This window comes from Bubalus kerabau, chromosome 2, assembly GCF_029407905.1.
Source record: "Bubalus kerabau isolate K-KA32 ecotype Philippines breed swamp buffalo chromosome 2, PCC_UOA_SB_1v2, whole genome shotgun sequence".
In the NCBI taxonomy this organism is placed as follows: domain Eukaryota; kingdom Metazoa; phylum Chordata; class Mammalia; order Artiodactyla; family Bovidae; genus Bubalus; species Bubalus kerabau.
In genome coordinates, this window is record NC_073625.1 from 183,886,712 (window position 1) to 184,175,069 (window position 288,358).

The 288,358-nt window shown below is 40.7% G+C and overlaps 1 long non-coding RNA gene, 1 other non-coding gene and 1 pseudogene across 2 annotated transcripts; 2 read left to right on the forward strand and 1 right to left on the reverse strand.

The window, feature by feature from the left end:
• Positions 1-64,665: 64,665 nt before the first annotated feature.
• LOC129644195 (uncharacterized) lies at positions 64,666-234,086 on the forward strand. Its single transcript, XR_008710771.1, has 3 exons — positions 64,666-65,051; positions 226,143-226,323; positions 233,889-234,086. It is a non-coding gene; the product is annotated as an uncharacterized LOC129644195 (long non-coding RNA).
• TRNAS-GCU (transfer RNA serine (anticodon GCU)) lies at positions 85,726-85,797 on the reverse strand. Its single transcript has one exon. It is a non-coding gene; the product is annotated as a tRNA-Ser (tRNA).
• Positions 234,087-269,950: 35,864 nt separating the features above from the next.
• On the forward strand, positions 269,951-273,870 carry LOC129644193 (activity-dependent neuroprotector homeobox protein-like; annotated as a pseudogene).
• Positions 273,871-288,358: the final 14,488 nt, after the last annotated feature.

A 288,358-nucleotide genomic window follows, 5' to 3' on the forward strand; every position in this document is an offset into this window, starting at 1 on the left:
CTGTGCTGTGACTAAGAATTTACTGGGACAGTTATGTTTGCTCTCTTTTCCCAACAGCCAGCTGCATGGTGCAATCTGAGCTCTAGTGAAGGAAGCAAAAAGGGCTTTGCTATAGAGCCTGTTTGGAAGGATTGCATTGCTTGAATGGGACAGTTAGAGCAGGGACTCTAATCTGGGCTTAGTTAGTGAGTGAGCCATTCTCTGCATGTAGAAAACACACAAAAGTCTAGAGAAGAATTTTATATTTTCTATGACCTTAACCTTCTGACACAATTTTGTGTACAAATAAGATTACATGTATAATAGCAAGATATATGCAATTTGTATCATGTGTTTCTCATTAACATTATGCCTTGAAAACTTTCCCACTTCATTCGATATTTTTAGGATATATATTTTTAAAAATTTATTTCATTGAAGTATTGCATTGGGAGGCAGATTCTTTACCACTAGTGCTACCTGGGGCTTCCCAGGTGTTAGAAAATTTGTCTGTTAATGCAGGAGACACAAGCGAAGTGGATTCAATCCCTGGATTGGGAGAAACCCTGGAGTAGGATATAGCAACCTCTTCCAGTATTCTTGCCTGGAAAATTCCATGGACAGAGGAACCTGACAGGCTACAGTCATGGGACTGAAGAGAGTCCAACATGACTGAGCAACTGAGCACGTACTTATTGTTGATTTACAGCATTGTGTTAACGTCTACTCTACAGAAAAGTGATTCGGCTATATATATTTATATATACATACTTTTTCATATTATTTTTCATTATGGTTTATTGGTATTGAATATAGTTCCCTGTCCTGTAAAGTAGTGCCTCATTGTTTATCCATTCTCTATATGATAGTTTGTATCTGCTAATCTCAGATTCTCAGTCCATCCCTCCTAGGACCCTCCCCCTTAGAAACCACAAGTCTGTTTCTGTTTTGTAGGTAGGTTGATTTGTGTCCTATTTTATTTTTTGGTCTGTTTTCTTTTACTTATGTGAATTTCTGTCTTATACATTTTGGTTTTTAAAAATTATTTATTAATTCACATAAGTAAAAGAAAACAGACCAAAAAATAAAATAGTTTTTGGCTCCACTTTATTTTGGCTAAAGGTCTTCATTGCTGTGCAAGGAGTCTCTCTAGTTGCAGTGAGCAAAAGTTACTCTCCAGTTGTGCTGCACAGGCTTCTCTCCTTGCAGAGCACAGGCTCTATGGCACACTGGCATCAGCAGTTACAGCATGCCAGGCTTGGTAGTTGTAGCCCCTGGGCTTTAGTTGTCCTATGGCATGTGGAATCCTCTCATACCAAGGATTTCACCTATGTTTCCTGCACCGGCAGGCAGATTCTTCATCACTGGCCCACTGGGAAGTCCTGTGTCCTATTTTAGATCCTACCTACAAGTGATATCATATGGTATTGGTCTTTCTCTGCCTGACTTACTTCACTTGATATGATCATTTCTAAGTCCTTTCATGTTGCTGCAAATGGCATTATTTCATTCTTTTTGTGTCTGAGTCATAGTCCATTGTATATATGTACCACATCTTTATCCATTCCTCTGTCAATGGGCACTTAGGTTGCTTTCATGTCTTGGCTATTAAACACTTCTGCTATAACATTAGGATGCACATATCTTTTCAAATTATGGTTTTCTCCAGATTTATAACCAGGAGTTGGTTTACAGGACCATATGATAATTTTAGTTTTAGTTTTTTAAGGAACTTCCATACCATTTTCTATAAACGCTGCCACTGTGTAGCTGTGATGGTAAAGAATTTGCCTGCAATGCAGGAGACCCAGGTTCAATCCCTGTATTGAAGGGTCTTCAGGAAGATCCCCTGGAGAAGAAAATGGCAATCCACTCTTGCCTGGAGAATTTCATGGCAGAGGAGCCTGGTGGGCTACAGTCAGACACAACTAAATGACTAACACACACATACACACATAATTTTAATGGCTACATACATTTCATTATTTGAATGTGTCTTAACTTATTTAACAATATTATTTATTTTTTTTTTATCATAAATGGTGTTTTTATGAATGTTCTTTGCCTGCATCTCTAACTACTTTTTTAGGTAGATTCTTAGAAGTGCTGAGTTTAGGAATTTAACTTCTAATGTTTTTTAGGCATACTACAAAAAGTAAGTTTTTTCAGACTGAAAGTCCCCATATGCATCCCAACAGCAAAGTATAAAAAAGTGATTGAAAAACCACACTGTCTCCAATATTGTGTATCATTTTAAAAATTCTTCTATGATTGAATTAGTTGTTGAATTATTAATTGGAAGCTAAAAAGAGTAACTTGTTGCATTTGAGGGTTTATTACCCTTTTCTGACTCTTTCCCTGGGAAAGATGAAGCGATTGAGCAGGTATCCACAGTGTCATCATAACTTTTTGTGTTCTGTGATGTGTCTTCATCTTGCTGCCAAGAAATGTTGTAAATGATTCCTGTCCCTCTTCACCTCTCCCCACTCAGAACACTTGTCTCAGTGATATGATGATTTCTCTCTTCTCATTCTGGCTGATAAAGAAGTCAGAATGTTCTTGGAGTATGATATAATTTGAAGCTGCTGATTGGGACCTGGGAAAGAAAAGGTTATTAAGACCTTAGCATTTTGACCCTGCCTTAAAATTTTACTTCAATAACACAGTACTATTTTGGTTTTGTAATACCTAGGGATATTTTAATTTTTACCCACAATTGCCACAAAATCTTTCTTTCCCAAAAGTAATTTAATATATTTAACTTGAAAATTAACTTAAAAAAACCTTTTTAGGAAGAAAAGAAAGTATGATAAAACCAAACAAATAAAGTAGGGTTTCTCAGCTCCCTGAAGATTGGCAAACAGTTCCCTGTTTGTTCCATGTTCCCTGACTGTTAGTCAGGAATTTTCCTCTGTGTGGGATATTTTTACACAGCTAAGGATGTGGCGTCTTGTTTGTTTGCATGTTTGCTTTTTCTGAGAACAGTGAGGTAAAGTTGACTAGGATGAGACCAGAGCTAGGATTATCTGCTTATTGGGGTTAGATGGCAGTTTAGGGGACAGAGCTAACTATGGAAGTTGGGAAAAAATGTAGCCTATGTGTATAAAATAGTACCTAAATAATATGGTAACAAATATTAGATAATATGGCAATTAGTGATACACAAAGTGGGTTTCAACAGGAAATAATGGGAACATCCCAAGTGGTGGGTGCAATACAGTGTGAAAGTAGATGGCTATTGTGATCCAGCCAATGTGGTCAGCATTTCCAGCAAGGCTTTCAGAAGTTTGTATGTGTCCAGACATTATGAATATAGGACTGAACCCTAGTTCCTATCTTCCTGGGAGAGTAACATGGCTGAAAAACCTGCAAAGATTGGGATCCTAGGCAGAAGGCCAGGTAACCAGACTACTGCATAAGATTGTCAAATTATTTAGGAAAGAGGACTTCAAGTTTAAGTACAGAACTGCTTCACAACCCAGATACAAAGCTGGATGGTGGTGTTGGGCAAGAGCTTATGATAATATGCCTGCCTAGAATTGACTTGGTCCTAGTATAGGCTGGCAATGGATGGCTCTGGGGACCCTGTTTCCAGGGTGAAGCAATTGTGCTGGGATTAAGAGCCAAGCAGGCTTGACTCTAGACTAGGAAGATGGCATGGACAACGCATTTCATGCTAAATGTCCCTGTTTGGCCTCAGCACAATATCTTCTCTTTTGAATGTATAGATGGATTATGAAGGCAGTTTTACATCTGTCCCACTTATCTTCCCTTTTCTCATTTATCTGCTAGAAGTCAATCATCAGCACCCTGTTGAAGAGGAAAAAAGAGAGGCCTGAGAAGAAAGTGCCTTAAATACACCTCACCAATGTCACACTTGTCAGAAAGTAGATGAGGGCTGCAGGGATAGCACATCCATCTTCTCCCACTCGAGTGTTCTTAAAAAAGTGATTCATGGGGCCAGAGCAGTCATCCAGCATAGGACACTTAGCCCTTACCACAACTGTGCAAAGTTAGAAAAGTTTTGTGCAAGCAGAATTTGGGGGAAAATGCTCTGAATTTAAGAGGAACATAGATACTGTTATTTTTCTCCTCACCTTGGTCAAATCTTCTGTCTATGCTTTAAAGCACCTGCAGTGTCATGCAGGGGATAGAGCATGAACTTGGGGGTCAAATAGACCTTAAATCACCTCTTTTTACTTGAAACTGATCCTCAGTTTCATCAATTATAAACCTTTCTCTTTTTTGCTGTCTTCTAGGATTGTTTTGCATGTCAGTTGGAATAATGCAGGTAGAAATGCTCTGCATAGTCAAAAGTGCTACATAAAAATGACAGCTACTAAGTGAAAAGAACAAATAAAATAATGAGTCATCTGTCCTTCAAGTTGACTTTCCACCTTCCACTTTAACCCTGGTCAAAACTTGGAGATAAGTAGGGCAGTGCTCTCAGATCCCAAATCAGCAGAGCTCATGTCAGCCTGGAGGACCACACAGGGCCATCTCACACACAGTCCTGTGCCAGGAAGGGAAGAACCAGCAGGAGACCTTCTATCTACTCTCTTTTTATTGGGGGTGATACTCCTGGAAAAGAAAGAAAGCAAGAGAAACAATCAAATTTCCTAGTAAAGAAGCTAATGACAGTTTTCCTAGAAAATATGTTCAGTCCTTGTCTATATGATGCTTTTGGAGGGTTTCAAGGATTTTATCCTAAATCTAAATCTTAAGAAAAGATATAGGATCTTATTCTAAACCTATACCTAGGGATTAATAAATTAATAGGTCACAGATCCTTAGGAAATGGGAGGTAAGCTGAGTTCTTCACTGTTCTGTGTAAGTGATATGAACAGTGCACATTACTCAGAGACTCATAGGTTAGTCTGGGCCTAAAGTGAGATGGATCAGAAGTTAGTGTTTGAAGTCCCCAGGCCTCTCTCTGCTTTGTCTGAGTCTTGTAGTTACCTATATCTTTGAAATTATTAGAAAAGTTTGATAACTGGGTAAGATTTTGATTACATGTTGGTATGTTTTGACAATCTGACTTTCATGTAATCTCAAATACCTTCCTTAAAAATGAGCTGAAGCCCTGTAACAGGAATTACCTGTTATTCTCTTCAGAGTGTTTGTATTCATGGGCATTAAGATACACCATTCAGGTATGACCTAAATCAAAACACATACAATTTTATAGTAGAAGTGACAAATAGATTCAAGGGATTAGATCTGATAGACAGAGTCCCTGAAGAACTATGGATGGAGGTTCCTAGCACTGGACATGAGGCAGTGATCAAAACAATCGCTGAGATAAAGAAATTTAAAAAGATAAAATGGCTGTCTGAAGAGGCCTTACAAATAGCTGAGAAACGAAGAGAAGTGAAAGGCAAAGGAGAAAAGAAAAATAAACCCAACTAAATGGAGAGTTCCAAAGAATAGAAAGTAGAGAAAAGAAAGCCTTCCGAAGTGAACAATGCAAAGAAACAGAAGAACACAACAGAATGGGAGAGACTAGATATCTCTTCAAGAAAATTAGAATACCAAGGGAACATTTCATGCAAAGGTGGGCACAATAAAGGGCTGAAACAGTATGGACCTAATAGAAGCAGAAGATATTAAGAAGAGGTGGCAAGAATACACAGAGGAATTATACAAAAAAGATCTTCATGACCCAGATAACCATGATGGTTTTATCACTTACCTAGAGCCAGACTCTGTGGAGTGCAAACTCAAGTGGACCTTAGGAAGCATCACTACGAACAAAGCTAGTGGAGGGGATGGAATTCCAGTTGAGCTATTGCAAATTCTAAAAGATAATGCTGTGAATGTGCTGCACTCAACATGACAGCAAATTTGGAAAACTCAGCAGTGGCCAGAGGGCTGGAATAGGTCAGTTTTCATCAAGGTAATGCTCAAAATTCTCCAAGATACACTTCAGCAGTACATGAACCAAGAAATTCCAGATGTTTAAGCTGCATTTAGAAAAGGCAGAGGAACCAGAGATCAAATTGCAATCATCTGTTGGATCATCAAAAACACAAGCGAATTCCAGAAAAACCTCTGCCTCAGCTTCAGTGACTATGCTAAAGCCTTTGGCTATGCAGAACATAACAAACTGTGGAAAATTCTAAAAGAGATGGGAATACCAGACCACCTGACCTGCCTCCTGAGAAACCTGTAAGCAGATCAAGAAGCAACCGTTAGAACCAGACATGGAACAATGGACTGGTTCCAAACTGGGAAAGGAGTATGTCAAGGCTGTATATTGTCACTCTGCTTATTTAACTTATATGCAGAATACATCATGTGAAATGCCAGGCTGGATGAAGCACAAGCTGGAATCAAAATTGCAAGGAGAAATATCAATAACCTCAGATATGCACATGACACCACCCTTATGGCAGAAAGCAAAGAGGAACTAAAGAACCTCTTGACAAAAATGAAAAAGGAGAGGGAAAAAGCTGGCTTAAAACTAAACAATAAAAAAACTGAGATGATGGCATCTTGTCCCATCACTTCATGGCAAATACATGGGGAAACAATGGAAACAATGACAGGCTTTATTTTTTGGGGCCCCAAAATCACCACAGATGGTGACTGCAGCCACAAAATTAAAAAACGCTTGCTCCTTGGAAGAAAAGCTATGACCAACCTAGACAGCATATTAAAAAGCAGAGATGCACTGGGATGACCCAGATGGATGGTACAGGGAGGGAGGAGGGTTCAGAATGGGGAACACGTGTATACCTTTGGTGGATGTATGTTGATATATGGCAAAACCAATACAATATTGTAAAGTTAAAAAATAAAATTAAATTAAATTAAAAAAAAAGTAGAGATATTATCTTGCCAACAAAGGTTCATATAGTCAAAGCTATGGTTTTTCCAGTAGTCAAGTATGGCTATGAGAATTGGACCATAAAGAAGTCTGAACATGGAAGAATTGATGCTTTTGAACTATGGTGTTGGAGAAGACTCTTGAGAATCCCGTGGATTGGCAAGGGGTCAATCATTTGGGGATTAACTCTTTACCAGTCAATCCTAAAGGAAATAAACCCTGAATATTCATTGGAAGGAATGATGAAGCTAAAGCTCCAATATTTTGGCCACCTAATACAAACAGCAGACTCACTGGAAAAGACCCTGATGTTGGGAAAGATTGAAGGCAGGAGGAAAAGGGGATGGCAGGGGACGAGATGGTTGGATGTCATCACCAACTCAATGGACATGAGTTTGAGCAATCTCTGGGAGATGGTGAAGGACAGGGAAGCCTGGCATGCTGCAGTCCACAGGGTCACAAAGAGTCAGACATGATTGAACAACTGAACAACAAAGAGAGGTGCAGCGTGTTCATGACTCAGTGACCCAGTAGAAAACTTTGTGTTGAACAAAATCAATATTGATCAGTTTGGTCATCAGCTCATTCAGTTCAGTTCCAATCATCTCATCCTCTATTGTCCCCTTCTCCTCCCACCTTCAATCTTTCCCACCATCAGGATCTTTTCAAATGAGTCAGTTCTTCGCATGAGGTGGCCAAAGTATTGGAGATTCAGCTTCAGCATCAGTCCTTCCAATGAATATTTAGGACTGGTTTCCTTCAGGATGCACTGGATGGATCTCTTTGCTGTCCAAGGGACTCGCAAGAGTCTTCTCCAACACCACAATTCAAAAGGATCAATTCTTCAGCACCCAGCTTTCTTTATAGTCCAGCTCTAACATTCATACATGATTCATGTCAGTTCAGTTCAGTCGCTCAGTCATGTCCGACTCTTTGCGACCCCATGAATCGCAGCATGCCAGGCCTCCCTGTCCATCACCATCTCCCGGACTTCATTCAAACTCACATCCATCGAGTCAGTGATGCCATCCAGCCACCTCATCCTCTGTCATCCCCTTTTCCTCCTGCCCCCAATCCCTCCCAGCATCAGAGCCTTTTCCAATGAGTCAACTCTTTGCATGAGGTGGCCAAAGTACTGGAGTTTCAGCTTTAGCACCATTTCTTCCAAAGACACCCAGGGTTGATCTCCTTCAGAATGGACTGGTTGGATCTCCTTGCAGTCCAAGGGACTCTCAAGAATCTTCTCCAACACCACAGTTCAAAAACATCAATTCTTTGGCACTCAGCTTTCTTCACAGTCCAACTCTCACATCCATACATGACCACAGGAAAAACCATAGCCTTGATTAGACGAACCTTTGTTGGCAAAGTAATGTCTCTGCTTTTCACTATACTATCTAGGTTGGTCATAACTTTCCTTCCAAGGAATAAGTGTCTTTTACTTTCATGGCTACAATCACCATCTGCAGTGATTTTGGAGCCCCCAAAAATAAAGTCTGACACTGTGTCCACTGTTTCCCCATCTATTTCCCATGAAGTGATGGGACCAGGTGCCATGATCTTCGTTTTCTGAATGTTGAGCTTTAAGCCAACTTTTTCACTCTCCTCTTTCACTTTCATCAAGAGGCTTTTGAGTTCCTCTTCACTTTCTGCCATAAGAGTGGTGTCATCTGCATATCTGAGGTTATTGATATTTCTTCCGGCAATCTTGATTCTAGCTTGTGCTTTTTCCAGCCCAGCGTTTCTGCATATAAGCTAAATAAGCAGGGTGACAGTATACTGCCTTGACGTACTCCTTTTCCTATTTGGAATCAGTCTGTTGTTCCATGTCCAGTTCTAACTGTTGCTTCCTGACCTGCATATAGGTTTCTCAAGAGGTAGGTCAGGTTGTCTGGTATTCCCATCTTTTTCAGAATTTTCCACAGTTTATCATGATTCACACAGTCAAAAGCTTTGGCACAGTCAATAAAGCAGAAATAGATGTTTTTATGGAACTCTCTTGCTTTTTTGATGATCCAGTGGGTGTTGGCAATTTGATCTCTGGTTCCTCTGCCTTTTCTAAAACAAGCTTGAACATCTGGAAGTTCACGGTTCACGTATTGTTGAAGGCTGCCTTGTAGAATTTTGAGCATTACTTTCCTAGCGTGTGAAATGAGTGCAATTGTGCGGTAGTTTGAGCATTCTTTGGCATTGCCTTTCTTTGGGATTGGAATGAAAACTGACCTTTTCCAGGCCTGTAGCCACTGCTGAGTTTTCCAAATGTGCTGGCATATTGAGTGCAGCACTTTCACAACATCATCTTTCAGGATTTGAAATAGCTCAACTATAATTCCATCACCTCCATCATACATGACTACTGGTAAACCAGAGCTTTGACTAGACGGACCTTTGTTGCCAAGTAATGTCTCAGCTTTTTAATAAGCTGTCTAGGTTGGTTATAGTTTTTCTTCCAAGGAGCAAGCATCTTTTTATTTCATGGCCACAGTCAACATCTGCAGTGATTTTGGAGACCCCCCAAAATAAAGTCTGTCACTGTTTCCATTGTTTCCCCATCTATTTCCCATGAAGTGATGGGGATGGATGCCATCATCTTAGTTTTCTGAATGTTGAGTTTTAAGCCAACTTTTTCACTCTCCACTTTCACTTTCATCAAGAGACTCTTTAGTTCTTCTTCACTTTTTGCCATAAGGGTGGTGTCATCTGCATATCTGAGGTTATTGATATTTCTCCTGGCAATCTCAATACCAGCTTGTGCTTCATCTAGCCCAGCATTTCTCATGATGTACTCTTCATAGAAGTTAAATAAGCAGGGTGACAATATACAGCCTTGATATATTCCTTTCCTGATTTGGAACCAGTCTGTTGTTCTATGTCCAGTTCTAACATGTTGCTTCTTAACCTTCATACAGATTTCTCAGGAGGCAAGTCAGATGGTCTGGTATTCCCATCTCTAAGAATTTCCCACAGTTTGTTTTGATCCACACAGTCAAAGTGATCCACATAGTCAATAAAACAGAATTCAATGTTTTTCTTGGAACTCTTGTTTTTTTGATGATCCAACGAATGTTGGCAATTCGATCTCTGGTTCCTTTGCCTTTTCTAAATCCATCTTGAACACCTGGAAGTTCATGGTTCATGTACTGTTGAAGCCTTGCTTGGAGAATTTTGTGCATTACTTTGCTAGAGTGTGAGATGAGTGCAACTGCCTGGTAGTTTGAGCATTCTTTGGCATTGCCTTTCTTTGGGGTTGGAATAAAATTTGGTCATACTGATTTTTTTCCCCCTCAGTCTTTCTCTACCTTTGCCTCCTCCCTGACATCTCCCTCCCAGAACCATATTCATCAGGTCCTGATCTGCCTCAGTTTACTGTTTTTTCATTGGGCCTCCCCTTCCCAGGTGGTGCTAGTTGTAAAGAACCCACCTACCAGTGTAGGAGACATAAGAGATGCAGTTCAATCCCTGGGTTGGGAAGATCCTCTGGAGGAGGACATGGCAGTCCTCCTATGACAACCCACTCTAGTATTCTTGCCTGGAGAATCCCATGGAGAGAGGAACCTCACAGGCCATAGTGTCTCGGAGTCGGACATGACTGAAGCTATTTAGCACTCATTGGGCCTCGTTAGCATTAAAATTAGTAGAGTTCTGCAGCTGTCTTGAGAGAGACTTGAGATGTTTTTTAATCAGTCATCTTCAAATTTCCATCTGTGTCTTTGGAAAGATGTCTTTGAAAAAATGTCTTCCATCTGTGCATTGAATATGCCAGGGGTCCCCAGTCCCCAGGCCATAACCATCATTGCCTGTTAGGAACCAAGCCACACAGCAGGAACTAAGCAATGGACAAGTGAGAGAAGCTTCATCTGTATCTACAACTCCTCCCCATTACTTGCATTGTGCTGTGTGCGGTGTTGCTTCGGTTGTGTCCAACTCTTTGAGACACTATGGACTGTAGCCCGCAAGGTTCCTTTGTCCATGAGATTCTCCAGGCAAGCATACTGAATGGGTAGCCATGCCCTCCTCTAGGGGACCTTCCCAACCCAGGGATCAAATCCACGGGTCCTATGTCTCCTGCACTGGCAAGCAGGTTCTTTACCTCTATGGCCACCTATTGTCTAAAACTGCAAATGACAGTGGTCCTAAAAGTATGTTTGAGACAACTTCAAATCTCCCTAAATTCTGGGTTAAAGTCAAGGCAGAATATCCTGGGATTGTCACAAATGCACTGAAAAGTCTGCTTCCACTTCCAACATCCTATCTTTGTGAAGCAGGGTTTTCTGCAGTGACAACAAGAAAAATGAGATTGAGTGTTACTGTCTCCCATTACCCTCAGATGGTAACATCTAATTGCAGGAAAACAAGCTCAGGGCTCCCACTTATTCTGTGTTATGGTGAGCTGTATACTTATTTCATTATCTCTCACAATGTAATTATAATAGAAATAAAGTATATCAATAAACGTAATGTGCTTGAATCATCTTGAAACCATCCCCCATCCCTGGCCCATGGGAAAATTCTTCCATGAAACCATTCCCTAATGCTAAAAAGGTTGGGGATGGCCGGAATGCACGACCCTTGTGTAGATTCTTCATTCTCTTCTTGGAATGGCCACTCAGTGGTCACAGGAACTCAGAGGTTCCTATCTCCCCCAACTTTCATTACATGGGTTGAGAACTATACAGCTGAATGAAGCTCACACAGAGACAGTTATACACCCAGTAATACACTCTGCACATCCACAATGTTTCCTAATCTTCACAGCTCACATGCAAGCATCAGAATAAAGTTTCACATATTGGTAAAGAATTGCTTTACAGCTTCTCACAGACAAATAGTTAATTTCCTGCTGTACAGGGAGACATGGCCTTCCTAAAATCTTTGACAAATGAACCTGTTCTTCTGTACTGTTCTGCCCCTATGGGTTTGTTCTATTAGAGGTGCCCTTGGTACTTAAAAACCAGTTTGAGAGGTGTTTGAAAGATGTTGCTACATGGGAAGAACAACATCTGATTCTAATTTTTTAAAGTGTGTATTGAAAGCTTTGGAGTCCTATCTGGGATGACTCTGTGTCCTTTTCATCATTCTTCTTGTGCCTCTTGGAGGGAGGAGCTAGGTAGTGTTGTGAGATAGTAAGAGGATAGAAGGACAGGAAACTTTAAGCCATCAGGTTGTGAAGTGAAAAGAACCTCTCTTCCATTTAGTCACTCTGTGGCCTTGGATCCATCCTTTTTCCTCTCTGAGTCACACTTGCCTTATGTATAAAATTGAAATAAACATGTATACTGATGGATGTTGGGAAGGTCAAATGTGATAGTGAATATGAAAGCATTTTGTAAATTACAAAGTGCTACAAAGAACTATCCTGATTTGGTATTTTGAATAAAAGTTCTTGATTGTTTCTGGGGCTTTCTAAGTTATCTTTATTACCCCTGCTTCCACCCTGATCAGAAGTTCCATAAACATCTAACATGGGAGTGTAGTATGCCCTATCAGGCCCTTGGCAGACCATCTGCTAAATGAATCCTGAGATCTGTCCAAAAGAGGGCAGAAATTCAGTGAACCAAAGTACACATAGATGACTGAGTGTATACATGCACAGACACACACACACATACACATCCTTCCCCTCAAATCTCATGGGTGTGTACTAATTGCTCAGTTATGTTGGATTCTTTGCAAACCCATGGACTATAGCCTGCCAGGATCCTCTGTCCATGGGATTCTCAGGCAAAAATACTGGAGAGGGTTGCCATGCCCTCCTCTAGGGCATTTTCCCAACCCATGGATGGAACTACCTCTCTCGAGTCTCCTACATTGGTAGGTGGGCTCTTTACCACTAGTGCCACCTAGAAAGCACCCCTCCACCCCCTCTCCCCACACATACAAAAAATCAGAGCTACCATTTCTTCAAGTTATGTAATGAAAATAAAATCAGATTGTTTCTCCCACAGCTATTTATAATGTCAGCTGGAAAGCAGCATTCATGCCGTTTAAGGTGGTGCCTCCATGCCAGATTGGTAATCCACCATGACTGTGAGGTCTGAAGTGGGGGAGAAACAGGACCCTCCCACAGAAAGGGTCACCTTGGGATCAGAAACCAGGGTTAGAACTCAGATTGCAAAGCTCGATTTTCATCCTAGCATTGACTTTCTGGGGACTTATTCCTTACCTCTATCCCCATCTCTGGGGCCTCCTGCTGTTATCTCATGTGGATGATCTGGAAGAGAGTGAGGAGCTCCATTGAGCTTCTGGGGTGGAGCCAGAGAGCAGGATAGGCTTGGCATGTCCTCTAGGGATAGAGGACATTGGAATCAGGTTACTCATGAGTACAAAGTCATGTCCAGGATATTTTTCATTATCCTAGATCTTTGTGGTTCAAACCAGGTTTGTGCATCTCAGAGTAGCTATATAATCCTTTTACTTTTCATTGGGCAAATCTTCATTCTTTGTCAAAAATAGGACTTAGAAAAACTAGCTGTTGAATTATGGTTTCCCTTCAATGCTGTTACTAGATATTTGGTACAATGGACCTAAACAGATTTGAGTTCAAATCCCACTAACTAGTTCTAAGGCTATGGGCAAGATGGCTATGCTCTCTGCAGGCAGTTTCTTTACTTGTAAAATGTGGATAATAATATTGATAAAATCACATAACTGTTGCCAGTTTTGGAGTAGATACTCACTAAATATTGGTTATTTTCCAGCCCCCCCCTCCTTCCTTCTTCAGACCTCTTTGTTGGGTCTCTCCAGGAAAACTCCCTCCATCCATAACCGCTCTTTAGATTCAGATTATTTCACACTCATTTGGTTATTTGTCCAATTGTTTTCAAGCTAATGGAGATAAAAAAGAACCTAAGAGGACCTATCACATGGGTCCATTGTAAAGGATAAATAATGTATATTTATGTTACATATAGAGCAGTACTGAGCTTGGCAAGTAGTAGGTGGATACAGGCTAGCAAAATGTATTATCTTTCTGATAAGGGAAGAAAAGACAGTCCTTGAGTCCCCTGTCAACCCCATCTTTAATTGTTCCCTTGGTGCCATCTCCATAAGCCAGTAATCCTATTTAAATCAGGAAGTCCTCAAAATATTGTACCTGTTCTGAGTGACCTAATACTACAGAAAAATTTCAAGTCAACTAGAGCCTTGTTTCTGTTCTGTGTATCCTGCATACCTTCAATGTTTGGCTTATTGCAATTTGAATTGTTGAGAAGACAAGACACTTCTACCAGTCCCAAAGAGTAGACAATGAAATGTTCCAGAAAATTCTGTGCTGGGCTTTTTGTGTTTTACTGGGCTCATATTGTGAGGGTGAGATGGCAGGGTCTGGAAATCCTCCATTTTACAAAGGCAGAAACACTTTAATTTTATCATTTTCTGGTTCTAGCTTCAGATCACAAAGCAAAGTCAAATCCACCACCCTCAACACACCTTCAGCAATCTAGGGATGGCATCTGATTCCAAATGATAACTTCTGGATTCCAATTCCTCAGAAGCTCTGCTTTCTTTTGATACTGATATTATTGGGACTCATTTTTTCTAATTTCAAGAGAATAGAATATGTAATAACACTGATCAAGAAAGGTAAAAGATTTCTACCTGGAAATGAATATTTGTGGCATCAGAAACAAGCAGCTATTTTTAGGTATGCATAGAACTGGTCCATTGGACAACAGAATAAAAAAATGCTTCCCTAAATCTCGTGTGCAGAGAATGGAAGATGTTATATTAATCAGGAAACAAAAAGAAAAATTACCATTTTAAACAGCAGAAAAATGAAAGTAACCAGCTTTTCAGGCTGGGGAGAGTTTTATTTTACATCAAAAGAGGTGGAGAATTAAGATGGAGAATTAAGAATCAATCTTGATTGTTTCTTTGTAGGTGGAATCTGAAGGCTCTTCATCATAGGACATCAACTTAAGGGAGAGGCAGTAAGATGGATGGATAGCAGGATTGCTCTGCACAATAAACCTAATAAATCTGGAGCGGGGGATTTTGGATTTCTAAGGGTCACCCAGGAAGGGATACGATATGCAAAGATGCAAGGAAACTAGGAGAGGTGTGTGTATGTGTGCATGCTCAGTTGTATCTGACTCCTTGCAATCCCATGAACTATCCCATGAGAAATCCCAGGCTCCTCTGTCCATGAAAATTTCCAGACAGGAGAGGGGAGATAGCCAAATGAGGGTTCAGGCAGTCAGTCATCCCTAAGTTGGCAGGAAGCCTAAAGGAAGAAACACAGCCAGCAAGAGATTGTGAGAGGGAAGGGTGTATTTTGGAGCAAAATGCATGATTTTGCTGATGTACAAGAAGACAGAGCAGTTGCAGGAGGAGGGATGCAGAAGCAGGACACTGGCTGTAGGATAAGATGACCAAAGGACAGATTAAGCCCTTTGTGAATCCTCAGAAATATCGCAGAGGTGGGGGCAGTGAGAAGGGAAGAGTGTAAGTGTTGGATTTTCTAAAGAAAGTAGGAGAAGCACTTTAGTTTCTGCTGGAAAATTAAAGGACAAAGGAGTCCCTGAAAGCTTGAAGATGCAGGTCCCCCAGAGGCAGCTGATTTGTGTGTATGTAGTGGTGGTGGGGAAATCCTTAGGTAAGGCAGTCAACAAATGCTGATACCTTTTATAGACATCATTTGTACTTGACAGAGATATTTTGTATAAATCATAAGGCTAAAAACAGAGCCTAAAAGCCTTGTTATGTGGTTCTGGTTCTTGACAGTAAACTATTCCACACTGGCATATTGGAGGTAATCCAGCTGACAGACACAAATAGGTCAGATCAGAGGTAAACTCATTTTGTGGACAAACTTAAGATCCTTTTATAAAAAAGGATCAATTAGATTATGCTTCAATTAAATTATGATAGTCAATTAAGATTGTGTTGTTTTATCCTACAACTGTGCTATAGCTTCTTTGGCAGGCGGTGCTACAGGGTTCAGTTCAGCTCAGTTCAGTTCAGTCACTCAGTCGTGTCTAACTCTTTGCAACCCCATGAATCGCAGCATGCCAGGCCTCCCTGTCCATCACCAACTCCCAGAGTTCACTCAAACTCACTTCCATTGAGTTGGTGATGCCATCCAGCCATCTCATCTTCTGTCGTCCCCTTTTCCTCCTGCCCCCAATCCCTCCCAGCATCAGAGACTTTTCCGATGAGTCAACTCTTTGCATGAGGTGGCCAAAGTACTGGAGTTTCAGCTTTAGCATCATTCCTTCCAAAGAAATCCCAAGGCTGATCTCCTTCAGAATGGACTGGTTGGATCTCCTTGCAGTCCAAGGGACTCTCAAGAGTCTTCTCCAACACCACAGTTCAAAAGCATCAATTCTTCGGTGCTCAGCTTTCTTCACAGTCCAATTCTCATATCCATACATGACCAATGGAAAAACCATAGCCTTGACTACATGGACCTTTGTTGGCAAAGTAATGTCTCTGCTTTTGAATATGCTATCTAGGTTGGTCATAACTTTCCTTCCAAGGAGTAAGCGTCTTTTAATTTCATGGCTGTAGTCACCATCTTCAGTGATTTTGGAGCCCAAAAAAATAAATTCTGACACTGTTTCCACTGTTTCCCCATCTATTTCCCATGAAGTGGTGGGACCGGATGCCATGATCTTTGTTTTCTGAATGTTGAGCTTTAAGCCAACTTTTTCACTCTCCTCTTTCACTTTCATCAAGAGGCTTTTGAGTTCCTCTTCACTTTCTGCCATAAGAGTGGTGTCATCTGCATATCTGAGGTTATTGACAGGTGCTTTTTGTGTGCCTGGCCTAGGTCGAAGTGGAGAGTTAACACCAGCCTTCCCTCATCTTGAGAAGCTGTGCGTCTGTTAGCTAGTGGGCCCCAGAGCCTCGAAGGTAAAAGGCATGATCTCTTGTCATCACTCTTTTTATTTTACTTCTTTTGTGTCTTTTTGTAATTCTTACAACAATGGTTCTTTGTGCAGTGTACCTTCAGAATATTCTTATTGATGGGCCAAACTTTTAAACTCAACCATTTTGTGCTCTCTGAGGTGACATGCTTCAGTTTCCTCAACTTTAAAAAAAAGAAAAAAGAGAGACCATGGAATACTATACAAAGTATCTACTTGGCAAGTTCTTGTGCTTTTCTTAAGGAAAATAAAGCAGTCATTTCATAGGAGACTTGGAAAATGAAAGTTTTCAATAAGACCTCATCATATCTATGGTTTGCATGGCCTATCATATTCAGACTTTAGAATTTCATATATTGCAACTTGACCATACCATCTGGAGTACACATCTAAATGGAAAGGGGCCATGCTTGTACTCTAAGGCTAGGAGAACAAGATTACATTTTGGTATAATTGTTAGTAAGTGCCCTGAGCAGTGTGTTGTAAAGATGATAGGGCCATATTCAAGCTGACTCAGGACTGGATGGCCACAATGGCACATAGTGGTGCCTGCTGTAGATATGAAAGGGTGGGGTATATGCTGTGTGGTATTATGTGGTCCTGCTCTAGGTTCTTTTTATAGTATTGAACACAGTAGGTATTCAATAAAACTTTGCTTTGTTCTGTAAATTAAGACAAAATATGTTACTACCAAAGGAATGCTGGAATTCTCACATTACTCAGCTTCTGTCTGTATAGAACAATAAAGTGTACACCTATAACCACATGGTTTATTGTTCAAATGGGTACGTTTTTAAAACAATTTTTTAAAAATTCTTTTCCATCATGGCTTATCACAGATATTGCATATAGTTCCCTGTGCTATACAGTAGGACCTTGCTGTTTATCCATCCGATACATAATAGTTTGTATCTACTAATCCCAAACTCCCACTCCACCCCTTCCCACACCCTTGCCCCTTGGCAACCACAAGTCTGTTCTCTATGTCTGTGAATCTGTCAAACTGGTACACTCTTGATAGTGAAATAGTGAGTATTAACTATTTGTTGGGACAGAGGATATTTGGGCTTCCTCTGGGTGGCTCAAATGGTAAAGAATCTGCCTGCAATGTGGGAGACTGGGGTTCGATCCCCGGGTTGGGAAGATCCCCTGAAGGAGGGCATGGCAACCTACTCCAATATTCTTGCCTGGAGAATCCCCATGGACAGAGGTGCTTGCCAGGCTACACTCCATGGGGTCACAAAGAGTCAGACATGACTGAGTGACTAAGCACATTTATTGGGACTGCTGCTGATAAACAAGACATATGGATCACCCTACCTATCTCCTTGAAGTGACTCTGTAGGGTAAATTAATATATTTCTTCTAATCCAAGGGTTAGCAAACTATGACCCATAGGCCAAAAACAACCAACCATCTGGTTTTGTGAATAAAGTTTTATTGGAACTTTGCAATGCCTATGTATTTATGTTTTGTGTCTCTAGCTTCTTTTGCTACAACAGTGTTGAATAGTAATGACGTAGACTGTATGGCCTGCAAAACCAAAACTATTTACTATGTATCTGGCTCTTTATAGGAAAAGTGCTGACCCCTCCTAGTCAATGGTGTGCTTGTTGTCAGAAGGGTCTATGAGCTGGCTTCTTGGAAAAGAAAATGAATGTACTAGGACTTACTATGTGCTGAACCTCATGTTACTCACTTCACTTCTCATTTAGTCTCAGATGACATCGAGACATATGCATAATCACCAATGAACTTGGAATTTTCCTGGCTGCCAAGGACAGAAGAAATGAGACTTCCTAGCCAGCAGTGCTCAGAATCTTTTCCTGTAAACCCTCTGACCACCTATGAGGCATTCATAACATTCCATTCAGCAATATGTGAACCATGAACTTCCTAATGTTCAAGCTGGTTTTAGAAAAGGCAGAGGAACCAGAGATCAAATTGCCAACATCCGCTGGATCATGGAAAAAACAAGAGAGTTCCAGAAAAACATCCATTTCTGCTTTATTCACTATGCCAAAGCCTTTGACTGTGTGGATCACAATAAACTGTGGAAAATTCTGAAAGAGATGGGAATACCAGACCACCTGACCTGCCTCTTGAGAAATCTGTATGCATGTCAGGAAGCAACAGTTAGAACTGGACATGGAACAACAGACTGCTTCCAAATAGGAAAAGGAGTATGTCAAGGCTGTATATTGTCACTCTGTTTATTTAACTTATATGCAGAGTACCTCATGAGAAACGCTGGACTGGAAGAAACACAAGCTGGAATCAAGATTGCCGGGAGAAATATCAATAACCTCAGATAGGCAGATAACACCACCCTTATGGCAGAAAGTGAAGAGGAATTAAAGAGCCTCTTGATGAAAGTGAAAGTGGAGAGTGAAAAAGTTGGCTTAAAGCTCAACATTCAGAAAACAAAGATCATGGCATCCCGTCCCATCACTTCATGGGAAATAGATGGGGAAACAGTGTCAGACTTTATTTTTTGGGGCTCCAAAATCACTGCAGATGGTGACTGCAGCCATAAAATTAAAAGATGCTTACTCCATGGAAGGAAAGTTATGACCAACCTAGATAGCATATTCAAAAGCAGAGACATTACTTTGCCAACAAAGGTCCATCTAGTCAAGGCTATGGTTTTTCCTGTGGTCATGTATGGATGTGAGAATTGGACTGTGAAGAAAGCTGAGCACCAAAGAATTGATGCTTTTGAACTGTGGTGTTGGAGAAGACTCTTGAGAGTCCCTTGGATTGCAAGGAGATCCAACCAGTCCATTCTGAAGGAGATCAGCCTTGGGATTTCTTTGGAAGGAATGATGCTAAAGTTGAAACTCCAGCACTTTGGCCACCTCATGCAAAGAATTGACTCACTGAAAAAGACTCCGATGCTGGGAAGGATTGGGGGAAGGAGGAGAAAGGGATGACAGAGGATGAGATAGCTGGATGGCATCACTGACTCAATGGACGTGAGTCTGAGTGAACTCCAGGAGTTGGTAATGGACAGGGAGGCCTGGCGTGCTGTGATTCATGGGGTCGCAAAGACTCGGACACGATTGAGCGACTGAACTGAATTGATAGCCAACCCAGCAGCAAATTCTACGGACTCCACTTTCAAATTTTATATCTAGAATTTGATCACTTCTCATCTTCACACCCCTGATGCCACAACCCCTATCTGAAGTTTCATGCAGAATCCACTGTCACCTCTCACCTGGATTAAGTCAGCTTTCTCCAATCCTATGCTTGAGCCTACACCTGTTGTCACTGTATTATCTACAGTGATAATTTAACCCAAGTCACTCATATGCTTTGATCCAGTTTCAGATCAGATCAGTCGCTCAGTCCTGTCCGACTCTTTGCGACCCCATGAATCACAGCACACCAGGCCTCTCTGTCCATCACCAACTCCTGGAGTTCACTCAGACTCACGTCCATCGAGTCAGTGATGCCATCCAGCCATCTCATCCTCTGTCGTCCCCTTCTCCTCCTGCCCCCAATCCCTCCCAGCATCAGAGACTTTTCCAATGAGTCAAGTCTTCGCATGAGGTGGCCAAAGTACTGGAGTTTCAGCTTTAGCATCATTCCTTCCAAAGAAATCCCAGGGCTGATCTCCTTCAGAATGGACTGGTTGGATCTCCTTGCAGTCCAAGGGACTCTCAAGAGTCTTCTCCAACACCACAGTTCAAAAGCATCAATTCTTCAGCACTCAGCTTTCTTCACAGTCCAACTCTCACATCCATACATGACCACAGGAAAAACCATAGCCTTGACTAGACGAACCTTTGTTGGCAAAGTAATGTCTCTGCTTTTGAATATGCTATCTAGGTTGGTCATAACTTTCCTTCCAAGGAGTAAGCATCTTTTATTTTCATGGCTGCAGTCACCATCTGTAGTGATTTTGGAGCCCAGAAAAATAAAGTCTGACACTGTTTCCACTGTTTCCCCATCTATTTCCCATGAAGTGGATGCCATGATCTTCATTTTCTGAATGTTGAGCTTTAAGCCAACTTTTTCACTCTTTTCTTTCACTTTCATCAAGAGGCTTTTGAGTTCCTCTTCACTGTCTGCCATAAGGGTGGTGTCATCTGCATATCTGAGGTTATTGATATTTCTCCTGGCAATCCTGATTCCAGCTTGTGTTTCTTCCAGTCCAGAGTTTCTCATGATGTACTCTGCATAGAAGTTAAATAAACAGGGTGACAATATACAGCCTTGATGAACTCCTTTTCCTATTTGGAACCAGTCTGTTGTTCCATGTCCAGTTCTAACTGTTGCTTCCTGACCTGCATACAAATTTCTCAAGAGGCAGGTCAGGTGGTCTGGTATTCCCATCTCTTTCAGAATTTTCCACAGTTTATTGTGATCCACACAGTCAAAGGCTTTGGCATAGTGAATAAAGCAGAAATAGATGTTTTTCTGGAACTCTCTTGCTTTTTCTATGATCCAGCGGATGTTGGCAATTTGATCTCTGCTTCCTCTGCCTTTTCTAAAACTAGCTTGAACATCAGGAAGTTCACGGTTCACGTATTGCTGAAGCCTGGCTTGGAGAATTTTGAGCATTACTTTACTAGCGTGTGAGATGAGTGCAATTGTGCAGTAGCTTGAGCATTCTTTGGCATTGCCTTTCTTTGGGATTGGAATGAAAACTGACCTTTTCCAGTCTTGTGGCCACTGATCCAGTTTACTCCCCTCTTATTCAGAGTAAGAACCAAAATCTTGATAAGGGCTCACCTTCACTGCCCAATATGGTGGCTCCATGGAGTTCTTTAAACATATGAAAATTAAATAAAATTAATAATTTAGTTTTTCAGTCATACTAGCCCCATCTCAAATGCTCAGCAGCCACACATGGCTGATGGCTGTATTGGACAACACAGGCATGGAACACTTTATCATCACAGAAAGTTCTTCAGAATGGCACTGGGTCCAGTTCCCTTCTTGTCTTTCATTGCTCTTCCTGCTCCATCTCAGTAACATGCTATTCTGGCTGTTTCTTAAACATCCGTGCCTCAGGGCCTTCAAACACATTTTATAAATCTGTTGTGAATGCTCTACCCCTAAACTATGATATGTCTGGATCACGTACAAACTTCAGGTCCTTGTTCAAATAGCACCTTCTCTGACACTCTGTTTAATCTCCAACTCCTTCCCCTCCACCTCTCTTGCATGTCATTCACCACCATCTAATATGTGTGTATGTGTATATACATCCCCTCCATTTCCAGTCACTTTAATGTGACTTCTAATGAGACAGCTTTAAGAATTTTTGGTTTTGATTGTCTTTTCCCCATGACTTTTCCCAGCTCACAGCAATGAACTCAAAGTGTCTGATGAAAGAAAGAAAGAAAGAATGAATATTCAGCTTAGAAGCCTACCTAACTTTCTCCACATTGTACCACACTGTTTTCTTCTTTTTTTTTTTTTCCACCCACTAGTCTTGCTTTGTTCTGTAATTGACTGTTGTCCTGCCTCCCCTCCCAGGTGCTTGTCTTCAGGAGTACACAGTCCCTGTCTAATTCTTCTTCCTCCCCCTCCAGTGCTCAGAGTGCCTTCAACCCTATGTTTGCTGACTCACTGGTGCCCATCAAACTGGGAACTCTTAAGTTATTCTCCAAACTCAAAGCAGTAAGAATATATTAGGGGTTGTCAATATTTCTTCTTCATTGCTGCTTCTAAGAGCTATTTTCCCATTGCCTTGAGAAAACTGATCTGCACTAGTGGCATTATTCAAATGGTGAAGTGTTTCTATTATTTTAATTAATCAAAGTTCCATATGTACACAAAAGAAAAGATCTAATGAAAGATGATTTTCATGGCAACATGTAATTGTAGTATGCCAGTGGAGGGATATTTGTCCATCAGAAGTTATGTCTTCCTGTCCTTTGACAGGAATTTGGGTCAGATGAAGCTGGATCTTGACTACTGTTACTGTGCAAAATGGTGACAAATTTTTTACCTGGTTTTATGACACACATGTTCTAGAGAATGAAGTGTGACTGTGTGCTTAGTTGCTCAGTCATGTCTGACTCTTTGTGACCCCATGGACTGTAGCGTGCCAGGCTCCTCTGTCCATGGGGATTCTCCAGGCAAGAATACTGGAGTGGGTTGCCATACCCTCCTTCAGGGGATCTTCCTGACCTAGGAATCGAACCAAGGTCTCCTATGTTGCAGGTGGATTCTTTACCATCTGAGCCACTTCAGTTCAGTTCAGTTCAGTTGCTCAGTCATGTCCTACTCTTTGCGACCCCATGAATCGCAGCACGCCAGGCCTCCCTGTCCATCACCAACTCCCGGAGTTCACTCAGACTCACATCCATCGAGTCAGTGATGCCATCCAGCCATCTCATCCTCTGTCGTCCCCTTCTCCTCCTGCCCCCAATCCCTCCCAGTATCAGAGTCTTTTTCAGTGAGTCAACTCTTTGCATGAGGTGGCCAAAGTACTGGAGTTTCAGCTTTACCATCATTCCTTCCAAAGAACCCTAAGTGTTAGTAAGTGTTAGTCACTCAGTCATGCCCGACTCTTTGAGACCCCATGGACTGCAGCCTACCAGGCTCTTCTGTCCATGAGATTTTCCAGGCAAGGATACTGGAGTGGTTTGCCATTTCCTTCTCCAGGGGATCTTCTCCACCCAGGGATTGAACCCGTGTCTCCTGCACTGCAGGCAGATTCCTTACCGACTGAGCTACCAACACTAGGCAAACCCAAAGTGTGACTGAGACTAGGATAAATAATGAGCTACTGAGCATGCATGCACAAGTAAATTCAGACTCTGGAAAAGTGCTGGCTGTGATTCAAATCCTCAGTTGGACACTTTGGGGTCCTGTGAACTTTTGCATCTTCTAACCTTCGGAGAGACATAAAAATGGCAAAAAGGAGCAAAATAAATGCAGATAGTTTGGGGAAGCCAGACCACCATTGAAATACTTGACTACTGGTTCTGTGAGCAAATTAATTTCTCTGAGCTTCAGATTCTCAGTTAAAATGAGATGCCTTGTGGGGATCAGAGCTGAGTGGTCTGGCACAGACCAGGCACTCAATAAAAATGTTAGTTTTATTTATTGGTAGTTCCAACTCTGTGTGCGTGCTTAGTTGCTCAGTCATGTCTGACTCTTTGTGACTCCATGGACTGTAGCCCGCCAGGCTCCTCTGTCCATGGGGATTCTCCAGGCAAGTATACTGCAGTGGGATGCCATCCCTCTCCAGGGGATCTTCCTATCCAGGAATTGAAATGGAGTCTCCTGCATTGCAGGCAGATTCTTTACCATCTGAGCTACCAGGGAAGTCTGGTTCCAACTCTACTAGTAACTAAGTGTGAGAGTCTGGAAAGGCCATGTATTTATTTTTTAAAATGTATTTTATTGAAGTATAGTTGATTGACAATGCTGTATTAGTTTCTGCTGTACACCAAAGGGATTCAGTTATATATAAATCTACATTTTTTACATTCCATCCCATTATGGTTTATCATAGGATATTGAATATAGTTCCTTGTGTTATACAGTAGGACCTTGTTTTTTATCCATTCTGTATATAATAGCTTACATTTACTAACCCCAACTTTCCATTCCATCCCAACTTGCCATGCCCCCAACTCCTCTTGGCATCCACAGTCTTTTCTCTATTGGGTAGGTTACTTCAAATGTTCAGTTCAGTTCAGTTCAATTGCTCAGTTGTGTCCAACTCTTTGAAACTCCATGGATTGCAGCATGCCAGGCATTCCTGTCCATCACCAACTCCTGGAGTTTACCCAAACTGATGTCCATTGAGACGATGATGCCATCTAACCATCTCATCCCCCATCATCCACTTTTCCTCCTGCCTTCAATCTTTCCCAGCATCAGGGTCTTTCAAAAGAGTCAATTCTTTGCATCAGGTGGCCAAAGTATTGGAGTTTCAGCTTCAACATCAGTCCTTCCAATGAACACTCAGGACTAATCTCCTTTACAATGGACTGGTTAGATCTCCTTGCAGTCCATGGGACTTTCAAGAGTCTTCTCCAACACCGCAGTTGAAAAGCATCAATTCTTCGGAACTCAGCTTTCTTTATAGTCCAACTCTCACATCCATACATGACTACTGGGAAAACCATAGCCTTGACTAGATGGACCTTTGTTGGCAAAGTAATGTCTCCGATTTTTAATATTCTATCTAGGTTGGTCATAACTTTCCTTCCAAGGGGTAAGCGTCTTTTAATTTCTTGGTTGCTGTCACCATCGGCAGTGATTTTGGAGCCCCCAAAACTAAAGTCTCTCACTGTTTCCACTGCTTCCCCATCTCTTTGCCATGAAGTGATGGGATCAGATTCCATGATCTTAGTTTTCTGAATGTTGAGTTTTAAGCCAACTTTTTCACTCTCCTCTTTCACTTTCATCAAGAGGTTTTTTAGTTCTTCACTTTCTTCCATAAGGGTGGTGTCATCTGAGATTATTGATATTTTCCCCAGCAACCTTGATTCCAGTTTTTGCTTCATCCAGTCCAGCATTTCTCATGATGTATTCTGCATAGAAGTTAAATAAGCAGGATGACAATATACAGCCTTGATGTACTCCTTTTCCTATTTGGAACCAGTCTGTTGTTCCATGTTCAGTTCTAACTGTTGCTTCCTGACTTGCACACAGATTTCTCAAGAGGCAGGTCAGGTCGTCTGGTCTCCCATCTCTTTCAGAATTTTCCACAGTTGGTTGTGATCCACACAGTCAAAGGCTTTGGCATAGTCAATAAAGCAGAAATAGATGCTTTTCTGGAACTCTTTTGCTTTTTTGATGATCCAGCAGATGTTGGTAATTTGATCTATGGTTCCTCTGCCTTTTCTAAATCCAGCTTGAACATCTGGAAGTTCACGGTTCACGTATTGCTAAAGCCTGGCTTGGCGAATTTTGAGCATTACTTTGCTAGCAGGTGAGATGAGTGTAGTTGTGCAGTAGTTTAAGCATTCTTTGGCATTGCCTTTCTTTGGGATTGGAATTAAAACTGACTTTTCCAATCCTGTGTTCACTGTTGAGTTTTCCAAATTTTCTGGTATATAGAGTGCACCACTTTCACAGCATCATCTTTTAGAACTTGAACTAGCTCAACTGGGATTCCATCCACTCCACTAGCTTTGTTTGTAGTGATGCTTCCTAAGGCCCACTTGACTTCACATTCGAGGATGTCTGGCTCTAGGTGATTGAGCACACCATCGTAATTATCTGGGTCATGAAGATCTTTTTTGTATGGTTCTTCTGTGTATTCTTGCCACCTCTTCTTAATATCTTCTGCTTCTGTTAGGTCCATACCATTTCTGTCCTTTATTGAAGCCATCTTTGCATGGAATGTTCCCTTGGTATCTCTAATTTTCTTGAAGAGATCTCTAGTCTTTCCCATTCTATTGTTTCCCTCTATTTCTTTGCACTGATCACTGAGGATGGCTTTCTTATCTGTATTTGCTATTCTTTGGAACTCTGCAGTCAAATGGGTATATCTTTCCTTTCTCCTTTGCTTTTCGCTTCTCTTCTTTTCACAGCTATTTCTAAGGCCTCCTCAGACAGCTGTTTTGCTTTTTTGTATTTCTTTTTCTTGGGTATGGTCTTGATTCCTGTTTCCTGTACAATGTCATGAACCTCCATCCATAATTCATCAGGCACTCTGTCTATCAGATCTAGTCCCTTAAATCTATTTCTCACTTCCACTGTATAATCATAAGGGATTTGATTTAGGTCATACCTGAATGGTCTAGTGGTTTTCCCTACTTTCTTCAATTTAAGCCTGAATTTACCCCACATTCAAGGTAAGAGAAACCCCAGTAAGATGGTAGGCACTGAGAGAGGGCATCAGAGGCCAGACAGACTGAAACCACAATCACAGAAAACTAACCAATCTAATCACATGGACCACAGCCTTGTCTACGTCAATGAAACTAAGCCATGCCATGTAGGGCCACCGGAGATGGACCAGTTATAGTGGAGAGTTCTGACAAAATGTGGTCCACTGGAGAAGGGAATGGCAAACCACTTCAGTATTCTTGCCTTGAGAACCCCATGAACAGTATGAAAAGACAAAAAATAAGACATTGAAAGACTCCTCAGGTCAGTAGGTGCCCAATATGCTACTGGAGATCAGTGGAGAAATAACTCCAGAAAGAATGAAAAGACAGAGCCAAAGCAAAAACAACACCCAGTTGTGGATATGACTGGTGATAGAAGCAAGGTCCGATGTTGTAAAGAGCAATATTGTATATGAACCTGGAATTCATGGACCTGTTAGGTCCATGAATCAAGGAAAATTGGAATTGGTCAAACAGGAGATGGCAAGAGTGAACATTGACATTTTAGGAATCAGCGAACTGAAATGGACTGGAATGGGTGAACTTAATTCAGATGACCATTATATCTACTACTGTGGGTAAGAATCCCTTAGAAGAAATGGAGTTTCCTTCATATCAACAAAAAAGAGTCCCAAATGCAGTTCTTGAATGCGATCTCAAAAGTGGCAGAATGATCTCTGTTCATTTCCAAGGCAAACCATTCAATATCTTGGTAATCCAAGTCTGTCTTGACCAGTAACACTGAAGAAGCTGAAGTTGAACGGTTCTGTGAAGACCTACAAGACGTTTTAGAACTAACTCCCCCAAAAGATGTCCTTTTCATTACAGGAGACTAGAATGCAAAAGTAGGAAGTCAAGAAACACATGAAGTAATAGGCAAATTTGGCCTTGGAGTACAGAATGAAGCAGGGCAAAGGCTAAAAATTTTGCCAAGAGAATGCACTGGTCATAGCAAACACTCTCTTTCAACAACACAAAAGAAGACTCAACACATGAACATCACCAGATGGCCAACACCAAAATCAGATTGATTATATTCTTTGCAGCCAAAGATGGAGAAGCTCTATACAGTCAGCAAACACAAGACCAGGAGCTGACTGTGGCTCAGATCATGAACTTCTTATTGCTAAATTCAGACTTAAATTCAAGAAAGTAGGGAAAACCACTTCAAATGTAGATTTTGCTTTTTCATCTATAAAATGCAGAGTCGGACAATATAGATGCATTTTTTACATCTCTTCTATCCTTAACATTTGAGAATTCAACTGTATTTGCACTCATAGCACTGTGTTTTTAACTTAGAGTCCTGTGGGTTTTGCTCATCTTCTTCTGAGCGTTCACGTTATCATCCATGCGATAACTCTTCGCTTTTAATTCCCCAGGATGTGATTCTTGACACCCCAAGCATAGCCCTGAGCTATATGGAGTCAGCCTAAGAGTGAAGTCTCATTCTTGCTTCTCCCCCTCCATGTCATTCCTTAGGTAAGCTAACACCCTTTAGAACTTTGTAGGCTTTCCATCTTATGCAATTGGAGTTTATGTAGGAGTTCCTGGGCTGCCTACATTTTAGATGACTCATCAGATGCTCATTTGGATGGCCACTGAGCATTGTTGTTAGCGTACCCATTTGGATGATGTCTTGCCAACCTAGATTTAAGATAGAAAGCCTAGTGCTCAGCTCAGGATATAGCCAGGCTGTACCTATATACCTAAGGTTATATAACTAGTTAGAGATGGAAAACAGTTCTGGTATCCAGGTCTTCCAATTCCAAACCCAGTGTGTACCTTGATGCGTTGACTGGGAACATCTGGGTATACCATATAGAAACACTATACATCCTTTGATTCATCAAGGTTGGCAGACTTGATAGAAAATGAACTTAGAAGGGAAAAGCTATGAAATGGTGACATTCTCAAGATTTCAAAGACGAGGATTGGGGATTACAGGTTGCATTTACCCAGGCTTCTATTTGTAATTTGTCTGAGGGTAGCAGACCAGAACTTGACCCAGGTGTTAGAAAAGCAGATTAGTAGGAAAAGTCATGGTGAAACTTCTACAATCAAACAAGAATAGGAGGAAGGGTCAACAGGTGAGGCTGGACACACTGCACTGGGTGCTTTGCTTTATACTCTCACTTCAATGGTGGTTATATCATCTGTGTTTCATTCACTGATGGGAAGTTATCCTGAAGTTGAGATATAATTTGGCAACTCATAGAGTTTGAGCAAGCTCCAGGAGTTGGTGATGGACAGGGAAGCCTGATGTGCTGAAGTTCATGGGGTCGGAAAGAGTCGGACACGACTGAGCGAGCGACTGATCTGAACTGAATTGGAAATATTATATTTTTGTTTCTTTCTCATTTTTAGCTCTGGAACTATGCATAAAAATGTACTCATCAGCCAAGTGGGAGAAGGATTTTCTTTATTTAACAGCTAAATGTATCCAACATTATGTTAGGCATTTGCAAAACATACCTAGAGAGTGGGAATTAAAGTGGGTCAGGGGGAATTTGGGGTCTCAGAACAAGAAGTGAGAAAAACAATGAAGTGTCTTTTGTGACATTGGATCAGGATGAAATTGGAGGTTGTAAAATCTCAAAGGTTATGAAAAGTCTTAATATGAGTTTGTTCAACAAAACCCTAAGAAATTGGGAGAACCAGTTCTGGAATCCCTAAAGAGAGACATGATTTCATGCAGCAGACAGCAAACTTTTAAGATTTGTAACAAAAGGTAGCAGAGTTGAAAATGCTGTTTCTCTGCAAGGGTATAGATATATCTATGGGTGAAAACTTCATTCCAAGTTATTAATAGAAATGAGGGTTGTTTGAACTAAATTGTTGACCTCATATGGCTGATGTCATTGGAGACAATAATGACCTTCAAAACACATTTCTTGGGTTTCCTCTGAGAAATGGAATTCTAAATCAAATAAATTGTGTTTCTGAACTTGAAGTTTATTGTTGTTAATGACCTCACTATTTTGTAAAATTGTTTCATAGATTCAACCTAAGAGATTCAAAGAATATAAAACGTACAAGTAACTATCATCAACATCAAGTGAACATTATTCTAAAACATTTCTCTCTCTCCTCTTCCCTCTTTCTCTCTCCATATATGTACAAAAAAGAAAAGTGGGTGGTTTAGGTGGAAATGACGATTACATTAAGAGATCATACTATATATATATGTCATTTTACATAAAATTATTAAATCCCCTTAAATGTAAACTAAAATAATGATTTCCCAAGAGAATCTAGTACCCAAAGGCTCCTACTAAGACAGTGGTCTCTGGACCAGCAGCATCAACAATTGCTGAGAACTTGCTAGAAAGGTAGGTTCTTAGGCATCAACTCAAACCTGCTGAAGTGGAAAATCATGTGGGCCCAGCAAGTTGTATTGTAACAAATCTTCCAGATAACTTTGTGCATAGTAAGGTTTCAGACTTGGGCTTCCCAGGTGGTGCAGTGGTAAAGAACCTGCCTGTCAGTGTAGGAGATGCAAGAGACATGGGTTGGATCCCTGGGTTGGGAAGATCCCGTGGAGTAGGAAATGGCAACGCACTCTAGTGTTCTTGCCTGGAAAATTCCGTGGGCCAAGGAACCTGGTGGATTACAATCCATGGGATTGCAAAGAGTCAGATACAACTGAGCGACTAAACACATACACAAGATTTGAGACCCACTGTTCTACTAATAAGAAAATAGTTGGTAGAAATGTTGACAGATACAAGTCCTACATGGGTTTTAACTGTGTTCCATGTTTGTGCAATGCTGATTGCTTCTCTATTACGAAAAATGAAAAAAACTTGCACATTTACATTTTCTCCTATTTTCCTTTCCCTTATGTCTTAATTTCCTTTAGCTATATGTTGTGTTTAAGTTGTCAAGATCTATAATATTTACTTCTATTTTGTACAGTTCCCATAATTGTTTAATCCTAAATTATGGAAAGAAATTAATCCCTTTTACTTCAGTTTCTATATTTTTGTATTTTGTATTTCACTTTAACTCTCTGTTGGTTTGTTCTGACCATCTGTGTTCCCCCCCTCCCCCCAAGGTTTCTCAGGCATAATAATCCCTTAACTCCTTCATGGTGAAAGCAATTTTTTGTTTCTTCTATATTTGAAAGACATCTTGACTTTGCAAGATAGTCAGGTTAACATTTCTTGAACTCAGAAATTTGTAGCCATTGATAATTGGCTTCTGTCATCAAATTTTGCTGTGGAAATTTTAATGCCATACTCTATTTTTTCTCCTAATGACTTGCTTTTTTGTCTACTAAATACCTGAAGAATTTTCTTTTAGCCTTAGAGTTCAATAACTTAATGATGATTTCATTAATTCTCTCACAATCATTAATTTTTCCTGGAACATTTTATGTCCTTTCAGTCTGTAGATTATTTTCCTAATTTCAAGGAAAATCTCTTCAATAACTTTTAAATGCGTTTTTGTCCCACTTACTTGAATTTTCTATTTCTGGAACAATAATATGCCTTTTGGGGGCAATTGATTTTTTTCTCCCCTCTTTCTGCTTTCTGCATTTATTACCTTTTTTTTTTTTTATTAATTTAGGTTATTGGGTTTTGTTTTGTTTTATTTTTGGTGCTGTTTTATTTTTGGAGTTTTGTTTTTTTCACCCCTCTCTGCATTCCTTGTGATTTCTTCTTTACATGTTAGTAAATGTTTTTAGCTGTGTCTATTATATTCCTTGTTCCATAATGGGTTGTTTTGGTCCTTGTCTTTTTTGCCTGTCTTTACAATCTCAATTTTCATCTCATCCTTTTGTTTTATTATCTTTTGTTTGTGGTCTTATTTTATAGATTTCATTTTCCATAGAAGCCCATAGAAAAATTATAGCATGAAACATTGCCAGAGAATTTCTTCCACATTAGCTTTAGGAAGAGTTTTGGCATATTCTGTCCTTCTTCTCCCCTCCTTGCTCCCCTCACTTTCACTCCTGCTGTGCCTTCTCTTAAGGTCACACTTTTCTTTGTATCTTCAAGCCTGATGTGGACAACCCTACCTAGAGTTTCTATTGGTTCTAACAGTGTGGGCATATTTTCCTTGACCCTTTTCTTGCTCTATCTGTGACTTGTTTGTCTTTCTTTCCTGAGCTACTTTGAAGTGTAGCAGCTTGTGAAATCTCCCCATTTTCAAAAATAGCCTGGAGTGGTGGGTGGGATCTTGGAGAGAAAAGCTTGGGTCACGTGCAACTTTCAGAGGATCTGAGACTTCTCTTCCATCCAAAGCTTTGTAATTGTCCTGTATCAAGCCTCATTGCACTTGGTTGGCTGATTTCTATTCAGGTGTAGGTGAGCAAGGACAAGGATAGTGTCTTTCTTTGGTCTTTTCTCCAAGTCAGTGTTGACCTTACTTAATCAGAGTGATTGTCATATTTCCATTCCCACTCACCATCTTTTCTCAATAGCTTTTTCTTTTCCGCAGTTAAAACAAGAAAAAGGACAATGATTAAAACTACCCAGATCTAACCACTTCCAACAATAACAGAGACAGCAGAACAAGACAAAAAGTGTGCTCCTAGGGTACAGAGAGGGTGCTCTGAGAGACCTGGATGAAGACTCTCTTTTCTGCTCAAAACTGAAGAAGGATCAAATCTCAAAAAGACCTTTTTAAATTTAAATTTATAATAAATTTAAATTTATATATTTTATTATTAGGTTCTTTATTAAACTTAGAGGTGCCCCAAACTGGCTGATTGGATCAACAGTGATTATTTATTGATATGTTGTATAAATTTGAGATTGGAGAACATTGGGGTGGGGGGAGGGTAGTGAGGTGGTTAACACTAGTATCCTTGAAATAGCCCCATGTGACATTGTCCAGATGCTAGGAAATGCTCTTACTGAAAGTTCCACCAGGAAAAGCTTTCTCCGCCTTTGGGGAATATTCACATGAAACAGTAAAAATGGCTTGAAATCAAATGGTGTAGTGAAGAAATATGAACTTTGAAGCCAAACAGGCCTAAGTTAAGTCCAAGCTTTATCATACACACTTATGTGACATTTAATCACCGTAACTTCAGATTCTTCACCTGTGAATGGGAATAGTGTCCCTTGTCATGTAGACTAATGCGGAGGATTCAAAGGGATGGCGCAGTCAAAGCACTGGGTCTACATCTGACATGACTCTGTTGCTGAGAAATGTGGTTCATTTTCCCCCTCCCCGACCAATGCCCTCCTCTATCCTTTCTGAGCTGCAGACCCAGCCATCAGGAGATGAGGAGGGATGACTAGTATCCTGACACACATCTTATGTGTCACTGATGCTTTTCTTGCCTTGTATTATCTCACCTAACATAAGGAGTATGAGGTGAAATCAAGTCGTGGGCAGGTGGGAAAGTGTTTTGCTTTTTGGCACAAGTGGTTTATTTGGGAGGTGACCCCAGGAAGCAGAAGTGGGGGATAAGCAGTGACTTAGAGGGTCAGAAAGCTGATGAAGATGCATTTATGAAGGGGTCACCAATGCGGCTCACTGGGGCTCGGTTTCAATAAGGGACCCTAAAAGACTATGCAGAAGACACCAAGAGTCATCACACACAAATACAAACAAACTATGGTGTTTATTTACAAACTTCCATTCCTCTTTGGTAGAGGGTCACTCTTGAAGTACTGATTTACAGCCAATGGTCAGAATACCCCTAGACACAAATGCCGAGAGCTCTGTGTATATGAACTATCTGGAGGTAATCTCAGATGTGGGCAGAGATATTGTGGATCCACATTAAATGCCCCAAGCCAGTTTTTGTCTTATGAACATCTCTGGAATTACTCAGCCATCCCATCTTCACTCTCATCAACATTATCTTTTCCCCCAATCACTGCCACCATCCTAAATAAGCAGTCTCTTGATCTTCAATCAGTTCTCCACCCACCTGGTAGAATGAGCTTTCTAAGATAGAAATAAAATCATGCTCAGTTCAGTTATGTTGCTCAGTCGTGTCCAGCTCTTTGTGACCCCATGGACTGCAGCACACCAGGCTTCCCTGTCCATCACCAACTCCCAGAGTTTACTCAAACTCACATCCATTGAGTCGGTGATGCCATCCAGCCATCTCATCCTCTGTCATCCCCTTTTCCTCCTGCATTCAATCTTTCCCAGCACCAGGGTCTTTTCAAATAAGTCAGTTCTTCACATCAGGTGGCCAAAGTATTGGAGCTTCAGCATCAGTTCTTCTAATGAACACTCAGGACTGATTTCCTTTAGGATGGACTGGGTGGATCTCCTTGCTGCCCAAGGGACTCTCAAGAGTCTTCTCCAGTTCTCCAAAGAAGACATACAGATGGCTAACAAACACATGAAAAGATGCTCAACATCACTCATTATCAGAGAAATGCAAATCAAAACCACTATGAGGTACCATTTCACACCAGTCAGAATGGCTGCGATCCAAAAGTCTACAAGCAATAAATGCTGGAGAGGGTGTGGAGAAAAGGGAACCCTCTTACACTGTTGGTGGGAATGCAAACTAGTACAGCCACTATGGATAACAGTGTGGAGATTCCTTAAAATACTGGAAATAGAACTGCCTTATGATCCAGCAATCCCACTGCTGGGCATACACACTGAGGAAACCAGAAGGGAAAGAGACACGTGTACCCCCAATGTTCATCACAGCACTGTTTATAATAGCCAGGACATGGAAGCAACCTAGATGTCCATCAGCAGATGAATGGATAAGAAAGCTGTGGTACATATACACAATGGAGTATTATTCAGCCATTAAAAAGAATACATTTGAATCAGTTCTAATGAGGTGGATGAAACTAGAGCCTATTATACGGAGTGAAGTAAGCCAGAAAGAAAAACACCAATACAATATACTAACGCATATATATGGAATTTAGAAAGATGGTAACAATAACCCTGTGTACGAGACAGCAAAAGAGACACTGGTGTATAGAACAGTCTTATGGACTCTGTGGGAGAGGGAGAGGGTGGGAAGATTTGGGAGAATGGCATTGAAACATGTAAAATATCATGTATGAAACGAGTTGCCAGTCCAGGTTCGATGCACAATACTGGATGCTTGGGGCTGGTGCACTGGGACGACCCAGAGGGATGGTATGGGGAGGGAGGAGGGAGGAGGGTTCAGGATGGGGAACACATGTATACCTGTGGCGGAGTCATTTTGATATTTGGCAAAACTAATACAATTATGTAAAATTTAAAAATAAAATTAAAAAAAAAAAAAAGAGTCTTCTCCAACACCACAGTTCAAAAGCATCAATTCTTTGGCGCTCAGCTTTCTTTATAGTCCAACTCTCACATCCATACATGACTAATGGAAAAACTATAGCTTTGACTAGATGGACCTTTGTTGGCAAAGAAATATCTGTTTTTTAATAAGCTGTCTAGTTGGTCATAACTTTTCTTCCAAGGAGCAAGCATTTTTAAATGTCATGGCTGCAGTCACCATCTGCAGTGATTTTGGAGCCCCCAGAAATAAAGTCTCTCACTGTTTCCACTGTTTCCTCATCTATTTGCCATGAAGTGATGGGATCAGATGCCATGATCCTAGTTATCTGAACGTTAAGTTTTAAGCCAACTTTTTCACTCTCCTCTCACTTTCATCAAGAGGCTCCTTAGTTCTTCTTTACTTTCTCCCATAAGGGTGGTGTCATCTGCATATCTGAGGTTATTGCTACTTTTCCTAGCAATCTTGATTCTAGATTGTGCTTCATCCAGTCCAGCATTTCTCATAATGTACTCTGCATCTAAGTTAAATAAGCGGGCGACAATATACAACCTTGATGTACTCATTTCCCTATTTGGAATCAGTCTGTTGTTCCATGTTCATTTCTAACTGTTGCTTTTTAACTTGCATACAGATTTCTCAAGAGGCAGGTCAGATGGTCTGGTATTCCCATCTCTTGAAGAATTTTCCACCGTTTGTTGTGATCCACAGAGTCAAAGGCTTTGGCATAGTCAATAAGGCAGAAGCAGATGTTTTTCTGGAACTCTCTTGCTTTTTTGATGATCCAACAGATGTTGGCAATTCGATCTCTGGTTCCTCTGCCTTTTCTAAATCCAGCTTGAACATCTGGAACTTCACAGTTCATGTACTATTGAAATCTGGTTGGAGAATTTTGAGCATTACTTTGCTAGCATGTGAGATAAGTGCAATAGTTCAGTAGTTTGAGCATTCTTTGACATTGCCTTTCTTTGGGATTGGAATGAAAACACTTTTTCCAGTCCTGTGGCCACTGCTGAATTTTCCAAATTTGCTTGCATATTGAATGCAGCACTTTCACAGCATTATCTTTTAGGACTTGAAATAGCTCAACTGGGATTCCATCACCTCCACTAGCTTTGTTCGTAGTGATGCTTCCTAAGGCCCACTTGACTTCACATTCAAGGATATCTGGCTCTAGGTGAGTGATCACACCATTGTGATTATCTAGGTCATGAAGATCTTTTCTGTATAGTTCTTCTGTGTATTCTTGCCACCTCTTCTTAATATCTTCTGCTTCTGTCAGGTCCATACCATTTCTGTCCTTTATTGTGCCCATCTTTGCATGAAAAGTTCCCTTGGTATCTCTAATTTTCTTGAAGAGATCTCTAGTCTTTCCCATTCTGTTGTTTTCCTCTATTTCTATGCATTAATTGCTGAGGAAGGCTTTCTTATCTCTTCTTGCTATTCTTTAGAACTCTGCATTCAGAAGCTTATATCTTTTCTTTCCTCCTTTGCCTTTCACTTCTCTTCTTTTCATAGCTGTTTGTAAGGCCTCCTCAGACAACCATTTTGCCTTTTTGCACTTCCTTTTCTTAGGGATGGTCTTGATCACTGCTTCCTGTACAATGTCACAAACTTCCATCCACAGTTCTTCAGGCACTCTGTCTATCAGATCTAATCCCTTGAATCTGTTTGTCACTTCCACTGTATAGTGTAAGGGATTTGATTTGGGTCATACCTGAATGGTCTAGTGGTTTTCCCTACTTTCTTCAATTTAAGTCTGAATTTGGCAACAAGGTGTTCATGATCTGAGCCACAGTCAGTTCCTGGTCTTGTTTTTGCTCATATAGAGCTTCTCCATCTTTGGCTGCAAAGAATATAATCAATCTGATTTCATTATTGACCATCTGGTGATGTCCATGTGTAGAGTCTTCTTTTGTTTTGTTGGAAGAGGGTGTTTGCCATGACCAGTGCATTCTATTGGCAAAACTCTGTAAGCCTTTGCCCTGATTCATTCTGTATTCCAAGGCCAAATTTGTCTGTTACTCCAGGTGTTTCTTGACTTCTTACTTTTGCATTCCAGCCCCCTATAATGAAAAGGACATCTTTTGGGGGTGTTAGTTCTAAAAGGCCTTGTAGGTCTGCATGCTGCTGCTGCTAAGTCGCTTCAGTCGTGTCCGACTCTGAGCGACCCCATAGACGGAAACCCACCAGGCTTCCCCGTCCCTGGGATTCTCCAGGCAAGAACACTGGGGTGGGTTGCCATTTCCTTCTCCAATGCATGAAAGTGAAAAGTGAAATTGAAGTTGCTCAGTCGTGTCTGACTGTTTAGCGACCCCATGGACTACAGCCCACCAGGCTCCTCCGTCCATGGGATTCTCCAGGCAAGAGTACTGGAGTGGGGTGCCATTGCCTTCTCCAGTAGGTCTGCATAGAACAATTCAATTTCTGTTTCTTCAGCATTATTGGTTGGGGCATAGACTTGGATTACTGTAATATTGAATGGTTTGCATTGGAAACAAACAGAGATCATTCTGCCGCTTTTGAGATTGCATCCAAGTACTACATTTGGGACTCTTTTGTTGATTATGATGGCTACTCCATTTCTTTTAAGGGATTCTTGCCCACAGTGGTAGATATAATGGTCATCTGAGTTAAATTCACCCATTCCAGTGCATTTTAGTTTGGTGATTCCTAAAATGTCGATGTTCACTCTTGTCATCTCCTGTTTGACCACTTCCAATTTTCCTTGATTCATGGACCTATCATTCCAGGTTTCTGTGCAATATTGCTCTTTACAGCATCAGACTTTACTTCCATCACCAGTCACATCCACAGCTGGGTGTTGTTTCTGCATTAGCTCCATCTCTTCATTCTTTCTGGAGTTATTTCTTCACTGATCTCCAGTAGCATATTGGGCACCTACCCATCTGGGGAGTTCATCTTTCAATGCCTTATTATTTTGCCTTTTCATACTGTTCATGGGGTTCTTGAGGCAAGAATACTGAAGTGATTTGTCATTCTCTTCTCCAGTGGACCACGTTTTGCCAGAGCTCTACATCATGGCCCATCCATCTTGGGTGGCCCTAACATGCAATGGCTCATAGTTTCATTGACTTAGACAAGGCTGTGGTCCATGTGATTAGATTGATTAGTTTTCTGTGATTCTGGTTTTCATCTGTCTGCCCTCTGATGGAAAAGGATAAGTGGCTTATGGAAGCTTCCTGATGGGAGAGTCATGCTAGTCCCCCTTTAAAATTTTTCAATGATCCCTTAAAGTCTGCTCTTGAGTGGCCTTGTAAGATCTTCCATTATCCGACCCTTCCCCCTCTTGATTCTCATTGAACACTTCGCCATCTCTTTTTCCAATCTGCAACCCCTCGCTTAAGTTGCCAACAAGCCTCTTTCTTCCAACTCTCTCCCCAGGCACTTTTATCTCCAGGTACAACCCTTTCTCTGCCTTTTCCTCCTCCCTCACTACCATTTTCCTGACCAACTTGTGCTAACCCTTCAAGTCTAAGTCTCAATCTTACCTCTTAAGAAAATCTTTCCATTTCTGTTTCTTTAGATCATGTTAACTCCTCCTAAACCTGATGCTTCCTTGTAGCCCTGAAGATTCTCTATCATAATCTCAACATGCTTTATTAGATCAATCTGACCATGACCATCACCCCATACAAGTCTATTTTATTTTCCCCATCTCTCCAGTGACAGGAAAAGGACCTGGTGCATAGAAAGTGTTTATCAAACTACCGCACAATTGCACTCATCTCACACGCTAGTAAAGTAATGCTCAAAATTCTCCAAGCCAGGCTTCAGCAATACGTGAACCGTGAACTTCCTGATGTTCAAGCTGGTTTTAGAAAAGGCAGAGGAACCAGAGATCAAATTGCCAACATCCGCTGGATCATAGAAAAAGCAAGAGAGTTCCAGAAAAACATCTATTTCTGCTTTATTGACTATGCCAAAGCCTTTGACTGTGTGGCTTACAATAAACTGTGGAAAATTCTGAAAGAGATGGGAATACCAGACCACCTGATCTGCCTCTTGAGAAATTTGTATGCAGATCAGGAAGCAACAGTTAGAATTGGACATGGAACAACAGACTGGTTCCAAATAGGAAAAGGAGTTCGTCAAGGCTGTATATTGTCACCCTGTTTATTTAACTTCTATGCAGAGTACATCATGAGAAACTCTGGACTGGAAGAAACACAAGCTGGAATCAAGATTGCCAGGAGAAATATCAATAACCTCAGATATGCAGATGACACCACCCTTATGGCAGAAAGTGAAGAGGAACTCAAAAGCCTCTTGAAGAAAGTGAAAGTGGAGAGTGAAAAAGTTGGCTTAAAGCTCAACATTCAGAAAACGAAGATCATGGCATCTGGTCCCATCACTTCATGGGAAATAGATGGGGAAACAGTGGAAAAAGTGTCAGACTTTATTTTTGGGGGCTCGAAAATCACTACAGATGGTGACTGCAGCCATGAAATTAAAAGACACTTACTCCTTGGAAGAAAAGTTATGACCAACCTAGATAGCATATTCAAAAGCAGAGACATTACTTTGCCAACAAAGGTTCGTCTAGTCAAGGCTATGGTTTTTCCTGTGGTCATATATGGATGTGAGAGTTGGACTGTGAAGAAGGCTGAGCACTGAAGAATTGATGCATTTGAACTATGGTGTTGGAGAAGACTCTTGAGAGTCCCTTGGACTGCAAGGAGATCCAACCAGTCCATTCTGAAGGAGATCAGCCCTGGGATTTCTTTGGAAGGAATGACGCTAAAGCTGAAACTCCAGTACTTTGGCCACCTCATGCGAAGACTTGACTCACTGGAAAAGACTCTGATGCTGGGAGGGATTGGGGGCAAGAGGGGAAGGGGACGACAGAGGATGAGATGGCTGGATGGCATCACTGACTCGATGGATGTGAGTCTCAGTGAATTCCGGGAGTTGGTGATGGACAGGGAGGCCTGGCGTGCTGCGATTCATGGGGTTGCAAAGAGTCGGACACGACTGAGCTACTGATCTGATCTGATCTGATCAATATTAAATGAATGATGATTAACACTTGCCTTTGATTCTGTGCTTTTTTACTCTCTGAATTCAAGAAGAAATGAATCATGAATAAATTGCTGTGGTCTTGTGGCAACTCTAAGTAGAGGCTGTGAAAAAGTAGTGTCTGTGCCATCCTTGTTCTCATTTCTGATAGATGGAAAAATACTTACAAAATAAAGGTCATTTTGAAGACTATAAAAAGTAGAGATATTTTGAGGTGTTGAATCACTTTCTACAAATCTGATGGCCTGAATCACACCATTAAATGACCTGACCAACATCTTTCTTTATCCTGAGTGTGTCCTAGTTGCTCAGTCATGTCCAACTCCTTGTGATTCTACGGACTGTAGCGAGGCTACTCTGTCCAAGGGATGGTCCAGGCAAGAATACTGGAGTAGATTACCATTTCTGCCTCCAGGGGATCTTCCTGACCTAGGAATCATACCTACATCTCCTGTGTCTCCTGCATTGGCAGGTGGATTCTTTACCACTGAGCCACCTGAGAAGCTCCTTTCTTTATCTTACTTGTGCTAATTTTCATTGTAAAACTTAATATTGGCAGGAAGGAGCTGAACAGTAAAAATCTCTGACATGCAAAATCCAGAAAGGATGTTTTATTTCACTATAGAAAGAATGATGTTTCTGCTTGAGGCAGGGACTTGATTTTAGTTCGAGCCTCATCTGAAAGCTACTCTTTCTGTTACCAAAGAGCAGAATGTCAAATACTTTTCCACTGTTGTAGATAAAGTGAAATACAGAGACTTCCTATAAGAATAATACAGAAATGAGGAGGCAGAAGAAAATGGCAGAGGAGTAAGATGGGGAGATCATCAACCTCCCCACAAATACATCAAAAATTCATCAAGATACAGAGTAACTACTACAGAAAAATCTTTAGGAGACAGCAGAAGACCCCAGGTCTCCAGGGGGACAGGCTAAGCTCCCTGGAATGAGGTAGGAGAGAAGATGGAGACATAAAAATGGAAAAGAGGAAGAAATTCTGGATGGAAGCTTGTGCCCTGAGGGAGGCAGGGAGTCACGAAGCAGGAAGAGTTCTGGTGCACTGGGAAGCTCCTTCACAGGGGGGCCCAAAGGGAAGCTGTGGGATCTCAGAAAGCTGGGCAAAGCGGGGACTAATAGGGCAGAAAACAGAGAAAATTGCACTTCTCAGCCCGTCAACAGCTCTCGGACTGTGGATCCGACCAGACGGCAGGCTCCGGGAACCAAGAGAAGACCACAGAAGCCCCATGCAGAGGTCGGGCCTGGGGAGGAGGGGGGATGACAGAGCCGTGGTATTCAAAGCTCTTAAGTGCACATGACCCTCGAGGAGCAGAGGGCAGGCCCAGATAGCTTAAAGAAGAACACTCAAGATCCAAGACACAGTGGGCAGGCCACTGAAGATGCAAGGAAAGATTAACACAAGCCCCATGACAATGGAGGGCAGGCCCAGGGAACTGAGACAAGTACACACAAGCCCTGTGACATAGAAGGTGGGCCCAGTGAGCTGAAACAAGAGCACACAAGCCCTGCAATATAGTGGGTGAGCTCAGGGGCCTGAGGGAAGCCCACACAAGTCTCCACAACACAGAGGGCGGGGCTGGGGGGGCTGCCACACAAGCCCCTGCCTAGCAAGTTTGGCTTGCAGTGCATGGCAAGAACAGTTAACAGAAGCACCAGCAAAGATTCCAGAGACTGTATGAGGCTGGTGGCAGTGAAGTTATGCTGAAAGGGCCACTTTGATGAGGCTGCAGATATAGATGTGTCTAACATGGCCAAAGCCAAAAGGACTCCCCAGAGACGTACTGAACCCATAGACAGCCCCAAACCTCCTACTGGCCACTGCACTGTTTTTCAGAGAGATGAGATCCAGCTCCATCAACTTACAGGCACAAGCTCCCCCAACAAGGAAAACATCACAGGACACTAATCCAACCCCATCCACAAGGGCAGACTCCACAATCAAAAAGAACTATGACCTTAAGAATTTTTTTTCTTTCTTGTAAATCACACTGTTTATTCCCCTTACATATTTCTAGGTTCAATTTAGCCTTTTGCAGTGCTGTGGAGTTTTCCTCTTTGCTTTTCTTGTTAAAAAATTCTTTTCAAGATTTTTTTTCATGCCACCCTGTTTGTTGTGTGTGTTTCTGATTTTGCTTTTGATACATTTGACTGCCTTTCTTATAGCTCTTTACTGGCTATGACTATCCCTGAATATACATAAATCTCTTTCACATACGTCTATCTTTGCTTTTCTAATTTTCCTTTTCTCTCTCTCTCTTTATTTTTTTTTTTACCCTCTTCCACCCCTTCCTTTTCTCTTTTCTCTCCCTTCTCCTCTTTTTTTCTTCACTCTTTCTTTTTTCACCATGTAAGTTATGTTATTGTGCTCTCTTTGCTCTATTCCCCAGTTGGCAATCTGCTCAGGCTCAGATTTCCAGATTGAGTGTTAGTTGGTGTCAGGAAGCATTTAACAGGAGGCTTCCTGTGTGCTGTTTTGGATCTGTCAGGAATTCTCTGTTCCTTATTAATTCCTGACTATTCAGGAATTAAGAGGAGAGGCAAGCCTCTCCTGGGGGGCTGAGGAATCCAGGCATTTCATTTGTTAGTTTTTCTATACAGTGATAAGTACCCTCTTCCTTTTTATGAACCATATGGTAAAAGTGATTATTTACAACCCTCTCTCTTTCATATGGATGACCCCATGTTTCCTTGTAAGTTTTGATTTTATCTCTGCTGAAAATAGCTGTCTTGTAAGACAGTATAAATACCTACACAATGTTGAATAAAACACCTTTGCTCCATCAGAGCTTTGGTCCCCGTGTCTTGCTTTCTTTTTCTCTCTTTCTCTCTCACTCTCTCAGGCTATTTCTTTGGAGCACAGAGGTCCTCTGTGTTCACTTTCCTGCCTGGGCTTTCTAGAGAAGGCGCTCTGTGCCTTCACCCCATCAAGAGGGCGCCTGAGGCCTTTGTGAACAGAGCAAGCCCCATGTAGGGGCTTTATTGGCTTTCTGCATAAACCAAGGAATATCAACCTCTTTCTCTCTCCTTTACTTTCTTATCAGTCAACTCCAGACCACCAGGTTCCGGTCCTCAACAAGGACCTCAACAAGTTGGCTCTGCTTTTAATTGGTCAATATCACTTTTGGTTTCCCTTGTTCACCAAGTCAATCTCCTGTACTCTTTTCTTTAGAATACTTTGGTTATAACTGTATGTGTGGAAGTGTGTGTATATGTCCCATTATTTCTGCAACTGCCTGCTTGATTTGCTTGATCTCCTTCCACTAGAATACAGGCACAAGTCACCCTTAACAAGTAGTTAATACAAACCACTCAACCAACCTTTCCATCCAGGGGGGGAAAAAAAAAGAAAGAAAGAAGGAATACAACCCTAAAGCTTGCGAAAAGGAGACCTCAAGTAGAACAAGTTAGAGAAAAGAAGATGAAAAAAAAAACCAGAAATACAGCACAAATGAAAAAACAAGTGACAAAATCACAACACCAAATAAACGAAGAGGAAATAAACAATCTACCTGAAAGAGAATTCAGAATAATGATAGTAAAGCTGCCCTGAAGACTTGAAAATAGAATGGAGAAGATGCAAGAAAAGATTAACACAGTTACTATAATCACCAAGGACATAGAAGAAACAAAGAATAAGCAAACAGAGATGAATAACACAATTACTTAAATTAAAAATACTCTAGAAGAAACCAAGCCAGGCTTCAACAGTATGTGAACAGTGATTTTCCAGATGTTCAAGCTAGATTTAGAAAAGGAAGAGGAACCAGAGATCAAATTGCCAACATCTGTTGGATCATCAAAAAAGCAAGAGAGTTCCAGAAAAACATCCACTTCTGTCTTATTGACTATACCAAAGCCTTTAACTATGTGGACCACAACAAACTGGAAAATTCTGAAAGAGATGGGAGACCAGACCACCTGACCTGCCTCCTGAGAAATGTGTATGCAAGTCAGGAAGCAACAGAACTGGACATGGAACAACAGACTGATTCCAAATAGGGAAAGGAGTATGTCAAGGCTGTATATTGTCACCCTGCTTATTTAATTTCTATGCAGAATACATCATGAGAAATGCTGGACTAGATGAAGCACAAACTGGAATCAAGATTGCCAGGGAAAATATCAGTAACCTCAGATATGCAGATGACACCACCCTTATGGCAGGAAGTGAAGAACTAAAGAGCCTCTTGATGAAAGTGAAAGAGGAGAGTGAAAAAGTTGGCTTAAAACTTAACATTCAGAAAGCTAAAATCATGGCATCTGATCCCATCACTTCATGGCAAATAGATGAGGAAACAGTGAGAGACTTTATTTTTAGGGGCTCCAAAATCACTGCAGATGGTGACTGCTGCCATGAAATTTAAAAAGACGCTTACTCCTTGGAAGAAACATTATGACCAACCTATAAGACAGCATATAAAAAGCAGAGACATTTCTTTCCCAACAAAGGTCTATCTAGCCAAGGCTATGGTTTTTCCAGTAGTCATGTATGGATGTGAGAGTTGGACTATAAAGAAAGCTGAGCGTTGAAGAACTGATGCTTTTGAACTGTGGTGTTGGGGAAGACTCTTGAGAGTCCCTTGGACTGCCAGGAGATCCAACAAGTCCATCCTAAAGGAAATCAGTCCTGAATATTCATTGGAAGGACTGATGTTGAAGCTGAAGCTCCAATACTTTGGCCACCAGATGTGAAGAACTGACTCATTTGAAAAAACCCTGATGCCTGGAAAGATTGAAGGCAGGTGGAGAAGGGGACGACAGAGGATGAGATGGCTGGATGGTATTACTGACTCAATGGACACGAGTTTGAATAAACTCCAGGAGTTGGCGATGGACAGGGAGGCCTGGAATGCTGCAGTCCATGGGGTCACAAAGAGAAGGACACAAATGAGCAGCTGAACTGAACTGAATTGATAGGGAACCAATAACAGAAATCACTGAGGCAGAAGAATGGATAAATGAGCTGGAAGGGAGAATGGTGTAAATAACTCCTGAAGAGTAGAATAAGGGAAAAAGAATGAAAAGAATTGAGGATAGCCTAGAGACCTTTGGGTCAATTTGGACAATATTAAATGCATGAAGATTCAAGTTATAGTGGTTCCAGAAGAAGAAAAAAAGAAAGGCGCTGAGAAAATTTTTGAAGAAATTGTAGTTGAAAATTTCCCCAACTTGGGAAAGGAAATAGTCAAGTCCAATAAGCACAGAGTCCCTTACAGGATAAACCCAAGGAGAAACACATCGAGACACATGGTAATCAAGCTGACAGAGATTAAACAGAAAGAAAAAATATTACAAGCAGCAAAGGAAAGGCAACAAATCACATTTAAGGGAAAACCCATACGATTAACAGAAGATCTTTCAGCAGAAACACCGCAGACCAGAATTCTGCAGGTCAGAAGGGAATGGCAGGATATGGTTAAAGTGCTGCTGCTAAGTCGCTTCAGTCATGTCCGACTCTGTGCGACCCCATAGACGGAAGCCCACCAGTCTCCCCCGTCCCCGGGATTCTCCAGGCAAGAACACTGGAGTGGGTTGCCATTTCCTTCTCCAATGCGTGAAAGTGAAAAGTGAAAGCGAAGTCGCTCGGTCGTGTCTGACTCTTAGTGACCCCATGGACTGCAGCCTACCTGGCTCCGCCGTTCATGGGATTTTCCAGGCAAGAGTACTGGAGCGGAGTGCCATCCCCTTCTCCAGTGTAAAGTGCAGAAGAAAAGAAAATCTACAGCCAAGATTACTTTACCTAGGAAAGATCTCATTCAAAATTGTTGGAGAAATCAAAAGTTTCACAGACAAGCAAAAATTAAGAGAATTTAGCACCCCTGAACCAGCCTTACAACAAACACAAGAGAAAGGAAAGACCTACAAAAACAAACCCAAAAGAATTAAGAAAATGCCAATAGGAACATATATGTCAATAATTACTTTAAATGTAAACAGATTAAATGCACCAACCAAAAGATACAGACTGATGGATATAAAAACAAGATCCATATATATGCTGCCTACAAGAGGCCCACTTCAGACCTAGAGACACATACAGACTGAAAGTAAAAGGATCTAAAAAGATATCCCATGTGAATGGAAACCAAAAGAAAGCTGGAATGGCAATCCTTATTTCAGACAAAATAGACTTTAAAATAAAGACTATTATAAAAGACAAAGAAGGACACTACATAAGGATCAAGGGATAAATCAAAGAAGAAGACAAAACAATTGTCAATATTTATGCACCCAACATAGGAGCACCTCAATACATGAGGCAAACACTAACAGGGATAAGGGGGGAAATCAACAGTAACACAATAATAGTCGAGGACTTTAACACTCCACTTACACCAATGGGCAGATCATCAAAACAGAGAATTAATAAGGAAACAGAAACCTTAAATGAAACATTAGACCAAATGGACCTAGTTGCTATCTTGAGGACTTTCCATCCAAATGCAGAAGAATACACTTTCTCCTCAAGTGCACATGGAACATTCTCCAGGATAGACTACATCTTGGGTCACAAATCAAGCCTCAGTAAATTTAAGAAAATTGAAATCGTATCAAGTATCTTTTCTGACCACAGCACTATAAGACTAGATATCAACTACAGGGAAAAAAAATACAAAAAACACAACACATGGAGATTAAACAAAACATTACTAAATAACGAAGAAGTTACTGAAGAAAGTAGAAAGGAAATCAAAAGATTCTTGGAAACAAATGACAACAAAAACAAAATGACCCAAAACCTATGGGATTTAGCAAAAGTAGTTGTAGGAGGGAAGTTTATAGCAATATAATCCTACCTCAAGAAACAAGAAAAGCATCAACTGACAACCTATATCTACATCCAAAGCAAGCTGGAGAAAGAACAGCAGCGACAACAAAACAACCCAAAATCGGCAGAAGGAAAAAAAATCATAAAGACCAGAGCAGAAAGAAATGAAAAAGAAAAGAAGGAAAAAATAGAAAGATTAATAAAACTAAAAGCTGGTTCTTTGAGAAGACAAACAAAATTGACAAATCACTAGCTAAACTCAACAAAAAAAAAAGGAGAAAAATAAAATCAAAATTAGAAATGAATAAGGAGAGGTTACAACAGACAGCACAGAAATACAAAGGATTGTAAGAGAATATTATGAGCAACTATATGCCAATTAAATGGACAACCTAGAGGAAATGGACAGATTCTTAGAAAAGTTCAACCTCACAACACTAAATCAGGAAGAAACAGAAATCACAAATAAGCCAATTACAAACACTGAAATTGAAACTATGAAAAAAAAAAAAAAAGCTCTCAAAAAGCAAAAGTCCAGGCCAGGGCCAAGACAGCTTCACAGGGGAATTCTAGCAAACATTTAGAGAAGAGCTAATGGCTATTTTTCTGAAACTCTTCCAAAAAAATTGTAGAGGAAGGAACATTTCCAAACTCATTCTACGAGGCCACAATCACCCTGATACCAAAGCCAGGCAAAGACAGCAGGAAAAAAAGAAAGAAAGAAAATTACAGGCCAATATCACTGGTGAACATAGATTCAAAAATACTCAACAAAATTCTAGCAATCAGAATTCACCACCACATTAAAAAGTTTATACAGCATGATCTGCTGCTGCTGCTGCTAAGTTGCTTCAGTCATGTCCGACTCTGTGCGACCCCACAGACGGCAGCCCACCAGGCCCCCTCGTCCCTGGGATTCTCCAGGCAAGAATATTGGAGTGGGTTGCCATTTCCTTCTCCAATGCATGAAAGTGAAAAGTGATAGTGAAGTCGCTCAGTCGTGTCCGACTCTTAGCGACCCCATGGACTTCAGCCTACCAGGCTCCTCCATCCATGGGATTTTCCAGGCAAGAGTACTGGAGTGGGGTGCCATTGCCTTCTCCCATACAGCATGATCAAGTCGTTTATTTCAGGGATGCAAGTGTTCTTCAGTATACACAAATCTATCAATATGATACACCATATTAAAAATTTTAAAGGTAAAAACCATATGATCCTTTCAATAGATGCAGAAAAAGCCTTTGATGAAATTCAGCATCCATTTATGATAAAAATGCTTCAAAAAGAATGGGCATAGAAGGAACCTACCTCAACATAGTAAAGGCAATTTATGATAAGCCCACAGCAAACATTATTCTCAGTGGTGAAAAACTGAAAGCATTCCTTCTAAGATCAGGAACAATAAAAGGGTGTCCTCTCTCACCACTATTATTCAACATAGTTTTGGAAGTCTTAGCTATGGCAATCAGAGAAGAAAAAGAAAGAAGAGGAATCCAGATCATAAAAGAAGAAGTAAAACTCTCACTATTTGCAGATGACATGGTACTATACATAGAAACCCCAAAAGAAACCATCAGAAAATTACTAGAGCTAATCAGTGAATTTAGAAAAGTTGCAGAGTACAAGGTCAATACACAGAAAACACTTACATTCCTAAAATATAGTAAATGAAAAATCAGAAAGAGCAATTAAGGAATCAATCCCACTCACCATTGCAACAAAAAGAATAAAACATCTAGGAATATGAGACAAAAAAAAAACTGTATATAGAAAATTATGACACTGATGAAGGAAATCAAAGATGACAAAACAAATGGAGAGACATTCCATGTTCCTGGTAGGAAGAATCAATATTGTGAAAATGACTATACTATCAAATGCAATCTATAGATTCAATGAAAGTAAAAGTCACTCAGTCATGTCCAACTCTTTGTGACTCCATGGATTATGGAATACTCCAGGCAAGAATACTGGAGTGGGTAGCCATTTCCTTCTCCAGAGGATCTTCCCAACCCAGGGATTGACCCAGGTCTCCTGTATTGCAGGCAGATTATTTTCCAGCTAAGCCATAAGAGAAGTCCAAGAGTACTGGAGTGGGTAGCCTATCCCTTCTCCAGCAGATCTTCCAACCCAGGAATCAAACCAGGGTCTCCTGCATTGCAGGCATATTCTTTACCAGCTGAGCTACCATGGAAGTCCCTAGATTCAATGTGATTCCTATCAAATTACCAATGGCATTTTTCACAGAACTAGAACCAAAAAATTCACAATTCATATGGAAACACAAAAGACCCTGAATAGCCAAAGCAGTCTTGAGAAAGAAGAGTGGAACTGGAGGAATCAACTTTCCTGACTTCAGACTATGTTACAAAGCTATAGTCATCAAGACAGTATGGTACTGGGACAAAACCAGAAATATAGACCAATGGAATAGGATAGAAAGCCCAGAGATAAACCCACACACCTGTGGGTACCTTATTTTTGACAAAGGAGGCAAGAATATACAATTGGGCAAAGATAGCCTCTTCAATCAGTGGTGCTGGGTAAACTGAACAGCTATGTGTAAAAGAATGAAATTAGAACACTTCCTAATGTCATACATAAAGATAAACTTGAAATGGATTAAAGACCTAAATGTAAGACCAGAAACTATAAAGCTCTTAGAGAAAAACATAGGCAGAACATTCGATGACATAAATCAAAGTAAGATCCTTTATGACCCACCTCCTAGAGTAATGGAAATAAAAACAGAAATAAAAAAGTGTGACCTAATTAAACTTGAAAGCTTTGGCACAGCCAAGGAAACTACAAACAAAGTGAAAAGACAACCCTCAGAATGGGAGAAAATAATAGCAAAGGAAACAACTGACAAAGGATTGATTTCCAAAATATACAAGCAGCCATACAACTCAATACAAGAAAAACAAACAACCCAATAAATATGTGGAAAAAAGACCTAAACAGACATTTGTCCAAAGAAGACATACAGATGGCTAACAAATAAATGAGAAGATGCTCAACATCACTAATTATTAGAGATCAGATCAGATCAGATCAGATCATTCGCTCAGTCGTGTCCAACTCTTTGCGACCCCAAGAATCGCAGCACGCCAGGCCTCCCTGTCCATCACCAACTCCCGGCGTTCACTCAGACTCACATCCATCGAGTCAGTGATGCCATCCAGCCATCTCATCCTCTGTCGTCCCCTTCTCCTCCTGCCCCCAATCCCTCCCAGCATCAGAGTCTTTTCCAATGAGTCAACTCTTCGCATGAGGTGGCCACAGTACTGGAGTTTCAGCTTTAGCCTCATTCTTTCCAAAGTAATCCCAGGGCTGATCTCCTTCAGAATGGACTGGTTGGATCTCCTTGCAGTCCAAGGGACTCTCAAGAGTCTTCTCCAACACCACTGTTCAAAAGCATCAATTCTTCGGCTCTCAGCCTTCTTCACAGTCCAACTCTCACATCCATACGTGACCACAGGTAAAACCATAGCCTTGACTAGACGAACCTTTGTTGGCAAAGTAATGTCTCTGCTTTTGAATATGCTATCTAGGTTGGTCATAACTTTCCTTCCAAGGAGTAAGCATTTTTTAATTTCATGGCTGCAGTCACCATCTGTAGTGATATTGGAGCCCAGAAAAATAAAGTCTGACACTGTTTCCCCTGTTTCCCCATCTATTTGCCATGAAGTGATGGGACCGGATGCCATGATCTTCATTTTCTGAATGTTGAGCTTTAAGCCAACTTTTTCACTCTCCACTTTCACTTTCTTCAAGAGGCTTTTGAGTTCCTCTTCACTTTCTGCCATAAGGGTGGTGTCATCTGCATATCTGAGGTTATTGATATTTCTCCTGGCTATCTTGATTCCAGCTTGTGTGTCTTCCAGTCCAGCGTTTCTCATGATGTACTCTGCATAGAAGTTAAATAAACAGGGGACAATATACAGCCTTGACGAACTCCTTTTCCTATTTGTAACCAGTCTGTTGTTCCATGTCCAGTTCTAACTGTTGCTTCCTGACCTGCATACAAATTTCTCAAGAGGCAGATCAGGTGGTCTGGTATTCCCATCTCTTTCAGAATTTTCCACAGTTTATTGTGAGCCACACAGTCAAAGGCTTTGGCATAGTCAATAAAGCAGAAATAGATGTTTTTCTGGAACTCTCTTGCTTTTTCTATGATCCAGCGGATGTTGGCAATTTGATCTCTGGTTCCTCTGCCTTTTCTAAAACCAGCTTGAACATCAGGAAGTTCACGGTTCACATATTGTTGAAGCCTGGCTTGGAGAATTTTGAGCATTACTTTACTAGCGTGTGAGATGAGTGCAATTGTGCGGTAGTTTGAGCATTCTTTGGCATTGCCTTTCTTAGGGGTCGGAATGAAAACTGACCTTTTCCAGTCCTGTGGCCACTGCTGAGTTTTCCAAATTTGCTGGCATATTGAGTGCAGCACTTTCACAGTATCATCTTTCAGGATTTGGAATAGCTCAACTGGAATTCCATCACCTCCACTTGCTTTGTTCGTAGTGATGCTTTCTAAGGCCCACTTGACTTCACATTCCAGGATGTCTGGCTCTAGGCCAGTGATCACACCATCGTGATTATCTGGGTCATGAAGATTTTTTTTGTACAGTTCTTCTGTGTATTTTTGCCATCTCTTCTTAATATCTTCTGCTTCTGTTAGGTCCATACCATTTCTGTCCTTTATCGAGCTCATCTTTGCATGAAATGTTCCTTTGGTATCTCTGATTTTCTTGAAGAGATCCGTTGTCTTTCCCATTCTGTTGTTTTCCTCTATTTCTTTGCATTGATCGCTGAAGAAGGCTTTCTTATCTCTTCTTGCTATTCTTTGGAACTCTGCATTCAGATGTTTATATCTTTCCTTTTGTCCTTTGCTTTTCGCTTCTCTTCTTTTCACAGCTATTTGTAAGGCCTCCCCAGACAACCATTTTGCTTTTTTGCATTTCTTTTCTGTGGGGATGGTCTTGATCCCTGTCTCCTGTACAATGTCATGAACCTCATTCCATAGTTCATCAGGCACTCTATCTATCAGATCTAGTCCCTTAAATCTATTTCTCACTTCCACTGTATAATCATAAGGGATTTGATTTAGGTCATACCTGAATGGTCTAGTGGTTTTCCCTACTTTCTTCAATTTAAGTCTGAATTTGAAATGCAAATCAAAACTACAATGAGATATCACCTCACACCAGTCAGAATGGCCACCATCAAAAAGTCTACAAACAATAAATGCTGCAAAGGGTATGGAGAAAAGGGAACCCTCTTGTATTACTGGTGTATGTAATGTAACTTGATATAGCCACTATGGAAGATGGTATGGAGTTTCCTTAAAAAAAAAAACACAAAACTAGGAATAAAACCACCATATGACCCAGCAAACCCACTCCTAGGTATATGCACCTAGGAAACCAAAATTGAAAAAGACACATGTACCCCAATATTCATTGTAGCACTATTTAAAATAGCTACAACATGGAAGCAACCTAGATGTACATCAACAGATGAATGGATAAAGAAGCTGTGGCACATATGTACATAAAAGAACACATTTGAGTCAATTCTAATGAAGTGGAAGAAAATAGAGCCTGTTATAAAGAGGGAGTGAAGTCACTTAGTCATGTCCAACTCTCCGACCCCATGGACTATACAGTCCATGGAATTCTCCAGGCCAGAATATTGAGCCTTTCCCTTCTCCAGGGATCTTCCCAACCCAGGGATCAAACTCAGATCTCATGCACTGCAGGCAGATTCTTTATCAGCTGAGCCACAAGGGAAGCCCAATAATGTACTAACCCCTATTAAATTTTAATAAAGTAGAATTAACCCCTTTAAATAATGTTCTAATGTCATAGTAAGTTGGGAATTGTTGAGGCAAGCCACAAACATCAGGAAGCAAACTAAAGACAGGTGGGCATGAAAGAATTCTGATGGTCATAAGCCAATCAAGTATGTTAAGTAAGTCTATGCAGATGCTGAATATAAAAGTTAATATTTGGGAACTCTGGGTTTTTCATGTTGTTTAGTCGCTAAGTCATGTCTGACTCTTATGACTCCTTGGACTGGAGTCCGCCAGGCTCCTCTGTCCATGGGATTTCCCAGGCAAGCCTACTATAGTGGGTTGCCATTTCCTACTCCAATACAGAGTGAAGTAAGTCAGAAAGAGAAAGATAAATATCATACACCAGTGCATATATATGGAATCTAGAAAAATGGTACTGATAAATTTATTTGCAGGGTAGCAATGGAGAAACAGACATAGAGAACAGATTTATGGACATGGTGGGGAGGGCAGGAGGAAGAGGGCGAGATGTATGGAAAGAGTACCATGGAAACTTACAATACCATATGTAAAATAGACAGCTGATGGGAATTGCCATATGACTCAGGGAACTCAAACAGAGGCTCTGTAACAACCTAGAAGGGTGGGATGGGGAGGTATGGGAGGGAGATTTGGGAGGGAGAGGACATGAGTGTACCTATGGATGATTATTGTTGATGCTTGACAGAAAATAGCAAAATTCTGTCAAGCAATTATCCTTGAATTAAAAAATTAATTAATTAAAAAAATAATACAGAAATGAAGAATAAGACCCAAAAGAGAGAAGTCATTCCCAAAGCCAGGAACAACCAGGAGCTGGAACTGGTAGAGCACATTTGAAGAACTGATTTTTAGAAATAGTTGATGAAGCCTCTGCATTTATTTTTTTTTAATTTTTTAATTTAAATTTATTTATTTTAATTAGAGGCTAATTACTTTACAATATTGTATTGGTTTTGCCACACATCAACATGAGCCTCTGCATATAAAATGTTAACTTTGAGTGATTATTCATCAAAAGGCTGTAGAGTTTTCTGCCAATCATGATAAAGGAGCCCTTTATTTGAGCACCGTTCCATCACAGAATGATGTTGCGATGGAGCTCACCAGAATTGGTATAATGTGAGACATATTGAGAGCAGATTACACAAAGAACATATATCCTGTGAATCATCATTAATTCATTCATGGAAAACAATGTGGTGACCAATGCAGAGTCATTGTTAGTTACAGCCTTTACATATGACTCTTCTTCTTCTTTTTTTTTTTTCCTTTTTAGACTTGTTATGTGGATAGATTTTCTTTTTTCAAATATGTTTTATTGAAGTATAGTTGATTTACAATGTGGTTTTATTTCTGCTATATAGAAAATTATTCAGTTGTAGGAGTTCAGTTCAGTTTAGTTCAGTTGCTCAGTCATGTCCGACTCTTTGCGACTCCATGAACCGCAGCACACCAGGCCTCCCTGTCCATCACCGACTCCTGGAGTTTACCCAAACTCGTGTCCATTGAGTCGGTGATGCCATCCAACCATCTCATCCTCTGTTATCCCCTTCTCCTGCCCTCAATATTTCACAGCATCAGGGTCTTTCCAAATTAGACAGCTCTTCTCATCAGGTGGCCAAAGGATTGGAGTTTCAGCTTCAGCATCAGTCTTTCCAATGAACACCCAGGACTGATCTCCCTTAGGATGGACTGGTTGTATCTCCTTGCAGTCCAAGGGACTCTCAAGAGTCTTCTCCAACGCTGCAGTTCAAAAGCATCAATTCTTTGGTGTTCAGCCTTCTTTATAGTCCATTTCTCACATCCATACATGACCACAGGAAAAACCATAGCCTTGACTAGACGAACGTTTGTTGACAAAGTAATGTCTCTGCTTTTTAATATGCGGTCTAGGTTGGTCATAACTTTTCTTCCAAGGAGTAAGTGTCTTTTAATTTCATGGCTGCAATCACCATCTGCAGTGATTTTGGACCCCCCAAAAATAAAGTCAGCCACTATTTCCACTATTTACCCATCTATTTGCCATGAAGTGATGGGATCAGATGCCATGATCTGAGTTTTCTGAATGTTGAACTTTATGCCAACTTTTTCACTCTCCTCTTTCACTTTCATCAAGAGGCTCTTTAGTTCTTCACTTTCTGCTATAAGGGTGGTGTCATTTGCATATCTGAGGTTATTGATATTTCTCCTGGCAATCTCGATTCCAGCTTGTGTTTCATCCAGCCCAGCGTTTCTCATGATGTACTCTGCATATAAGTTAAATAAGCAGTGTGACAATATACAGCCTTGACGTACTCCTTTTCCTATTTGGAACCAGTCTGTGGTTCCATGTCCAGTTCTAACTGTTGCTTCTTGACCTGCATGCAGGTTTCTCAAGAGGCAGGTCAGGTGGTCTGCTATTCCCCTGTCTTGAAGAATTGTCCACAGTTTCTTGTGATCCACACAGTCAAAGGCTTTGGCATAGTCAATAAAGCAGAAATAGATGTTTTTCTGGAACTCTCTTGCTTTTTCAATGATCCAGAGGATGTTGGCAATTTGATCTCTGGTTCCTCTGCCTTTTCTAAACCCAGTGTGTAGAACTGGAAGTTCTCAGTTCATGTACTGTTGAAGCCTGGCTTGGAGAATTTTGAGCATTACTTTACTAGAGTGTGAAGTGAGTGAAGTCACTCAGTCATGTCCAACTCTTTGAGACCCTATGGACTGTACCCCGCCAAGCTCCTCTGTCCATGGGATTCTCCAGGCAAGAATACTGGAGTGGGTTGCCATTTCCTTATCCATACTAGAGTGTGAGATGAGTGCAATTGTGTGGTAGTTTGAGCATTCTTTGGCATGTCCTTTCTTTGGGATTGGAATGAAAACTGACCTTTTCCAGTCCTGTGGCCACTGCTGTGTTTTCCAAATTTGCTGACATATTGAGTGCCACACTTTCACAGCATCATCTTTTAGGATTTGAAATAGTGCAAGTGGAATTCCATCCCCTCCACTAGCTTTGTTCATAGTGATGCTTCCTAAGGCCCACTTGACTTCACATTCCAGGATGTCTGGCTCTAGGTGAGTGATCACACCATAATGATTATCTGGGTCACGAAGATCTATTTTGTACATTGTATATACATTCTTTTGTATGTGTATACACATTCTTTTGCATATTCTTTTCCATTATGGTTTATCACAGGGTATTGAATATAGTTCTCTGTGCTCTAAAGTAGGACCTGTTGCTTATCCATTCTCTATATAATAATTTGCATCTGCAAATCCCAAATTCTCAATCCATCTATCCCTTATTGTAACCACCCCCTGCCCTTGGTAACCAGAAGTCTGTTCTCTATGTCTGTGAGCGCATGAACTCTTTTCTCAGTGTTGGCCACCACACAACCCACTTATTTTTGGAGTGGAAAGCTTAAGCCATCAGCATTTTGCATTATCCTGCTCCCAGCATTGACCCTTTGATGGTTATATGGCCTAAGTGACCCAGCAGAATAGACCTTGAAACTTTTGCTTAGTGTTTCTGGACAAAAGTGGTCCTTTACATCCTTTGAATCTGTAAATGTGTAACCTGAGCAGTTACATAATAGATTGGTTGGAAAAGAATATACCTGCAATGCAGGAGTCCCTGGTTCAATTCCTGGGTCAGAAAGATCCCCTGGAGAAGGGAATGGCTATCCGCTCCAGTATTCTTGGGCTTCTCTTGTGGTTCAGCTAGTAAAGAGTCTGCCTGCAATGTGGGAGACCTGGGTTTGATCTCTGGGTTGGGAAGATCCCCTGGAGAAGGGAATGGCTACACACTCCAGTATTCTTGGGCTTCCCTTGTGGTTCAGCTGGTAAAGAATCTGCCTGCAATGAGGGAGACCTGGGTTTGATCTCTGGGTTGGGAAGATCTCCTGGAGAAGGGAATGGCTACCCACTCCAGTATTCTAGCCTGGAGAATTCCATGGACTGTGTAGTCCATGGGGTAGCAAAGGGTCGGATATGATGAGTGACTTTCACTTTCACTTCATTTTCTGTCAGAGCAGTAAGACAGCCAGAGTTTCTGGCTAAGAATCATCTGATTATTACCCTGCCTATTCTGTCTTCCAACTACATGAGCCAATCAATTCCTGGCTTTTTATGCTAGCTTGTGTTCCTTTTTCTAATACTTTTTGCCAAAAAATATTTCAACTTTGCTTTCTTGTATATTGAGTCTGAAAAACCATGAAAACTCTTTTGAAGCTAAATCATACATAAGGAAGAATAACGACATAATTCATATATTCAATGAATATTTACTGAGAGTTTACTACATGCAAAACTCTGTGACAGCCCTAGGCATACAATGGCAAATAAAACAGACAGCATGTTAAGGGATATGAGTAGTTAAACCAGCAAATACAGTACTGAGTGGTAAATGCTGCTGCTGCTGCTGCTAAGTCGCTTCAGTCATGTTCGACTCTGTGTGACCCCATAGATGGCAGCCCACCAGGCTCCTCCGTCCATGGGATTTTCCAGGCAAGAATACTGGAGTGGGTTGCCATTGCCTTCTCTGGTGGTAAATGCTATCATAGGGTAATACAGGCTACTTGTGGGAACATAATGAGACTGTGTTATCTCATTTAAGACATTCAGGGCAAGATTCTCAGAAGAAGGGAAATGTCTTCTAAGACTTCAAAAAAAAAAGTGTGCGTGTGAGTCTCTGTGTGCATGTGTGCTCACATTCTTCAAAGGAATTCCCACTCGAGACAATAGCATATGGGAAGAGGGAAGGCTCAGAAATAGGAGCTAAAGGACCTGAAATAAATCCAGTCTAGCTAAAGTGTGTATATCAGGAGCTGGATGAGGTCACAGTATGAGACAAGTCAGAAAAGCAGGAAAAACTGGGTCATGTAGGAACTACTTTGCCGTGTTAAGGAGTTCAGACTCTCCTGAGAACAATAGAAAAGGGCTGAAGGGTTTTAAACAGAGGAACATCATGATCTGATTCATTCTCTTGTGGAGCCAAAGAAAGAAGTAATGAGCTAGAGGAATGACAAAATCAAGGCCAGACAATGAAGTTATCAAATTTTGTCACTGACCAGCAGCTGCTTGATATCCGGCTCAGGTATAGCTGCTTCCTCCTCTCAATCTCAGTCTTGCAGGGCCCCTGGACCTGCACCACCAGGTAAGGCACTTGCACCTCGGGCACGTAGGCCTGCAGCAGTAAGTAGGCTGGTGAGCAGCCTGGCAGTGGACCCAATGAGCTTATGCTCCAGGCTCTCTTTGCGGTCTACAGAAACGTCAAAAGTTCTTACTTTTGTGTTGAACTTGTAACGGTTGGCCTGCCACAGGAGGTTCCGACTCCTGAACAGTGTGGCAGGAGCCGCACTTCCCCAAGTTTATCCAAGTTTATTCAAACTTCCAGGGCTGAAGGTGTTAGAGTAGAACCCACACTGCTTCATCAGGGGATATTTAGTATCATTGCCTGTCAGGGGCAATTTCTTGGGCTGCTCCAAGTCTGAGGGCATGGGTGGGGCCATAGGCAGGGTAAAGATGGAGTCTTGGGGCTAAGGCTTGGAGGAAACTTCTCCAACCAAGAATCTGGTTCCTGAAGAATGCTTCCTAGGTTATGCTCCATGTTTCTCAGAATACACTCTTGGCCCAAAAGAGTTAGGGGAATGGGGCTATTAGGCATTAATTAAACTACTTTTATTTATGTTGTGACAGACAGAAAGTTAAAGGACATGCATAGGAGACAAAAGGAGAAAGGTTTGGAAAAAGACAAGGCACAAAGGAGGGATGAATGGCAGAGCCCCAGAGGGAGAGAGAAAAGGAGTGCTGAGTAGTTACTGGCCTTGCTTTTAAGGGAGAAATAAGCCAGTTTGTCAGAAGCAAATCATTTCTCATTGTGAGGTGATTACATTTTTACACCAAGGTTAATGCATTTGTTTCAGACTATGTTATTGAAGTTAAAAAATAGCTGTCTCTCGCCCTTCTCTCCAATGAATACATCATTCTTTACAAAGGTACATATATGTACCCATGCTGTTCACTAATGGGAGAAAGCTAGGGAAGGAACTCTAGTTTTATCACATTCAAGTAACTGTGACACTTGGTTGTGTTGGTTTTTATCCTTGATTTCATTCCATGGGCAGGGGTTCAGTAGAGGCCTTGGATTTATTTAGTCCTTGGGTTGACTCCTGACTTTCCCCACTTATTAACTGTGTGGCCTTGGAGACCTTATTCAATCTTTCTATGCCTCAGTTTTCTTTTAACTTAAAAAGAAATTTGACTTAAATTAATTTAACTTAATTTGACTTAAAAAAATCCTCTTGTACTTTTGATATATAATGAACTACTTTCAACACTCAGTGGCTTAAACTATGAAGCATTTATCAGCTCAATCTTTTGCCCAGGCTCAGTTGTTGATGGCATGACTGATTCCTGTGTCTACAGCCAATCAAGGACTGTCTGAGAGCCAGTTTGCTGATCTTGCCCAGGTCGTCTCACATGTCTGGGCTTCAATTGCAGTAGCTCATCTCCACTTATCTGTTAATCACCCTCCAACAGGATGGACCAGACTTTTCCTGGTGACTTAGAGGAAATATGCCAGTCTTTTTAGAAGTCTAAGCTCAGATCTGGCGCCAAACTTCTGCAGCTTTCTCTTGAACACAAGGTCAGCTTAGATTTAAAACATTTAAACCTCCCTAATCAATTGGAGGAGTTGTAAAGCCACCTGGCAAGGGATATATCCATATATAGCCATATATTTATTTGTGTGTGTGTGTGTGTATATATATATATATATGTATATATATATATATATATATATATATATATATATATGAAGGGGAAGAATAGTGATCATTTTTTGGAATCTCCCACTCTGTTACCCTGCGCTGTTGGGAAAAATCAATGAGAACACATCTGAAGAGGCCTAGTACAGTGCCTGGTTTTCAGATGCTCAGGACCTGCTAATGTTTCTCTTCCCATAAATACCAACAGCAAGATCAGACACAATGGAGATCACCCTGCTGCATGCTGTTGCCAGAGGAGGTGATAGAAACAAAACAGATGAACTTTTTAATATAGGCCTCAGCATTACTTATGCCTCTCCCAATAGGCAAGTGTTTTTAAAAAAGATTTTCAAAAGAGCAAAATTACAGGCCTCACTTTTAGAAGAAAGAGGCAGTGTGGTCTTTCTCTGGCTCATCTTTCCTTTTCCTCCAAGAACACCCTCAGAATGATAGGATTTCACCTTCTCTTCTCTGGAGGAACAATGTGTTATTTTGGTCTGCCTTTGATCACCAGAGATTCACTTTAAAGGCAGTGCTGCTGGGGAAATGCATAAAGCAGAGTTGCAATCAGAAAAATGACTATGTACAAATGACATCCTCTGACTTTCTGTCCTTGTTTCACAGGCATTTTTTTTGTTTTTTTTTGTTTTCTGGTCACTTCTTCTTAATTCCTTTGCCCTGTGAGAACCAACCAGGCTAGGAGAGTTGGGCTGGTTCCTGATTCTTTGGCCATTCTCATCAATATTCTCTCTGAGTTCTGTGGAGAAACCTGGGAAATGTCTTCCTGTGGAATTTGCCAAGGAGACATTTGACTTGAAGATGCCAAGTAGATAAAGTAAGGTTTTTGCTGACAAAGTAGGCAAAAATGATGCCTTAAGTTAAATAACCATTATTTTCACAAAATTTATCCAGAGCATAAAAATTTTGCAAAGGCTTAACTTCAACTAGTCTAACTTGATCTTAAGGAGACAAGTGGAAAAGTTTTGTGTTTTTTTTTTTTTCAAAATAGACTTTTAATTGGGGATAATTTTAGATTTATGGAAAAGTTATAAAGAACAGTACAGAGAATTTCCGAACAGTTATCACCCATTTTCCCCTAGTGCTAACAGATCATGTATATTACCATAGGACATTTGTCATAACTAAGAAATCAACACTGGTGCATTACTATTAGGTAGACGCTAGACTGTATTTCACCAGTTTTCTTGTTACATTCTAGGCAAGTAGCTGTCTCTACAACATAGTGATAGTTGCATACTGACACTCCTTAATCCCAAAGGAATGGAGTCTTCATGTACTTATCACTCTGGAGTGGTGTAGCAGAGCAGACACGATGTTGCTGAAAAGCAGAATCCCAGAACTGAAGATCAATTCATATATCTTCCTTTTACAACGAGGAAACTGAGAGCCTGACCAAGAGGCCTAATTAAATGCAAACTCAAACTATTTTATATATAGGATGGATAAATAACAAGGTCCTACTATAGCACACAGGAAACTGCAGTCAATATCCTATGATAAACCACATTGGAAAAAATATAGATGAATCACTTTGCTGTACAGCAGAAATTAACACAACACTGTAAATCAACTAAATTCCAATAAAATACATTTTAAAAAAGAGAGAAATGTGATAATCTGCTCTGAAACAATAGAAAGATAATTTAGTGCTTTTAAAGCATCACCCATGGTAAAATATAAAATCTCAGAAAGAAAATGCTCTCTGCCAATGATTTTTAAAAAGCAATGAAGAGCTAAAGGGATTCTGATGCCACCTATTGGTAAACAAAAGAAAAGGGCACTCCTTCATGCCTAGGAGATTGTGACTGGTGGATAGGTGCCTGAGGTCTTCACATACAAGAACGACAGTAGAAGATATCATCTTGACACAAGGTTGGAATGTGCGTATCAGTTCTCCCTTGACTCTCAGCATCTTAGAAGGACTTTCTTAGAGCATTCCTCTCTGCTTTCCAGTAACACAACCCATTTCAGGCATATATAGAAACACCAGAGGAAGACATATCAGTCAATTCTCAAAATCACCTAAATAGAAAAAAGAACACATTTTATATATATAAATAACCCTAGGGGGAGGAATGCAAGATTCTTTTCTGATCCAAAGTCTCCAAAATAAGTCCTGTTATTTATAGCAGTCTCTTTGACTGGTTGAGGATGTAAAAAAGAAAAGATAAGAAAGAAAGAAAAAACGAAAATAGGAATTCAATTTCAAAACAAAATGCTCACCCTGACTCATTCAGGGAAGAATCCAAGGTTTTCAATACAGGGTACTGATTATCTGTCTGTTTTTCCCCTTCATCATCTGTTACCCTTAAAAAAATGGGATCAATTGCATTGGTAAGAATCCACATTTTTTCCTTTTCATTTCCTGGCTTCATTCCAGTATTGCACTTGTCACACTGATGGGAGGGGTGCCTTTCATACGGGCATAGGACAGTAAGCAAATGCCTCCCCTTCAGTTATCAAACAGAGACCCAGTGAGAGGATCTGCACAGAACTGGAGGCTCCTTTTGCGGCTTGGGAATGCCAATGGCGCCGTGACCCTGTGGCTTTCTTTAGATCATTTTAACTATGTCTGTAGAGCCCAGCAGCTCAGAATCCACGAAGAGGAGAGTTGGAAGGCGGTGAGTGATACAGATCGGGGGTTTTGATGTAACAGTTGTTGAAGGGACTCCAGCGAATGAGCAACTTGTAGTGACTGTGACCTGAGTTCATGAGCTGGTTATAGATCTTCATTTATAGAGATGGGCTGGACTCTTAGTTCCATGGGTGAGGTGGGAGAGAATTTTGCTTTCTGTGCCTGGCAGAGAGCCTCTTTGAATTTACCTTCAGTGTAATTTTTTTCCTTGAGAAAAATAAAATCCAAATTTCTGGCATAGCGTTGCACGTGTGTTCTGCACACTGGTTTGCAGGCAACTGTTTCTAATTAGGAAGCTGAAGCCTGCTGGCAGAGGAAACCATATTTGTCACAAGTAGTGGTGCTGTGTTCAGTTTGTGTGTTTGTGCCTTTAGCACAGGGACTAACAATGGTTATACTGGACTCTCTCTGTGGTTCTGTCTGTAATTTGCCCTGTGGTTCCTGGGTATGTCATTTTTAGTTGTGCTTTCAGAGCCTGCTTCCATCAACACTATGTTCTCTGGTCTGTGCATTCTGACCACCCAAACCCTGGGTTTTTTGTAAAGATAATAAAATCTATGTGGGCAATTGGTGGTGGTCAACAGAGTAGCTTACAGATTGCCTGGAAACAGTACATGATCAACATACCTTAATGCCTTTTCTCTCATCTTAATTCCTTTTCCTATAAGATGCTTGTGCTTAATAAACGCCAAGGCATTTTTGTAAATTTAACAAATGTTTATTGACTATCTGCTAAGTGACAGATATTGTAATGGCATTAGGGTTGTGATCACAAGACAACAAAACAGACTATCACTTGCTTTCATGGGACTTAGATTTCAGAGGACACAACCAACATGCAAGGAAATACATAATCACTGTCCTTTTTCATTCCCTCATTTTTGCAAATTCAATCCAGCTCAACTTCATCTCCAAGGCTACTTCTTTATTAAACTGGAAAGGAATATTTTCTTACTTGGTATTTCCACATTCAGTAAACATATGCTGACTTTGCCTGCACAGCATCTATTCCTCATTTTCTTGTAGTATGACAATGAATTTCCTTTAGGGGACCATCCTGTGTCTCATGCTCAGTTGCTGTGGATCAGGCGGAGCTCCACTTCGGCTCTAGAAGTGCAGCAGAGCGCAGTGAATGCTCCCCAGCTCTGTGGAAGGCCGTAGCATCAAGGGAATCCTGTGAAGCCACAATGATTGACTTGTGCTTAACCACCTGATCCAAGTTTCTCCAATCAAAGTGAATCAAAGGCAATTACTATACAGACAAGCTCCCTAAGTTTCTTTTCAGGGTTGATATTTTGTGGCTGAATGCGGGGAGCTGCCCGTGAGAACGGGGTCCTTTGTCCGAAGGACACAGCTCTGGGAGCTGCCTCAGTCCTTGAGGGTTTGCTTGCAAACATAGCTCTCTGTCCCGCCACCCCAGAGATTAGGCGCTTATTTACTGCAGGCACCTGGAGTTCTGTGCAAACTTCTCATGCACAGAGAAATGTTATCTGGTGTAAGAAATAATAACAGGGTGCCATTCCTATGCTCTCAAGATTTCTTGTGACTGTTTGTAAGATGTGTAGGTCAAACAAAGAAAATGTTAACTGTCTTGTCTTTCTCACGCTCTTCTGTATAAATATGAGATGCTAACTAAGGTTGGTGTCAGACTGCGTCCCTTTGTGGAGACGTGTCTGAACCTCTCGACCCCATCTTTGTTGTAGACTTCTCTGGCTTTAGTTTCCTTTCTCAGCCCCGCCGTGCACATTCTTGGGACCTGATCGACTTTGCCGGCTGGCACCGGCAGCTGAAGGTCTCCAGACCTTCAAAATGGCATACTTGAGAGGTAACCTGGGGGAAGAGAAATATTATATTTTTCTTTCTGAAGTCTCTTCCTCTGCCTCTCAAAGATCTTTCTAATTGGCTCTACAGAACCATGAGTGAGGTACCTGTTCCTCATCCAATTATTTCTTTTCTGGCCTATGAAATTTAGAACACTGTGGTTGGTAAAGGCTTTGGCTGATAACCTCTTTAAATGAAGAGAGGTCTTGTTAGACATGCCTTCAGAAGATGGGGAGGAAGACCCAGCTATGTCCCTGTCTCCCTGTCCACATTGTGTGTAATATCCTCCATGTCATCCCAAATGGATTCTGAAGTCCAATGTGTAGTTCTGACAATACCTTCTATGCTGGGAGAATCTAACTGTCTAGTTTATCTACAATTGTGGAAACAATCAAGAGCAGCTCACAGTATACACCTGAAGCACTCACTCACTTGCCTGAATTTGACCTTAGTTTGGAGCAGAAAAGTCAAAAGTCACACTTTCTTTCTAAAGTGCTTCATAACATGTGGTCATGGTTAACCTCTTAACATAAGATGGCATGTTTATGCTTATTTTTAAGCAGTGGTATTCCCCAAGCATTTCATTATCTTATATTATTTGTAAAGTGGATGTATTCCGGAAGATATTATGAGATGAAAAAGAGCCTCAATGTCCATTCATTTATTCATGCATTTATTTACTAAAATATAACTACCAGGCTCCTACCATATGCCAAGCAGTCTTGTAGACATAGAGGATTCAGAGATGAGCGATCTCGTCACCGCTTTTGGTGGCAGTTGAGCATCCATCCAAGAAGTTTCCAGGAATGTGTGCAAAGAGTAGCATCACTGCTACCTCTTTCCAGATATTTCCGATTTCCTCTGAAATGAAGAGGAGGTCTCTAGGGTAACTTGACCCCAGGATTCCGAGGTGAGCGACTGGGCCTCGCGGGGAGCTAGGGCTGCAGCTGCCACCAGCGTGACCGCTATCCAGGACTCAACAGCTGCTCAGGATCCGCTCCCGGAGGGCGGGGCAGCGCCCTCGGCTCCCGGCCGCGCCCTCCTCCGAGGCCCCCAGGGGGCGCTCGCTCCCAGGCCTCAGAGCCGGCAGCGCGCGGGCGGTGGGGCCCGCGGGTTTCGTCAGAAGGTGGAAGCTCTCTGTCGAGCCTTAGTTCCCCGCCGCGGGGTCGCGCCCTGCTTCCTCCCTTCCGCTCCGCCCCCCTCCCCAGCGCCCCCACCTCTCTGCCGGGGTGAGCGAGGGCCGAGCGGCTCCGCCCCCGCCCCCGGCATGGAGCCCGGGTCCCCGCGCAGCCCGAACTCCCAGCTCGGCGCCTCTTCGTTCCGCGGTTGCTGAGCTGCCTAAGAGCCCGAGGGGAGGGCGGCACGACCCCCCGAGTCCGACCGCGTCCCCGCCCCCGGCCGCACCACAGCTGCGTTCAGGTCGCCCGCCGAAGCCCAGTCCGCCTTCGGGGCCCGCGCCAGGTAAGTTGGTCGGGACCCTGCACCGCGTACCGGGCTGCGGCCGGAGACCAACTTTTGAGGTGCGGGGCTACACTCCGAGCTGGCGCTGCTGTCTAGGAAGAGCTGCGCGCAGCGTCTTGGTCCAGGGGAACTTCGGTCCCTTCCCTCGCCCCTCTCCTCCGCCCGGCAGGCTCGGCTGGTGGAGGTTGGGGAGGGGGTGGATCTGCCAGTCCAGAGGGAATCGGGACCCGGCGGAGCAGAATCTATCCTCCTGACGGCGGGAAAGCGAGGAGGATGCGGGTGGGGGTTGTGCGGGGTCCCGGGGCTGGAGCGCCGCGGTGAGACTCAGCTTCTCAGCCTCCTAACCTCCCCTCCTCCTCCCTACCCGCCTTACGATAGGGTGCGATAATACTTGATTGTATTTCGGGCTCTCTGGCTTAAAACTCGTCCTTGGTCCTCAGCTTCCTTGATTCAGCCACGTCCCTCTGCACTCCCTCCTCTATTAAATAGTTAAAGTACCACGGGGAGGGAACGGGGTTGGGACTGAGGGACCTCAGAAGCGCTGGCCGAGCCCACTGAAGAGGTCGGGACCAAAGCGGTCACAGAAGCCCAAGGACCTTTAGGGTGAAATTGAAGGGGACAGTTAGGAGTTGGTACCTGCGGGGTCAAGTGTGTAATGATCACCGTCGTTTGGGGAGGAGGCTGACGTCTGAAAAGTGCTGTTAGGAAGATCCGTTCCTCCCTCGCCTTGAAGGACGAGGGTGGGCTTTAAAAAAGGTTTCAGTTCCCCCACCCTTCCTCCAGGTCCCACCGCTCCTCTAGCGGCCTTGGAAGCCTGACTTCCAGCCTCCGAACTTGCCAGGCTCCCGGAAGAATCCAGGTTGAAGAGATGGTCCCTAGGGGCTCGAGCTTAAAAAGTGTTGCTCCCGGGGTTCCGGAGGTGGAGGGAGGAAGGGCGAATGGTAGTGCGGTGGTGTACGGAGGGATAAGTGTCCTGGGAGACTTTAACAGAGACATACCCTCCACCCACGCCCCCCCTGCAACTGACCCATTGATGCCAGAGGATTTTAATGCCTTTTGGAGCTGATGCTTCTGCTTCTTTCCTCCTGTATTCAAAACTATGCAGAATCAGCTCCTCATCCTCTTGCTGCTTTGCCAGGATTTTTAAAGCACTGCTGTGGCTCACTTGGTTTTTGGTTTCCTAACCAGGAGTTTTGAGCTGTCCAAGGTATTTTAAAGTGTTCTCCTGAAACTGATACTAAACCCTATTCTTTTGGAAAAGCTACCTTCACTTCAGAGGAGATGTGCTTTTCTCCCCATTCTTTCTCTTTATTGCCCTCTTAACAATCTCTGTTCTCAAGGACCGGTTTTGTGTTTTACTTTTTTGCTTTATGTTAAAACAACCTCCCCCCTGCACTTTCCCACTCCCCCCACCCCTGGAAAAAAAAAATAAAAAACTTTCCTAGAATACAGGTGTTTCAAATCCATGCCATTGTTTTGTACTTCATGTACACTGGTTGAAAAGACCCTGATGCTGGGAAAGATTGAAGGCGGGAGGAGAAGGAGATGACAGAGGATGAGATGGTTGGATGGCATCACCAACTCAATGGACATGAGTTTGAGTAGGCTCTGGGAGTTGGTATGGACAGGGAAGCCTGGTGTGCTGCAGTCCGTGGGGTCACAAAGAGTCGGACATGACTGAGCGACTGAACTGACTGACTGGTTATGCTTCATAACGATCCCCTCAAAAGCCAGAGGCAAACAACTTTGCTTACTTCATTTGATGTTCTTTAAGCTTAGGAAGGTTCTGTTTTTATTACCCAGCAGATAAGACAGAGCTCTGGATGGCTGTGGTTGTGATTGGATAACTTCTGATGTTTTCATTTCCCTTACTAAACTGCTGCTTCTAGGTTAAATTCATTTTATTATCAGTCCATTTTTAAAGAAAGACTGACAAAGTCACTCTAATAGATAGGTCTGAGTTCAGAGCAGATGAAAGGTACCTACATGTAGGGAGGTGGATAAAAATAGGTTTGGCAAGTCCAGCCAGGACACTTGTGTTCATTGTGCATATTAATAAAGGCCAGGATCTCCTCATTTATCTCTGGAGGGAACTTCTGAGGGTTTTATAGGACCAAACTCAAACCGCATGAAAACTAGGTGATTTCCCCTAAGCATTACATAAAAAGAAGTATCCCTCCATAGTGGGAGTGGCTGTTGAATCCTGGGCTGGTTTTAAATGGTTCAATGAGAAGTTGTTTAGTCACTAAGTTGTGTCTGACTCTTTTGCAACCCCATGGACTTAGCCTACCAGGCTCCTCTGTCCATGGGATTTCCTAGGAAAGAATACTGGAGTGGGTTACCATTTCCTTCTTCAGGGGATCTTCCCAACCCAGGGATCAAACCCTCGTCCCTTAAGTCGCCTGCATTGGTAGGTGGCTTCTTTATTACCAAGCCACCAGGAAAACCATCAATCAGAAGAGCTTTCCTATAATGGAACCAAAGGTCTGCTAATGCGTTACCCTGTGAAAAGGTTCACGGACGTCAAACCTATGCCATTCCTGTGAGTGCTCATCCTGGCATAATTTATTGGGAGCAGTGAGCTTCCCAGCATAAGACAAGTAGTTTCCTACAGTTTCTGAATATCTCTTTAAAAATAGTTGCTCTGAGATTTGTGTGTTTCTTTTTATTGATTTATTTATTTTTAAATTGAAGGATAATTACTTTACAGAATTTTGTTGGTTTCTGCCAAACATCAACATGAATCAGCCATATGTCCCCCACTGTCTTGAACCTCCCTCCCATCACCCTCCCCATCCCACCCCTCTAGGTTGTTACAGACTTCCTGTTTATCTTCAGGTCTCTGGTAGTAGCATGGCATTTTGCTTGAATCATTGATTTGTCTTAAGGAGACCCTGCTTCTGGAGGTTCTGATTCAAAAATGCCTTGTCCGACAGGTTTCTTGATCTGCATGTGGGCATCTGATTTTAAAATATTGTACTTTAGTTAGTGGGAGGCAAAGTTGTTATCTGTTTCCAGAGTAGTTTTATGTAGTATTGCAGGAAATAGAGGCTGTATCCTTCTCATTATCCAATGATTGAGTCCACTATCATGACTGAAAACCTTTAGATTCTACTAGCTAGAAGGAATCACAGAGGGGGGAAAAAATAGGTCAATGGTGAAATCTTTATTCTCATCTATATTGGAATCTTTTGAAACTCAGCTGAAGGTATTTATAGAGTTTGCACCATGCATCTTCTCTTTGCCAGTTTTCTGAGATATAATACGCTGGACCTTTAACCACCTTTATTCACATAAAGAAAGGATTTTTCCATTTGGAGGTAAACACATTGGTGGTTAGTAGTTAATATTGTGTATAATCAGTGTCCCATACTTTCACAGGGGCCTCAATCCAGAACAAAAAAATAAGAGAACTCTGGTGGTACCAGCCTCACTGGTTGAGAGAAAGTCTCTAAACCAGTTTGGAAAGTCACTTCACAAATCTTTGTATTTTTAAATCAGAGATGTGACCAGAGGATCTGTATTTCGTGCATTTTGAAAAGGGGCTGAATTTATTCTCTATATTTACTTTTTCCATTTTTGTCATGTTAATATTTAATAAAAAGCAACAACAACAACAAAAACAAAAGCTTCTTTGGATCCCTGCAGTAACCCAAAGTCATATTTCCTTGGTAACAGTAGCCAGTATATTGGAGTCACAAAATATCTATCAAGAAAGAAAAGTTTCAGTGCACTTAAAATGTCACATAGTTCAAGACCATCCTGCTGCTGCTGCTAAGTCACTTCAGTCCGACTCTGTGCGACCCCATAGACAGCAGCCACCAGGCTCTCCTGTCCCTGGGATTCTCCAGGCAAGAACAGTGGAGTGGGTTGCCATTTCCTTCTCCAATGCAAGGCCATCCTATAGTGCATTAAAACTGACCTGCCAGTATATGATAATAGAATTGCCTTTAACTTTGCCTTTCTGATTGAATGTAGATAGTAAAGACAGATTATAGAACTTTTAATTCTTTTTAGCATGTCCTAAAAATTCTAGAATGGTCTTTCTTTTGAGGAAGCATGTTATCAAAATTAAGGGGGCTGGAGTAACATATCTTTCTTTGAGTGAGAAGTTCTTGTGGAGGTTGGTAAAATAAAGCCCAATCAATGGGTCAGGCAAAATGTTATATTTTCTGTGTTATTTGAAATAGATAATATATAGTAGAACCTCAGTTAGCATTAATTTCAACCAATCTGCTAAAACTTGTGACTGCAGAGTAAAAACATAGTAATGCCTACATATACTTTTAGTCTTTTCTGTACTAGAAATCACATTTATGTGGGAGCTTTCTGCTACGAACTACTAAATATATATGACATATAGTATATGTTTTCCCTAAGTTAGCAAATGCTGGGAAGTCTTTTCTTTGGAGTTGTAGTCTTGGGAAAGTGAAAGCATCTTGAGAACCACTAGGTTTTTAACTGAGTAAACAGAGAAGGACTGAAGGCAAGTCTTGAAGACTGGAAGGTGATAAGGATGACTTATTTGGGAAGGTTTATCCTTGTCCTATGATTTTGGTGCCCTTGTATGGGTGGAGGAGCTCCTCTAAGCTGGGCTGTGGTGGGCTTATCTCTGAACTGTGAACAACAATTATATCACTTTGACTCTTTGACTGTCAGAACCAGAAGAGAGCTTGGGGATCATCTATTGACTCCAGCTGTTTAATTTGACAGAGGTGGGAACTGAGCCTTAGAGAGATGACATGCTCAAGATCAGGGAACTCACTAAGCAACCCTCTTGATTACTAAGCAAGTCTCTTGATTCTGAGAAGAGACTCACATTCCCTGGAGATAATTGCTGTGGTTGTGGCCATGGGTACTGATGATCTTGACCAAGTCCGAGTCGGGGATGATGGTGGCGGAAGGGCTCTCCTACCTTCACTGGCTGTCTTGAGTCTTAATATTTTGCTCTCTCTTGGAGCCAGTGCAATATTTACCCAATAGATGTGATTCAATTTGAACAAAGTCATTGTCTGCAGCCATCCCTGTTAATGTGCATGTTTTGTGAAGAATTGCTCATGCTCAGTCCTAACTGTCTATTTTAAATGTCACAATTGAGTCAATAAAGTAAATAGAGATTTTATGTGTATCCAGTTTAAGAAAATCCACAGGGGAATCCTTTATTCTGTCATAAATGAAAGATCCATTCAAAAAGAACATACTTTCTAAAATGTTGCTTTTCCATCTCTGGCTCAGAACATCATATTGCTGACTTTCTTCTGACTTAGAAAACTAGAGCTGCTGCTTCAAACATCAGGAGGGAAATGTAGTACTTAAGGTTAATTCTAGAAGCAACCTTCTCAGGTTTAAGGTGTATTGACTAAAAAGCTTCCTTCTTCAAGAGATGCTAACCTCTGTAGGGCACTTCCTTGGAGAAGAGGAACAAAATCAGGCTGGCTAGTGCCCAAGGCGAGTGCATCCCCAGAACTGGAGAGGGAGAAAGGAGGAAGGGCTGAGAGATGGCATTAGAGCGGACCGCCGCTAGAGGGCGCCGGAGCACCAGCGGAGCCCTCCTGCAGCTCCCAGACCGGACCTCCTGGCTGGGAGGTGGGGTTGGAGATGGGGGTGACAGAACCCCAAGGAGATGCCCAGAGGGGAGGGGTTGGTTACGGGGCATCTCTGACTCTCTGGCTCAAACCGCCTTGCTTCACAGAGGAGACAGAGATCTGCCTTCAGTATAGCCTGGTCGGGTCCTAGTGCCTGGATACCTGACTCGCTGTCTACAGCCTCACAGCCCTTTGTTTCTCTGGAAGCAGGACTCCAGACCCAGAAATGCCTGACTCGAATCTTGGGCTTGCAGGTTTGCAAGCTGCAGGCCTGAGTGGATGTTGGCCTCTGGAACATGAAGCTTGTGGTGGTGAATGTGGAGTGTGTAGAAGTGGTCTTTCAGTGGGCAGGCTGTGCTCATCCCTGAACTTTCTCTTGAGAGTTCTCCCTAAACTTCCTTCTTCCCTTTCCATCTGAGCCTTTTCTTCCTGTCCCCATACCCCTCCTTTCAGCAGAAGGGTCTCACGCATCCATCTGTTGAACAATCGCTGAACACAGCCTCTATGCTCTAGGCTGAGTTAGATACTGGAATCAGTCAATATGGAGTTCCCCTGGTTTGGAGTTGTGGCTTGAGGGGCAGATGGTGATTATGAGAGAGAGATGAACAACCATGTGGGTTGAAAGAGACTGAGTCATTTGCTTTGTCTCAGAGACCCTGGGAAATGGTCTCTCAAGTTCTTTACACTCATGGTTTTTCACCTCCCTACATTTTAAGGAATCTGGTGTATAGAGGGTAGTTCTGAGGGAGGGAAAAGGGGATGAAATCTCTCTCAGAATGTGCTTTGGTTTATATGTATATTTAACTGTGCTAATAGAGGTTCTTAAGTCCAACCAACTTGTACTACTGCCCTCTATGTGTTGTTTTCATGAATATCATTAAGATAAATGCCTATATAATTGACTTAATTTCACTTAAGCAGGAAAATGATTTTTAAAGGAAAGAGAAATATAACAGCAAAATCCTTACTTCTAAAGGTTGGGTCTGGAACAACCTAAATCAGGGTTCTGTTTTTCAAGTATTACAGATGTGGGCAATACAAATAACAAAAATGAAAAATAACGAGGGCAGCAGAATGGTTGAAAGAAATACTTTATCATTAAAGTGAGAGAACACTGTTTATTAGTAGGCACTGGGGACAGAGGATGCCTGATTTGATGTCTTTGTTATATTTTTGTAGTTATTTCAATGAGTCACTTGAAGACAATATGGGGAAACAAGGTTTGTGCCGGAGATGGTGAGGTTTTTTTAATTTAACTTTTATTTTATTTATTTTTGGCTGTGCTTGGCCTTCTGTTGCTGCACGAGGGCTTTCTCTAGCTGTGGCAGGTGAGGGCCACTCTCTAGCTGGGGTGTGCAGTCTTCTCCTTTGGTGGCTCCTCTTGCTGTGGAGCACTGGCTTTAGGTGCACAGGCTTCCATGGTTGCAGGTTTCGGGCTTTACAGAGTGCAGGCTCAGTAGCTGTGGCGCATGGGCCTAACTGTTCTGCAGCATGTGGAATCGAATCCAATGTACGGGCAGGTGTGTTCTTAACTATTGACCCGCCAGGGAAGTCTGAGATGGTGTCCATATGAAACCAGGGATGGCCAGCTGGGCCAGGTGAGTTAAGTTTACTTGGCCAGGTAGATAGCAGCGCTCCGGGAAAACCAGGGTTGTCATTCTTCTGCTGGTGTCCTGTAGGTTCTGTGACTTGATTGATTATGAATTATGTTGGCGGGAAGGCCTGACCAGAGAAAAAGGGTGGAAACAGTTGATTTGGGGAGCAGCTAACAACATTCATCACATTTCATAGCGTGGCTGAGTTTTAAAGAGACAGGAAAACAAACACTTCATATGGCATCAGAGAATGTGAGGGCTGATTATAATCTCATAAAATTAGGAACACCTCTTCCCATTTTCCAGTTGAGGAAACAGAGGCCCAGCAAGATGAAATTCATTACTCAACCTGCACCCATTTCTCCTCCCAACTATGTGCTTCCCAGGAGGCAGAACTCCTCTTGTCTTGTTCACTGCTGAACCCCAAGCATGGCCAGGAATCTGGCCGCTGCTCCAGAAAGTTTGATCAGTTGCATTAATAATGCTATTTCTTTTTCTCTCAGTCTTATTCTGGATCACTAGGCTGTAACATAATTGATAAAGATAAATATTTATTGAGTTTTTTTTAAGATAAGGGCTTAGGCTTAGAAGGTAAACAGACTTGGTTCAGATCCTGGTTCTGCCACTCAACAGCTGTTTGGTTTTGGGAAGATTACTAAATCTCTCAAGTTGTATTTCCTCATTTGTAAAAATGAGTATAAAACTGTGTAAGGCAGCAGAGGACCTGGACTGGTCTTTCTCAGTCTTCCATTCCTGCTCTGTTCTTCCCAGAGAAGATTAATGGGGGATATAATGCTTTTTGAAAAGGAGTTTTAATTTCTTTCAGATAAAACACATTTGCAGAAAAGATTATTCCACTATAGAAATATAAATACCTGCTGCTGCTGCTAAGTCGGTTCAGTCGTGTCCAACTCTGTGCGACCCCGTAGATGGCAGCCCACCAGGCTCCCCCATCCCTGGGATTCTCCAGGCAAGAACACTGGAGTGGGTTGCCATTTCCTTCTCCAATGCATGAAAGTGAAAAGTGAAAGTGAAGTCGCTCAGTCGTGTCCAACTCTTAGCGACCCCATGGACTGCAGCCTACCAGGCTCCTCTGTCCATGGGATTCTGCAGGTAAGAGTACTGGAGTGGGGTGCCATTGCCTTCTCCATAAATACCTGAAATCACTACAAATACATATTCCATGGGTTAGATATTAGCTCCATTTTATAAATAATTGGACTAATGCCAAAGCACTGGAAATGGGGGAGGAAGAAGACTCAAACCTAGGGTGCCCCCATCCGATTTTCAGGACCAGAGAATTGTTTTTGTTTTTTGTATCTTCATTTCCATAGGATATTGACTATAGTTCCCTGTGCTATACAGCAGGGCCTTGTTTTTTATCCATTCTATATAATAGTTTGCTTCTGCTAATCCCAAACCCCCAATCCATCTCCCTGACCCCCTCTCCCTTGGCAACCACAAGTCTGTTGTATATGTCTGTGAGTCTGTTTCTATTTGATAGATAAGTTCATTTGTATCATATTTTAGACTCCACATATAAGTGACATCATATAATATTTACCTTTCTTTGTCTGACTTATTTCACTTGGCATGATAATCTCCAGATCCGTCCATGTTGCTGCAAATGGCATTCTTTCAGTCTTTTTTATGGCTGAGTAATATTTCATCGTGTATGTATGTAGCACATCTTCTTTATCCGTTCATCTGTTGTTGGACATTTAGGTTACTTCTGCATCCTGGCTATTGTAAACAGTGCTGCAGTAAACATTAGCACGCATGTATTTTTTTTCAAATTATGGTGTTTTTTTTTTTTCCAGATGTATACCCAGGAGTGGAACTGCTGGATCATATGGCAACTCTATTTTTCGTTTTTCAAGGAATCTCTGTACTGCTCTCCATAGTGGCTGCACCAATTTACATTTCTGCAAACAGTGTAGGAGGGTTCAACCAGGGTGTTTTTTTAAAATCCATGTTTTGTGTGGTCTTTGTATCTCATCTGTCCTTCTGTGTCTGAGTCAAGAAGGCTCAAATCCTCCCTTTTCACATCCTCCGGAATGGCTGCTCTCTAGCCCGTTGTGTGGCACTGGTATGCACGAGTGTGCCTGCCACCCCAGGGTACCATGGGCATCGCCAGGTAGTGGCTGTGTTGTGTGCTGCTTGCTGTGGCCAGAGTGCTTAGAACCTTCTGGTACGTAGGGTGTTCCTTCTGTGTGTGCCTGTTTCCTTATCTTACATCCTTGCATCTGAGTCAGGTTCATTAGTGACTGCGGGGTACATTTAATTTCCTCAAAGTAAACTCCGCACCCTCGATTTCTTGTTAAAAATACTCATATTGCATTTTGATTGTTCGCTTTCTATTATATAATCTAATGTGTGACATTGTACAGATATATTACTGTATGATGTTATAATGTCATGTATTATACTTGGTGAACAATTTATGGGAATTTTTTTCAAAAATCATTTTGACTTTGAATCATAGCCCTTACCTAAAATGTGGTCTATTATATTGTGTTCTGTGTGGGTAGGTAGAATCATTAGTGTTTCTGAGTTTGAATTCCAACTCTGCTTAATCTCTTGAAGGTTAATTTCTACAGATGTAAAATGAGAATAATGTGAGAGCCTATGCCCTGGGGTTGCTGTGAGCCTTAGAAGATATGTGCATCCCAAGATCTGCTCATATTGTGGGCTCATGGAGATTCCTCAGATTGTCAGTTGTTGGTTGATGGCATCCCTCAAAGGTTAGTGTTTAGGAGCAATTACCCTAAAGGCAGTAGTTTGCTGTGTTGTGAGGGAGTTGTGAAAACTAGAAGTGTGTGACGGGACAGTAGAAACTAGCAGTAAAATGTGTGCTCTCACAGCTTCTAACACAATCATTCACCGTCCTTCCGTCCTTCCGTCCCCTCACCTCTGTTTCCACACACAAGTTTTGTGCCTAGCCACAGAGAGGACTCAAGGACTGCGCTAGGGTTTCTCCAAGGTGAAACCGCCTGCTGATTCCAGATTTACTTCAAATGCAAAGTATGTTTAGCACTGGCCCCCAGATACACAGCCAGAATACACAATGAATCACTCTGCCCAACAAGACCTCACATCAGACATTTATTGTATTTATATATCTCCTGTGTGTGTGTCGGGGGGCATGCTCAGTCATGTCTGATTCTTTATGACCCCATGGACTTTAGCCCGCTAGGCTCATCTGTCCATATTTTCCAGGCAAGAATACTGGACATGGGTTGCCATTTTCTTCTCCAGGGATATATCTCCTATTTTCACTCAAAAGATTCTGGGCAGCCAGCAACAGATAGCATATTGGGTACACTGTACTGTCAAATCCACAATGCTACTAGCACAGATATTCTTTTTTTAGGGAGACCCCATTCATATTGTAAAGCCATGGTTCTCATGCTGGAGAAGGAATCAGGAAATCTCCTGCAGGCCTCTTGTTACAGCACAGGTCTATGGGCCCCACCATCAGGGTTTCTGATTTGGTGGGTATAGTGTTGCTGCTGCTGCTAAGTCGCTTCAGTCGTGTCCGACTGTGTGCGACCCCATAGACGGCAGCCCACCAGGCTCCCCCATCCCTGGGATTCTCCAGGCAAGAACACTGGAGTGGGTTGCCATTTCCTTCTCCAATGCATGAAAGTGAAAAGTGAAAGTGAAGTTGCTCAGTTGTACCCGACTCCTAGCGACCCCATGGACTGCAGTCTACCAGGCTCCTCCATCCATGGGATTTTCCAGGCAAGAGTCGTGGAATGGGGTGCCATTGCCTGCTCCAGGGTATCGTGTTAGAGTCAAATAATTTGTATCTCTGACAATATCCCAGGTGATGCTGATGCTGCTGGTTTGGGAACCACACTTTGAGAACCAGTGCCTTAGATATGCACTTTATTTGGACAATCTATGAATTTTCTCTCCTTTGGGGTGTGACTGAGAATAGCATTGATGATGAGAAAAGGGATCTGACATTTACTGAGCACCTGTGACATTTGCCATATTCCAGGTACCTCAGCAGCACTTTACACATATTATCCTATTTAAGCCTCACAACTGCCCCACCAATCAATTCATAATTATTTATTGAGACCCTGTCATGTATGTGCAGTGCTAGGTGCTAGGGATATGGAATCAACACCACAGACATAATCAGGGAAACATGCTTGAGCAGATAATTATGAGGGTGATTAGTCTGATCCATAGAAAATGGAAGATCAGACAGTTAAGTAACTGGACTAAGGTTACACAGCTAGTGGGAAACAAAGGAGACAAACTTGAAAAACATTTTACTCAAAAATGTGCAATCCCTCCACTAAAGCAGAGGTTCTTAGATTTTTGGTTTCAGGTCACCTTTATACTCTCATAAATTATTAAAGACCTCAAAGACTTTTTTGCTTACTTAGGTTATATCTATCAACATTTACAGTATTAGAATATAAAACAATGTGGTTCATACTTTGAGTGCTGCTACATGAAACCAGGCTGCAAATAGTACCATTTTCTTATGCTCTAAACCCTGACTTGTTTTAATGACTTCTGTAAGCCATCAAAGATAAGAAACTTCTCCTAAACTATTTTTTTAAAGCGCAAGGGCCTCAGTCTTTTCTTCTAGTGCTGATGGCTTCCTAAAGACAGGGCTGACCTGATTTGGAATCACAAATGTGTGTTTGTGAGACTTCCCTGGTGCTCTAGGGACTAAGACTGCACTCCCCATGCGGGAGGTCGAGGTTCTATCCCTGGTCAGGGAACTAGATCTCACATGCCCCCAACTAAAGATTCTGAGTGCCAAAACTATGACCTGGCACAGCCAAATAAATATTAAATTAAGTAAATAAATGTGTGTGTGTTTATAATAAGGAAAAGCAACAGTTAAATGACCAATTGCAGAACAAAACAAGATGTGGTGGCTTTATTGTTCACCAAAGTGTCTCTATCCCAGCCGGTGGTATTTAAAAAGTTACAGTTCACACAAGTTACTGACATGCATTGCCTTCAGTGTTCCTTGGGGCAATTGCCATGGCCAGAGAAGCACTGTGGGATCACTCTTGCTGTCTCGTTACAGTGAGAGAAATAGATGGAGGACTGGACTCAAGTCTGGCAGTTTGTATGTAATGTTGGCAGCTGAATCATGTTTAATTGTGGTTTAATGACTAAAATACTGCCTTTCCCATCATTTGTATTCATTGTCTAATGAGAGTGAGATGGCCTAGTAGATACATTCCCCCTGTGCGTAACGGTCTGTGGTTGTTCAGATACGAATGCTCTGCCTGACTCTGAATGTTTTATGGGCTTCTTAAATTTTACTGAGTAAAATCACCAAATCAGAGCTGCCATAACTCAATGCAGTTCTTGGTGGATGATCAATGAGATCAGATCTCCTTTTATTTTTATAGAAACCAATGAACCGGTGTCAGGGGAGGGGAGCTTCTCCAGCAAGACCTGTGCAGTTATTTAAATGTAGCAGACCCTAGGATGAGAAGCAGGAAAGAGAAACCTCCAGTCATCTTACTGTGTGGTCTTCTTGACACCAAACATATAGATCAGTGGTTCATGAGGAAACTTTTAAAATGTTTATCCAGGTATTTTGTGTCACACATGCACATTCCACAGATAAATCGAAGTAAATTAAAAAAATGAGTGATGCTGGATGATCATTCATCATCTTCCTTAAAGGCTGAATTTTGACACCAAGCATCTCTGTTGGTCGACCTGAGGTAACATGGAGTCCTTCACATGGCATTTCTGCAGAGGGCATGTTTTGCCTGGTGACTATAACGTTTTAGAGGAAGTATTTTCCTGGAAAGAGGCAATTGTAGGAAGATCCAAGGCATGAGGCAAGTTGAATCTCCTTTTCACCGTCACATCAAACGGGAGACTATGTTACATCCCCTGAGGGGCCATCTCCTGTGAATCCTTTTAGCTAAGTTTCTTTTGCTGTTTGTAAATCGTGAGCTTCTTGCCCGCAATTCTGTTTCTGAGTCATGGGCTCATGTGAGCAGCTCTCAGTGATGAACCCTGTTGGTTTTGCAGGTTGTTAGGTCCATTTTCTAGAACCCCTGTTTTCTAAAGTAAGCACAAGGAATTGCCTGTATGTCCGATGATTAGGACTTCCAAGGGCATGAGTTTAATCCCTGGTTGGGGAACTAAGATCCTGAAAGCCATATGGCCAAAAAATAAAAAGATAAAAATAAAGCAGGCACAACCATGAAAGGTAGCTGGGCCTCTGCTCCTCACCAGCCCTCCGTGTCCAGGGATGGGGCTCAGGGAAAACCAGACCTGCCCACTGACCCTCCATGTCTGCTGTGTGTCTACCTTGCCAACAGTCAGCCTCAGTTTCTGCCTGGCGAACACATGGAATCATGGAAATCCACCTGACATCATGGGAACACTGTCTTCCCTAAGTTGGGGAGAAGACACAGCATTTATTTAGGGAGATGCAGTGTGGTTACTTGGGTGTCCTAGGTGACACTAGTGGTAAAGAACCTGCCTACCAATGCAGGAGACTTAAGAGACTTGGGTTTGATCGCTGGGTCAAGAAGATCCCCTGGAGTAGGAAATGGCACCCCACTCCAGTATTTTTGTTGGCAGAATACCATGGACAGAGGAGCCCTGGTGGGCTACAGTCTATAGGGTTGTAAAGAGTCAGACATGACTGAAGTGACTGAGCACATAGCGTGCAATGTGGTTACTTAGGTGGAAACTTAAAATATTAGAGGAGGTGAACATTGATGCTTTGCACCCTAGTCTGCAAAGTGACAGCTACAGCCTCTTGAATCCTCATCAGTCATGTTCATTCAGCATGAGCCAGAGTTATTAGGCAATGTCAAAAAGCATGACCATCTGATGCTACTGTGTATCGAGTGTCTTATATAGAGAGAAACAAGGAGGGTTAAGAGTTGAGAGCATCGAAATTATGCTTAATGGCTGTTTCGAGTTGCTTTGTGGAGCATTGTTTGTGTTCTGCAGCTCGTGGTGTGACCTTGGGTACGTGCCAGATGTCCCAAATCACAGTCCAAAGGGTGGTGAGTGGTAGATGGATGATGTGGTGGGGGATGGAGGGAGGGAGAGCTGATGGCATTAGTCTTCCACTCAGGGAGAAACGTGAGCTGTGCTATGGGGGAGAAAGGCTCATGCTCCATCGTGTGATCTGGCAGCAGACTACTGATTCAAAGCTTATACTGTTCCTTCCTTTAGGACTTGGAGTTCTTATGGTCCCCTTTCCCGAGGAGACAGTCAGAGTTTCCATCTGCTTAGCTCCACAGAGTTGACTGTGGGGTCATCATTTATTCATTCATTCATTTGGGAGGGTGACAGGCTGCCTCTGCTGATATGTAAGCAGAGCCTCAGCCTTTGTATCTGCATCCAGGCTGCACCTCGGTTTTCCTTTCAGGAATTGCAGCCCTCAGAGCACTGGGGTTCAGCTGAGTGGCCCTTCCTCCTCCCATCCCACACTTAATCACTGTGGCAGGTCTGAAGGCTAAGGTCAAGCAGGATGTGAGCAGCCCAGGGCTGAGAAAGGGGAGGCCTGCTCACTTGCTCTTGGCTTTCATGTGTAGGAACCTTTGGGGAGAGAAGGGTAGAAAGGACAGGACCAGCATGGAGCACTATGCAGTTTGTGCTGTGTTCTGACTCTGATACCTTTAAGCTCCATGGCTAGGAGGCATATTGCAGCGACAGATTGCCTAGTCCTGCTGGAAAAGCAGAATTTGTTCATTCTAGATTTTTAATTTTTAAGAGCTTGTAGTTCTTAGAACTTCTGAAATTTTTTTAATCTTAGGACTGGAGGTAGAGGGATTGATCTGCTGAAGTGTGGCTAAAGTTGCAGTTCAGGAAATTGCATGATTAGGTCAAGTGAGAAAATTAAAGCACATTCTCTGGGGTCATTAGTTTTATATTGGTTGCTTCTGTTGTTCTGTTTTTAAAAGTAAGTATCTAATTGCAAACTTTCCTTCTTCCTTATATGTGTATCTTCATGTTTCCCGTGAATGTATATTTACCTTTATTTATCAAATTTATTTTTCAGATATATTGTATTACATACTGATGCAATACCATGCCCATTACTTTGAATCAGTTATTTAAGTCCTTCATCTGAAATAACAGCTATCTGAGTATTTCTGCTACTTAATACTTAGGGCTTAGAAGATTTCATGTGCATTTTAGGCAAAGTCCTACAGTAGAAGAGATGGCATGGTTTCTAAAGCTTGGAAATGAAGGTGCTAATACTCAGCTTCACAAAATTGTACATAATTTAAAACTGTAACACACTTTCTTGCTCGCTTTATTTTTAAATGTTGATCCTGGCACTCAGAATCCCAGAGCTTCTCCTATTTTCTTATTTTACAACTCCTAAGGAATGTGCAAAAGGAAAGGTAATAAAGGACAATTGTTTCAAGATAAAAACATGATTCATAAAGGTGACAGCCATGCCATATGTGAGGAGTGACTAATAGCTGTAGTGTCTGCTAATGGCTTTTTAAAAATAAAATGATAAAGCAGATTTTCCTATTATTTTGTGTTTCAGTGCTTGCTCAAGTACATTGCCCTGATTCTTCTTCATACCCCAGCAGTGCGGTGTTGGAGCTTACTTAACTATTTCACATAGCTCCATGGTTATTCTTCTAGTATATTTTATGTTTCAAGACAATGATGTGGTATGTTAAAACCGTAACCGCCACTTTTTATTTCTGGAGAGTGCAGTTGAATGGATGGAAGGCAAAGCATTTTCAAGGTTTGCTCATTTGGAATTTCATCCAGAGCAGTGATGAACCAGTAGTCATGCACTTTATGAAGCACAAGCACACATTTCGATGGCCTTCCCTTGCCATCCTCAGCAGATCTGCTGCAGGCCTCATGGGGATGGACAAACAGGCCCAAAGACCGCTGCGCTGAGTGAGGGATGGAAGGGGAGGAAAGCTCTTATTTTAAAATCCAGTTGTCTTGCATTTCTCTAATAATGAGTGAGGTTGAGCATCTTTTCATGTGTTTATTAGCCATCAGTATGTCTTCAGCCACTATAGAAGACAGTATGGAGACTCCTTAAAAAACTAGGATTAAATTCAATTGTCATCTTAGCAAAATTGGTTAGTTCTAGGAAATGTGTCTCTGAAATTCTGTTGTTTTTAGCAAATAACCGAACCCTTTCCCCTTCACTGATAAGCTCCTTGTATATGTCGGTAGTTTTCCTCTTGTTTGGGTCACAGGTCCCTTGGAGAATCTACTGAAAGCTATAGATTCTCACCTAAAAACTGAATACACTTACTTGTACACGAAAGTCTGCATCCAGTTTCAGGAGTTTATAGACCTCCCTGAGGCTGAGACCTTTTTCTTTTCCCATCAAGAACCCCTTCGTTATTTCTTCAGTGGATGTGTTCTTCATGGTAAATGTCTTTGAAAAAATACCTACATTAAACTTGTGACATGGTAGCGTTTCTTTTAGAGGAAAAGGGAGCAGTGGAACTGGGGACATTTAATTACCATAAATAGCTATGCATTGTGTTGTCTGGGGCACAGTCTGCATTGAGCATCTGGCTCCTCAGCTCCTGGGGATGCTTGGAGGAAGCAGGTGCAGGAGGGGTGAGGGCAGTGCCTTGGGGGTTGGCAGCCAGGGAGGCATGGCTGCGTGCCAGTCGTTGTCCTCAGGGCACTCCCTGCCCCCTCTCTGTGAAGTCCAGGGGCCCTGATTCCCTGACGGGCTGCCCAGGAAGCTAGAGAGTTGAATGCATCATGTGATGCCCTGCCACAAATAAGAGGAGAAGGCCTCCTGCCGCATTTCTGGTGGAGGGCCAGCAGTGCCCAGGCTTTTGCCCAGATATCCTCCAGAGCTCCAAGCCCTGGGTCATGAGACACAGCATTTCTGGGACCTGCTTCCCTAGACCAGGGGTGCTGTGCTCACAGGAGATAGTGGTTGCTTACCAGTGAAGCAAATTGGCCTTGGAAGTGGTTCCCACACATCTTTATGCATGTGCATCAGGCAGCCTGGAACTAGGTGCTGGGTGCCTTATAAGGTCCCAAGAGATATTTTGGAAATAGAGAGGGAAGAAGAATGAACATGGAGGACCTGGAAGCTCAAGGGTAAGATGTGTCCTTCATCCCTCCTGCTCCTTCCTCTATCGTTCTGTCCATCTTTCTTTCCTTCCGTTCTTTCATTCTTCTCTCCTCCTTCCCTCTCTTTCTCCTTCTTTCTCTATTTTTCTTTCTCCTCCTCACTTTCTTCCCAGTACTCTTTCTTTCAACCCTTTCTTCCTTTCCGTGCCTGCTTTCAAAAGATGTGTTCAGGCGTCTGCCTGGTGCTGTTGGTTCTCAGCTGGAGTGGAATTTTGGTGCCCTTTCTGGGTCCAGCTGTTCTTACCAGGGAGCATTTTTGTACTGTGTTGCCTTCCCCTGCTCCTTCCTTCATCAATATATTGAACAGCTGCCTTTAGAGAAAAAAAGCTAAAATGATTATGGACTTCACTTTCAGGAAGGAAGATTAAAATCAAATTTAGGAATTGAGGTACAAGTATGTGAAAAGCTAAATAATAGTGGAATGATGGCATGATGTCTTCAAACAAGAAGGTGAGATGCCAGAAGACAGAATAAGCATTATTGTTAGATGAGTGAAACGAGACATGTTTGAGTTAGGAGAATTGAGCAGTTTTTGTGGAATAGGTGGGTTTGGGAAAGGTTTAGAGAGAAGGAGTGTAAACTGGGGTTCCAAATAGGGTTTTCATATTTGGAAAGAAAGAGAATTTTAGTCCAGGAAAGGGGAATGATGTGGGTAAAATCTCAGTGGTGTTTGGTCTTTTTCTTTGGTCTTCTACATTTTCAAGGGAAAGTTCCAGTCCAGGGAACCTCTCTTTCTCTCCTGGTCATGGCTATCTTGTCTCCAGTTCTGTATCTTTTCCCACATTTTAAATTCAGCTGTTGATGTGCTCAGGGGAAGCACCTGGTGTGTCTCAGCCCCTGCTCTGATCAGCAGACTGGTCACTTTCTGCTACATGTAAGGAGCTACTTGGAGGGGATATTTAAACTGAAGAGAGGGCATTGAACCATCTTTCCCAGCCTAGTGGTTGAAATTCCAACAGTAATTTTTTATCAGCCCTCTGGAACCAGAACACTGCTTTCAGGACTCATGACTTGACATGCTGGAGGTCTCGGAGCACCTGAAGTCAAGGCTTTGGATTGTCATTCTTTATGTGACTTGTCCAGTGTGACTGAGTCCTGTCCAGGAAACACTCCCATTTTTCTTGCACATTTTATGTACATTTAGCCATTGTTCTTGTAAGTTTTCATAGTAGATAGGTATTATAAGTTGAAGCCAATCCGTATTATTTTGTTCCAGCATCTTGAGTCCTTGAAGAAATAGTTGATTTTTAAGATGCCTGATGAGCTTTGTACCTACCCTGGTGTCTGGGTCTTTCCTGGCAGTGACTTGAGTCAAATCTGACTAATATACTGTGGTGACACCTGGGCTGTGGAAGTTGAAGATTCTAAGTTTAATTCCTCTGAGTCTCGAATTTCTCTTTGATTGTTCCATTGGATCCTTTCCAAAGCTTAGCCTCTTTGGCAACATTGCCAGGGAGATACAGGGTTGCTGGGATCCTCCTAGGCATGTGGGCTTTTAATATTTGCCCCTAAGTAAAAGAAATAATTCCTTCACCAAATATTTGCTAGTTGTCCAGAATTAAAATTTTCTCATTGGTCCATTACATTTGATTATTGAAAAGTTCACATTCAGGCATCGTATATGTCACGTGTTGTGTGTGTGTGTGTGCGTGAAGAAATAATTCTTTTTCAAGAACAGTGTGGTGATTCTCGGGATCTAGTTGATCTTCTCTTTCATAATCTGGTTTAAAAGGTTACTTTGGAGCAGAAGGGAAGGGAGATGACGACCCTGGTGGTAAATGTAAGCCTAACTGAAAGCTGTCCTAGAATGCTATTGTCAGAGGACAATTTTGAAAGTTTTAATTCAGCTCCCCATGTTATGCAAAAAGGAAAACCTAGGTCCAGAAACATGAAGTGATTTCTACCAATGTGATGCAACAGATTTTAAAGACAAACCGGGATCTGAGTACAGGATTCTGACTCTGGTTCTCTGACTCTTAGAAATTACATGTACAGAATCTGTGCAGCCTGTTATCAAAATATGTAGGAAAAAGAAAGCAATGATAAATAGTTTTCAGCAGAATAAAGGAAACAGTTTTTTTTGCCACATTTAATTAGGAGTGATTTAACAAAATGTTTCAGAAAAAATTTTAAATTGGAGGATAAATATTTCTCAAGAATACAGAGATCTTTTGCTAGGATATTTAGGGTCTGTTTGAAAAATATTATCGGTTAAAAAAAGCAATCAGACTTATTGCCCATGACATTCACAAAACACCATATAATGACTTTGGAGAGGTGTAGGGTGCTAAGCTAATCAAAAGCTATTCAGTTGCTTGAAAACTATTAAATAACTGTTTTTGTGAAAGAAGCCAAGTACATAGTAGATTAAAAGATACTGGAAGTGCAGTCTTCTCATATACCATGGGATGCAGTCAAAACTGTAATTAAACTATATTTCCTGCTCCCGAAGCCAGTGTTAGACAAAAGAAGAGATTAAAATAGTTTATGAATCAAAAATATTTTAAGTAAAAAAGAAAAAAAAGGAAAGAAAAATCATTTGGGTATTGAGGAAGGGAAAGCCAAATGGTCTAATGAACAAAGCTACCATTTGTAGCCCAGCTTGATGGTGCCTCCTCCCACCTCTCCTTCTCAGCTGCCCCTCATTCTCACCCCAGTCTCTGAGAAATGCCTGGCCCCTGTACTCTCCTAGGATCTTGGGAAGGTGTGGAGAGGAGGCAGGGACTGCCCCGGCCATTTTCTCTACTCCATTGCCTTAGGGAAGGCTCTCGGAGGGTCAGAGAGAGTGCTGTTCCCAGCTGTAGGCACATATCCAGGGCCTGGGAGGTGGTTGAAGAAAGGTGTTCTTTATGAGCTGCAGATAGGCCTTCTTTCAGCTCCTCCAGTAGCAGCTACCCTCTTAGAGCTGAGTTTGGGTGCAGAGCCTTTAAGATAGTCCCGGGTTCCCCACCCAGGAGAGTGTGCAGAGTGAGCTCATGGCAGTCATGAACAGTTTGGTTTAGCTTCAATCCAGATCTCTTCCTTTGCTCTCCTTCTCTCAGAGTCACTACTGTCATCTACCCCAAACATGTGCTGATCACCTGTGTTCTTGCATTGTTAGAAAGCTATGGTATAAATAGAGCAGAAGAGCTCTGGAGCTGGAATACCTGGGTCCGTGTCTGGACTCCACACTTAGTAGCGCATGATTTCGGGCAAGTTATGCAATTTCTTTGGGCCTCAGTTCCATTATGTATGAACATGGAATAATAATGATGTGTGAGTGCTTAGTTGCTCAGTTGTATCTGACTCTTTGCAACCCTATGGACTTAGCCCGCCAGGCTCCTCTGTCCATGGGATTTGCCAGGCAAGAATACTGGAATAGGTTGCCATTTCCTACCCCAGAAGATCTTCCCTACCCAGGGATCGAACCTGGGTCTCCTGCATCAGCAGGCAGGTTCTTTACCACTGAGTCACCAGGGAAGCCCTGGAATAATAATGATAATAAATCCCAAGACATGGGTTGTGAGGTTCTTAAATGAGAAGGGAAAAGCACTGTGATAGTGCCTGACATGGAATAGTGGCTCTGTAGATGTTAGTGATGATTATTACTCTAACCTGTATGGATGCTGGGAAAGGGTATGAATACCATCCCTGCCCTGAACAGATTATGCTGTAATCTGGGAAAACAGTCATGAAGAAGGAAGTTGGTCTTGTAAAACTGGTCTAGTGGTGCTGAATTCTCTTAGTTTTCACTTGTCTGTAAAGCTTTTGATTTCTCTGTCAAATTTGAATGAGAGCCTTGATGGGTAGAGTGATCTTGGTTATAGGTTTTTCCCTTTCATCACTTTAAATATATCTTGCCACTCCCTTCTGACCTACAGTTTCTGCTAAAAAATCAGCAGATAATCTTATGGGGTTTCCCTTGTATGTTATTTGTTGCTTTTCCCTTGTTGCTTTTAATATTTTTTCTTTGTATTTAATTTTTGTTAGTTTGATTACTGTGTGTCTTGCTGTGTTCCTCCTTGCATCTATCCTGCCTGGGGCTCCCTGTGCTTCCGTGACTTGGGTGACAGTTTCCTTTTCCATGGTTGGGAAGTTTTTGACTATGATCTCTTCATATATTTTCTCAGACCCTTTCTCTTTTTCTTCTTCTTCTGAGACCTCTAAAATCCAAATGTTGATGTGTTGGAAGTTGGTCTTATGATCTTGTGTGTCTAGCAAAGGATCACTTTTATGTCTGAGGATGGATTGCTGGCCATGCCTGTGTGATTTAGCATGGATGGAGCAGAGGGTCCTTATTTTCCAAAAAGAGCTAAGCCCTCTAGTCATGTTACTTTTTCCAGATCTTAGGCTTCTGAGAAATCCTGTCTGGGTTTCATTCACTCTTTAGGAAAAAAAATAAAAAGCACGTGGTTACATAGGAATAACTACGTGTAACTGGCCAAAGAAATAGAATACACATGAATTCTTAAATATGCTACTGTTTTCAAGGCCATCTTTTTTATTGTGCCCCTTTGGGATCCAGGGAAAATGCAGAGGGAAGACCAGTCTGTTTTGTGGAATCTTGTATGAATTTATCAACCTCATAATGCCTAGAAGATGCATCTCTTAGAGTGAAGCCTCCATGCTCTAGTAAGTCCTTCCTCTTATTGTATGATGTCAGTCTTTTCAGGGAAGGATTTCACACCATTGCCACTTTGGATACTAACTTCTGTTTGGCTGGTAGTGTCAATTCTTGGTGGCTTTCATAGCTCCTGTCAGTGAACCGGGGCTTAGGTTCTGCCCACTTTATGTCCAGCACCGCCTCAAGCAGAGGTCAGCAAACTAACCAAGGAGCCCAATCTAGTCTGCCACCAGTCTTTATAAATAAAGCTTTATTGAGATGCAGCCACAGCCATGAATTGACATATTACCTATGACTGCTTTTGTGCTACAAATGCAGCATTAAGTAGTACTTGTGAGATGCCATATGGTCCACAAAACCTAGTAAAGGTCCTGTCCAGCCTGCTGATCCTCGACCTAAAGATTAGATGTAGAGAGAAGGGGAGTCCTCCAAGGCCACATAGGGAGGCAGAGATCACAACTGCTCAACTGTAGGGAAATTCAGGACAAGAAAGTATAAGATGAGAGTAAGAAAGTTGCCTGTAGAGTCAAGTAGATGAAGTAGAAGCTGAACTGTTTGGATACAGGCTTCTGCTGTGGTATGTAACAACTTATCAGATTCCACTGGAAGTTGCCCCTGATCATATGTTTTTCTCATCACAGGGGTCACATGAAATCCTCCAGTGAAGGGAAATGTATTGGGTCTGTGACACGATTCCCTCTCTCCCTACAGCTTTGCTGTGATGGCTCATTACAGTCTCCAAACAAAACTGCCCTTGGAGATTTGACCTTACATTTCTGTGTTGACTCAGAACTGGGTAATGAGATTCCTGTATTTTCAGCTACCAGAACCCCTCACTCCTTTGAAGGTGCTGTGTGAAGTATCCCCAAGGAAGCCACACCACTCCAAGTGTCTGCCTTTCCCATTTCTGCCATTGAAAGGGCCACAAAGAAGACAGAGTATGAAATCCAGTCTTGTTGACCCACGAATCTTGCTTTGTAAGGAGAGCAGTGGCTTAGGAGCCACTCATTTTCTGTATATTACTGGCTCCATCTCTACTAAGAGCTTGTCAGTCTGATCTCAGCTCTGTGACAACCCCTTCCCAGAGCTTCTTCACAGGACTGCCAGCCTGGGATCTCTGCTACTTGCTGGCTGTTCACTGTGGCCCAGGACTGCCTCCATCCAGATGGGCACCATTTCCAACTTACACAAGGCATCCTGTGGACTGGCAGCAGTCCTGGGTCCTGTTCCTTCCCCTCTCTGAGCTTTGGTGTTGCCTGCTTGGGGAAACTGAGCTATATGACTTCCAAGGCATCTCTTAACTCTTTGATTCATAGTCTTTTTGAGGAGTCTGTGTGGCTGGTGAAGTTCCCTTCATGCTCTGTGCTGCTTCCCTGCCTGGAGTGCCTTTGAAACCAGCAGGGAAAGCTGTGTGCCAGGAAATCCAAGGGCTTGAGAAGAGAGGGCTCTTGGGTTGCTCTGGAGACTGGACGTGACAGTGTCAAGGCAAATACTGGCTGTGAGTGTCAGACCAAAGGCAGATATGGCTGAGCCTAGACTGATCTTCTCAACATCAGAGCAGGAGAAAAGCCGGAGCCCCTCTGGCTCCATGTGCAGGGAGAACAGCAACATGTGCGCAAGTATCTTCTCTCCCTGACCAGACCATGGCTAGAGTCTGACAGTAGAGATCTGGACGCCAGAGTGACCAGATGCCTGGGCTGAGCAAAGGGACAGTCATAGGGAGGAGAACAAGGCACCCTGTGGGTGTGAATACACAGAGGTGAGGCTCACTGAGGCCACAGACCCTCTAGGGAAGAGGCACCTCTGAGCTTCCTTGAGATCTTGTCAAACACACACTCCAGTTTCCTTAGGTTACTAAAGGTTTGGTATATTTTTCTTAAAAACCTTGTTTTCTTCTGTGTTGTCCCTACTTTGTTGGGTGTTGATAATGATGGGTGTGGACCTGGTGCAAAATGATTTCCTTTTATCTCATGTAATTTAAACCTCACATGGCTAGCTGTGGCCAGTTCTCTCTACATTTGGCAGAAGAGGCAACCATGGCTCACTGCAGTTAGATAATCTACACCAAGGCCATAGAGCTAGAAAGTTCTGCAGCTGAAATTCTAACCCAGACCTTCCACCCAGATGATATTGCTTTTCAATGCTATGTCCTTATGCCTGTCCACATTGGCTTGAATGTGGCTAATGGAATTGCTAGTGCAATGAGGTCGCAGGAGCAGAGGGAGCTTCCTTACCTGTGCAGAGTTAACAGAACTCAGGGTTCCTTAACGGCACTACTGGCACTGGGGCAGAGAGTTCTTTGGGTGGGGGGACTCTCCTGTGCGTTGTAGGAAGTTTAACAGCATCCCTACTCTCTACCCACTAGGTGCCAGTAGCATCTTCATCTCCACCCACTTGTGGCAACCCAGAATGTCTCTAGATTTCGTTACATAGTCCCTGGGAGACAAAATTGATCTTGCTCCAGTGAGATCACTGACATGTTAATTAAAAAAAAAAAAGAAAAAACCTCTCATATGTAATTCTTTTATTGTCTACCATTTTTCCCCCTTTTACACCAAAATTCTTCTCTTCAGGGCTTGAGCCCTTCTTCCTACTTGGCTGACATCCTGAACTGTGTCATTGGGAACACCTTACCTTGCTGGCATCTTGTCCAGACACTCTCTCTTTGAGCCTGGAGCCTCCTGGGGGAAGTATTAAGAGACAACGAGCTATGAAAACAATGTGTTCTTCCTTGTGCTAAGCGCCTCTGCTCTGGCAGTAAAACGCTTCAGTGGTGCGAACATATGGCATCAACTCAGCCTCTGAAAACCATGCTGGGCATCTAACATGCATGGAGGAAAGGGGACAGGCTGTGTGAGCTCTGGAAGCTTTTGGAAGGGACTCCCCGCTCCCCAGGAGCAGCTGGGTTGGGGTTCCTCAGAGATCTTGATTCCACACAGGCCAAGGCTTTGCAGGCCTTGAAGCCATTGCATTTTGCTCCTTTAATTAAACTCCCTGCAGCCCTTGACATCTGCCACAGAGAAAGGCCTAGAGCAGAGCAGCCTCGTGGCACAGTGCCAGCCCTCGCCTTGGCTCCAGGCAGGCGTCTTATAAGTGAGGGGTCAGGGCACACCAGTAGGGACCCACTGCCTTCTGCCCACACAGCCTTCTGAGGGTGGGGTGTCACTTGGAGACTTCTAGGCCAATAAACAGTCTGGGGTATTGGTCTCAGAGCAGGGTGTCTGAGCTGCTCAGCCACCCAGTTTAATAGACCCAGCTGTAAAAGGTTAGTTAGGTCAGGGGTTTAATGTGCCAGAAAGTGATGCCTGTGAATTTTCATCAATGTGCTTCCTGGGGGATGTCATCATGGGATCTGGCAATGAGTTTTAAAATAGTATTTTTTTCAGAACATAACTGTTTGGAGCTAAATAGAATTATCAGGAAAAATCTTTGAAAGCTTAGTCCACAGGGATTATATACATATCCTGAACCTAGGGTGTACATGTGCCCAAACCTTTATGCCCATGTGAACACATGCACTTGTCTCCATGTGAAGGATGAGGGGCTTAATCCAGATGAGCCTGTTTCACATTCCAAGTCAAGTCAGTTTCTTCATATACCCATGGATGAGTTACTTATGATCTCTGAGCCTGTTTCCTTATCCTTAAAATAGGAATAATTGTACTGACATCATTGGCACTGTTGTGAAGGTTACAGATAATGTGTTTGAAGTTAACAAAATGTAGAAGACACTCAATAAATGATGATGTTGTTTCTATCAAAATATCCTGTTGTGAATTGTTAGGGAAAAGATACCAAGTCTAAGGTAGAACTGAATTTCTTAGATTACTCTTCAATACTTAGGTTACTATATCTCATACTTCCTTCATTTCACTCTTGGGACTGAATGTGAGTATATTCAATTTCAAAATGCTCTCTCATTCAATAATAATAACATGATCTTTCAGGAACTTGAATTATTATCACTTAACACCTCCAAAGGCTCCTGTTTTATGTTCATTGCTGTGAACATTTATGAAGCGTGTACTGTGTGCCAGACATAGATCCAAAGGCTTGGTATCCAGCAGTTAAAACAGACAAAGCTCCTGCTTGCTGATGGTTTATGTGCTGAGTCTGCTTCAGCCATGCCTCCAGGAAAGATGTGCCATCCCATGGCAGAGATAACCACTGTGAACAGACTTCGTGTCATGCTCTGTGTTGGCTGCTTAGGGGATAAACATGTAGTGAAGAAAAGAAACACTGAAATATGGCAATGTGGTGGGTTTGTTGGGTAACTGACACATGAGTAAGTGACTGAGACAGAAAATGCAAAACCATGACAGGTGTCATGGAAATCTAAGAATTGATTTAGAATAAATTTATGGATGAATAATTCATTAAAGCTGATTAAGGGAAGTTGAGGGCATAGTTCCTGAAACATAGTATGTGAATGTTTGAATGGATGAATTGTTGAATGGAGGGGAGGTCTGCCATGTACAGTTGTGTAGGTTTCATATTGCTCTCCACTGTAGGCCATTCAAACTGTGATGATGGTGTTCAGCCTCTGTGCTCATGTGCCAAGACTTTCACATGTGATCTCATTCAGTCTTCCTAACACTCCACCGTTTAAGTGGTGTTTTCTCCATTCTGCAGGCATGGACTTGGGCACTCAGTGAAGTTGTTACCTGCCCAGGTTCACAAAGGAAGTCAGTGGAAGAGGGGACCCACAATTGGAATCAGACCCCTTTAACTCCAGAGTTCCTGCTTGGAGAATAGGAGAAAAGAGTAGCTTAAAAAGAAACTTAATGGTTTGGGTCTTGTCTTTTAGAACAAAATGTTTGGGTCTCTGGGGTCAAAAGGAGAAGTAGAGACACTGAAATGATTGCTTTTCCAGGTTTCAGGCTTCAGGTCACAAGCTTAGTGAGACCCTTGCCCTGTTTTCTCCACCGTGATCACGTCACACTCTAAGCGCTCCATCCTTCTCTCCTTAAGGGAAACATGGATCCCAGACCCCAGAAAAACCCATCTAGTAGAGGTGGTAAATACACCATATGTATTATCCACAAAATTAATAATATAAAAAGATAACAGCACTGGGCCAGATGAGTATTATCATGTCCACTGTTATTGTAGTGGACACTCAGCCTCTTGGCCAAGAGATGACATCCAGCTCAGACGTGCTGTTTCTTTTATGAGTAAGTTTAGCCTCTCTCCATTCCTGAGCCAGCAATTAGCTGGATAATGCACTGCCATGTTGGTGTCCCGTCAGGACTGTGAAGCTAACAGGACCTTCCCCACACTGCCCCCTGAAGTCTTAGCACTTCATGCTCCTGTGTGATCCGGGAAATTGGCAGGAGCAGGGGGTCAACTGACTGTACCTGATTTCTAGTTGCTCTTAAAAGGCAGTTTATTTCTCATCAGATTCATAATGTATCTGTTCAATCTAGAGAATTGTAGTTCTTAGGTGAAAGAAAACTTTATGGCAGGTTAAGTAGAATTGTAGATAATGGTGAATACAATTTTAAAATTTCAGGAAATGGAGGGTTAGAAGTTGCATGGATTTTGAACGGGTATGTAGTCTGCCTGCTTTGGAAACATCCTGCTTCTTATACTGTTCTTCTCTTCGAATTCCAGAACCTGTAGGACTCTTAGAGATAATGTACTTACAGTTGTAGACAGGCTGTACCTCTTTTGTCTAGTTATCTTAGAGAAAGAAGGGGAGGGGTGAGGAAGAAAATTATATTTCTGAGTTATGCACTTGATTTCCTTAATTTCTTCCAAGGATCCTGACAATGAGATATTATTGTCTCAATTTTACTGTTGATGAAACTGAGGTCCTCAGAAGTCCCAGGGCCCAGGGTGTGTGTTCAAGCTTTTCGTCTCTGGATTGCTCCTGCCCTTTGTGTAGTAATGTTTATTTTTACACTCAGGGAGGGAGTTTTCTTAAATAGAAGGAGGAGCATTTCTGTTTTAACTAATATCTACTCTAGGTAAATAAAAACAACAATAATGGGTATTTAATGAGTAATTGCTATGTTAGACGCTATGCTAGGTGTTGTATTTTTCTGGTGAGGAAGGCACTGTTCTTCTGTATCTGACAAGTGATGGAGCTGACGCTCAGAGGCAAATGATTCCCTAGATTGGGACAGGTCTTAGAAGCGCTCTGTTTTTGTACTCATGTACTCTTTGTACTTTGCTTCTTTCTCTGAAGCATAGTGGCTTACAGCTCATATGTATGCATAACAGGAATGGAATATTCTTTTTTTGTGTGTGCGTGACTGTATTAGTTAGGATAATACAGGTTGTGCTAACTTGACAAATACCCACAGTGAATTGGTATCTTGTAGCAGCTTTCTAGGGCCCCTGTCCCCCATCATCAGTGGTGTAAGATGTGCCTTGACCTTTGGCTCTGCATTTCCACACAAAGCCCTTTCATAGTCACCCCAGTGGGACAGCTGGGTGCTAGGACTGTCCTGCCCTGGTCATTGAAGAGAAATACATCATACTGATCACATCCTATCAGCTGAAATTAGTTGTATGCCCCTAGACAGGAAAGAGAGTGGAGAGGAGGAATTCTGCCCTCTGCACAGAAAAGGAAAGTTAGATGTAATTGATCTTGAAGACTCTAGTCCCCTGGTACTGATCCTTTGTTTTATTTCTTCTACTGAGTATAGAAAAAGTTAAAGGTAGCAGTTATAATACTATGATATCTCTTCGGAATACTTTCATGGATTTGCAGTTCCATTTGGCAAAGGGTACTAATTTCCATTCCATATGTTTAACCACAGTGACTCATGTCCAACTCTGGCTATTTTAAGTTTTTGTATGTTGGCTATACCAGTAACTACAATTTTTTTAAAGGATAAGATACTTCTTCTAAACTGTCAAAAATGTTTTAGCTCAGGAAATTGTTCTATTTTCTTGATAATATCTCAAATTATCCCTTAACTGGAGTTCTCAACTTTTTTAAACATCAGTGTAAAAATATTTTCCAACAGATTGTTCAAATCCTTCACAAAATAATGCTAAGTGAACCTAAAAAAATATAAAATTATATATATTATGATTCCAAATTTCTCTGTCTCTCTGATAATTGTTGTCTGTGTCACTGTCTTCCACACACACACACACACACACACACACACACATCCATATTGTAAATCAGTACATCAAAATATTGACAGCTATAGTATCTGAGCCTAATGATTATTTTTATTATCTTTTCCAATTTTTTTGGAATTAAAAAAAAACTTTATACCAAAATATCTCTTTAAAAATTAACATAGTTTTTCTCAGATATGTTATAATCAGAAAAATGCATTTTATATGTAGATATAAATATAGAATGATTATGTATTTCTTGTTATTTTGTCTCACAGAACAGAATTTAATGGTTGCTTATCATAGATTATTCCTTGTTTCCTTTTTCAAGTCATTTAGAACTTGGAGGCAGTGTTGAGAACAGGAAAGGAGAGAGATGCCATTCAGAGATGAAGGGAGTATCATTTGCATCATGAAATCCAGTTTGATTAGGGTCAGCTAGTCCCCACATCCCTCTCCTCTTTTCTTCTTCCTGGATAGTTACTGGTATCTTCTGATGAATGTCATCTTGCAGTTAACATGCTGGTGCCAGCAACTTTCAGCATCTCACCTGCTATGGCTCCTAGGTGTCAGCAGCCTTGTCTTTTCAATTAGGACATATATGGCTCTGTTTATTCAAGTAACTTTGTATTTTCCCAGATTCTAGTGAATTTGGATGGAGAAGAGGGATATTAGTCAAATTTTAGTTTAATCACTTGCCTATTGGGAAACATGGAAAAAAGATGGCATTAGGATGGTTTGTATGAGGCCAGGATAATGCATCTGCTGGGGCCTGATTCCTACTGCCTTGTCACCTTGCTACAGAGCACTGAGGGTGAGCAGCAGGCCTGCCACCCAGGAGCAGAAAGTGAGGATGGCTTCCCTCGAAAGAAGGAGAGAAAGTCAGCCCATGGCTGTCAAGATCATCCTAATCCTTGCTGTCTGAGTTGTGAGTGGAAGGGGATATGGTCTCCACATGCTTGCTCCCTGGGAACAAATGACTGAGCCAAGGTGTTTGCTGGGATCAGCAGAGGATGAGCTGATTGATGAGGGCTTTCTGAAGAGGCTGATCAGACTGACAGCTCAGAGTCATCACAAATAGACTGAGAAGCTTTTCTCTGTGACAGATGCGTCCTCTCCTCCATCTTCCCTTACTCATCACTTTAGCTGCATGGAGTCCCTCGGGCAGCACCTGTGTTGTCATCTGCAGGACCTGTGTGGCCGTGTGGCCTTACAGTGTAGCGTGTGTGCAGATGCCAGCACTGGGCTGACCAGCAGTGTGTGCTGGCGGTGATGAGTTCCATTCAAAACCTAAGAGCTCACTCATGGAACTCAAGGCTCTTGAGCCCCAAAGAGCAGACAGATCATCTGGGGATCTTGAAAAAATGCAGATTCTGTCTCAGTAGGCCTGAAGTGGGGCCTGAAAGTCTGCATCACAGCAGGTTTTCAGGTGATACTGAGACTGCAGATTGCAGGACCTCACTTTTGAGTTGTCTTCACTGGGACCATCAGCCTATTAGGATACTGGCAAAGTGTGGCTTCTTGATACATTCTTCTATTTGAATTTTATCTGGGACTTTCCTGGTGGTCCAGTAGTTAAGAATCTGCTTTGAAATGCAGGGCACGTGGGTTTGATCCCTGATCAGGGAAATAAGATCCCACATGCCAAAGAGCAGCTAAGCCTGCACGCCCATGTTACTCAGAGAGCCTATGTTACACAGCAAAGACCCTGCATGCCACAACCAAGATCCAATGTAGTCAGATAAATAAATCACATAAATAAATACTTATATAAATAAATTTTTATCGATTGCAAAGGATGATTGTTTTAATGTAGCCTTTGATAGGGAATGGCAACTCAGTCCGGTATTCTTGCCCAGGAAATCCCATGGACAGAGGAATCTGGTGGGATACAGTCCTTGGGGTTGCAAAGAGTCAGACATGACTGAGCGACCAGTACACTCTGATATAAAAATAGATCTTAAAGGGATTGATTCATGATTGAGTTTCTTTTTGGTTGTTTGTTTAGTCGGAAATGGAAGTGCCTAGATGGGCACTGTGGTCTCATTTTCTGCAAGAGGAGGAACATACCACCTCATCTAAATGCTGCAACCCTAATTCCCTAAGTTGCAAGCTTCTGGAGAACAAGGGCCAATACTTGTGCAAACTGGTGCTTAATAAAAACTTTCTTATCATATTCTGTGTATAGTTTTTGATGTGATCTATCTGGGCAAAAAATAAAAAGAATAAAAATAATGTAGGCATTTGAGTTAAATATGACAATAAAAATTGAAGCAGTATCTCTGGAATGTCATGCCTTATCTCCCTGCTTAAATCAGAGTTCAGCTCCTTATAAGACTCTCATGAAAGTGACAAATTGGTTACACATTAATGAGAACTTTGGTCCCTGTCACTCACCTTTTCTTTCTGGCTCCCTCTGAGGCTTTCTGATGAGGCATAGGTTTAATTTAATATCCCCCCATCTCTACAGCAATTGGTTTTTGGCCATCTCAGACTCTGTTCTGAATGCCATGGTATACTGGTAAGATGACAAATGGGGCAGATAAAGGAAGTCAAGCAAGTAGCTCTGGGAGGCTGTAGCCATGGGGTATGGGCGCCAGAACTGATGATGAGATTGGCAGCCTAATGGGTTTTATTAGCTAGTATTAGTTGTGTCTGCAGTGATCTCATCCCTTCAGAAAGGAGCTCAAGACTCACTGGGAACAACATAACCTGGTTAAGAAAAATAAAAATGTTTGGAAAGAATCACACATGAGAAAACATTCTATTCAGCAGCAGCTGACTTAGGGAAGTTAGAAAAAGGAACTCAGTTGCACATGGGTCACCATAGTTAAGATCCAGTGATTTCTTGCACTGAGCAAAAGTTAAATAACCTCCGTGACTTGGGGGACTCAGTGATGTGACACAAGGATGTGGGTTTTAGCCTTGCTGTAGCCCCCACATCTCTGGATATCCTCATTTGTGGAGTTTGCAGAAGGAAGAAGGGTTGAGCCTGACTTCCATCTACTTTATCCAGGCATAAAGTCTTTTTGGAATTGTTACTTTGCATTCAAGTTTTTCAGAATTGTTGCTTTGTATCCGTATTCAAAGCATGGATGGAATTCTTTCTAAATGCTGAGAACTACAGGGTGTTCATTGGAAGGACTGATGCTACAAGTCCAATACTTTGGCCACTTCATGCGAAGAGTTGACTCATTGGAAAAGACTGATGCTGGGAGGGATTGGGGGCAGGAGGAGAAGGGGATGACAGAGGATGAGATGGCTGGATGGCATCACTGACTCGATGGACATGAGTCTGAGGGAACTCCAGGAGTTGGTGATGGACAGGGAGGCCTGGCGTGCTGTGATTCATGGGGTCGCAAAGAGTTGGAAACGACTGATTGAACTGAACTAACCAACAGGGCACTAGGTATTTGCTATGGTCTAGGCCAGCGGGCTTGGAGTTTGATTTCGTCATGTTTGTTGTCTGTGGTCTGTTGATTAAAACAACCACATTGCCGACAGTATCTACTCACCATACTTTGATAAGACTCCCCTCTCTCTCCCTTCATGAAAGTGTCTTATTCTGGTTCTTGTGAATCAAGAGTAATCAACATCTTCATCTATTCAAGTTGAGTAATCTTTCGGTTGACTTAGTTAACTGTCTTGCTCTCAAGCCAGCAAAATAAATAATTTGGTATCAGAATTTCATTGAATTTGCTTTGCTTTCTTGATTAGGTTATAATATTTGGAACCTTAGACTTTTTCTCCATGCAACACTTGCATCTACAAAGCGAAGAACAGAGACTTTAATTGTACATTAGAGCATGGTACATGGTCACAGTTAATTCTACTGAGGGTTTATTTTGAGTGGATTGAGTGTATCTTAACATTTCTGTGCTTTCGTTTTCTCACCTGTCAAATGTGGATTATTATAGAATATAGCTCATATAGTTTATGACTGTGGGATTAAGTGAGATTATAATGTCTTCCCCACTTTTCCAACATTTATTCTGTCTACCTAGAATGTTCTTCCTTCCCAAACTCTAATCATCAGCTAACTCTTTTATGTTTTTACTCAAGAATTCCCTTCTCGGACTTCCTTGATAGTCCAATAGTTAAGAATCTGCCTTTCATTGCAGGAGATGTGGGTTCGATCCCTGGTTGGGAAATTAGGACCCCACATGCCATGTGGCAACTAAGCCCATGTGCGGTAACTACTGAACCCACGGGCCGCAACTAGAGAGAAGCCCAAGTGTGAAAACAAAAGATTCTGCATGCTGCAACTAAGACCAAAGAAGGCAAATAAATAATAAAATCTTAAAGAAAGAATTCCCTTCTCAATGAGTTTGCCTTGTCTAAAATGTCACCTGCCCAATAATTCACATCCTCTTTCTCTAAGATAGCATTGTCTTAGATCTTATCACTACTATTAAACTGGGCATTTTATTTATTTATTTATTGACTGTCACTCCCTCTCTCTAAACCACCCTGTTTTACTTGTAGCACTTGAGGATAAAGTAAATCTGTATAGTGTGCATGCAAGTTGATACAGTTGTGTCTGACTCTGCGACCCAGTGAACCCAGGGATCCAATGCCTTGGACTTTCCAGGTGATACTAGCGGCAAAGAACTTGCCTGCCAATGCAGGAGACATAAGATATGCATGTTTAATTCCTAGATTTGGAAGATTCCCTGGAGGAGGGCATGGCACCCACTCCAGTATTCTTGCCTGGAGAATCCCCATGGACAGAGGAGCCTGGTGGACTGCAGTCCATGGGGTCGCAAAGAGTCAGACACAATTGAAGCAACTTAGCACAGCATGCACACTGTGCTTCAAGCACAGTGGCTACTTAATAAACATCACATTGTGACTGCCTTCTTTCTGCTGACTGTCTGTGCTCTACAGCTGAATCTAATTTCATCATCTTTCTGGGTCCACTCAGATGCCCACTTCTTGCCAGCTGCTTTCTTTAAATCCCATTTTATATTTTTAAAAAAGAGTTTTTAAAGATTTTTTTTTGATGTGGACCATTTTAAAAGTCTCTATTGAATTTGTTACAATATTATTTCTATTTTATGTTTTGGTTCTATTTTTTTGGCCACCAGGCACGTGGGATCTTAGTTCCCTCTCAAGGGATCAAACCCACACCCACACTGGAAAGCAGGAAGTCCCTAAATCCCATTTTTTATGATAGCATTATCTTTTTGTCTTCCCTAATTGTGTCAACTATATCTACAGGTTTCTTGTGGGGAATAAATAGCTCATACTTCTGCCCTATTTGCTTCAGCATAGTTCCCGAGGCGTAGTGAGTATTCACTGAATATTGTTGCTGTATCAGTCTGCATTGAGGAAAAGATGTGTGACTACAGAATTTACTGCTTACTAACTCAAAACCAGTGGAAGTGAGAAATAGATTTAAGGGCCTAATCTGATAGAGTCCCTGATGAACTATGGAATGAGGTTTGTGACATTGTACAGGAGACAGGGATCAAGACCATCCCCCTGGAAAAGAAATGCAAAAAAGCAAAATGGCTGTCTGAGGAGGCCTTACAAATAGCTGTGAAAAGAAGAGAAGCAAAAAGCTAAGGAGAAAAGGAAAGATATAAGCATCTGAATGCAGAGTTCCAAAGAATAGCAAGAAGCGATAAGAAAGCCTTCCTCAGTGATCAATGCAAAGAAATAGAGGAAAACAACAGAATGGGAAAGACTAGAGATCCCTTCAAGAAAATTAGGGAACATTTCATGCAAAGGTGGGCTCGATAAAGGACAGAAATGGTATGGACCTAACAGAAGCAGAAGATATTAAGAAGAGGTGGCAAGAATACACAGAAGAACTGTACAAAAAAGATCTTCATGACCCAGATAATCATGATGTTGTGATCACTGACCTAGAGGCAGACATCCTGGAATGTGAAGTCAAGTGGGCCTTAGAAAGCATCACTACAAACAAAGCTAGTGGAGGTGATGGAATTCCAGTTGAGCTATTTCAAATCCTGAAAGATGATGCTGTGAAAGTGCTGCACTCAATATGCCAGCAAATTTGGAAAACTCAGCAGTGGCCACAGGACTGGAAAAGGTGAGTTTTCATTCCAATCCCAAAGAAAGGCAATGCCAAAGAATGTCCAAACTACAGCACAATTGCACGCATCTCACACGCTAGTAAAGTAATGCTCAAAATTCTCCAAGCCAGGCTTCAACAATATGTGAACGGTGAACTTCCAGATGTTCAAGCTGGTTTTAGGAAAGGCAGAGGAACCAGAGATCAAATTGCCAACATCCGCTGGATCATGGAAAAAGCAAGAGTTCCAGAAAAACATCTATTTCTGCTTTATTGACTATGCCAAAGCCTTTGACTGTGTGGATCACAATAAACTATGGACAATTCTTCAAGACATGGGAATCCAGACCACCTGACCTGCCTCTTGAGAAATCTATATGCAGGTCAGGAAGCAATAGTTAGAACTGGACATGGAACAACAGATTGGTTCCAAATAGGAAAAGGAGTACGTCAAGGCTGTATATTGTCACTCTGCTTATTTAACTTATATGCAGAGTACATCATGAGAAACGCTGGACTGGAAGAAGCACAAGCTGGAATCAAGATTGCTGGGGGAAATATCAATAACCTTAGATATGCAGATGACACCACCCTTATGGCAGAAAGTGAAGAGGAACTAAAAAGCCTCTTGATGAAAGTGAAAGAAGAGAGTGAAAAAGTTGGCTTAAAGCTCAGCATTCAGAAAACGAAGATCATGGCATCTGGTCCCATCACTTCATGCGAAATAGATGGGGAAACAGTGGAAACAGTGTCAGACTTTATTTTTTTGGGCTCCAAAATCACTGCAGATGGTGACTGCAGCCATGAAATTAAAAGACGCTTACTCCTTGGAAGGAAAGTTATGACCAACCTAGATAGCATATTCAAAAGCAGAGACATTACTTTGCCAGCAAAGGTCCATCTAGTCAAGGCTATAGTTTTTCCTGTGGTTATGTATGGATGTGAGAGTTGGACTGGGAAGAAAACTGAGAGCCGAAGAATTGATGCTTTTCAACTGTGATGTTGGAGAAGACTCTTGAGAGTCCCTTGGACTTCAAGGACATCCAACCAGTCTATTCTGAAGGAGATCAGTCCTGGGATTTCTTTAGAAGGAATGATGCTAAAGCTGAAACTCCAGTACTTTGACCACTTCATGCAAAGAGTTGACTCATTGGAAAAGACTCTGATGCTGGGAGGGATTGGGGGCAGGAGGAGAAGGGGACGACATAGGATGAGATGGCTTGATGGCATCACTGACTGGATGGACGTGAGTCTGAGTGAACTCGGGAGTTGGTGATGGACAGGGAGGCCTGGCGTGCTGTGATTCATGGGGTCGCAAAGAGTCGGACATGACTGAGCGACTGAACTGAACTGAACTTAAAACCATGACACCAGTTGAATGAAGGGAAAGAAGTATCATTCAACCAAAAATTACATTGGTGAAATGTTTACTTGTGTGAATGATTTGATCAATACTTGTCTCCATCACATTAGGGTACTCGAGCTGCACTGGCCATCTTTTTGTCTTTCCCAAGCTTTTATTGTAAAAAAATTTAAATATCAGAAAAGTTGAAAGAATTTTACAATAAATACCTAAGTACCCACCAATTAGATTCTACTGTTAAAAATTTTAGTTTATGTCATGTGTAAAATAGATAGTGGGAAGTTGCTATAAAACACGTGTATACCTGTGGTGGATTCATGTTGAGATATGGCAAAACCAATGCAATATTGTAAAGTAATTAACCTCCAATTAAAATAAATAAATTTATATTTAGAAAAAAAACACAGGGAAGTCTTTAGGGAACATTCTAATAGCAAATGTTACTATGCAGGGAAAAGAAGCCTATCATAAATAAACCGCTTTGTCACTAAAAAAGAAAAAAAAAAAACACACACAGGGAGCCCAGCCTGGCATTCTGTGATGACCTAGAGGGATGGGATTGGGGGAAGGGAGGGAGGTTCAGGAGGGAAGGGACATATATATAATTATGACTGATGATCACGTTGTACAGTAGAAACCAATACAAAATTGCAAAACAATTTTCCACCAATTAAAAACAATAAAAAATAAAAAAAATATAGTCTAATTGCATTATCACATTCTTCTGCCTATTAATCAAACATATTTTGGTGCATTTCAAAGTAAAACGAAGGTACTTCCCTGGCAGTCCAGTGGTCAGGACTCCACTGTGTGTCCACTTCAGTGGGCACAGGTTTGATCCCTGGTAGGGGAACTAAGATCTGGCATACATGCCTAAATAGCATGGCTAAATAGATAAGTAGATAAGTAAATAAATGAGTAAATAAATAAATAAAATATTGGTAGGAAATTCCCTGGCAGTCCAGTTGTTAGAACTCGTGGTTTCACTGCTGAGGGCTCAGGGAACTAAGATCCCACAAGCAGCTAGGGGGGAGAGGGGGGAGGCGGTGGGGAAGTAAACTGATGGCATCAGGACATTTCTGCCTAATTGCTCAGCATATATTGAAATGGAGTTGACCATATAAATGGAAATTCATCATGTACTATCTGGTTGCATGAGGCTTGCTCACTAAACACAGTGTTCCTGAGATTTATCCATGTTCTTATAAGCTCATTCCTTTTCACTGCTGAGATCCATACTTTGTCTTGCCCTAGCTGCTGGATGTTGTGACCTATTTGGATGCTATCCATGTATGTTTGTGTGCAAAGCCATCTTCTACACCTTGGATTTCAAACACCCCAGATGATATTTCTGGGTTATAGAGCACATTCTTCCTTGTTTGTCCTCAGACATACCAAGCTTTTCCCTACCTTACACCTTGGGCATTCACTCTTTCCTGTGTTTGAAATGCTGTTCTGTGTATGAAATACTTTTACTCCTTATTCTCATGTAACTGCCTCTGTTTTATCACTTAGATCATAGGCTTCCCTGACAGACATTCTAAAGTAATCATGTAGTCTCTCTTTAGCACATGATGCTTTTATAATTATCTGCATAGTGTTTCTCATCCTCTGATAATTTTGTTTTCCCCTAATGTAAGGTATGAGATGTTAAAGATGGGATGGTTAGATAGCATCACCAATTCAATGGACATAAATCTGAGCAAACTCCGATGGAGATGATGAAGGATAGAGGAGCCTGGAGTGCTGTAGTCCACTGGGTCGCAAACAGCACGAATGAGCATGCATGACTGAGCTACGTACTATGCCAGTTTGACCACAGAGTAGTCTAAAACTATTAAAGCCTAAACTGTCGTTGAGCACTTTAGGTTATAGAATGAGAAAAGTAAAGCTGACAGGCCCTTTCCCTAGCTTACAGTGTTCTTGGTTCAGTCACTCACTTGTGTCTGACTGGGACCCAATGGACTTTGTGACCCCAGGGATCCCATGGAACCATGTACCCCCCAGGTTCCTTTGTCCCTGGAATTCTCCAGGCCAGAATACTGGAGTGGGTTGCTATTTCCTTCTCCAGGGGATCTTCCCAACCCAGGGATTGAAACCCCATCTCTTGCATCTCCTACATTTGCAGGTATATTCTTTACCACTGCACCATCTAAGAAGCTGTAATAGGCACTCAAAAAACATCTCATTAAGAAGTGAATACAGGGATGAATGCACAATTTTGAGTTTCTGGATCCCATCCACCTTGTTCATTGTTTAATCCTCAGTACCCAGCATGTAGCAGGTGTACCCCATCTATTTGAGGGTAGTTCTATTCCTTGGAGGATCATAAACTCCTAAAATGCCACTCTGGAAAAATATCTTCTTTCATGCCTTGTCATATGAAGGGAGTTAACTCAATTCCTTAAACATGTTCAAAACCTGGGTAAAAATATGTCACAGCTGCAGATTCGAGGTATCTGTTGTCTGCCTTGATATCCGGCAGGATGTTGCTGGTGGCAAAGCGGAAAACACATTTATAAGCTGCCTTTAACATATTGGCTCATTAACCTGGTTTTTAATGGTGCTAAAATAGGTTTCTCCAAATGTAGTTACTAATAGTTACCCTGATTCAGGGAGTAGGGGTGAAGGAGGAAGGACTTAGGTGCCTAAAGGGCAGTTAGTAGAAATGGTGGGGTTGGCAACTGGACTTGGGTTTCTTGTCTTGCTCAGGCATTGTCATCCAGGTTGCCCACAGCCATAGCAATAGGAGATCTTTGAAGTTCGAGGGAAGGAAAAGTCAGCATTTTATGCTCATAGAGTCCTGGGGTGGTGGAGAGGGACAAGAAAGAAAGACTTCCTGGTGACACCTACCTCTAGGTTCTTCCTTTTTCAATTTGGCTGACCTTGTACTATCTGGGAGCAAAGAGCTGGACATGTCTGTCCTGTGAATTGAGAAAGAGTCCTTATATCTTCCAATACTACACCAAAGAAGTTGAAAACCAGTGGGGACACTGGAGGAAAATCTTTCCAAAATCAGCTTCCTTCTACCTTGGCCACTGTTGTGCATGTGTCCTGAGCATTACTATAGGCAGAGGTATGAAACAAGGCAAGGCAGAAGTTATGACTGAAGTTGTGAATAGCCCCCAAAACAGTGCTACCCCCTTATCCCTGGACCTACCACAGTGCCCAGCAAAGAATCTGCTTATTTGGAGATCAGACTCAAGCAACCACCTTCCACTGTGTCTTTCATTATTTACCCTTCTCTCAGGAAGAACTTGGAGAAGGCAATGGCACCCAACTCCAGTACTCTTGGCTGGAAAATCCCATGGATGGAGGAGCCTGGTAGGCTGCAGTCCATGGGGTCGCTGCGAGTCGGACTCGACTTCACTTTCACTTTTCATTTTCATGCATTGGAGAAGGAAATGGCAACCCACTCCAGTGTTCTTGCCTGGAGAATCCCAGGGGTGGGGGAGCCTGGTGGGCTGCCGTCTATGGGGTCGCACAGAGTTGGACATGACTGAAGCGACTTAGCAGCAGCAGGAAGAACTGGATCCAGATATTAAGGCCTTGCTTAGTGTCCAAGTTGAACCAAACCATATCTGTTAAATTCCTCCATTTGAGGGAAAGGAAAATGATAGCATCAAGACAGTCTAGGGCAGCTTGATGAGGGATGAGGGGAATCTTCTGTGGACTTCTCTTTCTGCACTAGGCATAACCATGAAATAGCCAAGCACTCATAAGGTTCTTTTTGTTTGTTTGTTTGTTTTTTAAATGTCAGGCTATGGTAATTCTAAGGAGGTGCCAGCTACTCTTAATGTAACATTTTGCAAAGCAGAGTTTTTCTGTAATATGAGTAACCATCCTACATTATATCCTTTAGAACCTTGGACTTTGATCTTTTTAGCTGTACTTGAATAATGTTTGAGTTAAAGGTCCAATTTGTGGTAAGGGATTCTGGGAAGATGCAGCCTGAAGGTGTATCCTTCATGTCAGTCCCTCTTGACATGTCAGTCCCAAATTATCTGCTTCTCATGGGCCAAGTAGCAGATGGGATTGACACTGGGGGTATTATTGAGGCCACTTTTCCTGGAATTTCTGGATAAGGGAGCAAGCTTAGGACTTTATTACCTTTGGGCCAGATGTTGTTGTTTAGTTGCTAAGTTATGTCTGACTTTTTGCAATGCCATGGACTGTAGCACACCAGGCTCCTCTATCCTCCACCATGTCCTGGAGTTTGCTTAGATTCATGTCCATTGAGTCAGTGATGCCATCTAACCATCTCATCTTCTGCCATCCCCTTCTCCTTTTGTCTTCAATCTTCCCAGTATCATAGTCTTTTCCAGTGAGTCTGCTTTTCACATCAGGTGACCAAAGTATTGGAGCTTCAGTTTCAGTATCTGTCCTTCCAATGAGTATTCAGGGTTGATTTCCTTTAAGATTGACTGGTTTGATAGTCTTCTCCAGCATCACAATTCACAAGCATCAATTCTTTGGCACTCAGCCTTGTTTATGGTTCAGCTCTCACATCTGTAGATGACTACTGGGAAAACTGTGACTTTGACTGTCCAGACCTTTGTCAGCAAAGTGATGTGTCTGCTTCTTAATACGCTGTCTAGGTTTGTCATAGCTTTCCTAAAAAGAAGCAAGAGTCTTTTAATACATGACTGCAGTCACCATCTGCAGTGATTTTGGAGCCCAAGAAAATAGGTTCTAGGAAATACAGAGACTGAGAGGCCAGGGGCAAAGAGTGGTTAGAAATGGGCACAGGAGAGATGAAAGGACCTCCATAAGGAGGGAGTCCAAGTGTAGTCTTTGATGGCAGGCCTGATGGATCTTCTTGGACCCTGAGTAGCTGCCTGGGAGTTAATTGGATGGGATGAAATCCTCAAATCCTCAAGTCTAGGAGACAACCAACTCTTGTAGTTCAGGTGGTCTGGATGTGGAGGCTTCCTCAGGAAGAAGGAATAGAAAATGGAGGGCTACTGACCAGTGCTTCACCAGCCCCCGGGGACTGCTGCAAGCTGCCCGCTATCTTGCGTAACACTGACTTGATTGCTGGAAGGTGGGAGAAATGTGGGAAGATTCTAAGTCATGATTAGTCAGAGGAAACAGTAGTGCAGCTGGTGGGAGGAGGGCAACAAATGCTGCCTAATGAAATTGAACCACTGGAGATACAAGCTGACCAATGACAATAAGACTAGTAAGAATATTTAGGAAAATTTTTACCAGGTAAAAAAGTCATTGGGATTTAAAAATTATTTTTAAATTAAAAATGCAATAGTCCAACTGAAAGAGAATAAGTGCTGTTAAAAAAAAAGTGGCTTGGAAGGTGAATTAGAAAAAATATTTCAAAGCAGAGACTAAGGAGATAAAAATATGAAAGTAAGGAGGGATGCCAAAAGACCCAGAGGATAGTCTGAGATCCTCACTAGGCATTTCAGAAGGTCTGCAAAAGAATAAGTGGTAGAGAGACAGTTATTTTTTTAAATGATGAAAAAGAAAAATTCCTTACTTTGAAGAAAAACTTGAGTCTATAAACTGAAGGTCCTCACTGAGTTCTGGACAGGATTAATTATAAAGATATACATCTGGATTTTAAAAATATGGATGTAACTATCAAAAGCTTCCAAACATCAAGAAATTACTGACAAGCTCAGACCAGCATCAGACTTGTCTTCTCCGACTCTAGAATCTAGAGCATGGTAGAAATAACATCTATGGAAAATCTGTGTTTTTATATCTGATGTTGAACTCTCTGAGAAGAGATGATTACTGGCTTGAGACTACATGATATAGAAATGTTAACTGTTTTATTGAGTCAGAACCTGGAAGACTAGTGGGCACTCCTACTGATACTGTCACTACAGAAAAAGTCTTTTGATTGCATTTTCTGGCAAGACTTACCATTCCTTCCTGGGAAATTTCTTTCCAGTATCACTGAAGATAGTTCTTAAAAATAGAATTATTTGAGAATTCCAGACTGAAAATGGCTCTTCTGTATTATCTGGTACTACTACTACCTTACAGAGACTAGGAAACTAAAAATATCAAATAAGTTAACCAGGGTTTCATAAGGAATGAGTATACAAACAGGATAAGAACATGGATCTGGTTTCCAGTCTAATCAGACTTCCAATTTAGTTGAGGAGAGGAAGTCCTTTACTTCTGTGATCTATTTCACATCCTTTGATGTATTTCTTTCTCAATAAAAGTCTAGCTGTTCTCTCAGTTTCAATAATAGCATATAATAATATGATTACTAACTTGATATTTCTAGGTGTGACCTTTTCCTCTGCTTTCAATATCTCAAATTTCCTAAAAGAAGTCTCTCTCTGCGGGACTTACTCATTTTTTCAGATTCAGCAAGCATCAAGTCAGACTCACAATGTCATTTCCAAAATCAGTGTTTTCTTCCTGTTCGTGCTTATGTCACTTATATCACTTACTCTAGGAATTCAGATCACTTTTCATGAAACATTTTCATTGTCATTCTCTTCCTCAGAAATCTCTGCCTTTCTTTGCTACTTGCAAGATCATGTATGTTAACACCTTGGCTTAGCAGTCAAGTTCCTGTCAAATCTCATCATTTTATTGTCACTAATCTATGACCATATCTGTGACCATACTGGACATTCCAACCTAAAGTGAATTTCCCTACCTGAGAAATATTTTTGCATATTGCATGTAATAAAAGAAGATCTAGCTAGTATTGTACAGCAACTATCAGTTCAGCTCAGTTATGTCTGACTCTTTGCAACCCTATGGACTGCAGCATGCCAGGCTTCCCTCACCAACTCCTGGAGCTTGCTCAAACTCATGTCCATTGAGTTGGTGATGCCATCCATCTCATCCTCTGTCATCCCCTTCTCCTCCTGCCTTCAATCTTTCCCAGCCTCAGGGTCTTTTCTCATGAATCAGTTCTTCACATCAGGCGGCCAAAGTATTGGAGCTTCAGCTTCAGCATCAGTCCTTCCAATGAATATTCAGGACTGATTTCCTTTAGGATTGACTGGTTGGATCTCCTTGCAGTCCAAGGGACTCTCAAGAGTCTTCTCCAGCACCACAGTTCAAAAGCATCAATTTCCTTATGGTCTAACTCTCACATCCTTACATGACTACTGGAAAAACCATAGCATTGACAAGATGGATCTTTGTCAGCAAAGTAATGTCTCTGCTTTTTCTTTAATTGATGTATAGTTGCTGTAAATTAAAAAAAAAAAAAAAAAGCTCTGGCTCTGTGCTTAAAATCAAAGATTTAGTTCCACTAATCCTGGCTATGGGTCCTTGAAGCTTCAGTTATTTTTATCTATAAAATATGCACATTTTCTGTTCTAGGCCAAATCTTTCATTTTTATAAGACAGAGAATTTTAAGGACTCGATCAAGGTCATGTTGCTTCCAAATAGAGGAAAGCTAAATGAATGTGAGATGCTACATTCTCAGGAGGACTGTTTCTCAGGAGTCCCCTGCCTGCTGCTGCTTGTAGCCTTAAGCATATTCAGCTGTGCACTGGGGAAAGAGTGGGCGAGGGGAACAATTTGGGCAGAGTCTGATCTGTAAAGTTTGTTTCAGTCTTTAGTATAACAGCAGCTGTTGGAAATGTCTGAAACTTTTATTTCTGAGTGACCTGCCCTTTCCACTGATGGTTAAAAACAGACTTTTAATATGTTGGGAAATATTTTTTCAGGGAGGCAAATTGGAAAATTGGAAAGCGTGCTAGAATCCAGAGACCTTGATGTGAAAATGGGTTCCATTGAAACCACAGTGGAGGGAGGGACCCTTAACCATACTGAGTTGAAAGCATTTCTGGTCACAATGCCAGTGTCTACACCGATTATGTGCCCCCCTCATCCCATAGGTCTCCCTGTATTATTATTTCTGTGTACGAGTTTTTGGTATTACTCAGTCATTCTCATCACCAACATGTAGGTCTCCATCCTTCTTGAGGCAGGTGTTTTGTACATTTAGAATTTCTTGAAATTCTCCAATTTCAAGAATGCTAGTGCAAACCTTCCAGGTTTCCTGAAATTCAGGCTATTCCATTTCTGGACAGAAGCACTTTTCAAAGAGGTGTGGCCATTGCTTCATTATCCCACCTCCTGACTCAGAAACCAGATTGTGCCTTGTATGGCTGTGACATTGCACTCCGAGGCGATTGGGGATGCCACAGTCAGTATCAGCTGATGAGGTCTGCTCTCATACATAACCCACCTGACAGATCTGATCAGTTCAAGCCTGGGCTCTGCAGACAGGTGCAAACTGAGCTGAAATGTAATGATTGAAGTGCAAGGGGTGTTAAACACTCTCCCTGACCGTATGAGGGTTGCTTGTATACTTGTTGTCTTGGGGCTTACTCCCCTCCTCTCCTTATTACCCTCCCCATTTCACTCTGATGTGATTGGGCTTCTCCTTCTAGGTCATCTCTTTCTGCCTTCGCCAGGTGCGCTGATTCCTTTCCCTCCTACTTGTTGACTTTCTCATCTCAAGTCCTCCTGCCTTCCAGCCTGAGTTCATTTTATTTTTAATGGAATTTCTCCTCTGGTTCTCTTCTCTCTCCTCCTACTCTCTGTGTTCTTCCACAGTCCCTAAGCTATAAATAACCCAAGGCATCCAACCTTTTGCTCTCATGGAGAAATGAATAATTAAAACTCCAAAGGAAGACACGTGGATTAAATCAGGCACTTAATTCCTGCAAAACACAGAAAGCATTTTGTGGTGTCCTGTGCAAATAGATGAGTCATAGTCAATTACTTCCAGAGTGAGAGAAAGCTGAGGTTTGATTTGGTCAACAGCATAATTAAAAAAAATGGAGCATGCTCATGAATGTCAGATGCTGGATGGGAACAATGCTCCTCCCACATTCAGCAGCATGAGCCCTGGAGTCCCAACTGTAACACATGTGAAAGTGATAGACTTTACTGACCTGTGATTCATAGAATGTTTCTCTGCAATATTTCATTTACATTATCAAATATCACAGATTTGAGTTCTTATTAAATGTACTTCAGCAACAATTCATTCATTAGCAATGCTATGTTTGGTGAAGTGGAGAATTGAGATTCTCTTAGAGACATTGTTGAGAGGATGGCTTATGGAACTATTTAATAGTCAGTGCTCAGAAAGCTCAGGGATGTCTCAGGAATGGGTCCACAAAGGAGGCTGGCAGTTGCCAGGCTGAATGGTTCTCACTGGCTCCCCTCATGGTATAAGTTCTTCTTTAGCTTTCCAGAGACTGCCTGTATTCCTTCCAGAATGGTCTCATTTTATGGTGTCTTCTCTTACCCCGAGACATCTTGCTGATGTTGTCAAAAAAGCGCAGGCATCAGGATCCATTATGCCAGGCTCCTGTTCTGCTGCTTTGTAAAGAGACTTTCTGAAGGAAAGTCAACAAGCATTTTCAACCTGGATGAAGTCTACAGAGCCTTTTATGGGCGGCCAGGGGCTCTACAGAACCTTGAAAGGGAGGTATCTATCATTCAGAGACCCTTGAAGAGAAAAGGCCTGGGTACTGGATTCAGAAGTAAAATACACACACAACTTTAAAGAAAATATTGGTAATTTTACAGAAATATCTCAGACCTGGCTCAACCCAGGAAATAGCCATGTGTTGGAACTCTCAAAAGAACAGGGTGTGTGTGTGTGTGAATTCTGCTTTGAGAACAGATAAAATAAAAACTGCCTTAGAGGAAATTACTCGGTGAGGTAGGAGGGAGGGAAGAGTGACATCTTAAAAACTGAACAGCAAGGAGGGCCGTAGACTTATATTTTTATTAAAAAAAATCGTTTGGCAGCATGTGCTTTTGTTAAATCCCTTCTTCTCTTTGAACAGTGATTAGCTGCTTTTCTCTACAAATGAGTTTCATTATAGAAAAACATGTTTTCATTTGTTTATCTCCCCTTGCTCATATGCTACTCTTTCAGAGTTTAGGTCCTTTGGAGGAGTAGGTGTTAATCAAGCTAATTACTTCCTTTAGTTTATTCAAACCTTAGAGATGGCTTTAGGGCCCAGTGCACAGGGCTCTCCCAAAGAAACAAACACATCTTTGAAATAATTTGTTTCTTTTATATACACTTTGCTGCCAAATAAGGAGAAAGACTTTGGATGAGGATAAGTTGTTTGGGGAAGGCCTGAAAGTGAAAGTCACGAACACAGTGCTTCTTAAGCTTTAGTGTGTACATGGATTGAACTGCCAGGGCATCTTGTTAACAATGCAGGTTCTGGTTGGGCAGGGCTACTAGATGGTGCCACTGCTGCTGGTCCTGAACTACACTTTGAGAACAAGGGGCTGGCATTTCAAACTGTGATTCCATTACGATTGCAGCTCACAATTATCTTTACTTTTTCTTAGGTAAGTTTATTTTTTATAATACATAACCACAAAACTCACCTTCCTGATACTTTGATGAGTGTTGAATTGAGTGTCTCTCTCTCTCTCTTTAGTCTCCAAGTCGTGTCTGACTCTTGCGACCCCATGGACTGTAGCCTGCCAGGCTCCTCTGTCCATAGGATTCTCCAGGCAAGAATACTGGAGTGGGTTGCCATTTCCTTCTCTAGGGGATCTTCCTGATCCAGGAATAGAAACCGGGTCCCCTGTAGTGCAGGCAGATTCTTTACCAACTGAGCTATGAATTGAGTGTGTACAGCAATATTAAGCAGAGAAGGCAATGGCAACCCACTCCAGTACTCTTGCCTGGAAAATCCCATGGATGGAGGAGCCTAGTAGGCTGCAGTCCATGGGGTTGCGAAGAGTTGGACACACCTGAGCAACTTCACTTTCACTTTTCACTTTCATGAATTGGAGAAGGAAATGGCAACCCACTCCAGTGTTCTTGCCTGGAGAATCCCAGGGACAGGGGAGCCTGGTGGGCTGCTGTCTATGGGGTCGCACAGAGTCAGGACATGACTGATGTGACTTAGCAGCAGCAGCAACAATATTAAGTCTTCTGATATATTTCCATTTATTTAGGTCTTCTTTGATTTTTCTTGTTAATGTTTTGTGCTATTCAGCATATAATCTGGGGAGAATCTTGCTAGATTTAGATCTTTATCTAAATTTAAAATTCATCTAGATTTAAATTTCATGGTTTTGGTGCCACTGTTAATAGTACTTTTTTAAAAATGTTACTTTTCCATTTCATGGCTATTATATGGACATGCTGTTGTTTCTTATATGTTGTCTTCGTATCGGCAATTTGCTAATAAGCTCACTGTTAGTACTAATAGATTTTTTGTAGACTTTTGGGATTTCTTACATAGATAGTCATTTTGTCCAAGGACAGAGACAACACTATTTCTTTCTTGCTGAAGCGACTTAGCACTTAGCACATAGCATGCAATCTGTATGCCTTATTATTTCTCATTTCTGTCATTTTTGCACCAGCAAAGATCGCTAATATGATGTTGAATAGGAGTTTCTTGCTGGTTCTTTTAAAGCTAGGAATATTATTTTAAGCAATAATTAAAGCAGATCTATTATTTTTATTTTAAGCAATAATTAAAGCAGAGGAGAAGGGGACAACAGAGGATGAGATGGTTGGATGGCATCACTGACTCAATGGACATGAATCTGAGTAAGCTCTGAGAGTTGGTGATGGACAAGGGAAGCCTGGCATACTGCAGTCCATGGGGTCGCAAAGAGGCAGACATTTAACTGAACTGAAAGCGGATCTAAGAGTGGTATCTTAAATTGAGGGTTGTTGCCTATTAACATATCTTCAGGCAATTTTTTTCAGTTACTGGAGAAAGAGACTCTTCTCTGTGGGTTAGAAACCTTCTAGGGCTCATCCTCTTCCCGAGTTTTGTTTTTGCTTCTGCTAAACTTGAGATGTCAGTGTTTGCTCAGACACCCTCACTTCACAGACAAAGTTGTGCTAGTGATGGCTGGACCTCTGGCTCACAGTCTCTGAGCTGTGCTGTCTCTTATCATTCCTGCCACAAAAGAGGGGTGTCTTCTGCCAAGGCAATCCACACTTGAATAGCTCTAACTAACAGCACTTCTGACTGTCTTTTGCCTTCTCAAAAGATTGCTGAATGTGAAATAAAAATCACAAGCTTCCTGTGCTCTACTTTTAAAAAGAGCCTGAACCCAGCTAGCCTGTGTCAGTCTCCTTAGCTTCCATAGCAAAGGAGACAGCAAATATGTACTCACTTCAGAACTGGAAAATCATCTGTGATGCCTTCACATCAGGGACGTAGAAGAGAGCAGACAGTTTTGTGTGGACCCACCACCTCCTAAATCACAGCTATGCAGTCCCTTATAGTTCTGCAGAGCCATCCCTGGGAACTTCTGGCCCTGCCCTGTGCTTTACCCTTCATCAGCTTTTCAGGCTCTCTGTACTCCTTTTCTATTAATGTCTTTATCAATGAATATCCTGGACAAATAAATTATACTGGGAGCAAAAGGGACACTAGTGATTTTTTGAATCTATTTTTTTTTTTATTTTTAAATTTTACATAATTGTATTAGTTTTGCCAAATATCAAAATGAATCTGCCACAGGTATACATGTGTTCACATAAATCTATTTTTGAACTATAAATTTCCAAATCAGATATTTATTATAAGAGATCAAAGAAAATAAGGTCAACTTTTTTCATATTTTCACTTTGTACTGGCATCATGTTGTAAAGTCAGGTAACATTTCTGTTACGTTTTTTCATTGAATATGTCCTTGAAAAGCTTCCTACAATTGTTATTATATTTGTTGGAGGATTTTAAAGGGGAAAAGAACTTAAGACAACACTTATTCCACATGTATAACATTTTAGTCAGTTCAATCACTCAGTCATGTCTGACTCTTTGCAGTCCCATGGACTGCAGCACACCAGGCTTCCCTGTCCATCACCAACTCCCAGAGCTTGCTCAAACTCATGTCCATGGAGTTGGTGATGCAAGATGGTGGAGTAGAAGGACATGGGCTCATCATCTCCTGTGAGAACCCCAAAATTAAAACTCACTGCTGAACAGCCATACACAGGAGAATGTTGGATCCCACCAAAATAAGATACCCCACATCCAAAGGCAAAGGAGAAGCCCCAGCAAGACGGTAGGAGGGGCAAAATCACATTTAGAATCAAACCCCATACCCGCCAGAGATGCTCGGAGGGCTCAAACAAAACCTGGTGCGCACCAGGACCCAGAGACCCCACAGACACTGAGACAGACCTGCCTTTGAGTGTTTGAGTGTCTCCTGTGGAGGTACAGGTCAGCAGTAGCCTGCTGCAGGGGCAGGGACTCTGGGCGCAGCAGACCTGGGTCACACAGCGTGTGGCCTAAGCCCTCTTGGAAGAGGTTGCCATTGACTCCACTGTGGAGCCACTGAGCAGATGACCCACAAACTGCAGAACAATTGTACCAAATAAATTTTCACACTGTTAAGATAAGTTCTAGGACCCACAACAGATTTTCCAACCTGGGGATCTGGCAAAGGGTCTGAGGACCCCCAGGGAATTTGACCTTGGAGGCCAGTGGGATTTGATTACAGAATTTACTGTCTCTGGGGAGACAGACTCTTGGAGGGCACAAGTAAAACATTGTGTGCACTAGGACCCAGGAGAAAGGAGCAGTGACCTCAGAAAACACTGACTCAGACTTGCCTGTGCGTGTCCAGGAGTCTCTGATGGTGGGTCAGCGGTGGCCTGCTGCAGGGTTGGGGGCACTAAGTGCGGCAGTGTGTGCATGGGACCTTTTGAAGGAGGTCGCCATTATCTTCATTATTTCCACCATAGTTTGGTCTCAGGTCAAACAAGAGGGAGGGAACACAGCCCTGCCCATCAACAGAAAATTGGATTAAAGATTTACTGAGCATGGCCCCCGCACATTGGAACAAGACCCAGTTTCCCCCACAGTCAGTCTTTCCCATCAGGAAGCTTCCATCAGCTTCTTATCCTTATTGTCAGAGGGTAGACAGAATGAAAACCACAATCATAGTAAACTAATCAAACTGATAACATGGACCACAGCCTTGTCTAACTCAGTGGAACTATGAGCCATGTCATGTAGGTCCACCTATGACAGGCGGGTCTTGCTAGAGAGTTCTGACAAAATGTGGTCCCCTGGAGAAGGGAAAGGCAAACTGCTTCAGAATTCTTGCCTTGAGAACCCCATGAACAGTATAACATTTATTCTCTCTCTATTCAATAATGGCCATTTGGACTTAGTTGCTACAAAATTGGGTAAAACCCCAAACTCACTTCAGCCCTCAAACCAAGAAGTGTTTAGGGAAAAAAGAACCTTTCTATGGCATGTACAATCACAATTTAGATACTGAAATTCTTTTTACAAAATAACGCCTATGGACTCTCTCTTTTCTTTAAGAAACCTGAAATTAGATTTTTTTTTTCCCCTCTTGGAGATATAGTCATGTAAGTTTCTGGAGGCTTGTATGATAAGCAGAAAATGATAAATGAAGATGTGCAGTTTTAAATCTTTGGTATTGTTGTTCAGTCACTAAGTCATGTCTGACTCCTTATGACCCCATGAACTGCAGCTCTCCAGGCTTCCCTGTTCTTTACTGTCTCCCTGAGTTTACTCAAACTCCTATGCATTGAGTCATGAGTCAGTAATGCCATCCAACCATTTCATCTTCTGTCACCCCTTCTCCTCTTGCCCTCAATCTTTCCCAGCATCAGGGTCTTTTCCAGTGTGTCGGTTCTTCGCATCAGATGGCCAGAGTATAGGATCTTTGGTATGTGAGGTTGTTATTGAGACCATGAACATCACAGTTCAACTGGAGAGACTTTGGCTCTGACTTTGACTAAAAATTCTCAAGAATCCAATGTTTGTATTGTTCCCTTTATCCAACAGTCCTTCTCCAGAACCTTCAGTGTCTTCCTACAGCCCTATGCATCACATGTCAGCCTGCCTTGCCCAGGATTCTGCACCTTCCTTGCTTAGACAGATCCTACCTACTGCAGGGCAACAAAATTTCACAACAGACTGCTCCCTGTTTCCCAAACTCTGATTGCAGTTTTGGTTCTCAATGCTTTTGACATCATATTGTCTTAATCTGGACAGGCTTTCTCTGCCTGTTGAAATTTTATTTCTCAGCCACCACTCAGATTTCATTGTCTTTATTATGTCTTTCCTGTTTCCCCAGTAAAAGAAAATGTATAATTCCTCTCCCTTTCACCAAAATTCCTTCTCTCTCTTTGTATCACTAATTTCATTCTGTTTAGGTTATCAACCTAGATAGCATATTCAAAAGCAGAGACATTACTTTGCCAACAAAGGTCCATCTAGTCAAGGCTATGGTTTTTCCTGTGGTCATGTATGGATGTGAGAGTTGGACTGTGAAGAAGGCTGAGTGCCAAAGAATTGATGCTTTTGAACTGTGGTGTTGGAGAAGACTCTTGAGAATCCCTTGGACTTCAAGGAGATCCAACCAGTCCATTCTGAAGGAGATCAGCCCTGGGATTTCTTTGGAAGGAATGATGCTAAAGCGGAAACTCCAGTACTTTGGCCACCTCATGCGAAGAGTTGACTCATTGGAAAAGACTCTGATGCTGGGAGGGATTTGGGGCAGGAGGGGAAGGGGACGACAGAGGATGAGATGGCTGGATGGCATCACGGACTCGATGGACATGAGTCTGAGTGAACTCCGGGAGTTGGTGGTGGACAGGGAGGCCTGGTGTGCTGCGATTCATAGGGTGGCAGAGTCGGACACGACTGAGCGACTGAACTGAACTGAGGTTATCTTTTCTTCTTACCATGTCTGTCTCCTGGAAAATTACATTTCCATGAGATTAGGACTCTTGGTTTATGTGTCCCCAAATTTGCACTGGGTTTTGGCCATTGTTGATGTTCAAGAAGTATTCTTAAAACAAGTATATTTTATTTAAAAAATTATCTGGGGCACACATTATTTGGGGTACATACACTGATGTATGTGTATAACAAAACTATTGCCACAAAGAATTATTAAAGCCTGAGACTCTCTCCAAGTGAAGTAAACCAGAATATATGGAACAGTAGTTCTCAGTCTTCACTACAGTCTGGATCCACCTGGGGAACTTTAAAAACCATGGATTCCTGGGTCTCACTCCAGAGATTCTGATGAAAACCCTCAAGGTGATGCTGAAGTACAGCCATGGTTGAGAACCACTGGTCTAATTGGCATGGGTATTTTTATAGCTCTGTGTGATTCAGATGTACATGTAGGGTTGAGAACCACTGCTAGAAATGAATGTGCCTAAGAATCACTGGTGAAATGTAGTTTTTAAAAAATATGTGTATTTGTAGCCAAAGCCTCTTGTGATACACTCAAAATCGTTGATGGAAATTCAGCGTTTATGTTCCAGAGGAGCATTTTGTGCCTGGAACAAGCCTGTGTGCTTTTAGGGACATTTAGTTGACTTACCTTTAGACACCCCAGGCAGCTCTAAACTCCCATATTTTTATGTTGCATCTGATCTCAATAGCCACCAAAAGTGGATGCACTATAATGAACCCAGGACTGTGGCTTGTCTCCTTGAGGTCATGTTCATCATCGTCTTTGCAAGGTACCTGCTGTCATCCAGGAAGTGGGCTCTGAATGCACATTAAAAATGCATGCTGTATACTTTAAAAATGTACAGCTTTTATTTGTCAAGTTTACCTTAATGAAGCTGGAGAAAAAACTGCACAGTTTTACATGTTAAAAAATACATTACTCTGGGAAGTAAATTCAGCACATTGCAAGTCAGAAGAGCACACAAGTATGAGCGATTTCCTAAATGTGTGTCTTCATATACAGTAGTCAACTATTGATTCATGAGAGCTAAAGGGAAGAAGGAAGGGATGCACAAAGAGAAGGATTATTTGGATCCAGTTTTTGAATTTTGGGGGCTTTATATTCACAGTGAAGTGTAAGTGGACTTGGCATTACAGTGATCCATGGTTATGTGGAAAGAGCTATACTTACACAGGGAAAGAGCTATTGTGACCGCTGGAAAAGAGATGCCGTTGTTGTCAAGCTGTTTTTTTAATTTTGTGGGTTTATTTCTAGGAAAAGTCTTATATTGATAAACTACGTTTACTGGAAAATAATAAATTTGTATGAAATTGGGGGTACCCTGGAAAGCCTTAAAAATATGGAAATAATAAGCATAGTTTTCTCCACCTTTGCAAATGGCACCCCCAGTTTTATTAGAGTTGTGCAAATGAAAAGACTCAGACTCATCTTTGACAGCCTCATAGTCATCTTTCATGAAGACCTGCTCGTGTTCCTAGATAAGTATCCTTAAACCATCTCTGTCTCTACAGCTGTCACCCTGTCCAAGGTAAAGTTACCTCTCCTCTGGTCTACTAGATTAGGCTTCTCTCCTGCCCCCTCTAAGGGTTCTCCACACTGGAGTTAGAGTGATCTTTTTAAAAATGCAAATCTGATTATGCCACCCCTCAGCTTAAAACCTTTCAAAGGCTTCCCATTGCTCCTCAGATAAAGACTAGAATCCTTACTGTGGCTCTCAAGCTCTGGCCACTGCTTGCATGAGTGAACCCGTTGCTTAACTGCTGACCATCACTCCTGACTTTCACCCACACTGGATTTATTTCTGCAAACTCAGTTTTACGCTGGTCTTACAGCACTTCTGCCAGTTTGGATGAGTGAATATTTAGGATGAGCATTTTCTGGTCTAATAACTCTGGGGAGGGGAAACAGGCACCCGCTCATAGCAAATGGCAGAGACTCACTGAGATTTTTTTTTTTTTTCAGTTAGTGAGGTTTTTTTTTTTTTTCAACTTTTTATTTTATAATGGAGTATAGCTGATTAATAATGTTGTGATAGTTTCGGGTGGACAGCAAAGGGACTTAGCCATACATCCATATACATGTATCCATTCTCCCCCAAACTGTCCTCCTATCCAGGCTGCCACATAACAGTGAACAAAATTGCCTGGCTATATAGTAGGACCTTGTTTGTTACCCATTTTAAATATAGCAGTGTGTACATGTCAATCCCAAACTCCCTGTCACTTCCCCCCATCCTTTTCCCCGGCAACGTACATTTGTTCTCTAAGTCTGTGTGTCTGTTTCTGTTTTGTAAATAAGTTCATTTGTATTATGTCTTTTTAGATTACTCACATAAGGGATGTCTATGATATTTCTCCTTCTCTGTCTGACTTTCTTCAGTGAGTGAATTTCTTGTACAAAAAGTGTTGGACTGTGACTTCTTCAAGGATAGTATATGCTGGAGACATGTCCAGGGCCTGTTGTTCATACCAGCTGGGCCCAGCCCTGCACCTGGCACACATGGGCACTGGGTAAGCATTTGTAGCACATTTACTTTAAGTCACAATGACTCTAGCTCAGACAAGCAGCATCAGCATTGCTTGGCAGCTTATTAGATCCAGACTCTCTAGACTCACCCAGCCTTACTAAAGCAGGCTCTGATTCCCCGCCTAGACTCACTGTTTAATTGTTCAAGTTTAGTATATATACAGTAAAGTAGGTAAATTGTACTAAACTTCAGTGCATGACTTAACATGTTACTTGTGTTACCACTTCTCAGATCAGAGGTAGAACGTTCCCAGCACCCAAGAGGATTTCTTTCTTCCTGTTGTTTTGCCAAAAGTTTTCACTTTCATCTCAGGCTCAAAGGATTTGTTAACAAAATAAGCCATTCGTTGTATACAATTAAATAATGCCAGTATTTATCAGAGAATTATCTAGCTTACTTTAAATATACTAACATTAAAAGAAAATAAAAATAGAGCAGAAGATACATCACCAAATTGGGTTTTGACCAACATCCGACCTTAATCAGCCAAGGGAAATACCATGTCACAGCACGTCTGCAGTCAAGTCCCAAGTGGGAATGGGTCCCAGGCAGCATCTCTGCTCTGTGGGTGAGACTTCAAAGATTGCAATCTGGGGTTCCACTTATAATCCCAAAGATGGGCTCAATAAAGGACAGAAATGGTAGGGACCTAACAAAAGCAGAAGATATTAAGACGAGGTGGCAAGAATACACAGAAGAACTGTACAAAAAATATCTTCACGACCCAGATAATCATGATGGGGTGATCACTCATCTAGAGCCAGAAACCTGGAATGTGAAGTCAACTGGGCCTTAGGAAACATCACTATGAACAAAGCTAGTGGAAGTGATGGAATTCCAGTTGAGCTATTTCAAGTCCTAAAAGATGATGCTGTGAAAGTTCTGCACTCAATATACCAGCAAATTTGGAAAACTCAGCAATGGCCACAGGACTGAAAAAGGTCAGTTTTCATTCCAATCCCTAAGAAAGGCAATGCCAAAGAATGTTCAAACTACTGCACAATTGCACTCATCTCACATGCCAGCAAAGTAATGCTCAAAATTCTCCAAGCCGGGTTTCAACCATATGTGAACTGTGAACTTCCAGATGTTCAAGCTAGTTTTAGAAAAGGCAGAGGAACCAGAGATCAAATTGCTAACATCGTCTGGATCGAAAAAGCAAGAGAGTTCCAGAAAAACATCTATTTCTGCTCTATTGACTATGCCAAACCCTTTGATTGTGTGGATCACAATAAACTGTGGAAAATTCTGAAAGAGATGGGAATACCAGACCACCTGACCTGCCTCCTGAGAAATCGCTATGCAGGTCAGGAAACAACAGAACTGGACATGGAACAACAGACTGGTTCCAAATAGGAAAAGGAGTCTGTCAAGGCTACATTGTCACTCTGCTTATTTAACTTATATGCAGAGTACATCATGAGAAATGCTGGGCTGGAGGAAGCACAAGCTGGAATTGAGATTGCCAGGAGAAATATCAATAACCTCAGATATGCAGATGACACCATCCTTATGGCAGAAAGTGAAGAACTAAAGAGCCTCTTGATGAATGTGAAAGAGGAGAGTGAAAAAGTTGGGTTAAAGCTTAACATTCAGAAAACTAAGATCATGGCATCCAGTCCCATCACTTCATGGCAAATAGATGGGAAAACAGTGGAAACAGTGACAGACTTTATTTTGGGGGGCTCCAAAATCACTGCAGATGGTGATTGCAGCCATGAAATTAAAAGACACTTACTCTTTGGAAGGAAAGTTATGACCAACCTAGACAGCATATTAAAAAGCAGAGACATTACTTTGCCAACAAAGGTCCGTGTAGTCAAGGCTATGCTTTTTCCAGTAGTCATGTATGGATGTGAGAGTTTGACTATAAAGAAAGCTGAGTGCGGAAGAACTGATGCTGAGGCTGAAACTCCAATACTTTGGCCACCTCATGTGCAGAGTTGACTCATTGGAAAAGACCCTGATGCTGGGAGGGATTAGGGGCAGGAGGAGAAGGGGAGAACAGAAGATGAGATGGCTGAATGGTATCACCGGCTCGATGCACATGAGTTTGGGTGAACTCCGGGAGTTGGTGATGGACAGGGAAGCCTGGTGTGCCGCGATTCCTGGGGTCACAAAGAGTCAGACATGACTGCGACTGAACTGAACTGAATTGAACTGAAAGAATTGATGCTTTTGAACTGTGGTGTTGGAGAAGATTCTTGATAGTCCCTTGGACTGCAAGGAGATCCAACTAGTCCATCCTAAAGGAGATTAGTCCTGAGTGTTCATTGGAAGGCCTGATGTTGAAGCAGAAACTCCAATATTTTGGCCACCTGATGAGAAGAACTCACTAATTTGAAAAGCCCCTGATGCTGGGAAAGATTGAAGGTGGGAGGAGAAGGGGATGACAGAGGATGAGATGGTTGGATGGCATCACCGACTCAATGGACATGAGTTTGAGTAAACTTGGGGTTGGTGATGGACAAGGAAGCCTGGCATGCTGCAGTCAGTGGGGTAGCAAAGAGTTGGACATGACTGAGGGACTGAACTGAATTTATAATCCCAGGATGCAAACAGATATCAATCTGTGAGTAAATTGCAGTTCTGGTTTCATGTTACTGTTGTTTGTTTTCTTATGTAAAACTTGGAATGTTGTTAAGCCTAGGGCTTGGTTGGCCAGGCCCTCTCCAGGGGCTTAGCAAATTCCAAGATCCACTCCCTATATTTCTGTTGTGTTTCTCTTCTGACACTCACTGCAGGTGTGGCTGACACCCACAGCAGTAGTCAGGGCACTGTCCAGGTAGGTCAGAAACAAGGTCAGAGGGCTGCTCTGCTCTTTTGTCTCTGAAGCCTGAGCAAGGCTACTTCTATTTAATTTTCCTAACACTTATTCTCAGTCAGTGCTCTCTCAGAAGTAACCACTAGTCTTACTTCTCTCTCTATTAATTAGCTTATTAGCTTTTCATGTTCTTGAATTTACAGGGTGCACTTTTTCACTTAACATTTTCAGAATCTGCATTTTCACAAAAAATCTAGATGAGTTGTATTCAGGTTCAAGTTTGAGAAGTATTTCTAGAGAGCTTTAGTTCTTACCGCTGGCGGCATATTGGTGTCGATAGGGGCCCAGGTACTGCCTTCACTGATGCTGATTTAATTGGCCTTGGGTGAGCCCTAGGCAGCAATTTTTTATTTTTTTTAAATCCTGAAGGGATTCTAATTTGCAGCAAAATTGAAGATTGCTCATGTGTGTCCTATGTCAGCCAGTGCTCCCTGCCTCTCTAGTCCATGCTGGGAAAGAACAGTCATTACCTCTCTGAATGAAACAGATACTACGACAGATTTTGTCAGGTTTCTCAGTTTACTGCTTTTCTCATCTCCCATCTTCCCTAGAACCTAGAGAAGATACACTTAAGCCTTTGACTTGTGTTTTCATCACTCCATGGGAGCAGTGGTGTGCCAGAGCTGGCTCATACAGGCTTGTGAAGGCAGACTTTGTGCTTCTCTTTCCAAGTGTGCATTGAAGGACAACATGTTGGCAGCTCAGAACTGGCCATGGTTGGAGTTTATTTACACCACAGAAATGGGCAAACATGACCATTCGGGTTCTGTTTCTTCCCCTGTCTCTTGCTGGAGGGTTGGTTTGCATCACATATTCCCTTAATATAGGCAAAGTACTTTTCAAGTGGTTCCCAGTGTCCACTCATTCTTTCATTTCTGCCAACCTCTAACAAACCACTTGGCATTTAATTGTATGTTTCAGTAATATTGGCAGTGCATCCACTGCTTTGGGAGTATAAGAAGATGGGCATGATTATCATGTTTCTTCCATCCAGCTCATTTGGAAATCCCTAGATGTATGCTTCCAGGGTCACTACTGTCTGGCCTTATTTAGGCCATCAGTATGTGAATAATGAAGCATAAGTCAGTGAGAACATTCATTACTGTACCTCACTTAAGATTTTTCACTGCATCTAGTATTCTCTTGGAGTTGTTCAGCATTTGACTTATCTGATTTCTATTGATCATTGGATACCACTGATTACAAAGTGATTCAGGACATATTGCAGACATTTTGTAAGTATATCTGTTGGTCAACACTGATAAAATATTTATGGTTCTTAGTTGTTTAAAACAAGACTTTTAAGTCAGATTTGTGTATTAATTGTGACTCATGCACTCCTAACTGGACGATGGTTGGCCTGTTACAACATTTCTAAGTTTCTCATTCCTCATCTGTAAAATGAATGTAAAAATCCATTGTGGAATTGTTATGAAGCTTAATTAAGGTAAAATAGGCAATGCACTAGGCTTCATACCTGACACAGAGTCAAACTTTATTCATTGTCTTAGGTTGGGTCCCAAGGAATAGACCCCAAGACAAGGATTTGGGTGGAAGTAGTTTGAGATGTGATCTTAGGAAATACAGGTGGGTAAAGGATGGGAAAGCAAAACAAGCAAGAGCTGGAAACCAATAAAGGGTACCATTGTCAAAACACTTTACACTGTTAGCAATTGGAACTTAATCCTACTGGGGAACTCTGAGAAACAATGTAAAACAGTGGTCCCCAACCTTTTTGTCACCAGAGATCTGTTTTGTGGAAGATAATTTTTCCATGGACTAGAGTTGGGGAGATGGTTTCAGGATTATTCAAGTACATTGAATTTATTTTGTACTTTATCTCTATTATTATTATATCAGCTCCACCTCAGATCATTAGGCATTAGATTCTGGAGGATGGGAACCCCTGATATAGAAGACAGAACTCAGGTTTGTCCCATTAGAATTTCTGGTAGAGGACGCTGTCGTATTAATCCATCAACCCAATAGTAATAGCTGTGTATGGGAAAGTTTCCCATACCAGAAGTTTGTTTTCTGATCCATTACTCTGAGAAAGGCAGGATAGTCTAGCCAGAGGAACATTAGTTCATCTTCTAAGGTTTGTTCTAGCTCTGTTATTCACAAATAGTCTCATGGCTTAATTTCATTTTGTATGCACAAACATTACTGCTGGTATTGAATTAAAATCACATTCACACAGACACTTACACATGCAGAAAACCCTTGTACAGTTTTACTTTTCTTACTGTAGTGATAGGAAACAGTAACTATTCAGCTGTAATATACTGAAGCATAGATTTGTCTAGAGGCAGTGTGGCTCCATTGTAATAGCACAGGATGAGGAGTTAGGAGGCTTTTGTGGAATCTGGACTCAGTCTCTTTCTATTTTTATAGTCTTTAAAAGGAGCAAAATTTCCATGAAACTCTGCTGAAGGGGAAGAATTTACCTGCCAAGTTAATTCTTTGTGGTGAGAAGAACAAGGATAGTGCTTTAAAAAGGGGTTGTCTCATATGCTGTGGTCTATATTGGAGGAGCCAAGTCTCCATCAGTCATCAGAACAAGGTGCTTCTGGTTGCTTTTGGCAGGATTCTTGAATTCCCTGTAGGGCTTGGGAGTTACCTTGTTGTTCTCCTGTATCCACAGCATTGTAGTAATTTGTAGCCTAAAGACATGGTGACTCTTGGGAGACCCTAAGACATCCTGATGTAAATCTGCTGGTTCTGAGGATTCTGTGAGTCTCTTGGCTTCAGTGGAGAGTGTGGCTGCAACAACTTTCTTTAGTTTCTCCTAGAAAACAATGTTGATATCAGTCTGACATCCTGGAATATTTCTTTGGCTCCTTGGACATGAAGGAGAAGGACAAATACTTACATAACTTTATTCTTCCTTGTTCTAAAATCCCAGGAATGATCATGTTGGACTTGGACAGAAGCTTCTTTGCCCTTAACATGTCCATCAGTTTATGAATTAAGTTCTGTATGCATACAAGGTCTTTGATTACTGAACCGATTGTCACTGTGTAAATATTTAGAGGGTTCCCAGGTTGCTCAGTGGTAAAGAATATGCCAACTGATGCAGAAAACACTAGAATGCGAAAGACTAGTGGTCTCTTCAAGAAACTTAGAGATACCAAGTTACCAAGGGAACATTTCATGCAAGCATGGGCACAATAAAGGAGAGAAACGATATGAACCTAAAAGAACTGGAAGACATTAAGAAAACATCGTAAGACTATATAGAACTGTACAAAAAAGGTCTTAATGACTCAGATAACCATGATGGTGTGATCACTCACCTATATCCAGACATCCTGGAGTGTGAAGTCAGGTGGAGCTTAGGAAACATTACTGTGAACAAAGCTAGTGGAGATGAAGGAACTCCAGCCTGAGGTATTTCAAATCCTAAAAGATGATGTTGTTAAAGTGCTGCACTCAATATGCCGGCAACATTTTAATGATGGACCTACTATTAGGAAAAAAAACACTTTATTAAAAAAAAATAAATGTAGACAAATATAGAATAAGCTAGAATTAACTAGAGTTGATTCTCAAGTCCCTAAACTTAAGTACTTGAAAATTTAGATATTTATAAATTAGTAGTTTTTAATTGGAAATTATAATGCTTACCATTATTCAGTATTAATGTGGTTACAGTATTTTTAGTTTCAATTTCTAAAAAATAAATTAGGTTCTTTAGAAAGTGAAAATGATGACACAGATTAAAGATCATAGGAAATAATTATATCATCCTTTTCAAAGGTGGTTTTACTTGTTTAAATCAGCATTATCTGTAACTTCAGCATAAGCATACATTTCAGAGTATCAAAAGATAATGTGTGCAGAATATATCTAGATAGTTTCTTATATAGTACATGTACAATAGCTTTATTATGAGCCAATTAGAAGTTTGTTCAGTATTGCACATCTAAATTAAAATAAATATGGGTCTTTTTTCTATCAATAGAATTTTTTATACATGAGCAAAAGAACAGCTTTTATGAGCAAATGCTAATAATAGGCCACCAATGATCCCAACAATGAAGTATACAAATAAAGTGGAAGTTATGATTTTCCTTATGGTTATAAACTCTAATCATGGCAAAGGGGATAAAACAACATTGTTTATAATAATTCAGTATTTAATAATTATATTTGATAAACTGATTATTCCTTTTATGTAACCTCACTTTCTAAATCTAACACTTCAATTCTGTGAGTGGAAGGACCTGCATATTGCATCCAGTATATAGAAATTGTACACTGAATAACTGCAAATTGATTGGACTCTTTTGACTTTTTTAGTAATTTTAAAAATTGAAATGTAGTTGATTTACAATGTTATATTAGTGTCTGGTGTATAGCAAAGTGACTTGGATTTATATATATATGTTCTTTTTCAGATTCTTTTCCACTATAAGTTATTATATGATATTAAATATAGTTCACTTTGCTATATAGCAGGACTCTGTTGTTTATCTGTTTTATATATAGTAGCTTATATTTGCTAATCCCCAACTCCTCATTTATCCCTTTCTCTGCTTCCATCTTTGGTAATTTTAAATTTGTTTTCTGTGTCTTTCAATCCATTTCTGTTTTGTAAATAAGTCCATTTGTATCATTTGTAAGTCCATTTGTAACCAGAATCTAATGATTCCAGTTTTACATTCCAGTAATACATTTGTCTTTCCCTGACTTCGCTTAGTACGATAATCTTTGGGTCCATCCCTGTGGCTGCAAATGGCATTATTTCATTCTTTTTTATGGCTGAGTAATATTCCATTGTGGGCTTCCCAGGTGGCTCAGTGGTAAAGAATCTGCCTGTCTGTGCAAGATATGCAGGAGACATGGATTCATTCCCTGGGCTGGGAAGATCCTCTGGAAAAGGGAATGGCAACACAGTAAGTATTCTTGCCTGGAAAATTCCATGGACAGAGGAGCTTGGCAGGCTACAGGTCGTAATGAGTCGACCACGACAGAGCACACACGCTGTGGTCCATTGTACATATGTATATCTTCTTTATCCATTCATCTGTTGATGGACATTTAGGTTGCATCCATATAGTGCTGCTACACTATTGGGTGTATACATTGGAGTGCATGTATCTTTTCAAATTCAGGTTTTCTCCAGTTCTATGCCCAGAAGCACGATTGTTGGATCATACGGCAACTCTAATTTTTTAGTTTTTTAAGGAACCTCCATACTGTTTTCCAGTGGGTGCACCAATTTACCTTTCCACCAACAGTGTAGGAGGTTCCCTTTTCTAATTGGACCCTTTTGAATTCTTTTATGATCACTAACTTATCTCTATGACACTTTATTTGTATCTTTGTGTTTTTTTAAATTAATTTATTTTATTTTGATGATAATTACCTTATAATATGATGATTTTTGCCATACAACCACATAAACCAGCCATAGGTGTATACATGTGTCCCCTCCATCCTCAACCCCTTTGGCTTTGGGTGCCCTTCCTAATGCATCAGATTTTGGGAGTGCTTTTAGTAAATCATGTTATTTATGTAAGACTTTCTAGTTGTTTAAAATAACTAATCTGTTAAAAGAGATCTGAACAGATAAGTCTTAGTGATAAGAGAATTTACCCCATAGGTTCCACTGGTACATGAAGCTTAGGGATATATAGTTAGAAATTTTTAGAGCTTTCAGTGATCAAACAGTGGACATTTTAAAGACCCATTTACAGGAGATGCCTGAAGCTAAGTAGCATTGCAGTGGTTTCTACGTGGTGGATCAGTGAGGAAGTATTTTCCTCCTTGGGTGATTTATTGTCAAATATGGATTAACTGGATATTCAGTACAGGATGTCACCTTAGTCACAGGTCCTTACTGAGGTGTGAGCTTCTATTCTTATGCTACTTTTCATAGCCCTGAAAGGAGAAGGTGTCCTGGTGGCTAATTATTACTGTATCTTGTTATTACTGTCACAACAAAATGGTATCTTGCTTGAATTAATTATCAGTCCATGTGGTGAAGATTCCTTCCTGGGACTTAGCAACTTATTAAAACAGTTGAACTGCAGTTTTGCAGAGAGGGTGGTTATCATCCAATGTCTGCTGCCATCATGCTTCTGTAAGTAACAGGAGACTGTGGTCTCTATATTCCTCTCTCACAGTGGTTCCTTTACTTCAAGTCCAGCATCCTTGAATACTGGATAGAATTAGTTCATATTTGATTTTCATCTTTACAGACTGTTGAGGAAAAGAACAAAATAAGTTTCACCTAAAATAGCCTTATCAGAAATGATAGTTTTTTTTTCTTTATTACCTATTAATTTTTCAGTATTGGATGTTTATTCCTTTCAGATATTTAGAAGCCAGTTGCCAAATCTTTCACCAGTCATTACACAACCAGATCATTTCCTTTGGTGCCAACTTGGAAATAATTTCCTTGATCATTTATGCAATTTTCCATCCTAAACTTCCCTTATTTACTCTTCCTTTTAGATTTTACGCAGCCTGGGATGCTAGATAAAATTCTGACAATCATTTCAGAAGACTACTTAGGGGCACAGATTTCTTATTTCTTTTTGTGCCCTCCGCCTGCACTCTCAAATAAATAAAACCAAAGCCAGAAAACAAAGAACCAAAAAACGTTTTCTTTGTGTCTCAGGCTGCAACTGCCATGAATAGGCTGATTTCTTAAAGAAAAAATAGCTTAGGTGAACTCAGAAAGTTTTTGTTGTCAGTGTTGGGTTTTTATTGTTTGCTTGTTTTTATGTGAATGATTTTTTAATTGGAAAAGTAAACCATAGTCATAGTATTAAACAAATAAACCCCATAGCACTGTAGTTCTGTCCTTACTCAGACACCTGACCCCAGATGCTTCTGTTGAAGTGATAGATATGCTGATTTCAACAAATAAGGCCTTCTTGCAGAAGAGAAAGAAGAGGCAGTTATTTTGTAGCATCTTTAACTACCTCATTGGTTTTATCTTCCCCCAAATCAGTGAATTTCCAAATTCAGTGACTACCTGATTGGTTTTATCTTCTCCCAAATCAGTGAATTTCCAAATTCAGTGGTTTGTGCCTAAAGACACGGTGGTGACTCTCCAGAGACAGGAAGACATGCTTATATAAATCCACTGGTTCTAAGGATTCTATGAGTCTTTTGGCTCCAGCTGAAAGTGTGACTGCAATGGCTTTGTTCAGTTTCCTCCTGGAAGACAGTATTGATATCAGTCTGTCTGACGTCCTGGAATATTTCCTTGGCTTCTCAGACATAAAGGAGAAAAATCAAGGACAAATGCTTATGTAACTTTATTCTTCCTTGTTCTCAAATCCCAGGAATGATCATGTTGGATTTGGACAGAAGCTTCTTTGCCTTCAACATATCCAGCACTTCATGAATTAAGTTATATATGCATACAAGATATTGGCTTTCAGTTACTGAACAGCTTGTCACTAGGTAAATACTTAGGTAGAAGACTTTGGAATTGCAAGACTTTACTACATATTTTGAACTTTAAAGAGTCTTCACCCCGCTCCAAGTTAGGATTACTCGTGATCCTAGAAATACCCCAAGGATTGAATGGTACATGGGAAAGGGGATAGGAGAGAATGAAAGGAAGAGAGAACATTCCCTTTTTTAAAAAGATTAATAGTGACAGCCTAAATTTTGTTTTGTTTTAAGCTCAACTATATATTTTAGAGGTCTTTCTATATCAACATCAATAAGTCTACTTTATCCTTCATCACAACTACATAGTATGGATAAGTTATAATCTCTTTTGGCTATTCTTTATCAGTGGGCATTTCAGTTATTTCATTCATTCATTCATTTTTGACTGTTAAAGTCATGCTGTAGTGATTGCCCTTATTTGTATACCTCATACCTTGTATATTCTTGTCAAATAAAATTCTGCGCATGCTACACATAAATGTCGTCATATGCAAATATGGTATAACTGCTTGTATACTCAAGCAGAAGCATTAAGAATGCAGTTCTGCATCACCCTAATTTCTTCACTTTACAAAATATCTTAGGATGGCAGCAGGTACAGAGCCATCTTATTCTTGAGGTTTTCTTGCCTTTCCCTCCATAGATGTAGATGTCAAGGTGTTGTTTCTACAGTGAAGACGTTCAGTCCTGCAGAAGTAGCATGAGTAGATGCCCCCTGGATATGAAACAAATGGGCTTAAGAGGTTGGAGCCAGTGGCAGGCATGCTTGTTGTAGTTCAGAAGACTGGGCTCTTGGCCATGGGAGAGACAAAGGGGTAGTGGAGCCCAAGCCCTCATTCTCTGAGTGGAGGAACTGGACATCCAGGCAGGGTCATTCTCATGCCAAAGTCACTTATCCAGTGAGGGGCAGAGCCTGCCAGTTCTCCACTGAGGGCTTTTTCTACTACCCATGGAAAACTCCATGTTTGTCTATTTCTTGTTTGCTGACTCTCCTGTTGTTTATTATTTCTCCTCGTGACCTTGACTGGGTTCTTTTGACCCACTTGAAGGGATATTTAAACACCATCCCACTCAACTTCTAGAACATAGTTAAAATTTGACACTCAGTTTTGTCTTGCAGGAGAGTTTTGCCAACTTCTCTAAGGCCCCCATCTCAGTTTAATAATAATAATTTCAAAATCATTGCTAAAAAAAAGTGATATAACTTTGGGAAAGAGGAGGGGAAAGGGAGAGTAAGACAAATTGGGAGATTAAGATTGACATATACACTACTGTGTGTAAAACAGATTGCTAGTGGGAACCTGCTATAAAGCACAGGGAGCTCAACTTTGTGCTTAGAGGGGTAGGATGGAGAGTGGGGTGGGAGGGAGGTCCGAGAAGGAGGGGATATATGTACACATATAGCTAATTTACTTCATTGTACAGCATAAATGAATACAGCATTGTAAAGCAGTTACATTCCAATAAAATATGTACCTCTATGTATAATCTTTAAAAATAACTTTGGGGGAAAAATGATGGTTCTCTGTCTTTCTCTGTCTTGCATCCCATTTGAAGATGCTTAGGTGATGGGGGAATAGTGGGCAGCCAGGCCTCGTCCTATTGATATAGTATGGGGGAGGGGAAGAAGCAGTGGTGACCTTAATGAACCAGATCACATCTGCGTGGGCCCTTATGGAGATCAAAGAAGAGAAGATGCTGCTTGGTATCCTTTCTCAGCTGAACTCAGCCTCCAGGTGGACAGGCATCTTTTGGAATCATGAGCTGAGAGCACTGTGGTGAAAGGAAGATGGGAAGTCAGGAAATATCCATCATCATTTGAATGTGCATGTTATAAATATATGCATTTGCTATATTTATATATATGCATGCCATGCACATATATATATATATGTGTATACAAATGGGGCATATACACATGGCCTGTATATGCACACACATTGATTTTACAGTGTATGGCTGTGAAGGGAAGAAGAAAATAAGGACTCACTCAACCCTCTTCTATGTAGGAAAACAAAAACAAAAACAAAAACAACTGTATAAATAATATTTGAGAACAGAGAGTTCTGACAAAAGCAAGGATATTTGTCTTCCTAAAGTGAAAGAGCTCCCACAGGACAGATTATCTCCAAATACCCACTGTCTATCACAGGCAGGATTTTAATGACAGCCCTTCTTCTATTTGTTTACATGGGGACATCTCCACTGACACTGGTTGCCATGGTAATTTGAAGCAACTGATCTGGGCCTGTAGTTTAGGATAATATATTTTGAATAGGCAGGGTAAATAAGGAGCCCAGAGAATGCACATTTGTGGCCTAGCATCTTGCTAATCTGTGCTGAATTCTTAGGGTTAAAAAAAAAAAAAATCAATGGTATGCTGTGTGAACCAATTTCTTTTGGCAAGATAGGTGCTTAAGACATGTCTGCTTTTCCCAGGTAATTGTTAAATAGATCTGCAGATTAAATTGACCTTAGAAATAAACAGTCACACTCATTCTTCCTTGATGATGATAACTATTCAAAACCTTCCTTCTGAGTTTCTTTGAACAAGATTCCCATGTGGGAGGATGTTGTGGAAGCACTGACTCATGTCCAGTTACCTGGGTTTGAATCCCAGCTCTGCCGCTTACTGGCTGGGAGACCTTGAGAAAAGTATTTAAACTTTTGGGTCCTCAGCTTTCTTACCTACTATTGGGAATGATAATAGTCTCTATAATTTGGGGTTGTATTGAAGGAAAATTAATTGATATACAGAAAGCAGTTAGAATTGTGTCTGATCCATACTACATGCTACATAAATGTCAAGTATCACCATCACTATCATATTTCTGTTATTATTATCATATTTAATTTTTATTGTGAAGACTTGACTTTTTTTTTTTCCCATCCTACACTTTGATGAACTCAGGGAGAAGAAGAAAGACAATAAGGTTCCTAGAGTGGAGTCTGAGTGGAAGCTTGAAATCTCAGAAATTCTTTGAGATAACTGAAAATATTCTTGAACACATCTGAGAACCCTCAGCCTTTCTTTCTTCTCTTAAACTCAGGTTTTGGTAGCTTTTGAAGTTTTAAAGTAGCCATCATTCCACTAATCAGTTATTAAAGTGTTTTTTCTCCAAGCCACTGAATGCACTGAGATTCTGTACTCGGTCACACTCTGCTACTACAACCAGTTGGGGTTTTTTGAGCCAGGAGATGAGTTAGGGAGTGTTTGTACATGTGAGGGGGAGAAGATGGGACCAAGTTGAGTTATGGACCTTTGTTACTTTCTAATCCCCCCCCCCCCTTTTTTTTTCAACTGTATATGAGAAAGCTGAGTTCAGGGAAAGAAGAGTAAAACTCACTGTGCAATCATTTCTTAGGAATTGTGATCTCATAATGGCAGAGCTGGGATGAGTCCATTGGGAATATTTGCTTTTACACTCTGCAGGTAAAAAATGGAGATGGACCTGCAGGGACAAGCACAACTCTAGCATAGTAGGACTTTGGTAAATGAATCCAGATGACCCTCTGGGGCCAAAAGGAAAGCATTGAAACTCATAGGGAATTACTATTTGCTCATTAAAGCTTAATGTTATTACTGGGTTTTGTTTTTTATTTTTTGCTATTTTTTTTAAATTTTATTTTATTTTTAAACTTTACATAACTGTATTAGTTTTGCCAAATATCAAAATGAATCCGCCACAGGTATACATGTGTTCCCCATCCTGAACCCTCCTCCCTCCTCCCTCCCCATTCCATCCCTCTGGGTGGTCCCAGTGCACCAGCCCGAAGCATCCAGTATCGTGCATCGAACCTGGACTGGCAACTCGTTTCATACATGATATTTTACATGTTTCAATGCCATTCTCCCAAATCTTCCCACTCTCTCCCTCTCCCACAGAGTCCATAAGACTGTTCTATACATCAGTGTCTCTTTTGCTGTCTCGTACACAGGGTTATTGCTACCATCTTTCTAAATTCCATATATATGTGTTAGTATACTGTATTGGTGTTTTTCTTTCTGGCTTACTTCACTCTGTATAATAGGCTCCAGTTTCATCCACCTCATTAGAACTGATTCAAATGTATTCTTTTTAATGGCTGAATAATACTCCATTGTGTATATGTACCATAGCTTTCTTATCCATTCATCTGCTGATGGACATCTACGTTGCTTCCATGTCCTGGCTATTATAAACAGTGCTGCGATGAACATTGGGGTACACGTGTCTCTTTCCCTTCTGGTTTCCTCAGTGTGTATGCCCAGCAGTGGGATTGCTGGATCATAAGGCAGGTCTATTTCCAGTTTTTAAAGGAATCTCCACACTGTTCTCCATAGTGGCTGTACTAGTTTGCATTCCCACCAACAGTGTAAGAGGGTTCCCTTTTCTCCACACCCTCTCCAGCATTTATTGCTTGTAGACTTTTGGATCACAGCCATTCTGACTGGTGTGAAATGATACCTCATAGTGGTTTTGATTTGCATTTCTCTGATAATGAGTGATGTTGAGCATCTTTTCATGTGTTTGTTAGCCATCTGTATGTCTTCTTTGGAGAAATGTCTATTTAGTTCTTTGGCCCATTTTTTGATTGGGTCATTTATTTTTCTGGAGTTGAGCTGTAGTAGTTGCTTGTATATTCTTGAGATTAGTTGTATGTCAGTTGCTTCATTTGCTATTATCTTCTCCCATTCTGAAGGAAACAATTCCATTCACCATTGCAACGGAAAGAATAAAATACTTAGGAATATATCTACCTAAAGAAACTAAAGACCTATATATAGAAAACTATAAAACACTGGTGAAAGAAATCAAAGAGGACACTAACAGATGGAGAAATATACCATGTTCATGGATTGGAAGAATCAATATAGTGAAAATGAGTATACTACCCAAAGCAATCTATAGATTCAATGCAATCCCTATCAAGCTACCAACAGTATTCTTCACAGAGCTAGAACAAATAATTTCACAATTTGTATGGAAATACAAAAAACCTCGAATAGCCAAAGCGATCTTGAGAAAGAAGAATAGAACTGGAGGAATCAACCTACCTGACTTCAGGCTCTACTACAAAGCCAGAGTTATCACGACAGTATGGTACTGGCACAAAGACAGAAATATAGACCAATGGAACAAAATAGAAAGCCCAGAGATAAATCCACGCACATATGGACACCTTGTCTTTGACAAAGGAGGCAAGAATATACAATGGATTAAAGACAATCTCTTTAACAAGTGGTGCTGGGAAATCTGGTCAACCACTTGTAAAAGAATGAAACTAGAACACTTTCTAACACCATACACAAAAATAAACTCAAAATGGATTAAAGATCTAAACGTAAGACCAGAAACTATAAAACTCCTAGAGGAGAACATAGGCAAAACACTCTCTGACATGCATCACAGCAGGATCCTGTATGACCCACCTCCCAGAATATTGGAAATAAAAGCAAAAATAAACAAATGGGACCTAATTAACCTTAAAAGCTTCTGCACATCAAAGGAAACTACTGGGGTTTTTTGAATCTAATGATATCATAGGGAATCAGAGAAGCAGTCAAGAGGGTGCTTTTTCATGATATAATACGTATAATTACAGATGCTTTGTTTGCCCTGGCACTGAGTTGCAGAATTTAATTTCCCTTCCTGTCAACTAGACATAGCATTTTTTTTTTTACCAGTAAATCTCAGCAGAAGTAAAGTTCTGGGACTTTTAAAGCTAGATCCTAAGAAGCCTTGCAGATTCTACCTTGGAACACTCTAAGAAATCCAGTTTCCTGAGATGACCATGTTGGACTAGGTCCTGGATTTAACATAATCAGATGGATCCCTGTCTTCCAGCCATCCCTACTACAGTTCCAGACATGTAAGGGAAGACATCTTAGACTCACTAGACCAGCCTCTTCACCACATAAGCACCAGTAGATGGCCTCATCTATGCCACTGAGAAGCTGCTGCTCAGTCGCTTCAGTCGTGTCCGGCTCTGTGTGACCCGATAGATGGCAGCCCACCAGACTCCACTGTCCCTGGGATTCTCCAGGCAAGAACACTGGAGTGGGTTGCCATTTCCTTCTCCAATGCAGGAAAGTGAAGAGTGAAAGTGAAGTCGCTCAGTTGTGTCCGACTCTTCGCGACTCCAGGGACTGCAGCCCACCAGGCTCCTCTGTCCATGGGATTTTCCAGGCAAGAGTGCTGGAGTGGGGTGCCATTGCCTCCTCTGCCACTGAGCAGAGCCCTTCCCAAATTTCCCACTCATAGAACCAGTGGTATACAATGAAATGGTGGTTGTTTTAACACTAAGTTTTGAGGCAACTTATTAAGCAGTAATAGATATTTAGGAAATGCCCTTACCATTTATGTCCACGTTGTTAAAAGGGGCTGGCAATGACCCTCCACCAACCGCTATACACAGAAATACTAACACATAACCTCTTTAATTTTACAATTCTCTTCTAAGCAATCTAGGCAGGTAATTCAGCCTAATGTGAAACTGTTGGTTCTGGATGAATTTTGAATTTGGAGAATGGAGAAATCAGTAAAGAGCAGCACCACCAGTTAACCTGTGCAGCCTGGGGACAGTGTTGAGTTGTGTCTGACTCTTTGAAACTCCATGGACTATCAGTCCATGGAATTCTCCAGGCCAGAATACTGGAGTGCATAGCTGTTCCCTTCTTCAGCCCAGGGATCGAACCCAGGTCTCCCACATTGCAGGCAGATTCTTTACCAGCTGAGCCACCACGAACCCTGGGGACAGTGCAGCCTGGGGAAGGTGCAACATGGGGAAAAAAAGATCATCTGTATCACCCCAAATTGTTTTTAAATAAAAGTCTAAGAAACTATAATATATGCTCCTTCCCCTGATGTTTCATAGAAAATCAAACAAATCTTTTACTCATATCAGAGTGATTACACCAATTTCTAAGGAAGGAAAAATGCAGCAAGGAAGTGGCAGGTAATGAGACCTAATCAGAAAAGGAATGAATATTAGTAAACAAAGTACTGGTCAGAATATACTGGACTATGCCACTGTAGCAAACTCCAGATCTCAGTGTATACAGAAAAGCTTTTCTCCTGCTTTTCCATAGGTCCAACTCAGGTTGGTGTGTGGGGGTGTCCCCATTTATTGAAGTTACTCAGAGACACAGAATAACTGGGCTTCACACAGTTTATGCTTCCACCGTGTCCTGAGCTTCAGGAAAGGGAAGTGGCAGCTCACATGTGGTTCTTTAAGCTTAATTTGGACTAAAAGAGAGACCTTCCATTCACACTTCACTGGCCAAAGCAAATTATGGGGTGGGGGGGGGTGCATGCTAAATCACTTTAGTCATGTCTAACTCTTTGTGACCCTATGGACTGTAGCCCCCCAGGCTCCTGTTGTTCATGGGATTCTCCAGGCAAGAATACTGGAGTGGGTTGCCATTTCCTCTTCCAGGGGATCTTCCTGGCCCAGGGATCTAGCCCACATCTCTTGTATCTCTTTCATTGGCAGGAGGGTTCTTTACCACTAGCGCCACCCAGCTTAAAAAGGGCAGAGAGTTCTCCTGGGAGAAAGTAGAATGGGTAACCCTTGGTAAGGAGCACTGGTTATGACAACAAGTGTGTATTATGGGACCGGCACTCTACCAGGCCTGTCTCACTGAATTCCAACAAAACGCCATTTTATAGGTAGAAAACAGGCCTATGGAGTGAAGCAAGCTGTCCATGGTCACAGCTGATACTTATAAGGAGGGCCTGAGACCTGGGTCCTTGAATCAGATTCCAAAGGCCAGACTCTTTTTGACATGATACTTAACCAAGCATATTCATATTACTGAGAAACAAGAACAGACAAAAGGAAGTGAAGAGAATTTGATAATTATTTGTATCTTGCAGGAACTTTCATCTTAATAAGGCACTTTGCTTCTCCTTTGACCTATGCTGTGAGATACATTGAGATGCTTGGTAAGTTACAGAGGCCTCACTGTGTTCAGGGCACTGTTCTTGGTCTGTGGGCAAAAGAAAGAAATCAGAACACAGTATCCTTGTAGAGTTTATTAGACTCAAGTAAAAGGAGACATACTTTAAAAGAATAAGGATTCCTTTTATATACAAATATGTGTGGAACTTGCTCAGGTATAAATATATATTGTTCCAAGCAGATTTTAGAACAGTGGTTCTTAATTTTTTTAATGTGCTGAAAGCTATTCTCTTTCCTATAAAAGTAAATTTGCATACTTGAACATTTTTCACAGTTTCTAGGTCTCCACAAATGCATTTTCCTCTAGAAGCTCATCCATTTGCTCAAGACTCCATGATTTAGTCAATTATTCATTGGAAAGACTGATGTTGAAGCTGAAACTCCAATACTTTGGCCACCTGATGTGAAGAGCTGACTCATTTGAAAAGACCCTGATGCTGGGAAAGATTGAAGGTGGGAGGAGAAGGGGATGATAGAGGATGAGATGGTTGGATGACATCACTGACTCAATGGGCATGAGTTTGAGTAAAGTCTGGGAGTTGGTGATGGACAGGGAAGCCTGGCATGCTGCAGTCCATGGGGTTGCAAAGAGTTGGAGATGACTGAGTGACTGAACTGAACTGATAGAGTTTTAAGTTCCTAGAGCTGTACCTACCCCATATCAGGTGCTTTCTCTCTCTCTCTCTCTCTCTCTCTCTCTATATATATATATATATATATATATATACACACACATATATACACACACACATGTATATATATAAATATATATTTATGAATATATATAAATATATATATTTATATATCTCTATAAATATATATATTTTACATCAACTGTACAGTTGATGTACAATGATTTGGGTATACGGCAAAGTGAATGAATGGGAAGAGAAAGAAGGAATATTTAGATGTAGTTCTAATATATACTCATCCTTATATGGCTGTCACTCAGAAGTATGGTCTGTATTTTCTCTGGGGCATCTTAGCACATTTTTGTTGTTGTTCATGTTTATAGCATGCGAATTGGGCCCCATGGGACTGAGAGAAGATCAATGACTGAATGGAGAATAAAGCAATGCATTGATTTTAACTGTCAGAGTAGTTGCTGTTAGGGTTGTTGCTGAAACATGTAATAAATTCTGTGGGAAGAAGATATTTCATCATCTACCCTTGACTGAGCATCCACTAAGCACCAAGCACTTGTTGGGTGGGAACTTAGGAAATAGAAATTAAAGGGAAAATTATGATCTTGAGAAGCCCTTAGTCTAATGAATGAAACAGAAGGGAACAACTACCTACAATGCATTGTGAGAACAGCGGCAGGTACTTGAGTGACTTGGAGTAAATGGTGTTCCTGGATCCAGTTCCCGTGTGTGTGTGTGTGTTTGGCAGGGTCCTTCGTCATACCAACAAGGACATCTTGCTGGTGTCTGATAATTCAATTCAGTTCTGACACTCTCTTCCTGGAGATAGATGTGAGAAGATACAAGAATTCATCCCAAAACAATGAATTTCACCTTTTTCTCAAGCGCACATGGAACCTTCTCCAGGATAGATCACATCCTGGGCCATAAAGCTAGCCTTGGTAAATTCAAAAAAATAGAAATCATTCCAAGCATCTTTTCTGACCACAATGCAGTAAGATTAGATCTCAATTACAGGAGAAAAACTATTAAAAATTCCAACATATGGAGGCTGAACAACACGCTGCTGAATAACCAAAAAATCACAGAAGAAATAAAAAAAGAAATCAAAATTTGCATAGAAACGAATGAAAATGAAAACACAACAACCCAAAACTTGTGGGACACGGTAAAAGCAGTCCTAAGGGGAAAGTTCATAGCAATACAGGCACACCTCAAGAAACAAGAAAAAAGTCAAATAAATAACCTAACTCTACACCTAAAGCAACTAGAAAAGGAAGAAATGAAGAACCCCAGGGTTAGTAGAAGGAAAGAAATCTTAAAACTTAAGAGCAGAAATAAATGCAAAAGAAACAAAAGAGATCATAGCAAAAATCAACAAAACCAAAAGCTGGTTCTTTGAAAGGATAAATAAAATTGACAAACCATTAGCCAGACTCATCAAGAAACAAAGGGAGAAAAATCAAATCAATAAAATTAGAAATGAAAATGGAGAGGTCACAACAGACAACACAGAAATACAAAGGATCATAAGAGAGTACTATCAATTATATGCCAATAAAATGGACAACGTGGAAGAAATGGACAAATTCTTAGAAAAGTACAACTTTCCAAAACTGGACCAGGAAGAAATAGAAAATCTTAACAGACCCATCACAAACACGGAAATTGAAACTGTAATCAAAAATCTTCCAGCAAACAAAAGCCCATGTCCAGACGGCTTCACAGCTGAATTCTACCAACAATTTAGAGAAGAGCTAACACCTATCCTGCTCAAACTCTTCCAGAAAATTGCAGAGGAAGGTAAACTTCCAAACTCATTCTATGAGGCCACCATCACCCTAATACCAAAACCTGACAAAGATCCCACAAAAAAAGAAAACTACAGGCCAATATCACTGATGAACATAGATGCAAAAATCCTTAACAAAATTCTAGCAATCAGAATCCAACAACACATTAAAAAGATCATACACCATGACCGAGTGGGCTTTATCCCAGGGATGCAAGGATTCTTCAATATCCGCAAATCAATCAATGTAATACACCACATTAACAAATTGAAAAATAAAAACCATATGATTATCTCAATAGATGCAGAGAAAGCCTTTGACAAAATTCAACATCCATTTATGATGTTTTCCTCCAGAAAGCAGGAATAGAAGGAACATACCTCAATGCCGGGGTCCAGCCCCGGCTGATCCAGGGTATTCGAAGGAGAGACGACTAGGCGACCTATTCAAATGTTAATTAGAGATAATAAAGAGGAATAGAATGAGGATAGCTCAGTAGGAAAATTCAGTGGAGAAAAGAAGCTGAGTGGCTTGGTTTACGCGGAAAATCAATATAACCCGTGACACCAGGTTAGCTCTGACCACGGAGGCCGCAGGCGCCCTCTCGAATAGCGGAAGGTGCCCCACCTTAGACACCTTCTCGAGTGGGTCTTAGAAGCCCAGGCAAATAAATGGTCGCAGAGGACATCCACGCTCCAGATGGACACTCAGCTGGAAGTTAAAGGGAAGAATGACATGGGGAGACCAAGCGTTGGTGAGCAAGGCCCATAGCTTTATTTTCAACAGGGGCTTTTATACCCTAAGTTACACATAGAGGACAATAGGGGATGCAAAATCAGCAGTCTTTGATGCTTATCAAAAGCCAGGGTTTCTTTCCTGCAGATTTATCGTATACAAATGGTTTAGGTGATTTACATCATCTTCTGGCCAGAGGCCTATTAACATTTTATGACTCTTGACAAGCACTTATCAACAAAGACTTATTTTCTCTAAGAGTAATTATTTTAAGGTTTGGCGCCATCTTCCGAAGATAAGATTACGTTCCTATAGGGTGGATGTGTAATGGGTTTACAAAGGAAAGAATTTACTACCTTAAGGGTCTAAAGTTACTAACACCAGGCCACTACTTATTTTTTCTACATACCAACTATATTAATTAATGCACATTCAAGGATACAATTCAGGGGATGTGAAAACTTGGCAACAAACATTGGCTCATCAATGAAATCTTTTACTAGCTTTATTCTGACAGTTTCTAATTCTCTGAGAGGCTCTAAGCTATTTGAATATCTTAAGCTTCCCGTGCCTCTGGAGGCTGGGAGACTGTAAACAATCGTATGCATAGCTGTAGGTGTCCGGGTAAACTTGTCAGGCGAGTTAGAGAGCCATCTGAGGGGTTTGGATTTAAACACTCCTAATTGCCCAGGAACTTTATTAATTGGAGCTGTAAGTTAACTCTTTGACAGAGAGAGTGAGATGGTGGTGGGGGACAGCCCCCAGTAAAGTCAGAGGTGAGAGCACAAAGCAATAAAGTAGGCAGACTCTGGTTTTTTGGGGGGTAGATGCTCGAGAATATCCGGGAGCACTCCCGAGGCTCGATCCCGCCTTTGCGTATGCCGAGCCCCCTTCCTCATGACCTTTGTCACGAGTGGAATGTCTCTTGCCGGCTCCCGGCACCTCAACATAATAAAAGCTATATATGACAAACCCACAGCAAACATTATCCTCAATGGTGAAAAATTGAAAGCATTTCCTCCAAAGTCAGGAACAAGGCAAGGGTGCCCACTTTCACCATTACTATTCAACATAGTTTTGGAAGTTTTGGCCACAGCAATCAGAGCAGAAAAAGAAATAAAAGGAATCCAAATTGGAAAAGAAGAAGTAAAGCTCTCACTGTTTGCAGATGACATGATCCTCTACATAGAAAACCCTAAAGACTCCACCAGAAAATTACTAGAACTAATCAATGACTATAGTAAAGTTGCAGGATATAAAATCAACACACAGAAATCCCTTGCATTCCTATACACTAATAATGAGAAAACAGAAATAGAAATTAAGGAAACAATTCCATTCACCATTGCAACGGAAAGAATAAAATACTTAGGAATATATCTACCTAAAGAAACTAAAGACCTATATATAGAAAACTATAAAACACTGGTGAAAGAAATCAAAGAGGACACTAACAGATGGAGAAATATACCATGTTCATGGATTGAAAGAATCAATATAGTGAAAATGAGTATACTACCCAAAGCAATCTATAGATTCAATGCAATCCCTATCAAGCTACCAACAGCATTCTTCACAGAGCTAGAACAAATAACTTCACAATTTGTATGGAAATACAAAAAACCTCGAATAGCCAAAGCGATCTTGAGAAAGAAGAATGGAACTGGAGGAATCAGCCTGCCTGACTTCAGGTTCTACTACAAAGCCAGAGTTATCACGACAGTATGGTACTGGCACAAAGACAGAAATATAGATCAATGGAACAAAATAGAAAGCCCAGAGATAAATCCACGGACCTATGGACACCTTATCTTTGACAAAGGAGGCAAAAATATACAATGGGATAAAGACAATCTCTTTAACAAGTGGTGCTGGGAAATCTGGTCAACCACTTGTAAAAGAATGAAACTAGAACACTTTCTAACACCATACACAAAAATAAACTCAAAATGGATTAAAGATCTAAACGTAAGACCAGAAACTATAAAACTCCTAGAGGAGAACATAGGCAAAACACTCTCTGACATACATCACAGCAGGATCCTGTATGACCCACCTCCCAGAATATTGGAAATAAAAGCAAAAATAAACAAATGGGACCTAATTAACCTTAAAAGCTTCTGCACATCAAAGGAAACTATTAGCAAGGTGAAAAGACAGCCTTCAGAATGGGAGAAGATAATAGCAAATGAAGCAACTGACAAACAACTAATCTCGAGAATATGCAAGCAACTCCTACAGCTCAACTCCAGAAAAATAAATGACCCAATCAAAAAATGGGCCAAAGAACTAAATAGACATTTCTCCAAAGAAGACATCCAGATGGCTAACAAACACATGAAAAGATGCTCAACATCACTCATTATCAGAGAAATGCAAATCAAAACCACTATGAGGTACCATTTCACACCAGTCAGAATGGCTGTGATCCAAAAGTCTACAAGTAATAAATGCTGGAGAGGGTGTGGAGAAAAGGGAACCCTCTTACACTGTTGGTGGGAATGCAAACTAGTACAGCCACTATGGAGAACAGTGTGGAGATTCCTTAAAAGACTGGAAATAGTACCGCCTTATGATCCAGCAATCCCACTGCTGGGCATACACACTGAGGAAACCAGAAGGGAAAGAGACACATGTACCCCAATGTTCATCGCAGCACTGTTTATAATAGCCAGGACATGGAAGCAACGTAGATGTCCATCAGCAGATGAATGGATAAGAAAGCTATGGTACATATACACAATGGAGTATTATTCAGCCATTAAAAAGAATACATTTGAATCAGTTCTAATGAGGTGGATGAAACTGGAGCCTATTATACAGAGTGAAGTAAGCCAGAAAGAAAAACACCAATACAGTATACTAACACATATATATGGAATTTAGAAAGATGGTAGCAATAACCCTGTGTACGAGACAGCAAAAGAGACACTGATGTATAGATCAGTCTTATGGACTCTGTGGGAGAGGGAGAGGGTGGGAAGATTTGGGAGAATGGCATTGAAACATGTAAAATATCATGTATGAAACGAGTTGCCAGTCTAGGTTCGATGCACGATACTGGATGCTTGGGGCTGGTGCACTGGGACCACCCAGAGGGATGGAATGGGGAGGGAGGAGGGAGGAGGGTTCAGGATGGGGAACACATGTATACCTGTGGCGGATTCATTTTGATATTTGGCAAAACTAATACAGTTATGTAAAGTTTAAAAATAAAATAAAAAAAAAGAATTTGGGCTTATAAAATCTTTGGAAAATAACTATTTTAATGCCTTATTCTGCAAGGTTTTCTCAGAGCACAGAGTATCTCATTCCTGATCTCCACCCTAAATTCCCTCACAAGGTATTGAAGTTCAGTGGCTGCAGTGGCCATTGATTTAGTTCCTGCAGAGGCAGATTGCAGGTGCCAATTTTCAGTTGGCAGGGCCCCTTCAGGGTCATAGACTCGACCATGAAGCTGTGGGTGGTATTTCATTACCATTTTGTCCCATGGTGCTCAGAATGCTTATTCCTAGGTATGGCAAAGATTTCACTGATAGCCCACCCAATGTGCTCTTATTGGACTAGGCCATATTATCAGTGCCACAAGATTCTGGACCATCTGTTTTACTAGTCTCTTACAGTCCAGGAAAATATTCCCTCTTGTTGCCTCTTCCCATATTTAGGGTTATACTAATACAACCATTGATCTCATATGAAGCTATATATCACCCTTTTATCAGAGGTTCACATTGGTAATGGAAGAAATAATTTTATAAAATAGGCAAAATAAAAAATAACATAGCTAGCAGTATTTGTAAGGTCATAAGTAAGAATTTAAGAACTTCCATTAGGTGCAGCCCAGTATATCCTAGATCATCTGGCTTTGTCTGCTCGCTATCAATCCTGTGTTTAAGGGAAATTATATATTTACATTGTCGAAAAGTTTCCCAGTGCAATTTCCTAGTGTTACTAGGCTGGTTATCCCTAGTATGGCTTAATTGTCTCTGACATAAGGCAGCCTTCAAATTTAAATAACCATAGTCTGGTGTTAACTTCCTGGTTGTAGATCATGGAACATCTGATCTTCATCCAAAGATAGATTACTGAGTTAAACTTCAGAAACAAGCTTAAAGTGTCCTTTTAATGATTCAATTAAACCTGCAGTTCAGTTCAGTTGCTTAGTCATGTCTGACTCTGCGACCCCATGGATTGCAGCACACCAGGGCTCCCTGTCCATCACTAACTCCTGGAGTTTACTCAAACTCATGTCCATCGAGTTGGTGATGCCATCTAACCATCTCATCCTCTCTCGTCCCCTTCTCCCACTCTCAATCTTTCCCAGCATCAAGGTCTTTTCCAGTGAGTCAGCTCTTTGCATCAGTTGGCCAAACTCTTGGAGCTGCAGCATCAGTCCTTCCCATGAATATTTAAGGTTCATTTCCTTTAGGATTTACTGGTTTGATCTCCTTGCTGTCCAAAGAATCACAAGAGTCTTTTCCACAGCACACTTCAAAAGCATCAATTCTTTGACACTCAGCCTTCTTTATGGTTGAACTCTCACATCCATCCATGACTACTGGAAAAACTATAGCTTTGACACATGGACTTTTGTTGGCCAAATGATGTCTCCAGTTTTTAAAACGCTGCCTAGATTTGTCATAGTTTGTCTTACAAGGAGCAAACCTCTTTTAATTTCATGGTTGCAGTCACCATCCAGAGTGATTTTGGAGCCCAGGAAAATAAAGTCTGTCACTGTTTCCATTGTTTCCTGATCTACTTGTCATAAAGTTATGGGACTGGATGCCATGATCTTAGGTTTTTGAATGTTGAGTTTTAAGCCAGCTTTTTCACTTTCCTCTTTCATTTTCGTCAAGAAGATCTTTAGTTCCTCTTTGCTTTCTGTCATTACAGTGGTATCATCTGCATATCGCAGATGTGCTCAGTATAGAAGTTAAATAAGAATGGGACAATATACAGCCATGACATACTCTTTTCCAAATTTTGAACCAGTCCATTATTCCATGTCCAGATCTAGCTGTTTCTTCTTGATCTGCATACAAGTTTCTCAGGAGACAGGTAAGGTGGTCTGGTATTCCCATCTCTTTATGACCTTTCTACAGTTTGTTGTGATCCACACAGTAAAAGGCTTTAGAGTAGTCAATGAGTAGAGGTAGATGTTTTTCATGAATTCCCTAGCTTTTTCTATGATCCAGTTGTATGTTGATAATTTGATCTTTGGTTCTTGTGCCTTTTCAAAATCCAGCTTGTACATCTGGAAGTTCTTGGTTCATGTACTGTTGAAGTCTGCCTGGAAGGATTTTGAGCATAATCTTGCTAGCAGGTGAAATGAGTGCAGTTGCAATTTGAACATTCTTTGGCATTGCTTGTCTTTGAGATTGGAGTGAACACTGATGTTTTCTGGTCCTGTGGCCACTGCTACAGTTTTCCAGATTTGCTGGTGTATTGAGTGCAGCACTTTAACACATCATCTTTTAGGATTTGAGCTAGCTCTGCTGGAATTCCATCACCTCTGCCAGCTTTGTTTGTAGTAATGCTTCCTAAAGCCCACTTGACTTTACACTACACAATGTCTGGCTCTAGCTGAGTGACCAAACCATCGTGGTTAACTGGGTCATTAAGACCTTTTTTGTATAGTTCTTCTGCTTATTCTTGGCCTTGCCTTTATTTCTGTCTTTTATTGTGCCCAACTTTGCATGAAATGTTCCCTTTGTATCTCCAACTTTCTTGAAGAGAGCTCTAGTCTTTCCATTCAGTTGTTTTCCTGTTTCTTTACATTGTTCACTTAAGAAGGCTTTCTTATCTCTCCTTGCTGTTCTCTGGGACTCTGCATTGAGTTGGATATATCTTTCCCTTTTTCCTTTGCCTTTTGCTTCTTTTCTATTCTCAGCCATTTGTAAGGCCTTTTGAGACAATTACTTTGCCTTCTTGGATTTCCTTTTCTTGGGGATGGCTTTGCTCACCACCTCCTATACTATGTAAGAGCCTCTGTCCTAGTTCTTCAGGCACTCTGCCTACCAGATCTAATCCCTTGAATCTATTTGTCACCTCCACTATATAATCGTAAGGGATTTGATTTCGGTCATACCTGAATGGCTTAGTGGTTTTCCCTACTTTGTTCAATTTAAGCTTGAATTTTGAAATAAGAGGCTCATCATCTGAGCCATAGTCAGCTCCTGGCCTTGTTTTTGCTGACTGTATAGAGCCTTTCCATCTTCAGCTACGAAGAATATAATGAATCAAAATATATATTTTGATATTGACTTTCTGTTGATTTATCTGTGTAGAGTCTTCTCTTGTGTTATTGGAAGAGGGTGTTTGCTATGACCAGTGCATTCTCTTGGCAAAACTCTGTTAACCATTTCCCTGCCTATTTTGTACTCCTAGGCCAAACTTGCCTATTCCTCCAGGTATCTCTTGACTTCCTACTTTTTTCTTCCAATCTCCTGTTATGAAAAGAACATCTTTTTTGTTGTTAGTTCTAGAAGGTTTTATAGGTCTTCATTAGAACCGTTCAATGTCAGCTTCCTTGGCATTAGTGATTGGAGTATAGACTTGGGTAAGTGTGATATTGAATGGTTTGCCTTGGAAATGAACTGAAATCATCCTGTTGTTTTTGAGATCTCATCCAAGTACTGCATTTTGGAGTCTTTTGTTAACTATGAGGGCTACTGCATTTCTTTTAGAGGATTCTTGCCCACAGTAATAGATATAATGCTTATCTGAATTAAATTTGCCCATTTCCATCCATTTTAGTTCACTGATTCCTAAAATGTCGATGTTTAGTCTTTCCATCTCCTGCTTGACCACGTCCAATTCAATTCACGTTGATTCGTGCATCTAACATTCTAGGTTCCCATACAGAATTGTTCTTTACACTCTTGGACTTTTTTCACCACCAGACACATCCACAACTGAGTGACATTTCTGCTTTATTCCAGCCTCTTCATTCTTAGTGGAGCTGTTTCTTGGCTCTTCCCCAGTACCATTTTGGACACCTACTCACCTGGGGGGCTCATCTTCTGGTATCATATCCTTTTGCCTTTTCATTGTATTCGTGGGGTTCTCAAGGCTAGAATACTGACGTGGTTTGCATTCCCTTCTCAAGTGGACCACGTTTTGTCAGGCTCTGACTACCAGAGACATGTCCTTCAGCTGCTCCATGTAGCTGGATAACATGCCTGGCACCCTGGTTGTCCCACTGCTGGTCCTCATGGACTGTGTAAACCTTCACTGACCACTGGGTGTCAGTCAACATGCTGCCCAGGGGCCGGGGCAAAGCCCCTGCTGGAGTCAGTGGGAAGAGGATGGGGGAAAGGCTGGACACAAGGTTGGAGGACACCCAGGAGTGGATGGGCCCTGGCCTCACTGCTGCAGCTAGCTGCCCTGGGGCCGATATACTACCCAAGAGTAGGTAAAACTCATAAAAATTATAAACATATTCACTAGTTCACTCCATAACTAATACTTTAATCACTTTTTATGAAGCCATCAGGTTTTTCTTTCAGGTCAGTCGCTCAGTTGTGTCTGACTCTTTGCGACCCCATGAGTCGCAGCACACCAGGCCTCCCTGTCCATCACCAACTCCCGGAGTTCACTGAAACTCATGTCCATTGAGTCGGTGATGCCATCCAGCCATCTCATCCTCTGTCGTCCCCTTCTCCTTCTGCCCCCAATCCCTCCCAGCATCAGGGTCTTTTCCAATGAGTCAACTCTTCGCATGAGGTAGCCAAAGTACTGGAGTTTCAGCTTTAGCATCAGTCCTTCCATTGAACACCCAGGACTGATTTCTTTTAGGATGGACTGGTTGCACCTCCTTGCAGTCCAAGGGACTCTCAAGAGTCTTCTCCAACACCACGGTTCAAAAGCATCAATTCTTCAGTGCTCAGCTTTCTTTACAGTCCAACTCTCACATCCATACATGACCACTGGAAAAACCATAGCCTTGGATGGACCTTTGTTGGCAAAGTAATGTCTCTGATTTTGAATATGCTATCTAGATTGGTCATAACTTTCCTTTCAAGGAGTAAGCATCTTTTAATTTCATGGCTGCAGTCACCATCTGCAGTGATTTTGGAGCCCAGAAAAATAGAGTCTGACACTGTTTCCACTCTTTCCCCATCTATTTGCCATGAAGTGATGGGACCAGATGCCGTGATCTTCGTTTTCTGAATGTTGAGCTTTAAGCCAACTTTTTCACTCTCCACTTTCACTTTCATCAAGAGGCTTTTTAGTTCCTCTTCACTTTCTGTCTTAATGGTGGTATCATCTGCATATCTGAGGTTATTGATATTTTTTCTGGCAATCTTGATTCCAGCTTGTGCTTCTTCCAGCCCAGCATTTCTCATGATGTACTCTGCATATAAGTTAAATAAGCAGGGTGACAATATACAGCCTTGATGTACTCCTTTTCCTATTTGGAACCAGTCTGTTGTTCCATGTCCAGTTCTAACTGTTGCTTCCTGACCTGCATATAGGTTTCTCAAGAGGCAGGTCAGGTAGGCTGGTATTTCCATCTTTTTTGGAATTTTCTTTAAGATTCATTAATTTCTTATCCAGTTCAGCATTATGGTCTGAAAGTCAGAATTTCATATTTATGCAAAAGTCAAGGGAATTTCAGAAAAATGTCTCTGTTTCATTGACTAAACTAAAGTCTTTGAATGTGTGGATCATGAAAAACTGTGGAAAGCTCTTAAAGAGATGGGAATACTGGACCATCTTACCTGTCTCCTGAGAAACATGTATGCAGGTCAAGAAGCAACAGTTAGAACCGTGTATGGAATAACTGATTGTTTCCTAATAAACCTAATTAGCTTAATATCTCTCTTTGGGATGTTTTAGGGGCCCTTTGAAGCTAGCTAAAGGTCAAAAAGATTTCATTAGAATTTGATGTAGGAAATTTTTTTGTCAAAAAATATCGAAAGGATTTAGAACACTTAGTCAGATAGATAGGTCACTGTGAGACAACAGTTATTCCCATAGCCAAAGTGACAATAAAATATTTCAAAGGCAAATATAGAACAATCACTTAAAAAGTCAAGAAGCTTAAAATCTGTTGTCAAAGGCAGTTTAACATTTTAAGAAAATTTTTAACAGAGAGAAAGGCCACATTCAGGTTTTGTACCAGCTTAGTTTCTTTTTTTTTTTTTTTCAGAAAAAATAATTTTTACATTAATATTTAAAAATTGTTTTAAATTATGAACATATAATAACATATTTATAGAAGATTTGGAAAAGAGTTGCAATTAGTTCCAGTATATATTACAATTATTTTTTAAGTAGATACATTAAGATTTCTAGTTGGAATTTCCAGAGAAGGCAATGGCACCCCACTCCAGTACTCTTGCCTGGAAAATCCCATGGACGGAGGAGCCTGGTAGGCTGCAGTCCATGGGGTCGCTAAGAGTTGGACACGACTGAGTGACTTCACTTTCACTTTCATGCATTGGAGAAGGGAATGGCAACCCACTCCAGTGTTCTTGCCTGGAGAATCCCAGGGATGGGGGAGCCTGGTGGGCTGCCGTCTATGGAGTCGCACAGAGTCAGACATGACTGAAGCAACTTAGCAGCAGCAGCAGTTGGAATTTCAATATCCAACTCTCAAAAATTAGTAGAATGAATAGAAAAGTAGAAGAATATAGTAGACCTGAAAAGCAGTATGAACCAGTTCAACATAATTAAGATTTAATGCAGTTTTCACACAACAGCAGGTTTCAAATTCTATTCAAGTTCCCAGGGACATAAAACATGGTGTAGGAATTTCATGGTCTAAAGGTATTGAAATCATTCAGAATTTGTTCTCTTATCACTGTGGAATTGTGTATTAGAAATCAATATGAAAAGATATTTGAAAATAACCCACATATTTTTAAGTGCAATGTGACATTTACCATGAGAGATCTTTTACTTAGCCATTGAAAGCCTCAATAAAATTAAAAGACTGAAGAAACACAGAGCGTGATTGCAAAGAAGAAAGCATCTAAATGAGAAATTAGTATCAAAAGTATTTAAAAAATACCTTGCATTTAGATATTTAATGTGCACTTTTAAATGATGAGTGTATCTAAGAGGTCATAACAAGGAAAATTAGAAAATATTTGTAATGGAATAAAAATGAAAAAAGTATTTATCCGAATTTGTTGCATGCTGCTGAAGCTGCTCAATGCAAACAAATACAATGTGAAATCTTAAATAAGGTATGGAAACAAATAATGGGCACTAACAAAATTTTGTGAGATTTGAATAAAATTTGTACTTAATAGTACTGTATCACATGTTAATTTCCAATTTTGTTTTGTTTTGTTTTACAACATAGTATTTCTTTATAGTCTCAGAATTGGATTAGACGTTTCAAGCCTCATTCAATTTTTTTTTTAATTTAATTTTATTTTTAAACTTTACATAATTGTATTAGTTTTGCCAAATATCAAAATGAATCTGCCACAGGTATACATCATTCAATTTTTTGAAAAAAAAAAAAAAATCACTAGGATAATAAACTTTCTAGACTTTTAGCAGTAATATAGATGCCAGAATAAATGGAACTATATCAAAGTTTTGAGTGAATGTAAATTAAAAGTCTAGCATTCTATTTATACTTAGTCAAACAGGTGGAACAAAAATGTCATAAATTTTTTAGCTAAGCAAAATTTTATATGTTTCCTAAAGCATATGCATTCAGTTCAGTTCAGTTCAGTTCAGTCACTCAGTCGTGTCCGACTCTTTGCGACCCCATGAATTGCAGGACGCCAGGCCTCTCTGTCCATCACCAACTCCCTTAGTTCACTCAGACACACGTCCATCAAGTCAGTGATGCCATCCAGCCATCTCATCCTCTGTCGTCCCTTTTCCTCCTGCCCCCAATCCCTCCCAGTATCAGAGTCTTTCCCAATGAGTCAACTCTTCTCATGAGGTGGCCAAAGTACTAGAGTTTCAGTGATGCCATCCAGCCATCTCATCCTCTGTTGTCCCCTTTTCCTCCTGCCCCCAATCCCTCCCAGTGTCAGAGTCTTTTCCAATGAGTCAACTCTTTGCATGAGGTGGCCAAAGTACTGGAGTTCCAGCTTTAGCATCATTCCTTCCAAAGAAATCCCAGGGCTGATCTCCTTCAGAATGGACTGGTTGGATCTCCTTGCAGTCCAAGGGACTCTCAAGAGTCTTCTCCAACACCACAGTTCAAAAGCATCAGTTCTTCAGCGCTCAGCCTTCTTCACAGTCCAACTCTCACATCCATACATGACCACAGGAAAAACCATAGCCTTGACTAGATGGATCTTTGTTGGCAAAGTGATATCTCTGCTTTTTAATATGCTATCTAGGTTGGATATAACTTTCCTTCCAAGGGGTAAGCGTCTTTTAATTTCATGGCTGCCGTCACCATCTGCAGTGATTTTGGAGCCCCCCAAAATAAAGTCTGACACTGTTTCCACTGTTTCCCCATCTATTTCGCATGAAGTGATGGGACCGGATGCCATGATCTTCATTTTCTGAATGTTGAGCTTTAAGCCAACTTTTTCACTCTCGTCTTTCACTTTCATCAAGAGGCTTTTGAGTTCCTCTTCACTGTCTGCCATAAGGGTGGTGTCATCTGCATACCTGAGGTTATTGATATTTCTCCCGGCAATCTTGATTCCAGCTTGTATTTCTTCCATTCCAGCGTTTCTCATGATGTACTCTGCACATAAGTTAAATAAGCAGGGTGACAATATACAGCCTTGACGTACTCCTTTTCCTATTTGGAGCCAGTCTGTTGTTCTGTATTACATATTATCTATATGTATACAGATACACACACATATATATGTATCAAAAGGTTTTCTACTACATTTGATAAGCGCTTGGAAAGACTCTTGAGAGTCCCTTGGACTGCAGGGAGATACAAGCAGTCAATCCTAAAGGAAATCAGTCCTGAATTGAATATTCACTGGAAGGACTGATACTGAAGCTGAAGCTCCAATATTTTCGCCACCTGATGTGAAGAACTGACTCATTGGAAAAGACCCTGATGCTGGGAAGGATAGCAGGCAGGAGGATAAGGAGATAACAGAGGATGAGATGGCGGGATGGCTTCATTCTCTCAAAACTATGGACATGAGTTTGAGCATGCTCCGGGAGTTGGTGATAGATAGGGGAGCCTGGTGTGCTTTAGTCCATGGGGTCGCAGAGTTGGACATGACTGAGTGACTGCTGAACTGAGAAAGAACAACAAAAAGAGACAGAGAAATTGGGAAACATAAACTAAATGAAATGGGAGCACTGAATATGAAGTAGAAAAAGTGAAACAAACTAGATAAAAGATCATTTTATAGTCCAGTTATTTTTAAACATGACTGCTCATAGAATCACATCAGGAGCTTTGGAGAAAAAACAATTCTTGGGCATTTGTATTTTTGAAAAAATTCCAAGATAATTCTAAGGTGCATCTGGATTTTAAAGAGATTACAGATTTTTCTATTAACTGGTAGTTTTAGAATCCTCAATTCTTAAAACTGTATAGAAGTTATTATTTTCTATTGCCCAATCATGATACAGTGATAGTAAAACAAATAATAGTTACATAATCACAATAGTAAAAGATATTTATCAGTTTTTGCAATCAATAGCTAGACAAAAGATAAAAGATAATTATAATTGCAAGCCATAATGGAAACATGATTAACCTAACAGTATAAAATAATTACATACAATTCGGGGGGGGGGGTGTCAAGCAGAGTGATATGGTAAGTGAAAGTGCATATATGCACATATTTTCATCTACCCAGCCAGTCTATGCCATGCTTGGTGCATTTAATCCATTTCCATTTAAGGTAATTGTCAATATGTGTGATCCTGTTACCGTTTTCTTATTTGTTTTGGGTTTATTTTTTGTAAGTCTTTTCCTTCTCTTGTGTTTCCTGCCTAGAGAAGTTCCTTCAGAATTTGTTCTAAAGCTGTCACCAGCTTACTTTTATAATTCGTTTACTCAGTTAACTTCAATCTAAACGTGGCCAGCACTGATCATCCACAAACATTCCATCACTTTCTCTATCCAATTAGTCTGTCCCCCATTCTCTTCTCCATCTAGAAAAAAAAGTAGTTACTTACTTTCCTTTCCCTTAATAAAGTACTATTCCATTCCTCGTACCTTCTTTATTTAAAACACATATCCTACTTTCCTACTGTATACTGAAATGTGTCCTTTATTGTTTCTAGTAGCTTTAATTACATATTTAAGTTAGATGCCTCAGCTCTTAAAAACTTAATTTCTTGTGAAAATTAAGAAAGAAGCAGTTATGAACTGTCTTTTAATGAGTGCTCTATAGATTGGTAAACATAAATAACAATGATAATTTCTAAAAGCATTTTTTAAAATAGAGAACTTCTCAGGGTGGCACCGATCATATTCACTAATAGTCCCGAATACTTTTGGTTCCTGTGTTTAGTAATTGATATCTTTAACTTCTGTTGAATATTTCCTAGATCTCATTTAACTTGAAATTTATTCTGGCCAGTTTTATATTTCTGATTATACAAGTGCTTTGTTTTAAGCCAATTAAGTAGAGCCTAATTTGGTTATGTTTTTGGTTATACCATACATCTATGACATACACAGATACATATATACACGTACATAGAGAAACCTCATAGTCCTTATTTCAAAATTTCAGCCCTGAATCAGGTACAACAACATAAAATCCATCAGTTACAATGGTTTGGATTCACATTGGGCTTCTGGCAGATGGAACAAATCAAGGTCGTTTGTCTAGATGGCTAAACCCTTTTTTAATAATATTTACAGAAAAGACATTTAGGATTTCTACTACTCCTTGACAAGTCAAGTTCTAATACTTTACCCCCTTTTGCAAAATTTGCATTTTAGGGCAGTGTTTGAGTTTGTGATTTTTCTCTTCTACGGGTTTTGATTAGAAGCAGCCTGCCTTTTCTCTCTTACCCTTCTTGTACCCCTGCTGCCTAGATATTGAAATATTACACTCATTTCCCTACTGTTTGATGCTTTTGATCTTTGGTGCCCAGGGATGACTGGCTCCTGTGGATTAACACATGTTAATCCAAATCCCTCCAACCTTTTTTTTTTTTTGCTATCTTGTTTGTTTTGGTCAGAGAATTGTTACTTGATTCACAGCCTATGACCAGTTTACATCCAGATATCATTTATGGAGCCTTTACTGCTCTAGGTTCTTGCATTTTATCTCATTATATTCATTATAAAACCCACTAGGATTGGGAAATACAGGGTTACTTAGTAACTCCATTTTTTAATACAGAAGAATTGAAGCTTAGGAAGGTACATAGATTGTCAAAGGTCACACAGCTGGTATATAGGAGAGCTAGAATTTCATTCCAGATAACTGACTTCAGAGTCTGGGATAGAGCAGTGGTTCTCAGGCATCATATGTGTCAGAACCCTGAAGGGCTTGTTAAAAGTAGTGTCCTGGACCCTAGCCTCAGTTTCTTAATCAGCTTGTTAGGGACAGGACCTGGAAATTTGCATTTCTAGTATGACCCTATGTGATGACCATGCAGCCAGTTTGACACTGGAAACAAAAATGTACAAAGAAAGGATGTCTAGAGTCAGTCTATCTGGATTTAAATACAGACTCCATTACTAATTAAGGGAAAGCACAGTGGAACATCACTTGGTCTCTGAAATACTCATTGCTCATCTAGACCTGCTTCAGAGAGTTATAGTAAGAATGACATTAAATAATGCATTCCAAATGGTGCACAGAGTGCCTGAGCTATGTGAAGTTTCATATTGTTACCACTCTTGCTGAATTTCTCTGCCAGAACTCTGCAAGTCTTTCTCATGCTCTGAGATACCACATTTTCTATTCTTGAAGTCCTGTGATTTGCTTAATGCACCCATGTTGTTTTCTGACAGACTCTGAGTTCTTTCTCCCCTTCTTAACAACTACTTCTCCTGGCTCACTTCCAATTCAAAGTACAATGTTGAGAAGCTTCTGCATCCACATGGGTAGCATAAAACTCCCAATCTCAACTTTATCTCCAACTGTTTTCTGCTACCTTCTGACACAGAAGATCCAGTAGAATCATTTGACTTCTGAACTTTTCTTCTAGAATAAGCTTCTGGAAGACAGGTGTGGAGAATCCCAGGGACAGGGGAGCCTGGTGGGCTGCCGTCTATAGGGTTGCATAGAGTCAGACACGACTGAAGCGACTTAGCAGTAGCAGCAGACAGGTGTGGTGTGCAACTGTTAGCAGGACCCTAACACATATCTGGTGAGTGAAAAACTAAGTGAGGGAATTGGAAGGCATGAGGTCAGAAACAGCCTTGCTGCCTAGGGTGGATTATTTTCCCATTGTGGGTTTTGGTTTCCTCACTGAAAATTTTGAATTAGAATTTTTTAAAAATATAAATACGTGCCTTTTCTATTACATCTGTACACATCTCAGGTCAAATTATTTCCTATTCAGTAGTTTAATAATAATGCTGGTAACCAAAGGCTGTATGCATGCTCCTCTTATCTTATTTTACTGCAAGTCTCCTTCTTGTATACCTGGTGCTGAACAAAAGGCAGGACTTGCTAGTGACCATTTTGGTGACTTTTTCAAAATCCCCGTGATTCAATTCAAGAAGCTATTATATTTGTCCCAGGAGCAGGCGGACAGGCACGGGGACAACATTCTCCTTCAGTAAGGTTTGCTTCGTTTCAGTTTAGAAGTTGCCCTAGATGTATTCTGACAGGCCTAAAGTTCTAGTTGGGACGTGTTCTGATGCCAGTTTTAGGTGTCAGCAGTTTCTCCTCAAGTTGCAGTGTTGGGTTATTTTGTATCCCTACTCAGTAAGTAGGACATAGCATTGAATTAGTAGAGAATGCCTTTCTGCAGGAGGAGCTAACACCCCATCCTGGATCATTGTGGCTTTAAAAAACTGTTATAACATGTTTTCTTCCTGATGGCAGACGTATCATTCATGTTCATGATAAAATATATATGTAACAATTTAATGAAAAATATAGCAAGGTTAAAACTTTGGGATATGTACTATGAGTCTTCTGTTCTCTCTCCTCTTTTCCTTTCCCTCTGTCTCTCTCTCCCTTTCTCTTACTGTCTCTCCCCTTCCCTCCTTCCTCCCTCTCTCCTATTTGCAAACAAAAGTAATAGAATATATTATTTTTTTTTTTCACCTTTCAACCCATAATATGCTCTCACACTCTCTAAATATTCTTCAAGAATATAGCTTTTGTTGGCTGTATGGTATTCAATTGACTGGATATGATTCTTTGCTGAAAACAATCTCAATTTTTAATATTTATATTGTTTCTAAAATTAATGGTGTTATAATAAGTACTGCATTGAACTTCCATCCCTATGTATAAATTTTGTGTATCTTTTTGATAATTTCAGCCAGTAAACTAAAGTGGAATTGTACTGGATCACAGGGCATGAATGTGCTGTGCTGTTCCATAGATTTCAAACTACATTTTTTATGCAAGCTATTTTAAAACTTAAGATTTTATTGACTGAAGGTGACATAGAAAACCACAGTGAGCCAATATCCATTAAAGAAATAGCCTTTGTAGTTAAAAATATGCCTCTATCAATTCTATACCTCTCAAGAATAAAAACTACATTAGGCCACTAAAATTTGAACACAAGTTTCATCCAACATCAACGGGTAGTCCCTATCTTATACATATTTTAAAGAACACAAAAGGAAATAAAATTATAGACTTTTTTTTAGCTATATTATATTGATACCACAACCAATACTCAGAATTTAAAAAAAAGGCTACTATAGACTAATCTCACTTAGGATTATAAATGAATAATTCCTAAATGAAATGCTAGTGCATGAAATCCAGTATCTTTTAAATATATCCTGTCCAAGAAGAATTTATCCTGAGGGTGAAGAATCGGTTGACATCAGTCTTTGTACCAGTATATATCAGCATATCAATGTCAGAGATTAAAAGAAAAATGTTACCACTATCTTAGTAGATGTGCTGGGTTTTAGTCTGAGTACTGTAGGCTGGATCTGCTAGAAAGCAGAGCCTGGGGTGCAGATTACAAAGTTGACACTTTGAGGGGTATAGATCTCAGCAGGGAGAATGAGACAATAGGTGATGTCTGTCAAGGAAAGTTGTACTGTTGCCATATTAGCCACAACTTCCAAAGTTGTACTGTTGCCATATTAGCCACAACTTCCAAATAGATTACGGACATTCAGGCTTGTGACTTCAGCTTATGGGAATTTACACAAAAGGTTTGCAAGAAGGAAGTGCCCCCATTGAGCAGATCCATAGACGAGCAAAGGGAGGGTAAATTTATCTGCCTGACTTCCTCTTGACTTTGTTTCCCATTAGGCATGGTCTATTCCACAGAGACCTGATGCTTTTTTGTACCTGTCAAGATGGTTACAACTAAATAAGCCCCATTGTGTGACATTTCATCCAAGTCCAGAAGCAGAGGGCAGATTCAGCTGGTTGGAGGACCAACAAAGAGAGTAAAGAAGGAGGTAGCTGAGGGAAACAGGTGATACATTAAACTTTAGATGCAGTGCAGCTTGAAACACTGGATGTAATGTAACACTTACGATAAAAATAAGTAAAACCAAAGGAAAATTTCATCATCAACATCATCAATATATCTAGCCAAAAGCTCTTGTAAATTTCAGGTTTTAAAAGCTTAGAGATAGTTCCATTAAGTCAGATATAAGACAAGGATGCCCACTTTTCTGCTACTATTCTATCTTTAACTGAAGACTCTAGCCTTACCCTTGTGGCTCAGCTGGTAAAGAATCTGCCTGCAATGCGGGAGACCTGGGTTCAACCCCTGGGTTGGGAAGATCCCCTGGAGAAGGGAAAGGCTACCCACTCCAGTATCCTGGCGTGGAGAATTCTGTGGGCTGTATAGTCCACGGGGTTGTAGAGTCAGACACCACTGAGCAACTTTCCCTTTCCCTTTCTAGCCTTACCACCTAAAAAAAACTGAAGTGAAAACAAAAACAGAGGGCTTCCCTGGTGGTCCAGTGGCTAGGACTCTACCCTCCCAATTCAGGGGGCCCGGGTTTGATTCCTGGTCAGGGTAATAGATCCCACAGGTAGCTAAGAGTTTGTATGCCACAGCTAGATATCTTGCATACTGAAACTAAGACCCAGCACAGCCAAATAAATAAATATTTTTAAAAACAAAAGCAGAAAACCAATAACTTAATCACATGATTACAAGGGAGCCTAAAATATGTTATGTTTAGCTAGTGGCCATGTACTTAGCTAAAACAGGTGTGTGTATTGGGGAGAAGGCCTTTTAGCAAAATAAAAATATGGTGAATGGGTGCTGGGACCATAATTAGCACTTTCTGCCCCATCTATGTGGGAAAAATACCAATAGTATCTACAAACAATAATCAAAAATAATAGAGTTTAGTGGTTCCAGATAAAGCATTAACAAAAACTTTGGTAGTATGAGAATGTAAATTAGTGCAGTCATTATGAAAAACAGTGTGAAGGTTCCTCAATAAACTACAGTTAAAGCTACCATTTGTTGTTGTTGTCCAGTCACTCAGTCATGTCTCTTTGTGACCCCATGGACTGCAGCACAACAGGCTCACCTGTCCTTCGCTATCTACTGGAGCTTGCTCAAACTCATGTCCATTGAGTCAGTGATGCCATCCAACCATCCCATCCTCTGTCCCCTGCTTCTCCTCCTGCCTTCAACCTTTCCCAGCATCAGGGTCTTTTCCAGTGAGTTGGCTATCCACATCAGGTGGCCAAAGTATTAGAGCTTCAGCTTCAGCATTAGTCCTTCTAGTGAATATTCAGGATCTGTTTCCTTTATGATTGACTGGTTTGATCTCCTTGCAGGCCAAGGGACTTTCAAGAATATTCTCTAGCACCACAGTTTGAAGGCATCAATTTTTTGGCACTCAGCATTTTCAATTGTCTAGCTCTCATATTGGTGCATGACTATTGGAAAAACCATAGCTTTGACTATATGGACCTTTGTCAGCAAAGTAGTGTCTTTGGTTTTTAATATGTTGTCTGTTTTAATTTCATGGCTTCAATCACCATCCACAGTGATTTTAGCATTCAGAAGAATCCAGCAATTCTAATTCTGGGTACATGACATATCCAAAGAAAACAAAAATACTGTCTTGAGATATATCTTTTACCCCCATGTTTATTGTATAATTATTTACAGTAACCAAGACATGGAAACATACCATGGTCTGTGTCCATCAGCAGATGAATGGATAAAGAAAATGTAATTGATGACATCTGTTGGATCATAGAAAAAGCAAGGGAATTCCAGATAAACTTCTATTTCTGCTTCATTGACTATGCTGAAGTCTTTGACTGTGTGGATCACAACAAACTGTAGAAAATTCTTTAAGAGGTGGGAATACCAGACCACTTTACCTGCCTCCTAAGAAACCCGTATGCAGGTCAAGAGGCAACAATTAGAACCGGACAGAAAACAATGGACTGGTTCAAAATTGGGAAAGGAGTATATTGTCACAAGGCTGTATATTGTCACCCTGCTTATTTAACTTCTATGCAGAGTACATTGGGCAAAATGCCAGGCTGGTTAACTCACAAGTTGAAATCAAGATTGCTGGGAGAAATATCAACAACCTCACATATGCAGATGATAACACTAATGGCAGAAAGCAAAAAGGAAATAAAGAGGCTCTTAATGAAGGTGGAAGATGAGAGTAAAAAAGCTGGCTTAAAACAACGTTCAAAAAACTAAAATCATGGCATTCGATCCCATTACTGCATAGCAAATAGAAGGGTAAAGTGACAGATTTTATTGTCTTGGGTTCTGAAATCACTGCAGATGGTGACCACAGTCATGAAATTAAAACACTGGTTCCTTGGGGAAAAAAGCAATGACAAACCTAGATAGTGTATTAAAAAGCAGAGACATCACTTTGCCAACAAAAGTTTGGATAGTCAAAGCTATGGTTTTTCCAGTAGTCATGTATGGATATGAGAGTTGGACCATGAAGAACTGAGTGCCAAAGAACTGATGTTTTCGAATTGTGGTGCTGGAGAAGATTCTTGAGAGTCCCTTGAACAGCAAGGAGATAAAACCAGTTAATCCTAAAGAAAATCAACCCTGAATATTCATTGGAAAGACTGATGCTGAAGCGCCAATACTTTAGCCACCTGATACAAAGAGCTGACTCTGGAAAAGATTGAGGGCAGGAGGGGAAGGGGGCAGCCAGAGGATGAGATAGTTAGATGGCATCACAGACTCAATGAACATGAGTTTGAGCAAACTCCCAGAGACAGTGAAGGACTGGGAAGCCTAGCATGTTGCAGTCCATGGGCTCACAAAGAGTTGGACACTACTTACTGACTGAACAATAGCAACTACACACACACACACACACACACACACACACACACACGGACTTCCTGAATAGCTCAGGTGGTAAAGAATCCACCTGCAGTGCAGGAGATCCTGGTTCAATCCCTGGGTTGGGAAGATCTGCTGGAAAAGGGGTAGGCTACACATGCCAGTATTTTTGGGCTTCACTTGTGTCTCAGCTGGTAAAGAAACCACTTGCAATGCGGGAGACCTGGGTTCGATCCCTGGGTCGGAAAGATCCCTTGGAGAAGGGAAAGGCTACCCACTGCAGTATTCTAGCCTGGAGAATTCCATGAATGGTCCATGGGGTCACAAAGAGTCAAACACAACTCATTGACTGAACAACAGCAACAGTATACACACACACACACACACACACACATATACACATATATATGTATATATGAATAGTGGACTATTATTCAGCCATAAAAAAGAAGGAAATCCTGCCATATAAAATAATACAGATGTACTTTGAATTCATTATGCCAAGTGAACAAATAAAGACAAATACTGTAAATCTAAGTTAATCTCAGTTATATGTGAAATCTTAAAAAAAACAAACTCCTAGAAACAGAGAGCAGACTGGTCATTACCAGAGGTTGGGGGCCAGAATCGGGTGCTAATAAGCTGCTAAGAGAGCAGATCTTAAAAGTTCTCATCACAAGAAAAAAATAACTATGTGAGGTGATGAATATTAACTAAACATTGACATGATCATTTGGCAATATATATGTATATCAAATCAGTGTGTTATATGCTTTAAATGAATGCAATGTTTATGTCAATTATATCTCAGTAAGACTAGGAGGATTTTCAGTAATGAACCCTATGGCAACAGTAATCAATTAGAAAATGTTATGGGGGTATATAAATTATAACAAAAACTACACAGTGACTAGAAATAAATTTAATTCCCAAATGTACAATATTTTTCTAGAGAAAAATCACAAAACATCTCTTATATACATAAAAGAAGATAGTAATAGATATTTTAACAATGTTATTTCTCCTCAAACTGACCTATAAAATCAATGCAGTTCTAATAAATTTTCCAACAGAATTTTTTTTTTAAAGTGGGCAAACTTGTTCTAAAATTTCTATGTTGAGATACATATCCAAGGATAACCAAAACTAACCAATCAGCAAACAATAGGAAAATGGGAAATGAGCATCTGGGCAATTCAAAGGGGTCCTCAATCTTGTTAGTAATTTGATAAATCCACCTTTAAGCAACCAACCACACATTGCCATGTTATGCGCCCTGGATTGACAGAAGTTAAAAATAGTAACAAAACTAAGGGCTGGAAATGATGTGGGGACATTAGATGGGGTGAAACTTACGATGGAAGTGAAAGAGGTACAACCATTTTGAGCAACAATGTGCTAACACCTAATAAATCTGAAGATGGCTATTGGTTAATATCTAGCCAGATTTGCAAATTTGCCCACTTGCTAAAATGCATTTGTAATCCTCAAATCATTACCCACAGTGCTTTCACAGTCACTTGTAGATGAAGAGTGGCAGAAGTTTGCATCCCTTCATGTGCACAGTCCCAACTGAGGCCAAACAAAGTGACACTCTGCCTTGAGAAATGGAATATTTTCTTCTATATCAGTAAACAATGGATGTCATAGTCATCATCAATTACAGCTACTTTGGATAGTAAGCTGGTGAGCCCTGAGGGAACTCAAGATGCTGTGAAAACACAGGATAATGGCCCCAGTTAGCTGAAGTACATATCAAAGGAATGATTTCAGTGAGCACAGACTCTTGCATCTTTCCATACAGAGAAAAGCACTAAATTCCTTAACTTGAGATATCTGATTTTCTCTAATTAACAATAATATTTTGATGTTCAGACTACCTGCCCTTTGTTGTAAAACTCCTGTTTAACCTGGCTCCTTCTCCTTGCCTCCTCAGAGCAGTTCTCTAGGGGTCACTTGAGTTGCTGTCTCCTGGGCTTGAAGTCCTAAAAGTCTCCACTGAGTAAAACATAACTCAGCTTTTAGGTTGTGAATATTTTTGAAGTCCACAGCCTTCTTGTTTTGTTTGCAAATGAGTGTCCTTCTAGTCATGGTCATTTTAGTGCCCCCCTCCCCCGCCACATTTTTTTTGCATTTTGTTGGTGATTTCATTTTTAAAATGCCCCCCCCCCCAAATATATGCTGAAGTGCTGTCTTGTGTTCCTAAATTCAGGAAGGCTGCTTGTGTTAAATATACTTTGTTTAGCCGTGAGTCACAGTGCTTTGGACTGTGAGTTCAATGTTAGTGAATCAGTAGCACATATATAAGGTGTCTTGAAACAGAAATACACATAAAACAAGAATTGGTTGACAAAAATATTGTGACCAGAGGTTTGCAGGGATCTAACCCTATGTTTCCTCTAGGAGCACACAATATCTGCTAATTCAGTGTTTGTAGTACTTTATAAAACACAACTACTGCAGATAACAAGAATCAACTATAAATCACAGAGAAACTCTCATATGTGAATAAAAAGACATAAAGAATGTTCATTATTTGTAATGGTGAAAATGTAGATATGACGCTGATGTGTTTCATGCAGGGAATGGATGAATGCATTATGGTATATCCTTGCAATGAAACACTCTCATGGTGCTAGCATTTTGGCGGAGAGACATACAAAAAACAAAATTACTATGTAAAGTATATAATTTGTTAAAAGGTAGTGCATGCTGTGGAGGAAAATTAAGTAGAGAAAAATTTCAAGTCCTGCTTTGAAATTTTAAATAATGTGGCCAAGGAATGCCTCCCTGCAAAAATGTAAAATAATTAATATTTGATATTCTCTTCTTATTTCATAAGATAGAACTTCTAGAATTTATTAAATAATGATTAGTAATAGCACATATTTTACTCCTGGCTCAGAATCTAGCAAATAATAGGGGATGAATAAATGTTTACATAATGAATGTCTCTGATGTTTCACCTAAATATGATTTTGGTTAATGTCCAGTACATCCACATTTCAGCGCTCTAGGAATTTTGCATGCTTTTGCGTGTTTTATTATTTCAGTTGGAAGAAATGTTGTAGGTTTTCCTGGCTTTCCTCCATTCTGAGCTGGAGTTCCTTGACTGACATTTTAATGTAAGTGAAGCATTGGGCCTGACATAAATTAACACTCAATAAATGTTTTTTAATTGAATTAAAGACGAAACTGAGAGGGGGAAGGGAATACAGTGTTTATGTTGATTTGTAATTTTTAAACAATCATATATTTATTAACTAAGCCTCTTTTTCTCCTTTTGCCACGAGCCGTGCAGATGGTAGGGGTGGGCTTAGCCAAGAGAACTAGTATTTGTTTAGCTGCAAGTGTGTTCTAAGTACAGAGTGAAGTCCTTCACATGTAATCATAACAAAACCCTGCAAGGCTGATATTATTTCTTCAGAAAAGGAAATTGTTTCAAAGAGGTTATACAAATTTCTCAATGTGACACAACCCGAATCATAGCAGAGCTGGATATTCCAGCCTAGTTGGTCTAACACCAAAACCTGCTGTTTCCTTCACATAATGGTGCTGGCTCCTAGAAACATATCAGAGTGTTCAGAACTGTCTATATATTTTTGTTTGCTTTTTCCTCCATTGGCATTTTATACTCAGCATTGCCGCGCCAAAGCATATCAGCATATAGGGAAATATCACTTCCTGTTTTCAATTTAATAAATACTTAGAGTTCCTACATTGATTATTTTCAATACTTTATAAAAAATATGACCTTCTCAACATGATAAAAGGCATTTATAAAAAACCCACAGCTAACATCATGCTCAATGGTGAGAGATTGAAAGTTTTCCCTTTAAGGTGGGGAACAGACTAGGATGCCCGCTTTTACTACTGATATCCAACATTGTACTGGAAGTTGTAGCCAGAGAAATTTTTTAAGAAAATAAAAGGCAATGAAATTGAAATGGAAAAAGTAAAATTATCTCAATTTGCATATGCCATGATCCTATATATCTCAAAGAATCTACAAAAAAACTATTAGAGCTAATAAACAAATTTAGCAAAGTTGCAGCATACAAGATCAACACACACACACACACACACACAAAGTTGTGTTTTTAAACTCCAGCAATTAACAATCTGAAAAGGAAATTAAGGAATCAATTTCATGTAATATCCCCCAAAAGAATGAAATACCCAGGAATGAACTTAGCCAAAGATGCTAAAGACCTGTGCAGTATAAAACATTGCTGAAAGAAATTAAAGAAAACATATATAAATGGAAAGATATCTGTGTTTATGGACTAGAAGACTTATTCAGATATCAGTACAGTTCACAGTAATCTATAGATTCAGTGTGTAATCCCTATCAAAATTTCATTTTTGGCAGAAATGTAAAAGCTGATCTTCAAATTCATTTGGAATTATAATATCCCTCAAATAGCCCAAAAAATCTTGAAAAAGACAAACAGCTTCTTGATTTCAAAATTTACTACAAAGCTTCAGTAATTAAAAGTGTGGTACTGGCACAAAGATAAACTTATGGGCCAGTGGAATAGAAATGAGAGTTCAGATATGATTTCATACAAAATTATGGTATATTCATGCAATGAAATATTATTTAGTCATAAAAAGGGAGTAAGTACTGATATATGCTGCAAAACAGATGAACCTCCAAAACCTCAAGCTAAGTATAAGAAGCCAGACACAAAATGACAAATATTGTATGATTCCACTAATATGAAATATTTAGAATTGAGAATTTCATAGAGAGATTACAGATTGGTGATTGCCAGGGGTTGGGGAAAGTTGGGAGTAGGGAGAAACCGTTTAATGAATAAGAGGTTTTGTGAGTGATGGAAATGTCTTGGAACTATATAGAGAAGATGATTTCAAGAAAACTTTAAGGATACTAAATGACACTGAATTATTCTCTTTAAAATGGTTGATTTCATTGAATGTGATTTTCACCCCAGTAAATTACTTTTTTTAAGTCATGACCAATCTCAGAGATTCCAGTAGGTCTGAGATGGGTATCAACTCTGTTTTGTAAACATAGCACTAGTGGTTCAGATGTATACCAAAGGTTGTGAACTTTTGGCCTCCATGCCACCAGTGTCCTGGGATCTTTCACAACATTATCTCCTTATCTCATTCCTGTTCTCATTTAACTCTCCTAGGACATGACTCTGTGGGTTATATTTGCTATATGTGTGCAAGTTTTGGTCCTCCAATAAGAAGTTACCAAGATGGAATTAGACATTGGAGAGATTTATTTGTGGGAAATAACTGCAAAGAATAAAGGAGGAAGAAAACAGGTTTGGTGGAAAAGGCTTTCAGAGTGTGATGCAAGTCTGATGCCTGTTCAAGGGGAACCAGAAGGAAGGAGTCTTGAGGAGGAAAAGCCTCAGACTTCAATGCAGCCCTGAGAAATGCTCATCTAGGCAATAAGATCCCCAGAGTAGATTGCCTGTGCCATCAGAGGAGTTCTTCTCAGGATGGAATGGCCCATCTCTTGTACCTGAATTATTGCCTTTCATTGGCCAGGAGCAGCCCTGGGAGATAATGGTCTCAGGGATGGATGCTGCTGAAGATTTGAGTATAAGGCACCTGGAGAATGTCCACCAACCAGCCTTCTTGCAGCAGGTTTTCTTGAAAGATCTGAGTACAACATGTCCACCACCACCAATAGCATGATACTGGGCAAGTCTCATAATCTCTCTGAACCTTATTTGCAAAATGGAGTTCATGTCATCTCCATCACAGGTTTATGTGAAGACAAAATTAGATAAGTAAAAGTACTGGTGAGGTATTTGGAGTGAATATAAGTGATTGACAATTCTTCCTTTTGTCATAATACATGTGAGCAAACTGTGGCTGAGAGAAAAATTACCTTCCTGAAGGTTACAAAGCTAGTGAGTAGCAGATGCAAGATTAAAACCCAGCTTGACTTCATGTCCTACACATGTTCTATTTAATAATATAGTTAACCGAGATTTTTATCCCAGTACCTGGAACTGGGATCTACATGAACTTTCTGTAAAGCTGTCTGTGGAGACACATCTGCCAGCTCTGGGTGTACAATACATACTTTTACTTTATTTCCTCATGTCTTCCTTTCCATTGGCGCATCACAGAAAAGAGCCAAGCATCTTATGTCATCTTTAAAGAGAGTTTTTCTGTTCCTTTCTTGTTTAAATGCCCTTCATTTGTTTTTATGGACTAATTGTGCTGGCTAGGAATTCTACTACACATGGAATAGAAGTTCTGAGAATGGACATCTTTGTCTTATTCCTGGTCCTAGAGGAAAAGCTTCTAGCTTTTCATTGTTGTGTATGGTGATAGCTGTGGGCTTCTTATATGTGGCCTTTATTATGTTGAGGTATGTTTCTTCTGTTTATATTGTTGAGGATTTTTTTATAAAAGGATGTCCGATTTCATCAAATGTGACATGATCATATGATTCTTTGTTTTATGTGGTGGGTGATTGATGAATTCTGAGGCCTATAGCTCCCAGAGCTGGGTAGTTTGTGATCCAGTCCCTCAGAGACAGCCATAACAGTTGGGGTGCTAGGTATGGACAGGCTCCTTCCAGGGAGGAGCTCAAAACCTGATTTGAGTTGCAGTGAGCCAGGAGAGGTAGTGGAAGATGTGCCCATGAGCTGTTTCAGGCTCATGGGAGGATCCCAGTCTCTTCCCACATCCAGGCTGATTAGAAGCCAGAGCCTCTGGCAGCAGCTGGGAAAGCTTGCAGTAAATCCAATCCATGGAGAAACTGGGAGATGAGTATTTTTGCCTTCTCCCTCTGCAGTAAATCTGGAGGGTAGCTTCAGGAAGTGCTTATGCAGCTGTTGGAAAACTGGGTGGGTTTTTTCCCCTTTGTTTATAATGTTTCTGTGGGACTCATGAACACTGAGCTCATTGGCTATCAGAACCAGATGATTTGAGGGTCCATGTCTTGTTTGGCAGCTTCAAAAGTATGGACAATCTCCTTGGACCCTTGGTTTTACTGTTCAAACTAGGTGGAGAAAGTGTGCTTTCAGGCTCCCAGGAGAATCCAAGTCGGCCCTAAAATTCAGGCTGACTAGAAGCTGAACCTTCAGACAGCAGCTAGGAAAGTATTGTAATCAAATCTCTTTCAAGAAAAAACTGAGACATGGGCATTTTTGTTTGTTCCATGTGCACTGAACCTGGAGGGGATGTCCAAAAGGAGTGCTTGTGTTCTTTGTTTGCTACAGTCCTGTGGGACTTTGAAATTCAAACCTCACTTGCTGTCAGAGCTGGATGATTTTGTCCATCCCTCAAGTGACAGCTTTAAAAGTTGGTACACTCCATGTGTGGCCCAAACCCTTTGCTTCTCATGGAGAAGCTGTCAGCTTCCTTCTCAACTGTATGGTATTGTGCTTAGGGCAGAGATCATGGTGACAACGTGTTTCAGTCTTTCCTACTCATTTCAATGTGGGGATTTTCTCGGTTGCCTGATGCAGAGGAATCACTCAACTTCTTTTTGGATTTTCGTCAGAGGGAAGTGATCCAGGTATAGCTGTATATTTAGTGCATATGTAGGAGGAGGCTAAGTCAGGAGCCTCCTAGATCATCATCTTGGTCAGTCCTTCATTTCCATCACCAGAAGCAATTAATAGTGACCAGTAAATATACTGACTCTTTCCCTTCTTTCTGGCTTTTCTCTTTTATCACTTTATTTTAATTGATAATATTATCTTTCTTATTTACTTTGTACTATTAAATATACCTTTATTTTTCTTAATTGATATATCAATTTTAAATGATACGTGGCATGTTTTTTTTTCTGTCAGATGCTCGATAGAGCAGCAACATTTTTTTTTTTTTTAAGGCAGCTAACTTTTACTGGCTGGAAGAAGCACAAGCTGGAATCAAGATTGCCGGGAGAAATATCAATAACCTCAGATATGCAGATGACACCACCCTTATGGCAGAAAGTGAAGAGGAACTAAAAAGCCTCTTTGCCGGGGTCCAGCCCCAGCTGATCCAGGGTATTCGAAGGAGAGACGGCATAGGCGAGGGTCAGGGAACAACTGCTTAATTAAATGTTAATTAAGGATATAAAGAGTAATGGAATAAGGATAGCTCAGTAGGAAAATTCAGTGGAGAAAAGAGGCTGAGTAGCTTGGTTTACGCGGGGGACCAATAAAACTTCAAGACAAGAAGCTTGCACCACTTACGTAGGCCGCAGGCGTCCTTCCGTTCTCCCGAAGGAGAGGAGACACTGAGGCCTCCCTGGTCGGATCTTAGAAGCCCAGGCATAATTAATAAGCATGGTGGGTTCCGCGCTCCAGATGGAGACTCAACCAGAGTGAGAGAGAGAGAGACATGGGGAGACCAGTCTTTCGAGGAACTGATCCCAATTCTTTATTTTCCATGGTCTACTTTTATACACTGAGATGTTATGCAAAAGTCACGCGGGTCAGCAGTCCTGACTTTTATCAAAGTCAGGTGCTTCATACAAATGTATACAGAGGTCTTAGGGGTGTTACATCATCTTCTGGCCAGGGGGCCTGCTGACAATTTACGACCCTCTCCTTGTGACAGCGGTCAGTCAACCAGGACACTTATTTCTCCAGGGGTGATTATTCTTAAAACAGACGCCACCCAAATAAAGTTACATTCCTATAGGGTGAGGGTGTAGTGGGTTTTAGTTAAGGAAAGAATTTACTTAGCCTAAGGTCTAACGTGATTTATATCAAAGGTTAATACTTATTTCTTCTATATATTCATTAATGTGTATAAGGGCAGGGGATGTGGAGACTTAGCAGTAAACATCAGCTCAACAAATGAAAAACCCTTCACCAATACAATTTCTAATCAGCCCATTACACTTATACTAATAATTTTCTAACTTTTCTAAAGAACCTGTTTTTAGAAGGTTTAAAGCATCTTGTGCCTCTCATGGTTGGGAGGCTGTGAGCAATCACATGTGGCCGGACAAGCCTGTCAGGCAGGCTAGAGAACCTTCAGAGGAGTTTGTAGGTTAAAACACTCCTATCACGCCCAGGAATTATTATTAACTGGAGCTCTAAGTTAACTCCTTCTCCAAAAGAGGTGGTGGGGGACAGCCCCCCGTAAAGCCAGAGGTGTAGGTGAGAGCACAAAGTAGTAAAGTAGGCAGGCTCTGGTTATGGGGGTAGATGCTCGAGGATTTCCAGGGGGACTCCTGAGGCTCGATCCCGCCTTTGCGTATGTCGAGCCTCCTTCCTCATGACCTTTGCCATGGGCGGAGTGCCTCACGCCGGCCCCCAACATCTCCCCCTTTTTTATTTCTTAAAACAGCCAGATGCAGCTCAGTTGCAAGCTTCCGAATGCTCTGCCGAAGAATCCTGACAATACAAGGAAGAATGTTTATGAGAAGTAGGATTTGAGCACCAATGACAGCATAACTAGGGATATTAGACAGAATATTTTTTTCCAGAAATAAAGTTAGAGAAGGTATGAAAATAGTCATTTGCTGCTCCAGCGGCAGTAAAATCCAGTCGAGAGTGTTCCAAGGTCTGTATTTGATTATGAAGTTTCCCTAAGTCCAGGCCAATATCAGAACTATTTCAAACACCTGAGATATGATTTTTAATCTTTTCCCATTCATAATCTGTCTCGTTTACCTTCAAAGATGTCACGCATATCCACCTGTAATCAGCGTGGCATGTCAAAGCCATCTTCACGTTTAAAGCCTGTAACTCAGTCCCAATATGCATAATTGCTTCTTCTAAGGCATCTACTCTCATCTCTAATTTCCTATCTATAGCTTCCTGAGTCGCTAGAGTTAAAGAAACATTTTTAGACATGGTATCAACATATTGGGCAATATGCACTTGTTGAGTCAATGATATTGCTGCCGCAGTAACAGAACTAATTGCTGCTATTAAAGCTGCTATTCCTAAAATAAGTAAGCCCACAAACCGTCGCGATCGCATTAAATCCTGTAGTTGCTGTAACACGGCAAGACCATAGCTATCATATAGGCACCATAAGATAGGATGGGCATTGTAACACCACAAAGGAGCAAACATTACATTGAGGGTTTAAACAAGATGAAAGCATACATTGTTCACAAGTTACCACGTTAGGTCCACCTGAATAACTCATGAATACATTAAGTTTGTTGGAGTCATTAGTAAAAAGGAAAACATAAGGCAAGGGTAGACAAGCTAAAACAGAATAAATAGAATTATTTTTTGGTTGGAGTTCACGCTGCAGCAGCCCTGTCAGTCTCGCTGGGATCTCGATGTTTATCTTGTCTCCCCTGCTGGCGGGCGCCGCGCTGGTCTGGACGGCACTTTGCGCGTGCACTCTCCTCTCTGGCCCTCACTTGCTGCACAAACTTCTTTGCTCTAGGTCGCAGGGTGCAGCGAGGAGAGTGCAGGGCGAGGCTGGAAGCGCGGAGGCGAGAGCTGCCTGGTGGGCGGGGCGAGCGAATGCGGCTGCGAACCTGGCCTGTCTGGAACCCAAATTGGTGAATCTGCGTCCTGTGGAAAAATACAAGCACATCCTCGACCGCTAGTTAATAATGGGTCAGGACCCTTCCATTGTCCTGAGAGGAGGTCCTTCCATTTGACTAATGGTTTTGCATTTAATTGCTCTAGGCACTAATGACGAAGCATTGCAGTAGTTCCAGCCAGATCAGTATTTAGAATATTTATTACGAAAAGAGCATGTTTGATGGGGAGATTTGATGGGGAGAGCTATACTTAAACTCCCCTTCTTTTAGTTTTTGAATTTGGATTTTTAATGTTTGATGCGCTCTTTCAACAATGGCCTGTCCCTGGGGATTATAAGGGATGACAGTATTATGTTTAATTTGAAACTTTATACAAAATTCCTGAAAAGACTTAGAAGTGTAAGCAGGAGCGTTGTCAGTTTTCAGAGCTTTTGGCAGGCCCAAATATGAAAAACAAGTAAAGAGATGTTGTATCACATCTTTAACTACTTCCCCTGTACGAGCAGTTGCAATAATAACGTGAGAAAAGGTATCTACAGTTACATTAACAAAAGACAGTTTTCCAAATGAAGAGACATGAGTTAACATCCATTTGCCAGAGTACGTTAGGTTTGAGACCGCGAGGATTAACTCTCATAGGTAAACTATTATAAACAGTGGGGCAGTGTAGGCAAGAACGCACAATCTCTCGAGCAGTCTCTCTAGGAATTTGGAATTGATATCTTAAGGCAGTAGCGTATTGATGATGAAGTGAGTGAGAGGCTCTGGCCTCCTCAATCACAGTAGCCACTGTATTTCTGGTTAACAAGTCAGCCAAATCATTAAAGGCATTTAAAGGGCCGGGCAATCCGGAATGAGCCCGAATGTGTCCAATGAAAAATATTTTATTCCTTTTCCAAATTTGTTGCTGTAATTTACTTAACAAATGAAATATGGTAGTTTTATTTTCAGGCAAAACCGCAGTTTCAATGTGTGGAAACAACCTGACAATGTACTGAGAATCAGAGTAAAGATTAAATTCCTCATCTGCAAACATAGCAAAAGCCTCTATGACTGTTGTTATCTCAGCTCTTTGAGCTGAAGTTTCCCGTGTTTCTAAAACCTTTTGGTGATTTTTAGTGACTATGGAGGCTTTACCATTTGCTAACCCGTCAGTAAAAATTATCTGAGCATTTGGAATAGGAGATTGTTTACATCTGACAGGAAAAATAACTGGATGTCTGGATATAAAATTCAACAAAACATGTGAAGGTAAATGATGCAAAAATTTGACCAAAATAGTTCCCTATAGCAATCTGCCAATTTTCAAACATTAGAAGAGCATCAAGTTGTTTCTTATTATATGGAATTACAATTTCTGATGTCTCTTTACCAAATAATTTAATGTTCCGCTTTTTTCTTTTAATATCAAAGTAGCTATCAATCCTGGATAAGAAGCCACTACTTTTTTAGTTTGAGCGGGAAGATGGACCCACTCTAGGGGGGCCGTTTTGCCATAAAACCAATTTTTTGTCTGGCTACCCCAATTACACCTATGGGGGTTTCATGGTAAAGGAATTGTCAAGCAGTTGTCAATTTAATTTTTTAAATTTTTAAAATTTACATTTTAGCAACATAAATTTAGGGATATGTTAATTTAGGTCTAATGTTTAGTTTAGGTCTCTGTATAAATTTAAATAATAAATGTATAACCTCCTTATCTCATTTTGGTATACAGATATGCCTAAATGCAAAATGTATTTATATATGTATTTATATATGGCAACAAGTATAAACTTATTGACATCTAATATATATAAATCAATATACTTGAATTAATATATATTAAAGCAATACAATACGTACACAGCCAATACCAACCAACACAAACCAATATACTGTAATAATACATGTCACACATATATAATATAATTATACAGTATATAGAACATATATCATCACAGCATCAATCCATACCAATTAATATCAGCCACACACACATTATATCACTGCAATATATATTTAATTATATAGTATATATATAATATGCATATATAGTATACATATTAATTATATACAAATTAATTAAGTATAGATCTACAAATAGAATTAAGTATACCTTTATTATATTTTATTTGTACCCATATCTAATTAGGCAAACTGCAATTAGGCAAATATATTTATATTATGTATTTATAATAATATATATAGTATTGTTAATTGTACTGTCTGTTGATAACTAAGAAATTGAGAAAACCCTTCTCTGAGTATCTCCTATTTGAGACAGCACGTCCCTCCCCATAGGGTAAAGGGGAGCGTAGGAACTACATAGGGTTGGAAAGTTTCACAGGTATCTTTAAACTGCCAATCTAACATTTTTGAACTTTTAACTACTATGGGGGCTTGAGGGCAAATGAAACAAAATTTGACCCCTGAAATCTATCAGGGCAACTTGCCAATGATCACTATCTTGTAAAAGACTTGCAGTTGATCCTTATTGAATGGAATTACTATATTTGCTACTTCTTTTCTAAAAAGTTCCACACTTCTTTTTTCCTCCTTTTATAATTAATTGTGCAACCAAGCTGGGATAAGATAAAACTATTTTTCTTGGGGTCACTGGTAGATGGAACCAATGGGCCTTTTTGTCACAAGCACCCTGTAGGTGTGTGTTTTGTGGCAAGAATAATTTAATCTCATCTTTTGGTAATATTAATCCTAATTAACTGATCATTTAAAGTCTCATCTACTTTAACAAGAGCCCTCTGTCTGTCGTCTTAGTCAACTTTCGCTTAGAACTGGAATTAGGATCGCTCTTTAAGCAATCAAATAAAGGCTTTAAATCTGCAGTAGTCAGTTTTAAATGTGGGCGTATCCAATTAATGTCTCCTAATAATTTTTGGAAATCATTTAAAGTTAGTAAACAATCTCTCCGCTTCAAAGGGGCAGTTTTTAAAACTTTTGGCAGACTTAAATATGAGAAGCAAGTAAAGAGGTGTTGCACAACATCTTTATAAGCTTCTCCAGTAATCATTTTGTAACCTAAATCTGGTCTATAGCTTTTCAGATGACAAGCAACCATCTAATCTTTGCTTGAATACTTCCAGCAATGGGGAACTCACTGCTCCTCAAGGTTTTAAACTCTCCCTCACCTTTTTTTCTACGGCATTCCCACCCTGCATACCACTTTCTCTAATCTCACCAACTCATTTTCAATAGTATACGTGGGCCAGGAACTGGGCCAGTTTTTCCCAGCAATGTTAAGAGACGTCTGTTCTTGTGTCTAATAGCCCTGACATTTTATTTTCTTGAATTAAAAGATCTTTTAAAGGCCTTGGAGCTGTAATTTCCTGCACCCAAAAAGCTAGATCACTAAATCCAAATACTCTGTGGCTCCTAGCCTGAGAAGTCAAGTTTTTTTCCTGTCTGATACTAAGGTAAAAAGCAAAAACTGTGTTACTCTTTGACCTTTATTAATTTGCACAGTTTTAGTAGGCGGTGAGGTCAAAACTTCAATTTCTCCAATATAATCAGAATCGACTACACCGTGCACCACCAAAATTTTTTGAAAAGAAAGCGAGCTACGCCCTAGCACAAGTCCTACAATGCCCTCAGGTAGGGGGCCAGCCACTCCCATTGGAATTGGAGTAACCGGCTTGTCAGGGGTTAATATTGTTGCTAAATCCCCTTACCGTTTTTCTCTTAGCCTGGGTGAGACCCCCCTGAGGGGGTGTTCTCCAAGGAGCATGCTCTGCATATTGTGCATGCAGTCTGTTTTAAAAGCTCCACTGTTTAAAAAACTTTTTATCTTTTTCAGGCTTAGGCAACACTTTGAGAGGCTTTGGGGGCAAAGTGGGGAACTTTTGGGCCCTGGAAGGCGCAAACGGAGGCGGCGGCTATCGCCCCAAATCAGAAAGTGGTGGATAAGTTTTTGTAAAGGTTTGCGCAGAGGGGGAGGTAGCTCGCCAGGGCGTCTGGCCACAGTGTCCTGTAAGTCCTCTCCTCTCTCCTCTGCTGATTTTTTTTCCTTCTTCTCTAAATCTTTCTCAAGTTTTCTTTCCCTCACTCTATCTTCTTTCCTTTCTCCTTTTTTTTCTCTTTTACTTTCTATCATTTCCTTCCTGTTTCCCTCTTTCATTCTCCCTTCGTCCTTTTTACTTTCTTTCTCTCTCCCCCTCTCTTTCTCTCTGTATCTTTTTCTAACTTCCTTTTTTTTTTTCTCATTCCTTTTTCTATCTTGCTGCGTTCCCTGATTCCTTCTTCCTCCGTTCCTCTCTCCTTTTCACTCTTTAGTTCTTTTTTTTTTTTTTAATCTTTAGATCTTTTTCTATTTTCTTTCCTTTTTTCTTTTTCACTTTTTTCTTTTTATTTTTCTCTCTCTTTTTTTTTTTTGCTTAGGTGAGGCCCCCCCTGAGGGGGTTTTTCTGCAAGGAGCAGGCTCTGTATATTGTGTATTCTTTAAAAGCTCCTTTGTTTAAAAGAAAACTTTTAATCTTTTTCAACCTTAGGCAATGCTCTGGGAGGCTTTGGATGTAAACTGGGGAATTCTTAGGCCCTGGGAGGTGCAAGCGGAGGTGGAGTAGTCGCCTTAAATCAGAAATTGTTGGATAAATTTTTAAAGGTTTGTGTAGAGGGAGAGGGGGCTCGCCAGGCCGCCCGGCCGCAGCGTCCTGTAAGCCCTCTCACTCCTCGGGAGGTAGAGCACAGTCTCCCTCCTTTTCCTCATCAATGGCAGAAAATATGATCTGCACAGAAGGTGGAGACCCACTACCATCCACCGCTATAGCCTCTCCCATAGGTTATCCCACAGCCTCATGATGAGGGTCCAGAACATTTTTAATCATATTTATAGGATAAGTTTTTAGTTGTTTTATACCTTCACCCAAGTATCTAAATTAACAGTAGCCTCTTTAACAGTTTCAAGATTACTTGTATAAAGAGTTGCCATTCTTAGTTTCAGTGTTACCCATGTCAGAAAATTAAGTGTAATAGATTTTGCTTTTAGCTATCAAAAGATCAGGCCTTTCTTGTCAGCCTTTTTAGAAACCGTTTTTTCTCTCTAACTCTTCAACACTTTCAACACTTCCCACTCCTCTCGCCCTGTCTATCCTACAGGGGGGTCCGCGGCACCCTTGAGTGGGGTCCTAGCCGTCCCGAACACTGGAAGAACAATAGGGCTGATGACCCAGATTGTTCCGGGGGGGGGGGGGGGGGGAACAGCAGGCTGATGACCCAAAACTGTTCCGAGGGAGAAGCAGTAGAGCTGATGACCCAAACTGCTCCGTGGGGGAACAAGAGGGCTGATGACCCAGTTGTTCCGAGAACGGGGGAGCAATAGAGCTGATGACCCTAATTGCAGGGAGCTTACCTTGGAATATCCTGTCTCGGGCGCCACCTGCCGGGGTCCAGCCCCAGCTGATCCAGGGTATTCGAAGGAGAGACGGCATAGGCGAGGGTCAGGGAACAACTGCTTAATTAAATGTTAATTAAGGATATAAAGAGTAATGGAATAAGGATAGCTCAGTAGGAAAATTCAGTGGAGAAAAGAGGCTGAGTAGCTTGGTTTACGCGGGGGACCAATAAAACTTCAAGACAAGAAGCTTGCACCACTTACGTAGGCCGCAGGCGTCCTTCCGTTCTCCCGAAGGAGAGGAGACACTGAGGCCTCCCCGGTCGGATCTTAGAAGCCCAGGCATAATTAATAAGCATGGTGGGTTCCGCGCTCCAGATGGAGACTCAACCAGAGTGAGAGAGAGAGAGACATGGGGAGACCAGTCTTTCGAGGAACTGATCCCAATTCTTTATTTTCCATGGTCTACTTTTATACACTGAGATGTTATGCAAAAGTCACACGGGGTCAGCAGTCCTGACTTTTATCAAAGTCAGGTGCTTCATACAAATGTATACAGAGGTCTTAGGGGTGTTACATCATCTTCTGGCCAGGGGGCCTGCTGACAATTTACGACCCTCTCCTTGTGACAGCGGTCAGTCAACCAGGACACTTATTTCTCCAGGGGTGATTATTCTTAAAACAGACGCCACCCAAATAAAGTTACATTCCTATAGGGTGAGGGTGTAGTGGGTTTTAGTTAAGGAAAGAATTTACTTAGCCTAAGGTCTAACGTGATTTATATCAAAGGTTAATACTTATTTCTTCTATATATTCATTAATGTGTATAAGGGCAGGGGATGTGGAGACTTAGCAGTAAACATCAGCTCAACAAATGAAAAACCCTTCACCAATACAATTTCTAATCAGCCCATTACACTTATACTAATAATTTTCTAACTTTTCTAAAGAACCTGTTTTTAGAAGGTTTAAAGCATCTTGTGCCTCTCATGGTTGGGAGGCTGTGAGCAATCACATGTGGCCGGACAAGCCTGTCAGGCAGGCTAGAGAACCTTCAGAGGAGTTTGTAGGTTAAAACACTCCTATCACGCCCAGGAATTATTATTAACTGGAGCTCTAAGTTAACTCCTTCTCCGAAAGAGGTGGTGGGGGACAGCCCCCCGTAAAGCCAGAGGTGTAGGTGAGAGCACAAAGTAGTAAAGTAGGCAGGCTCTGGTTATGGGGGTAGATGCTCGAGGATTTCCAGGGGGACTCCTGAGGCTCGATCCCGCCTTTGCGTATGTCGAGCCTCCTTCCTCATGACCTTTGCCATGGGCGGAGTGCCTCACGCCGGCCCCCAACACCTCTTGATGAAAGTGAAAGTGGAGAGTGAAAAAGTTGGCTTAAAGCTCAACATTCAGAAGACAAAGGTCATGGCATCCAGTCCCATCACTTCATGGGAAACAGATGGGGAAACAGTGGAAACAGTGCCAGACTAATTTTTTGGGCTCCAAAATCACTGCAGATGGTGACTGAAGCCATGAAATTAAAAGATGATTACTCCTTGGAATAAAAGTTATGACCAACCTAGATAGCATATTCAAAAGCAGAGACATTACTTTGCCAACAAAGGTCCATCTAGTTAAGGCTATGGTTTTTCCAGTGGTCATGTATGGATGTGAGAGTTGGACTGTGAAGAAAGCTGAGCACCAAAGAATGGATGCTTTTGAACTGTGGTGTTGGAGAAGACTCTTGAGAGTCCCTTGGACTGCAAGGAGATCCAACCAGTCCATTCTGAAGGAGATCAGCCCTGGGATTTCTTTGGAAGGAATGATGCTAAAGCTGAAACTCCAGTACTTTGGCCACCTCATGCGAAGAGTTGGCTCATTGGAAAAGACTCTGATGCTGGGAGGGTTTGGGGGCAGGAGAAGAAGGGGATGACAGAAGATGAGAAGGCTGGATGGCATCACTGACTCGATGGATGTGAGTCTGAGTGAACTCTGGGAGTTGGTGATGGACAGGGAGGCCTGGCCTGCTGCGATTCATGGGGTCGCAAAGAGTCGGACACAACTGAGTGAACTGAACTGAACTGAACTTTTACTTATTTATTTAGTTAATTTTGGCTGAACTAGGTCTGGGCCTTCATTGCAGCTTGCAGACTTTCTTTAGTTGCGAATGGGGGTGGGGGCTTCTCTCTACTTGCAGCATGTAGACTCTGTTGTGCCACAGCATGTGGAATCTTCCCAGACCAAGGATCAAACCTGTGTCCCCTGGTGGATTCTTAACCACAGGACCACCAGGATAGTCCTAGATACCACATTTTCTTTATCTCCTAATTTCTTTCCTCTTTGCTCCCTCATATTTCTGTTATTCACCTAATTTATGTGATCAAGATGTTAATAGACACATTTTGTTTTGGCATCTTAATGCTCACATTTGTTTTTGTCTTAGTTGGAGACTTAAATACCTTCAATGTTCCTTTGCTGTAGTTTCTTCAGTCATTTTGTAATTGGTTTGTCTTCTAGTATTTCCTCAAGAAAATCTCAGAAGTAGAACATACCTATAAGTTGTAAAATGTTAGTCAGTGATCTTTATACCTAAAGTATAAGTTCAGTTCAGTTCAGTCACTCAGTCGTGTTCGACTCTTTGCGACCCCATAAATCGCAGCACGCCAGGCCTCCCCGTCCATCACCAACTCCCGGAGTTCACCCAAACTCATGTGCATTGAGTCGGTGATGCCATCCAACCATCTCATCCTCTGTTGTCCCCTTCTCCTGCCCTCAATCTTTCCCAGCATCAGGGTCTTTTCCAATGAGTCAGCTCTCCACATCTGGTGGCCAAAGTATTGGAGTTTCAGCTTCATTATCAGTCCTTCCAATGAACACCCAGGACTGATCTCCTTTAGGATGGACTGGTTGGATCTCCTTGCAGTCCAAGGACCCTCAAGAGTCTTCTCCAACACCACAGTTCAAAAGTATCACTCAGGTTTCTTTGTAGTCCAACTCTCACATCCATACATGACTACTGGAAAAACCATAGCCTTGACTAGATGGACCATTGTTGGCAAAGTAATGTCTCTGCTTTTTAATATGCTATCTAGGTTGGTCATAAGTTTCCTTCCAAGGAGCAAGTGTCTTTTAATTTCATGGCTGCAATCACCATCCACAGTGATTTTGGAGCCCAGAAAAATAAAGTCAGCCACTGTTTCCACTGTTTCCCCATCTATTTGCCATGAAGTGATAGGACTGGATGCCATGATCTTAGTTTTCTGAATGTAGAGCTTTAAGCCAACTTTTTCACTTTCTTCTTTCACTTTCATCAAGAGGCTCCTTAGTTCTTCACTTTCTGCCATAAGGGTGGTATCATCTGCATATCTGAGATTATTGATATTTCTCCCGGCAATCTTGATTCCAGCTTGTGCTTCCTCCAGCCCAGCATTTCTCATGATGTACTCTGCATATAAGTTAGATAAGCAGGGTGACAATACACAGCCTTGACGTACTCCTTTCCCTGTTTGGAACCAGTCTGTTGTTCCATGTCCAGTTCTAACTGTTGCTTCCTGACCTGCATACAGGTTTCTCAAGAGGCAGGTCAGGTGCTCTGATATTCCCCTCTCTTTCAGAATTTTCCACAATTTATTGTGATCCACACAAAGGCTTTGGCATAGTCAATAAAGCAGAAATAGATATTTTTCTGAACTCTCTTGCTTTTTTGATGAGCCAGCAGAGGTTGGCAATTTGATGTCTGGTTCCTCTGCCTTTTCTAAAACCAGCTTGAACCATCTGGAAGTTCACGGTTCATGTATTGCTGAAGCCTGGCTTGGAGAATTTTGAGCATTACTTTACTAGCCTGTGAGATGAGTGCAATTGTGTGGTAGTTTGAGCATTCTTTGGCATTACCTTTCTTTGGGATTGGAATGAAAACTCACCTTTTCCGGTCCTGTGGCCACTGCTGAGTTTTCCAAATTTGCTGACATATTGAGTGCAGCACTTTCACAGCATCATCTTTTGGAATTTAAAATAGCTTAACTGCAATTCCATCACCTCCACTAGCTTTGTTCGTAGTGATGCTTCCTAAGGCCCACCTGACTTCACATTCCAGAATGCCCAGCTCTAGGTGAGCGGGAGTGATCACACCTTCGTGAAACCTAGCATATAGTTTGGCTATATTTGAAATCCTTGGATTATCATTTCATTCTTTCAAAACTGTGTAGGTGCTACTACATTGTATTCAGTGTAGAATTTCTCTGTAGAGAAATCTAATGCCAGTCTGATCTTCCTCCATGGTTTTATGCAGTTGTCCAAATAGTTACTTAAACTGTGATAACTTCACTGGGATATGTCTTTGTTGTTTGTTGTTCATTCACTCAGTTGTGTCTGACTCTTTGCAACCCTGTGATCTGCAGCACACCAGGCTTCCCTGTCCTTCACCATGTCTCGGAGCTTACTCAAAGTCATGTCCATTGAGTCAGTGATGCCATCCAACCATCTCATCCTGTATTGTCCCCTTCTCCTCCTGTCTTCAATCTTTCCCAGCACCAAGGTTTTTTCCAATGAGTTGGCTCTTCATATCAGGTGGCCAATGCATTGCAGCTTCAGCTTCCGCATCTGTCCTTCCAGTGAATATTCAGGGTTGATTTCCTTTAGGATTGACTTGTTTGATCTCCTATGTCCAAGGGACTCACAAAAGTCTTCTCCAGCACCACAGTTCAAAAACATCAATTCTTTGGCTCTCAGCCTTTTATATTGTCTATGACAATAGACAAATGGATAAAGATTGTATTAATATACAATGGAATATTACTCAACCATAAAAATAATGAAATTTTTCATGGCTTTGACTATACAGATTTTTGTAGGCAAAGTAATATCTCCACTTTTTAATATGTTGTCTAGGTTTGTCACAGCTTGATTAGTGTCATAATTTTTTGTGTACAGTTCTTTTGTCTCCATAGGTAAGTTTATTCCTAGACACTTGATTCTTTTTGTTGCAGTGGTGAATGGCATTGATTCCTTAATTTCTTTTTCTGATTTTCCATTGTTAGTATATAGAATTGCAAGTGATTTCTGAATATTGATTTTGTTTCCTGCAACTTTGCTAAATTCACAGATTAGCTGTAGTAATTTTCTGATAGTATCTTTAGGGTTTTCTATGTACAATATCATGTCATCTGCAAACAGTGAGAGCTTTATTTCTTTTCTGATCTGAATTCCTTTTCTTTTCTTTTTTAATTCTCTGATTGTTATAGCTAGGACTTCCAAAACTATGTTGAATAATAATGGTGAACGTGGATACCCTTGTCTTGTTCTTGATCTTAGTGGGAATGTGTTTAAGTTTTCATCATTGAGAGTAATGTTTGCTGTGGGCTTATCATATATGACCTGTACTATGTCGAGGTAAGTTCCTTCTCTGCCCATTTTTTGAAGAGTTTTCATCATAAATGGGTGCTGAATTTCTTCAAAGGCTTTTTCTGCATCTATTGAGATTATCATATGTTTTTTATCCTTCAGTTTATTAATATGCTATATGACATTGTTTCATTTGCGTATATTGAAGAATTCTTGCATCCCTGGAATAAACCCAACTTGAGCATGATGTATGAGTTTTTAAATGTCTTATTGAATTCTGTTTGGTAAAATTTGTTGAGGATATCTGCATCTATATTCATCAGTGATATTGGCCTGTAGTTTTCTTTTTTTGTGTTATCTTTGTCTGGTTTTGGTATCAGGGTGGTGGTGGCCATGTAGAATGAGTTTGGAACTGTTCCTTCCTCTGCAGTTTTTTGAAAGAGTTTTCAAAGGATAGGCATTAGCTCCTGTCTAAATGTTTGATAGAATTCTTCTCTGAAGCCATCTGGTCCTGGAATTTTGTTTTTTGGGAGAACTTTGATCATAGCTTCAATTTCAGTGCTTGTAATTGGGTTATTTATAATTTCTATTTCTTACGGGTTGAGTCTTGGAGACTGAACCTTTCTAAAATCTGTCTATTTCTTCCAGGTTATCCATTGTATTGCTATATAGTTGTTCATAATAGTCTCTTATAATCCTTTGTATTTCTTCACTGTCTGTTGTAACCTTTCCTTTCTCATTTCTAGTTTTGTTGGTTTGATTCTTCTCTCTTTTTTTCTTGATGAGACTAGCTAAAGGGTTGTCAATTTTATTTTCTCAATGAACCACCTAGTTTTATTAATTTTTACTGCTGTTTCTTTCATTTCTTTTTCATTTATTTCTGCTCTGAACTTTATGATTTCTATCCTTCTGCTAATTTTTGCATTTTTTTGTTTTTCTTTTTCCAGTTGTTTTAGGTGTAAACTTAGGTTATCTATTCGATGTCTCTCTTTTGAGGTAAGATTGTATTGCTATAAACTTCCCTCTTAGAACTGCTTTTGCTGCATCCCATAGGTTTTGAGTTGTTGTGTTTTCACTGTCATTTGTTTCTAGGAATTTGTTTATTTCCCTTTTGGTTTCTTTCTTTGGTCTTCCCTTGTGTCTCAGCCTGTAAAGGATTGCCTGTAATGTGGGAGACGTGGGTTTGATCCCTGGGTTGGGAGGATCACCTGGAGAAGAAAAAGGCTACCCACTCCTGTATTCTGGCCTGAAGAATTCCATGGACTGTATAGTCCATGGGGTCACAAAGAGTTGGACACAACTGAGTGACTTTCACTTTCACTTTTGATTTCTTCAGTAACCTGTTCATTATTTAGAAACCTGTTGTTTGATCTTCATGTGTTTGTGTGTTTTTTACAGGTTTTTTTTTTTTTTTTTCCCTCATAATTGATATCTAGTGTCATAACGTTGTGGTCAGAAAAGATACTTGATATGATTTCAATTTTTTTAAATTTACTGAGGTTTGATTTGTGACTCAAGATGTGGTCTATCCTGGAGAATGTTCCATGTGAACTTGAGAAGAAGGTGTATTCTTCTGTATTTGGATGGAGTGTCCTGAAGATATAAAGGAGAGCCATCTCATCTAATGTATCATTTAAGACTTGTGTTTCTTTATTGATTTTCTGTTTTGATGATCTGTCAGTTGGTGTGTGTGAGTGTTAAAGTCTCCTACTATTATTGTGTTATTGTCAGTTTCTCCTTTTATGTCTGTTAGTGTTTGTCTTATGTATTGAGGTGATCCTGTGTTGGGTGCATAGATATTTACAGTTGTTATGTCTTCCTCTTGAATTGATCCTTTGATCATTATGTAGTGTCCTTCCTTATCTCTTGTAATCTTCTTTATTTTAAGGTCTGTTTTGTCTGACATGAGGATTGCTATTCCAGCTTTCTTTTGCTTTCCCCCATAGAATATATTTTTCCATCCTCTCACTTTCAGTCTATATGTGTCTTTAGGTCTGAACTGTGTTTCTTGTAGATAGCATATATATGGGTCTTTTTTTAGCAATTCAGCCAGTCTGTGTATTTTGATTAGAGCATTTAATCCATTTACATTTAAATTAATTATTGATATATATGTTCCTATTGCCATTTTCTTAATTGCTTGGGGTTTGATTTAGCAGTATTTTCTTCTCTTATATTTCCTGACTATATTAAGTCCCTTTAACATTTGTTGTAAAGCTGATTTGGTGGTACTGAATTCTCTTAACTTTTGCTTGTCTGAAAAACTTTTTATTTCTCCATCAGTTTTGAATGAGATCCTTGCCGGGTACAGTAGTCTTGGTTGCAGATTGTTCCCTTTCAGTGCTTTATGTATATCCTGCCATTCCCTTCTGGCCTGCAGAGTTTCTGCTGAAAGATCAGCTGTTAATCATACTGGGTTTTCCTTGTATGTTACTTATTGCTTCTCCCTTGCTGCTTTTAATATTGTTTCTTTGTGTTTAGTCTTTGTTAGTTTGATTACTATGTGTCTTGGTGTGTTTCTCCTTGGGTTTATCATGTGTGGAACTCTTTGTATCTGTTGGACTTGATTGACTATTTCCTTTTCCATGTTGGGGAAATTTTCAACTATGATCTCTTCAAAAATTTTCTCATACCATTTTTTTTTTTTTCCTCTTCTACTTCTGGGACTGTATAAATCGAATGTTGGTGCATTTGATATTGTCCCAGATGTCTCTGAAACTGTCCCCAGTTCTTTTCATTCTTTTTACTTTATTCTGCTCTTCAGGAGTTATTTCCACTGTTTTATCTTCCAGCTCACTGATTTGTTCTTCTGCTTCAGATATTCTGGTATTGATTCCTTCTAGTGTATTTTTCATTTCAACAATTGTGTATGTTTCGTCTTGAATTCTTGTAGGTTTTGTTAATTGATTCTTGCATTTTCTCCATTCTCTTTTCAAGCTTTTTGATCATCTTAACTATCATTATTCTGAATTCTTTTTCATGTAGTTTGCCTCTTAACTCTTCATTTATTTGGACATCTGTGTTTCTAGTTTGTTTCTTCTTTTGTGCATTATTTCTCTGTCTTTTAATTAGTTTCTCTTTTTAAACTTATTGTGTTTGAGGTCTCCTTTTCTGGGCTTCAAGGTTTAATTATTTCTTCCTTTTGGTTTCTGCCCTCCTAAGGTTGGTCCAGTGATCTGTGTAAGCTTCCTATAGAGTGAGATTTGTGCTGAGTTTTTTTTCCCCTCTGATGGGCAAGGCTAAGTGAGGTGATAATCCTGTCTGCTGATGATTGGGTTTGTATTTTTATTTTGTTTATTGTTTGGATGATGTGTCCTTCTCAGGGTTCTACTGGTGGTTGGGTGATACGAGGTCTTGTATTCAAGTGGTTTTCTTTGTGGGAGTTCTCACTATTTGATACTCCCTAGGGTTAGTTCTCTGGTAGTCTAGATTCTTGGAGTCAGTGCTTCAGCTCCAACAGCTCAGAGCTGATCTCTGGTCAGGAACGAAGATTCCACAAGTGGTTTGTTATGGCATTAAGTGTGATTAAACCAATACCCAAAAATGAGAAACCAAAGATGAACCCCAGACAAATGCCAGTTACAAAATCAGGCACATAATAATTTAAAGAATAGAATTCAGGATGGGGAACACATGTATACCTGTGGTGGATTCATTTTGATATTTGGCAAAACTAATACAGTTATGTAAAGTTTAAAAATAAAATAAAATTAAAAAAAAAAGAATAGAATACAAATACACACACACACACACACACACACACACACACACCCATAAGCAAAATCAAAACAGTCCAACACAAATAAAGTGGAATAGATTGACCTGGTGAACAAAGGAATCCAAAAATGATATCTACCAGTTAAGAACAAAATTAGCTAAAGTCCAAACTGGAAAGCACAACTAAAGCAAGGTGCTTGATGAAAGTGAAAGTGGAGAGTGAAAAAGTTGGCTTAAAGCTCAACATTCAGAAAACAAAGATCATGGCATCCAGTCCCACCACTTCATGGCAAATAGATGGGGAAAGAGTGGAAACAGTGTCAGACTTTATTTTTCTGGGCTCCAAAATCACTGCAGATGGTGACTGCAGCCATGAAATTAAAAGACGCTTACTCCTTGGAAGGAAAGTTACGACCAACCTAGATAGCATATTCAAAAGCAGAGACATTACTTTGCCAACAAAGCTTCATCTAGTCAAGGCTATGGTTTTTCCTGTGGTCATGTATGGATGTGAGAGTTGGACTGTGAAGAAGGCTGAGCACTGAAGAATTGATGCTTTTGAAATGCGGTGTTGGAGAAGACTCTTGAGAGTCCCTTGGACTGCAAGGAGATCCAACCAGTCCATTCTGAAGGAGATCAGCCCTGGGATTTCTTTGGAAGGAATGATGCTAAAGCTGAAACTCCAGTACTTTGGCCACCTGATGTGAAGAGTTGACTCATTGGAAAAGACTCTGATGCTGGGAGGGATTGGGGGCAGGAGGAGAAGGGGATGACACAGGATGAGATGGCTGGATGGCATTGCTGATTCAATGGACATGAGTCTCAGTGAACTCTGGGAGTTGGTGATGGACAGGGAGGCCTGGCGTGCTGCGATTCATGGGGTCGCAAAGAGTCAGACATGACTGAGCCACTGATCTGATCTGATCTGAAGTCGGGAATAAAGCAATGAAAACAAAACTAGCAAATATGGTGAGGGGAAAGGAAACAAAGAAAGTATAGATATGCAGAGTGAAAAAGAGGTAAATATTTATATCCATTAAATATTAACTTCAAGGGGAAAATAACAGTTGGAAAAGCCAACAAAGTAATAAATGTAGAAGAAAGAATGACATGTTTAAAAAATTAAAAATTCATATTAAAAATAGGAGACCAAAGGGAAAAAAAAAAAGGAAAAAGAAGAAAGGAAAACTCCACAGAACTGCCAAAGCCCAACATAGAGGCAGAGGTTTATAACAACAATAAAATATTTGAAAAGAAGAAAACAGCTCAAAGTTTAATTAGATTTCATAGTACCAACAAAATCAACAACTATGTCAGAGGGGGAAATAAAAGGGAAAAGAAAAGAAAAAGATAAAAACTCTAAAACATACCACATCACAATCCAAACATAACAATATTAAATATTTTTCCTGAGTCATTGCTGTCAGGGTCCTTTCCCTCGCTGGGAGTCACAGTTACCTCACCTCTCCAAGTTACCCTCCCAAACTGTGCTGGTCTCTGGACCTGCTGTGGGGGGCAGCTCAGATTTTAATCTGGTCCTACTCCTGTGTGTTCTTGCCTCCAGTGTCTACAGCTATCAGAACTAGTGTATTTTCTTTTGTGGGAGCTCTCAATGTCCTGTTATATATTCTATAGTCACAGAGTCTGCCTAGTTGATCGTGTGGATTTAATCTGCAGATTGTACAGCTGGTGGGAAGGTTTTGGGTCTTCTTCCTTAGCCACATTGCCCCTAGGTTTCAATTGTGGTTTTATTTCCACCGCTGCATGAGGATCATCCACTGGGATTTGCTCCTGAGGCTGCCCTGGAGGGCTTGGGTATGCCCCAGTGAGGGCCAGGTGTGGAGATGGTACAGCTGCTCGGGTCACAGGGTTTCTGGCAGCAGATATTCAGGGGAGTTGGTGACTAGGGCAGCAGGAAATACAGTGCTCTAGAAGGGTATGGCAACCAATATTGACCAGTACACTCCAGTATTCTTACCTGGAGAACCCCACTGACAGAGAAGCCTGGCAGGCCACAGTCCTCAGATTCGCAAAGAGTTGGACATGACCAAAGAGATTCTATGTGCATCGCAAGACTTTTTGCCTGTTGCAGCTCTGCCCCAGTGAGGGTGAGTGTGAAGGTAGTGCAATTGCTTGGGTTATGGGGACCCTGGCTGTGCCAAGTGTGCAGGGACACGGACTGCCTCAGCTGCAGGAGTTATGGGCCTACCAGAGTGTTTTTTCAAGCCTCTGGTAGCTGGTAATCAGAAGGCCTCTTTTGCCAGTCTTTCTCCATAGCTCCGCCTATTCAGGCACTTAGAGGGCTCCCTTGCCTGGGTTCCTTCTCTGCTGCTCAGTGTGTCAGACACTTTTTAAAGGGGCACCTTGGGTGGGGTCCTACTCTGTAGTTCAGCACATCAGTCACTTAAACAAGCACCCTGGATGGGATCCTACTCTGTAGTTCAGTGCATCAGGCATTTGATGAGCCAGCCTCTCTATTGTTCAGCTGTGGATCCTGGTATGTGGGGAGTGAGGCTATGGGGTGATGACTCCACCCACTATGCAATACTCAGCAGTATCTCCTTGCTTCTGTGGCTGCCTGGGTTTCCTTCACAGGCATTTCCCAGGACAATCTCCTCCTTCACATCCCGTTGATCCATCTCTCCACAGTCAACAACAGTCTCACTTTAGGATAGCTCCACACTTCCTTAAACTCCAGCTCCTAGCCACTATGCCTTCTAGGGGACCTGTGTCCCTGACTGGGGTACATATGGCTGCAGCATGGACTGTCTGATTCTCATTCCACAGGTTGCCAGAGATCAGCTGTTTCACTCTCAGCCTTAGATGTTTCTCCTCTAACTCAAGACAGTTGCCCTCATGTGGGGCTTGGACCCTTGCTTCAGTTCCCCCACCCACCAAGGGCAGGTCCAACCCTCCTGTTTTTCCCCCCTAGTTCCTTCATCCTACTGAGTTTTGCACGGTTCTGTATATTCTTTTCTGCTGGTCAGGTACTCCTGTCCACTCTCAGCTGGTGTTCTGCATGCATTTCTGTGTCTGAGGGTGTAATCCTGATTGTATCCGTGAAGAGAGATGTACTCCACGTTCACCTACTCCTCCGCCATCTTGTTCCTTGCCACCTGGCCTTCATTTTAAATCTCTTTTGCAAATACTCTCATGTTCTTTGACCTTTTCTCTATCATTATGGCTGCTTGATCTCAGCTCAACTAAACCACTTATGTGTCCACACCCAAGAGCTAGGTCAGGTCTTCTTGAGAATATCACACATTGGGAAAAGGTGGTGATTTGTAAATCCATGACCACCATCCCTCAACTGGGCCCTCAATAATGCCAAAATCACTTGTTTACATTTTCTTATTGAGGTTTTTCTTCATCATTAAACTAATATTGCATCTCCTCCATGCTCCTTATCTATCTAAACGCCTTTCCCACAATGTGCATTAAATGGCATGTTTCTTTTTTAAATTATTTTTATTGGAGTATAGTTGATTTACAAGTGTTATGTTAATTTCTGCTGTACATCAAAGTGAGTCAGTCATACATAAACACAAACATATACATAAATCTACTCATTTTTAGATTCTATTCCCATATGTCATTACAGAGTATTGAGTAGCATCCCCATGTCATACAGTAAATTCTTTTTTTTTGGGGGGGCAGGCATTTTTTAAAGTTAGAGGAAATTGCTTTGCAATGCTGTGTTATTTACAACAATCTGAATCAGTCATTTGAAGGCCAGAGAAGTGATTTCACCAAGGTCACATGGTTATGAGACCCCTTTGTCCACACCATTCACTTCATGTGCGTGCCTGCTTTAGATCAGTTTTCTTTGGAATGTTTTTTTGAGTTGTAAAAAAGTAGAGCAGAAGGAAGATGGGGATGAGATGGGTATGGGAACTTAAACATCTTTGTGGTTAGAGGGAAAGGTTTGAGCTTTGCATCTCTCAGTGTTGAAGGAGACCTCACAAGTCATTAAGCCAAAGTAGTGTGGCAGATCCTATAAACCCAGCGGTATGAAGCTCAGTCAGTCAGTTCAGTCACTTGGTCATGTCCGACTCTTGCAACCCCATGGACTGCAGCATGCCCAGCTTTGCTGTCCATCACCAGCTCCTGGATTTTGCTCAAACTCATGTCCATTGAATCAGTGATGCCATCCAACCATCTTATCCTCTGTCATCCCCTTCTCCTCCTGCCCTTAATCATTCCCAGCATCAGGGTCTTTTCTAATGAGGCAGTTCTTCCCATCAGGTGACAGAAGTATTGGAGCTCCAGTTTTAGCATCAGTCCTTCCAATGAGTATTCAGGACTGATTTCCTTTAGGATGGACTGGTTTGATCTTGCAGTCCAAGGGACTCTCAACAGTCTTCTCCAACACCACAGTTCAAAAGCATCAATTCTTCAGTGCTCAGCTCTCTTTATGGTGCAACTCGCACATCCATACATGACTACTGGAAAAACCATAACTTTGACTATTTGGACCTTTGTCAGAAAAGTAATGTCTCTGCTTTTTAATATGTTGTCTTGGTTTATCATAGCTTTTCTTCCAAAGAGCAAGCATCTTTTAATTTCATGGCTGCAGTCACCATCCACAGTGATTTTGGAGTCCAGGAAAATAAAGTCTGTCACTGTTTCCATTATTTCCCCATCTATTTGCCATGAAGTGATAGGACTGGATTCCATAATCTTCATTTTTTTAATGTTGAGTTTTAAGCCTGCTTTTTCACTCTTCTCTTTCACTTTCATCAAGAGGCTTTTTGTTCCTCTTTGCTTTCTGCATAAGGGTGGTGTCATCTGCATATCTGAGGTTATTGCATTTTTCTTATATAACTCTCTTTCCCTGCATTCTAGCTCCTCCGGTTATCTGTTTATTGTATTATCTCTTGAATTCTCCCTGTATCACACTTACCCTAATTTGAGTGTGCCATTTTTCTCCTTGTAAGGACCCTAACTTATACAAGCTAAATATTAAGATGGAGTCTGTCTCACTAGAAAGTTAATGTCCTTACTGTAGATGAAACAGGAACTGTGTTCTTGTTCATGGAACTGAAGAATGAACTTCATGAACATGCAAACACTCACAGTAGCAAGCAGGCAGAATTTATTCTAAAGAAAAGCACAAAGCTCTCAGCATAGACACTGAGAGGGGGTGAAGTGCCCTGAAAAGGCAGAACTTACAGCAGTTTATATCCTTACTCGTATTGATCTGTACATTTTTGGTTGATGCTTAGCCTTAACATATGTCATTTCTAACCAATGCTTAATTTGACAGTGCTTAACTTGACATCTTTATGGCTTTTTTGACCCTCAGTTTCTAAGTCTCCTCAAACACTGAGTCACCATTCTGTGACCCTATCTTATGACCCTTGGCCATTTCACAAAGGACCAGATATCCATCGAAAGTTGATGGTATGCCTGTTGTTTTTCTTTTAATAAGAGGACCAAGAGTTAATGGTTGTCCTGTCCTGGATCTGGTGGTTTTGTGATCTAACAGGCCAAAGAAGCATTCCTCTGAAAGTCAGGAAACTAAAACAAAGGGTATGGCTTTAGGTTAATGAAGTGACAGGTTTATTGAAGAAAAGACCTAGGTCTCAGTCTTACACTGACTGCCTAGCAATTTCTACCTTACTTCTATCTCTTAATAATACCTATTAAAAAGGGCCAGTACTTTCACGTGACTGTTAAGTGGAGTCTCTGGCAAGGACCTCCATAGTGGTACATGTTAGTTGCTTACTTGCAAATCTTCACAGCTCATTTATAGTAGCACTTGTAGCCAAAAAGACATACTGTCTATGTGCATGTCCTATATGGTTCTCAAGTGATTTCCTAATAAGACACATTGCAATAGTCCTTCCTGTGGAAAGGCTCCCCTGCTCCCAGCATCTTGTCAGGCAGCCAGTGCTGTTAATGCAGATCCACTCCACAGCACTAAGATTTGCATCTAGAAGTGTTCAGTTAAAGATTTAAAAAGCTCTGTCAGGGGAGAGAGTACACACTTGTGACAGAATGGCTAATTTCTTGATGTGCTTTCCAATAAAATAGCTAGGTGGAGAGAATGGAATGAAGAAAGGGTTGACTGTGATAAGGGGGGAGAGAATATGCAGAACAACTCTGTGTAGACAGCTGGTCTGTGCAGGTGTACGGGATGGTGAGGGGGGCTGGGTGGCCAAGGGCACTCCTGATGGAGTGGGCAGGAAGACATAGGAGGACTAGAAAACAGATGTGGAACAAAGTGGAATCTCCACCTCCTTTAGAGGTTCTTTTTTTTGCCAGCCCTGAATAATGTCATTCTAGATCTCTGGCCAGTCATCTTCCTGGCTTAGAGTTTAATCCTTTCACTTCGTCATGAGAGTCACTCTGATTTCCTACTTAATTTCCAGCAGAAGTGGAGTTCCAGGCAGATAGATTATCATAATGAGTCAATAGGCTAGAGGGCATCTCCATAAAAGAGATCCCAAGAGCAGGAGAGGTTGGCACACTTTCTGAGGAGATGCATCCTTTCTTTAGTTGTTTATCCTTTGAATTAGGTCCAGGGTTATGGGTAGGGACTACCAAGAAACCATGGAGCCTATGTAAGTGCCATCTCTGTCTCATCCTCTGTAGCCATAGGGAGAAAATGGATGGAATGGAAAGATAGAGGTGATATACAGCCGGTGGAAGCACCATGGAAGGAAAGCAGTGGCTAAGCTCAAGCTCTGATAGCAGATTCTGACATCACTACTACTAATACTGCAACTGCTGCTACTAGTACTGCTATTAGTACTCCTACCGCTACTCCTACTGCTACTGCTGCTGCTCTTACTACTGTATACCTCCCAGGTTTGCTATGAGAGTTAAAGAAATTAAGTACTTAGCATAATTCCTGGCCCACACTATGTTCAGTTCAGTTCAGTTGTCACTCAGTCATGTCCAACTCTTTGTGACCCCATGAATCGCAGCAGGCCAGGCCTCCCTGTCCATCACCAACTCCCAGAGTTCACTCAGACTCACGTCCATCGAGTCAGTGATGCCATTCAGCCATCTCATCCTCTGTTGTCCCCTTCTCCTCCTGCCTCCAATCCCTCCCAGCATCAGAGTCTTTTCCAATGAGTCAACTCTTCGCATGAGGTGGCCACAGTACTGGAGTTCCAGCTTTAGCATCATTCCTTCCAAAGATATCCCAGGGCTGATCTCCTTCAGAATGGACTGGTTGGATCTCCTTGCAGTCCAAGGGACTCTCAAGAGTCTTCTCCAACACCACAGTTCAAAAGCATCAATTCTTCGGCGCTCAGCCTTCTTCACAGTCCAACTCTCACATCCATACATGACCACAGGAAAAACCATAGCCTTGACTAGATGGACCTTTGTTGGCAAAGTAATATCTCTGCTTTTCAATATGCTATCTAGGTTGGTCATAACTTTCCTTCCAAGGAGTAAGTGTCTTTTAATTTCATGTCTGCAGTCACCATCTGCAGTGATTTTGGAGCCCCAAAAAATAAAGTCTGACACTGTTTCCACTGTTTCCCCATCTATTTCCCATGAAGTGATGGGACCAGATACCATGATCTTCGTTTTCTGAATGTTGAGCTTTAAGCCAACTTTTTCACTCTCCACGTTCACTTTCATCAAGAGGCTTTTTCGTTCCTCTTCACTTTCTGCTATAAGGGTGGTGTCATCTGCATATCTAAGGTTATTGATATTTCTCCCGGCAATCTTGATTCCATCTTGTGTTTCTTCCAGTCCAGTGTTTCTCATGATGTACTCTGAATATAAGTTAAATCAGCAGGATGATAATATACAGCCTTGACGTACTCCTTTTCCTATTTGGAACCAGTCTGTTGTTCCATGTCCAGTTCTAACTGTTGCTTTCTGACCTGCATACAGGTTTCTCAAGAGGCAGGTCAGGTGGTCTGGTATTCCCATCTCTTTCAGAATTTTCTACAGTTTATTGTGATCCACACAGTCAAAGGCTTTGGGATAGTCAAGAAAGCAGAAATAGATGTTTTTCTGGAACTCTCTTGCTTTTTCCATGATCCAGAAGATGTTGGCAATTTGATCTCTGGTACCTCTGCCTTTTCTAAAACCAGCTTGGACATCTGGAAGTTCATGGTTCACGTATTGCTGAAGCCTGGCTTGGAGAATTTTGAGCATTACTTTACTAACATGTGAGATGAATGCAATTGTGCGGTAGTTTGAGCATTCTTTGGCATTGCCTTTCTTTGGGAACTGAATGAAAACTGACCTTTTCCAGTCCTGTGGCCACTGCTGAGTTTTCCAAATTGGTTAGCATATTGAGTACAGCACTTTCACAGCATCATCTTCCAGGATTTGAAATAGCTCAACTGGAATTCCATAACTTCCACTAGCTTTGTTCGTAGTTATACTTTCTAAGGCCCACTTGACTTCACATTCCAGAATGTCTGGCTCTAGATGAGTGATCACACCATCGTGATTATCTTGGTTATGAAGATCTTTTTTGTACAGTTCTTCTGTGTATTCTTGCCACCTCTTCTTAATATCTTTTGCTTCTGTTAGGTCCATACCATTTCTGTCCTTTATCGAGCCCATCTTTGCATGAAATGTCCCCTTGGTATCTCTAATTTTCTTAAAGTGATCTCTAGTCTTTCCCACTCTGTTTTTTTCCTCTATTTCTTTGCATTGATCGCTGAGGAAGGCTTTCTTATCTCTTCTTGCTATTCTTTGGAACTCTGCCTTCAGATGCTTATATCTTTCCTTTTCTCCTTTACTTTGTTAGCTATGTTAGCCATTGTAATTATTGTTGCTGTTATGCAGAAAGGGAAAGAAGGAGGACTATTAACAGTTGATGAGAGGTTGCCAGAAAAACTTTCCCAACTTGAGTTTGGCTGGAACTAGTCCTAGTTGTGTAACTCAGAACCACCTTTTGAATCCCTTTTATTATTTATTCACCCATTCAACAAATATTTCTTGAATGTCTGCAACATGCTAAACATATGAGGGGTTGGCTTTGTGATGTGAAATGTTTATAGTCTCTCATGTAACTCGAGTGAAGGAGAACTTGCAGAACAGATTATTACATACAGGAGGGCATGTGCTATATTAGGGGTGGAGGATGTTAAGTGTATATGGAAAAGGAAGACAGGAGAAGTGGGTGGGAATTTAAACTGGCTTGGAATAATGTCCAGGTTGGCTTCCCACTGATGTGGACTAACCCCTTAGCTGAAGAAGACTGATACAGGTAGACCTTGTTTTATTAGCCTTTACTTTATTACACCTTGCAGATGGTGTTTTTTTTTTTTTTTTTTTTTTAACAAATTGAAAGTTTATGGCAACCCCATGGCAAGCAAGTATGTTGGCACCATTTTTCCAACAGCATTTGCTTACTTGAAAGCAAATGTAGCCATAGGAAGAAAATGAATGGAATGGAAAGATAGAGGTGATATACAGCAGGTGGAAGGACCATGGAAGAAAAGCAGTGGCTAAGCTCAAGCTCTGATAACAGATTCTGTGCCATATTTTGATAATTCTTGCAATATTTATAACTTTATTATTATTATTGTACTTGTTATGGTGATCTGCCATCAGGGATATTTTTCATGTTACTATTGTAATTATTTGGGGGCATCACAAACTGTGCCCATATAGAATGATGAAATTAGTAAATGTTCTGTGTGTTCTGAATGTTCTTTCTTCCTATCCTCGGGTCTCCTTCCCTGAGATGCAACAATACTGAAATTAGACCAATTAACAATTCTAAAATGATGTCTAAGTGTTTAGGTGAAAAGAAGAGTTCATGTCTTTAAATCAAAACCTAGACATGATTAAGCTTAGTGAGCAATGTTGAAAGCCCAGACAGGCTGAAAGCTAGGACTCTTGCTCTAAACAGTTAGCCAAGCTGTAAATGAATGCAAAGGAAAAGTTCTTGAAGGAAATTAAAAGTACTGCCGCTGTGAACACACCAATGATAAAGCGAAAGAACCTTACTGTGGACATGGAGAAAGTCTGAGGGGTCTGGATAGGGGATAAAACCAGCCATCACATTCCCTTAAACCAAAGCCTGATCTGGAGAAAGGCCCTAACTGTCTTTAAGTCTGTGAAGCCTGAGAAAAGTGAGAAAGCTGCAGAAAAGAAGTTTGAAGCTAGCAGAGGTTACTTCATGAGGTTTAAGGAAAGAAGCCATCTCTATGACATCAAAGGGCAAGCAGAGCAGTGAGTGCTGATGAAGAAGCTGTAGCAGTTATCCAGAAGATTGAGCTAAGATCATTATTAAAGGTGGCTACATTAAACAACAGCTTTTCAATGTAGATGAAACAGGCTTCTACTGAAAGTAGATGCCATCTAGGACTTCCATAACTAGAGAGGAGAAATCAATGCCTGACTTCCAAGCTTCAAAGGACAGGCTCACTGTTGTTAGAGGCTGATGCAGCTGGTAAGTAAGATAAAGTCAGTGCTCATTTACCATTCCTAAAATCCTAGGGCCCCTAAGAATTATGCTAAATTTCTTCTGCCTGTGTTCTCTAAATAGAACAACAAAGCCTGGGTGACAGCGTATCTGCTTACAATATGGTTTTCTGAATATTTTAAGCCCATTGCTGAGACCTATTGCTAGAAAACAAAATTCCTTTTTTTTTTAAATTTTATTTTATTTTTAAACCTGAAACACTGTATTAGTTTTGCCAAACATCAAAACGAATCCACCACAGAACTGCTCATTGACAAGGCACCTGGTTAATCAAGAGCTCTGGTGGAGATGTACAGTAAGATTATTGTTGTTTTCTTGCCTATTAACACATCTATTCTCAGGCAATGGATCCAGGAATTGTTTTCACTTTCAAGTCTTCTTATTTAAGAAATACATTTCATAAAGCCATAACTTACATAGATAATGATTCTTCCTTCCAAAGAAATCCCAGGGCTGATCTCCTTCAGAATGGACTGGTTGGATCTCCTTGCAGTCCAAGGAACTCTCAAGAGTCTTCTCTAACACCACACTTCAAAAGCATCAATTCTTCAGCACTCAGCCTTCTTCACAGTCCAACTCTCACATCCATACATGACCACAGGAAAAACCATAGCCTTGACTAGACGGACCTTTGTTGGCAAAGTAATGTCTCTGCTTGTATCTCTGATTAAGAAAACCAGTCAAGGGACTTCCCCGGCAGTCCAGTGGTTAAGACTCCATGCTTCACTGCAGAAGAGTTCAATCCCCGGTTGGGGAAATATGATCACATATGTCTCCTACATTGCAGGCTGATTGTTTACCCATTGAGCCACCTGGGAATGAATCTCAATAAAGCTGTTAAAGTGCAAATTTGTGTTCTTCAAGAAAGCAGAGGCTCATGCTTCTTTGTACAGTGAGTATGAATGAAGGAGTGGGCGTCCTTGATTTTGCCTTTGGTTGCACTCCTACCTGACGAGGCTTGATAGCGTTGAAAACAGTGAAAAGATTCCATTTCTCTGATGAATATTGGAAAAATAAATTGAAAACCTTCTGGGAAGTGTTCACAAATGTGATTCATGAGAAGAGGTCAAACTATCAACATTATCAGAAATTTTGAAGAAATTTATTCCATCCTCCTGGCTGACTTTGAGGGGTTCAAGACTTCAATGGAGGAAGTAACTGCAGATGTGGTAGAAATAGCAAGAGAACTAGAATTAAAAGTGGAGCCTGAAGACGGGACTTAGTTACTGTACTTTCAGGATAAAACTTCAATGGATGAAGAGTTGCTACTTATCAGTAAAACAGAGAAGGTGGTTTCTCTGTTCTGGTGAAGATGCTGTGAAGATTATTGGAATGACAAAGGGTTTAGAATATTAAACTTAATTGATAAAGCAGTGACAAGATTTGAGAGGACTGATTATACTTTTGAAGGAAGTTATGCTGTGGGTAAAATGCTACCAAACAGCATTTCATGCTACAGAGAAATCAGTCCTAAAATTGATGTGGCAACCTTCATTGTCTTAGCTTTAAAAATTGCCACAACCACCTCAACCACCACCCTGATCTGTCAGCAGCCATCAAATCAAGTTCAGACTCTCCACCAGCAAAGATATTATCATTTGCTGAAGACTCAGATGATGGTTAGCCTTCTTTAACAATAAAGTATTCTTAAGTTAAAATAGGCACATTGGTTTTTATGCATAATGCTATTGCACACTTAATAAACTACAGTATAGTATAAACATAACTTTTATGTGTGCAGGAAACCAAAAACTTCCTGTGACTCACTGTATTATGATATTCACTTTTTTGCAGTGTCCGGAACCAAACCTGCAGTATCTCTGAGGTCTTCCTGTATCTGTGCATTAAGCAATATTCCCATGGTCAAAGTTACTTTACTGATTAATTCAATAAGTGTTTCTTGAACACACTTCCCTGGAAGCCATCAAATGAGATGCTTTAAAACTCCATGAGGTCAGAGAATTTATTTCTGTTACTGTCTTCTCAGTCAGTAGTCTGAGAAACTCAGAGATCCAGATAACACCAAAGGTCATTTGAATCTCAGTCCTTCCTAGGAGTCTCTGGTCCCTATGAGCTTGGTGTTTGTAATAAGGTGATATGTGGGTTTCTTTTCTGGCACAAATGAATGTGCAGGGAGTAAATGCAGCTCTTCAACTCAATGGTATCATCCAAACACAGCATGTCTTTCTTTGTGGACACAAGTTGGGGACTGGTGATTGTTGAAGAAAGATGAGTGTCAGAATGTGTGACATATGAATCAGTCTGAACTGAAAAATCTTAATGATTCATAGGCAAAGGGATTTTCCTTTCTCCTCTGGCTTGATGAGCGTTAGAAATCTGAGTGAGTTTCATTGCAGTCATTGTGTGGAAAATGCTCAGCTCTGCTTCCCCTCAGCTGGTCCTGGGACTAGCCTTCTCCTTTGGACACAGTCCAGAGCCTCCTTACACACTGTTAATACCAGAAGCTGGGCTTTGATGCTGGATCAGCCAACTGCTGCTTTTTAATTCAGTTTTTCTGTATCTTGATGACTGTGTCAAGAAACATGACTTCTCACATGACAGCTTTCCCTGGTTTAGGCCTGAGAGGCTTGATATTCTTCCACCTATGCTAATCAGGCCTAGACAAAATGTGGACAGCAGGTAGTCCCTCAAGGATGTTGCCTTAACAAGCATGGTCAGGTACAGTTGTGGAAGGACATAGGCCCTGTTTCCTTGTGGTGGTCACACTTCAGGCACTCCCAGTTGGACACAGCTCCAAGTCTCGAGGTTGGCTTTGGGACACATGCTGTAAGCAGTCACTGCCAGGGTTCTGTTGTCCTCTTGTACCTCTATCTATAACAGAGAGGTACCTCTTGTTGCTGAATGGCAGAGGAGAATAGTGGGGGCCACCATCTTGAAAGGCTTTTTCCTTTCAGCTGCTTTAATTATAAAATTCCCTTAGGATTTCATAGTCGAGTAGATTTAAAGCATGAGTTACAAAGCTTTTGTGTTAAATACAATCCCAGTTTTATGTGCAAACTATTTTTTTTTTTTGAAAAGCAGACTGTTAAAATTTTGAATTATTTCTACTTTAATTCACTGATATGGTATGTATAATTACTACATGCTTATTCTAGATTTTGAACATTGATATAAGAACTCATCTATAGAGTTTGTTTAATGCTTAAAATGTAATACTTATTGCATTTTTGTTATAAAAGTAATATATGCATGTATATTATCTACAATTTAGAAATATCAAAATGTGAAACACTGAAAATTTAAATCATCTGTAATCCTATTACTCTGAAATAAATTAAGATTAGTATTATAGTGTATTTTCTTCTGTGATTTTACCCAGTGCATACACCTAGCATGTTTTTGAATGATTTTTATATATAAAACTTGTATCAGGAATGTAGGCAAAAGAAAATGGAATTGCTTTTCTTACCTCTTGGCAAGATTATCTTTGAATGAATGGTCTTTCAGACATAACCCAGCCACCTGTACTTCCTGCTACAAAGACAAAAGCAGAAAACTATGGTGGGGAGGTGGAATGTGGGGACAGGCAGAGAAAATTGAAACTCTGGTTACTATCCAAAACAGAGGGTCAACTATCATGCAGAATGTATTTGGAGGACTGTTTTATATAGTAACCAAAGATGATGTGATCGATTGACTCATTCATCCATTCAGCAAACATTGATTGAGCCCTCATTTTGAACCATGTATTGTACTTGGCAATAGGATAAAAATACAAATAGGACCCAGCCTTGACCTCTAAGAGCACCCAGCATGAGGTAGGACAAGATGAATAATTCATTAGTGACAATAAGATGTCTTTGAGTTGCGAATGTGTAGAAAATAAAAGCCATTTGCAGTGGATGGGGAAAGGTACTTGAGGAGTTGGGGCAGGAGAAGGGCTCTGTGTTAACATGATACTAGGTAGTTTGTTCTTAATCTTTAAAGCACCTGGAGCCCACAGAATGATTGTAAAGAGGAGAGTTAAATGATCACTTTTGTATTTTGGCTAGACTGTTGGGCTCTCTGGGTAGCTCAGTGGTAAATAATCTGCCTGCCAGTGCAGGAGACATGGGTTCAATCCCTGGGTCAGGAAGATCCCCTAGAAGAAGAAATGGCAACCCACTCCAGTATTATTGTCAGGAAAATCCCATGGTCAGAGGAACCTGGTGGGCTAAAGTCCATGGGGTTACAAAGAGTCAGACACAACTGAGCATGTGCACATGATGCCTATTGGAAACAAACAAGATTTTGATATTACAAAGATCTATGATCCTCTGAAAAGCAAACAAAACTACTGAAACCCAAGCAAATGAATAAACATGATTCTTCAAACCTCAGTCTGGTCTTCTGTAAAATGGGAATAGTAACTGCCTGTAAGGTGGTTGTGAGAGAGGAGACAATATGGTGGAGCAGAAGGATATAAGCTCACCTCTTCTTATGGAAGTACCAAAATCACAGCTAACTGTTAAACAACCAATGGCAAAAAAACAAAACAAAACTACCCTGGAACCTCCCAAAAGAGATAGCCTACATTCAAAGACAAAGAAGCTGCAACCAGACAGTAAAGAGATGCAATCATGATTAAAATGAATTCCATACACTCCAAGTGTGAGACCCACAACCTGGAAAATAATTATGCCACAGATGTCATCTCACTGGTGTGAAAGTCTTGAGACCCACCATAGGCTCCCCAGCCTGGGAACCTAGGGTTGGAAGAAGGAGAACCCAGAGAATCAGGCTTGGAAGGCCAGTGAGGTTTAATTGCAAGAATTCCACGGGGCTGGGAGAAGCAGAAACTCTAATCTTGTAGGGTATACACAGGAACTCAGGTACACCAGGACACAGGGTAAAAAGTGGTGACCTTGTAAGACTTCAGATCAGTTCAGCCACTCAGTCACGTCTGACTCTTTGCAACCCCATGGATTTTGGCACGCCAGGCTTCTCTGTCCATCAACAGTTCTGGGAGCTTGCTTAAACTCATGTCCATCAAGTTGGTGATGCCATCCAACCATCTCATCCTCTGTTGTTGCCTTCTCCTCCTGCCTTCAATCTTTCCCAGCATCAGGGTCTTATTCAAGGAATCAGTTCTTCACATCAGGTGGCCAAAGTATTGGAGTTTCAGCTTCAGCGTCAGTCCTTCCAATGAATATTCAGGACTGATTTCCTTTAGAATTGACTTGTTTGATCTCCTTACTGTCCAAGGGACTCTCAAGAGTCTTCTTCAACACCAAAGTTCAAAAGCATCAATTCTTCAGTACTCAGCTTTCTTTATAGGCCAACTCTCACATCCATACATGACTACTGGAAAAAACATAGCTTTGACTAGACAGGCCTTTGTCGGCAAAGTAATGCCTCTGCTTTTTAATATGCTGTCTAGGTTTGTCATAGCTTTTCTTCCAAGGAGCAAGCGTCTTTTAATTTCATGGCTGCAATCACCATCTGCAGTGATTTTGGAGCCCCCCAAAATAAAGTCAGCCACTATTTCCCCATCTATTTGCCATGAAGTATGGGGCCTGATGCCATGATCTTACTTTTCTGAATGTTGAGTTTTAAGCCAACTTTTCACACTCCTCTTTCACTTTCAACAAGAGGCTCTTTAGTTCTTCTTCACTTTCTGCCATAAGGGTGGTGTCATCTGCATATCTGAGGTTGCTGATATTTCTCCCGACAATCTTGGTTCCAGTTTGTGCTTCATCTGGGCTGGCATTTCTCATTATGTACTCTGCATGTAAGTTAAATAAGCAGGGTGACAATCTACAGCCTTGACATACTCCTTTCCCGATTTGGAACCAGTCTGTTGTTCCAAGTCCAGTCCTAACTGTTGCCTTTTGACCTGCATACAGATTTCTCAGGAGGCAGGTAAGTGGTCTAGTATTCCTGTCTCTTTAAGAATTTTCCAGTTTGTTGTGATCCACACAGTCAAAGTCTTTGGCATAGGCAATAAAGCAGAAGTACATGTTTTTCTGGAACTCTCTTGCTTTTTCAGTGATCCAGTGTATGTTGGCAATTTGATCTCTGTTTCCTCTGCCTTTTTAAAATATTGCTTGAACATTTGGAATTTCACAGTTCACATACTGTTGAATCCTGGCCTGGAGAATTTTGAGCATTGTAAGACTTACTTGCTGGTAGTGGAGGGCCTCTGTGGAGGCAGGGGACAGCTGTGGCTCACTGTGGGGACAAGGACAGTAGTGGTGGCCTCAGCATGAGCCCTCCTGGAGACCACTATTTTCTCATCAAGACCTGCCCTCCCACCCAACAACCTAAAGGCTCCAGTGCTTGAACACTTCAGACAAAAAAACAACAGAGTAGGAACACAGCCTCACCCGTCAGAAGACAGGCTCCTTAAAGTCTTCCTCAGCACACAATTGGTTGACAAACACACTCTGACATGGTTCTGCCCATTATGTGGGCAAGACACACCTCCACTCCCCATAGGCAGGTACCAATCCCTCCTACTGGGAAGCCTGTAAAGCCTTTTAGACAGCCTCTTTCACCAGAGGGCAGAGACCAGAAGCAAGAACTGTAACTCAGCTATCTATGGAACAGAAACAGCTACCTATGGAACAGAAACAGTGTTTTTCTAACACAGAAAGTTAGAAAAAATGAGAGAGCAGAGGAATGTGTCCCAGATGAAGGAACAAGATAAAGGCAAAGAAAAACAACTAAAAGAAATGGATACTCAGGAGATATACATTCTACCTGAAAAGAATTCAGAGTAATGATAGTAACGATGACCCAAGATCTTGGAAAAAGAAAAGAGGCACAGATCAAGAAGTACAAGAAATGATTAACAAAAACCTAGAAGAACTAAAGAACAAAGAAATAGCATTGAACTATGCAATAACTGAAATGAAAAATACACTAGAAGGGATCAACAGCAGGAAAACTGAGGCTGAAGAATGGAGAAGTCACCTGGAAGAGAATGGTGGAAATTGCTGCCACAGAGCAGAATAAAGAAAACAATTGAAACAAAGAAAAAAGAATTGAATAAATAATTGAAACAAAGAAAAAATTGAAAATAAATGAAAACAGTCTGAGAGACCTGTGGGACAGCCTTAAACACACCAACATTCATGTTGTAGGGGTCCTAGAAAGAGAACAGAGAAAGGATCTGGGAAAATAATTGAAGAGATAATAACTGAAAATTATACTAACATGGGAAAGGAAATAGTCACCAAACTCCAGGAAGTATAGAGTCCTAGGTAGGATAACTCAAGGGGGAACACACTGAGATAATTAGTAATCAAATTGACAAAAATTAAAGGTGAGGAAAAAATATTAAAACTACAAAGGAAAAGCAATATCCCATCTAATGTGCAAGAGAACTCCCTTAAGGATATTAGCTGTTTTCTCAGCAGAAACTATGCAGACCAGAAAAAAGTGGCATGATACATTTAAAGTGATGGAAAGGAAGAACCTACAACCAAGAATACTGTATCCAGCGAGTCTCTCATTCAAATTCAATGGAGAAATAAAAAGCTTTACAGACAAGCAAAATCTAAGAGAATTCAGTGCCACCAGACCAGCCTTACAGCAAATGCTAAAGGAACTTCTCTAGGTGGAAAAGAAAAGGCTCAGTCACTCAGTCATGTCTGACTCTTTGCAACCTTATGGATTATAGCCCACCAGATTCCTCTGTCCATGGGATTCTCCAGGCAAGAATACTGGAATGGGTTGCCATGCCCTCCTCCAGGGGATCTTCTTGGTCCAGAGATTGAACCAGTATCTCTTGCATTGGCAGGCAGATTCTTCACCACTGAGCCACTTGGGCCCATAATTATATGTATGTTTTAATTGCCATTTTGTTAAATGTGCTCATTTTGTTTTTGTAGGTCTTTTTCCTTCCCTTCCTCTTTTGTTCTCTTTTCATGTCAATTGATGAATAACTTTAATATTGTGTGTGTGTGTGTGTGTGTGACTGAGCACATATGATTGATAATTACTTTAAATGTAAACAGTTTAAATGCTGCAATCAAAGGACACAGACTGGCTGAATATATACAAAAACAAGACCATCATATATGCTGGCTACAGGAGACCCATTTCAGATCTAGGGATACATATAGACTGAACATGAGGGGATGGAAAAAGTTATTCCATACAAATAATCAAAAAGAAGCTGGAGTAGCATTACTCATATCAGACAAAACAGACTTTAAAATAGACTGTTTTGATTCATTTTGATATTTGGCAAAACTAATACAATTATGTAAAGTTTAAAAATAAAATAAAATTTAAAAAATTTAAAAAAAAGCAGTAATAAAGGGAAAAAATTAAATAAAATAGACTGTTGCAGGAGACAGAGAACACTACATAATGATCAAGGGATCAATCCAAGAAGATATAACAATTGTAAATATATATCCTCCAATACTTCCAATACTTTGAAGCTCCAATACTTTGGCCACCTGATGAAGAGCCAACTCAGTGGAAAAGACTCTGATGCTGGGAAAGATTGAAGGCAGGAGGAGAAGGGGATGATAGAGGATGAGGTGGTTGGAATTGCATCACCGACTCGATGAACATGAGTTTGAGCAGACTCCAGGAAGAAGTGAAGGACAGGGAAGCCTGCCATACTGTATGTAGTCCATAGGGTTTCAAAGAGTTGGACACAACTTAGCTACTGAACAACAATAACAAGTATATATACACTCAACATCGGAGCACTTTAATGTATAAGCAAATACTAACAGTTATAAAAGAAGAAATCAATAGTAAAACATAATAATGGGGGACTTTTAACACTCTATTTTCATCAGTGGAGATATAATTCAGGCAGAAAATAAGGAAACACAGGCCTTAAATGACACATTAGACCGGATGGAATTAATTGGTATTTATAAAACATAACATTCAAAAGCCACAGGATGAACATTCTTCTCAAGTGCACATGGAACATTCTCCAGAATTGACCACATTCTGGGCCACTAAGCAACCCTCAGTAAACTTAAGAAAATTGAAATCATATCAAGCATCATATCAATCATATCCAGCACCACAATACTATTAGAAATAGCATTAGATTAGAAATCAACTACAAGATTAGATTAGAAATCAACTACAAGCATTAGATTAGGAATCAGGTACAAGGGAAAGCTATTAACAAACACAAACACCTGGAGGCTAAACAATATGCTGCTGCTGCTGCTGCTGCTCAGTCGCTTCAGTTGTGTCCGACTCTGTGCGACCCCATAGACGGCAGCCCACCAGGCTCCCCCGTCCCTGGGATTCTCCAGGCAAGAGCACTGGAGTGGGTTGCCATTTCCTTCTCCAATGCATGGAAGTGAAAAGTGAAAGTGAAGTCGCTCAGTCGTGTCCGACCCTCAGCGACCCCATGGACTGCAGCCCTTCAGGCTCCACCGTCCATGGGATTTTCCAGGCAAGAGTACTGGAGTGGGGTGCCTTCGTCTTCTCCAAACAATATGCTACTAAACAGCAGATGGATTACTATAGAAGTCAAAGAAGAAATAAAAAAAATACCTAGTGACAATGAAAACAAAGGCACAATGATCCAAAACTTATGAGATTCAAAGAAAGCAGTTCTAAGAGGCAAGTTTATAGCAGTAGAGTCTTACCTCAGGAAACAAGAAAAATCTCAAATAAACAACCTAATCTTACAGAGTTGGACTGTGAAGAAGGCTGAGCACCAAAGAATTGATGCTTTTGAATTGTGGTGTTGGAGAAAACTCTTGAGAGTCCCTTGGACTGCAAGGAGATCCAACCGGTCCATTCTGAAGGAGATCAGCCCTGGGATTTCTTTGGAAGGAATGATGCTAAAGCTGAAACTCCAGTACTTTGGCCAGCTCATGCGAAGAGTTGCCTCACTGGAAAAGACTCTGATGCTGGGAGGGATTGGGGGCAGGAGGAGAAGGGGACGACAGAGGATGAGATGGCTGGATGGCATCACTGACTTGACGGACGTGAGTCTGAGTGAACTCCAGGAGTTGGTGATGGACAGGGAGGCCTGGCGTGCTGTGATTCATGGGGTCGCAAAGAGTCGGACACAACTGAGCAACTGAACTGAGCTGAAATGAATCTTACATCTAAAGCAACTAGAGAGAGAACAACAAACAAAACCCAAAGTTAGTAGAAGAAAAGAAGTAATAAAGATCAGAGCAGAAATAAATGAAATGGAGATGTAGAAAACAAGAGCTAAGACCAATGAAATTAAAAGCTGGTTTTTTGAAAAGATAAACAAAATTGCCAAGCCTTTAGTGAGATTCATCAAGAAAAAAGAGGGAGAGGACTCAATCAAAATTAGAAATAAAAAAGAAGTTACAACTGACACTGCAAAAATACAAAGAATCATAAGAGACTACTTAAAGCAAGTTTTTTTCAATAAAATGGGCAAACTAGAAGAAATGGACAAATTAGAAAAGTACAGCTTTTCAAGACTGAATCAGGAAGAGTTAAGAAGCATGAACAGACCAATCACAAGTAGTGAAATTGAAATTGATTTAAAAAAATCTTCTAGTAAAAGAAGTCCAGGATCAGATGATGTCACAGGTGAATTCTGTCAAACATTTAGAAAAGAGCTAACACCTAACCTTCTCAAAGTCTTCCAAAAAGTTGCAGAGGGAGGAACTCTCCCAAGCTCATTTTATGAGGACACTATCACCCTGATACCAAACAAGACAGAGATATCACAAAAAAAGAAAATTGAAGTCCAATATCTTGATGACCATAGAAGCAAAAATCCTCAAGATTCTAGCAAACCAATTTGACAACACATTAAAAGGATTATGCACCATGATCAGGGGCTTCCCAGGTAGTGCTACTGGTGGAGGAAAAACAAAACAAAACAAAAACAAAAAAACCCACATGCCAGTGCAGAAAATGTAAGAGATGTGGGTTCCATCCCTGGGGAGGATAACCCTCTGGAGGAAGGCACGGGAACCCACTCCAGTATTCTTGTCTGGAGAATCCCATAGACAGAGGAGTCTGGTAGGCTACAGTCCATAGTGCTGTAAAGAGTCAGACATGACTGAGTGACTAAGCATGCATGCATGCACACAGTGATCAAGTGGAATTTATCCCAGGGATGCAAGGATTCTTCAGTATACATAAATCAATCACTGGGATACAGTACATTAGCAAATGAAGAATGAAAACCATAGTATCATCTCAATAGATGCAGAAAAAGGTTTTGACAAAATTCAGCACACGTTTATGGAAAAAAAAAAAAAAAAGACTTTCCAGAAAGTGGGCCTAGAGGGAACATACCTCAACATAATAAAGGCCATAGATGACAAACCTGCACTAAACATTATTCTTAGTGGTGAAAAATGGAAAGCTTTTCCTTTGAGATCAGGAACAAGACATGGATGTCCACTATCACCACCTTTACTTAACATAGTTTTGGAAGTCCTAGCCATGGCAATTAGAAAAGAAAAAGAAAAGGAATCCAAATTGGAAAAGAAGAAAACTGTCACTGTTTCCAGATGACATGATACTGTACATAGAAATCCTAAAGATGCCACTAGAAAGCTCCTAGATCTCATCAGTGAATTTGGTAATGTTCAGTTCAGTTCAGTTGCTCAGTCATATCCGACTCTTTGTGACCCCATGGACTGCAGCATGCCAAAATTATTACACAAAAATCTCTTACCTTCTAATGAGTGATCAGAAAGAGAAATTCAAGAAACGGTCTTGTTTACCATCACATCAAAAAGAATAAAATACCTAGAAATAAACCTACCTAAAGAGACAAGAGAGATCTACTCAGAAAACTATAAGATACTGATGAAAGAAATTAAAGATGACACAAACAGATGGAGAGACATACTATGTTTCTTGGACTGGAAGAATCAATATTGTAAAAATGACTATACTACCCGAAGCAATCTACAGAGTCAATGCAATTTCTGTAAAATTACCAATAGTATTTTTCACAGAATTAGAACAAAAAATTTCTACAATTTGTATAGAAATACAAAAGAATCTAAATAGCCAAAATAATTTTGAGAAAGAAAAATGGAGCTGGAGGAATCAGGCTCGCTGAAATAAGACTACACTACAAAGCTACAGTAATCAAGACAATATGGTACTGGCACAAAAACAAAAATATAGATCAATGGAACAAGATAGCAAACCCAGAGATAAAACCATGCATCTATGGGCACTTTAACAAGTGGATGGCCACTTTCAGTTTTCCCCATCAACTGTTACAAAGTTAGTGTTCAGTGTACCATGGCATCACTGATTCAATGGACATGAACTTGGCGAACTCTGGTTGATGGTGAGAGGCAGGGAGGCCTGGCATGCTGCAGTCCATGGGTCCACAAGTAGTTGGACACAGATTAGTGACAGAACAACAAATGGGCACTTTGTCTTTGACAAAAGAGGCAAGACTATAAATGGAGAAAAGATAGCCTCTTTAATAGCTAAATATCGAAAAACCAAACAACTCAATTGAAAAATGGGTGGATGATCTAAATAGGCATTTCTCAAAGAAGACAGAGATGACCCAAAAGTACATGGAAAAAAATGCTCCGCTTTACTAATTATTTTTTGAAAGTTTCTCAGTCATGTCCAGTTTTTTGCGACCCCATGAACGATACATGGTCATGGAATGACCATGGCATTATCCAGACCAGAATACTGGAGTGGACAGCTGTTCCCTTCTCCAGGGCATCTTCCCAACCCAGGGGTCGAATCCAGGTCTCCTGCATTGCAGGCAGATTCTTTACCAGCTGAGCCACGAGGGAAGCCCAAGAATACTGGAGTGGGTAGCTTTTCCCTTCTTCAGGGGATCTTCCTGACCCAGGAATCAAACTGGAGTTTTCTGCATTGCAGGCAGATTCTTTACTAGCTGAACTACTAGGGAAGCCCTGGTACTTATTAATTATTAGAGAAATGCAAATCTTACTGATTATTCAGTTCAGCTCAGTCACTCAGTCATGTCTGATTCTTTGCGACCCCATGAATCACAGCACGCCAGGCCTCCCTGTCCATCACCAACTCCCGGAGTTCACTCAAACTCATGTCCATTGAGTCAGTGATGCCATCCATCCACCTCATCCTCTGTCGTCCCCTTCTTCTCCTGCCCCCAATCCCTCCCAGCATTAGAGTCTTCTCCAATGAGTCAACTCTTCACATGAGGTGGCCAAAGTACTGGAATTTCAGCTTTAGCATCAGTCATTCCAAAGAACACCCAGGACTGATCTCCTTTAGAATGGACTGTTTGGGTCTCCTTGCAGTCCAAGGGACGCTCAAGAGTCTTATCCAACACCACAGTTCAAAAGCATCTGTTCTTTGGTGCTCAGTTTTCTTCACAGTCCAACTCTCTCATCCATACATGACCACTGGAAAAACCATAGCCTTGACTAGATGGACCTTTGTTGGCAAAGTAATGTCTCTGCTTTTTAATATGCCATCTAGGTTGGTCATAACTTACCTTCCAAAGAGTAAGCGTCTTTTAATTTCATGGCTGCAGTCACCATCTGCAGTGATTTTGGAGCCCGAAAAAATAAAGTCTGACACTGTTTCCACTGTTTCCCCATCTATTTCCCATGAAGTGATGGGACCAGACGCCATGATCTTCGTTTTCTGAATGTTGAGCTTTAAGCCAACTTTTTCACTCTCCTCTTTCACTTTCATCAAGAGGCTTTTGAGTTCCTCTTCACTGTCTGCCATAAGGGTGGTGTCATCTGCATATCTGAGGTTATTTATATTTCTCCCGGCAACCTTGATTCCAGCTTTTGCTTCTTCCAACCCAGCGTTTCTCATGATGTACTCTGCATATAAGTTAAATAAGCAGGGTGACAATTTACAGCCTTGATGTACTCCTTTTCCTATTTGGAACCAGTCTGTTGTTCCATGTCCAGTTCTAACTGTTCCTTCCTGACCTGCATACAAATTTCTCAAGAAGCAGGTCAGGTGGTCTGGTATTCCCATCTCTTTCAGAATTTTCCAGTTTATTGTGATCCACACAGTCAAAGGCTTTGGCATAGTCAATAAAGCAGAAATAGATGTTTTCTTTGGAACTTTCTTGCTTTTTCGATGATCCAGTGGATGTTGGCAATTTGATGTCTGGTTCCTCTGCCTTTTCTAAAACCAGCTTGAACATCTGGAAGTTCATGGTTCACGTATTGCTGAAGCCTGGCTGGCACTGATTATTAGAGAAATGCAAATCAAAACTACAGTGAGGTAAATCACTTCAACACAAGTCATAATGGTGTCATCAAAAAAATCAACAGACCAATAAATGCTGGAGCGGGATGGAGAAAAAGGAACCCTCCTACAGTGCTTATGGGAAAATAACTTGGTATAGGCACTGTGGAAGAGAGTGTGGAGGTTCCATAAAAAACTAAAAGCAGAGCTACCATATGATCTAGCAGTCTCACTCCTGGGCATATATCCAGATAAATCTTTAATGTGAAAAGATATATGCACTCTTAATGTTCATGGCAGCACTGTTTGCAATAGCCAGGACATGGAATCAGTCTAAATGTCCATGACAGAGGAATAGATAAAGTTGATATGGTATATATCTATAATGGAATATTACTCAGCCATAAAAAGTAAAATAATGCCATTTGCAGCAACATGGATGGACCTAGAGATTGTTATATGGAGTTAAATAAGTCAGTTCAGTTCAGTTCAGTCACTCAGTTGTGTCCGACTCTTTGTGACCCCATGGACTGCAGTATGTCAGGCTTCCGTGTCCATTACTAACTCCTGGAGTTTACTCAAACTCATGCCCATTGAGTCAGTGATGCCATCCAACCGTTTTATCCTTTGTCGTCCCCTTCTCCTCCTGCCTTCAATCTTCCCCAGCATCAGGGTCTTTTCAAGAGGTGGCCAAAGTATTGGAGTTTCAGCTTCAGCATGAGTCCTTCCAATGAATATTCAGGACTGATCTCCTTTAGGATGGACTGGTTGGATCTCCTTGCAGTCCAAGGGACTCTCAAGAGAAAGATAAATATTATATGATATCGCTCATATGTGAAATCTAGAAAATTTTTAGAAATGAACTTATTTACAAAACAGAAATAGAGTCACAGATTTAGAAAAGAAATAATGGTTACCAACAGGGAACAGGGGGAAGGGATAAATTGGGAGTTTGATATTGACAAATACATACTACTGTATATAAAATAGATGACTAATAAGGACTCCCGTGTAGCATGGGGAACTCTGCTCAATACTCTGTAATAATATATATGAGAAAATAATCTAAAAAGGAATGGATATATATATATATATGTATCACTGATTCACATTTCTATAAAGCAAAAACCAAATAGCATTGTAAATCAACTATACTGCAATAAAATAAAATAAAAAAACACTTTTCTGATATTTCCCATTTGCCTGCAAGTTCCTTGGATTAGTGACCCTGTCCTTTCCTATTTGTATCTGTCAGTACCCAGCATGGTTCCCAGAACACATTTGAAATGTTAAATAAATATTTTATGGATGAATGAATGAGATATAACTCTCTGGGACTGTCAGCCTTAAGAGACTCATATATAATTAGAAACTGAACTGGGATGTTAAGGTTTACAGGGGAGACCAAATAACATTACAGGCTGAATCCTGTAACTTTGAAGTTAAAAGAATCTGATTGAATCCTGTGATCTAGGAATTTACTTAGATTTTCTGAATCTCAGTTTTCTCATCTGTAGAACTGAAATAATACCGTGTTACCCTTCATAACTATTGAAAGGATTGAATGTGCTGGTGAAACTGGCAGCACTGAGAACAGTGCTGGTCAGGCAAATATCCAAGAACAGTTGTGGTTGGTTTCATTGGTACTATTATGGTTGTTCTTATGGCACTTGTTTGTTTCTATGCTGTGTCTCTGCCTACACTGGAACCTGTAGGTTTTCCTGTGTTCATAATTCTCCTTAAAGTCAGTGAGGATGGAAGTCTTTGGAACTTCCAGCCCCTACACACATAGCATCTGTCAGGTTTCTTTGTAATCTAATCACGTCTTGCACATGCCTTGTCCAGGTGCTTAAACTTGATCTATTCAGTCAGTATCTCTTCCTGCTGCCAGCAGATGCCTGAAGTTTCTCAGTGCTCATGAGGAAACTATTTTTCCTTTTCAGAATCCTCCACTAAATGTATATTTTTCACATTGTTACAGAAAAGCAGCCCCACTTAGTACTCTGGAAATTCATTGGGAGAGAGAGGGAGAGAGTTAATGTGTGCGTGTGTCCACATGTGAATACTGACATGCAGATACCATACCTTCCATATCTGCTCTTGGCTTTCGAAGCGTCATGATTTGTACTTACAAAAGATATCTGAGACAGATAATGATGCTATCCTGCAGAACAGCTTGCCTTTCCAGCAGTCCTCTCTCCACTCCCAGCTCACACCCACTTTACATAGTACTTCTACCTCAGGTCTCATCTCTCATTTGTTTTCATCCATTGCTACTCTAGCAAGGCCATAAGCTTATGTTTTGCCATTTTGAAACTTTCTATAGAAACATCATTACACATCAAGCATAAAGGTAATGCCACATTAAAAAAAGTTCATAAAAAAAAGTTCTAATTTCTTAAGAAAACTCCATAGTGGCTGCATCAGTTTACATTCCTACCAATAGTACAGGAGGATTCCCTTCTCTCCACACTCTCTCAACCATTTATTGTTTGTGGATTTTTTGATGATGGCCATTCTGACCAATGTGAGGTGATACCTCATTGTAATGGCACCCCACTCCAGTACTCTTGCCTGGAGTATCCTATGGATGGAGGAGCCTGGAAGGCTGCAGTCCATGGGGTCACTGAGGGTCGGATACAACAGAGCAACTTCATTTTCACTTTTCACTTTCAGGCATTGGAGAAGGAAATGGCAACCCACTCCAGTGTTCTTGCCTGGAGAATCCCAGGGATGGGGGGGCCTGTTGGGCTGCCGTCTATGGGGTCACACAGAGTCGGACACGATTCAAGTGACTTAGCAGCAGCAGCAGTAACTAGTTATGTTGAGCATCTTTTCATATGTCTCTTGATCACATATATGTCGTCTTTGGTGAAATGTCTATTTAGGTCTTCTGTTCATTTTTTTTAATTGGGTTGTTTGTTTTGATGATATTAAGCTATGTGTGCTGTTTATAAAATTTGGAAACTAATCCATATGATCCTGAAGTCCCACTCCAGAGCATATACCTAGAGAAAAAATATTGTCCTAAAGGATACATGTGCCCCTATGTTCATAGCAGAACTATTTACAATAGCCAAGACATGGAAGCAACCTAAATGTCTATCAACAGAAGAATGGATAAAGAAGATATGATACATAAATACAATGGAATATTACACAGCCATTAAAAAGGATTAAATAATGCCATTTACAGAAATGCAGAGGGACCTAGAGATTGTCATACTGAATAAAGTAAGTCAGACAGAAAGAGAAATATCATATGATATCACTTTTAGCCGGAATCTTAAAAATAATGAAACAAATGAATGTATTACAAAACAGAAACAGACTGACAGACTTAGAGAATGAACTTGTGGTTAATGGGGGAAGGTTGGGAGAAAGGGATAACTAGGGAGTTTTGGATCAACAGGTACATACTTCTGTGTTCAAAATAGATAACCAACAAGGACCTACTGTATAGTGCAGGTAACTCTGCTCAGTATTCTGAAACAACCTAAATGGGAAAAGAATTAAAAAAAAAAAAAATAGATACCTGTATATGTATAAGTGAATCACTCTGCTGTATACTTGAAAGTAACACAATATTGTTCATCAACTCCAATATAATATAAAAAGTTTAAAAAAGAAGTTCTAAGGAGAAGCACACTCCAGTATCTCCCATAAGCTGCTACATCCCCAAACTGTGTGGACGGCGGCCATTGTTAATTAACCACACTCTTTCTCCTGCAATCTGTCTCTGTGCAGCACTGTAAGCCTTCACCACTGATTGACTGGCCCTGGAAAATGAGAAAAAACTTATGGACCAAACCAGGACCCATCAAATCCTTATAGTACCTCTGTGTCCAGTCTCACTAAAGAGTGGGAAGTCAATTTCTTTATAAAAGAATCCTGTTTCCATGACTTACTTTGAGGTGAGGTCCTTGACATCACATTCATGTTGGAAGGTTCTTTTGAGCAGCAGCATTTAGATTTAGTCTTCAGTAGAAACAAAGGGGAAAAAAGAAAGCTGTGAACAGTAGTTTAATACAGTATGTCAAGGACATGTCAGTTATGGTAGCCACCAGCCACAGGTAGCTATTTAATTTTAAAATGAAATAAAATTAAATATTCATTTCCTCAGATGCACTTACCCCAGTTCAGGTACTCATGGCTGCTGTATTGGACAGTGTAGATAAAGAAAATATCCATCATCACATATTTCTATGGGGCAGTGCAGAACTAGAGGTTGTGTTTTGTACCCTACGAGGTAGTACTTTTTATACTTTGTAATCTACTAACCCCCTTCTTCTTTCCCAAAACACACGATACTGCCCTGTGCTAACTAAGCAAAAGCCTGTTAATGCTAGGATGTCATTCAAAGCAGAAGCAAGTCTTAAACGAGGTGTAGGAGCAGAACAAGACCCATCAGTAGATCTATTATGATGCTTTTTCAAGGAAATTTGATTCTGGCTTCTTATACTATCTATAGTGTCTTCTGGTGAACATAAAAATAATGTTGCTCCTTTTTGCTTTTAAACTTAGTGACATATATGAGACTAGAAACACACAATCCATTTTGTGAGTCTCCAGCTTCCTGTTAATATGACATTAGTAGAAGAATCCACCCTGTGATTATATTAGAAAGGAAAATAACTGAACAAAAGAAGAGTGGGATTTGATTTTTCTATTGGCTAAATTTAGTTGCCTGAGAAACAGGAGGAAATTATTTCAGTACCAAAATAATAAAACATCATCTAAATTTGCTTTTTCTCTTTTTTTTCAGGAAGCTATAATTGCCTTTGGTGTGGTGGGAAAAGGAAGGGCTGTCAAAAGGAAGAGACAACCATTCATACAATTTCCTTTAACATTTTGTTCATGTTTCCCTTTTAAAACTTTCTGTCAGCCTTTATAATCATCCAGTTAAATTTGTCTATCTAGTTCTCCTAAAACTGGGTGACATTTGAGTGCTATAAAATTAATATGAATGTGATGCAATGGACATAATTGCTTTCTAGAAAAATCTCATCTTTATGACTCATTGTCAGAGACACAACTGTGAGCCCAGAAGTCCCTAGAACATTGATATATCTGATTCCTCATGTACATTTTTTAAAATTTTATTTTATTTTTAAACTTTACATAATTGTATTAGTTTTGCAAGCTCTTTTTCAGGAAATAGGCTCTCTGCTGGATTTTTTTCTTTTGGTTTCTTGGTTGTCTCAAATTAGAAAGTCAGGAAATTTCTGAAATAATAATTTACTGCACTAGTGTGATTTGGCATGGTACATATCAAGAAAAACATTCAAATCCACATGTTGTCAATTTTGAATCTTATTCGTTAGCACCATGGCCTTTTGAGGTTCATGTGGTTTTATTTCCAGGTTTGCTGGTGTTGTAGCCCCACTATCTCTAACCCATTGATGAAATCATGAGGTCACTGAGTTCCCAGACCCCTCAACCTCTTGATAATGCTATTGTTAAAGAGTTCCAAAATGACTTGGGCTGCCTTGAGAGTAAAGGGAGAAAATAAAGTGAATTTTTCAAGGCTGTTGGAGCAAAAGGTCATTAATGTACACAGTACAACTTAGACATTTATTAAAATTGGAACAAGTTTGAAGTTTGCATAATCTAGAAGGAAAATAATTGTTAAGCTAATTAAGAGTATAAATCATTTTATAAGCAATGATCAGAAACTCAGATTGTGGAGTCCATTAGACCCAGGCTTAATTCCTAACTCTGTCACTTAGCAGCTGTGACTTCACCACCATGAGCCTTATTTTTACATCTACAAAGTGAGGCTGACAATATTTAAGAGATTTTTTCAAGAACCATGTGAAACACTGTGCGGTTTGTTATTAGTGTTAGTATTAGTGGTTAGGAAAACAAGCTATTTTTAAAAGAGATTTATAGAACATTATAGACTTCATGAAAACAAAAAGTATAAATGTTTCCAGCTTTTCTCTCTTTTCAGCTCTCATGGGAAGATTCAGTGTTTATGCAGTGAAAGCAGGAACCAAGGGGGCCTGAGCACGATTAAAGTTGTGAGAGGAAGGGAACCTAGAGGGAAGATTAATTTGTTAAGTAAAGAGCTCTCTATGAAGGAAAAATAATAAGGAATCTAAAAGTTTTGAGGACTGAGAGAGTATGGTCCTGGAAGTTGAGGGGATAGCCAGAAAGAGGGAGGAGCATAGCGGTGTGACACTTAGGAAAACCAGATAAGTCAGGAACATTTGAGGAAGTGTTGTGCAGTGTAATTCCCCAGTTACCACTTTTATTGAGAGTCTTCTTTAAAAAAAAATTTTTTTAATTGAAGTATAGTTGATTTAGAAAGATGGTAACAATAACCCTGTGTACGAGACAGCAAAAGACACACTGATGTATAGAACAGTTGATTTATAATGTTGTCTTAATTTGTACTACATAGTAGAGTGATTCCATTATACATATATACATTCTTTTTCATATTTTTTCCATTATGGTTTATCACAGAATATTGAATAGAGTTCCTTGTGCTATGCATTATAAACATATGCATAAACATATGTTTATCCATTCTATATGTAATGCTTTGCATCTGCTAATTCCAAACTCGCAATCCATCCCTCCCCCAGTGCCCCCTTGGCAACTACAAGTCTGTTCTCTATCTCTGAGTCTGTTTCTCTTTTGCATATAAGTTAATTTGTGTCGTAGTTTAGAGTTCACATACAATTGATACATGTGGTATTTTTCTTTCTCTGTCAGACTTAATTTAGTATGATAATCTCTAGGTCCACCATGTTGCTGAAAATGGCATTTACTCATTCTTTTTTATGGTTGAGTATTATTCCATTATTGTGTGTGTGTGTGTGTGTGTGTGTGTGTGTATGTGTGTGTGTCACATCTTCTTCATCCATTCGTCTGCTGCTGGATTTCCACATCTTGGCTATTGTTAATGGTGCTGCTATGAACATAAGGATGTATGTATTCTTTGAATTATTGTTTTGTCCATAAACATGCCAGGAGTGGGATTGCTGGATCATATGGCAGATCTAATTTTTAGTTTTGTGGAGAACCTTCATACTGTTCTGCATAGTGGCTACACCAACTTACATTCCTACCAACAATGTAGTAGTTGTTGTTCAGTCACTGAGTTGTGTCCAACTCTTTGCAACCCCATGGATTGCAGCACACCAGGCTTCCCTGTCCTTCACCATCTCCTGGAGCTTGCTCAAACTCATGTCCATTGAGTTGGTGATGGCCATCTAACCATCTCATCCCCTGTCATCTCTTCCTCTTCCTGCCTTCAGTCTTACCCAGGATCAGGATCTTTTCCAATGAGTCAGCTGTTCACATCAGGTGGCCAGAGTATTGAAGCCTCAGCCTCAGTCCCTCCAATTAATATTCAGGATTTATTTCCTTTAGGATTGACTGGTTTGATCTCCCATCCAAGGGACTCTCAAGAGTCTTCTCCAACACCACAGTTCAAAAGCATCAATTCTTTGAAATGCAGCTTTCTTTATGGTCCAACTCTTACATTCATACCTGACTACTGAAAAAATCATAGCTTTGACACACGGACCTTTGTTGACCAAATGGTGTCTCTGCTTTTTAATATGCTGTCTAGGTTTGTCTTAGCTTTTCTTCCAAGCAGCAAATGTCTTTTAATTTCATGGCTGCAGTTACCATCTACAGTGATTTTGGAGCCCAAGAAAATAAAGTCTGTCACTGTTTCCACTGCTTACCCATCTATTTGCCATGAAGTGATGGGGCTGGATGCCATGATCTTAGTTTTTTTAATATTGAGTTTTAAGCCAACCTTTTCACTCTCCTCTTTCACTTTCATCAAGAGGCTCCTTAGTTCCTCTTTACTTTCTGCCATAAAGGTGCTGTCATCTGCATATTTGAGGTTATTGATATTTCTCTCTAGTCTTGACTCCAGCTTGTCTGCATGCAGCCCGGCATTTCACATGATGTACTCTGCATATAAGTTAAATAAGCAGGGTGACAGTATGCAGCCTTAACATACTGCTTTCCCAATTTGGAACCAGTCCGTTGTTCTATATCTGGTTCTGAAGACATTATGAGAATTAATTCATTTAATTTAGTACAGCTCTACAAGTCAGGAGCTATCATTATTTTCATTCCACAGATGTTAAAACTGAGGTACAGAGGGGTCAATTAACTTAGCCAAAGTCATATACAAGGAGTAGCAGAGCTTGTGTTAGCATCAAATATTCTAATGCTGGATCCATACTCTCGTCCTCTATACCAGAGTTACCCAATTCCCAGGCCATGGACCAGTACCCAGTAACAGTCTGTGGTCTGTTAGAAATCATGCCATAAAGCAAGAGGTGAGTAGCACTTTAGAGAGTGAAGCTTCATCTATATTTACAGCTGCTCCCCATCACTCACATTACTTCCTGAGTTCTGCCTCCTGTCAGATTAGTGGTGCCATTAGATTCTCATAGGAACATAAATTCTAGTGTACTTGAATTATCCTGAAACCATCCCCACCAGGAAAAATTGTCTTTCATGAAACCAGTCCCTGGTACCAAAAGGTTGGGGACTATTGGCATCTCATACATAAGTGTCTGGTCTTCAGATGAACAACCTCAATGGCAGTTTGCCTTGTTTTATAAATGGTTGGTTTGTACTCAGCAATCTTGCCACTCAAGTGTGGTCCATAGGCAGTGGGATCAGTGACATCTGGGAACAGTCTCAGGCCCCCTACTCCAGACTCTTGAAACAGGAACTATGTCTTAACAAGCTTTCCACGTGACCCATGATCATACATAGCCTGAGAAGCTGCTTTAGGATATGAATATGTAGTAGATGGGCTGTTTTATTAGTATCCATCATCATGCTTGCTGCCTATAAGTAGAGTTACTGTTAATCTACAAGTAGGTTAAATACGAAATTCAGAAGTTGAGGGACTAATACCTGCTTTCTCCTCAGCTGAGTGAATGATGCCTGGGGCCTTGGATCCACTGCAGCACAGGCACATAGTAGATTCCCCATCATATTTCTTGCATTGCGATGAAAATGTTGTGTGATAGAGACATCCAGCATAGTAGCATTCTGCTGCAACGTTTAAAAAGGCTAGATAATGCCAGGGCAGGCAGAACAAAGATTATGCACTTAATCTTAACACAGCTTTAAGACAAGCTCTGCTCAGCTTGTTCCCCTGTGAACTGGAGCTGATTCTCTTCTCTCTTGGGCTCTCTATTGTCTTGGTGCTGTTTGCAACTCATTCAGAAACTAATTAAGTTTCAGTATCAGTTTGTCCTGTTAAAAGAGTGTATATATGCTGAAGAGGTGGTTTTTTTTTTTTTTTTTTTTAATAACAAGTTTTCTAAGTGAAAGGACAATTATGATTTGCTTCTAAAATTAGCCAAAATTCAGCTTTCATCAAAATAATTCTCAGCACACATTAGTCTCTGTAAAACCAGAGTATTGTAAGGAAGGCAACAAACAGATTTACATAGGCCATGGAAAATGTATTGATAATCTGGCCGTATTAATCCTGTCCTCTAACAGAGTGTGAAATTACTTGTTTACTCCACTTATCTGGGGCTGGAGGTAGCTGATCACTGGTTGACAGAGCTGTATTTTGTGATCACCTTTCAACCATGAGCTTCAGCTGGGCCAAGGCCAAACAATCTGACTTCACTGGCCTGTATACCACCTCCAAAGTCAAGGTCAGGACTCCTGCTACTTCTGTGCAGCCAGAGGAACTCATGATCTCCAATATGTCCATCTAGCTATGGCTTTCATTTGTGCATGGGTATGTCCTATATCCCATCCCCCGAAAGTGAGGGTCTATAGTGGTTTCATCATCAGTGTAGAAATATTATCAAGGTGAACACTATTAGGGATACAATAAAATATAAGAAGTAGTCCCTGACCTAAAGTAGACTAACCACTGTGGTCAAATAGACCCTGCTGATGCTCTTCCCAATTTCCTTTTATCAAGGTAGTGCATCTATCCTCCAGCGCCCAGTAGATGTGAGTGTTGGCTGCTAATGGCTCACAGCTGCCCTTCTTCTAGAGACTTGACCCATTGCTCTCAGCTCATGGGTGGCTGGAACCAAATCTGAGGGGTTATGGTTCCCCAACTCTAGCATAACTGTAAGCCTGAAGGAGCCAAAGAAAGAAGTTGTATTCCCAAAGCATTGTGAGAGCCTTGGAAATGGAGTTGCCCTACAAGACTGGGTCATGTCGGGATTTGGCTCACATTTCTGGTGGCTTGACATCCCACGATCAGAGTGCCATCATGGTTAGATGAGGGCTCTTTTCCCACTGTGTTTTCATGTGGCAGAAGGGCCCGGGGAGTTCTGTGGGTCTCTTTTATAAGAGCACTAATGTAATTCATGAGGGTTCCACCCTCTTGAGGCTCCTCCTTCTAATCTCACCACCTTCAGGGATTAGGATTTCAACCTTGGAATTTGGGGGTGGGGCACATTCAGACCATAGCAACAGGAAGCTAGCCAACAGTGGTCTGTTATTCAGTGGAGATCAGTCTCTTAGGTCCCTGAACAAAAGAAGAAGGGGGAAATGAATGAGAAAAGGAGAAATAAATAATGACCTTATACAGCCTTAGACAGTCATAAGTTTTCTTTTCTCCTCTAGTTCAACCATTGTATTGGCACTAGATTGATTTTTCTTTAATGATTATTTCATCATCTGTTTTCCAAGTTCTAAATCCTCCAAATCTTTGCCATTGTCTAAAAGAATGATTCATTAAAAAGGTTTTGGATCATATACCCAACTGGTTAAAAGAAAGTCTCTAAACATGTGCCTCCTGTTCATTTTTTATTCACTTATCAACAATTTAAATTTACTACCAACTAAAGGCTATGGTTTTCCCAGTGGTCATGTATGGATGTGAGAGTTGGAAGAAAGCTTAGCACTGAAGAATTGATGCTTTTGAACTGTGGTGTTGGAGAAGACTCTTGAGAGTCCCTTGGACTGCAAGGAGATCCAACCAGTCCATCCTAAAGGAGATCAGTCCTGGGTGTTCTTTGGAAGAAATGATGCTAAAGCTGAAACTCCAGTACTTTGGCCACCTCATGCGAAGAGTTGACTCATTGGAAAAGACTGATGGTGGGAGGGATTGGGGGCAGGAATAAAAGGGGATGACAGAGGATGAGATGGCTGGATGGCATCATTGACTTGATGGACGTGAGTTTGAGTGAACTCCAGGAGTTGGTGATGGACAGGGAGGCCTGACGTGCTGCGATTCATGGGGTCGCAAAGAGTTGGACACACCTGAGCTAAACTCAACTGAATGGCTCAGAATACTACAGAATACTACATACACTTATAGCTTAGGGTGTCATTCATGGTTATGGCATGCAAGAAGCTTTCCTAATAGTATTAAATTATTTTAGACAACTTTTGGCCTATGTGATCAAATTATCACATGTTTTACTATCTGCCTTCAAAACATGTGAGAGTTACCAGCTAATCAATGTATATGAATCTCCAAACTACTGATTTGAGAGGCAGCTCTGTGCTCTTAGGTGGAAAGTGTAATACCCAGACTGTGGGCTGAAAAGGCAGAATGCATTTAAGGGGTCAAGTAGAAGCTTGAGCCTAGAATAATAGCAGAAAATCTGAGAAAGTTCCAGTTGGCAGTGGGAGAATGAGTGATTTAATCTTGAGAGCAGTCAAATTACAATAATAATAGCTCTACTTTTGGAGCATCTACTGTATACTTGGGCTTCCCTGATAGCTGACTTGGTAAAGAATCTGCCTGTGATGCAGGAGACACGTTTGATTCCTGGGTTGGGAAGATCTGCTGGAGAAGGGATAGGCTATCCACCCCAGTATTCTTGGGCTTCCCTCGTGGCTCAGCTGGCAAAGAATCTGTCTGCAATGGGGGAGACTTGGGTTTGACCCACGGGGTTGAGAAGATCCCCTGGAGAAGGGAAAGACTACCCACTCCAGTATTCTGGCCTAAAGAATTCCATGGACTACATTCCATGGGGTCGCAAAGAGTTGGACACGACTGAGCGACTTTCACTTTCACTGTATACTTGGCATTGTGCTAATCACTTTACATGTATTATTTAATCTGCCCTTCATATCAGCTTCAAGGTAGGTATCACCACAAGAGAGGTTAAGAATCCTGTTCAAGTTTACATAGTGAGTGAAGGAGCCAGGATTTGACCCTGGAAGGAACTATGTGTCTTGACAGCCTTTTTTCTATCACATCCCACGATTAAGACACAGCCTTAGAGTAGGTGTCCCATTCTATAACCACACTTGTTTTATATAGAAAGGAGTCCTGGATGAAAGGAGCCAGACTGAAAAGGTTCCCATCTTTGTGACATTTTGGAAAAGGCAAAACTGTGGAGACAGTAAAAAGAATCCGTGGTTTCCAGGAGTTAGGAGGTATGAATAAGTAGAGCACAGAGGATTGTTAGAGTGGCGAAACTCTTCGGTGTGGTACTATAATGGGTGTACACATTATTATACATTTGTCCAAACTCATGGAACATGCAACCCCAAGAATTAACCCTGATGTGAACTGTGGACTTTGGGTGACTATGGTGTGTCAATGGAGGCTCAGTGATTGTAACAAACATCAGTTCAGTTCAGTCGCTCAGTTGTGTCCAACTCTGTGACCCCATGAACCACAGCATGCCAGGCTTCCCTGTCCATCACCAACACCAACATAATGGAGATGAAAAGGTGGCATATAGGATATCCCTGAACCTTCCTCTCAATTTTGCTATGAACCTAAAACAGCTCTGAAAAAAGTAGTGTTTAAGAAAAAGCAGTGGTGGGGGGAGGGATAGAGGGGATGGAAATGGCTATAAGTCTATAAGGATAGGGCCAGATAGAAAGAGGTAGCAATGCCTCCCAGAGATAGAAGAGGCCACTCAGAACTCAGTAGAGCAGTGTGGATCCAAGGAGCCAATTAATGCTTTGTGAAAGCAGAGTTTATGAAGGATAAGCTGTTCTTATAAAAAGGTTGATAGTTAAAAATTTTTTTCCAATATTGTCTGATACAAAGCCATCCTCATATTTGTCTATTTTTCCTCTGTGTGCCTTTTTATAAGTCAAAGTTCATATATGCTCTGCCTTCTATGTTGCTCTAATAATTGGTCTGCTCACTGTCTGTAAAAATAGAGGAACCATCATTTACTAAGCTGTGCATTTATGATTTATGCATTTTCTACATATGAATAAAATGTATTTAAAAATAGAATGATTCTGTATGGAAGTTGAAATAAGTCAAGGATATTGTCATATTCACTGTTGCTTGGTAGATTCAAACAATTCTTCAGTCAACCATTTTACATATGATAAATAATAGTGTGGGCTAAGAGATAGAAAACTGGCATTCCAGTCTTAGCTCTGCTGTTAGAATAACTGTGTGACATAGTCAAGGTACCCAGTCCCTTCTGAGCTTGGATATCCTCATATGTAAAAAGCAAATGTCCCAAATTCCCTATTGATTTTCATTATGATAGAGGATACAGCAACTCTCACCCTCAAACTAATCCCATAGCACATATTGAAACAGAATCCCAACTCTTCCCAACTGCAAACTCCCCTTACCTGATATTTTAGAGCAGAGATTGGGAAACATATCCGATCGGGAGGGCCAGGGAGTAGGCATTTCAGGCTTTGCAGGCCATGCAGCCTCTGTTGAAAGTACTCTGAGCTGCCGTCTATTAAGGTATCCGCATATACTATGTAAATGCATGACAAGGCCTGTGTTCCAACAAAACTTTATGTATCAAAGCAGGTGGCAAGACAGATTGGGTGGGCACAGAGGCCATAGTTTGCCCATTTCTGTTCTAGGACGTAACTTTTTGGGATTCAGTTGAACTTCCCTTCAGCATATTTGGGAAAAACCATCTGTTCACAATAATTAAATAAAATAGGGGACTCGAGACTTGGAGGGCTTCCCTGGTAGCTCAGCTGGTAAAGAATCTGCCTACAATGCAGGAGACCCCAGTTTCATTCCTGGGTCAGGAACATCTCCTGGAGAAGGGATAGGCTACCTACTCTAGCATTCTTTAGCTTCCCTGATGGCTTAGATGGTAAAGAATCTGCCTGCAATGCAGGAGACCTGTGTTTGATCCCTGGATTGGAAAGATCCCCTGGAGGAGGGCATGGCTATCCACTCCAGTATTCTTGCCTGGAGAATCCCCATGGGCAGAGGAGCCTGGCAGGTACAGTTCATGGGGTCACAAGGACTTGGACACGACTGAGCAACTAAGCACAGCACAGCACAGAGACTTGGAATGTACAAGGGAGGGAGAGTAGAGAGCCTTATGAGGCAGGATTGGGAGAGAAAATTCCAGTGATATCTGCTATGAACGAGAGGAATTGTCACATTGGAAAAGTTGGCTTTGGCATGGAGCTAGCTGCCAAGTTTGGAGAGACCAGCTGGTGTATGTGTGTGTGTGTACAGGTGTGTGTGTGTACAGGTGTGTGTGTGCAGGTGTGTGGGTACATGTATGTGTAAGAGGTTACAGTGTACTTAAGCCTACTGTAGTACCAGATACTAAAGGGATTCACTGAATATTTGTGGAAACAGGGAAGGAAGAGGGATGGATTATCCTTATTTATAGATGAAGAAATTCCACTGTGGGACTCCAGTGTTGTTTCTCATAAGGAATCTACAGGGAAGCAGAATTTCATAGGAAGGATATTGATTTCACCCTGGAGAGAATATGTCAACGTCTCTACAGGCCCAGCCCTTCTCAGAAGAGGAGAGTATTGCTGGGCTCAGAGTTGCCTGTAATCCTGAGAGCTGCAGTCATGCAAAGTGTCAGTGAAAGGTGACCATATGAGACAGGAAGGGGACTGCAGTTATTACTTGTGGCAGCTGTTTCCATGGGTTAGGCTTCATGCTCTCCCTAAATGGTCACAGTCGCATTTCTGACATGGCAGCAGGAGCAAGGAAGGGAAATGGACTTATGAAAATGGACTTATGCATTTGAGTCAGGAGATCAGATGCTGAGTCTCTCTTGGACTTGGTTTGCTGAAAACATCTTGGAAAGGAGGCCAGAGTTTGGAGAAGGGAAAATTGTCCTTCTCTGTGTCATCACACAGAAGCTGGATTTGGGGGAAATCTTAACATCTTGGAATGTGGTTAAATTGATGAACTAGCAACTATAAAATTTCACACAAGCCATGCTGTTACTAGAGAGCTGATTAAGGTTTTCAGTCTGCTGCACTAATTCATTAATATAATTTCATAGACTAAAAATTTTACTATGCAAATATATGCAAATCATATAAGAAAATTGTGTTCTTAGCCAAGTGCATTAGCATCTATTTCTTTGGTTTTGTTTGTTTGTTTCACTGGAACTCTGGCCCTGCTAGATAAGTAATATATTCAGTACTCAAAAGTGTGTGTTTAACATTTTCCTAAAGGGTGATTGAGAGATTTTCTCTTTTGACAAATACTGTAGTGATTGGCATGTCTTTTTTCCTCTTTTTCTTGCCTAAAACAGAATGAAGAAGATGAGCAACATTTATGAGTCAGCTGCCAATACACTGGGAATCTTTAACAGCCCCTGCTTGACCAAAGTTGAACTACGTGTGGCATGCAAAGGCATTTCCGACAGAGATGCCCTTTCCAAACCAGACCCCTGTGTCATCCTCAAGATGCAGTCCCATGGGCAGTGGTTCGAGGTAGGCATGTCCAGTGAAATGGAGAGAAGCATGGCAGGAAGAGAGTTTCGAAAATGTTTTGGCATTTCCTGTCTTCAGGTGGTTTATATCGGTGAGGCAGAAAATTCTAGAAGTGGATATGATCACATTTCTGCTTATATCATGATTTTTAAAATTTATTTATATATTTAAATTAAAAATTTTATATTATAGTTGATTAACAATGTTGTGTTAGTTTCAAGTGTAGAGCAAAGTGATTCAGTTATACGTATATATGTATCTATTCTTTTTCAAATTAGTTTCCCATTTATGTTATTACAAAATATTGAGCAGAGGTCCTTGTGTTGTGCAGTAGGTCCTTGTTGATTATCTGTTTTATATATAACGGTGTGTATATGTTAATCCCCAAATCCCAATCTATCCCTCCCCTCCATCCTTCCCCCTCTGCTAACCATAAATTCATTCTCTAAGTCCGTGAGTCTGTTTCCTGTTCTATAAATAAGTTCATTTATATAATTTTTTTGGATTCCACATATAAGCACTATCATATGATATTTGTCATTTGGTATCTGAATTTTTTCACTTAGTATATAATCTCTAGGTCCATCCATGTTGCTAAAAATGGCAATATTCCTTTCTTCTTATGGCTGAGTAGTGTTCTGCTGTGTATATGTACCATATCTTCTTTAGCCATTCATCTGTCAATGGACATTTAGGTTGCTTCCATATCATGATGTTTTAATACTGTGGATATTTTGACATTTACCATTAATTTGTGTGCTGATTGTGGATATAGTATCTCCTGGGGATGGGCAGCAGGGACTGCTTTACTGAGGCCACATCACACACTTATTTGGGGGGAATAAACTTAATATTAGCTAAACTTTATTGGGTGCTTATTAAGTATCAGGCACTATTCTAAGTGCTTTATGTAAAACAACTAATTTCATCTGTACAATAATCCTATGAGGAAACAGAAAGATTAAGGGTTTGCCCAGGATCATCCAGTTTATAAGTGGAATAGCTAATATTTCCCAGTCAAACTCTAGGGCCTGAGCTCTTTATTGCTATTTTATACTTACAGTGCCCATTGGTGTGGCCTTTGGTATTTTGTGTGGCAATACAGCATGTTGAATTCTGCAGTTGGGTTTTGTTGGTTTATTTAAAATTGAAACAAATTGGACAAGGACTGGTTTTTAAGTTTGTGGGGGGCGGGTGTGGTTGATATTTTTTTCTTTGTTCTAGGTACCTGGTTCAGTTCAGTTTAGTCCCTCAGTCATGTCCAACTCTTTGTGACCCCATGGACTGCAGCACGCCAGGCTTCCCTGTCCATCACCAACTCCCAGAACTTGTTCAAATTCATGTCTGTCAAGTCGGTGATGCCATCCAGCCATCTCATCCTCTGTTGTCCCCTTCTCCTCCTGCCCTCAATCTTTCCCAGCATCTGAGTCTTTTCAAATGAGTCAGCTCTCTGCATCAGGTGGCCAAAATAGTGGAGTTTCAGCTTCAACATCAGTCCTTCCAGTGAACACCCAGGACTGATCTCCTTTAGGATGGACTGGTTGGATTACCTTGCAGTCCAAGGACTGTCAAGAGTCTTCTCCAACACGACAGTTCAAAAGCATCAATTCTTTGGTGCTCAGCTTTCTTTATGGTCTAACTGTCACTTCCATACCTGGCTACTGTTAACAATGTTTTAAAAAGATCTGATCTCAGGTGAAATGTGGGATAAGGAGGAATAGGGGATGCAGCTGTGGAAGAAATTATTATTGTCTCTAAGGGAATGAGATGCCCAGCAGAATTTGGAGGAGGGTTTTGGATCGCTGCTGAGTAGAGCAAGTGTACACAAATACCTTGCTTGGATCCCTCAGGACAGACTTCAGTCCTCTTTCTATGTGTTTGCATGGAGCTGACCGGTGCTTCTTTTGGGGCCATTGTCTTCACTGAACAGTAAGAAAAAGGTTCAGAAGATCTCATAGGTAGTATGTTTCCTTACTTGTACATATGTGAAAAAAGGTACTTCTATGAAAGGATAGTTTGATAGAACTTGGTGATAAAAGTTGATGAGCTGATGAAATGTAGGTGAGAAGGCAACAACACACAAGGAAATCAATGACAGATGGCAGATTGGGGACCTTCCTTTAACCTCCATCTTATCCAGGGCTTATATTTTAAATATAAAATAGCATTCACAGGAATCTTAATGTGTAATGTTTCTTTTTCCCCTTCTAAATATTCTCCCTGACTTTGTTGGTGGACTTCCCTGTCTTTTATTTTTTGTTTAACAAAACTAAGTGGAATACCTACATTAGGAAAAAGAGACTTGTGGAAAAATAGAGGAAAAGACTTCATCTCCTAAAACTCCCTTTACATCATTTGTTTATTTGTGTATATTTCTTTTCAGTCTTTTCCTTCTGGCATTCATATTCTTACACGATATTTATGATGCACATAAAATTTTCTTTCGTGATTTTATTACATAGCAGAATATGTTTTTTGCATATTGCTATAATATTCATAATTTTAATTTTAAGCCTGCATTATATCCCATCAAGTAGATTTATTTAATCATTTTCCTATTTTTTTCACTTTTAGTTGTTTTCAAAATTACCCTATTTTAAATAATGCTGCAGAATCCATCTTTGATATAAGGCGTTCCCCTTCCTTTTGGATTAGTTCCTATGAGAGATTCTGTCAAAGTGGAACTAGTGGAACAGGATAGGACACTTTTGGGGCTTTTGATGCATTTGCCAAATTGCTTTTGCAAAGCATTCTTCTACAGAGTTACTTGAAGTGTGTTTGCACACAGCTACCAGCTTGCAAACATTTTGTTACCAGGGCACAGTGAAATCAGAAAGTTGTGCCACACTGTACGGTAATTCACTGCTTCCTTCATCTCTAAAGTCTTTTTAAAATAGTGTCAGCTGAACTTCCAGCATCCTTAGTGACATGACTGAGTTATATTTTGGAACTTTTGAGAAGCTCTTCTCTAATAAATTTTAGTCTTAAGAGTGTACATTTAGGGTATAGTTGGGAAAACAGAGCCCACACCAAGTAACTAATAGAAGAGATTTAATACAAATAACTAGTAAGAAAAACATTGGAAATGTTGAGAAACTAAGTAGGCACTGTGTGAAAACCCAGAGATTAACAATAGGGAGGTGCTGGTTGATTTAGGGTAGAGCAGTGATGTGCTGAAGCTAGCTCATAGAGGTTTGTGAGTCAATTGTTAAATCCAGGAATTTTGCAAGCCTGGGTGTAAGTATTTACACCATGCTGCTACTGCTGCTGCTAAGTCACTTTAGTCATGTCCAACTCTGCATGACCCCACAGACGGCAGCCCACTAGGCTCCTCTGTCCCTGGGATTCTCCAGGCAAGAATACTGGAGTGGGTTGCCATTTCCTACTCCAGTGCATGCAAGTGAAAAGTGAAAGTGAAGTCGCTCAGTCGTGTCCGACTCTTAGCGACCCCATGGACTGCAGCCTACCAGGCTCCTCCGTCCATGGGATTTTCCAGGCAAGAGTATTGGAGTGGGGTGCCATTGCCTTCTCTGATTTACACCATAGATATTGGCAAACATTTCAAATCAGAACTTTACTTCCCATCAAGAGAACCAGTTGTTGAGCATTTACTGGGGCATACCACTGGGATAGAGGGACAGATGTTAGTACCAGCTGGACCACCCAGCAGAAGCTGGATTTGTGGAAGGAGGGCCTATCTAATGGGAGCCAGAAAGGTAAAGGAGATGCAGGTAGTGCTGGAAACATTGCCAGAAAAGGATATGAGGAAGGAGTGGCATCCCAGGTCTCCCATCTGTATCTTCCAGTGACCACACCCCTGGTGGAAGCTGGTTGCCAAGGTTGCAGGAAGAGTCTGGAACACAGTTGAAAATACCGAGGTAACTGATTAGCCAGGAGAAATATCAATAACCTCAGATACGCAGATGACACCACCCTTATGGCAGAAAGTGAAGAAGAATCTAAAGAGCCTCTTGATGAAAGTGAAAGAGGAGAGTGAAAAAGTTGGCTTAAAGCCCAACATTCAGAAAGCTAAGATCATGGCATCCAGTCCCATCACTTCATGGCAAATAGATGGGAAAACAGTGGAAACAATGGCAGACTATTTTTTGGAGCTCCGAAATCACTGCGGATGGTAGTTGCAGCCATGAAATTAAAAGATGCTTACTCCTTGGAAGGAAAGTTATGACCAACCTAGATAGCATATTAAAAAGCAGAGACATTACTTTGCCAACAAAGGTCCATCTAATCAAGGCTATGATTTTTCCAGTAGTCATGTATGGATGTGAGAGTTGGACTATAAAGAAGGCTGAGCACTGAAGAACTGATGCTTTTGAACTGTGGTGTTGGAGAAGACTCTTGAGAGTCCCTTGGATGCAAGTAGATCCAACCAGTCCATCCTAAAGGAGATAAGTCCTGGATATTCTTTGGAAAGACTGATGTTGAATCTGAAACTCCAATACTTTGGCCACCTGATGCGGAGAGCTGACTCATTCGAAAAGACTCTGATGCTGGGAAAGATTGAGGGCAGGAGGAGAAGGGGACAACAGAGGATGAGATGGTTGGATGGCATCACCAACTCAATGGACATCGGTTTGGGTGAACTCCGGGAGTTGGTGATGGACAGGGAGGCTTGGTGCTGCAGTTCATGGGGTCGCAAAGAGTCAGACAAGACTGAGCAACTGAGCTGAACTGAACTGACTAGCACATAGACCTTCTGACAACTCTCAGTAAGTGAGAGAATCACACACTCAGTCATGAAGTAGTACATATTTATTTAGTGCTAACACATGCCTTTTAGTGCCAGTTCAGTGCGTGGTCCTGTGCTCAAAGTGAGAAGCACCTGACAATCTATTTAAACCACACACCTACTACCTTCTATGTTTAGTGAAAGCTGACAAATGTGGACATTGCCCTGGGACATAACTGATGCAGATTCTTCTGTATCTGTCCCTTGGAACAAGACTGGATTTACATCTCTGTTCTTAGTGCAGAACTACAGAATTCAGAGAAAGCCTTGCAGAATATAATTCATGCTGGCTGTGCCAGTTCCTGGGTGTCTTTGTTATGTGGAATCTGGTAACTAAGTGAAGAAAAAAAGAAAAAACCTGGGAGGCTGAACTTCTTTGCATAATAAAGAGATTGTTGTGGGTGTCAGGGTGAGAGAGAGAAAAACAAGGTGAACTTCTGTTTTAGAAAATTTTGAAGTTTGGCAAAAGAGACTCCATGGAGATAAGCACTGTCCACCAGAACTTCCTACAGTGATGGGAATGTTCTGCATGTGTACTGGCCAGTACTGGCCAGTTGCTCGTCACAGGTGGCTCCTGAGCAGTTGAAAGATGGACTGTATAACTGAGGAATGGAAAAGTTTAATTACTTAAATTTAATTAATTTGAGGGTAAATAAGTAGCTGGTGTGATTTCAGAATCTCTTTGGGTGATAAAGAATTAGGGTATGTGGGGAGATGAGGAAAGGGAGTTAGTTAACATGTTATATTCATAGGATGTTGTTTTTATAGCTAAAATTCTTTTGGGGAAGATAAAACTAGAGGTTGACATCTCTTTGTTATTACTTGTGATTGCTGGCCTGTGCTTTTTGTAATAGTATTCCATCTGGAAAAGGCCCTGTTATGCCCTCATTAACAGCTCAGGTATTACTGCGGTAATTATAACTACCTTCAGATGCCCTGCTCATATATGGTGAGGGGGAGTGCTCTTGCTCTTTAATAGTATGTAGCCTGTTTGCACAGAGTCCGACACGACTGAAGCGACTTAGCAGCAGCAGCAGCAGCAGCCTGTTTGCACGGAGAAGGCAATGGCACCCCACTCCAGTACCCTTGCCTGGAGAATCCCATGGATGGAGGAGCCTGGTAGGCTGCAGTCCATGGGGTCGCTGGGAGTCGGACACGACTGAGCGACTTCACTTTCACGCATTGGAGAAGGAAATGGCAACTTACTCCAGCGTTCTTGCCCGGAGAATCCCTGGGACGGGGGAGCCTGGTGGGCTGCCGTCTCTGGGGTCGCACAGGCGACTTAGCAGCAGCAGCAGCAGCAGCCTGTTTGCAATGGAAGAGAACATTTGATCTCTGAAGTGTATCATAAAAATGTAAGCCTGATTGTCAGACTCAAAAGGACCTACAATCCGATCTTCTGTGTTATTAACCATTGTTGTTGCTGTTCAGTTGCTAAGTGTGTTGACACTTTGTGACCCCAAGGACTGCAGCATGCCAGACTTCTCTGTCCTCCACTGTCTTCCGGAGTTTGCTCAAATTTTTGTCCATTGAGTCAGTGATGCTATCTAATCATCTCATCCTCTGTTAATGGTATTGAGTCAATAAGATTACATAGTAGTTTGCGTCTCTTAAACCCCCTCCCCTATATTACCCTTCCCCACTTCCATCTCCCTGCATGTAACCACTAGTTTATTCTCTGTATCTGTGAGTCTGTTTCTGTTTTGCTATATACATTCCTTTGTTTTATTTTTTAGATTCCACCTGTAAGTGATAACATACAGTATTTGTCTTCCTCTGACTTACTTTGCTAAGCATAATACTCTCTAGGTCCATCCATGTTATTGTAAATGGCAAGATTTCAATTTTGGGGGGAGAGGAGTAATATTTCATTTTATATATATATATATATATATATATATACACCACATCATTTTATCCATGAAGGATATATTGTACAGTACAAGGAGTTATAGCCATTATTTTGTAGTAACTTTAAATAGAATATAATCTATGAAACTACTGAATCACTTTTCTGTAAACCTGAAACTACTATAATATTGCACATCATTTATACTTCAAAAAATATTTGAGGATAAATTGTGTCTTTGAAATATTGGGAATCAGTTATTCTGAAATGTAGAACAGATTGTCGCTCTTTGCAGACCAGCAGGGTTTGGAGTGTATGTCTGAGGGCTGAGGAGCTGGAAAGGATGCTTTTTGTTTCTTCTCAGAGTATAAACACGAGATGGTAAAACTTCTGGTAAATCTTTAATGAATATGACTGTAACTCTCAAAAAGGAAGGAAAGGAAAACTTGTAGCTTGGAAATATATTCCCAATGGAGAATTTCAGATCTGTCATTTAATTTCCCTAATTTAATTTATATCCATTTTAAAAATCAACCCTGATTCTCGACATGTAATTGTGACAGTAAATGGTACAGTTCAGTGTGATGATAATTTAGAACACATTTCATCTTCCAATGAAGAATGGAAATATTTCCCTGTGTCTTCTAGTGAGTGCTGATACTCACTAACTCCAGGAAATGAAGCTTCTTATGTAAATAGAATAAATTGACACTTCTCAGGGATTTGAAAGGCAAGAGCCCTTGTGAACTGGAGACTTTTATTCAGTTTCCAGGAGCACATCCTCTGTTCCCTGGATGTGCTGGATGTTCTCCATGAAGCAGAGCTACACTCCTGCTACCCTGGCCCTTGGCAGAGATCTTGTAAATAGCATAGTACTTGTCCTCATTGGAAAAAGCCAAATGATTTCCCACACTACTAGAATGTTGTTCCATCACCTCTAACTCCATTTTCCATTTAATTCCTTCATAGGATGCTCTAAATAATTCTGAAGATGAAGTACCCTTGGATAAATTCCATATGAAAACATGTTATGATGAATCACATGCTTTGGTAGACTGTTGGTAATAATTGTTAAAAATCAATGGGGTTATATTCAATACATTATCAGTGGATGTTAATGCAAGATTACTATTGTTTGTAATAATAAAGTATCCATATAATACTTTACGTGCAGAAAACCCATCTACTTATATTACTTCATTTATTTCTCATAATAGCCCTGTAAAAAGGTGGCACAGACATTGAAATTAACCCTAGCATGAACTGAGTACTATGATAAAGACATGGTTTGTGTCCTCAGTGACTTCAGGCTCCAGTAGAACAAAGCCCATCTCAGAGACAGCGGCCTTGGAGACTTAGATGGTCATGTGAACTTAACAAAGGGGGCTCAAAACAAGGTCCTAACTTAAACCCCTTCCTTTCCTTGAATGTGTGGAGGATAGTCTATTTCAAGGGTCCCTAGCCTACCTTTGTTTGAGGTAGGACTAAAAATCAATCATTCCTCCATCCCTCCACTATTTCCCATCTTCTCTCACCACTCCCCACCTACCCAGATGTAGGGTCTATATGCCACATGACCCAGCATCCCTACTGGCAGCACCAGGAGAAATATGGGTTCATGGTGGTGGCCTTGCCCACTCCCAGATACGTAGGCTATGAACTGTTTTCAGAGGTTCTTTCTTGACTGGAGGGCTCATGGAGGAGTGGAACTTGTGGAACACATTTCTTTCATGCTTGGGTAAAGGGTGAGGCAGCATCCTTTTGTGTGTGGAACCAGGAGATAGTCCAAGAGAGTAGTTTCTCCTATATTGGAGATTTTCAATTTTCTATTGCTCCATAGTGCTAGAATTTTATGAAAATGTGTCAGGCAATGTGAACATTTAGGTGTAACAAAATAAAGTAATCGTCTCTAATTGTTAATACCAGCCATGTATTCATCATTTTACGTGTTTTCCTTGTAATCCTCACAAGTGCTCTGCAATGCAGACTTTATTAACCAGGTGAGAAAACTGAGGCTTGGGCCGAATTAATAAATCACCAGGTTCCAAAGCTAGTCAGTGGTAAAGCTGGAATCTGGTTGACTCTAAAACCCACATTCTCTCTGTTTTCCCAGAGGTCAAGAATTTAAAGCTAAATACCTCTATTTAATCTCCAGACATGTTTGACCTTCATGGTGTTTTGACAAGTTTTGCACTGGTTGACAAAATTTAAAGATCGGGAGATTTTTCATAAAATTCCAGATCTTTTGTTTCTTTTGTCAGGAAGACTGGCAACATTAATTCTTATGAAGTGATGGTCAGCAGCTGCCCCCTATCCAGAGTCCAAGTGTGTCCTTGTGCTCACTTGGAGGATGCCTTCTTCTCTCACTGGGATGGCTTGAATGGCCCCCTGGAGGTGTTTGAGTTCAGACCTTACTCCTGCAACTGCTGGGCTGGGCCTCTGAAACATGGCTAACCTCTCAGTTGTGGACTCAGATAAGAGCTGAAAAATGAAAATTAAGTCAATTAAAGCATTCCCTCTGGATATCACAAACAAGCTCCTTTCTTGAAAGATTTTCTGTTCACACTTTGCTGACTCTCAGCATTTGAGTAGGTAACACCTAGCATGATGATGATGATGATAAAAAACAACAGTTTCCTGCAGTTGTTCACAGAGTTTCCACTGTGGTTTCACATCAAACTGCTATTTGGGAATACTTTGATGTTGCTTTTCACCTCCCCCTTAACATGTCCTTAAATGAGAATAAATTCTTTTCTTAAAAAAAAAAAAAGAAATTAATTTTGGTGATATTAGAAACCTTACCTTGAGCACTGAATAGGAAAGGAAACAAAATGAAATATTAGAAGCAGAAAATATTTCCTTCCTGCCGCTGGTGGTTACATCCCTGTGACCAGGGACTGCATTGCCATGATGCTCACTGCAATTGTGATGCTTCTTGGATGAAAGGGAAGATTACTGGATTGTGTAATATGTGACTAAGTAGTTTTTTTAATCATGGAAATCAAGTTGTCAATGTTATGATATCTGAGAGCAGAATGACACAATATGGGAAATTTGAGGTTGCAAATGAGAAAAAAAAACAATTTGAATTGAAACTTTTTTTACTACTAATTCTCTCGGGGACCTGGAAGGCAGTTTATCAGCTGGAAGGATAATATCAGGCCTCCTGCAAAGAGGAAAGCTCCATGATATGGGTTTCACTGCCTCCTTAGCTCAGACAACTGGCAAGGTAAACTCAGCATTGCTTGCCATGGGTTTTGTAATGTGTCTTGATTTCCTATGTTGAGTGTTTGAAAATATGATTCAGGGCAGGGAAAGAAGAAGAATGTCTGTGATTTAGAGCTCTCTGACTCTAGCTCAAACCACCTGCAACATTTCAAAGGAGATATTTTCAACACCTTTTCTGGGTATTCATTTTAATATTTATCTAGTCACTATGATAATCATCTTAAAATTACCTTGCCTTTGTAATTTCAGTCAATCTTATCTTTTTATTAACTGTAATGGTGCTTTACTGATGATACCTTAAATATATTGAAAGTTATCGTGCGATGTATAAGGCACTCTTTTTAAGCACTTTACATGTGTCATCCTATATAAATATCAAAACAGCCCTACAAATTGTCCTATGAAGTGTAGTTATTTTATAGAGAGGCATAGAAGAATTAAGCAACTTGCTCAATGGTCACACAAGTTATAAGTGGAGGAGCTGTGACAAATTGAATCCAGACTGTCTGACTGCAGACCCTGCTGCAAGGACCCTTCACTGCCCATCTCTGAGACTAATGCATCTCAGTTATTGGGTGTCTGCTGCGTGCCATGTGCTGGATTTTTACATGCATATTCACAGAGTTCTCACAACAGTGTTAGCAGACAGGAACTGATTACCCATTTTACAGGTAAAAAAATGCCACTCACATCAAGGCTAGTTAGAAGTGGTATTAGGACTTGAACTCAAACCTTCATATCTCCAGTGCCTACGAAGCTTGAGTGACCTTGGAATGCCTCCTAACTCTTCTGAACCTCTCATACTGCCTCATGTCTAAATGGTTGTCATTAGGATTGAAATATTGGCTGACAGGATACTGATAGTGCTGATGCTGTAGTCTCTGCAATTAGACCATTTTGGTCATATGTAAACTTACACAGAAGCCTTACCTTCCCTGGCCCTGCGTTCTCTCCATCTACAACATGGAGGTAACAATAAAACCTGCTCCATGAATTTACTGTTAATGTAAGGACAGAATGAAATGATACTTAACAGAGTCCCTGTGGCATAAACGTTAAATGTTACTTTGCTTAAAGAATATAATGTGTGCAAAACTAACATGATTAGTATATTACATAGGATTCCATAAGTAGAAGATGTTATCAGGTAATACCTTACATGAGGTGTGTTTAACACCACCAGTAAGTTTTTGTTGGCTGCCTCGTCCAACTGTTCTTGGTTCCATTCTTTGTGTTAAAATAAGAGAACTTTCAATCAAAAATTTGGACAGGTCTCTAAGTTTCTCCCAAGCCTCTGACTAACCACTTTGATTGATCTGTTTTGGCTCTCCTGGTAAGGAATTATCTAAGCCTCTTCCTCCCCTGCAATCCCTGCATCTTGAAAGAAGATGAATAGTCTTGAAGCAACTTCATTTTACTTGTCTGTGTTCTCTAATCTGTGGATGGGAATCAGAGAGGCCATTCTGATAACCTTGCCTTTCCATCTTTGCTTCTGTACCAATGTCAGCTAGCAGTGTTCAGCAGTCTTAGAAGAGAAGTGACAAGAAAATCCTTCCTTCAGGAAGCTCCAGATGTTCTCAGGGTCAGTTTATAGGCTAATTAAATATTTTATCTCTATTCAAGCTCAGAAATGTTCGACTGCCTGTCTTGGCTAGTCTGTTTTCAAATACTTGATATTTCAAAACCTTCTTCCAATTTGAGAATTCAGTCTTAGATAGTTTCTTCTTGAGTGTGAAGACTAGTTCTTATTAAAAGATTACAATTTGAGAACTGTGTATGTAAATAAGAAATTTTTTAACTTTTAATTTTATTTTTAGAAATTTATCTATGTATTTAAATTGGAAGATAATTACTTTACAATACTGTGATGGGTTTTGCCATACATTAGTATGAATCAGCCATAGATATACATGTGTCCCCTACATCCTGAACCCCGCTCCCACCTCCCTCTCCACCCTATCCCTCTAGGTTGTCACAGTGCACTGGCTTTGGGTGCCCTGCTTCATGCATCAAACTTGCACTGGTTATCTGTTTTACATATGGTAATGTATATGTTTCAATGCTATTCTCTCAAATCATCCCACCCTCTTCTCCCACTGAGTCCAAAGTCCATTCTTCATGTCTGTGTCTCCTTTGCTGCCCTGTATAACTGGTTAACAATGTTGTGGTAGTTTCAGGTGGACAACAAAGGGACTCAAGCTTCCTTGGTGGCTCAGACTGTGAAGAATCTGCCTACAATGCAGGAGACCTGGGTTCAATCCCTAGGTTAGGAAGATCCCCTGGAGAAGGAAATGGCAACCTACTCCAGTATTCTTGCCTGGAGAATTCCATGGACAGAGGAGCCTGGTGGCTGCAGACCATGGGGTCACAAAGAGTCAGACACAACTGAGCCACTAACACTTCCATACATATACATGTATCCATTCACCCTCAAAGTCCCCTCCCATCCAGGCTGCAGAGTTCCCTGTGCTATACAGAAGGCCCTTGTTGGTTATCCATTTTAAATACAGCAGTGTATATGTCAATCCCAAACTCCCTTCCCCCCCATCCTTCCGCCTGGCAACTGTAAGTTCATTCTCTAAGTCTGTGAGTCTGTTTCTGTTTTGTACAAAGTTCATTTGTATCATTTTTTTCTAGATTCCAAGTATAAATGAAATCATATGGTATCTGTCTTTATCTGACTTACTTAGTATGATAATCTCTGCATCCATCCATGTTGCTGAAAATGGCATCATTTTTTATGGCTGAGTAATATTCCATTATATATATGTATATATATATATATATATATACACATATATATGTATATATACACACACACACACAATATCTTCTTTTTTAAGAATTTATTTATTTTAATTGGAGGCTAATTATTTTACAATATTGTGGTGGTTTTTGTCGTACATCGACATGAATCAGCTGTGGGTGTACATGTGTCCCCCTAATACTCCATACATAATATTCTGTAATGTCATATTCCATTGTATATACATACCATGTCTTCTTTACCCATTCATTTGTCAATGGGCATTTAGGTTGGAAGCAAGAAAATTTGGTACCTTTTAAACACTCACTTTGAATTCTAGCCTCTTCAGAACAACTTCTGAGGAACTGGGATTTGTGGTAGGAGAACCAATATAAGTCTGCCTCTCTTGAAGCTTTTGTTTTCCAGTTTGTTCCAATTATTTCTGTTGTATAACAATCACCCTAAAGTTTAACAGCTTGAAACTACAATTTTTTTTAATCTGATGGATTCTGTGACCTCAGACAGGGCCCAGTGGTGCAGGCTTATCTCTGATCCCAAGGGTCCAGGGCCTCAGCTGGGAAAACTAGAGAGGATGGCAGGACTTGGGGCTAGGGTTCAAATCACCTGAAGGCCCTTCACTCTCATATCAGTCTAGGACTTCCAACTGTAGCATCTGCATGTGGTCCTCTATGTTTGGGTGATCTCAGGACAATAAGTAAAGTGTTTCATGTTTGCTATCCAGTTAAACCATGGACAATGAAGGCTGAAGTCCCTCTTCTGGTTCTTGACACCAGTTTTAAGAATAATGTATAAGAAATAGAGATGCTGACATAGAGAACAAACATATGGTTACCAAAGGAGGAAAAAGGGTGGGATGAGTTGGGAGATTTGGATTGACATGTATACATTGCTATGCATGGGATAGGTAACTAGTGAAAGCCTGTTGTATACCACAGGGAACTCTATGGTGACCTAGATGGGTGAGAATCCCAGAAAGGAGGGAATATGTGTAAACATATGGCTGTACAGCAGAAACTATCAGAGCACTGTGACAATAAACTTGAAAAAAGAATAATGCATAAATATTACTGCACTAAATATAAAGAAGAAGAAATAAAGGCATAGCCCTTCCACAATTTTTTTATAGATTCCCCATATCAATCTATGAAAGTCAGTACTGTTATTTTTACAGCCAGTTTACAGATGAGAACCCGAGATTCAGAGATCCCATAATTAAATTTCCAAGATCATATAGTCTATTTATATGGTACCTGCTCTCCAAAATCTTCTGACTCAAAGTTTGAGATCCTTTAGTTGCATAATAAATCCTCTCTCACTGGTATTCATCATTCAAATCCTGGCCCTTTCTGAGAACCCAGTACATCCATGGCTGTGGGAGCCACTTGAGCCCAAACACAACTCTCTACATCTATTTGCTACTTCATTGTTTTCTTGCCCACTCCCTGCCTGCTGCCTTGAAATTTGCCCAACTATATTTTCCAATCTCAGTAAATACTTTCCACACTGATTTACTGGCAAGAGAACAGTTTATCCCATGGGTCAGCCATGATTCACCTACCATGGTGCACATGTAAGTGGTTCATTTTTTATTCATTTAGCAAACACTTATTGAATTCCTACTATGTGCCAGACACTGTGCCATCCATGGGCTAGAAGAACAGCAGGGAGTAACACACAGCCCCAGTGTTTTGTGCAAGTGAAGAGAATAGAAAGTAAACAATGAATGTATAACCTGTTGTCAGGTAGTGGCTGTACTGGGAAGCAAAATGAAGCAAGGAAGAGGGTGAAGAATGCTGAGAGCATCAGTTTAAAAATTATGGTTAGGGAAGACTTCCTCTGACTATTAAATTGTGCATGGGTAAAGAGTATTCTAACAGAAGGATGAGCAGAGGCCATGATACAGTGATACATGTTTGCTACACTTTCTAAGAAATAGCAGGGAGGCAGGATAGATAGAGAATAGTGATGTTGGAAGGCAGGGGTGAGTGGAATGTTGTAGGGAGGCAGTGAGGGGCTGGGTCATATAGAGACTTACAGGCCACAGTAAGGATCCTGGGGGTTCCTGACTTTTATTCCAACATGGAGGGCATGGAAGGCTTGGGGCCTGGGGGTTCAGTTCAGTTCAGTCGATCAATTATCTCCGACTCTTTGCAACCCCATGGACTGTAGTATGCCAGGCTTCTCTGTTCATCACCAACTCCTGGAGCTTGCTCAAACTCATGTCCGTTGAGTTGGTGATGCCATCCAACCATCTCATCCTCTGTTGTCCCCTTCTCCTCCTGCCTGCAATATTTCCCAGCATTAGGGGCTTTTCCAGTGAGTTGACTCTTTGCATCAGGTGGTCAAAGTATTGGAGCTTCAGCTTAAGCATCAGTCCTTCCAATGGGTATTCAGGACTAATGACCTTTAGGATTGACTGGCTTGATCTGTTTGCTGTCCAAGGGACGCTCAAGAGTCTTCTCCAACACCACAGTTCAAAAACATCAATTCTTCAGCGCTTAGCTTTCTTTACGGTGCAACTGTCACATCCATACATGACTAGTGGAAAAACCATAGCTTTAACTAGACGGACCTTTGTTAGCAAAGTAATGTCTCTGCTTTTTAATATGCTGTCTAGGTTTGTCATAGCTTTTGTTGCAGGGAGCAAACGTCTTTTACATTTCATGGCTGTAGTCACTATCCACAGTGATTTTGGAGCCCAAGAAAATAAAGTCTGTCACTGTTTCCATTGTTTCCCCATATATCTGCCATGAAATGATGGGACTGGATGCCATGATCTTCGTTTTTAGAATGTTGAGTTTTAAGCCAGCTTTTTAACTCTTTTCTTTCTCTTTCATCAACAGGCTGTTTAGTACCTCTTTGCTTTCTGCCATAAGGGTGGTGTCATCTTCATATTTGAGGTTATTGATATTTCTCCTGGCTATCTTGATTCCAGCTTGTGCTTCATCCAGCCTGGCATTTGCCATGATGTCCTCTACATATAAGTTAAATAAGCAGGATGACCATATTCAGCTTTGCCATACTCTTTTTTCCCAATTTGGAGCCAGTCCATTGTTCCATGCCTGGTTCTAACTGTTGCTTTTTGACCTGCATACAGATTTCTCAGGAGGCAGATAAGGTGGTTTGTTATTCCCGTTTCTTTTTGAATTTTCCACAGTGTGTAGTGGTCCACACAGTCAAAGGCTTTGGCATAGTCAATGAAAGAAGTAGATGTTTTTCTGGAACTCTCTTGTATTTTCCATGATCCAAAGATGTTTGGTAGTTTGATCTCTGGTTCCTCTGCCTTTTCTAAGTTCAACTTGAACATCTGGAAGTTCTTGGTACACATACTGTTGAAACAGCTTGGAGAATTTTGAGAATTACTTTGCTAGCATGTGAGATGAGTGCAGTTGTGCAGTAGTTTAAACATTCCTTGCCATTGCCTTTCTTTGGGATTGGAGTGAAAATTGACCTTTTCCAGTCCTATGGCCACTGCTGAGTTTTTCAAATTTGCTGGCATTTGAGTACAGCAGTTTCACAGCATCATCTTTTAGGATTTGAAATAGATCAGCTGGAATTTCATCACATCCACTAGCTTTGTTTGCAGCGATGTTACTTGACTTTGTATTCCAGAATGTCTGTAGATGAGTGATCACACTATCATGGTTATCCAGGTCATTAAGGTCTTTTTTGTACAGTTCTTCTGTGTATTCTTGCCACTTCTTCTTAATATCTTCTGCTTCTGTTAGGTACATAACATTTCTGTCCTTTATTGAGTACATCTTTGCATGAAATGTTCCCTTGGTATCTCTAATATTCGTGAAGAGATCTCTAGGTCTTTCCATTATATTGTGTTCCTCTATTTCTTTGCATTGATCACTTGGGAAGACTTTCTTATCTCTACTTGCTATTCTTTTTAACCCTGCATTCACATGGATATATATCTTTCTTTTTCTACTTTGCCTTTCACTTCTCTTCTTTTCTCAGCTATTTGTAAGGCATCCTCAGACAACCATTTTTCCTTTTGGCATTTCTTTTTCTTGGGGATGGCTTTGATCATCTATTCCTGTTCAATGTCACTAACCTCTGTCCATAGTTCTTCAGGCACTCTGTCTATCAGATCTAATCCCTTGAATCTATTTGTCACTTCTACTGTATAATCATAAGGGATTTGATTTAGGTCATACCTGAATGGTCTAGTGGTTTTCCCTACTTCTTTCAATTTAAGTTCTGAATTTTGCAATAAGGAGTTCATGATCTGAGACACAGTCAGATCCCAGTCTTGTTTTTGCTGACTGTATAGACATTCTCCATCTTTGGCTGCAAATAATATAATTAATCTGATTTTGTTCTTCACCATTTGGTGATGTCCCTGTGTAGAGTCATCTCTTGTGTTGTTGGAAGAGGGTGTTTGCTATCACCAGTGTGTTCTCTGGGCAAAACCGTGTCAGCCTTTGCCCTGCTTCATTTTACACTCCAAGGCCAAACTTGGGCAGGGAAGTGATTGGGATTTTAAGAGATAACACTGTTGTGCCAGTGTACGGAGACTACATTTGTCTAAGGGAGAGAGATTATAGTTTGGTAACCGTGGAGATGAGAAGTGGTTGGAAATGATATCTATTTAAAAAATAGAATATACAGTTTGTTGATAGATTGGATGTAGAGTGTGAGAAGAAGAGAGGAATCAAGCATGATTCCAGAGGCCGAAGCACCTAGGTCACTGATGACAATACTGGGGGAAGGAGGAGTACGAAGATAATGCTATGATGAACATGTTTCTAGTAGTGAGAGGCAGGGTGGTGCATTTACAGTGTGAGTCATTAACATCTACATTCGAATCCCAGCTCTGTTATTTATCTACTGTAAGATCTTACCCAGGGATCTTTCTGACCCAGGGATTGAACCCAGGTCTCTGGCATTTCAGGCAGTTTCTTTACCCTCTGAGCCCTTACCCAAATAAGTTAGATCCATTTTCTTACCTATATAGTGGAGACCCTGATGCTGGGAAATATTGAAGGCAGGAGGAGAAGGGGACGACAGAGGATTGAGATGGCAGAATGGCATCACCAACTCAATTGGCATGAGTTTGAGCAAGCTCCAGGAGTTGGTGATGGACAGGGAAGCCTGGTGTGCTGCAGCCCGTGGGATTGCAAAGAGTCGGACACGACTGAGCGGCTGAACTGGACTGATAGTGGAGACGATCAAAGTACCTACATTGTCAGGTTGTTTGGGGGTCTAATACATAGCAGTACCTAGCACTTAACTGCCAGCCATCAGTGTCATTATAAACATAAATCTGTTAATACTTAGATTGTTTTCTTAGGGGAAGTGCTGGATCAAAGGATATACACACATATTAAGCCTTTAAAATTATCCAATTCCCTATCTAGAGTGATCATATCCATATCTTCCTTACAGCAAACTCTGAAATGAAAAGGAGGCAATTCTTTGTTTAAAAAATGTTTTAAATATTTAGCATTTAATATATAGGCTCCCCAGACCTGTTGCCCCCTCCTGCCTCAGTCACAGAGGAGGCTTTCTTTGGTTGGACATGACTTGAGCTCACATAAGGGATTCTAATCACACTTCTGCCCTTCTCCTTCCAAAAGTATCATTATATTAATATATATTAACTACTAAAATAATATACTATGCCTAATGTAATAAAACATTAATATAATTAAACATAACTAATTGATACTACTTTTTACTACCATACAGTGTGGGTTTGCGAGACTGAAAGCCTGAATAAGAGAGATGTGGGTTTTGTGTGCATGTTAGGGCTGGAGACTGAATCCAATATCTCTAGGTTGTCATCTCTAATTCTGAAAGATCACTGTACTTGATGCTGTGCTTTATTTAAAGAGAGGGAGAGAAATTGATTTAATAACCTGTCACATTATACAACACAAGAAGTTGGGAAGAAAAAGTGCTCTGGTATTCTCAGTGGGAAGAAAAATATTATGACAGCCCCATGGAGAAATCTTTGTACAAAGAAAGCTGGTAGAAATTATGGTGGTGAGCTGAGGATCTTAGTAAAATGTACTGCTTCTGTAGAAAAAGTGCGACGACTACACCAGCGAGCTTTCTTTTATAGAAAACTATTTCCCTCTCTCATCTAAGGGAGTAAGAAAATAGAAACTCTGATTGTTCCTTCTCTTATTCTAATTCCTTAAAATAATTTATCCCACCATCATTTCCTCTATGTCTTCCTAAAATATTTTATTTACCTGAGGTGGGACAGAATATCAACAAATTATGATAATAATAGGATAGAATTGTAAAATTTAATCAAGAGACTTTAATATCTTAGTGCAATGTTCCGCAGCCTTTTTGGCACCAGGGATTGGTTTCACAGAATACATTTTTTTTTTTTACCATGGACTGGGGAGCAGGGGATGGTTTTAGGGTTCGTGCTTCTGTGAGGATCTACTGCCACAGGTGACCTGGCAGAAGGCAAAGTTCAGGTGGTATTGTGAGTGATGGGGAATGACTGTAAATACAGGTAAAACTTCACTCACAAATGCCCACTGCTCACAAATGCCTCCTGCTATACGGCCTGGTTTCTAACAGGCCACTAGTCCATGGCCTGATGGTTGGGGGACCTTGGTCTTGGTGTAAATGCTGGCAGTTGGGAGAACTTAGTTTGTACTTTAGTGAACTGATAAATGTATGGGAATAATACTCTCCAGCCACCAGAAAGACATCTATAGTTGAACAAGCTGGACTTGTTGCTTTTTGCCTCACAAGAACACTGTCCTTGGGGAACTCTGAGGCAGGACTTACAGAACTTGGGTTATTATTCAGTGATTTGTGGAGAATAGACCAAGACTGAAGCTATAACTGATAAAGAAACAGCAGTTAGTCATTTTTAACCAGGATGGGAGATGTTTGGTCATTTTTATGCTTTGGACAGGGTTTGTGTTTTTGTATGGCTCCAGCATGATAATGAAGTAGTCTAGTTTTTGCCTTGCTCCATCATGGCCTTGTGATATATTGGTGTTCTGTGAAAGGGTTTTGTTTCACAGGACACTGAAACCTGGCTGTAAGTGCCAGGCCAGCTGCTAGCAATACCAAAGTCAAGTTGATAGCACTGAGATGTCAGGGGATGCTTTCCTCTGGCTCAGAGTGAAATTCAAATGTTAAGCTGTTCTACTTAAAAATCATATTCTTAACAATAGACCAACTTGTTGACTAAGCAAAATGTAAACCATAACAAATCTTAAATCCAAATAAAATGACCTTTACTTCTCAGCTGTCCTTATTATCCAAAAAATGATAGTTATGATATTCAATGTATATAGATTCTGTAAGTTAGTATTACTTCAATTTAACTCCAAATCTCCCATATATATATTAAAATAATATATAAACATATATATATATTTAATATATAAAATATATACATATAAATATATATTTTTAAATCTCATATATATATGAGATTTTAAAATCCCATAAATATATATATATTTAAATCTCCCTTATATACTTAGAAATGTCTCTTAATAATAGGCTTCCCTGGTGGCTCAGATGGTAAAGAATCCGCCTGCAGTGTAGGAGACCTGTGTTCAAACCTGGGTCAGGAAGATCTCCTGGAGAAGGAAATGGCAACCCACTCAAGTATTCTTGCTTGGAGAATTCCATGGACAGAGGAGCCTGACAGGCTACAGATCATAGGGTCGCAAAGAGTTAGACATGACTGAGCAGTTATCACTCACTCCCTTTTTTTCTCTATCTCCCTGTTTAGAGGGAAAATCCCCAGGAGCTCTTGTGAAAACATTCAAGTTTCTGCTCATCTTTTCTCTAGAAATCTCTTTAAGTAGTATCCTCAGTCCATCAGATAGGACATGCATTTTCATTAGATATCTGGGCAGGATGATTTTTTTTGAAGATGAGATAGAGGGCTTAATTTCTATCACATTTATTAAGCCAGCTCTAGTTAGTTATGTTTGGGGGGAAATTATTTTCCAGAAGGTCCATTTTATAAGCACCATATGGTCACTGACATTCATTCAACAAATGGCTAATGAATACCTGCCATGCGCCATGCACCCTCCTTGCCACTGGATATGAAAATTGGCAATTATGGGTCTGTCTTCATAAAATTCATAGTTCTCAAAGGACAAGAAATTGTGTGACCCAAAATATTCTTTCAAAGCTTGGAGGAGTCAGAGGCAAGTATATTCAAATCTAGATTGAGAAGAGGAACGAGGGAGGGTTTTATTAAGAAGATGTGACTTAATTAAATCTTAGGTGATGAGTCTACCAGGTAAATAAAATAAGGAATAACATTGCTTAAAAAGGGAAAAATTATGCTATGTGCAAAAGATTGACTTCAACAGGAGCATCAAATAACCTCTACAATCACCAAGCCTGGATAATTCTGATAAATGTCTCTTGATAGGACTTTGTGAAAGGACCATCTTCTTGGCTAGAGCTCTTCATAAGCTATACTCCAAGAAGAGAATATCTCTCCTATTTTTAAAGACTTTTTAAGGAGTCCACAGTCATCCTGGCAGGTCCACAGCTTTGAGTCACGGAACCTTATTAACACAGATGGTGTTTAACAGCTCTCAGTGTAGGAAGGAAGGGATTTTCCAAGAGGGATCCAGGGCCAGTTTTGAGGGTTTAATACTTTGAATAGAGAATAACCTCGATGCAGCCATGAGCTAGGATTTTCCCATGAATATACCACAGGAGACAGGATATGGTCAAGTCAGATGAAACAGCTAACTTTTTTTAAATCTTGGGGAACAATGGGTAAGTTTCAGGAAAGACTCATTAATGGAAGTAGATTTCTGTTAGTCACAAGATTTCAGCCTTGGTTACACGTACCCTCCCTTACTCATGGATTCCCTAGGGTGTTCCACATTCCCTTCCTTCACTTTACTTAATCATATTATAAGTTGTCTCTTGGACAATCTCACATGCTCTGTGTAGTTTATGCTCACTGACAAACTCAAACCCTCTGAGTCTGTCTGTGCTTTTTACAAAGATACACACACCCTTATACACATTTAGATCCAATTCATAGTTAACCCTAGTTAAGTGACCTTATTAGCAAATGAAACTGAGTCAAGAAGTCAACAGTAGGAGGCAGTCTCAGCTATACTTTTAATGGAATTATCTAGGATAAACAAACAATTTTTTTAGATGTTTTTTCTTCTGGAACTTAGAGGAATGCAACATAAGATCCATAAGGGTGAGATTTTCATCTATCTTACTCATCACTGAATCTCCAGCTCTTAAAATAATGTCTGATACCTAGCAGGCACTAAACAGATGTTTGAATGTATAATTGAGTGAGGTTTTTTCTTCCTTGTAGAAATTGTTGGTGTTTCATCACTGCTGAATTTGATCATTTAGAAATTCTTCTATAGAGATCAGTGAACCTGTTTTAGTTTTAGCATGTTTGTTCTTTTTTTAAAAAAATACATATATATGTATATTTTATTGAAGTATAGTTGACTATGTTTCAGGTGCACAGCAAAGTGATTCAGTTGTACAAATACACATATATTATTTTTGAAATTATTTTTCCATCATAGGTTATTACAAGATATTGACTATAGTTCCCTACACTATACAGTAAACCTTTGTTGTTGTTTTTGTATATCTATTTTTTAATTAGTAATCTAGCATTCTATTCATACTAAGTCAAACAAGTTGAATCAAAATGTAATAACATTTTTAGTTAGGCAAAAATCAATGTTTTCTGAAATATATATATTATACATATATATATATATGTATACAAAAGCTTTTTTACTACACTTGATAAAGGCTTGAGAAAAAAAAAAAAAAGAGAGAGAGAGAGACAGAGATGGATAAATTGGAGAACATAAACTAATGAAATGGGAGCACTGAATATGAAGTAGAAAAAGTGAAAACAAACTAGATGAAAGAAAAAGATCAACATATGGCCCAGTAGTTTTTAAACATGAGTGCTCATTAGAAACATATATGGAGCTCTGAAGAAAAAAAGCAATACCTGAGCGTTTGTATTTTTCAAAAAAAAATTGAGATAATTCTGATATGCATCTGGATTTTAAAAACTGTTTACAGGTCTTTCTATTAGATTCCAGTTTTGGTGATATAGAGTTCTATTATTTTTCTGTTGACTGATCATGATACAATGGTATTAAGTGAGTAACAGTTACATGATCACAATAGTAAAAGATGTTTATCAGTTGTCACAATCAATAGCCAGACAAAAAATAAAAGATAATTATAATTGCAAACCATAATGGGAACATGATTAACTTAACAATATAAAATACTTACAATTTAGGGAGGTCAAGCAGAGTCATGTGGTAAGTGGAAGTGCATACATGCATATGTTTTCATCCACTCAGTCTATGTCTTTTGGTTGTTGCATTTATTCTATTTACATTTAAGGCAATTATCAATATGTATGATCCTATTACCATCTTCTTAATTGTTTGGGGTTTATTTTCTGTAGGGCTTCCCTTCTCTTGTGTTTCCTGCCTAGAGGAGTTCCTTGAGCATTTGTTTTAAAGCTGGTTTGGTGTTGCTGAATTCTCTTAACTTTTGTTGGAAAGCTTTTGATTTCTCTATCAAAGCTGAAGGAGAGTCTTTCTGGGTAGAGTATTCTTGGTTGAGGGTTCTTCTCTTTCATCACTTTAAATACATTATGTCATTCCCTTCTGGCTTGTAGAGTTTCTATAGAGAAATCAGCTGATAGACTGATGGGAGTTCCCTTGTATGTTATTTGTCACTTTTCCCTGGTTGCTTTTAATATTTTATCTCTGTCTTTAATTTTTGTCAGTGTGATTACTATGTGTCTTTGTGTGTTCTTCCTTGGGTTTATCCTTCCTGGGGCTCTCTCTTTCTTGGACCTGGTTGATTATTTCCTTTCCCATGTTAGGGAAGTTTTCAGCTATCATCTCTTTAGATATTTTCTCAGGTCCTTTTTCTCTCTCTTCTCCTTCTGGGACCCCTATAATGTGAATGTTTGTATGTTTAATGTTGGTCCAGAGGTCTCTTAGGCTGTCTTCATTTCTTTTCTTTTCTTTTTTCTATATTCTGTACTGTGGCAGTGATTTCCACCATTCTGTCCTCCAGGTTGTTTATTCATTCTTCTGCCTCAGTTATTCTGCTATTGATTCCTTCTAGTGTATTACTCTGGAGAAGGCAATGGCAACCCACTCCAGTACTCTTGCCTGGAAAATCCCATGGACGGAGGAGCCTGGTAGGCTGCAGTCCATAGGGTCGCTAAGAGTCAGACACGACTGAGCGACTTCACTTTCACTTTTCACTTTCATGCATTGGAGGAGGAAATGGCAACCCACTCCAGTATTCTTGCCTGGAGAATCCCAGGGATGGCGGGGCCGGGTGGGCTGCCATCTATGGGGTTGCACAGAGTCAGACACGACTGAAGCGACTTAGCAGCAGCAGTGTGTTACTCATCTCTGTTTGCTTGTTCTTTAGTTATTCTAGGTCTTTGGTAAATGGTAAACTTTTCTTGCATGTTCTCAATCTTTGCCTCCATTCTTTCCCTGAGATCCTGGATCATCTTCACTATCATTATTCTGAGTTCTTTTTCTGGAAGATTGCCTATCTCTACTTCATTTGGTTGTTTTTCTGGGGTTTTATCTTGTCCCTTCGTCTGGGACATAACTTTCTGCTTTTTCATCATGATTAGGTTTCTGTAATATGGTTTTTGTTTTACCTGCTGTGAGACTGTGCTTCTTCTTGGTTCTTCTGTGTTGCTTCTGATGGATGAGGCTAAGAGGCTTGTGTAAGCTTCTTGATGGGAGGGACTGGCGATGGGAAAAACTAGGTCTTGCTCTGGTTGGCAGATCCTTGCTAGTAAAACTTAATCCAATTATCAGCTGATGGGTGGTGTTGCACTCCCCTGAGGCAACTCAACCCTGAAGTCTATGGTGTGGATAATGGTGAACTCCAAGATAACTCCATGGGCCCCCCATCCCTGGGGTGAGCCGTGCCAACCCACACCTTCACAGGAGGTCCTCCAACACTAGCAGGTAGTTTTGGTTCAGTCTCCTGTGATGTCACTGTCCTCTCCTCTGGGTCTCTGTGTGCACAAAATTTTGTTTGTGCCCTCTAAGACTGAAGTCTCTGTTTCCCTCAGTCCTCTGGAAGGCCATTAAACAAACCTGCTGAATCTCAAGGCCAGATTCCCTGGGGATTTCCAGTCCCTTTGTCAGATCCCCAGGCTGGGAAGCCTGACTTGGGATTCAGAACCTTCATAAGCGAGAACTTGTTTGGTATTATTGTTCTTGAGTCTGTGGGTCACCCACCTGGTGGTTATGGGATTTAATTTGCTCGTGATTATGCCCCACCTACCATCTCACTGTGGCTTCTTTGTTTTTGGACGTGGGGTATCTTTTTTTGGTGGATTCCAGTGTCCTCCTGTCAATGGTTGTTCAACAGCTAGTTGCAATTTTGGTGCTCTCACGGGAGGATATGAGCACATGTCCTTCTACTCCATCATCTTGAACTGGAAGCCCAGCAAGCTTGTTCTTAATAGAAATATCTTATTTCTTGATAGCATATGAGTTGAGTTTATGCCTTTTTGTTATTTTAATCACATAACTGATGTGAAATTGTGTCAGTTTGCCTTTGTGGAAACATACTCCAATAATTATTTTAGGTAAACTTTTAATTTTACAAGTTGTTAACAAGTGTTCAACTCAAGGTATTTTCAGGAAATTAATCCAATTGTAGAACCTAGATTAATAAACAGAACATCAGCACAACCACAGAGCCACTCTTATGTCTTCTTCTATTTACTACTTCTCCACCTGTGTCAGGAATAAACATTGTGCTGACATCTAACAGCATTGATAGCTTTTGCCGATCTTTGACTTTTATACAAATTGAGCATGCAGTTTGTACTCTTTAATGTTGACCTTCTTTCATTGAGATTATTTATGAGATTCTTGATACTGCATGTAGACTGGTTCATTCTTATTGTTGTATACCATTCTGTTGTATGGATATGTCCTACTTGATGTATCCATTCAGCTGTTAATAGACATTTGAGTTGTTTCCAGTTTAGGGCTCTTATGAGTAATTCTGTTATGAACATTCTTTGGGATGATTTTTAATGAGTATATTGATGTGTTGGTTTTGGATAAATACCTAGGAGTATGATTGCTGGATCTTAATGTGAGCAAAAGATGAGCTTTAGTAGATATTTCCAAACAGTCTTTCAGAATGGTTATATAAAAGTCATCCCCATGAGTAGTGTTGGGAGTTCTAATTGCTTCACATCTTCAACCTTTGATATTATTGCCTGTCTTTTTAAGCTTAGCTATTTAGGTAATGTGTAGTCCTAGCCCATTAGGATTTTAATCTGCATGCTCCTGGTGAATAAGAAGATAATCTCTTTCATTTATTTGTTAGGCATAAATATTTTATTTAAAGTTGTTTTTTTTTAATTGTATCTCTATTGGGCATATATGTTTCCAACTCCAACAGTCACTCTCTTTTCAACCTATTTTAATTCACTCCCACAGTATTTATTATTGTAGTTATTGTTATAAAACAGGGTATTTCTTAGCTATCACAGTCATTTTTGCCATCACTCTTATTGTGGAACTTCACACTTAAAATTGTTTATATTATTGATTACTATTTATAATATTGATATATCCTTCTATTTACAATGCTATTCCTAAAAAAAATAATAATAATAAGATGCTAGTCGTGACTCATAATTGTTATCATCATCCATATTACATCATTAGGCTTTATAGTAAATCACATTACATGTACCAGCTAAAAATACTTTCTGTTTTGATAAAAGGAGGCTAGAGGGTTTTGAAGAAATAGGGGTTCATTTTTCTCATAAAAGAAGAAGTTATTTGTGTTGGGTCAGTTACTCCACATCACTGTCAAGAAGTTGAGATTTTTCTGCATTTTCTTTGTGCTACTCTTAGTTAAATTATTGCATTTTCTTCCCTATAGCTGTTGCCTCTTAGTTGTTGAATTGCCAAATATGATGCCAACATTCCTTACCATTCAGGAAAAATGGTGGTAGGCAGAAGGCTATGCCATCCAGTTTAAAACCCTTTTCTGGTAGGCATGGTTTTGTCCCTAGAACTCTGATCTGCTTGCATATTAGGGATCACTTGATGGTAACGATGTCACTGGTTATTACTAGAAGCAAGGCAAGCTGGGAGATTAGTGGTTTCCTTTGTAGCCCTAAAAGCAGAAGGCAAGAGAGAGAGGTGTGGGTTTGGTGTCAAGGAAACAAAATACACGATCTACTGTCGATTATAAGAAAAAAGAAGGCACAAACAGCATGATAAAATCAACTCCTCTTTAGCCTTGAAAAATATAGCTCTAGAATGGCTTTTAAAAAGATAGATAATGTCCTTTGCTGATGCTTGTGTACTTTATACCTGGTGCTCAGAGTTTGATTTAGCGAGTACTTGCCAGGTTGTCCCAAGCTGTTCCTTCTGATTAGTGATGTGCCACACGTGGTTCATTAAACTCTGTCACCTTCTGTCACCTACCACACAGATTAACCTTTAGTAAAATTGATGATAAAACACACACAGACACAATCTCTGTGAAAAGGGGGAAAGACATCTCAAAGCAATAAATAGCTCTCACACAAAAAATGAAAGGCTTGCCTTCCATTTGGTTGTAGTTGGGGTTTTGTGTACACTAGATAAATATTATTTGCTTTTGTCTTTTATAGGTAAATATGGGACCTTGTTTGTCTGTGGAAAGTGGATTATTTATTTTTTAAACTGCACTAGTGAGAAAATAAAATGAAAATACCAACTAGAAAAATCTAACAGCCTGTTTTAAAGTTTTTAAAAACTCAGTGAAATTTTTTATGGGAAGAGGCAAAGTGGTTTCAATTTATAAAATTCTTTTCTAGCCTTATTGAGGTATGGTTGACAAATAAAAGTTATCTATATTTATGTTGTACAAGGTAATTTTAAGCTGTGCAATATGATGATTTAATACATATATATTGTGAAATGATCACCACAATCAAGTTAACTAACACATCCATTACCTCATGTAGACCTTAATGTCTACATGACCTTAATACTTAAAATATGTTTTAAAATATGCTCTTTTAGCAAATTTCAAGTATACAGTGAAGTAGTATTAACTATGATCACCATGCTATACATTAGATCCCCAGAAATTATTCATCTTATAACTGAAAGTTTGCACCCATTGACCAACATGTCCATATTTCCTTATCCTCTACTATTCTACTGGTTCTATGAGTTTGACTTTTTTAGATTCTACATATAAGTGAGATCATACAGCATTTATTTTTCTGTGTCTGACTTATTTCACTTAGCATAATATCTCCCAGGCTTATCCATATTGTCATAATAACAGGATTTATTTCTTTTCTATGACTTGATAAATCCATTGTGTGTGTGAATCCACATATATATGTGTATTGTTAGTCGCTCACTCATGTCTGACTCTTTGTGACCCCATGGACTGTAGCCCACCACCTCCTCTGTCTGTGGAATTCTCAAGGCAAGAGTACTGGAGTGCATGGCCATTCCCTTCTCCAGGGGATTTTCCTGACCCAGGGATTGAACCAAAGTCTCTTGAAGGCAGATTCTTTATGATCTGAGCCACCACAGAAGCCCATTATGTGTGTGTTTGTGTGTATGTGTGTGTGTGTGTGTATTCATATATGTGTATTATCACTTACACACGACTTCCCTGGTGGCTCAGATGGTAAAGCGTCTGTCTACAATGCAGGAGACCTGGGTTCGATCCCTGGGTCGGGAAGATCCTCTGGAGAAGGAAATGGCAACCCCCTCCAGTATTCTTGCCTGGAAAATCCCATGGATGGATGAGCCTGATAGGCTACAGTCTGTGGGATCGAGTCAGACACAACTGAGTGACTTCACCATCTTCACCACCAATCTTCTTTATCCATTCATTCATTTATAGATACTTAAGTTACTTCCATGTCTTGTATAGTGTAAATAATGCTGGACATGAGTTTGAGTGAACTCCGGGAGTTGGTGATGGACAGGGAGGCCTGGCATGCTGCAATTCATGGGGTCGCAAAGAGTTGGACACAATTGAACGACTGAACTGAACTGAACTGAAGTTGCTTCCATGTCTTGTATAGTGTAAATAATGCTACAGTGAAAATAGGAGTGCAGATATTTCTTCAAGATACTGACTTCATTTCTTCTGGATGTATACCAGAAGTGGGCTTGCATGACTGTATATAGTAGTTCTATTTTTAATTTTTTGAGAAACCGCCACACTGTTTTCCATAGTGGCTGTACCAATTTACATTCCCACCAATAGTGCATGAGGGTTCTTTTTTCTCCACATCCTTGCCAACACTTACTATTTTCTGTGTTTTTGATAGTAGTCATTCTAACAGGTGTGAGGTGATGTCTCATTGTGGATTTGGATCTGCATTTTCCTGATGATTGTATTGAGAATTTTTTTATAAACCTGTTGGCAAATATGTCTTTGGAAAAATATCTGTTCAGGTCCTTTGCTCATTTTTAAAAATCAGGTTATTTGTTTTGTTTCCTATTGAGTTGTATGAATTCCTTAATATAAACATTTTGGATATTAACCTCTTATCCCATATATGGGCTTCCCTGGTGGCTCAGATGGTAAGGCATCTGCCTACAATGTGGGATACCTGGGTTCAAACCCTGGGTTGGGGAGATCTCCTGAAGAAGGAAAGGGCAACCCACTCCAGTACTCTTGTCTGGAAAATCCCATGGATGGAGGAGCCTGGTAGGCTACAGTCCAGGGGGTTGCAAAGAGTTGGACACGACTGAGTGACTTCACTTTCACTTTCATCCAATATATGGTTTGCAAATATTTTATCCGATTCCATAGGTTGACTTTTCATTTTGTGGAATAATTCCTTTGTTTTGCATAGCTTTTTAGTTTTATGTAGTCTCACTTGTTTATTTTATTTTATTATTATTTTTTTTTGCCTGCACTTTTCATGTCAAATCTAAAAAAATCATTACCAAGACCAAAGTAAAGATGCTTGCCCCCGATGTTTCTTCCAGAAGCTTTATGACTTCAAGTGTTATATTTAAGTCTTTAACCAATCCAATCCAAGTTAATTTTTTTGTATGGTGGGAGACAAGAGTACAGTATCATTTTCCTCCATCTGGAAATACAGTTTTGCCATCTTCACTTATTGAAGAGACTATCCTTTTTTCCACTGCATATTCTTGACATCCTTGTTAAAAAAAGTTAACCTTATACATGTGTTTTTGTTTTGTTTTTACATTTGTGCTTTCTATTCTGTTCTTTGGGCTATGAATCTCTTTTTATGACAGTACCAGGATGTTTTCACTATTATAGTTTTGTATCAGAGTTTGAAGTCAGGAAGTGTAATGTCTCCAGCTTTGTTGTTCTTCCTCAAGATTACTTTAGCTATTTAGTCTCTTCTGTGGTTCCACACAAGATTTAGGATTTGTGTGTGTGTGTGTGTGTGTGTGTATGTGAAAAATGCCATTGGGATTTTCATAGGCATTACATTGAATATGTACATTGTTTTGGATACTTTGGGCATTTTAATGATATTAATTCTTCCAATACATGAGCATGAGATTTTTTTTCTATTTATTTATATCTTCCTCAATTTCTTTCTTAAGTGTCTTATAGTGTTTTTTTTTAATTTATTTACTTTTTAATTGAAGGATAATTGATTTACAGAATTTTGTTGTTTCTGTCAAAACTCAACATGAATCAGCCATAGGTATACATATATCCCCTCCCTCTTGAACCTCCCTCCCATTTCCCTCCCCATCCCACCCCTCTAGGTTGATACAGAGCCCCTGTTTGAATTTCCTGAGACATAAAGCAAATTCCCATTGGCTATCTATTTAATGTATGGTAATATAAGTTTCTGTGTTACTCTCTCCATATATCTCACCCTCTTCCCTCTCTTCATGTCCATAAGTCTGTTGTATGTGTCTGATACTCCATTGCTGCCCTGCAAATAAATTCTTCAGTACCATCTTTCTAGATTCTGGATATATGCATTAGTATACAATATTTATCTTTCTTTTTGTGACTTATTTCACTCTGTATAATAGGCTCTAGGTTCATCCACTTCATTAGAACTGACTCAATTGTATTCCTTTTTATGGCTTAGTAATATTCCATTGTGTATATGTACCACAGCTTCTTTACCATTCATCTGTTAATGAGAATCTAGGTTGCTTCCATGTTCCAGCTATTGTAAATAGTGCTTCAATGAACAGTGGGATACATGTGTCTTTTTCAATTTTGGTTTCCTCAGGGTATGTGCTGAGGAGTGAGATTGCTGGGTCATATGGTGGATTTATTCCTAGTGTGTTTTTTTTTTTTTTTTAAAGAACCTCCATACTGTCTTTGATAGCAGCTGCATCAATTTGATCCCTGGTGAGTGAAAAAGTTGGCTTAAAGCTCAACATTCAGAAAACAAAGATCATGGCATCTGGTCCCATCACTTCATGGGAAATAGATGGGGAAACAGTGGAAACAGTGTCAGACTTTATTTTTTGGGGCTCCAAAATGACTGCAGATGGTGACTGCAGCCATGAAATTAAAAGACGCTTGCTCCTTGGAAGGAAAGTTATGACTAACCTAGATAGTATATTGAAAAGCTGAGATATTAGTTTTCCAACAAAGGTCCGTCTAGTCAAGGCTATGGTTTTTCCAGTGGCCATGTATGGATGTGAGAGTTGGACTGTGAAGAAAGCTGAGTACCGAAGAATTGATGCTTTTGAACTGTGGTGTTGGAGAAGACTCTTGAGAGTCCCTTGGACTGCAAGCCGATCCAACCAGTCCATCCTAAAGGAGATCAGTCCTGGGTATTCATTGGAGGGACTGACACTGAAGCTGAAACTCCAATATTTTGGCCATCTCATGCAAAGAGTTGACTCACTGGAAAAGACCCTGATACTGGGAGGGATTGGGGGCAGGAGGAGAAGGGGACGACAGAGGATGAGATGGCTGGATGGCATCACTGACTCAATGCACATGAATTTCAGTGAACTCCGGGAGTTGGTGATGGACAGGGAGGCCTGGCGTGCTGTGATTCATGGGGTCGCAAAGAGTCAGACACGACTGAGTGAACTGAACTGAAGAACAGAACTAAACTGGAAAACAAAACTAAAGCAAGGTGTCAAGTGGGGAATAAAGCAATGAAAATAAAACTAACAAATACGGTGAGAGGAAAGGAAAGAAAGAATAGATATGCAGGTTAAATAATGGTAGATAAAGAAGATTTGTATACATTAAAGATTAACTGCAGTGGGAAAAGAACTGTAGGAAAAGCAAAGGAATAAATGTAGAAAAATAATAATAGTTAAAAAAAAAATTCTAAACTGAAATTTAAAAAGAGAAGAAGAAGAAGGGGAAGAAAGAGGAAAATGTAACAGAACTGCAGAAGACCAATGTAGAGGCAGAGGTTTATAATAGCAAAAAGTGTGATTGGAAAAAAAAAAAAGCCGTCAAAATCTTATTTAGATTTCATAGTGCCAATAAAATCAACAATTACAACAGCAGTGGAAGGGGGAGATAAAGGGAAAAAAAAAGAAAAGAAATAAAAAAAAGAATCTACAGAACAAGTCAAAACATAAGAATAATAAATGGTTTTGAGTTACTGCTGTCAGAATCCTTACCCTCACTGGGAGTCATAGTCCACCTCACCCCTCCAGTGTGCCTTCCAACACTGTGCTGATCTCTGGACCTGCTGTGGGGGCAACTCAGGCTCTAATCTGTCTCCAGTCCTGTGTGTTCTTGCCTCCAATGTCCACAGCTATCAGAACTAGTGCAGTTTCTTTTGTGGGAGCTCTCAATGTCATTTTATACAGTCCATAGACACAGAGTCTGCCTAGTTGACCATGTGGATTTAATCTGCAGCTTGTAGAGCTGGTGGGAGGGTTTTTGGTCTTCTTCCTTAGCCACACTGACCCTGCATTTCAATTGTGGTTTTAGCTGCTCTGGAGGACTTGGGTCTGTCCCAGTAAGGACCACGTGTGGAGGTAGTGCAGCTTCTTGGGTCTCAGGGGTTCTGGAAGCACCAGGTACTCAGAAGAGTTGGCGGCCAAAGCAGCAGGAGATACAGTGCTCCAGAAGGGTATGGCAATCAGTATTGGCCAATACACTCTAGTATTCTTGCCTAGAGAACCCCACTAACAGAGAAGCCTGGCAGGCCACGGTCCACAGGGTTGCAAAGAGTTGGACATGACAGAAGCAACTCCACGTGCATAGATGCAAGACGTTTTTTGCCTGTGGCAGCTCTGCCCCAATGAGGGTTGAGCATGAAAGTGGTGCAGCTGCTTGGGTCAGGGGGACCCTGGTGGTGTCAAGTGTGCAGGGACACGGACTGCCTCAGCTGCAGGAGCTGTGGCCTTACCAAATTCTTTTTTTGAGCCTCTGATAGCTGGTCAGGAGGCCTCTTTGGCTAGTCTTTCCCTGTACCTCCACCCATTCAGGCACTTAGAGGGCTCCCTTGCCTGGGGTTCTTCTCTGTTGTTCGGTGCATCAGGCACATAAGGGACCCCTGGCTAGAGTACCACTCTGTAGATCAGTGTGTCAGGCACTTAAAGGAGCACTCTGGGTAGGGTCCTATTCTGTAGTTGGTGCATCACCCACTTAAAGGAGCACACTGAATGGGGTCCTACTGGAGTTTGGTGCTTGATGGGCCAGCCTCTCTGTTGTTCAGCTGCCAATGCTGGTGTGTGGGCAGAGAGAGGCTATGGTGATGCCTCCACCCCCTATGCATGACTTGGCATTATTGCCTTGCTTCTATGGCTTCCTGACTTTTCTCCACAGGCATTTCCCACCATGGTCTCCTCCTTCACATCTCCTTGGTCTGTCTCTCCAAAGTCAACAGCAGCCCTTCCCCAGGGATTGCTCCACAATCCCTAGCTCCAGCTCCCAGCCACTACACCTTCTAGGGAACCTGCGCCCCTGTTTGGGGTATATATGGCTGTGGCAAGGACTGTCTGATTCTCATACCATTTAGGCTGCCACAGATCAGCTGTTTCATTCTCAGCCTTAACTGTTTCTCCTTTGACCCAGACAATTGCCCCGATGTGGGGATTGACCCCTGCTTCAGTTTCCCCACACGCCAGGGGCAAGTCCAGTCCTACTGATACTTTTGTATTTCCCCCTAGTTCTTTCATCCTACCAACTTTTGTGTGGTTCTATATGTATATTCTTTTCTGCTGGTCAGGTACTCCTGTCCACTCTCAGCTGGTGTTCTGCAAGCAATTCTGTGTCTAAAGGTGTATTCCTCATGTATCCGTAGAGAGAGATGTAACCCAAATTCACTTACCCCTCTGCCATCTGTTCTGTTTTATAGTATTTAATTTATAGATCTTTCACCTCCCTGGTTAAATTTTTCCTAAGTAGGGTTAGTAGGAATTGAATATGTGAAAGAGCAAATAGGAGACAATATGGTATCCAAATAATAGAAACTGAAGGAAGCAGCCTTAGCCCTTAGAACTAGAAGAACAAGGAGGAAAAATGGGCTAAAACCCAGGCACCTGAGAAAGAGATGGTGCCGTGTCCCTGAAGGGTGTGATAGGCTGGTTCTGTGAGTGTTAGAGAAACTTAAAGTAGATTCAACAGCTGCCAAGGGAAGTGCCTTTGTTGGAGTGAGAAATGCCTTTGTTGGTGGGGGATGATTGCTGATGCTCCTGGGGTGTGGGAGCCAGCCCCATCCACTTCTCCATTCTTATCATCACCTCTAAGGGACCCTGCTTGGCACTAACAGGGATCTGGTTGCCAAAGCAGAGAGTGGTTTTCAGAGTTCTAAGCTTTGACATCACAAAGAAATACAGAAGGGTGAGTGAAACTGAGAGACAAGTTTAATAATTGGCAAACCCATCTACCTTCCCCAAGCTGTCAGTCACAGAATATGAGTGTCTTTAATTATTCCACAAGACAGCTAAGCTCCTATCCTGGCCACAGCTAATACTTAATCAAGTTTCTTCCTCATACTATCAGTGGTCCTAGGTAGGTTTCAGGGGTGGATAGAGCAAAATAAGATGGGTCCTGTGAAAATTCATCTGCCCAACAAATATTTATTGCCCTGTTCTAGGTCTTGGAGACATACAAGTAAAAAGACATGGTTCCGGCCCTTTGAGATTTCCCAATCTTGTGATTGATAAAGTAATCAGATTATAATATAGTGTGATAAGACCAATGATTTCATTAAAATGAGTACTGTAGAGTCGTGAAAGATGGCATAAGGTAATAAAAATTATTTATTATCTCTCATCTTTTCTGTTGGTAAAGGATTAAGGCAGGGCACCTCAGAGAGAGTTTGTCCCTACTCTACAATGTCTGAAGTCTTTAGTAGAAAATTTGAAGGCTAAGGGCTGAAATCACTTGAAGGTTCATTCACTCATATGTGGGATATGTTGGCTGGGGGCCGAGCTGGGGCTCTGGCTCAGAACATATGGTCTCTTCATACAGTCTGAGCTTCTTCAAAACATGGCATCTGGGTTCCTAAGGCATTTATGCCAAGAGAGAGCCAGGCAGAAGCCACATGCCTCTTATGACCTAGTTTCACCTGCCATGTACTTCCATCACAATGTTTTTCTGAGACATGACAAAGATCTACTTAGGTCAGTGTAGGGGAACCAATTTCCCACCTCTCTTTGGAGAAATGTCAGTGTCATGATATAAGGAAGGTCGTGTGCAGTGGGATATATATCAGTGCAGGCATCTTTGGAAAATGTCATCTGCCACATTATCTAACTCAATCCATGCTTAGGGTACAAGGTAGTCAGAAAATATTCTTAGAGGGGATGGTATTCCTGATGGATTCTGAAGACCCAGAAGAATTTCATCAATGAAGAAGAGAGGAAGGTTATTTCAGATTAAAAAATAGTCCCAGAGTCTTAAGGTAGATTTATGTCTAGAAAAGTGCCTATAGTTCATTGTGTTTAATTTTCTTTGAATGGTAGAGTCTCTGTTTACCAAGTCTTTCTCTTTCAGAAGAAAGTCAGGCTGACAATGGGAGGAATAGAGTCCGGCATTCTGAGGCTAGTCTGCCCACGCTCATCCTCCCTTCTCCTCTGTCTGGACACACAGAAAGTGTTGAGATGCTCTGGGTAGTCAGTTTCCTGTTGCCACAGGACTGTATCACAGGGCCCGAGTGTGAAATGGTGGGGAAGGAAATGCCTTATATCAGCAACCCTACTCCAAAGCTGCTCACCTGGCTCTCTGCATCATTCTGAAGAATCAAGAAGAATTCTTGATGCTGACACCAAAAATACAGTCTTCTTCTAAAGATCTCTTCAGTCTTTCATTGCTATATCATATTGAAATCCCCTCAACTCTTCTTTTTAGGAAAAATACCAATTGATCCTTATTTTCTATCTGAGATCACCTCCTGGGAGCATGTCATCCTGTTCTGTCTTAACTCAGCAAAGTTATATAGCCCTTAGCCACCATCAGCTTCTAAGTACCCCTTACAAATATCTTCTTCTTGCTAGTTCTTTCTCTCTTATTCTCCCTACTTTATCCAGTCAAACTCTGCAGTATTTTTTTTTCTTCATTCATTCTTTTATATCTCCTTTGCCCTCACTCTAGACTTGTAGAAGTTTCTTCTTAGACTTTTAAGGTGGTTTAATAATTGGTCTCCCAACCCCTTATCTTTTCCCACTCTCAATCATACTCAGAATCACTAAGACCTCTTTGCAAAGGCCATTCAATTTGGTTGATTTTTCCTAGGAGGCATTTATTGAATTGTTCCCAAGTTGGATGTTCCCAAAGGTACCCCACTGCATCCTGTGTGTCTCTAAACATGGCTCAGTGTGATGTCTGCTGCTGAGCTAAATGACTTCTAGATAGAAACCTTCCCATTTCTGGCACCATCATTAACTAGCATTCATTCATCAGAACATTTAAGAGAAATTAGTTGGATGAATAATGTGCTACCACACAAAACTAATGAAACATGAAAGTTAGCAACATTAAATAAAATAAATAAGTACGTGCAGCCTTTGTTGGTTAACTGCTCATGCAGAGTTTACCAAACATACCTCTTTTTGACTTCTCCTTGCTGTCCCTTGACCCTCTTACCTACTGCCTTCTTGTCCTTTCTCCTTAGAATTACAACTGTAACCATGCTCAGTCATGTCCGACTCTTAGCAACTCCAGCCTCCTCTGTCCATGGGATTTTCCAGGAAAGAATACTGGAATGGGTTGCCATTTCCTCCTCCAGGGAATCTTCCAACCCAGGGATCAAACCAGCTTCTCCTGCATCTCTTGCATTGACAGGCAGATTCTTTACCACTGAGTCACCTGGGAAGCCCCAGAATTAAGACTACTTGTCTTTAAAGATCACATTGTGTCCTGTTCATGCTTGATTATTAACAGCTGCAACTCTCATACCATCAACTTAAGCCCAGACTGCCTCTGTTGACAAAGTTTGTTTCTCCTCAAGGATAAGGACCATTTCTTATGTGTCCCTCTAGGCTATGTAAGTCGGCTCATTGCACTGGAGGCCAAAGTAATGGAGCTTCGGCTTTAGCATCAGTCTTTCCAGTGAAAAGTGAGGATTGATTTTCTTCAGGATTTACTGGTTTGATCTCCCTGCTGTCCAAGGAACCCTCAGGAGTCTTCTCCAGCACCACAGTTCAAAGGCATCAATCTTTGTCACTCAGCTTTTTTTTTTACTGTCCAGCTCTCACATTCATACAGGACTACTGGAAAAATGATAGTTTTGACTATTTGGACCTTTGTCAGCAAAGTAATGTCTGTGCTTTTTAATATGCTGTCTAGGTTTGTCATTGCGTTTCTTCCAAGGAGCAAGCATATTTTAATTTCATGGCTGTAGTCACCATCCACAGTGATTTTGGAGCCCAAGAAAATAAAAAGTCTGTCACTGTTTTCATTGTTTTCTCATCTATTTGCCATGAAGTGATGGGGCCTGATGCTGTGATCTCACATTTTTAGATGTTGAGTTTTAAGCCAGCTCCTTCACCCTCATCAAGAGACTATTTCCTCTTCGCTTTCTGCCATAAGGGTGGTGTCATGTGCACATCCGAGGTTACTGACATTTCTTCTGGCAATCTTGATTTCAGCTTGTGATTCATCCAGCCTGGCATTTTGCATGATGTATTCTGCATATGAGTCAAATACACAGAGTGACAATACACAGCCCTCACACATGCCACTCCCAATTCTGAACCAGTCCGTTGTTCCATGTTTGGCTCCAACTGCTTCTTCCTTACCTGCACAGGCTTCACAGGAGGCAGGTAAGATGGTCTGGTATTCCCTTTCTCTAAGAAATTTCCACATTTTGTTGTGATCCACACAATCAAAATCTTTAGTATAGTCAACGAAGAAGTAGATGTTTTTCTGGAATCCTGCAGCTTTTTCTATAATGCAATGGATGTTGGCAATTTGATCCCTGATTCCTCTACCTTTTCTAAATCCAGCTTGTATATCTGGAAGTTTTCAGTTCATATACTGTTGAAGCCCAGCCTGAAGGACTCTGAGCATCACCCTGCTAGCATGTGAAATGAGTCCAATTGCATGGCAGTTTGAACATTCTTTGGCATTGGCCTTCTTTGGGACTGAAATGAAAACTGACATTTTCCAGTCCTGTGGCTACTGCTGAGTTTTCCAAAATTGCTGGCATATTGAGTGCAGCACTTTCACAGCATCATCTTTTAGGATTTGAAATACCTCAGCTGGAATTCTATCACCTCAACTAGCTTTGTTCATAGTGATTCTTCCTAAGGCCCACTTGACTTCACATTCCAGGATGTCTGGCTCGAGGTGAGTGATGAAACCATCATGGTTATCTGGGTCATTAAGATCTTTTTTTGTGTGTGTAGTTCTTCTGTGTGTTTTTGCCACCTCTTTTTAATAACTTCTGCTTCTGTTAGGTCCATACCGTTTCTGTCCTTTACTGTGCCTATCTCTGCATGAAATGTTCCCTTGGTATCTCTAATTTTCTTGAAGAGATTGCCAGTCATTCTCATTCTACTGTTTTCTTCTATTTCTTTGCATTGTTCAAAAAGGCTTTCTTATCTCTCCTTGCTATTCTTTGGAACTCTACATTCAGACGGGTATATCTTTCCTTTTCTCCTTTGCCTTTTGCTTCTCTTTTTTCATCTATTTGTAAGTTCTCCTCAGACAACCATTTTGCCTTTTTGCATTTCTCTTTCTTGGGGATGTTCTTGATCCCTGCTTCATGTAAAATGTTAGGAACTTCTGTCAGTAGTTCTTCAGGCACTCTAAAAGATCTAATTCCTTGAATCTATTTGTCACTTCCACTGTATAATCATATGGGATTTGATTTAGGTCTTGAGAGTCTTTGGACTGCAAGGAGATCCTACCAGTTCATCCTGAATGAAATCAGTCCTGAGTGCTCATTGGAAGGACTGATGTTGATGCTGAAACTGCAATACTTTGGCCACCTGATGCAAAGAGCTGACTCATTTGAAAAGACCCAGATGCTGGGAAAGATTGAAGGCAGGAGAAGAAGGGGATGACAGAGGATGAGATGGTTGGATGGCATCACTGACTCAATGGACATGAATTTGGGTAAACTCCAGGAGTTGGTGATGGACAGGGAGGCCTGGCATGCTGTGGTCCATGGGGTCATAAAGACTTGGACACAACTGAGCAACTGAACTGGACTGAACTGATTTGTCACTTCCACTGTATAACCATATGGGATTTGATTTAGGTCATACCTGGATTGCCTAGTGGTTTTCTCTATATTCTTCAAGTCTGAATTGTGCAAATCCTAGTAAGAAGTGTTATTTTGCCCATTTTGGGTAAGGTAGCCAAATGGGATCTAGGCTAGTATCTTGTCCTGATACCATTGAGATGCTCCTAAACAGTCACCCATGCAGTTTATTCTGCTGAGGACAATCTTCTCATCATCCAGGTCATCTCCTACTCATCATGCGTAGATTTTAGCTTAACTGTCACTTCTTTGAGAAACTTTCCCCAACACGTTCCCGCCAAATTTCAGTTTTCCTTCCTTCTTTGCCAAATTCAGTTCACTCGCTCAGTCATGTCTGACTCTTTGCAATCCCATGAATTGCAGCATACCAGGACTCCCTGACCATCACCAACTCCCGGAGTTCAACCAAACCCATGTCCATCAAGTCAGGGATGCCATCCAGCCATCTCATCCTGTGTCATTCCCTTCTCCTCCTGCCTCCAATCCCTCCCAGCATCAGGGTCTTTTCAAATGAGTCAGCTCTTTGCATCAGGTGGCCAAAGTACTGGAGTTTCAGCTTCAACATCAGTCCTTCCAACGAATACCCAGGACTGATCTTTAGGAAGAACTGGCTGGATCACCTTGCAGTCCAAGGGACTCTCAAGAGTCTTCTCCAACACCATAGTTCAAAAGTTCGGCACTCAGCCTTCTTCACAGTCCAACTCTCACATCCATACATGACCAGTGGAAAAAACATAGCCTTGACTAGACGGACCTTTGTTGGCAAAGTAATGTTTCTGCTTTTGAATATGCTATCTAGGTTGGTCATAACTTTCCTTCCAAGGATTAAGTATCTTTTAATTTCATGGCTGCAGTCGCCATCTGCAGTGATTTTGGAGCCCAGAAAAATAAAGTCAGCCACTGTTTCCACTGTTTCCCCATCTATTTGCCATGAAGTGATGGGACCAGATGCCATGATCTTAGTGTTCTGAATGTTGAGCTTTAAGCCAACTTTTTCACTCTCCTCGTTCACTTTCATCAAGAGGCTCTTTAGTTATTCTTCACTTTTTGCCATAAGGGTGATGTTATCTGCATATCTGAGGTTATTGATATTTCTCCCAGCAATCTTGATTCCAGCTTGTGCTTCTTCCAGCCCAGCCTTTCTCATTATGTACTCTGCATTATAAGTTATGTAGCAATCTTGATTCCAGACTGTGCTTCCTCGGGACTCCTACATGTACTTTCTTATACTTTTCAGGTTACAGGAAATGCCATATTTTACTGCTTGCCTATTTGTTATATTCACCTTCTAACTTCATAACCCATAAGACAAAGGTCCATATGTATCTTTTAGTATCATATTACCAATATCGGAGTGCCTGGCATACTGCACACTCCTGATAAATATGAATGTAAATATATAGGAATGATTAATAAAATCAAGACCTTTCTTGGGGGTCTTGGAATAATATTCTCTCCCCTTTCCTTCTCCCAACATAGAACTATAGCATCTATATAGTTAGAATTGGGCTACAGAAACAATAAAACCATAATTAAATATATACAATGTCTTGTACAAAGAAACCCAGCAATGTCTTTTATTCATACTTTTGTCTAAAAATATTCCATTACTGTAAAATATAAAATATGCAGCAGTAGCGGATACATGGCCTGCAAGTCTTCCTTAAGTTGAAAACCTGAGCTCCCAGTGGGCTTTGGCATCTCTACTGTTTCTTGTGAATAAGCTGCTCCAGCTGCTCTTGGCATCTGAGGTGCCATCTACTTACTTCTTAAAGAAAAATATGATTACTATGAGAAACACTGGCATTTTACCTAAAAAACAAAAAAATGATAGACATGATCCATTCTGGAACTCATTTTTAAAGAATAGTAAGGATGAGTTCTATTCCTTACTTAGACGGTTTGAGAAGAATAAGAGTCCTTCATAGAGGTGGAATCCAACGTCCCCTCAATTTTAGAGAGGTAATTGTCCCCATTAACTTTTCATGGGAGCCCAGTGTTTTTCAAGTTCAGGGCAACATGAGCTGCCTCTGAGCTGTTCTGGTCTATGATGAATTCCATTTTAAAGAGTATATTTCAGCTTAAATCTACTAATGTTTGCTTGTATCTGTTTAGAGAGAAGTAAGAAGTTCATTGGGCTTGGGTATCAAAATTTTCCTGTATTAGCTTTCTTAGCCGCCATTCTCGCTAGGGCAAGTTCAGGAGTTTTCAGAGGCGCTAGTATTAGCTGCCGAGGGGGAGACGCGGGAGCAGCCCCCCACCCCACTTATGTTGCCGCTGCCGCCACCACGGCTACCAGTGCCCGCCAGGATCCATGACCACATCCGGCTGCCGCCATCTTGTGCCCCCTCCCCCTCCCGCAGACAGAGTTAAAGGGGATTTTGGCATCTCCTCAGACACAGCTCGCTCTCTCCGTCCCGCTACTGAGGAGGTATAGAAGTGCTGCGGCAGCCGCCACCGCCCACCTGCCTGTGCCGGTGAAACCGCCTCTCCCACACCCTCCATCTCCTCCCTCCTCTCCTCTGCACCGATCAACGATGCTGCCACCGCAGCCACCAGTGCGGAGACTGGAGGGATCTACTCGTGCTGGAACACGAGCCGGAAGCTGGTGAGTCTGCCGACCTAGAACGCAAAGAGGCCCTGGGCGTGCCCTCCCTGCCATCAGTGCCATGCCACCTCCATCCGCCCTCTGCTCCTGCAAGCAGCCACAGGGCCCCAGAGCACTCCGGCCCAGCGTGAGCCTTTAAGCCTAGTCAAGGTCTGAGATGCACAATGCGAAGCCTAGGCCCCATCTTTTGCACCATGATGCACAGGGTTGTACTTTTTGTACTGAACTGATAGGTGGCCTATAGGTTGCTGCTGCTAAGTCGCTTCCGTCGTGTCTGATTCTGTGAGACCCCAGAGACGGCAGCCCACCGATTCTCCAGGCAAGAACACTGGAGTGGGTTGCCATTTCCTACTCCAATGCGTGAAAGTGAAAGTGAAGTCACTCAGTCGTGTCCGACTCCTAGCGACCCCATGGACTGCAGCCCACCAGGCTTCTCCCACCATGGGATTTTCCAGGCAAGAGTACTAGAGTGGGGTGCCATCGCCTTCTTGTTAAGTTATATTTAGCTTATATGCAGAGTACATCATGAAAAACACTGGGCTGGATGAAACACAAGCTGGAATCAAGATTGCTGGGAGAAATATCAATAACCTCAGATATGCAGATGACACCACCCTTATGGCAGAAAGTGAAGAAGAACTAAAGAGCCTCTTGATGAACTTGAAAGAGGAGAGTGAAAAAGTTGGCTTTAAAGCTCAACATTCAAAAAATAAAGATCATGGCATCTAGTCCCATCACATCATGGCAAACAGATGGAGAAACAGTGGAAATAGTGAGAGACTTTATTTTTGGGGGCTCCAAAATCACTGCAGATGGTGACTGCAGCCATGAAATAAAAAGATGCTTACTCCTTGGAAGAAAAGTTATGACCAACCTAGATAGCATATTCAAAAGCAGAGACATTGCTTCACCAACAAAGGTCCATCTAGCCAAGGCTATGTTTTTTCCAGTGGTCATGTATAGATGTGAGAGCTGGGCTATAAAGAAAGCTGAGCACCAAAGAATTGATGCTTTTGAACTGTGGTGTTTGAGAAGACTCTTGAGAGTCCTTGGACTGCAAGGAGATCCAACCAGTTCATTCTAAAGGAAATCAGTCCTGAATGTTCATCAGAAGGACTGATGTTGAAGCTGAAACTCCAATACTTTGGCCATCTGATGCGAAAAGCTGACTCATTTTTAAAGACCCTAATGCTGGGAAAGATTGAAGGCAAGAGGAAAAGGGGACGACAGAGGATGACATCATGGACTCAATGGACATGAGTTTGAGTAAACTCCAGGAGTTGGTGACAGACACGGAGGCCTGACGTGCTGTAGTCTATGGGGTCACAAAAAGCCGGATACGACTGAGCAATTGAACTGAACTGAATTGAACTGATAGGTCAGAGAAGGCGATGGCACCCCACTCCAGCACTCTTGCCTGGAAAATCCCATAGACGGAGGAGCCTGGTGGGCTGCAGTCCATGGGGTCACTAAGAGTCAGACAGGACTGAGTGACTTCACTTTCACTTTTCACTTTCATGCATTGGAGAAGGAAATGGCAAACCACTCCAGTGTTCTTGCCTGGAGAATCCCAGGGATGGGGGAGCCTGGTGGGCTGCCGTCTATGGGGTCGCACAGAGTCGGACATGACTGACGTGACTTAGCAGCAGCAGCAGAACTGATAGGTGGCTTATTGGTTATGCCCTGTACTACCATTTTGAGCATCTGGACTCCGTTCCTACCTTGCTCTTTGGACCACATTGTCAATTCACACCGAAACTATGTTCCAACTTCCTGTCAGCAATCCTGGCATTTTAAGAAATGCCCAGAAAACTGAAAAAAATACTTAGTGACATTGGGTTGGAATACTGTGAAGAACACTTAGAAGACTTTAAACAGTTTGAACCTAAATACTTATTTGAAAAACACTACATGGGAGGATGTAAGGCTATGAGACCCTTTGCGTACAAAAAACCAGGATTGTTGGACAAAACCTTTTTGCTGAAGTGCTTGCCCATTTTCTTTAAAGTTTTTCTCTGCCTACAAAAGTCATTTCTGGAATGTCCATAGTGAAGACTTTGAAAATAGGATTCTCCTTAGTTGCCCCTACTGTATGTTCAGTGCAGACGAAAAGACTTTGGAAACACATTAAAATATTCCATGCTCCAAATACCAGCACAGCAGGTAGCCTCAGCACATTCAAAAATAAAAGCAAAAGTGATGGCCTTAAACCTAAGCAGGTTTTCAGTGTAGAGCAAGCTGTACCGAGATCCTCTTTAAGAAGTAGTTAGGAAGCACATCTACAGGAAACATTTTCAGCATGTGGTAGCACTTTACATAGCAAGGGCAGGAGAAAAATCATTCAGTGGTTCAAGCCCTTTAGACACAAATGCCAGAGAAGAAAGTAGTATTCACTGCAAGCGATGCCTTTTTATGCCAAAGTCCTGCGGAGCTTTGGTACAACATGTCATTGAAGACCATGAACACACAGGCTTATCAGATCACTGTCATGATTGGTCATACAAGTTTGGTGGTTCCCAGATCCAAACCCTTGATGCTAACTGCTCCCAAACCTCAAGAGAAGAAGGGCATGGGACTCCAATCAAGAATTGGTTCCCTCGCTTCTGGAAAAGTCAGGTCTTTTCCATCATAGCAGATGGTAAATCAACTTAATACCAGAGCCTAACTTAAATTCAGTAGGTGTCAACATGATGTCCAATGTTCACCTGGAGCAGGAAAACTATGGAGTTAAATCTGTAGGCCAGGGCCATGTGTTGGTCAGTCATTGAGACTGGGGCTAGGTGGCAAGACATCTGTTTCCATCCCTCAGTAGTCTCGGTTTGTTAAGCAGTTACTTCCAAGTGGAAATGGAAGATCTTACTGTCTTGGGTCAAAACAGAGGATCCAGGCACCAGCAACATACTCACAACAGTCTCCAAATGCCCGTCTCTCTCTTCAGGCCAGTTAAAGTCTCCTTTCCTCTCCTAGTCACAGGCATCCAGAGTATTAGGTCAGTCCAGCTCCAAGCTGACTGCAGCTGTCACTGGCCCTTCACCACCCAATACTTCCTCAACTCAAGTGGAAAATATGTACGTTCTGTAATGAGCTTTTTCCTGACAATGTATATAGTGTGCACTTTGGAAAAGAACATAAAGCTGAAAGTCCCAGCAGTAGCCAACTACATTATGAAAATACACAATTTGACTATCAAATGCCTCTACTGTAATCACTATTTGCCCACAGACACTGCTCAACCATATGTTAACTCATGGTCTGTCATGTCCATATTGCTGGTCAACCTTCAATGGTATGGAAAAGATGGTGACACACATGTGGATGGTTCACGTTAATGAAGAGATGGGACCTAAAACAGATTCTACTCTGAATTTTGATTTGGCATTGCAGCAGGGTAGTCATACTAACATCTATCTCCTTGTAACCACATATAACCTGAGGGATGCTCCCACTGAATCTGTTGCTTCAGTTCAGTTCAGTTGCTCAGTTGTCTCTGACTCTTTGTGACCCCATGAATCACAGCACGCCAGGCCTCCCTGTCCATCACCAGTTCCTGGAGTTCACTCAGACTCACATCCATTGAGTCAGTGATGCCATCCAGCCATCTCATCCTCTGTTGTCCCCTTCTCCTCCTGCCCCCCAATCCCTCCCAGCATCAGAGTCTTTTCCAATGAGTCAACTCTTTGCATGAGGTGGCTGAAGTATTGGAGTTTCAGCTTCAGCATCAGTCCTTCCAATCAACACCCAGGACTGATCTCCTTCAGAATGGACTGGTTGGATCTCCTTGCAATCCAAGGGACTCTCAAGAGTCTTCTCCAACACCACAGTTCAAAAGCATCAATTCTTTGACGCTCAGCCTTCTTCACAGTCCATCTCTCACATCCATACATGACCACAGGAAAAGCCATAGCCTTGACTAGATGAACCTTTGTTAGCAAAGTAATGTCTCTGCTTTTGAATATGCTATCTAGATTGGTCATAACTTTCCTTCCAAGGAGTAAGCATCTTTTAATTTCATGGCTGCAATCACCATCTGTAATGATTTTGGAGCCCAGAAAAATAAAGTCTGACACTGTTTCCATTGTTTCCCCATCTATTTGCCATGAAGTGATGTGACTGGATGACATGATCTGTTGCTTACCATGCCCCCAAATAACCCACCCATCCCTCCAAAGCCACAGCCAAAAGTGCAGGAAAAGGCAGATATCCCTGTTAAAAGTTCACCTCAAGCTTTAGTGCCCTATAAAAAACATGTTGGGAAAACCCTTTGCCCTCTTCACTTTTCAGTCCTAAAAGGACCCATATCTGATGCACTTGCACATCACTTATGAGAGAGGCACCAAGTTATTCAGATGGTTCATCCAGTGGAGAAAAAAAATCACATACAAGTGCATCCACTGGCTTGGTGTGTATACCAGCAACATGACGCCTTGACTGTCACTCTGCAGCTGGTTTACTGCAAGTGTGTTGGAAAGACCCAGAATTCCCAAGACAAGACAAGTGCTTAACCAGTCACCATGCCTGGCGCCTGTTATGTGCACTTATGAGCAAATGGAATTTCATTTGCTGAAGAAGTGAAAGTTAGATGAAGATAGCTATTCATCCAGCTTCTTTAAAGAGAGCCTGAGGAACCTGTTTTAGCTCTAGACCCTAAGGGTCTTGAATATGATTCCTATGAAGCCAGGAAAATCTTCCTAAGAAAATATTTCAACAAACAACCCTATCCCACCAGGAGAGAAATTGAGAAGCTGGCAGCCAGCTTATGGTTGTGGAAGAGTGACATTGCTTTCCATTTTAGTAAAAAGAGGAAGAAGTGTGTCTGAGACTGTGAAAAGTACAAGCCTGGTATGTTACTGGGCTTCAACATGAAAGAATTGAAAAAAAAAGTTAAGTATGAGATGAATTTTGATATTGAGTGGCTATTTGAAAATCATGATGAGAAGGATTCCACAGTCAGTGCTAGTAAAACAGCAGACAAAAAGCTCAGTCTTGGGAAGGAAGATGACAGTTCCTCAGACAGTTTTGAAAATTTGGAAAAAAATCCAATGGAAGTGATCTTTTAAACCTGTTTTTAAAGTTGAGTCTAAAATCCCTAGTGATAACCCAGATGAACACATACTGAAGGTAATTTCTGAAGATACTTTAGGATCTGAGAAGCTAGACCAAAAGGAGGAGGATGGTTCAAAATATGAAACTATTCATTTTACTGAAGAACCAACCAAACTAATGCATTATGCCTCTGATAGTGAGGTTGGCCAAGATGATGTTGTTAAGTGGAAAGATGGTGCTTCTCCATCTGAGGGTGGCCCTGGTTCCCAACAAGTGTTAGACTTTGAAGACAACACATATGAGATTAAAACAGGAACCTGGTCCAATGAGTCTTCCCAAAGTGAAGATGCAAGGAACAGTAAGCCAGCTGCCAAAAAAAGGCTCCTATGCAGGGTGACAGAGAGCAGATGAAATGGAATAATAGTTCCTATGGAAAAGTTGAAGGGTTTTGGTCCAAGGACCAGTCACAGTGGAAGAATGCAACTGAAAATGATGAGCACTTATCGACCCCACAGATTGAGTGGCAGAATAGCACAACTGACAGGATGGGGAGCAGTTTGACAACATGACTGATGGAGTAGCTGAGCTGATGCATGGCAGCTTGATGGGAGTTAAACTGAGCAGCCAACAGGCTTAAGGGCCAGGTTTTCTGGCATTGGTGACAAATGCTGCATCCTAAACTCTCTTCTCCTTTCAGTTTTGACTGCAAAGCTATGTTCTAACTGGTACTGCCTTTTGAGTGCTGGGTCGTCAGGCTGTGGGAACATGTGGCCATTCCAGTCCCAGTGGTTATTTCTAAGTCTCTGACACATGATTGGCTGATATTGCTTTAGAACGTTCTGTGACAGACACAGTAACTAAATGTGAAAAACCAATAAGCTGGTAGCTCATAAATGCACACGAGAAAAAGCATAGGTTTGTTTTATCTGCCTTCTCCACATTTCTTCCCCTCTGTTAAACAGTGTCTGGTTGGATGTCCTTGAGAAATGTTCTCCTGATTAAAATGGTAGTGTAGGGCCAACACACAAGCTACCAGTCCAATGTGTATAGTAGACTTTGGGGAAATCAATTTTTTTTCATGTATTCATTCTGAATAATTGAAATGTATATTACAGTCTTTTAGATCTATTCAAGTGAGGCTTATGATATTGTTATGGTATACCCATCATAGATTCATGTCTTTTTTTAATGTTGTCCTTGCCGTGTAATAAGCGTTGTATCTGGTTGACCTAGTAAAAGCCTGAAACTACACTAGTGTGGACTTAGGGACAGACTTAGTTTTTGCACATAACCTTGTACAATCTCGTGACAGAGACCAGCCACATAAGACATATATCTGGACTCTCTTGTATTATATAATTTTTCTTGTTCTGAATACACTTGACATTACAGCTGATAAAAACAAAAACTGGTATTTAAGATGTTTTCTGAAATCTTTTAAGCTAAATGTCACATGCAAGTATTGACTTTGCAGCTACTAATTTTGACACCTTTTAGATCTGTGTGGAAATGTGTTGTGTTGAAGCAGCAGACCAATGAGTGCTGATTTTTGGATATTTAGTTTTATTTTTGTTAAACACCATCCTGGAGTATTCATTTATACCATCTAATATATGACACACTGTTGTAGTAGTGTTATCTTTATTTCCCTTTGTACAATTTTGTATAATTTTGTGATCTTTATTTCCCTTTGTATTCATTTTAAACATCTAAATAAATTGCTGTATTGTGCTTAAAAAAAAATTGTCCTGTATTCATATGTTAGCTCTCTTGAAACTTTCAGCAACTTATTAAATTTGTAAAATAAAGCTGTTAATTCCTATATTTGTATAAGTTAGGAATTATTTGGGCTGCAAGGGAAACAAAAGTATTAGTTATTTATGCAAAACACAAGTTTATTTTGCTCACATATTATCCAGAATCTGCTAAAGTAAATTCATGGGGTCATTTGGAATCAAGGCATTTTATCCTGTTGCTTTGCCATATTTCACCTGGAGTGTCTACTTTGGTCCAAGTTGTTGCTTGACTTCTACCAACTGGTCTGCATCTCAGCCAACAGAAACGAGATGGGGGAAAGAAATGCATGGCCACCAGTTTTAAAGGATGTGTTTTGGAAATCATAACACTGCTTTTGTCAGAAGTTAGAGAAGTATCACACCTAGCTGTGTGAGGAGGTTGGGAAAGGCATTATCATTTCAGATGTGGTCATAGGTTACAACAAAAACCAGGAGCTGAGTCCTCTGAAGACAAAAAGAATGGATATGGGGGACAATTAAAAGCCTTTTCCACCACTCCTCACCTTAATATTGTAGACATTAAGTGATACAAATGCGTTTCATAAACTTAAATCCTGTATCCTTGACAGATTTTGTTTTTAAGGTACTAGTAGCAGTATTCTTAGGGGTGGAATTCAGAAAACTAAATAGAAGTTAAAAGAATTTCCTTCTTAAAAGTACAATTGCTAGATAAAGTTTTATTCTAAAGAGTGATTGTTGAGATTTGTTTTTGAAGCATTCAGTTCAGTTCAGTTCAGTCACTCAATCATGTCCGACTATTTGTAACCCCATGAACTGCAGCATGCCAGGCCTCCCTGTCCATCACCCACTCCCAGAGTCCACCCAAACTCATGTCCATTGAGTCAGTGATGCCATCTAACCATCTCCTCTGTTGTCCCCTTCTCCTCCTGCCTTCAATCTTTCCCAACATCAGGGTCTTTTCAAATGACTCAGTTCTTTACATCAGGTGGCCAAAGTATTGGAGTTTCAGCTTCAACATCAGTCCTTCCAATGAACACCCAGGACTGATTTCCTTTAGAATGGACTGGTTGGATCTCCTTGCAGTCCAAGGGACTCTCAAGAGTCTTCTCCAACACCACAGTTCAAAAGCATCAATTCTTTGGCACTCAGCTTTCTTTATATTCCAACTCTCACATCTATACATGACTACTGGAAAAACCATAGCCTTGACTAGACGGACCTTTGTAGACAAAGTAATGTCTCTGCTTTTTAGTATGCTGTCTGGGTTGGTCATAACTTTCCTTTCTAGCATTATTATAAGGAAAATACTGTTCATTGCGTGCTGCTCTGTCGCTTCAGTTGTGTCCAAGTGTTTGCAACCCTACGGACTATAGTCCAACAGGCTCCTCTATCTGTGGGGTTCTCCAGGCAAGAATACCGGAGTGGGTTACCATGCCCTCCTCAAGAGGATGTTCCTGACTCAGGGATCAAACCCATGTCTTCTGCATCTCCTGCATTGCAGGTTTTACCACTGAGCCCCCAAGGAAGACCTGTTGTTCATTACCCATCTACATAAAGGATGGAGGAACTGGGAGATGGATGGTGTATCGCTTTCATTTTACAAATGAAGAAATGAAGTCCGGAGAGGGGATGTTATTTTTCCAAGGTTACAGAGCCAGTTAGGGGTAGAGCCAAAATTAAAATTCAAGATCTTTTGAAGAATATTAAATATTTTATCCAATGAACACCCCTACCTTCCCAAAATGACAATTAGCTGTAAAATGAGGGTTGATTAAACTGTCAAGGGAAGTTGCTAGAATTTTCTGAGACTGGCTAAGAGGACCTCTTCAGGCCATCTCAGCTCCAGGCTTTCCTTGGGACTGGAGTTAAAATTCAGAGTGGCTCATTTAACATTGTCTCCTTGTCCTTTTGTTTCTTAGTGGCAGAGTTTATTTTGGCCCCCCATGACTACACTGTGGGGGTCCATTCTTTTTCGCTTCTAGAAATTTGTTTGATGTTTTGCTTATCCTTTGATTTCTACATTCTGAATTCAAGGATTCTCAATTTATCAGCTTCCAGTGCTTTTTGTCCTTACAGCTTTTCTTACCCACTCCACCAGCAGCCATTCCCCAAGGGCTGTGGGGGTGTGAGTTCTTCCTGAGCGTCACAGCACTTTTCCCATCTCTTTCCTAGCATCAGGAAAACCTATTTCTGTCTCAGAGTGTGACTTTTAGCTTCTTGTATGAACATAGGCAGCAGACTCTTCCCTCTCTCCCAGTAGCACCAGCCGCCTCTCTCAATTCTCACCTGAATTCCTGAATGTTGCTGACTAGTTGCTGAGGTATCTGTGCTTCATGTTTTATGCTTGATGTTTTTTTTAATGTTTAGTGGTATCTTGTTCTCATTTTGCCCTTTTCTTTGTATTCTTTTCTTTGATCTCTCTCATTGAAGATGACTTTGATTCTTTATCCCAGAAATTTGTTTTCTGCTGTGTCAGGACCTGGGTGCCACTCTTCCCTTAATCTACTTTGGCAAACTTAATTAATTCATATAATTTTGTTTTGCTAAATGGGAAGCGGTCACTTTACAAAACAACAATTACTTTATCATACCATGTTATCCAGTCTTATTACATGTCACTTGTTTCTCCTTTGAACGTGGATTTGTTTTTAATTAATTAATATTTTTATCAAAGGATAATTGCCTTACAGAATTTTGTTGTTTTCTGTCAAAACACAACATGAACCAGCCATAGGTATACATATATCCCCTCCCTTTTGAGCCTCCCTCCCATCTCCTTCCCTGTCTCACCCCTCTAGGTTGATACAGAGCCCCTGATTGAGTTTTTTGAGCCATACAGCAAATTCCCATTGGCTATCTATTTTACATATGGCAATGTAAGTTTCCATGTTACTCTTTCCATACATCTAACCCCCTGCTTCCCTCTCCCCATGTCCATAGATCTATTCTCTATGTCTGTTTCTCCACTGCTGCCCTATGAATAAATTCTTCAGTACCATTTTCCTAGATTTCATATATATGCATTAGAATATGATATTTATCTTTCTCTTTCTGACTTGCTTCACTCTGTATAATAGGTTCTAGGTTCATCCACCTCATTAGAATTGACTCAAAGTTGTTCCTTTTTATGGCTGAGTAATATTCCATTGTGTATATGTACCACAATTTCTTTATCCATTCATCTGTCGATGGGCATCTAGATTGCTTCCATGTTCTAGCTATTGTATGTTCACCACTATTGTAAATAGTGCTGCAATTAACAATGGAATACATGTGTCTTTTTCTATTTTGGTTTCCTTGGGGTATATGCCTAAGAGTGGGATTGCTGGGTCATATGATGGTTTTATTCCTCGCTTTTTAAGGAATCTCCATACAGTCTGCCATACTGGCTTTATCAATTTACATTTTCACCAACAGTGCACGAATGTTCCCTTTTCTCCATACCCTCTCCAGCATTTATTGTTTGTAGACATTTTGATGATGGCCATTCTGACCAGTCTGAGGTGATAGCTCACTGTAGTTTTCATTTGCATTTCTCAAATAATGAGCAATGTTGAGCATCTTTTCCTATGTTTGTTAGTCATCTGTATGTCTTCTTTGAAGAAATGTCTGTTTAGGTCTTTTCCCCAGTTTTTGATTGGGTTCTTTGTTTTTCTGGTATCGAGTTGTATGAGCTGCTTGTATATTTTGGAAATTAATCCTCTGTCCATTGTTTCATTTGCTATTATTTTCTCCCATTTTGAGGGTTGTCTTTTCACCTTGTTTGTAGTTTCCTTTGCTGTGCAAAAGCTTTTAAGTTTAATCAAGTCCCACTTGTTTACTTTTGTTTTTATTTCCATTAATCTAGGAGGTGGGTTATACAGGATCTTGTTTTGATTTATCTCATCAAGTGTTCTGCCTATGTTTTCCTCTAAAGGTTTTATAGTTTCTGGTCTTACATTTAGGTCTTTAATCCATTTTGAGTTTATCTTTATGTATGGTGTTAGGAAGTGTTCTAACTTCATTCTTTTAATGTAGCTGTCCATTTTTCCCAGCACCATTTATTGAAGAGGCTGTCTTTGCCCCATTGTATATTTTTGCCTCCTTTGTTAAAAATAAGATACCCATAGGTGCATAGGTTTATTTCTGGGCTTTCTATCTTGTTCCTTTGGTATATATTTCTGTTTTTGTGCCAGCACCATACTATCTTCATGACTGTAGCTTTGTAGAATAATCTGAAGTCAGGAAGGTTGATTCTTCCAGCTCCTTTCTTCTTTCTCAAGACTGCTTTGGCTATTCGGGGTCTTTTGTGTTTCCATATGAATTGTGAAATTGTTTGTTCTAGTTCTGTGAAAAATGCCATTGGTAATTTGATAGGGATTGCATTGAATCTGTAGATTGCATTTGATAGTGTAGTCATTTTCATGATATTGGTTCTTCCTACCCAGGAACATGGAATATCTCTCCATCAGTTTATGTCGTCTTTGATTTCTTTCATTAGTGTCATAATTTTCTGTGTACAGTTCTTTTGTCTCCTTAGGTAAGGAGACAAAGGAGAGTCCTAGATATTTAATTCTTTTTTTTGAATGGTGATGGAATTGATTCCTTAATTTCTCATACTGATTTTTCATTGTCAGTATATAGAAATGCAAGTGATTTCTGTGTGTTGACTTTGTGTCCTGCAACTTTGCTAAATTCACTGATTAGCTCTAGTAATTTTCTGCTACTATCTTTAGGGTTTCCTATGTAAAGTATCATGTCATCTGCAAACAGTGAGAGCTTTACTTCTTTTCTGATCTGGATTTCTTTTATTTATTTTATTCTCTGATTACTATAGCTAGGACTTCCAAAACTATGTTGAATAATAGTGGTGAAAGTGGACACCCTTGTCTTGTTCCCTATCTTAGGGGGAATGCTTTCATTTATTCACCACTAAGAATAATGTTTGCTGTAATCTTATCATATATGGCCTTTACTATGTTGAGGTAGTTTCCTTGTATGCTCATTATTTGAAGAGCTTTCATCATAAATGGGTGCTGAATTTTTTCAAAGGCCTTTTCTGCATCTATTGAGATGATTATATGGTTTTTATCTTTCAATTTGTGAATATGGTATATCACATTGGTTGACTTGCATATATTGAAGAATCCTTGCATCCTGAAATAAACGCAACTTGATCATGGTGTATGAGCTTTTTGATGTGTTGCTGAATTCTGGTTCCTAAAATTTTGTTGAGGATTTTTGCATCTATGTTCGTCAGTGATATTGGCCTGTAGTTGTCTTTTTTTGTGTTGTCTTTGTCTGGTTTTGGTTTCAGGGTGATAGTGGCCTCATAGAATCAGTTTGGAAGTGTTCCTTCTTCTGCAATTTTTTAAAAGTTTTAGAAGGATAGGCATTAGCTGTTGTCTAAATGTTTGATAGAATTCTCCTGTGAAGCCATCTGGTCCTGGACTTTTCTTTTTGGGAGATTTTTGATCACAGCTTCAATTTCAGTGCTTGTAATTGGGTTGTTTATAGCTTCTATTTCTTCCTGGCTCAATCTTGGAAAATTGAACTTTTCTAAGAATCTGTCCATTTCTTCCAGGTTATCCATTTTATTGTCATATAGTTGTTCATAATAGTCTCTTATAATCCTTCATATTTCTTAATTGTCTCTTGTAACCTCTCGTTTTTCATTTCTTTTTTTTTTTAAAGTTTATGTACATTAAAAAAAATTTAAATTTATTTATTTTAATTGGAGGCTAATTACTTAACAGTATTGTATTGGTTTTGCCATACATCAACATGAATCTGCCATGGGTGTACACATGTTCCCCATCCTGAACCCCCCTCTCACTTCCCTCCATTTCTAATTTTGTTATTTGATTCTTTTTTCTTGATGAGTCTCGCTAGAAGTTTGTCGAATGTATCTTCTCAAAGAACCAGGTTTTAGTTTCATTTTTATTAAAAGCTTTTAGCTTTTCATTTTATTAAAAGGAAAACTCCACAGAACTGCAAAAGCCCAATGTAGAGGCAGAAGTTTATAAGAACAATAAAAAGTGTGACTGAATATATACATATACATATACACCCATAAGCAAAATCAAAACAGTCCAACAAAAATAAAGGACTGTAGATTAACCTGGTGAACAAAGGAAACCAAAAATTATATCAGAACAAACCTAACTAAAGCACAAAGTGGAAAACAAAACTAAAGCAAGATGGCAATTGAGGATTAAAGCAATGAAAATAAACTAACAAATATGTTGACAGGAATGTAGAGAAAGTAAAGAAAGAATAGATATGCAAAGTTAAATAGAGGTAGATAAAGAAGATTTATATACATTAAAGATTAACTGCAAGGGGAAAAGAACAGTAGGAAAAGCAAACAAAGGAATAAATACAGGAAAAATAATAATAGGTTTAAAATATTAAAGGTTAAAATTTTAAAAACAGAGAGAGAGAAAAAGGAAAACTCCACAGAACTGCAAACGCCCAATGTAGAGGTGGGAGTTTATAACCGCAATAAGAAATCTGACTGAGGAAAAAAGAAAAGCGCAACAGCAGCAGTGCCAATAAAATCAACAACTACAACAGAGGGGGAAAAAATAAAAGAAATTTAAAAACCCAAAAGAATCTACAGAACAAGTCAAAACATACGAATAATAAATGTTTTTCTTGAGTCACTGCTCTCAGAGTCCTTACCCTCGGTAGGAGTCAGAGTCCACCTCACCCCTCTAGGGTGCCTTCCAACACTGCACTGGTCTCTGGACCTGCTGTGGGGGCAACTAAGATGCTAATCTGTTTCTACTCCTGTATGTTCTTGCCTCCAATATCCACAGCTATCAGAACTAGTGCGTTTTCTTTTGTGGGAGCTCTCAGTGTCCCTTTATATATTCCATAGACACAGAGGCTGCCTAGTTGATCATGTGAATTGAATCTGCAGCTTGTACAGCTGGTGGGAAGGTTTTTGGTCTTTTTCCTTAGCCACACTGCCCCTGGATTTCAATTTTGGTTTTATTTCCACCTCTGCATGTGGGTCGTCCACTGGGGATTGCTCCTGAGGCTGCCCTGGAGGACTTGAGTCTGCCCCTGTGTGGGCCAAGTGTGGAAGTGGTGCAGGTGCTTGGGTCTCAGGTGTTCTGGCAGCACCAGGTACTCAGCAGAGTTGGTGGCTAGGACAGGAGGAAATATAATGCTCTAGAAGGGTATGGCAGCCAATATTGGCCAATACACTCCAGTATTCTTGCCTGGAGAACTCACATCCCTGACAGAGAAGCCTGGCAAGCCATAGTTTACAGGGTCATGGAGAGTCCCGACATGACCAAAGTGACCCTGCACACATAGATGGAAGACTTTTTTGGTCTGTGGTAGCTCTGCTCCAGTGAGAGTTGAGCGTGAAGGTGGCACAGCTGCTCGGCTTGTGGGGACCCTGAAGATGCCAAGTGTGCAGAGACACAGACTGCCTCAGCCGCTGGAGTTATGGCTCTATCAAAGTCTTTTTTTTTTTTGAGCCTCTTGTAGCTGGTAATCAGAGGGCTTCTTTGGCCAGTCTTTCTCTGTAGCTCCTCCATTCATGCACTTCGAGGGGGCCTTGAAGGATGTGAAAGTTTTACCATATAAATTAGGAGGTAAAGGGCATCAAAAAGGGAAGAGTATCCTTAAAAGACACATGGCTTGAAAGGGCATGGCATGATTAAAATAGACAAATGATTTTCTGGCAGGTGGGGAGTCAGGTGATTTGAAACCTGATAGTAGAAGACATTATATAAGTCTTTGAGAATTCATTGGTATTTGTAAGAGTTAAGGTTTTATGATAATTTGAGGACTGAGAAGAAAGCTGAGTGACGAAGAATTGATACGTTTGAACTGTGGTGCTGAAGAAGACTCTTGCAAGTCTCTTGGACTACAAGGAGATCCAACCAATCCATCCTAAAGGAGACCAGTCCTGGATGTTCATTGGAAGGACTGATGCTAAAGCTGAAACTCCAGTACTTTGGCCACCTCATGCGAAGAGCTGACTCATTGCAAAAGACCCTGATGCTGGGAGGGATTGGGGGCAGGAGGAGAAGGGGACGACAGAGGATGAGATGGCTGGATGGCATCGCTGACTCGATGGACATGAGTTTGGGGTTGGTGATGGACAGGGAGGCCTGGCGTGCTGTGATTCATGGGTTCTCAGAGTCGGACACGACTGAGCGACTGAACTGAACTGAACTGAACTGAGGACTGATGAAAGACCAACTATTGGTCATGTGAAAGGTAGATTAAGTAGGAAGAATCAGAGGTAGGCAAACCAGCAAGGGCTCTTTGTTAGCTTATCCAGGCAATAAGTGATGGGAGTCTAAACTAAGACAGGGACTGTAGGTACAGAGAGGGTGTGATGGATTTCAGAAGTTTGAGTAGAGGAATCAAGAGGGCTTTAATCTATATTGATGTAGATAGTAAGAAAGTCAAAGATGACTGAGAATTTTGGCTAATGAGATGCAGTTATGGTAGTCTCAAAAGCCTAAAGAGGGATTAAAAGAGATTTGAAGTCTTGAAGATATCTAGAAAAACAACTTGAAATAGATTTCTAGCACACAAAACCATCCCTGGACAGCAAATATAGGTTTCTAATGCTAGTAAAGTAATGCTCAAAATTCTCCAAGCCAGGCTTCAGCAGTACGTGAACCGTGAACTTCCAGATATTCAAGCTGGTTTTAGAAAAGGCAGAGGAACCAGAGATCAAATTGCCAACATCTGATGGATCATGGAAAAAGCAAGAGAGTTCCAGAAAAACATCTACTTCTGCTTTATTGACTATGACAAAGCCTTTGACTGTGTGGACCACAATAAACTGTGGAAGATTCTGAAAGAGATGGGAATACCAGACCACCTGATCTGCCTCTTGAGAAATCTGTATGCAGGTCAGGAAGCAACAGTTAGAACTGGACATGGAACAACAGACTGGTTCCAAATAGGAAAAGGAGTACATCAAGGCTGTATATTGTCACCCTACTTATTTAACTTATATGCAGAGTACATCATGAGAAACACTGGGCTGGAGGAAGCACAAGCTGGAATCAAGATTGCCGGGAGAAATATTAATAACCTCAGATATGCAGATGACACCACCCTTATGGCAGAAAGTGAAGAGGAACTAAAAAGCCTGTTGATGAAAGTGAAAGAGGAGAGTGAAAAAGTTGGCTTAAAGCTCAACATTCAGAAAACTAAGATCATGGCATCAGGTCCTATCACTTCATGGGAAATAGATGGTGGAAAAATGGGAACAGTGACAGACTCTTTTCTTCAACTCCAGAATCACGGCAGATGTTGACTGCAGCCATAAAATTAAAAGACACTTGTTCCTTGGGAGAAAAGTTATGAAAAAACCTAGAAACTATATTAAGAAGCAGAGACATTACTTTGCTGACAAAGGCCCATCTAGACAAAGCAATGTTTTTTCCAGTGGTCATGTATGGCTGTGAGAGTTGGACTATAAAGAAAGCTGAGTGCTGAAGAATTGGTGCTTTTGAACTGTGGTGTTGGAGAAGACTCTTGTGAGTCCCTTGGACTGCAAGGAGATCAAACGAGTCTATCCTAAAATAAATCAGTCCTGAAGATTCATTGGAAGGACTGATGTTTAAGCTGAAGCTCCAATATTTTGGCCACCTGATGCGAAGAATTGACTCATTGAAAAAGATCCTGATGCTGGGAAAGATTGAAGGCAGGAGGAGAAGGAGACAATAAAGGATGAGATGGTTGGATGGCATTGTCAACCCAATGGACATGAATTTGAGCAAGCTTCAGAAGTTGTTGATCAACAGGGAAGCCTGGCATGCTGCAGTTTATGGGGTCACAAAGAGTTGGACATGACTGAGCAACTGAACTGAGGGATATATCCATTTTCTCTGGTTATCTGCTTCATCAGTGTATAATTGTTTATAGTAATCTCTTAACAAATGAGCAAAATGAAGAAGGGTAAATGTTGACTGAATTCTGCCAAGAGAATGCATTACTCATAGCAAATACCCTTTTTCAACAACACAAGAGACAACTTTATACATGGACATCACCAAATGGTCAACACCAAAATCAAATTGATGACATTCTTTGTAGCCAAATATGGAAAAGCTGTATACAGTCAGAAAAAACAAGACCAGACCTCGAGCTGAATATGGCTTAGATCATCAGCTTCTCATAGCAAAATTCAGACCTAAACTAATGAAAACAGGGAAAAGAATAGGCCAGCCAGGTATGACTTAAATCCTTATGAATTCACAGTAGAGATAATGAATAGATTCAAGGGACTAGATAGATCTTAACCATTTGCCTGAAGAACTATGGACAGAGGTCTGTAATATTGTACAGGATGCAGTGAACAAAATCATCCCAAAGAAAAAGAATAGCAGGAAGGCAAAGTGGTTTTCTGACAAGGCTTTACAAATAGCAGAAGAATGAAGAGAAGCAAAAAGCAAGGGAGAGAGGGATAAGTGCATCCAATTAAATGCAGAATTCCAAAAAGTAGCTAGATAAGACAAGAAGACCTTCAATGAACAGTGCTTAATAATAGAATAAAACAATAAAAGGGGAAAGACAAGAGATCTCTTCAGGAAAATTGGAAACATCAAGGGAGCATTCTGCCCAAAGATGGACACAATATAGGATAAAAAATGGTAGAGACCTAGTAGATGCTAAAGAAATAAAGAAGAATGGAAGGAATACACAGAAGAACTATTTAAAAAAAAAAAAAATCTTAATGAACTGGATTGCTATGATGGTGTGGTTAGTTACCCAGAGCCAGACATTCTGGAGTATGAAGTCAAGTGAAACTTAAGCAGCATTGCTGTTAATAAAGCTAGTGGATGCGATGAAATTTCTGCAGAACTATTCAAATCCCTAAAGGAGGATGCCATCAAGGTTTTGCATTCATTATGTAAGCAAATCTGGAAGACCTTGCAGTGGACACAGGGCTGGAAAAGTTCAATCCTCATCCCAGTACCCAAGAGGGGTAGTACCAAAGAATGTGCTAACAATCAGGCAGTTGCCCTCATCTCCCATGTTAGTAAGGCCATGCTTAAAATCTTGCATGAGAGACTTCAGCATTATGTAAACCAAGAACTTTCAGATGCCTGAGCTGGGTTGAGAAAAGGAAGAGAAATTAGAGAGCAAATTGCCAACATTCACTGGATTGTAGAGAAAGCAAGGGGATTTCAGAAAAACATCTATCTCTGTTTCATGGATTATGCTGATGACTTTGACTGTGTGGATCCTAACAAGCTGTGGAAAGCTATTAAAGAGATGGGAATGTCTGACCAATCTTATCTGTCTCCTGAGAAACCTGTATGTGGGTCAAGAAGCAACAGTTAGAACCCAATATAATTGGTTGGTTCAAGATGGGGGAAAGGTGGAAGTAGTGAAAGATTTCCTCTTTCCAGGCTCCAAAATCACCGCAGATGGCAACTGCAGCCTTGAAATCAGAAGATGGTTGTTTATTGGCAGGAAAACAATGACAAACCTAGACAGTGTGTTGGAAAGCAGAGACGTTACCCTACTGACAGAGGTCTGTATACTCTAGGCTATGGTGTTCCTAGTGGTCATATTTGTATGTGACAGCTGGACCATAAAGAAGGCAGAGTGCCAAAGAATTGATGCTTATGAACTGTGGTGCTGGAGAAGACTCTTGAAAGTCCCTTGGACAGCAAGGAACTCAAACCAGTCAGTCTTGGGGGAGATCAACCCTGAATATTCACTGGTTGAACTGATGCTGAAGCTGAAGCTCCAGTATTTTGGTCATCTCATGTGCACAGATGACTCATTGAATAAGTCCCTGATGCTGGGAAAGATTGATGGCAGAAGGAGAAGAGGGTGTCAGAGAATGAGATGGCTGGATGGCATCACCGATGAAATGAACATGAACTTGGGCAAACTCTGGGAAATGGTGAGGGACAGGAAGGCCTGGTGCGCTGCAGTCCATGGGGTTGCAAAGAGTTAGACACAACAGGGTGACTGAACAGCAACAACAACAACGACCTTTATGATCATTTGTGTTTCTGTGGTGCCAGATGTAACTCCTCTTTCATTTCTGATTGTATTTATTTGGGCCCTTTTTCCTGATGAGTCTGGTTAAAGGTTTATCTTTTTTTCTTTTTTTTTTTTTTAATCTTTTCAAAAAAGAAGTTTAGTTTCATTGATTTTTTATTGTTTTTTGTTTGTTTGTTTGTTTTGTCTGTTTCATTTATTTCTACTCTAATATTTACTGATTTCTTATGTGGCTCAGCTGGTAAAGAATCCTCATACAGTGTGGGAGACCTGGGTTCCATCTCTGATTTGGAAGATCCCCTGGAGAACAGAATGTCTACCCACTACAGTATTCTGGCCTGGAGAATTCCATGGACTAAATAGTCCATGGGATTGCAAAGAGTTGGATATGACTGGGCAACTTTCACTTTCACTTTACTTTCTACTTTGAGTTTTGTCTGTTTTTCTTCTTCCAAGTTCCTTTAGGTATAAGATTAGATTGTTGAGATTTTTCTTATTATCTGCCTTAGGTGTGTGTCACTATAAAATTCCCTGTTAGAACTTGTTTTACAAACTCCATAGATTTTTAGATCATTATATTTCCATTTTCATTTGTTTCAATGTATTTTTTGCTTTGCTCTTTGATATCATCAGCGATCATTGGTTATTTAGTAGTATATTTTTTAGCCTCCATGTATTTGTGGGTTTGGCTGTTTATTTTTCTAATAGTTTACTTCCAGCATCATAGTGTTGAGGTCAGAAAAGATGTTTGAGATGATTTCAGTCTTCTTAATTTTATTGAGACTTGTCTTGTGCCCTACATGTGATCTATCCTGGTGAATATTCCATATGCACTTGAAAAGAACATATATTCTGCAATTTGTAGATGAATGTTCTCTAAATATTAAATATTAATAACTACTTAATAAAAGAAGTATCTTGTTTGGCCACTGTTTTCTTTTTTAATTTATGTCTGCATATTTGTCCATTGATGTAAGTGGAGTGTTAAAGTCATCTAGTTTTGTCAGTTCAGTTCAGTTCAGTTCAGTCTCTCAGTCGTGTCTGACTCTTTGCAACCCGATGAACCGCAGCACACCAGGCCTCCCTGTCCATCACCAACTCCCAGAGTCCACCCAAACCCATGTCCATCGAGTCGATGATGCCATCCAGCCATCTCACCCTCCGTTGTACCCTTCTCCTCTGGCCCTCAATCTTTCCTAGCATCAGAGTCTTTTACAATGAGCCAGCTCTTTGCATCAGGTGGTGAAAGTATTGGAGTTTCAGCCTCAACATCAGTCCTTCCAATGAACACCCAGGACTGATCTCCTTTAGGATGGACTGGTAGGATTTCCTTGCAGTCCAAGGGACTCTCAAGAGTCTTCTCAAACACCACAGTTCAAAAGCATC